Source organism: Phocoena sinus, chromosome 11, assembly GCF_008692025.1.
Source record: "Phocoena sinus isolate mPhoSin1 chromosome 11, mPhoSin1.pri, whole genome shotgun sequence".
NCBI classification, from domain to species: Eukaryota; Metazoa; Chordata; class Mammalia; order Artiodactyla; family Phocoenidae; genus Phocoena; species Phocoena sinus.
In genome coordinates this window covers 39,917,909-40,170,447 of record NC_045773.1, presented here as the reverse complement: position 1 = coordinate 40,170,447, position 252,539 = coordinate 39,917,909, and the positions used below count along the sequence as shown (strand labels likewise).

The 252,539-nt window shown below is 43.3% G+C and overlaps 3 protein-coding genes across 15 annotated transcripts; 1 reads left to right on the top strand and 2 right to left on the bottom strand.

Annotated features, from left to right (window-relative positions):
* The first annotated feature begins 33,709 nt into the window (after positions 1 to 33,709).
* Positions 33,710 to 64,704, top strand: DHX30 (DExH-box helicase 30). 6 transcript variants are annotated; one of them, XM_032649828.1, is made up of 24 exons: positions 33,862 to 34,033; positions 35,901 to 35,995; positions 36,667 to 36,773; positions 37,839 to 37,893; positions 42,715 to 42,810; positions 43,923 to 43,951; positions 49,861 to 49,991; positions 50,626 to 50,736; positions 56,472 to 56,773; positions 57,241 to 57,361; positions 58,107 to 58,256; positions 60,236 to 60,388; positions 60,695 to 61,531; positions 61,777 to 61,852; positions 61,938 to 62,042; positions 62,304 to 62,479; positions 62,677 to 62,883; positions 62,967 to 63,048; positions 63,119 to 63,312; positions 63,434 to 63,593; positions 63,706 to 63,863; positions 63,953 to 64,056; positions 64,133 to 64,272; positions 64,378 to 64,704. In XM_032649828.1, exons 3-24 carry the CDS (start codon positions 36,749 to 36,751, stop codon positions 64,629 to 64,631), a joined length of 3,666 nt encoding a protein of 1,221 aa, XP_032505719.1. In that variant the 5' UTR covers positions 33,862 to 34,033; positions 35,901 to 35,995; positions 36,667 to 36,748; the 3' UTR covers positions 64,632 to 64,704. The 6 variants fall into 6 exon arrangements, with proteins under 6 accessions (XP_032505723.1, XP_032505722.1, XP_032505721.1 ...); XM_032649832.1 differs by lacking the exon at positions 36,667 to 36,773 and having other exon boundaries at positions 33,710 to 34,033; XM_032649831.1 differs by lacking the exon at positions 43,923 to 43,951 and having other exon boundaries at positions 33,860 to 34,033.
* Positions 64,705 to 65,157: 453 nt separating this feature from the next.
* MAP4 (microtubule associated protein 4) lies at positions 65,158 to 235,938 on the bottom strand. 8 transcript variants are annotated; one of them, XM_032649821.1, is made up of 19 exons: positions 235,792 to 235,938; positions 175,130 to 175,371; positions 158,480 to 158,548; positions 124,820 to 124,942; positions 117,727 to 117,840; positions 114,843 to 114,968; positions 113,250 to 114,281; positions 112,422 to 112,544; positions 84,719 to 84,825; positions 83,704 to 83,919; positions 80,231 to 80,435; positions 79,613 to 79,672; positions 79,200 to 79,492; positions 77,615 to 77,728; positions 75,722 to 75,814; positions 71,269 to 71,350; positions 69,674 to 69,786; positions 67,598 to 67,787; positions 65,158 to 67,473 (listed from the first exon to the last, which is right to left on the bottom strand). In XM_032649821.1, the coding sequence occupies exons 2-19, from the start codon at positions 175,350 to 175,352 to the stop codon at positions 67,466 to 67,468; spliced, it is 3,291 nt and encodes a 1,096-aa protein (XP_032505712.1). In that variant the 5' UTR covers positions 175,353 to 175,371; positions 235,792 to 235,938; the 3' UTR covers positions 65,158 to 67,465. The 8 variants fall into 8 exon arrangements, with proteins under 8 accessions (XP_032505712.1, XP_032505714.1, XP_032505716.1 ...); XM_032649823.1 differs by having other exon boundaries at positions 65,158 to 67,373; XM_032649825.1 differs by lacking the exon at positions 114,843 to 114,968 and having other exon boundaries at positions 65,158 to 67,373.
* LOC116762626 lies at positions 95,286 to 97,258 on the bottom strand. Its single transcript, XM_032649834.1, has one exon. The coding sequence runs from the start codon at positions 97,015 to 97,017 to the stop codon at positions 95,425 to 95,427; it is 1,593 nt and encodes a 530-aa protein (XP_032505725.1). The 5' UTR covers positions 97,018 to 97,258; the 3' UTR covers positions 95,286 to 95,424.
* Positions 235,939 to 252,539: the final 16,601 nt, after the last annotated feature.

Here is a 252,539-nt window from a genome sequence, read left to right as displayed (position 1 = left end):
TCTACTACTGCACGGAGGTTCTGTGTTATCGTCTGCCACCGCCGGGGAGAAAAGGGCTGGCGTGAGATGTTCCGAGAGGAGAACCCGTTTAGGGTGTCACCTGCTGGCGTAGGAACCCACACGCCGGGTGGGAATCTGCGCCTGCCCCGCTTGCCCTCAGACCTAGTGGCCCTGTCGTACTTTGTAAACAACCATTTGGGACCACCACCCCTCGCAACAGCTGATCCCCTCTGTCACTCAGGCGCTTTCGAATCATAGCTTAAATGTACTTCAGAAAAGTGATGCCTGACCATGCAATCTTGAACAATCATACTCACTCGACATTGTTGGCGTAACACTCACCATGACCTGGTATTTTTCTTATTTTCTTATTGAATACTTTCCACATAAATTGCATGAGAGCCTAGTCTTGACTTGTTCGCAGGTGCACCCTCGGTGCTGAGAACAGTACCTGTTATCTAACAGATGTTCAATAAATATTTGATGAATGAGTGAATGACCTACAGGGAGGCAGAAGGCAAATAATTTTAAATTATTAACGAAATATGATTGGCCATTATGGGGTTTTGAACTTAATGCTATCTAACCCCTGAACAGCAAGTGACTAATTGCTTGTGAGTTTTTAAGAATGAAGACACTGTGATCAGGGAGGAAAGGAGATTTCAAACGCGTGAAAAAACTGGAACAAAGTCTTTAAAGTGTGAAAGCATACTTGGTGAAATTCCTTAAGCCCATGGAGTTGAAGCAGAGATGTTATTTGGGGTAGCAGTGAATTTGGAATATCCTGTAAGCATTAGAAAACCAGCTTGAACAGAGAGAATGACATGACCAGAATTATCGATTAGGAAGTAGCTACTGCAGCAGTGTGGATGATGGAGTAGAGGAAGAAAGGCTGGAGAAAAATGCATGGACAACAAAAGAAAAAATAAATTGGACTTCATCAAAATTAAAATCTTTTGTGCTTCAAAGTATACCGACAAGAAAATGAAAAAACCCACTGAAAGAGAGAAAATATTTGCAAATTATATACCTGATAAGAGACATATCCAGAATATAGAAAGAACTCCTACAACTCAATAATGAAAAGAGCAAGAAGCCATTTGACAAATTAACTAATAACCAAATGGAATAAACTTGGTACAGCAACATTATGGATGAATCTCACAGATATTATACTGAGTGAAATAAATCTTACCCAAAGGGATATACATAGTACGATTCAATATATATGAAGTTATAGAACAGGCTAAACTCCGAAGTATGGTTCCCTCTGGGGAGTGGAGGGGAAGGAGGGACATAAGGGTGTTTCCTGGGGTGATAATAAGTTGTACTTAGAAATAGATTTGCATTACACAGATGTATACCAATTATGGAATAGTAAAGAAAATTTATGCATTTTACTGTAAATTTCCCCTCAAAAGAAAAGAACAGTAAACAAATACTGAACTCTTATTCAAAGTATGCATGCTAAAGTGTTTAGCGGTGAACTGTACCTTTCACACAGTTCTCCAAACTGCAAGCTAAATTCACATAGCAATCTATCAAAAAGCATTTTTATTGCTCAACAGGTGAAGAGTTGATTAGGTTTCTTCAATTTTGAGGCAAAGAAAAGAATTGGAAACTGTATGATTGATGCCAGTTGTTACAGTCATTAGCTTTCTCGGTTTCTGGGAAGGATACCAAAAGGCTTCTCTAAAATGTATCAAAGACTAGGGTTTAGCAAATATTTTCTATAAAGTGTCAGATAGCAAATGTTTTAGGCTTTCAGGCCATATGTTCTATGTCACAACTACTCAGCCCTACCATTGTAGCGCAAAAGCAGCTCTAGACAATACATAAATGAGTGAGCATGGCTGTGTTCCCAGTAAAATTTTATTTACAAAAACAGGTAGCAGGGGCTTCCCAGTAGCACAGTGGTTAAGAATCTGCCTGCCAATGCAGGGGACACGGGTTCAAGCCCTGGTCGGGGAAGATCCCACATGCCGCGGAGCAACTAAGCCCGTGTGCCACAACTACTGAGCCTGCAGTGTAGAGCCCACGAGCCACAACTGAGCCCATGCACCACAACTACTGAAGCGCACACACCTAGAGCCCGTGCTCCGCAACAAGAGAAGTCAGTGCAATGAGAATCCTGCGCCCTGCAACGAAGAGTAGCCCCAACTCAGCAATGAAGATCCAACACAGCCAAAAAAAAAAAAAAAAAACAGGAGGCAGACAGTTTCTGTTTGGGATGATGAAAATGTTTAAGAGATGGATAGTAGTAATGATTGCACAAGATTGTGACTGTACTTAGTACTTAATGTCACTGAATTGTGCACTTAAAAGCGGTTAAAATGGTAAATATTATTATATATTTTTTACCACACAAAAAAAAGCATATGTGGCAGGCCAGATTGGGCCTGTGCCATAGTTTGTTGACTCCTGACAAAGACTATTATACCTATTACCTTTAACTTAGAAGCATCTTGTTTAAATCAATTTACTCAGATCTGCTTGAGAAAATCACAATATTGCTTATTTCATTGAACTTTTACAATATTTTTGGTAAAATACTTTTATGACAAGGATTAGGTTTATTTTCAGCTAGACCTTAGAGCCAAACATTTAGCTTATTCAATTTATGGAAAATGTCTGTCATATAACCTAATTGACAAAGCCAGTCATTATTGTCAAATCAGCAAAAAAATTGTTTTTGTCAGAAAAAGTCTTACTTCATTTTTCAATTCATATAAAAGTGTTAATATGTAAGTCAAGGAATAATATCAAAGCTGCTGAGGAATAGATTCCATAACATTTTATTAGACGATTATTAAAAGCAGTCTGGTCAAGATTGAAATGATTTAGATCTAAAACAATGTATCCATTTTTATAAATTATAAAAAACAAGGTAATACACTTATTAAATCAGTTATCAAAAACCTCCCAACAGAGATTGGGATTGATATATATACACTAATATGTATAAAATAGATAACTAATAAGAACCCACTGTATAAAAAAAAAAATAAAATTCAAAAAAAACCAAAAACAAACTTCCCAACAAAGAAAAGCCTAGACTTGATGGCTTCAATGGTGAATTCTACCAAATATTTAAAGAAGAACTAACATCAACCCTTCTCAAACTTTTCCCAAAAAACTGAAGGGAGGGAACACCTCTAGACTCTTTCCATGAATCCAGCATTACCCTGATCCCGAAACCAGACAAAGTCACTACAAGAAATATCACTTATGAATACTGATAAAAAATCCTCAACAAAATACTAGCAAACCAAATTCAGCAGTATATTACAAGGATTTTACACCAAAAGAGATTTATTCCTGGAATGCAAGGTGGTTCAGCATACAGAAATCAGTGTAGTACACTACATTAAGAAAATAAAGGGAAAAAACACATGATCATCTCAATTGATGCAGAAGAATAATTTGACATAATTGAACACATTTCCATGATCCATAAAAAACCTCAAAACTAGGAATAGAAGGAAACTATCTCACTATAATAACAGAAAAACCCACAATGAACATCATACTCAATGGTGAATGACAAAGTTTTCCTCTAAGATCAAGAGCAAGGCAGAGATGCCTGCTTTTACCACTTCTGTTCAACATAGTACTGGAAGTTCTAGCCAGAACAATTAGGCAAGGACAAAAAATAAAAAGCATCCAAATTGAAGGAAGAAGTAAGATATCTGTTTGCAGATGATATGATCTTATACATAGAAAGCCCTAAAAATTCTACAACAAAACTTGTATGACTAATACATGATTTCAGCAAAGTAGCAGGATGTAAAGCCAACACACAAAAACCAGTTGCATTTCTACATATTAATAATGAGCAATCTGAAAAGGAAATTACAACAATTTCATTTACAATAGCATCAAAAACAATAAAACACTTAGGAAGTAACCAAGGAGGTAAAATAATTGTACAATGAAAACTATAGAACATCAATGAAAGAAATAAAACAAGACATAAATGAATGGAAACATATCCCTGTTCATGGATGGAAAACCTAATAACTTTAAAATGTCTACAATATGAAAAGAAATCTACAGATTCAATGCAAACTCTATCAAAATCCCAGGGATGTCTTTTGCAGAAATAGAAAAACCCATCCTAAACTTCATGTAGAATCTAAAATAAACAAACAAAACAAAACAAAAGTTTAAAAAAAAGAATAATTTTGGAGAACTCAACTTCCTGACTTCAAAACTCATCAAAACAGTGTGGTACTGGCATAAAGACAGACACATAGATCAATGGAAAGGATAGAGAGCCCAGGAACAAACTTTTGTGTGTATGGTCAAACGATTTTTTTGACAAGGATGCCAAGACTGTGCAATGGAGAAAGGACAATCTTTTCAACAACTGGTGCTGGTTAAACTAGATAACTACATGCAAAAGAATGAAGTTGGACCCTTACCTCACACTGTATACAAAAATTAATTCACAATGGATCAAAACCCTCAATATAAGAGATGAAACTATAAAATTCTTAGGAGAAAACATAGGGCAAAAGCTTCATGACATTGGATTTGACAATTATTTCTTGGATATGACACCAAAGACAATGATTTATTGGATGTGATATCAGAGGTGCAGGCAACAAAAGAAAAAGTAGACAAATTGGACTTAATGAAAATTTAAAAAATTTTTCATCAAAAGAATATCAACAGGGACTTCCCTGGTGGTCCAGAGGTTAAGACTCTGGGCTCCCAGTGCGGGAGGCCTGGGTTCAATCCCTGGTCGGGGAACTAGATCTCGCATGCTGCACCTAAGAGCCCGCATGCTACGACTAAAAGATCCCTCATGCCCCAACCAAAGATCCCACGTGCCACAACTAAAGACACAGTGCACCCAAATAAATAAATAAGTAAATAAATAAATATTTTTTAAGAAAAGAATATCAACAGAGTAAAAAGGCAACCCAGAGATAGGGAGAAATATTTGCAAATCATATAATGAAGGATTTATATCCAGAATACATTGTGAACTCCTAAAACTCAGCAAGAACAAAAAAAATTCAAAAATTGGCAAAGGATTTGATTAGACAGTTCTCCAAGGAAGATATGCAAATGGACAATAAGCACATGAAAAGGCGCTCAACATCTTTAGTCATCAGAGAAATGCAAATCAAAAGTATAATGATGTACCACCTTACATCCATTAAGATGGCCACTATCAAAAAACCCCAGAAAATCATAAGTATGGACAAGGATGTGGAGAAATTGGAATGCTTGTGCTCTGTTGGTGAGAATGTAAAATATTACACTCACTGTGGATGATTCCTCAGAAAATTAAGAATAGAATTACCATGTGATCCAGCAATTTTACTTCTTGATATATACCCAAAAAATTAAAAGCAGGGTCTTAAAAAAATTAAAATAAAAGCAGGGTCTTAAAGAAATATTTGTACAACCACGTTCATAATAGCATTATTCACCGTAGCCAAAAGCCAAGTATCCATCCACAGATGGGTGAATAAGCAAAATATGATACATACAATGGAATATTATTCAGCTTTAAAAAGGAAGGTGATTCTGACATATGCTACAACATGGATAAACTTTGAAGATATTATACTAAATAAAATGACAGTAACAAAAAGACAAATAGTGTACGATTCCACTTATGTGAGGCACTCAGAGTAGTCAAATCTTTCTTTTTTTGTACGCGGGCCTCTCACTGTTGTGGCCTCTCCCATTGCGGAACACAGGCTCCGGATGCGCAGGCTCAGCGGCCATGGCTCACGGGCTCAGCCGCTCCGCGGTATGTAGGATCTTCCCGGACCGGGGCACGAACCTGCATCGCCTGCACCGGCAGGCAGACTGTCAACCACTGCACCACCAGGGAAGCCCGAGTAGTCAAATCTTAAACACAGACAGTAGAATGGTGATTGCCAGTGACTAGGGAGAGGAGAAAATGAGGAGTTATTGCTTAATGAGTATAGAGTTTCAATTTTACAAGATGAAAAGAGATATGAAGATGGATGGGGTAATGGTTGTACAACATGATGAATGTATTTAATATCACTGAACTGTACACTTAAAAGTGATTAAGATGGGACTTCCCTGGCTGTGCAGTGATTAAGAATCTGCCTGGGGCTTCCCTGGTGGCGCAGTGGTTGAGAGTCCGCCGATGTAGGGGACATGGGTTCGTGCCCTGGTCCGGGAAGATCCCACATGCCGCGGAGCAGCTGGGCCCGTGAGCCATGGCTGCTGAGCCTGCGCGTCCGGAGCCTGTGCTCCGCAACGGGAGAGGCCGCAACAGTGAGAGACCCACGAACCGCAAAACAAACAGACAAACAAAAAAAAGAATCTGCCTGCCAATGCACGGGACACGGGTTCGGGCCCTCGTCTGGGAAGATCCCACATGCCACGGAGCAACTAAGCCCGTGTGCCACAACTACTGAGCCTGCAGTCTAGAGCCCACGAGCCACAACTGAGCCCATGCACCACAACTACTGAAGCGCACACACCTAGAGCCCGTGCTCCGCAACAAGAGAAGTCAGTGCAATGAGAATCCTGCGCCCTGCAACGAAGAGTAGCCCCAACTCAGCAATGAAGATCCAACACAGCCAAAAAAAAAAAAAAAAACAGGAGGCAGACAGTTTCTGTTTGGGATGATGAAAATGTTTAAGAGATGGATAGTAGTAATGATTGCACAAGATTGTGACTGTACTTAGTACTTAATGTCACTGAATTGTGCACTTAAAAGCGGTTAAAATGGTAAATATTATTATATATTTTTTACCACACAAAAAAAAGCATATGTGGCAGGCCAGATTGGGCCTGTGCCATAGTTTGTTGACTCCTGACAAAGACTATTATACCTATTACCTTTAACTTAGAAGCATCTTGTTTAAATCAATTTACTCAGATCTGCTTGAGAAAATCACAATATTGCTTATTTCATTGAACTTTTACAATATTTTTGGTAAAATACTTTTATGACAAGGATTAGGTTTATTTTCAGCTAGACCTTAGAGCCAAACATTTAGCTTATTCAATTTATGGAAAATGTCTGTCATATAACCTAATTGACAAAGCCAGTCATTATTGTCAAATCAGCAAAAAAATTGTTTTTGTCAGAAAAAGTCTTACTTCATTTTTCAATTCATATAAAAGTGTTAATATGTAAGTCAAGGAATAATATCAAAGCTGCTGAGGAATAGATTCCATAACATTTTATTAGACGATTATTAAAAGCAGTCTGGTCAAGATTGAAATGATTTAGATCTAAAACAATGTATCCATTTTTATAAATTATAAAAAACAAGGTAATACACTTATTAAATCAGTTATCAAAAACCTCCCAACAGAGATTGGGATTGATATATATACACTAATATGTATAAAATAGATAACTAATAAGAACCCACTGTATAAAAAAAAAAATAAAATTCAAAAAAAACCAAAAACAAACTTCCCAACAAAGAAAAGCCTAGACTTGATGGCTTCAATGGTGAATTCTACCAAATATTTAAAGAAGAACTAACATCAACCCTTCTCAAACTTTTCCCAAAAAACTGAAGGGAGGGAACACCTCTAGACTCTTTCCATGAATCCAGCATTACCCTGATCCCGAAACCAGACAAAGTCACTACAAGAAATATCACTTATGAATACTGATAAAAAATCCTCAACAAAATACTAGCAAACCAAATTCAGCAGTATATTACAAGGATTTTACACCAAAAGAGATTTATTCCTGGAATGCAAGGTGGTTCAGCATACAGAAATCAGTGTAGTACACTACATTAAGAAAATAAAGGGAAAAAACACATGATCATCTCAATTGATGCAGAAGAATAATTTGACATAATTGAACACATTTCCATGATCCATAAAAAACCTCAAAACTAGGAATAGAAGGAAACTATCTCACTATAATAACAGAAAAACCCACAATGAACATCATACTCAATGGTGAATGACAAAGTTTTCCTCTAAGATCAAGAGCAAGGCAGAGATGCCTGCTTTTACCACTTCTGTTCAACATAGTACTGGAAGTTCTAGCCAGAACAATTAGGCAAGGACAAAAAATAAAAAGCATCCAAATTGAAGGAAGAAGTAAGATATCTGTTTGCAGATGATATGATCTTATACATAGAAAGCCCTAAAAATTCTACAACAAAACTTGTATGACTAATACATGATTTCAGCAAAGTAGCAGGATGTAAAGCCAACACACAAAAACCAGTTGCATTTCTACATATTAATAATGAGCAATCTGAAAAGGAAATTACAACAATTTCATTTACAATAGCATCAAAAACAATAAAACACTTAGGAAGTAACCAAGGAGGTAAAATAATTGTACAATGAAAACTATAGAACATCAATGAAAGAAATAAAACAAGACATAAATGAATGGAAACATATCCCTGTTCATGGATGGAAAACCTAATAACTTTAAAATGTCTACAATATGAAAAGAAATCTACAGATTCAATGCAAACTCTATCAAAATCCCAGGGATGTCTTTTGCAGAAATAGAAAAACCCATCCTAAACTTCATGTAGAATCTAAAATAAACAAACAAAACAAAACAAAAGTTTAAAAAAAAGAATAATTTTGGAGAACTCAACTTCCTGACTTCAAAACTCATCAAAACAGTGTGGTACTGGCATAAAGACAGACACATAGATCAATGGAAAGGATAGAGAGCCCAGGAACAAACTTTTGTGTGTATGGTCAAACGATTTTTTTGACAAGGATGCCAAGACTGTGCAATGGAGAAAGGACAATCTTTTCAACAACTGGTGCTGGTTAAACTAGATAACTACATGCAAAAGAATGAAGTTGGACCCTTACCTCACACTGTATACAAAAATTAATTCACAATGGATCAAAACCCTCAATATAAGAGATGAAACTATAAAATTCTTAGGAGAAAACATAGGGCAAAAGCTTCATGACATTGGATTTGACAATTATTTCTTGGATATGACACCAAAGACAATGATTTATTGGATGTGATATCAGAGGTGCAGGCAACAAAAGAAAAAGTAGACAAATTGGACTTAATGAAAATTTAAAAAATTTTTCATCAAAAGAATATCAACAGGGACTTCCCTGGTGGTCCAGAGGTTAAGACTCTGGGCTCCCAGTGCGGGAGGCCTGGGTTCAATCCCTGGTCGGGGAACTAGATCTCGCATGCTGCACCTAAGAGCCCGCATGCTACGACTAAAAGATCCCTCATGCCCCAACCAAAGATCCCACGTGCCACAACTAAAGACACAGTGCACCCAAATAAATAAATAAGTAAATAAATAAATATTTTTTAAGAAAAGAATATCAACAGAGTAAAAAGGCAACCCAGAGATAGGGAGAAATATTTGCAAATCATATAATGAAGGATTTATATCCAGAATACATTGTGAACTCCTAAAACTCAGCAAGAACAAAAAAAATTCAAAAATTGGCAAAGGATTTGATTAGACAGTTCTCCAAGGAAGATATGCAAATGGACAATAAGCACATGAAAAGGCGCTCAACATCTTTAGTCATCAGAGAAATGCAAATCAAAAGTATAATGATGTACCACCTTACATCCATTAAGATGGCCACTATCAAAAAACCCCAGAAAATCATAAGTATGGACAAGGATGTGGAGAAATTGGAATGCTTGTGCTCTGTTGGTGAGAATGTAAAATATTACACTCACTGTGGATGATTCCTCAGAAAATTAAGAATAGAATTACCATGTGATCCAGCAATTTTACTTCTTGATATATACCCAAAAAATTAAAAGCAGGGTCTTAAAAAAATTAAAATAAAAGCAGGGTCTTAAAGAAATATTTGTACAACCACGTTCATAATAGCATTATTCACCGTAGCCAAAAGCCAAGTATCCATCCACAGATGGGTGAATAAGCAAAATATGATACATACAATGGAATATTATTCAGCTTTAAAAAGGAAGGTGATTCTGACATATGCTACAACATGGATAAACTTTGAAGATATTATACTAAATAAAATGACAGTAACAAAAAGACAAATAGTGTACGATTCCACTTATGTGAGGCACTCAGAGTAGTCAAATCTTTCTTTTTTTGTACGCGGGCCTCTCACTGTTGTGGCCTCTCCCATTGCGGAACACAGGCTCCGGATGCGCAGGCTCAGCGGCCATGGCTCACGGGCTCAGCCGCTCCGCGGTATGTAGGATCTTCCCGGACCGGGGCACGAACCTGCATCGCCTGCACCGGCAGGCAGACTGTCAACCACTGCACCACCAGGGAAGCCCGAGTAGTCAAATCTTAAACACAGACAGTAGAATGGTGATTGCCAGTGACTAGGGAGAGGAGAAAATGAGGAGTTATTGCTTAATGAGTATAGAGTTTCAATTTTACAAGATGAAAAGAGATATGAAGATGGATGGGGTAATGGTTGTACAACATGATGAATGTATTTAATATCACTGAACTGTACACTTAAAAGTGATTAAGATGGGACTTCCCTGGCTGTGCAGTGATTAAGAATCTGCCTGGGGCTTCCCTGGTGGCGCAGTGGTTGAGAGTCCGCCGATGTAGGGGACATGGGTTCGTGCCCTGGTCCGGGAAGATCCCACATGCCGCGGAGCAGCTGGGCCCGTGAGCCATGGCTGCTGAGCCTGCGCGTCCGGAGCCTGTGCTCCGCAACGGGAGAGGCCGCAACAGTGAGAGACCCACGAACCGCAAAACAAACAGACAAACAAAAAAAAGAATCTGCCTGCCAATGCACGGGACACGGGTTCGGGCCCTCGTCTGGGAAGATCCCACATGCCACGGAGCAACTAAGCCCGTGTGCCACAACTACTGAGCCTGCAGTCTAGAGCCCACGAGCCACAACTACTGGGCCCATGCACCACAACAACTGAAGTGTGCGCTCCTGGAGCCTATGCTCCACAACAAGAGAAGCCACTGCAGTGAGAAGCCTATGCACTGCAACGAAGAGTAGCCCCCGCTTGCTGCAACTAGAGAAAGCCCATGCACAGCAACGAAGACCCAACACAGCCAAAAATAAATAAATTAAATATTTTAAAAATTAAAAAAATATGATTAAGATAGTGAAGTGAAATAAGTCAGAGAAAGACAAATACCGCAGGATCACCCTAACATGCAGAGTCTAAAAACAAATACAAGCTCACATATACAGAGGACAGAAATTGGTGGTTGCTAGAGGTGGAGGGTGAGGGGTTGGAGAAATGGGTGGAGAGGGTCAAAAGGCACAAACTTTGAGTTATAAAATAAATAAGTCATGGGGATGTACTGTACAGCATGGTGACTATAGTTAATAATACTGTATTGCATATTTGAAAGTTGCTAAGAGAGTAGACCTTAAAATTTCTCATAACAAGAAAAAAAATTTTGTAACTATGTAAGTTGATGAATATTAATTGGACTTATTGTGGTGATCATTTTGCAGTGTATACAAATATTGAATCAAGTTGTACACCTGAAATTAATATGTTATATGTCAATTATATCTCAATTAAAAATTTTAAAAATGGTTAACATGGTAAATTATATGTGTATTTTACCACAATTAAAAATTTGGAAAAAAAGAGATAAGAGACCAACAGGGACTTCAAATATTGAATTTATTAGATATAATCCATAAAACCACTATGATTTTTTTCTCTTTTTTCTCTCAGCTTTATTGAGATATAATTGACGTATAAAATATATTAATTTAAGGTGTACTATGCTTTTTTTTTTTTTTTTTTTTTGCAGTACGCGGGCCTCTCACTGCTGTGGCCTCTCCTGTTGCGGAGCACAGGCTCCGGACGCGCAGGCTCAGCGGCCATGGCTCACGGGTCCAGCCGCTCCACGGCATGTGGGATCTTCCCGGACCAGGGCACGAACCCGTGTCCCCTGCATCGGCAGGCGGACTCTCAACCACTGCGCCACCAGGGAAGCCCACTATGCTTATTTTTAAGAAATAAAAGTTTGAAACTTTCATCCAAAAATTTGAAAATTGTTAGAAGTGATAGGTTTGAAAAAGAGCCAATGAGAAAATATAATAAATGAAATTATAAGCTCACTGGACATATTGAGCAGTAGATTGGACATAGCAAAAGAATCAGCGAACTAGGGAGATAAGTCAGATGAAATAAGTCTTGAAGTTCAGAAAGACCAGAAAATGGGAGGCAGGGGGCAAGGGGGACAGGGTAAGAAAGAAGATACAGTGAGAAGTTCTAATATACAGGGAACTGGAGTCACAGAGGATGAGAGAGAGAGTAGAGGCAATAACCAAATAATGATTGAGAGTTACCTAAAAATGACTACAGATATTCATAGGTTCAAGAAGCCTAACAAATCCCAAGCATGATAAATAAAAAGAGATTCTCTATTAGATTCATTTTAGTAAAACCGCAGAAATTCTAAAAGATGTACATCAGAAGAAAAATGATTCCTGATTTGCAAAAAGGAATGAAGGGCAAAGGAAGTGGTAAACAGTGGGTAACTCAATATTTACTGCATAAAACAAAGTGTGTCTTGTGGGGCTTTAAAATGTAGAATTTAAATATTTAATAAAAATAGTATGTAAGTTGTGAGTGGAGAAATGGTAGTATTCTAAGAAGGAAGGTAAAGATACTGATTAACATTAATATTTGAAAATTAATGATGCACGTTTAATTTCTATTGAACCAGTAGAAGAGTAGAGACTTGTATGTCATCCATAATAGTAGAGTTAGAAAATAATAGGCAATAAAATAGTGGAATTGAGTATAGGGACAAATGAAAAATAGAAAACGGAATGGTAGCTCCCACCCAAAATTTATCAGTAATTGCATTAAAATTCTTAGAACCAAAAGGCTTCACTTAAAATGCAAAAATTTCAGATCGGATTTTTAAAAACTAAATATTTCTCTTTCTCTCCCTCCTCTTCCCTTCCTATCCTGAACAATTTATTCCAAAAGCTATTAGGTGAGCATCTGTTTGCACAGGGAAGGAGGGTATGGCAGCCCAGATTGGGGTGTCACAATCTGAGCCTGGTGAGAAGGGCATCCACACGGTGATTGAGGGGCTGTCCCTTCTGAGATGTCGCAATCCAAGAATAGTTAGGAGGGCATCCATGTGGCGGCAACCCAGCACAGGATGTCAGGTCCCAAATGTGGTAAGGAGAGTGCTCAGGACACAGAGGAGCAACGTGGCATGAGGTATCAGAGCCTAGGTGGAGTGAGAAGGGATTTCACATGGGAGAGCTGCCTGGCATGTTTGATCAGAGCCTGAGACAGGTGAGGAAAGCCTCTCCACGGAGAGAGCAGCCTGGCATGAGGTGTCAGAGCCTGAGGGATTTTTTTCTTTTCTTTTTTTAAATAAATTTATTTATTTTATGTCATTCATTTTTTAATTTTTGGCTGCGTTGGGTCTTCATTGCTGCGTGCAGGCTTTTCTCTGGTTGCGGCAAGCAGGGGCTACTCTTCATTGCGGTGCGCGGGCTTCTCATTGAGGTGGCTTCTCTTGTTGCGGAGCACGGGCTCTAGGCGTGCTGGCTTCAGTAGTTGTGGCACACGGGCTCGGTAGTTGTGGCTCATGGGCTCTAGAGCACAGGCTCAGTAGTTGTGGCACACGGGCTTAGTTGCGCCACGGCATGTGGGATCTTCCCAGACCAGGGCTTGAACCTGTGTCCCCTGCATTGGTAGGAGTATTCTTAACCACTGCGCCATCAGGGAAGCCCATGAGGTGTTTTTTAACAGACCTTCAGGGGCTGTAGATAATGTGATATCAAATATAGCCTAAAATTAACTATCTAACTCATTTAAAGACATGAGAGACAAGATTTTAAAGTTCAGGAAATGGGCTTCCCTGGTGGCGCAGTGGTTGAGAGTCCGCCTGCCGAGGCAGGGGACGCGGGTTCGTGCCCCGGTCTGGGAGGACCCCACATGCCGCGGAGCGGCTGGGCCCGTGAGCCATGGCCCCTGAGCCTGCGCGTCTGGAGCCTGTGCTCCACGACGGGAGAGGCCACGGCAGTGAGAGGCCCGCGTACCGCAAAAAAAAAAAAAAAAAAAAAAAAATTTCAGGAAAGAGGGACTTCCCTGGCGGTCCAGTGGTTAAGACTCCATGCTTTCACTGCAGGGGGCACAGGTTACATCCCTGGTTGGGGAACTAAGATACTGCATGCCATGTGGCATGGCAAAATAAATAAATAAAAATGAAATATCAGGAAAGAACTAGAAACTATTAAGCAAAAAAGAGCATAACAGATTTGAAAAGAAGCACATAGAAATTCTAAAATTGAAAGACACATGTACCACAATGTTCATCACAGCTCTATTTACAATAGCCAGCACATGGACGCAACCTAAGTGTCCATCGACAGATGAGTGGACAAAGAAGATGTGGCACATATATACAATGGAATATTACTCAGCCATAAAAAGAAATGAAATTGAGTTATTTGTAGTGAGGTGGATGGACCTAGAGACTGTCATACAGAGTGAAGTAGTCAGAAAGCGAAAAACAAATACCGTATGCTAGCACATATATACAGAATCTAAGAAAAAGAAAAAATGGTTCTGAAGAACCTAGGGGCAGGACAGGAATAAAGACACAGACGTAGAGAATGGACTTGAAGACACGGGGAGGGGGAAGGGTAAGCTGGGACAAAGTGAGAGAGTAGCATGGACATATATACACTACCAAATGTAAAATAGGTAGCTAGTGGCAAGCAGCTGCATAGCACAGGGAGATCAGTTTGGTGCTTTGTGTCCACCTAGAGGGGTGGGATAGGGACGGTGGGAGAGAGACGCAAGAGGGAAGAGATATGGGGACATATGTATATGTATGACTGATTCACTTTGTTATAAAGCAGAAACTAACACACCCTTGTAAAGCAATTATACTCCAATAAAGATGTTTAAAAAATAAATAAAATACAAAGAAAAAAGAAAAACACATTACGGGTAATTGAAATTGATAAGTTGATGGGTAGTTTTAATAGCAAATTAGACACAGCTGGGTAAACTGGAAAATCAAAAGAAATATCTAGAAAGAAGCATGGAGAAATAAGAAGAAAAGAAAAGATAAAGAGTACAGGGTAAGGCACATAGAGGCTGTAAAGGTCCAACATGTATTTAATTAGATTTCCAGAAGGAGAGAAGAAAGAGAATGTAGCAGAAGTAATATATGAAGAAATAATGCCTGATAATTTTTGCTTTATTTCCAACAATAATCCTCAGAATCAAGGAGACCAAGTACCCCAACAAGGAAAAAAAAAAAGCCATACCTAAATACATCATAGTGAAACCATAGGTCACTCCATTTCTTCTGAGGTGATTCCATGACATTATCTTCTATACACAAAATGTTTAGGAACTGTAATCCACATGGAAATGATCACCCTCCAACATTCCTGCCAACAACCAGGACTTTTGGCAATGCACCAAAGAGGCATGACATTCATGATATATCCTACTGCACACTTATGAAGTTCATTCCTCCAATAAGTGCAGGAAGTGACCCTTACAAGTATCCTGAGGTTGCCATTCCTACATGGCTTTTTTTTTTTTTTTCTGGCCGCACTGTACAGCTTGCAGGATCTTAGTTCCCTAACCAGGGATCAAACCCACGCGCCCTGCAATAGACACATGGAGTCCTAACCACTGGACCTCCAGGGACTTCCCCCTACATGGCTTTTTGAAAACTGCTCTGCTCAACATAGATGGACGAAGAGGAAATAACGTGCACTGATGACGAGTGTTGAAGATGCTGAGTTCAAAGCTGCTCATCACTCTCAACTGTAGTTTCAACTGCCTGCTTTATGGATTAGCCATAGTAAGTCGGACTTTCTTCTCCTGTAATAAATTAATAACAGAAGAATATCTAAAATCTATGGAGGGGGCTTCCCTGGTGGCACAGTGGTTAAGAATCCACCTGCCAGGGCTTCCCTGGTGGCGCAGTGGTTGAGGGTTCACCTGCCGACGCAGGGGACACGGGTTCGTGCCCCGGTCCGGGGACCCCACGTGCCGCGGAGCAGCTGGGCCCGTGGGCCATGGTCGCTGGGCCTGCACGTCCAGAGCCTGTGCTCCACAACGGGAGAGGCCGCGAAGGTGAGAGGCCCGCGTACCACACACACAAAAAAAAGAATCCGCCTGCCAATGCAGGGGACACAGGTTCCATCCCTGGCCCAGGAAGATCCCACATGACGCGGAACAACTAAGCCCGTGTGCCACAACTACTGAGCCTGTGCTCTAGAGCCCGTGAGCCACAACTACTGAAGCCCGTGCACAGGCAGTGAGAGGAGAACACATCCGAAATGTTCAAGAAACAGAGTAGAGGCCAATGTGCTGGAGCAGCATGCATGAGAGGGGCGGTGGAAGGAGATGAGGACACGGAAGTGATAGGACCCAGTTTACGAGAACTGGTAGGTCGTGGTAAGGACTAGGCTGTACATTCTGTATAGGGTGGTAAGCCACCAGAGTGTTGGAGTATCACGGGGTGATTGACTGCTGAACTGAGAACAGACTTCAGGGGGCCCCAGCAGGAGTACCTTTTTGGAGAGTTGATTGGACCAAGATAGTGGTAGGTTGGGAAGATTGGTTGAGAAATTATCAAATTCAGGAAATGGTAGGTGTTGCTGACAGAGTTCCTAACAAGTTGGCCGTGGGGTGTAAAAGGGTGAGCTACTTATGACACCAGCATTTTTGCCTTGAGAAGTTGGAAGAGGGAAGATTGGTGAAGTTGCTGGTGAGGGGAGAATAGCGGGAGCTTGACATTGGCCATGTAAGCCTGAGATGTCTATTAAGCATCCAAGTGTAAATGTCAGTTAGTTAGATAGATGAGTCTAGAGTTAAAGAGAGGTCTGGGCTTGATATAAAAATGTGGTAATCACGAATGTATCTGAGTGTCCTCACCATCCCAACTCTTGAAAGCCAAACACAGGAACTGAAGAGATTCCCACTTATTTTTCAAGACCCAGAAATCAAAATGATGTTGGATAATCATGGCACCCCTCACTATCTGAAATTTCACTGTTCAAATTCGGAATTTAAGCGATTTGGCTATCAAAGGACACTCATTTTTGGATAGCAAAGGATACTTGTTGCTTGATGAGAAGATATTTATAGCCATGAGATTCTATGACTGAATGCAGATAGAAAAGAAATTAAGTCCGTAGGGCTTTCCAATATTTCATGGTCATAAAGATGAAAAAAAGTTAATTAAAACTTTTTTAAAAAAAAAAAGAGGAGTAGCCGGGGAAAAATCAGGAAAATCAGATTAATATGGTGTTGTGGAAGCAGAGATAAGAAAATTTCAAGGAAAAGAAAGTTATGAGGGGACTTCCCTGGTGGCGCAGTGGTTGAGAATCTGCCTGCCAATGCAGGGAACATGGGTTCGAGACCTGGTCTGGGAAGATCCCACATGCCGCGGAACAACTAAGCCCGTGCACCACAACTACTGAGCCTGCGCTCTAGAGCCCACAAGCCACAACTACTGAAGGCTGCATGCCACAACTACTGAAGCCTGTGTGTCTAGAGCCCATGCGCCACAGCAAGAGAAGCCACTGCAATGAGAAGCCCGCGCACTGCAACGAAGAGTAGCCCCCGCTCACCGCAACTGGAGAAAGCCTGCACACAGCAACAAAGACCCAACAACGAAGACCCAATGCAGCCAAAAATAAATAAATTAATTAAAAAAAAAAGAGGGGCCTCCCTGGTGGTGCCGTGGTTGAGAGTCTGCCTGCCGATGCAGAGGACACGAGTTCGTACCCCCGTTCGGGAAGATCCCACATGCCGCGGAGCAGCTGGGCCCATGAGCCATGGCCACTGAGCCTGCGCGTCCGGAGCCTGTGCTCCGCAAGGGGAGAAGCCACAACAGTGAGAGGCCCGCGTACCATAAAACAAACAAACAAACAAAAAAGAAAGTTATGATATGTATTACATACTAAGAGCAGTCAAATAAAATGAGTACTGAGAAATGGCCATTGGATTTAGCAACAATGGAGGGCACTGGTGACCTTGAGAAGGGCAATTATGGTGGTTTAGTGAAAATAAAATATGATTAGTTAATCTGATGAAAACTATGAATCTTCTTCCCCTCAAAATGTCTGTGTGCGTGCATATCCATAATTTCACATAGAATTTCACGGGGGTTTCATGGACTTCAGAAGCCTATTCATGGCCCCATTAGGTATCTATCAATCTCAATTTTAAAATCCCTGGAAACAATTAATTGTGACGAGTGGAGTGGGTATTAGAAAACTGGATGGAAGGGTAGGTCATGGGCAGGAAAGAAACAATTTGTACCTTACACCTTTATGCTATTCAAATATTTTAAACATCTGCATATCTTACTTTTTCAATAAAAAAGTTAATTAAAACAAAACTTTATTGAAGCTTCTATCAATACATCTTTAATACTTAACTGCGTGTGTGTGTGTGTGTGTGTGTGTGTGTGTGTGTGAGAGAGAGAGAGAGAGAGAGAGAGAGAGAGACAGAGAGAGAGAGAGAGAGAGATTATGTTATTTTATTTCCTCTAACACATAAAGCTCTTTAGTGCTTTAGAACCTTTGCACATTTTTTTTCTCTCTGCCTGGGATGTTTCTCCCCAGTGCACCATTGCATTGCATGCTAATTCCGTCTCCTTTAGGTCTCAGTTCAAGTGTTACCAGTTTAGAGAGGTTTCCTTGTCAGACATTTGTCTCCCAACAGCCATTCTCTGCTTCTTGCCTGATGACTCTGTTGACACGCATTTTGTGAGCACAGCTCCAGAAGTTCTTCCTATTCCCCAGTCCCAGCGGATGAACCTTCGTTGTTTTAAGACTGTCATGGTCATCCCTTGGGATTGGGTAAGGGGTGGTTATGTGGCCAAGTTCTGGTGAGTGAGAAGTTGGGGAAGTATGCTGGGATTTCTGGGGAAAATAATTCTCCCTGATAAAAAAGGAGCAGCAGGGAGAAGACCTCCATGTGGTTGAGTTAGTTTCAGATGTCTGGAGTTGTAGCAGCCATGTAGAAAACCATGGGAATTGCAGAGAAGCCAACCAAGGTTCCAACATCCTCATAGTTAATTAAATGATCCAACCCTGCTACCACCTATGTCCAGACTTCTTTTAGGTGAGTTAATGAATGTCTTCCCTGCTTACACCATCTTTGGTGAAAAAGCTCCTACTGACCCACTCTCCCTAACCACTCAATTCAAAGGAGATTATGTTTTCCCCACTCCCTGCCTGCAGCTGGTGCTCTCTCTGACCTGTATCTGCTTCTTTTATGACACATATCATGACTTTCAGTTTACATATATACATATGCATATTTATATTCAAATATACCGTGTATATATACATATACGTATTTGCCTGTCGTTAGATTGTCTCTTTCTCAAGGAATACAAGTTCCTTGAGGACAGGGACTTTTCTGTCTTGGTCACCGTTGTACTCTAGCACCTAGCATGTTGCCTGGCTCAATAAGCATCTGTTGAATAAATGAAAAGCTGAAGGAATGATGGGATGGATGAACAAACATACCAGTCCTCCCCTGCTAACTGAACATTCCTTGAGGATGGTGTACATGTCCCATATCCTCAAAATGTAAAACACAATACCTGGCACTTAACCTATACATAATAAATCATTGTTAAATTAGTTAATACTGTCTCTGATTGCCAACAGTATCTCTATGTTATGCAGGCTTCTGGCCTAACCAAAGAGTAGAAGGGAAGGTTAAAAAAAACAGGAAAACCAAAGATGTACAATTGATAGACCAATTTTCATTCCACTGCAGCTATTTTCCTTTATTCCATTTGGGTATACATATTAGTGAACTTGAACTGATTCATACAACTTTAGGTAACTAGAGTATAATATACTATGATATCTAAGAAAAAAATATTTGTACTCATGCATAATCTCTTATTCTTCATTTCAGTATCTTCCTTATTTTATGTAAGGATTTTAAACTCTGTATATATAAACACCATATTTTCAAAAAAGGAAAAAAAAAAGAGACAGTTACAAAGGAAGTAGAAGAAACATATACTTCTCTCCCAGGATTTTAAGATTCATGAAATGGTCTAAGTCAGCTCTATTTTAAATTTCAAACAAACAACCACACAAAACCAACCAGGTCCAATAGCAAACTGTCTACTGGTTAACAGTACAAATTCTGGGGATGGACTGACTCAATTCAAAGGCTCCACAACTAAAAATATCAGCAGCCTTCAGCAAATTACTTAACCCTGCTCTGAGCCTCAGTTTCCCCATTGTAAAACAGAGACACTGATAATGGATACAACTAGAATTACTGAGGAGATAAACGACATAACAAACCTACAGTACTTAGTGACAGACCCATAGTAAGAGCTCAGAAATGTGAACTGTATTATTTTTACTCAAATGTAAGTTTTTATCACTCATCAAATTTCTCCTCAAATCTAGTATATATTTTTTGTTTATATTTACCTAGAATTCTACTTAGCTAAGAAATTATTCATATTCATGAGACAAATTATCTATGATTAACTATAACTACATTTTTATGATATAAACTCTCAAGAATATCTTCAACAGTTTACCGATTACTGACCTTGTTAAAAAAATCAATAAACCTTAGATGACTCTTTTCCCAATATTTATTGCAGTCAGCCAGCAGCATCATGGCCAAGTGAGGAGGTAGCTAGCACAGTCAAGTTCAAGGAGGTAGTCAGCATGCCCAAAGATTGGTTACTTACAGGGGAATCGAGCAAGTAAGTAAATATTTTGAGGGTAATATAAGCCAGGTTTCTCACTGTTAGAGAAGGGAGTTACAAATATAAAAAGGGGAACCTTGTGGTGTTTGACAGGAATTGAAGGTATTGATGTGAACACATGGCTTTCAATAGATTTAAAAAAATAGAAATATATAGTTGTGTGTGCATTTATATGTGTGTGTGAGTATATGGTGATAACTCATTAGCAGTGAATACACATAGTGTCCAGACCTTGGTTTCTAAACACCAAACCCCACTAAAAGGAAGCAGAGCTCCTTGGAGAAATGGCTGGTTCCAGGGCTGGGGCATGGAAAGTACAAGATGAGAATGGTACATCTTGTTATGTTACAAAGTAAGGAAATACTCAAAGAATGATGGGAACATGTCAAAAGGACAGAGAACCCAGTCTAGAGGGGGTACCACTGGGCAAATCTGGGACAAACAGCATCAAGTAAATAATCATGGTAATGGATCATAACCCATTGAACAAAATAGGAATCCATGGATGCATAATGATATAAATAAATGAATTAATGGGAAAGTGGAGAGAAGAGAAAGTGCTTCTCTATGTCAACTATAAATGTGGAGAGTGATGGGATCAGAAAAATCACCATTTGACAACCACCGTAGTAACAATTGATTCAGACAAGAATCATCAATAGATGCTAAAAAGAGCAGAGGAGTTTTTTAGAGAACTGAGATATCCACCTGGTTTCAAAGCATCTTCCCATTAGATACCTACTAATTACAAAAGAAATAGTAATAACTTCATAGTGAAGGAGACATGCAGACACCACCTTAACCAAGTGATCAAAGGCAACAACGCCTTGGGGCTTCCCTGGTGGTACAGTGGTTAAGAATCCGACTGCTAATGCAGGGGACACAGGTTTGAGCCCTGGTCCGGAAAGATCCTACATGCTGTGGAGCAACTAAGCCCGTGCACCACAACTACGGAGTCCGTGCACCACAACTACTGAGCCTGTGCTCTAGAGCCTGAGAGCCACAACTACGAAGCCCACGTGCCTAGAGCCCATGCTCCACAAGAAGAGAAGCCACCGCAATGAGAAGCCTGTGCGCTGCAATGAAGAGTAGCCCCCCTCACTACAACTAGAGAAAGCCCGTGCACAGCAACAAAGACCCAATGCAGCCAAAAATAAATAAATAAATATTTTTTTAAAAGGGCAACAACGCCAGTTATGGGATAAATCAGCATGGCATGCCACACAATGAGGATAGTTCACTTCTGTGACATTCCTGCCAAAATGCTTGACTTAAATCTGATCGCGTGGAAACATCAGACAAATCCAAGCTGAGAAGCAGTCTACAGTCACTGGCCTGTGCTTTTAAAACCTATTCAGGTTGTGACAGATAAGGAAAGACTTAGGAACTGTTCCAGATTGAAGGAGACTAAAGAGACATGGCAAACATACGTAACACATGATCCTGTACATTATTGAGACAATTGGCAGAATTTGAATAACGTTTGTGGATTAGATGATAGTATTACATCAATGTGAAATCAAAATTCTTCATTTTGATGGTTATGTGGAGGAGATCTTCCTTATTTTTAGGAAATACATACTAAAGATTTAGGGGTAATTGGGCATCACGTCTGCCAACTTTTAGAAGAGAAAGAAAATATAAAGTAAATGTGATAAAGTATCAAAAAGAGGGGAAATTGGTAAATGATATACAGGAATTCTTTGCACTCTTTTTTAAAAAAAATTATTTATTTATTATTTATTTTTGGCTGCGTTGGGTCTTCGTGGCTGGACACAGGCTTCCTCTAGTTGCGGCAAGCAGGGGCTACTCTTCATTGCGGTTCAGGGACTTCTCATTGCAGTGGCTTCTCTTGTTGTGGAGCACAGGCTCTACACACGCAGGCTCAGTAGTTGTGGCTCATGGGCTCTAGAGTGCAGGCTCAGTAGTTGTGGCAATCGGGCTTAGTTGTTCTGCATCATGTGGGATCTTCCCGGACCAGGGCTCAAACCCGTGTCCCCTGCATTGGCAGGTGGATTCTTAACCACTGCACCGCCAGGGAAGCCCTGCACTCTTCTTTATACTTTTCTGTTAGTGAAATTATTTCAACAATTTAAAAAACATACTTAGATATAGTTCACACTACAGTCGAAGCCTTATGACAATTTTTTTTATATAACAGTAGGGATAAAGATTAAACCAGGTTTAATAATTTGTTAATATGTGCTGACCAGAGTTATGGCTCCAAGGTCATTTCCAGTCATTCTTTAATAAAAGTAGAGAGGACAGTGGCATTGAAACATACACTACAATACATTCAGGTTAGTGGTGACATTACTTCTGGATCCCTGGTGAGTCTTATTGGGTTGGCCAAAACGTGACTTAGGTTTCTAAGTAAAAATAAAAGACACATTTTTTCATTTTCACCAAGAACTTTATTGAATAACGTATTCACCTTTTTGTTCCACTACCTTCTGCCATTTTCCAGGCAACTTCATAATTCCATCTTCCCCAAACTTTTTATCTTTTTGAGCAAAGAACCGTTCCAGGTGTCTTTTACAGTCTTCCAGGGAATTGAAATTTTTTCCATTAAGAGAATTTTGTAAAGACCGAAGTAAATGGAAATCCAAAGGTACAAGGTCTGATGAATACGGCGGATGAATCAGAACTTCCCAGCCAAGCTGTAACAGTTTTTGCCTGATCGTCATAGAAACATGCAGTCTTGCATTATCCTTATGGAAGATTATGTGTTTTCTGTTGACTAATTCTAGATGCTTTTCGTCAAGTGCTTCTTTCAGTTGGTCTAACTGGGAGCAGTACTTGTTGGAATTAATCATTTGGTTTTCCAGAAGGAGCTCATAATAGAGGACTGCCTTCCAATCCCACCATATACACAACATCATCTTCTTTGGATGAAGACCGGCTTTTGGTGTGGTTGGGGGTGGTTCATTGCACTTGCCCCACAATCTCTTCCATTCCACATTACTGTACAGTATCCACTTTTCATCGCCCTTCACAATTTGTTTTAAAAATGGAATGTTTTCGTTACACTTAAGTAGAGTATCACGTGCGGAAATATGGTCAAGAAGGTTTTCTTTGCTTAACTTATGCGGAACCCAAACATCAAAGCAATTCACATAACCAGGCTGGTGCAAATGATTTTCAATGCTTGATTTGGATATTTTGAATATGTCGGCTATCTCCTGTGTGTATAACGTTGATTGTTCTCAATTAATGTCCCGATTTGATTGTTATCAACTTCAACTGGTCTACCTGACCGTGGAGCATCATGCAGTGAGAAATCTCCAGCACAAAACTTCACAAACTAGTTTTGACACGTTTGATCAGTCATAGCACCTTCTCCATACACTGTATAAATCTTTTTGTGTTCCAGTTGCACTTTTACCTTTCTTGAAATAATAAAGCAAAATATGCCAAAAATGTTGCTTTTTTCTTCCATCTTCAATATTAAAATGGCTACACAAAAATTCACCAATTTTGATAAGTTTTTTTCTAAATGCATGCTGATATGACAGTTGTCACAATACAGTCTAACAAAACTGTTTCAAATGAAGTTAAAGACAACTAAGCGCCACTAGAGCCATCTTATGGAAAACATCAAATGAACTTTTTGGCCAACCAAATAGCTGGAAGAAACTGGGGAAGACTCACTGCTCAGTAGGCCTCCTGGAACCCGAAGGAACCAAAGTCTTGACAAGACAGGCTAAAGACCAGGGACCTGGAAAAGTTTCCTTCACCTGAGGAACTTTAGGATGCAGTCTGGATTAAAGTAGAATTCAGTAAATATCAGTTTAAAAAAAATTTACTGGAGGGTGATGTACTTACAGAAATGCATATAAATTATAAGTGTAGAGCTTGCCAGATTATGCCAAAGAGGACCCCCTGTGTAACCACCACCCAGCTTATGAACTGGAGACAGCCAGAAGCTCCTCTCCACACCTTCTCCAATCATTACTGCTTCCCAGAGATTCTCTGACTTACTGCACCAGAGATTCATTTTACCAGTTCTAATAATACTTTCAACTGCTCAGGGGTTTCAGCATTAAATTTTACTTTTAAAATTCAATTTTCTTTTGCTTTTCTGCATACAAATATGTACCTTCACACCCAAGGTAGAAATTCTGAACATTCACTATGTCTTTTAAAGCTTTAACAATGGCATAGTTCAGTTCTGCAAAAGTCATTTAACAAGGATGAATTTCACAGCTCAACTTTAAAAGTTCTTTCCCTTGGCAGTCACTCTGGAAAGAAAAGACTCCATTAGCCAATTCATGCTCATTCCATAAAGTTATTAGACATCTACAATGGGCCATAGTAATATACTAAGGTCTTAGTAGCATAAGGAAATTATTCTGTTCCCACGTGACATCAGCTAAATGAAGTTAAAATGAGCCATTGCCTACTTAAACACAAGTTAAACATAATTACTGGTTTCAAACTCAGCCTAAGTAACCAAGTATTATTTGCAGTCAGTGACTCTTGACTAACAGCCACTACCACTAATTAACTTAGGTAAGATGAAAATGGCAAAATTGGACAACTGGTCACAGCAGAAGGGTGTTCCCACATATGAATCCCTCCTGGTTCTCTGCTTCTCCTAGGAAGGGTTAAGACAAAGCCCCATAAACTTTTTTTTGGCGGTACGCGGGCCTCTCACTGCTGTGGCTTCTCCCACCGCGGAGCACAGGCTCCGGACGCGCAGGCTCAGCGGCCATGGCTCACGGTCCCAGCCGCTCCGCGGCATGTGGGATCCTCCCGGACCGGGGCACGAACCCACGTCCCCTGCATCGGCAGGCTGGGAAGCCCGCCAGGGAAGCCCGCCCATAAACTTTTGAGCAAATATAAAGGCAAAAGTCAGAAAAAGAATCCTATCCGGTAGTACACCACCAAGAGAGTGAACAAACCATATGATTTTTCAAGGTTAACTGTTAGCCGGAAAGATTCATAACAGTCTTCAACAACAGTAAAGACAATATCTTGTATAAATCTATTTGTCCTAAGATCCAATGAAGGCTCTCTAGCTACGTATATCCTGCTCGAAGCCTCATTCTGTAGCTATAGCAGCCATACTCACAGAACATCTAACCAATGCCCATCAATGAAGTACGATCTGTAAAAAATCTGGCTCCCTAGATCTACCAGGCCGTTAGATACATCCTTGGCAACTATTTTGAGCAGCTGAAATTCTAAGGACCATACTTTTTTTTTTTTTTTTTAATTTGGTAATGAGTCTTAGATGAAAGATAAGTCAGGTCTAAAAGAAACGCATTCCTGCTTCGTGAGAATCTGACCGAAGTACTATAGAGTCCTAGGGGAAAGAAATACAGTAGTGAACGCTGCTGACCTCTAGTGCTGAATAGAAGAATTACATGTCCCACTCAAAAGACCCAAAAGACAGAGGTCTGGCACCAAAAAACCTCTGACTAGCTGGTCACTGATTTCCCCGGTGTGAGGGCAAAAAGGAGCAAAGTTTAAATCTTTTACATTCATTGTGATCATTGCTATGTTTTGATGTACTGTTATCATCTCATATATATGTATTTTTTCTGTTTACCATGCTTTTTCTTTGCTTCTCTTAATATCCTGCCTTCTGTTCAATTATTAGTTTTATTTCCCTTTGAGTGGCTTGGAGAACTATATTTCTATTTCTTTAGTAGTTATATTTACATTCCTTTTATACTCTAAATAAAAATTTCTAACAAAATCCTAAGTTATTCACCTTCTTATCTTCCTCCTAAATAGGACCTTAGTCCTCCTTCCGAATCAGGGGTGGGCATTATTGCCCTAAGCGTTGGTTCATTTGCTCATGATGTGCTTATTCAGTAACTGCATTTTTATTTTCTAGGATTTCTAACTGGTTCTTTAAATATCTACCATTACCATTTCATTTCTGAGCACTTTTATTTCACAATTTCTTATTCTTCTAGAAAAGGTATCCTTCCTTTATGTCTTTGAGTGTTCTAAACATATTTGTTTTAGGGTTTTTTTTATTTTTTGGCCACACCACGAGGCATGTGGGTTCTTAGTTCCCCGATCAGTGATCGAACCCACACCCCCTGCATTGGAAGTGCAGAGTCATAGCCACTGGACTGCCATGGAAGTCCCTAAACATATTTATTTTAAAGTTATTATCAGTTCGCTCCATTATTTTCATTTCAATTACAGTGAATTCATCTCTTGATGCTGATTTTGTTGGTTTTCTTTCTTTTGGCTAGGTTTTCTTGTATGTTTTGGAAGCTTAACTTCTAAGCTTTTCATGAATGGAAAAAGTTTCCCCATACATGTTATCTTTCCTTCCCTCATGGTTTTGTGGTACCCTCTACCCAATTCTCCAGGAACGCCAACCAGAAACAAGTCTTACATTAGTAATTTGAGACTCTGTTCGCACCATGAAATTTGGGAGACAGGAGTTCCAGGCACTAAGTGAAAGGGTAGCTGGACTTAGGTCTGGATTCAATGTTGTGTCTGCTTCCTAAGTATTCAACTTCATATAAACTATGTCTTCATGCACAGATGGGATGTAGTTTTGTCAATCTCTATTGAGTTTAGGGAGCCCTACCTAAATTCCTAATTGCAAGCAGCAATCCAGGCCCCAGTTAGCCACATTCCATGGTTCTACCCACCCCTTCAATCTGTTACCTTTTAAGTTAAAAACTCCAGACTGCCTCTGTTTCTGGATCCATAGCTCAGCAAGATTACAGCTCCTTGTTCCTGGTCAACAAAAGAGTTTATCTTGTTTTTGAATATGGATATGTAATTTCAATCTTTTCTTGTTAATTCTACCATGTGTTTTGAGCAAAGGGAGTGGCATCAAAGTGTGTACTATCTTGACCAGAAATCAGTTTCATTCACTTTTCTAAAAAAGCCTATATGTTGGTCCTTTGGCAGTACCATGGTTAACAGTGATGGCTAAAAAGCAGCCTGGGAGCTACACATTGTCTTTCCAGTTTTACCAATAAATATTTTATAAGGTTGGGGATAACTGACTTGTACAATTTGGCCAATGACATTAACTAGAGCTTCTGTCAGAAGTAATTGATTTTATAACTGTGTTTACTGCATACCTAAACACGTGATACTTCATTACCCAAATTCCCCTATCTTTGCACTTTGAGGTCCAAAAAATTAACCCATGGGAAGTCAACAGATAAATAAACTATATTCATGTTTTGATGTTGCAATGATACCAAACTTAAAATATTGGTGCAAAGGACAGGGATAAGATTCAAATTTACCCAAAAGAATTTATCTATAGTTAAGAATTATAAAAATTATATTAAGGATTTACCAGCTTTTTTAAAGTATGATATTTGTTTTGTGACTGTGCTGAATAAAAGGAATCTTATAGAAATGCACCCCGGAATTTTTTTTTTTTTTTTTTTTTTTTTTTTTTTTTTTTGCGGTACGCGGGCCTCTTTTTTTTTTTTTTGAGGTACGCGGGCCTCTCACTGCTGTGGCCTCTCCCGTTGCGGAGCACAGGCTCCGGACGCGCAGGCTCAGCGGCCATGGCTCACGGGCCCAGCCGCTTCGCGGCATGTGGGATCTTCGCGGACCGGGGCACGAACCCGCGTCCCCTGCATCGGCAGGCGGACTCTCAACCACTGCGCCACCAGGGAAGCCCTGCACCCCGGAATTTTTACAGATGAAATGGTATAATCTGATTAAAAGAATCTGGGGTGGTGGACATTGGCTGATGGGGATTTATAGATGAGGCAGTTTTGGTTTTGAGTTGATAATTGTTAAAACTAGGTGGGAAAGATGGGGACTATGGGTGTTCATTGTATTGACAGGAACTATGCAGGTGCAGGTCTGGAATTTTAACCTATGCAAGCTAAACTGGTAGCTACCCTATTACTATTCCATTGATGATGGCAGAAGACACAAGCCCCCGGTCAGACACAAAGGATGTTAATCACAGCAAAAGCAGTTGCCAGACATTCATATTGGTTTGCAATAGTTCTCCTGCCCCAAATTTCCTGGGTGCGACACAAAGGGCTGACCACCTTTGTATGCTCACATAATGGATTTCATTACCACAGAGGAACACTGAGCTTGGTAGATTCAGTTTTTTTAGTAAGTGGAAGCTAAGTCTGTCCTTTGTCATGGGGGAGATAATACTTCTTCCCTCAGGGTTGCTTGCTGAAAACACAATCCTGAGAAATAGCCCAGGTAAAGAGCAGTCAGGGCCTTGCACTCTTGATTTACCCAACAAGAACTTGCAGGGGTGCTCAGGGTCCATGGCAGATTGCCTCACCTAACACACGCTATCTCTTTACTTGTGTATGTTTGAAATTATTCATAATAGAAAATAAATTTTAAAAAGAAATGTACATCTGAGTTGAATATATTTGAAAAGGTATGCACAGCTGCCAGCATAGGTGTGTTAACAGCTACCATTATAAACATATTTCTTTCTCAGAAGCCCTACATATTCCAAATACTTCATTTCTACTTTTTATTATCATGAAAGGAATGCATACTTTTGGCTCCCCAAAAGTAAACCACATAGAAGAGTATTAACTGAAAACTGAGAGACTCTGACTTAGCTGTACAGTTAAGAATTCTGATATATCCTTTCAGAAATGTCCTGTGCTTACATAAGCATACGTATAAACATGTTTTTTTTTTAAAAAAAAAAATGCCACTTGGTGGAATCTAAAGAAATGGTACAAATCAACTTATTTGCAAAACGGAAACAGAGTCACAGATGTAGAGAGCAGACTTACGGTTGCCAAGGGGGAAAGTGGCGGGGAGGGATGAATTGGTATATTGACATATACAAACTACTATATAATATAAAATAGATAACTAATAAGAACCTACTGTATAGCACAGGGAACTCAACACTCTGTAATGACCTATAATGGGAAAAGAATCTAAAAAAGAGTAGATATGTGTATGTGTATAGCTGATTCACTGTGCTGCCCAGCAGAAACTGACACAGCATTGTAAATCAACTATACTCCAATAAAAATTGATAAAAAGATAAAAATTAAAAATGCACTTGAGGACTTCCCTGGTGGCGCAGTGTTAAGAGTCCACCTGCCGGGCTTCCCTGGTGGCGCAGTGGTTGAGAGTCCGCCTGCCGATGCAGGGGACACGGGTTCGTGCCCCGGTCCGGGAAGATCCCACATGCCGCGGAGCAGCTGGGCCCATGAGCCATGGCCACTGAGCCTGCGCGTCCAGAGCCTGTGCTCAGCAACGGGAGAGGCCACAACAGTGAGAGGTCCACGTACCACAAAAAAAAAAAAAAGAATCCACCTGCCAATGCAGGAGACACGGGTTCGAGCCCTGGTCTGGGCAGATCCCACATGCCGCGGAGCAACTAAGTCCATGCGTCACAACTACTGAGCCTACGCTCTAGAGCCTGTGCGCCTAGAGCCCATGCTCCGCTACAAGAGAAGCCACTGCGATGAGAAGCCTGAGCACTGCATCGAGGAGCAGCCCTCACTCACCGCAACTAGAGAAAGCCCAAGCACAACAACAAAGACCCAACGCAGCCAAAAAAAAAAAAAAGTACTTGGAATCATAAACATACTGGTTATAGCAGTTGCTTTTTTTACTCGACATTTCCTGTATATTTTCCATGTCTGTACACTAGATCTAACTCATCCTTTTAAACTGCTGCTTCCTCCTTCATTTAATTAATGTTATTATGGACTGAATTATATCCATATGTTGAAATTTATATGTTGAATATCTAACCTTCAATGTGACTGTGTTTGGAGATGGGGCCTTTAGGGAGGTAACTGAGGTTAAATGAGGTCCTCTGATTGGGGCCCTAATATGATAGGACTGGTGTCCTTATATGAGGAAGCAACACCGGAGACCTCTCTCTCTGCAAGCAACCACAGAAGCCATGTGAGGACACTGTCTACAGGTTGTGAGTAGAGGTCTCACCAGAAACCAACTCTGATGGCACATTGATCTTGGACCCATAGCCTCCAGAACTATGAGAAAACAAATTTCTGTTGTTTAAGTCACCCAGTCTTTGGTACTTTGCTCTGACAGTCCAAGCAGACTAATACAGAATTTTTTTTCTTTTGGCCGTGCCGCACAGCATGTGGGATCTTAGTTCCCCAACCAGGGACTGAACCTGCGCCCCCTGCATTGGAAGTGTGGAGTCTTAACCACTGGACTGCCAGGGAAGTCCCAGATATATTCTATTTCATTCAATTAGTCTCCTAATAAGAGATGTGTAGGGGTTTTTTTAACATTAAGTATAAGGCACCAACGATTTTCTCACACATTCATGATGATGGTTAGATACACTCTTAGAACTGAAATGGGTCAAAGGGAATGCACATCTTAAATCTGATACTGCCAAACCAACCCTTTAAAAAAGTACTACCAATTTCTCTCCCCCCAATAGGAGTGCTTGTTTCCCTAAACTGGAACCAGCCTCCCAGGTGAAAGTGCTCACTCATTCAACAACACTTATTCAGTACTTATTTCTGAATAGGACCAGGCACTGTGCAATGTGCTTAGGATACAGTGGTGAACAAAGGATTAAGTTCTTTCTCTCAAGGATCTGTATTCTAGGGAAAAACAGTTGGTAAGTAAGAATACACACATAAATCCACAAGGCGGTCTGGGAAGCTGTCTCGGAGATAACATCTGAGCAGAGACCCAGATGGAGACAGAAAACAAATCTTACCAATACTTGAAGAAAGAATGCTAAGAGTGTTTCATGGTTTTAATTGTCTTTTAAAAATAAGCAAAGTTGGGGGACTTCCCTGGTGGTTCGGTGGTTAAGACTCCACGCTTCCAGTGCAGGAGCGTGTTCTATCCCTGTTTGGGGAACTATGATCCCACATGCCACGCAGAGTGGCCAAAAAAGAAAAAAAAACAAACCCACAAAGTTGGGAGTTCCCTGGTGGGCTAGTGGTTAGGATTTGGCACTTTCACTGCCATGGCCCGGGTTCAGTCCACGGTCAGGAAACTGAGATCCTGCAAGCCTGAGAGGTGCGGCCAAAAAGAAAAAAAAGCAAAGTTGCAATTCTATTCCTCCGTATACACCAAAAGAATTGAAAACAAACAGGTATTCAAATACTTGTACACCAATGTTCACAGCAGCACTATTCTCAGTAAGGCTACCACACACAGAAGAATAAACTAATAGAAGCTCAAAGTAGAGCCTTGAAGAATGAGTAGGAAACATCAGAAGTGGAGAAGTTTCTAGACAGAGATGTTAGCAAAGAATGAAGTCTAGGGACTGGACAGGGATGAGAAAAATAAGGCAGTAATGACTAGGAAATAAGAGATAAAATATATGGGAGGGAAGGGAAAAGATAGACACTAACTGGCACTCACTTTGATATATAATGGATCATTCTATCAGCCTCACCAGATACAGCCATTCATTAAGAGTCCAAGGTTCAAGAATAGGAAAAGACCTTCAGGGACAAAACTAAAAACATAAAATGTGCAAGAAGGAAAAAATTTAGAATGTTCTACTTGTGCCTCTTGCAGTGCTGCCTCTAGCTTTTAAGACTTATTTGTATGCTTTTCTCATTCTCTCTTGCAGATTAGAATTTCCTTTGGAGCGGAGACACGTCTTTATCACTTAACATTCACAACCGCACTTCAAACACAATCTGAATGAAGCTGAATCTATTATCTCCAACTTAATCATATTAACAGTGCATAATCCCCCCAGTCACTCTGGTACAGTCAGGTCTCCACACACCTGTGGCCAGGGACCAGCCTGGAGCTCTACAATCACCCTCTCCTTATCTTTCTTGTCTTTTTCACCGCTGAGCACAGTTCAACCCCTCATTACACTCATCTAATTAGTATCCTAGCTAATATTTTCCCAGCCAACTCTACCCTCACACTTCCAGAATAACGTCCCTAAAATACAGTATTTTACTCTCCTTAGAACCATAAAAATGTTACAAAAAATAATTGATTAGAAATAAAGTCAAAATCCTAGCGTAGCATTCCTGACTCTGCTTTTTCTGCTCTATCTCCTCTAAAGAACATTCACATACCCAGCCCTCTCTTCACACTGAACTATTGAATAGTTTTAGGATTTGCCCTTTGTTCCACCTGGATGCCCTTGCTCACATGGTACTCTCTGCCCCTGGAATACTTTATACTTCCTCCCCAGCATTTATAACTTTCTTTTTGCTTTATGCAGGTTTTCATCTTCTCTACTAGACCTTAAGACCCTTGGGGGCAGGGTCTTTGCATCCTCCACACCTGCCTATCAACTGCTATATATCAATATCTGTGCAAGGATCATCCCCACACGTCATAGCACCACGCCCTGCTCAAAATAGAGAATAATTTAAATAAATGATGGCCCATGCTCCCCTCCCTCACCCTCCTGTCCAACGCAGAGAGAAAGTAAATAACAAATACTTGTTGAATTTAATTGGACAAAAATGAAGGGATATGGCCACATCTTAAAAGCATATTCTAGGTCTTTCCAGCTGTAAAATCCTGACCCAGCTTCCGAGGTATCCCCCACCGAGATCTCTCCTTTTGAAATTGGATTCCACTGAACGCACACAGGAGCCTCACCTGGAGGACTGCTGCATATAACGTGGATAAGGCCCTTTCTCACTTCTGAGACGTGAGGGCGGAGGGGGAGGGGGCGGGACCTTCAGACCCACCCAACAGCACTCCGAGCTGCAAGTGCCACCTTGTCCTTTCCCTAGCGTTGTACCGTTTACAACGCGCCATCACGTAGATTTCATCCTCGTAACAATCTCGTGAGGCAGAAATTCTCATCTCCTTAAAGAAACAAAATCAGAGATGGAGAAGAGAAGAGGCGTGGCAACGAGCCGCGGCGAGGAAGGCGGGTGGAAGCCCGGAGCGCGAGCTGGATTTCGTTCCTGGCTCAGCCCTGATCCGGCCTGCTCACTCGCAGCGGGAGGAGCGGGTCAGGCGCGCAGAGGACCCGAACGCCCTGCTGCTCTCACACTCCAGATGCTAACTCTGCGAGAGCCCAGACGCTCAGACTCGCTCCCTCAGCACCCCCCAGGGGCCCCCGCGCGCCCGCCCCCTTCGTGACCCTGCCGGAAGTCCCGCCTCGCCCGCCGCGGCCGTCCCCCATTGGGCTCCGCGCCGGGGTCTCACCGCCGGTTGGCTGCTCGGCGGCGTGAGCCCTCGGCTGCCACTGCGGGCCCCAGGCGAGGGACCACATCCAGAGCCGCAGAGACGCGGGGTCCAGCGCGGGAGGCGGCGCTGGGGGCGCAGGGCGGGGAGCGCCGCCGGCCGGCGGGACTTCCGCCACGGGACCCGGAAGGGGACGCGCCGCCGCTGGTGGGAGTTGTAGTCCGGCCGTGGTTGGGGGGGGCCCGCGGCTCATGCGCGGTGCACCGAGGCTTGTTTCACATCTGTAACAACAGGTGAATTGGGCTTTTGATTCTCCCTTTTCGTGCCCCATTGAGGAGCTTCCCGCGGCCGTGGGTGGTCAGCGCGAGGAGGGGTCCGGGTCCGACCGCCGGCTTGGCGGAGAGTGGGGCGGAGAAGCGGGCGGGCCGGAGGAGCAGGCCGGGCATCCAAGGCCTGCCCGGGAAGCCGGCCGGGCCGAGCCGTGAGCAACCAGGCCTCGGCCTGCTGTTGCCATGGCGCCGGGGCGGGGGCGGGGGCGGGGGCCAGACCAGTCCGCCAGGGCGGGCCTCGTAGCCAGGGGCACCGCGGGGGCCGCGGGAGAGGCCGCTTCATTGGCGCAACTACGCCTCCGCCTCAGGGGATGTTCTGTTTCCCGAGGCAGGGCCTGGAGGAAGCCCCCGGAGTGCCCTGGGACCTTTGTCTGCCCCCGTGCCGCCTGGACTGTTCGTCCACAAAGAGGCCTGATGCATTCTGGCTCCCCTGGTTTGCCCCCTTTTGCACCGACCTTGTCACTGGGGGAGGCCAAGGGGTGAGGTGTTCTTTGTTTGCTGGTGGTGACTTGCCCCATTTCGCAGGGGAAGACCTAATGCATGTTGGGTCCTTTGTTTGCAGTGAACTGGAGTCCCAGGGGTCCTCAGAGCCCCTGAGCCAGGAGTATGGCGTTAGCATGCTGTCTAATTAGTCCTCGTGTAGCAACACTGGTCACCTTAATTGTGATTTTGCAAGGCAGAGGTTGTCCACTTTGCAGCCCCCATCCACAGGGGCTTGTCATACGCTGTAGCAAGTGGACTGCAGATGGCTACTTGCAGATTCTCAACCTGTTTTTGGTTGCAACTTACTGGCCAGAGCGAAATGAGACTTTGATGGTTTCCCTTGCAGTTTCTTTAAAGGCGGTAATCCCGCCGTCATTGTGGGTCTTGACTACATTTTATAATTTACACTTAAATCTTGGAGTCTTGGAGTTTCCAGGAGGGAGAATTTTTTTTCCTGATGTAGTATTTGGTATTTATATAGTGGTCTTTATTTATGTAGCTGTTTTAGGTGCAGGAAGTACATCCTTTGCTGCATTTTCTTCCTATGTAGGTTGTCCCTTTACCCAAAAGATACTTACTCTCAAAGTGTTTTAATTTATGGAATCGTGATCCAGAGTTTATCAAAGTTCTTTCCTCTTTCAACCTTTGAAGAGGTCAGTATAAAATATTCTTTCAAAGAATGAATAGGCAACAGCATGATATCATGGAAACAGCATGATATCATGGAAATAAGTGGTATGGTATAAGCATGGAAAACTTTGGAGCTCAGTACCTTAACTGCAGGTTTGCATTCTGCCCTGAGGCAGTTATAGCATCTTGGGCAAGTTGTGTAAACTTCTCTGGGAAAATCTGCCTCAATTTCCTTCTCTGGGAAGGATATTTCCTACCTCACTGGGTAGTTGCATAGGTTAAGTGAGATAAAGTCTGTGGAAGTACTTTGTAAACTACAAAAATGGTACTTAGCATTCAATTTTGTTATTTTCCCAGTCTGGAAGAACTTCTTTATCTACCTTAGATCGATTCATCTTATAGTCAGATGGGAGTAGAACTCAAAACTGAAGTAAGTTTTGCTCTGGGCTTGGAGAAAATGCTTTTGGGACTACACATCGCTCTTTACCATGACATATCTTTCTTGGTATCTTACAGGTGCGGATGTAGGGCAGCTCACAATTTGATGGGTATAGAGTGGCAGGTCCTGAAGTGAGGCCAAAGTGTACTGTGTGTGTTTCATGCCACTAACATAACTTGTCCTTGTTGTCAGAGTTAGTAGATGAGTTTCAGTGGTCCGGAGCAACTTTCTTTCCCTGCGGGGGCCATCACTTTAGTGACCCAGCATTGTACTTCCCAGGAGGAGGCCCAGCCTCGTGATGAGGAATAGCAAAGAGAGAATTCAGCTCCAGTTCAAAAGCCCACAAAATCTGAGACTGTCACTGCTCTTGTAAGGTAAGTTGATCTAGCCATGCACACAAAGTAGTGGTGGGTCTCATGCCCATCCACACTGTAAAGCAAAACGCATGTATTGAATCCATTTGTGACTGTCTTGGACAAAGGGCATCATTTTAAGTTATACCCTCTCTCTGTCCTTGAATCATCTCATAGTGATTCTGTCTGGAGTTAGGTTTCATTATGCAAGAAATCTTGACATAATATTATTTAACTTATCTCTAGATTATTTTAGAGAAACTCTAAACCATAAAGGTTTCTAACATAATACTGTATAACCAGGAAGGCGGTTTTCTTTTAGATCTCTATGAAATTTTCTAGAGCTCTGTAAAATATCTCTAAAAGATCCTATGTTGAATCTCATAGTATATTTTTTAAGACTGATACATGAAAAGATAGTGTTATATGAGCTTTGGTTGGCGTGGAAAGGATCAGGGGCTTTTTAAAAAAGCCAAGAGTCTGTTTACGAGCAAATGAACTTAAAACTTCTTAGCAAGAAAGTATTGTTTCTTAAATAATAATCGCTTAGATGTTTTAGATTTTATAATATTCAAAGTTTCTTTAAAATTAGAATCTCAAGTTACACTCCTTTTCTTTTAATTTGGATAGAAGGAGTCTACAGAATGTAACTTATTAAAGTAAATTGTATTATTGTTGATATTGTATTGAAGTTTTCTCTCTGAGCTACCATATCCTATCGGCTGAAATTTCCGGCATCCCTGGGGGAGAGGAGGCCATCAGGGCAGACCTGCTATGGACCTGAAAGATTCGTCCCCAGGTCAGCCCTCCACCCCCACCTCCCCATGATTTGAGAAGGAGAGGGAATAGCAGTCAGGAACAGGAGTGTAGGCCCCGTTAGATTCCTAGTAATGTTGGACATCATCATGATTTGCTAAAATGTTGTGTAGATGTTTTTAAACTAATGCCACATAGGATTACTGCACCAACCCAAGAGTACTACAGTATTAGAAATGTCTGTAGGGACTTCCCTGGTGGTCCAGTGGTTAAGACTCCGTGCTTCCACGGCAGCGAGCATGGGTTCAATCCTTGGTCGGGTAACTGAGATCCTGCATGCTGCATGGGGCAGCCAAAACAAAACAAAACAAACAAACGAACAAAAAAAATCTGTAAGTGTGAGTTGGAGTGTTTTTTAAAACAAAATTGTTAAACCAGAGGTGTTATTTATTTGTGTGTGTGTGTGTGTGTGTGTGTGTGTGTTTAAGTCTCGAGGTATATTCCTCAGTTAAATGTACTAATGAGCAAAATGCAGCAAAATTTTTGGCCAACAGTTGAACCTTAACTTAATATTTGTTATTTCATAGAGACTCCGCCATGAAAAGCTTTTTATTTTGAATCACTCTACAGTTACTCTTTGATACTGTCAGTCAAGTCCCATTCCTAGGGGCTTGACTAGGTTTTATGAAAGCCCAGTACACCAGTTTGTCCATAAGGCAATCATCATTCCCATTTCCTGACGCCACATGAAAAAAGGGGTCCATGTAGGATTTCATTTCTTCCTACACGTCCCAGGATAACTGCAAGTATTGTGATGAGGTGGAAATATATGTCTCTCACGATGAAATGCATCCCTTTCTGTTTAGCAGGGATCAGGGAGTTTAGACAGAGAAAAGAAGAAAGCTCTCAATTAGAAACAAAGACATGTAATTACTTTGTAGTGGAGATGGCCCTTCCATCCTTAAGACTGGGAGCAGTTGGGGCTCATTAGTGAAGAGCTTCATTTTTCTTGTCTTCTGGACAGTGCTGTCTGTGTTATTGAAATCTTCTCTGTGGGTTCCTGGACCATGAGTATTAACCATTGCCTCTCGGCCCTCCTTCTTCTTAGGATTCCAGCTTTCCCTCCTGGCCAGAAATGTTCAGCCTGGACTCATTCAGAAAAGGTAAGAATGTAATTGTGCTTGTGGCCTCAGGCCCTTCCTCCCTGTGACGGGCAGCTATGAAGGCTGTGAAAGTCCCTCACCAGTGTGTAGTCCTTGGACCCCCCTCTTTGGGTGACTTTCCAAAGTCCTTTCTCAGCCTTCCTCTTGCATGGTGTTTATAATCCTTGCCACCCCTTGTCTAGGCCTTTGTGTACATTTGCCACCCCTCTCCCTGAATACCCTCTCCTGCATATTCGCTGCTTATTGAAATCCTACTATTTTTCTGGGCCAGTGTTTTACACCATTTCCTCCATGAGCCATTCTTTTTTTTTTTTTTGCGGTACGCGGGCCTCTCACTGTTGTGGCCTCTCCCGTTGCGGAGCACAGGTTCCGGACGCGCAGGCTCAGCAGCCATGGCTCACGGGCCCAGCCGCTCCATGGCATGTGGGATCTTCCCGGACCAGGGCACGAACCCGTGTCCCCTGCATTGGCAGGCAGACTCTCAACCACTGCACCACCAGGGAAGCCCCATGAGCCATTCTTGATTCTGTCAACCAAAGACAATTTCTCTTCTCTCTGATTTCCTCAGCACCACATCTGTACTTTCTCGTGCTTAGTCTATCTGAATTACTCATTGCATCTCTAGATTAGAAGCTCCCCACAGCCGGGGCCTGTTGTGCTCTTTTATTATCCATGGTACCTGGCATAGCATTTTGCACACGACAGACCTCAATAAAAGCTGGTGGAAATGGATTGAGTCATTGTTTTATATTAGTGGTTAGAGAAATTGTGGCAAGTCTTGAAATCAGTACCCTCCAGCAGCTGAGGTGAGAGGATTGCATAAGCAGTAGCAGAATTGAGACATGGCAGGGCAAGAGGGTAGCATTCAAGGGCTGCTTACAAGAAGAGATATAGGTGGTGAAGACTTGAAGGGGCCAGATCCCAAGGGCGTTGTATATCTTAGATAGGAGCAGGACTTTTCTTCTTTAAGGGAATAAAGAGTAAAAGGCCTCTGTCACCTGTATTGAAGCTGACTGTGAGCCTCCTAAGCTGGGCACATTTTACAAATAAATGAGAACCATAACAGGCCATCCATAACTGCTGATGAAAAAGACCCTCCCAGTTGTGTCTCCTCTCCAATTTATGTTCGTAGAGGCCTGGAAAACCTTGGCCAGATGGTGCCCTATGTAACCCACTGAATGGGGCCAGAAGGAGGCTGGATGTTCCAGGTCTCAGAGCAGCCTCTTCCTGTCTCCTTGTTTGTCTTCAGCCACTCGATCTGTTTACGTATTGCATGAAAAAATTAATCTGTCATCCTCGTTGTGTTGGTTAACTGTGTCTGGAAAGGGAAACATTGAACTTGAGTTTAGTGTGGATAGCACATTTTTTTTTTGAGCTGAAAATTAAGTACATTTAATTGCTTTGTGTTTATCTCCTCATCAGTGGGCTTTGTTGTCCACCCAGTTGTAAAAGGATGAAGACAGGTTCTCTCCTGGTGGGAGCATCTGAATTAACAGTATTGATTTCATAAAGAGACGGAGAGCCCAATAAAATCACAGTCCTCCTCCTCCCTGTGACAGGGAAATGGTATCAGATGAGAGAATTTTGGGGGCAAAATTCCTTTCTAGCATTTGTGATTTTGCTTTCTAGGCTGGAAATTGATTTCTTCAAGACGTTTTCCTTCAGGGGTGACACTGTCAGCACTCAGCTTAGTGGGAGGCAGCAGGACCTCCCTGAGCCAAAGATGCAGACCCAAATGGCTGGTTCACATCTCACTTCTGCCTCTCGCTGGCCAAGGAGGCTTGGGTGGTGACCGAGCCTCGCTGTGCCTCCTTCCTTACTATTTAAGTGGGCATAGGGTTGTTCCAAGGATCAGATGAGTTACTATGTGTAAAGAGTTTAGAACAGGGCCTGACACCTGGTAAATTCACAAATCCATGGTATTAAGTAGCTTCAGGACATAATAATCGGACAGAGTCTGATTTGGGACCTTGTTTTCCACACAGGTAAATGTTTTGTGTTTCTACCAAGAACCGTTTTATGCTTAAAGGTCTCTGGGAAAAGCATTAATCAGAAAGAGTTGCTGATTTGAATATTTTCCTTCAGGCAAACCTGTCTTTTCATGGCTGTAAGGCTGAATGCCTTCTCCTGTCTTATGAATGCTGGTTTCTTTTGTGGTTTGCATCATGACCTTGGCAATTGGTCATGGGTGGCCTTGTGACACTTTATTGTTGTATAGGACTTCTTTATCTCTTATGGAGTTTTTATGTATTTCTTTGTTCCTCATGGTGAAATTATGAGCTCCCTAGGGCATTGTGAATCTTGAGAGAAAATTTAACATGGTATAAAGCTTGATTCAGACAGGCTAGGGTTCACATCTGTTCCCCACTAACACTAACAAGGTGTAAACTTACCTGTTTCCCAGCCTCTATCTTCAGGGGTATAGTGAAGTTTAGAGATGATATAGGAAAAGCACTTGGCTGTAGTCTGTCCCCAGCCCTTAGCCATGGGTTGGCAGGCCTTTAATAAATGATAGTAGGTTGATCTATTTGGGGTACAGCCCTGTAGCCCATGTTTTTCTGGAGAGTGACAGCCTGGCCTCAACATGCAGTATGCTGTGTGGCTGCAAAATTGAGCACCTGCTGTGTACAAGCCACTGGGGTGGAGACAGTTGTGTTTCAGAGATGCTTTCTGGCACTCAGGGCTTTACGATCTTAATGGAATGGGCCATTTGATGATTCTGAAGGTAATGGCCCTAGCAATTCCCTGCAGCATTGTGCACGGTGATCCACTGGGTCTTGGGGCTACCATCTTTCCTATTATGTAGTTAAACAGAGTTGCCAACGCCTCCCAACTAGAACACTTGTGTGCCTGGTAAGTAACCTGTTATTGCCTTCGCCAGCATCTTAACACAGGTTTCTTGTCTCTCAGCTGTAATGTCATCAGAATCAGGCCATAAAGAGCGAGCTGAGTCTTTTACAGTCAGCACAAAACTTTGAAAAATACTGTATCAACCACAAGAATGTGCAATTTTCCTCCAGCTCCAGTGGTCAGAAGCGGGCTCAGTGATGTTGTTGTGGAATTGTAACAACCTTCCCCCAGTTACTGAAAATGCTTAAGGAGATAAAATAATCATCAAATCATTTATTCTCTTTTTTTTCAAGCCAGCATCCTTGGATATGAATGAAGACCTTCCTCAAACAGGAAAGGAGAAGTTGAGTTGGTCATTTACAACCTTAGCTTCAAGGCAGAGCTAGAATTAGTTCCAAGATAACCTTGATCTTAGGCACTTTCTTCCAGAAGTAACAACATTTCTTCTGTAACAGTATATACGTTTTCTGCAAAATCACACACCTGCAATGTTTTAAGAGGGCTTATGGGAAAAATAGAGTTGAGGCTGTACACCTGCAACTTTATGACCAGAAGATGACAAAAAAGGCATTGGTACCTGGGAAGGAGGTTTGGACCACCAAAGCAGGCAGCTCAGTGGGATGCTACAAATGTACATTGAGCCTTCTAATTAGAATGGAACTGGCAGCTGCTGAGACAGCGCAGGTGGAGGTGGAGCTCTGAGCCAGTGGGGCAGCCATTAACGAGTGTGTGCCGCTGGGAATGTGGAGGAAGGGACCTGAGTGCAAGTACCTGCTTTCCCCTAACATTTTATTATGAAAAAATTTCAGAGATACTGAAATGTTGAAGAAGTTGTATAGTGACCACCCATGTATCTACCACCTCGATTCCCTACAGGCACTTGATTTTAATTTTTAAAAAATATAGCTGAAGGGGCTTTTTCTTTTCCTGCAGAACATTTTCATTCCACTCCTGCTTTTTAGTTCCCTTGCCTTAGAAAAATCAGATTTGAACCAAGGGTTCTTATGTTTACTGATATCGTTCCCCCATTTACCAATTGTACATGAGCTAATTTGCATTATAGAAAGGGGCATCACTTTAGCACTACAGGCTGTTGCTCAAGTGTGTAGAGTGTGTATGACTGTCTCTCCCTGCTCCTTTCCTGCCCCATTTATTATACCAAAACGTGTGGGGCAGAGAGAGCAGAGAGCTCTTGCATCTTTTCCCCCAGACCAGTGATTATCTGATGTTTTCACCATTTCGGTGGTTTTAAAGATCTTAAACCTTTCTTAGCCATACATTTCCACCTTCCCATGGAACACTCAGTGAGTGTCTTAATTTTAGTTCATGTATATCAAAATTTTGGAGCTCCTTAAAAATATACTTTATGTACCCACTGATGGGTAGTATTTAGTCTCCAAATGAATGGAAATATTTGGAATAGTAAATCATTAACTTTTAGAAAGAAGGAGAAGGCTGGTAAGGGTGGATCTGATATTGGCTCTTGGGGAGGACACCAGCAGTTAATTAGTCCCTCTTTCACCAATTCTTAGAGGGAGAGAATAACTTGAGATCTGGTGGCTTATATGGGGGACCCATAGCAGATACAGGGGTAGCTTACGTAAGTGGAGGACAGATAAGTGGAAGAACCCCAGTGATGTGCATGGTACCATGAGACTGTAGAGAAGCACATGGGATGGGCGTTACACTCATGGAGGGTGGCTAAAAAAACAGGGAGAGTTTGAGGGCTTTTTTGAGAGCCAAGAAGGGATCTGTACGAGGCTGTCACGTATCATGTCTGTATAAGACAATGCCTGCTTTCTGTGTGGCATTGGTGGCACTGTTTCTCAGAACCTGTGACTGGTTCCAGATACGGTCCAGCAGCTCTGCTGCCCAGAGCTCCTCACGGGTGCTCTGGGGTGAGTCAATCCAGGGGTCTGTAACTGTGAGGGGTGAGAACATGTCACCCTGATGCCCTTTCTCTTTCCCCAGATCGGGCCCAGCACAGGCAGCGTCAGTGCAAACTTCCCCCACCCCGTCTTCCACCCATGTGTGTCAACCCTGCCCCTGGAGGGACCATTTCTCGAGGTAAGGGAGGAGCCATGCCTCCAGCACCAGGTTGGTCCAGGGACTGTGGGGAGGTGGGTGGCAGCAGGACCCCGGGTGCCAGGGCTATAGGCCTCTGGAAAGTGGGTGAGGAGTAGTGGGGTTACCAGAGCTCTCGGAGCCCTCAGGGAGACATCATTTGGAAAGGTCTGGGTTATTTCATGATGCTGGCCACTTAGCTTAGACCCTGCAGTCTCATCGGGCCTCCTGGTGTGACCAGGAATAAAGCCTAGGCTCAGTCTGGGTGTCTGGCACCAGTGTGGAGAATCAGAGGGCTTGGACCTTCTAGGCAGTCTCTGGCTCAGGTGCCTCAGAAAGTTCAGGGTGCTTGTAGCAGGGCCAGAACAGAGAGCCTGACTCGGCCTAGTGCCCTCCATCTTGGAGGCTTTGGGGATGCCCGACAAATCACTTCCCTATCTCCCCCAGCACCTCAAAGCACTTTACTGACATTAGAATCTGTCTCTCAGTCCATTTGGCAAGGTAGGCTGTCCTTTTGATTGGGGAGAATGTCAGAGCTCCTTGACAGGTGACAGCTGACCTCAGATTCCACTGGTACCCAGGGATGGGGCCAGTAATAGGACCCAGAGAAGCATCTCTGCCCGTGAGTGTCTCTTCTCTTCCCTCAGACTTAGATCTTTTCCAGGTCTGCTAAGACCAGTGCTCCTGATGGCCTCTTGTCCTGACAGCTGCTCTTCCCAACTCCATGGGCCACCTGTTCACACGCCTCCCTCAGTTTTTTAGTGGAAGAACACTATTATAGTTCAAAGAGTCTTTGCCTTATTTGGAGACAGCATGTCCACTTTAGGCTCTGTCTGTAAAGTGCTTTGAAGGTCAAGAGCTCAGGAAGGGTGCGGGGAACACACAGCACCTCAGTTTCTGCAGCACACACTGCCGTGTTCCCATGTGGTTTCTACATGCACTGCCCTCCTGCCGCAGTGGCCCTGACTGTAGACAGCAGTATAGAAATAAGTACTTCTGGCCCCCCGTGACCATTTGACTTAGGTATTAAAGAAATGCCACCCCCTACCGTTGCCAAAACAAGAGTTGATTGCCCTTTTTTCTTTCTTTCTTAAAATGCCCTGTAACTCGAAAAGGCTGAACGTTAACATTTCCAACATGGCAGGTGAGTGGCTCTGAGAGTGTCAGATGTGCTTTGGCTAAGCTTAAAGACGGTTAGTTGGGATTAACCAGGCAGCATGGCTAGGCAGTGCCTCCTTGAGCACATGCAGAGGAGAAGGCTGCTGCTCTTGGGAGGGGCAGCTGCTCCCTGTGAGGCATCCCAACAGACCTGCACTGTCTTCCCCAGAGGAAGACAGACACCCCCCTCCCCCTGCCCCCCAGCCTGATTGTCTCCTCACAGCTCCACCTCCAGAAGGTATCTGGGTGTATGTATCTTTGCCTTCTCTTTCTTTTTTAAGCTATAAAGCCTTCTTGCCTCTGTTCCTTTATCACAGAAGCAACAATCTCTTAGTCCACGTGACTCTTGGACCTTTCTGCCATGCTTTCTGATTCCCTGCAGGCTTTGCTGGTACCTCTGTCCGGAAGAAGGAAGTGCAGGGCAGAAACAATCTCTCTGGTGTTCAAATAGGAAAACAATGCTCAGAAAATAGTGGCCACTTAAATAGGTTACAGTGCCCATCAGAGTCAGATTTGGAATTGGAAAAAAATATCACCTCCTTTCCCAATCTACCCTTCCCTCTATGGCCAACCTCTTACCAAGGCCACATTCCAAAGTAAAGGGTGAATAAATTAAGAAACTTGCCCCTAACCGTCCCCTGCGAATCTTTCCCCACCCGTGCAGATCTGAGATGTAGAGCAACTAGAAAGCAACATGGAGTAACACGCCTTCTGGCAGAATTCTGGGGACCACAGGACTGGTCCTATCCATTCCCTGATATAGACGTGTCACCTCTTGGTGTGGTGGTTTACCTCAAGGGACCTTGGGGCTATACATACATGGATGGGAGAGACGTGAGAATGTGTCGGGTGGTCGGGGTGGCCACCCAGCCCCTGTAGGTCCCCTTACCTTTCTTTTTCTTCTTTCTTTTTTTTGGTTCCCTTTACCTTTCTTGTTGCCAGCCAGGTGGACCATTTCTTGCCATTTTGACCATCCATAAAATATCTAACTATGATTAAGTTGACAGAATTTTGGCTGAGATGTCTGGTTTTTTCAGCTGTCAGTGGTCGCTCTCACTTTCCCTCCACAAGTTCTCTGGTCTGCCCAAAGTCCATACTGTCTTGGGCTTCCTCCTGTTGCTTTTTCCTGGGGCCTCCAAAGTTTAGAATCCTACAACATCCTCCTGTGTATTCAGCAGATCCTTTAACCTTAATTCCATGCTTCTAGATGTCATTGTTTAGCACTTTGAGTACCAGACATTGTGCTTGATCCAGAAGTGATGGCGAGATCTCTGAGCCAGTAAACCCTTCCTTTTTTCAGAACTTCCCTCCTTTTTCACAGGCAGAGGAGTCAACTTTCTCTCCCCAAAGAATGGAGAGTGGAAGAGAAAGCTTAATGTTGGTGGAAAGGAACCAGGGGCATGCCTGAGCCTCTTTAACTTTCTTCAAGGTCCTCTAAAGTAGGAGTCAGCAAACTTTCTTTAAGGATCAGAGAGTACACATTCCAGCATTTGCAGGCCATATGGTTTCCCTTGCAGCTACTTAACTCTGCCATTATAGCATGAAAGCCGTAATAGATAATACAGAAACAAGTGAGTATGGCTATGTTCCAATAAAACTTTGTTTTTAAAAACAGGCAGTGGGTGGGTTTGGTCTTCAGGCTACATTTTGGCCACCCCTGCTCTAGACCAATGGGGAGATCACAGAACCAGAATGGTTCCAAGAGCTGGTGTAAGAGTTGCCCTCATTTTACAAAAGGCAATGAGGTCTGTGGAGGTGAAATATATGCTCAAGGTGACACCAGCTGTTAGAACCCAGATGAAGTAAATGAAATAGGAAAAGAGCGTTCAGAGAACCAACTAGTTGGTTGGCATCACCTGACCTTTTTTTTCTACATAAAATCTCAAATATCTGTTTGAAATATGTTTTCTAAAATAGAGAAAATAGTATAGTAAATCCCTATGTACCTATCACCTGGCTTGAACAATGAACAGCTCATGGACAATCTTACTTTGTGTGTATCTTTCCCCTTTGGCCCCTTTGGAAGCAAATCCATGAAATCATAGCATTTCAACCTTAGCCTAAGTGGCTGTCAGAGCAGAGTGCTATTCTGAGGGCTTCCTGAAACACCAAGATAGACCCAGGCCCTGCTTTGCAGATGAGGTTTAGGCTGTTGCCTCCTTCAGCTTTCAGACACCATAATTTTCAAAATTTGGCCTCAGCTACTGCTGCCACTCCCAGGCTTGCTAAGCTTCTGGATCCTTTTGAGGGAACTTGGGCTGCTAACAATCCTTGAAAAGTACTCCTGAAGCTGGGTGGATGCCTTAGGTTTTGGCAAATTAAAGTGCCACTTGGCCAAATTCAAAGCCTTTGTAAATCATGTTCTGCCCCAAGGGTCTTGCCATCCCTATATGGATGATCTGGGTAGGGGTGTTTGACATGGATGGTGATGACCCTTTGTGACGTCAGACCATTGCTGCCAGGGCCACCTTCCCTTTTTTGCCCTTTCCTGCTTAAAAACCCACTGAGGAGGGAATGGAGGAGCAGGAGTTGAAGCTGCCCCATTTTGCTCTGGCTCTGCTTCTAAGGGACCTGTCCCCTGTTGTCTCAGATCTCAGAGGGCAGAGGCGTGTCTATCAGAGCACTCTGCAAAGCCCCCTTGCAAACATTGCCATTTTATATTAACCACAGTCATACCAAATGAGTAGAGCAGGTTTGTCCTAATTTCCCCCAGTGATAAAATGGCCCAAGGTTCACAGCTGACACGTGATAGACTTGGGGCTAAGCCCAAGTGTTAGGACTCAAATCCCATGTTCTTGCCATAGGCCAGCAGTTCTGAGTGTGATCCCAGACCAGCAACCTCAGTATTATCTGGAAACTTGTTAAACATGCAGATCTTGGGCCCTATTCCAGACCTAATGACTAAGAAACTCTGGGAGGGTGGCTCCCAGTACTGTTTTAACAAGCTCTTCAGGGGATCATCGGAATCACATCTAGAATTATAAAACAAACAACAAACAGCCCCCCACTGCCAGCTGCACCCCAAGTGCACTGCCAACCTCTGACCAAGGCCTCCTTCCAAGGGATTGAGACCTTGAGGCCCTTGCTGTCACCGCCGCTGCCCCAACATGCAGATCCAGTCTGATTCCCACCTGACCCCAAACCCTGCTCCTCAGTGCCAGAAGAGGAAGAGGAAGAGGAATGAGCCTGGCCAGAACCCAGGTGTAGTAGTTTGGAAGCAGAATTCCATCTGGCTTTCAAACAAGCACAGAACAGCAGCTTCAGACTTTCACTGCTGGAACAGCTCAATTCTTGGGCATAGTGTCCAAGTTGGGTACTTTACATCTTTGACTCCAGCTCTGGAGAGTAAACCTGGTTTGCTTATGTTCAAGAGGTCTTCCCTGTCCTGGCTCCAGATTCTTCACCAGGTTTACTTTGTAAGCCATTAAATGAGGTGGCTGTGCCCCAGCTTAGCAATGATCTTACGCTCTGCTGGCCGGGAGTGCAGGCCAGTTTGCAAGGGCATGTGGGAGGTATTTACCCGCAATGGGTAGGACCTAGAGGGAACTTCAAGTTCATTTCCTTGGATGGACATTAAGCTGAGGCCTGTACTGTTTCCCAAGAAGCCCCACTCTCTCTTCCTGCCTCAGCTTCAGATGACGAGTCTGTGGGTTGGATTTACTGGGGGAGTGACTTCGGCAGGGTTCCAGCCTTGGTCTGGTCGGCCCACCGGTTGATTGGAGCGTGCAGCGCTGAAGGCCCTGGGCTGCGTGGGGCGGGAGCCATGTCGGCTCGGTCCCGGGTCCGCCCGTCCGGCAGGGGGCGCGCGGCGCCCGGGCCGCTCGCTCCTGCCGTTCTGCCCTGTCCCTGCCGGGCAACGGAGTCGCGGGGGCGGGTGGGAGCGAGATGGCGGCCGCCAGGAGGCTCATGGTGCTGGCCGCCGGCGTCTCTCCGCGCCTGCGGCCGCTGGCTCCCTACACCCCCGGGCGACAGGGACGCCCGCGCGGCCTCTCGACAGGCTGCATCCGCCCCGACCGCACGAAGGCGGCCGCTGAGGCTGAGGCGGGGGCGGCCCCCGACGGGCCTGGGGAAGGCGACGGAAGCATGGTGAACGGTGAGGGCAGGGGCAGCCAGGCTGCGACGCCCTTGACATCGGGGGATGACAGAGCTAGGGGCGCGGGCTGGGGTCGGGCCCTCTCTTGTATGGCTGAGACCGCCATTCAGTGGCGGGCCGGAGCCCTGCTGTTGTAAAGCTCACACGGCTCAGGCCCAAATGGTCCCCAAGCGCGGAGGTTCTGGGACTGGAGAGCTTGCACTTGGTAACAATAGGTGAGAGGTGCGTACCACAAGGGAGTTCGGGAAAACAGGTAAACGTCCAGTTCCTGCCAGGTCCGTGGTCAAGGGTTAGAGCATCAAGGTTAAGCACATCCTCGCTGTTGTGAGAAAGGTAAAAAGCTCAAAATACATCTGAGACTTCAGAATCTCGAATAGAGACAGAATGATTGCTCTAGTGGACCCCAGCGCGGTGCCTCCTGAATGGTGCAGGAAATGAAACTGGTAAGAGCATCCATGCCCATCAAGGATGGACAGAGAGAGCTAGCCTTTGCCCTATAGAGCTGGAGGGGGTACCAGGGCACGTCTGCTGTTATATGTGTGTCTAGTGGGTTACTTAAAGTTGGGTCCTCCTGTGGGATGGAACCCCTTTGAGTCTGCTTACATACTGTTTCTCGACTACTCGATTCTCAGTTGCTTTACAAGTTAACATTTAGAGGGAGACAGGGCCAGGCAGAATCCTCCCTCTTGGCCAGATGACACAGGAGTCTGCTCCAAGGAAATAGCCTCAACCCAGGCAGCAGAGTTACAGCAGAACTCCTGGAGGAGCTTTTTCAAAATACAGACTTGCCTAACATCACTGCTATTCTCAGGTGCCCTGGGGGGATCAGGGTGGGCAGTGCTGTGAAGAAGCTCCCCAGGTGACTTATGATTGATGCATGCAGGTGCACAGGTGCATATATGTACCCCCTACAAAATTACTTTTTGGAGCTGAATTATAATGCTAGAGACTGTGGGTGGAGAATGAAAAGGCTTCCCATCCCTTCTGCTGGTCTCTGACTCTGCATCTCTTGAAGGCCCACTCTGGTGCTTTGGGGCTCTTCCTTTAGTTTTCAGCCACTCTCAGCAGGCTTCTTCATGGTCTAAGTCCAGTGTTTGGCACAAGCTGCTTCTAGGTGGACATCTCACCCATTTGTGCTCTGGGATTGATCCAAAGTGCAATAAATCTCTCACGGTGTTTAATGCATCCTGCCTCCACTTGGTTCACTGCAGTGAACTCCTGGGAGGAATGGCTCATACCCATGTCTAAGCTAAGGAGGTCTCTAATCAGTGTCCCTACACATAATCTGGCTCTGGGGTGGCCTTTTGCACGGTGTTGAGGTAGAGTTGAGAACTGGGGCCTGGTATTCAGACTCCGTGGCCAACCCTCCCTGTTGTGTGTCTGTTATTTTAGGAGGGGCCTTGCATTGTCGTGATCTCCACTGTGTGTGTGTGGTCGATTTTGTCTTTTGTTTAGTGCGTTCTTTCAGACATCAGATTGGGGGGGTTGTTGCCATGTTAGGCTTCTGTAGCTGATGTGTTAAGTTGGGAGCTTGGGTGGGGAAGAGGATCCTGGCTGGTTCCCCTCTGTGGTGTGGGGGGCGTTGGCCCTTCTCTTTCAGGAGATGATCGTGCATTGGCTCTAGCCCTACTGTCCTCTGTAAACCCTGAAGTCATTCTCCCTCCTTTTTAAGATGCTCCTGGGTGGTTTGGGATCATGAGCCAACATCCTCAGTATCCAGTCCAGGGTTGTCCTGATACACACCCCATGGAGTTTTTAGAAGAAAAAGCACAACTATAATGCTTTTGTTCTTATTCTCTTAGCTTCTAGGGACCTATTAAAAGAGTTTCCACAGCCCAAAAATCTTCTCAACAGTGTGATTGGAAGAGCCCTTGGCATCTCACATGCAAAAGACAAATTGGTCTACGTGCACACAAATGGACCAAAGAAAAAGGTAACTCTGCTGGTGGCAAGGAGACATGTTGGTCTGATTCTCTGGAAGGAGACTGGCTGCTCTTTTCTCTCTCAGATTTCTTGTCAGGGAGGCCATAGAGTGGGTTTTCTGAATTGAGAATGGTCAGCAGAGAATCTCAGAGCAAAGTGAAGTCTGGAGAAGAGCCTGGTTTAGGGAAGGGGAACATGGGCAAGTGAAGTGGGACGTTCTCATCTTGTGTAAGATAGGCCTCCGTACTGGGCCCTGGATTTGGTCCCTTCCAACTAACTGGAACTGTAGAGGGTTAGAGCTGATGATAATTCCTGCTCCCAGAGTCTTGTAGGTCCTGGAACCCACAGGAAGCATGTAGGCAAACCATTCTGAATGAAAATTTTTAAGGATAAAGATAGGTCCCACCTTGCCCTCTGGCTAGAACATGGCACTTTGAAGAAGCAAAACAGCTTGAGGTGGGACAGTGGCTTGAGGGTGGGGGAGTCTGAGCCTTCCAAGGAGTTAATGATGGGATTGGGGTTCTGTCTTGCACTCAGGCCTGCTGCTGTGAGGTCTACGGCTTTGCTGTTGATTCTCCATGTGGTTTGTTATAACTTTGTAGTCTAGAGAGGCAAGGGTCCTGATTCTCTCTTCTCTTCCTCAGAAAGTCACCCTCCACATAAAGTGGCCCAAGAGCGTGGAGGTAGAAGGCTATGGCAGCAAGAAGATCGATGCTGAGAGGCAGGCTGCGGCCGCGGCCTGCCAGCTGTTCAAGGTGACCCTCCCCTAGTGAAGACCATGCAGACCTCCCTCCTGAGAACTGCTTGAAGTGACGGTTTTCCTGGTGTCAGCTGCACCTAGGTTTAGGTTGGCAGGGTGTTCAACCACTCAACTGTCCTAAGCCCTTCCCACCTTGTGGTTCCTTTTTTGCTTCAGCCAGTGACGGAATAGATTAATATTATTTTCTTGCCACTGTAGTTATCTACTTTCTGTGGTTTCAAAAACCACAGAGAAGAACCCCTTTATGGAGAACACTCCCTCTATACAGCACCATGGTGAGACTTCTATTTCGGTTTCTGTTTTTCTTTCCCTGTTATTTCATGTATTTAGGTTTTTCCTTGTAGTCACATAGTCTTCTCTTACTTACAATGGAAGAATAATAGTCACTTCTCTCACTTCCCAGTGGTTGGACGTGGGTTGCTTTCAGTTTTTGATTGCACAGCATTTCCTAGACCTTCCTTGTTGCTCCCAGCCTTTCTTTCCATCCCTAATTGGCTCCCTTCATGGCTGTGCCAACCTTGAATCTTCCTCACATTCCTAGGTCTTTACTCTTGACAAGGACAGAGCTGTATTCCTTCAGCTTCTCTCCCGCTCATGGTCTGCAGACCTTCATTGTCACTGCTCCTCCTGGGTCTGAGGAGGCAAGATCCCTTTTCCTGTCCTGGGCTCCCACACGACACTTCTCTTTTCTCTGTCCTCTCTGTCTCCTCCATCTTGTCTCCCACGCTTTTATTTAATTTTCAGATCTTTCCTCATCTGATTCTTTTCTGTAAGAGTCAAAAATTCTTCAGTGTTTGGGAATTCCCTGGCAGTCCAGTGGTTAGGATGCCACACTTTCACTGCCGAGGGCACAGGTTCGATCCTTGGTTGGGGGAACTAGGATCCCGCAAGCGGCGCGGCACAGCCAAAAAAATTCTTCAGCGTTGTAATCCCTTCCCCAGGCCCTGCTTCCCTGCACACAGCTCTCCGTGTTGTGGTTTGCGTTCTTTCCACTCCAGCATCATAGCCCATGCCATGGTTGCTGGTTCCCTTCACATCCTCATAGCGCCTGGTGATTGTTGGCTGACTGGGGCAGCTTTGCCAGGCTCACCAGCCTCCCCTCACTCCTTGCTCTGCTTGAATGGTCTGTGGCTTTGGCACTGCGGGGCATCTTTTCTTCAGCCCCTGGGTTATACCTGCTTTCCTTGTCTCTGGGTCACTCCAGGCTCCTCTTCCTCTCCCACTCTCTATAAACATCTTTTTCTGTACTCCTTCTGCCTGGGGAAATCTTCTCTCTCAGAAATTCAACCAGCCTTTCTGTGTTTAATGTCTTGGAAACCTCCATCTCCCTTAGAGCACCTCTACCTCAGGGGTTCTCAATTTTGGGGGGATTTTGCCCCCCCAGGGGACATTTGGTAACGTCTAGAGACATTTTTGGCAGCCACAAGGAGAAGAGTGCTACCTGGTATGATGCCAGGGATGCTGCTAAACGTCTCACAATGCACAGGCCAGCCCCTCCCAACAAAGAATTACCTGGTCCAAAATGTCTATAGTGCCGAGGGTGAGGATGCTTTTCTGCCTGGATGTAGAAGGCACTTTAAACCGAGACCATGTGCAGCAAGTTGTGATCACATTCCTCCCCAGCCCGTTCTCTGTTCTCTATCTATGCTCATGGCCTTTTTTGTTTGTATGTTTGTTTAATTGTGGTAAAATACACAAAATATAAAATTTAGCAGCTTAGCCACTTTTAAGTGTACAGTTCAGTAGTATTAAGTGCAGCCACGTTGTTGAGCACCCAGTCTCTAGAACTTCTTCATCCTGGAAAACTGAATCTCTATACCCAGTAAACAACTCCCCATCCTGCCTTCCCCCCAGCCCCTGGCAGCCACCATTCTACTTTCTATTTCTGCGAATTTGACTACTCGTCACATAAGTGAAATCACACAGTGTCCTTTTGTGACTGGTTTATGTCACTTAGCATAATGTCCTCAAGGTTCATTCATGTTGTAGCAAGTGTCAGAGTTTCTCTCTTTGTAAAGGCCAGTAATATTCAATTGTATGTATATATCACATTTTGTTTATCCATTCATCCATTGATGGACTCTTGGGTCCACTTTTTGGCCATTGTGAAATAAGGCTGCAGTGAACAAATACCTCTTCGAGACCCTGCTTTTAATCCCCAGAATTGGAATTGCTAGATCCTATGGTAATTCTATTCTTAATTTTTTGAGGAACTGTTACACTGTTTCCATAGTGTACTATTATACGTTCCCACCAACAGTGCACAAGTGTTCTAATTTCTCCACAGCCTCACTAACACTTGTTACTTTCTTTCATTTTATTTATTTATTTTATAGTAGTCATCCTAATCGGTATGAGTTGGTATCTAATTGTGGTTCTGATTTGCAGTTCCCTAATGATTAGTGATGTTGAGCATCTTTTCTTGCGCTTATTGGCCATTTATGTATCTTCTTTGTAGAAATGTTTTTTTAAGTCCTTTGCCCACTTTTTAGTCACATTGTTTTATTGTTGAATTATGGGAGTTCTTTATATATTCTGGAGAGTGTAGCCCATTCATTCCTTAATATTTGTACTCAAATTTGTTCAGCTTTTTTCCTCCCAAACTAGATGTGTTTCTTAAGCATTGCCCTCAGGCTTGTTGTGAGGTGCTGGCGGCACAAAGGTGACTGAGGGTGCTCTTGGGGCAGCCACAGCCCAGAGAGGAAGCACCCACATGAGGGGAGAGGTGCACCTCAGCCTCCTGAATAAAGCAGGCTATTCTTTTTTTTTTTTTTTTTGCTGTACGCGGGCCTCCCGCTGTTGTGGCCTCTCCCGTTGCGGAGCAGCAGGCTCAGCGGCCATGGCTCACGGGCGCAGCGCTCCGCGGCATGTGGGATCTTCCCAAACCGGGGCACGAACCCTTGTCCCCTGCATCGGCAGGCGGACTCTCAACCACTGCGCCACCAGGGAAGCCCAAGCAGGCTATTCTTAAAGAGTGAGTAGAAGTTTTCCAGGGACAGGGATGGAGAGGGCACTCCAGATAGAGGGCGCGGAGACATGGAACCAGGGTGCACGCGAGCAACTAGCGGATTGTGAACGTGGGTCTGAGTGCTTGGCGATGGTGCGAACAGGTGGGCAGGAGCCAGAACACCAAGCCCTTAGGTGTCTCAGGTAGGAGTCTTGATTAATCCTGTGGATGCTAGGTCTGCTGACTGGTGGTAATTGGTGGAATGACAGAGCTGAGTTTGCCTTTAGGAATAGTCCCCAAAAGCAGTGGGGTCAGGCAAGACCAGAGATGGGGGAACAGGATAGGTGAGAATGCCAGTAGCAGCAGTGCAGGAGCTTTCTTCTGGGGTTATTAACGAGCTGGAAAAGACAGTGACTGGTCAGATGGAGGAGGGCGGAAGAGCGGGTTGGTGGGGAAGCATGAGCCAGCACGGGGAGCCCTGGAAGGGAAGCGGGTTGGGGGGGTGTTCATCATCAGGAACACCTCATGGCCTTGTGTGTGTGGGGGGTGTGAGTGGGAGGCAGGGAGGTAAAGCATGCTGGCGTCCTGGGGAAGGTCAAGGGGGAGGGTGCCGTATGTGTTTTCTGTATAATCAGATCGTCCTTGTAAGCAGGCGGTGACGTGACGCAGAAGCATGGAGGCTGAGCCTTGGGCCAGGCACCCGTACTGCCCTGCCCTGAGTGGCTGTGCTTTCATGCATGTGGATGTGTGTGGCGTGCCCTTTTCACATTCTCTGTCACAGAATCCTACTGTTATGCATCTGTTCTTCCACACAGATTTGACAATTTGTCAAGTGCCCAAAAAGTCTATCCAGACTTTGATTGGAGTTATGTTACATGGGTTAACTTAGGAGGCTTTTGTCTCTTTACTCAAAAAAGTTTCATATCAGGAACTCCCATATTTTGTGTCCTTTTACCAAGTTTTATACTTTTAAAAAATATGTAAATCTATTTCTTTAAGTTCATCTTAGGTAGGCTATGGTTATTGTTGCTGTTGTGAATAGTATTTTCCTGATTACATTTTTTTTTTTTTTTTTTAGATTTTTTTGATGTGGACCATTTTTAAAGTCTTTATTGAATTTGTTACAATATTGCTTCTGCTTTATGTTTTGGTTTTTTGGCTGCGAGGCATGTGAGATCTTAGCTCCCCTACCAGGGATCAAACCCACACCCCTTGCATTGGAAGGTGAAGTCTTAACCACTGGACCTCCAGGGAAGTCCCTTCCTGATTACTTTTTTTTTTTTTAACATCTTTATTGGCGTATAATTGCTTTACAATGTTGTGTTAGTTTCTGCTGTATAACAAAGTGAATCAGCTATATGTATACATATATCCCCGTATCTCCTCCCTCTTGAGTCTCCCTTCCACCGTCCCTATCCCACCACTCTAGGTGGACACAAAGCACCGAGCTGATCTCCCTGTGCTGTGTGGCTGCTTCCCACTAGCTACCTGATTACACTTTAAATTACAGTTGGTTCTTTCAGAAATCTGAGGAGAGAGTTGTTGTTGTTGTTTTTTAAAGATTTAATTTTATTTAGTTTTGGCTGTGTTGGGTCTTCGTTGCTGCGCACGGGCTTTCTCTAGTTGTGATGAGCGGGGGCTACTCCTTGTTGCAGTGCATGGGCTTCTCCTTGTGGTGGCTTCTCTTGTTGCGGAGCACGGGCTCTAGGTGTGTGGGCTTCAGTAGTTGTAGCACATGGGCTCAGTAGTTGTGGCTCTTGGGCTCTAGAGCACCGGCTCAGTAGTTGTGGCTCGTGGGCTTATTTGCTCCATGGCATGTAGGATCTTCCCAGACCAGGGATCGAACCCGTGTCCCCTGCATTGGCAGGCAGGTTCTTAACCACTGAGCCACCAGGGAAGTCCCTGAGGGGAGAGTTTTAAGAAGCGAGTGGTCACTCCTCAGCTTGTCACGAGTCAGGTGTGGCTGAAGCCACGCTGTGGAGCAGTGCCTGGATTCTGGCACCTGCCGCCTACTGTCACATGCCTGTAATGTCTGAAACCTTCTTGATGCGCCTGGCTTACCCGTGTTGTCTTTACCACTCCCAACTTGAATTTCTTGAGCTTGTGCTCTATTCATGTGCTACTCCTGTTCTTCTAGCTTCTTATTTTTTTGTTCTTTAGACTCTATTTTTCTGCATTTTTCTTCTGCCTCTTAGATTTTGAGCTTCTTGAGGGCAGAGATAGGTCTCATCCCTCCTGATGGTGCCCAGGGTGGCAAGCATGTTGCTTTGTACATGCTAGAGACTCGGCAAATGTCTTATTTGATTTTCTCTAGAAAAGAATGAAACTGTAATATATTTTAAAATAATATTTTTGTATAACTGGCTTTAAAAACGTTTGGTGTTATTTCTAGAGTATGTTCCCAGCATAGGATTCTTGTGTCAGAGGTATAGCTGTTTTATGGTGTAGACAACATATTTCCTAATTGCTACACTCACTGAAGCTTTCTAGATCACTTTGTGAATGCATCTGCTTCTTGTTGCCCTATGGGTTTTTCTTTGTTTTGTTTCTTTGGTCTTTTGTCTTAATAGCTATAAGAATTTACCTTGTCGTTTTCATCTGTTGAAGCTAGACATGTTAAGTGCTCTCTCTGTGCCCAGTTCTGGACTAGGGCCTGAGGTGAGTAGACAGGTGAAAAAGCATGGCTCCCACACATGAGGGACTTATGGTGTAACTGGGCAGGTTCCGAGCAGCCTAAGGTGTGAGGGTGGTATGGGCCCTCACAACGCCCCTTTTTTCCCCAGGGCTGGGGTCTGCTGGGTCCCCGGAATGAGCTGTTTGATGCAGCCAAATACCGCGTGCTAGCCGATCGCTTTGGCTCTCCGGCTGACAGCTGGTGGCGCCCAGAACCCACCATGCCACCTACTTCCTGGCGGCAGCTGAATCCTGAGAGCATCCGGCCAGGGGGACCTGGGGGCCTATCCCGGTCCTTGGGCCGGGAGGAAGAGGAGGATGAGGAGGAAGAGCTAGAAGAGGGGACCATTGATGTCACTGAATTTCTGTCTATGGCCCAGCAGGACTCCCACACCCCACTCAGGGATTCGAGGTACAGCCAGGGGCAGGGAATGCAGGGGAAGCTGGCTGCACCTTGACATGGGGTGGGGCGTGTTCCCAGGGGACTCCTCTGAGATGGGAGGGCCCCTGCCCCACATCTCAGTCCATGTCTCTGTTATTCATTGGTATACCTACCTGTTCTTGGGGAAAGCCATTTGTGGCCATGTACGGTATGGCTGGGCTTTTGCGAAACAGCAGCACGGACCCTCTCTCCAGCTCACACTTGGGTCCTTCAGAGGCCCAGTAACTACTCTGCCTGCCCACTGCCCCTACCCTCCTATCTGTTTGGGGGAACTGAGGGAGCATCAGGTGTACTTTGTGTCTGTGAGAGGATCACAGGCCAAGTGGAAATGCCCCAGCCTCCTGCAACTATGCAGTATCCTCGCCCCTGGGTCTCAGAGCAGGTGAAATTGGCCCAGGAAGAGAGTGCTTTTTCACCTAAACTTTCGGTCCTCCCAGGGGGGGTTCCTTTGAAATGACAGATGACGACAGTGCTATTAGGGCTCTGACCCAGTTTCCGCTTCCCAAGAACCTTCTGGCCAAGGTGATTCAGATAGCGACATCGTCCTCCACAGCCAAGGTGAGCTGGGTCTCCTATAAGTGTGTGTGACTGGGGAGCTGGCTTGGTCAAGTCTGGTTTTCCTCCAGACCAGGTGGGAGGGAGACTACAGGTGTACGGGAGGGCCGAAGATGCCCGTTCTCCAAGCCCAGCCTGGGCCAGCTGGGGGAACTCCAGGTCCTTGGAGGGTTGAAGCAGCAGGGACAGATTGGAAGTCAGAACACTGGAGCACAGGGAGGGGGCTGGGGACTGTAGGAGTGGAAGACCTATATCTGTTCAAGGGTTGCGGGCAGGAAAGGAGGGTTTGGGGAGGGGGTGGCTGACTTGCTGAGTTTTCATCTTTGTTGTCAGGTTGAGGGGCTTTGGTTAAGCAGAGCTTCTCTCCAGGTGCAAGGCCTTTTTGATCCCCCAGGATGTGCTTGGTTTTTAGCTTGTGTTGACAGCTTCAACCTGCAGCTACCATCATACCTGTTTGCTTTGAAAGTGCTGAGAGGACAGTGGGTTAGGAGGGCAGGTAGTGGCATTGCCCAGATGCCATTTCCTGCTGTGAAATCATGGTACCACAGGAGAAGCAAGGCCAGGATCTGGGAGCTGCAGCCCCACAGGGCTAGCTTCTGCCTGTCCAGTGGCACTTCTTTTGTGGCTGATGCTTGGTACCTGCTCAGATGGGGGTTAAATCCATCTCTGTGTCCCTTGATATTCTGCGAACTCCTGGATGTTTTCATTCCCTACCTTTTTGTAACCATCTCTCTTGCCCTTTGTGTAGAACCTCATGCAGTTCCATACTGTGGGCACCAAGACCAAGCTGTCCACCCTCACCCTACTCTGGCCCTGTCCCATGACCTTTGTCGCCAAAGGGCGTCGCAAAGCAGAGGCAGAGAATAAGGCGGCAGCCCTGGCTTGTAAGAAACTGAAGGTGAGTGCAGGGTCCCTTGTATGATGCATGAGATGTCTTGGAGCTCCCTGCTACCCTTGGCAAATGGTCCACTTTTCCAGGAAATGAAATCTACCACTGCCAAGCTTTTGGCCTGGGCACATAAGTATCTGGTGTCCCAGCCTTGCTTGTCAGGCTGTTGGGTGCTGTTTCCAGGGCTTCTCCACAGTCCCTGTGGAGGTGCTTTGCCCGTGAGCTCAGCCGTTTCAGCACTGTTGGCTGGAACCTGGGTGAAGCCAGGAGGAGACATGCTCGTCATTCTGAATGGTATGGAGCTGGAGAAATGATGTCTTTGTTGAGGGACAGACTTGGTATCTAGAAAGATCTTGATAATTTGGGCTTTGTGGCCAAAACAGACCATGCGACGTTCATCTAGGATGAATATTGAAGGGATCAACATCCAGGTGAAGGCAGTAGGGCTTACAGCTAGCAATCATTTTGAAGCGGCTTTGGAGGTCAGCTGATAGCCCAGTTGTGGGAGTTACCTGAACCTATGGGGGTCTGGTTTGCAGAATAAGAGGAAGGAGGCCCTGTTTTACTCTGAATGGTCGGATATACCTTTTGTGTACATTTGGCTCTGGGAACTGAATTTTAGATAGAGCTGATAGTGAGGGGTACCAAGATCCTGGAGAACAGAAGAGGGATGGGCTCAGGTAAGTGGTGAGAGGGAATGGATGTGTCATTACCTGTGGCTCAAGAGGACAGAACTAGGGCTAACTGGGAGAACTTCGAGGAAGTCTGAATTTTAATTTGATAGACAAAAACAGTGATGAACTTGAGAACTCTTGTTTTAGGAGGGTATTTCCACTGTCCTGGGAGTATTTAATTCAAATTTGTGAAAACTAACGTTGGAATAAGATTGCATCTGTCGCCATTGTTCAGTCTGCTAATGTCCACATTTGTCCCCCAAAATATCACTTTTCATTGACTGATTTTATTAAGCAACCATTACAGATTGAAACTGAAAAATAAATGCATTGACAAAAAACAAAAACAAACAGACAAAAAAGTGATGAGAAGAAGACCCTCAGCATGTTAGAGGCCTGTCTCAGGAAGGAGCAAGCTTCTAGGTGGCAGCAGTGTTCTGAGAGCAGCTGACTGCCCACGGTCAGAGAGGCTGTAGGTAAATTCTCACAGTCCTGGGAAAGGACAGAGGCCTCCCCTGCAGCAAGGTGGCCCTGTTGGCACCTCTTCTTTTCTGGCACGAGGAGGCTGGGGAAGGGGATTGGTCCCTGTGCAGGTAGACTTCTTAAAGGAGGGAGTGTTTGCTCTGGGTTTTGGAGGGTGTGCGGAAATCCGGACATGACAGACTAGGGGAAAATGACTGGTTTTCCACATTTGCCCTATGTGTTGGAATGCTTTGTCTTATTTGTGGTGGGGTGGCTTTGGGCATATAGGGAAATAAAACAGAGAGTTTCCCTTCCAGTGGTTTATTTTATCAAGTTGCGTAAGTACGTATTTCCGGGAACTTCCATGTACGTTTGTACGGTGGACTGGGTGTCATGCAGAGACAGGTGGAGGTGTGGCAGCTGGGCGTGAAATGTGGCAGGGGTGGGCGGGCAGCGAAGGCACAGGAGTCTGCGACTGGGTTCCGGGGTGGCTCAGGGCCTGGCCCGCCTGTCTCAGGTGGGGATTCACGGAGGTGAGCCTGGGCTGCTGTGGGCACTCTGGCTGCTCGGGTAGAGGATTCTCTGTGGCGCCCGTCTGGGCGGGTGGGGGCTGTTAACACTCAGACACGCCAGGTCTGGTTTTGCTTGAATCATTTTTAACATTTGTTTTTTTTTGGTGGAGACCTAACATTTTCCTGGTTCCTAATTTCTCCCTCCTGCACCATATTGGCCCAAACCCAAAAATGTCTTAGGAAAGAGGTTGCTCTGCACAACTTCTCTAAAGCTCCTGAGCGGGTCTGGGCCAGTTATGGGGAAACAGGCATAGACCAGCCTTCCGTGTTCCCTCTGCAGAGCCTGGGCCTGGTGGACCGGAACAATGAGCCACTCACCCACGCCATGTATAACCTGGCCTCCTTGCGCGAGCTGGGTGAGACCCAGCGCCGGCCGTGTACCATCCAGGTGCCTGAACCCATCCTCCGCAAGATAGAGACCTTCCTGAACCACGTAAGAGAATCCCCACATTCCTCTTCACCTGCCCGCCTTCATCTACCCAGACCAAAAGCTTTCACCTGCAGCAGGTGGTAGTGACTCCCTGCTTTCCCCACTGGGGATGGAGCCTGGGCACACCTTTGCCCTGAGCAGTCCTGTCTTGCCCACGAGGGTCCCAGGGCAGTTGAGGACTGAGTCCTGCCTGGCGGGTGGGCCATAGCCTCTGGCCAAGGTGAATTGTGTGGAGGGGCTGGCTGGCTGTGGGTAAATGAGAAGAAGCTATTTCTCTTCACCATTTTGTTTGCCTCTCCCGTCCTCCAGTACCCCATGGACAGTTCATGGATCTCCCCGGAGCTCCGGCTGCAGAGTGATGACATCTTGCCCTTGGGCAAGGACTCGGGGCCGCTGGGTGACCCTATCACAGGCAAGCCCTACGTGCCCCTGTCAGAAACAGAGGAGCTGCGTCTGAGCCAGAGCCTGCTGGAGCTGTGGCGGCGGCGAGGGCCGGTCTGGCAGGAGGCCCCCCAGCTCCCTGTGGACCCTCATCGGGACACCATCCTCAGTGCCATCGAGCAGCACCCGGTGGTGGTCATCGCCGGGGACACGGGCTGTGGGAAGACCACGCGCATCCCCCAGCTGCTGCTGGAGCGCTACGTGACCGAGGGCCGAGGTGCTCGCTGCAACGTGATCATCACTCAGCCGCGCCGCATCTCGGCTGTGTCCGTGGCACAGCGGGTCAGCCACGAACTGGGCCCCTCCCTGCGCCGGAACGTGGGCTTCCAGGTGCGGTTGGAAAGCAAGCCTCCGGCCCGAGGCGGGGCTCTGCTCTTCTGTACAGTGGGCATCCTGCTACGGAAGCTGCAGAGCAACCCCAGCCTGGAGGGCGTGAGCCATGTCATCGTAGACGAGGTGCACGAGCGGGACGTGAACACGGACTTCCTGCTGATTCTGCTCAAGGGCCTGCAGCGGCTCAACCCGGCCCTGCGGCTGGTGCTCATGAGTGCCACAGGTGATAACGAGCGCTTCTCCCGCTACTTTGGTGGCTGCCCTGTCATCAAGGTGCCCGGCTTCATGTACCCTGTCAAGGAGCACTACCTGGAGGATATCCTGGCCAAGCTGGGCAAGCACCAGTACCCACACCGGCATCGGCACCACGAGGTGAGGGGATACGCCCGCCCCGTCCTGTCCACGGCTCCTGGCCTTTTCTCCATGGATTCCCCTCCTCCTTCCCAAGCCTTGGTTTCCTTGCTAGAAATGGGAATGATCAGGCCTTCTTGACAAGGGTGTGGTGAGGGTTGGAGGTGATGTGTCACGTGCCTTGACCTCACCGAGTCGCGGTGGCCGTGTCCTGTGCACGACCGCTGGCCCCGGGGCTGTGACTGGCCTCTCTTCCCCCACCCCAGTCTGAGGATGAATGCGCTCTCGATTTGGACCTCGTGACTGATCTGGTTCTGCACATTGATGCCCGCGGGGAACCAGGTGGGTGCTTTCTTCTCTGCCCCGTGCCCACCCTGCTCTCCATCTGCCGGGAGCCACTAGCTCATGCCTGCAGGGCCCTTTACAGGTGGGATCCTCTGCTTCCTGCCTGGGTGGCAGGAGATCAAAGGAGTGCAGCAACGCCTCCAGGAGGCCCTGGGCATGCATGAGAGCAAGTACCTCATCCTGCCAGGTGAGAGCATGTGTGCAAGGATGGTGGCCCCTAACACCAGGCTTGCCCTCTGTCCTGGGGAGTGACTCACCTGGGGCTCAGGGCCTTGGGTTTCTTAATAGGCTGCACTACTTTTTTGCTGGCTTTGTGACCTCTACTGGGCATATTACTGATCTGGACTTTAGTTTCATCAAAATAGGGTCAAAATCCCTGCCTGCCCTTATATGTGGAGGTTTTGGCTGGAGCAGTGCCCGTGACCAGTGTGTTCTTGCTGCCCACCAGTGCACTCCAACATCCCCATGATGGACCAGAAGGCCATATTCCAGCAGCCTCCTGTTGGCGTGCGCAAGATTGTCTTGGCCACCAACATTGCTGAGACCTCCATCACAATCAATGACATTGTGCACGTGGTGGACAGCGGTCTGCACAAGGAGGAACGCTACGACCTGAAGACCAAGGTGGCACCCATCTCCTGGCCCTGCCCCAGCCCAGATCTACCCTGGGCCTGTGTGTCTGGAGAAGGCCACACCTGTGGGATCTCCTTGTCCCTGCTGTGGGGGGCAGTTGAGGAGCTGAGTGAGGTGAAGGCCAGGCGCAGGGGAGCATGGAGGAAGGCGTGTGGTCTGTGTGGCTGCTCACCTGCCCCCTCCCCCAGGTGTCCTGCCTGGAGACCGTGTGGGTGTCACGAGCCAACGTGATCCAGCGCCGGGGCCGGGCGGGCCGCTGCCAGTCGGGCTTTGCCTACCACCTGTTCCCGCGGAGCCGGCTGGAGAAGATGGCCCCTTTCCAGGTGCCGGAGATCCTGCGCACGCCCCTTGAGAACCTGGTGCTGCAAGCCAAGATCCACATGCCAGAGAAGACGGTGCGGCAGAGGTGGGCGGGGTGGGCCCTGGGAACGTGCAGGTGGGGTGCGGGCTAACAGGCTCTGCCTCGTTCGTGCTGTAGGCAGTGGAGTTCCTCTCCAAGGCCGTGGACAGTCCAAACATCAAGGCGGTGGACGAGGCCGTGATCTTGCTCCAGGAGATCGGTGAGTGGTGGAAGGCTGGGCCGGGCTGTGGAATGGCTGTCAGGGGCGGGACTGACGGCTGAGCTTGCAGGGGTGCTGGACCAGCGGGAGTACCTGACCACTCTGGGGCAGCGCCTGGCCCACATCTCCACTGACCCACGGCTGGCCAAGGCCATAGTGTTGGCTGCCATCTTCCGTTGCCTGCACCCGCTGCTAGTGGTCGTTTCCTGCCTCACCCGGGACCCCTTCAGCAGCAGCCTGCAGAACCGGGCGGAGGTGGACAAGGTCAGACCCAATGCCTTTGCGTGGCCCTCTGTTCTCCCTTCCGGCCCTCCGCTCCCTTCGGTCCCGAGGTGGCTTCCTCTGGTCCCTGCCCTGTGACCCTGGCACCCTCCTCCCCTCCCAGGTGAAGGCACTGTTGAGCCACGACAGTGGCAGTGACCACCTGGCGTTCGTGCGGGCTGTGTCTGGCTGGGAGGAGGTGCTGCGCTGGCAGGACCGCAGCTCTCGTGAGAACTACCTGGAGGAAAACCTGCTCTATGCGCCCAGCCTGCGCTTCATCCACGGTCAGCGGGTCCCGAGCTGCCCTGAGCCCCTCCACCCTTCCCACTCACACTGGGCCGGTGCAGTGAGCTGTGAACCAGGGGCCCTAGGTTCACCCTGACTTTGCCTCCCTAGGACTCATCAAGCAGTTCTCAGAGAACATTTATGAGGCTTTCCTGGTGGGGAAGCCCTCGGACTGCACCCTGGCCTCTGCCCAGTGCAACGAGTACAGTGAGGAGGAGGAGCTGGTGAAGGGTGTGCTGATGGCGGGTCTCTACCCCAACCTCATCCAGGTGCTGCCCTGGGGAGGGGGCTCCAGGCCATGACCTCTCCTTCCACCCCAGCTCCTTGCTCAGCCCACCCACCTTCTTCATCCTTGCAGGTGAGGCAGGGCAAGGTGACCCGGCAGGGCAAGTTCAAGCCCAACAGTGTCACGTACAGGACCAAATCTGGCAACATCTTGCTGCACAAATCGACCATTAACAGGTGGGGGACTGTCAGGCTGGGGCGGGGCAGCTCGGCTGGTTCAGCAAGGGGCCTCACCCAGCTCTTTGTTCCCTAGGGAGGCCACACGGCTACGGAGCCGATGGCTGACGTATTTCATGGCTGTTAAGTCCAACGGCAGCGTCTTTGTCCGGGACTCCTCCCAGGTGCACCCACTAGCTGTGCTGCTACTGACCGACGGGGATGTCCATATCCGTGGTGGGTACCTGCACACCTCCCGCCCCACCGCTTCTCCGGCTGCTCTGCCTCCTCAGGGGTCCGGCCTCACTCACCCGGGCTCCCCGCGTCTCTCCCTTCCTCTAGATGATGGGCGCCGGGCCACCATCTCCCTTAGTGACAGCGACCTGCTGCGGCTGGAGGGCGACTCACGCACCGTGCGGCTGCTGCGGGAGCTGCGCCGGGCCCTGGGCCGCATGGTGGAGCGGAGCCTGCGCAGCGAGTTGGCTGCACTGCCGCCCTGCGTGCAGGAGGAGCACGGGCTGCTGCTTGCGCTGCTGGCGGAGCTGCTGCGCGGGCCCTGTGGCAGCTTTGACGTGCGCAAGACAGCTGAGGACTAAGCCCCGTCTCCGCTGGGGCCGTGTACAGAGTGCAAATGTTTATTTAAAATAAAGTTCTATTTATCCCTTGTGAGCATCGCTATCCGCTGGGGCTCCCCAAACCAAGAGGAAGAGTGAAGGCTCAGAAGGGAGGGCCCCAAAGTCTTAGGAGAGCAAGGGGCTTAGAATCCAGCCCTCAGGAGCTTGAACCACTCGTGGGTTCTTCGCTTGTGCTGCTTGGCCCAGTCTAGTCGTCTTTGTCACAGCCGCGGTGGGAGGCAGTGTCCTTGCGCGTTGCGGCAGGGCCCGCAGCCTGGATCCTCTCTGGCTGGCTGTCACTTGCTAACCCAGGCAAATGGGGGAGGGAGAAGTTCCACAAGCAGCCTTAACCTTTGGTCACAGCCACAGATTCACAGACGAGGGGCTGAGGTCAAGACTGCACGCTGCACCCCAGTCCCTCAATGCGAGGGGACAAGCTGGGGGCTGTGGGGGCCTCGGATGCTGAAGACGTAGACAACCAGGACGTATACAGAAAACAGGGCCTGCGTGGTGGGACATACGAGCTTTATTTGTTCTGGAAATCATAACAACAATCACAGATCAACATGGTTAACGGCTGAGCCATAAGCAAATGGGGAAGTACAGAAACGTTCCAGCCCCAACAGCTGCAGAATAGAACACAGCACACAGGGCCTCTGGTCCCACCTGTCAGGGCAGCCTTCTCAGCTTCTCTGGCTTGTGGGACCCTTCAAGGGAGCTGTGACCAAACCACCTTTCAGAACACTGACCACTCCAGCGCCCCCTAGAGTGCTCTCCACCGGGGTCACCTCTCCCACCCCTACCTTTGGCCAACGGAGTAAAAGGACCGAGAGCTTGTTGTCTACCCCAGCATCAACACAGGTGCAGGTACCTTTAGGCCCAGCACTGTCACCCCACTGCATCTGGCACCCCACCTCCCACTGCGTTCTCCCAGTTTCATCTCACCCTTTCTTGCAGACAAAACACGGATGCCCTGATGTCCCTGGCGCCGTTGAAGCACTGTGTGGACAGTCTCTGGCCCTGGGAGTGCTTTTTCCACAAGACCCCTGCAATTTCTTGGTATGTGCTTGGGGAGCTGGGGAGATGGTGTCGAACCTCCCTGGAGAAAATGCTACCTCAGAAAGGGAGAGCACCTGCCCAGCCCAGACACCCTCCCTCTACATGGACTTCAAATCTGATCCTAGGTCAACGGCTCCCACCTTCTCAGCGCCAAGGGATGCCAGAGGAGGAGGTGGGGAGTGTGAGGGGCCAAGTCTGCACTGCAGAAAATGCTCTTCCAGAGGAGAAGCCTTGGAGACTCCCAGGCCATTTCACTACAAACTGTTACGTTTTAATCCTTTATTAGAAACCATGCAAACTTTAATACAAAAAGTACAAGTGCAATAAGAATCTTCGTGTCAATACAATTCCCGGGACTTATCATTGCAGCCATCCCAAGACCAGGCCTAACCAGGACACACCCCTTAGGCTGGCCTCTCCTCTCCTCTCTCCCCTCTCCAGTCAGGCCATAAGGGAGCCTGGATGGCCCATCTCATGTACTTATTTTTAAATTTCCAGACTTGATTCCCCACTATCCACATGAGTTCTGAACACATCAGGCTCCCTGGCAACTGAGGGCTCGAGTGTCCTAGGTTGGAGGCTAGGAGGAATTTGACCTCCATAGCCCTTTCCAGCCCGACCTTGTCTCCCACCAGATCCCAGGGAATGAGACAGACATAGATGCCAAAACCAGCCTCTTGGTTAGAAAAGAAAAGCAGCATACACACAAAATGCCAGAACCACCAGTCCACACTCTGACCAGCCCCTAGCGGTCCCTGCCTGCCCTCTAGCCCACAGCCCCACACTGCACCTGCCCTGCCCACACCACCTCCGGGGCCGGGGCCCCAAGCTGCCCAAGGCAGGCCAGCCTCCAATGCCTCACCTCCCAGCTGGAGGCTTCAGGATCTCCCTTCCCTGTTTCCTTTAACACCTACCAACGACTTTCATTCAGACATGGCTTCAACCTGCAAAACTACTCCACCGGTTTTCAGGTTATTAAAAAGAAGTGTGACAGCAGCTAGGTAGGTATGGGAAGCAGCGGGGACAGGCAGCATTGCCCCTGACTAACTTGGGGGAGGGCAGCAAGAGGTGCCTGGCGCCACCTGTGAGGTGGGCACCACTGTGGGGTCAAAGGAAGAGGCAGTGGCTGAGCAGGCTTCAGGGTACGCAGTCAGCACCCAGCCGTCACAGGGACATCCACTTCCACTCTTCCCTCCAGATAGACCAGCGAGGAGGGAGGGTATGTCAGCTTCTCTTGGGTTTGGTCCAAAAAAACCAAACAAAGAGGAGGTTGGACTCCGGTTCCCCCCACCCAGATCCCAGGAGGTCCTGAACTAGCCTCCCCTACCCCACTTTCCACCCAACCTTCTCCGCGGAGCAGCGGCACAATGGTGAGGACGGGGGAGCCAAGCAGGGAGCCGGGTCTGGGGCCGGGAGTGGAGGAAGCACGGGGGCGGGGCTGCTGCTACCCTGGGCAAGTGAGGCAGGAGGGAGGGAGGGAGGGAGGGAGGGAGGGAGGGAGGGAGGGAGGGAGGGGCCTAGAGGGCAGCCCGGGAGAGGGAGCTAGGGGCCCAGGTGCCTGAGCTGGGGCCGCCAGGGAAGTGGAGGGGGGCGGGAGACAATGTCGGCCCCGTGGTCGGTGCGGGCCCTGGCGTTTGCCCGGAACGTCAGCCTGTAGGTCTCAATCTGCAGTGACACAGGAGGAGGGAAGGGAGAGGGTGACGGGGGAGACAAGAAGGGGAACACGGGGGACGGAAGACGAGACCAGAATGTCATCATTAGATGCCTGGAAAATAAAAGGTTGCTTCGTTAAAATTCAGGCCACACTCCGGTCAGAAAACAAAGGAGTTTCAATCTGCAGCCAGTGGCAGGGCCTCTGGCTGGCCCTTAGGCCGAGCCCAGCCACTTACTTGTCTCCTGGATCTGGCTGTCCAAGGTCTGGGCCTCCCTTTGGTCACCACCCCCTGCCAGGGTGGTGTGGCCACTGAGGCCACTGGCTGAAGTGGGGGCGCCAGCTTCAGGCGCTGCCTCAGGGATGGCCGGCTCCTCCCCAGCTGGGGGGCCCGGACACGGAGGGGCCTCGCTGCCACCGCCCTCAGTCTACAAATGAAACAGTGGGGGAGACAGTGCAGGGTCAGTCGGGGAGGGCGTGGGATGGTGATGGTGGTGGGTTTCACACACGGTCCCCACCCCCGCTGCTGCTGCTCCCCATTGGCTCAAGGTACAGTCACCTGGGAGTCTAGACCAGGTGCCCCCCCCCCCACCCCGGACCAACTCCTGGCCTGGGTGGCAGGGTGCTGGGTAAGAACTCAGGCTCTGGGGCAGTAAAGCAGTGCAGCCTGGCTAGTGACATGCTCTGAGAGCCTCCTCTGGGAGATGAAAGGCTTCGTGAAGCCTCTGACATGAGAAGTGAAAGGTGCCTGGCTTCTCAACAAGGCTGATGCCAGATCAAAACACTTATGACAGCAGATTGTTAGCAAAAAAGCTAAGGAATCATCTCAAATTGTGGGTCTGGAGCCACTAAGGCTAGGGAGCTCCGGGAGCTTGAACCAGTTCCTGAGGGGTGCAGGCCGCCACCTCAGACCTAAGGGATCCCAGGGCACTCCCTGCACATGCAAGTGTTCGGAGAGGCTTTCTCGGCCATTCCTGGGGCAGCGCTGCCCGTGTATCCATCATTCATGCGCCCCTGACACAGGCCTCCTCTGTGCTGGGCATCTTTCTGGGGCCTGGGGACACAGGAGGGAAGAAGGTGTCCAAGGAGGTGTGAGGGAGACTGGGGGGGCCTGGCGAGGAAGGCCTTGTGGCGGCCGTGGACACCCAGTGTGAGTCCAGAGCACAAGAGGGAGGGCTGGTGGGAGGCACTGGCGAGCTGGCACACCTGTGCTGGGAACACCCAAAGGCGACAACAGGAGAAATCAGAGCAGTGAAAGAAATGGGCCTCTGTGTTAGAAAAATAGTTCCAGAAGTGATAAGAAAGGGAGGTGATGTGAGTAAAGAAAAGACTTGCGGTCAGAAAGGTCCAGGTATGAGCCCTGGTCTGCGTGCACCCGTCGTGTGGCCGGGGACAAGTGACTATACCCAAGTTAGTGCCCCGTGGGTGCTGACCAGAGAACAGCCCCTCACAAGGTGTGGAGCATGTCCTGAGAGGCTGTGACAGAGGGAGCTAGTCCGGGCTTGAACGGAGCACTGAGGGGGGTGGGACAAAGTGTGGGCTGGGATGGAGCCACGCTGCGCGGTCAGATGCAGGGGAAGGCCCGGAGCACTGCTCACGTCCCCTCTCCCTCGCCCACCCCTCCCTGAGCAGCTGCAGCCACCCTTAGGCTTGGAAGCCGGCAAGGCACTGCCCCCATGGCCCTGCTACCCGATGACACGGAACAAAGGACAGACAGCATCTTGGCAGACAAAAGATCTCACGGTACTGTGGAAGGAGCGCGGAGGGAAGAGAGGGAGGAAAGGGAGGAGAGGCCCAACCAGGATGGGAAGCCTGCCGCCCAAGTGCTCTCCAGAGCCTGGCCCGTGCAGGCCTCCAGAGGGGGTGGATGCCAGGCCTGCCGTCACGGGCAGCTAAAAATGTGCCATTCCGCTCCCAGGCCCGGAACAGAGCCTGACACGGAGCAGGTACCGAACACTCCCGTCTCAGGAGGTGCTGCGAGAACCGTACCACACAGACCCTGGCCTTGTGGGGACCTGCACTCCAGCCCTGTCCCTCTGAACATGGCTGAGATGGGCTCAAAAAGGCAGGCCATGGCTCTCAGAAGAACGTTCCATCTCCAGCTGGACAGGTGAGAGGTGACTGGGCTGGGGCCTCTTCACCTCTCCTGCCCCGCTCAGGACTGATGACAGACGATGGAAACAGCAATGGTGTGGGTGAAACATGACCCCTGAAGAGACTGAGGGGCGGTGACAGGTGCCCATCTGCTAGGACCCAGACTCCAGTCGCACAACCCCACCCCCCAGCTGTGTCCCCGCCAGGACCCACTCACTACCTTCACGGCACCTCCTGCGGGCAGGTGGCCCACGTTATCAAGGGATCCCACCTTCGCCTGGGCCTTCTCCTTGAAGTTCAGCTTCTGACTTTCGATCTTGACATCTCCTCCACCTGGAACCAAACAGAAATGGGTCACTGTGGGTGGCAGAGAAATACCCCTACAGGCAAAGCCAGGAGGCTGGCCAAGGACTGGGATGTGCCCAGTATAGAAATGGGGAAAAAGTGACCTGCTCTGAGGACAAAGGAAGAGGCACAGTGAACACATGCTTTCAGCCTCATAAACACCCTGTTGGTCAGGGTCAAGATCCTGGAATCCTGGTTTTCCAGCTGCCACCACTGATACTGGAGGAGAGGAGTGACTTGCTCAAAGTCACCAGCGAACCAGTGAGTCACAGGATGGAGTATGGTCTAGGTAAGCAGTTTAACTGAATCTCACTATCATGAAAAGAAGGGAAGGCAAGAGGCGGGAGCAGAGGGGAGGCAGTCTGTACACAGGCAACATTCACAGCTCAGCCAGAGTGAGGCCACGGGATCAAGGGCCAGAGCACTGTCACTGGCCACCCGGCCCCTCAGCTTGGCTTTCCCTTGAGCCCTTCTTCATTCTCCCATCTCCTCCTGGCTCATATCACCAACCTCAACACCTAGCTGCCTGCCAAATTCTCCAGGTATCCTACCCACTGGATTTCTGGCCCCTTGCAAAAACTGGACCTCAAGTCACTCAGTGTCACTAGGGAAGGAGGTATCTCACAAGACTGGATTTTCCAGATAGAAGGAAAAATGAAGGTTAGTTAAGGGCCAAAGTGTTTTGATCCTTTTACACAGAACACCTTCTAAAATGGATGACAGTTTTTGCTGAGAGGGAAGGGAGTTTTCTTTGCCTTCCCCTTAACTGACCCGTGGCGTGGCGACTGATCTGAGACACCAGACCTGTCAGCCAGTGTGCCTGCCACTATAGATACGGCACTACCCCAAATCTGCTGCCGACCCAGGGTCCAAGACACACGAGGCTCTCAGGGTACAGCCGAGCCAAGAACGCAGGCCCTGCTCAGACAACATTGCCAGTGGCTCAGAGGCCTCCGCGGGGGCGCCAGGCCACCTGTGCTGCTGACAGGAGAGTCTGCATTGCTGTAGTGGCAAGATCCACATGGGCAGGCCGAGGCGGCATTATTGAATGGCTCCCTATCTCCTGCTGGAGCTGCTGGTGGATGCTTCACTGCTCGGGAATACCCTTTGCTCCTGAGTCTGACAGGCAAGGCCCGACCACCACTCTCCAGAGCTCCTTCAGCACCAGCTCCTGAACGCTTGCCTGGGAGGCTGAGAAGGGTTCTTAGCCCCTAGCGTACCTTTCCCCTAGGCCTAGGTCAACAGTGCCATGCACACAGCAGGTCCTCAAGACGCTGCTGGTGCAAATGGCAAACCTTCCACACTGTTCCTCCTCCAACTAAAAGGTTAGTGCCCAGAATCCCCCCTCCCTGACAGGGACTGAGGACTACGTTGTTTCTACTGCTGTGCCCTGGGTGTGTGGCTCCAGGAATCTTCATGGAAGGACAGAGACATAGGGGTGAAACCTGGGACAAGGGAGGCACCACTCACCAGGCTTGTGCTTAATGTTAGCCTTGGACCCACACTTGGAGGAGACCTTAGAGATGTCCACCTTCTTGTTCTGAATCTGAACCTGAGGAGAAAAACAGACAAAAAAATGACTGCCTCAGTGAGAGAGGGTGTACTGCCAGGTCCAAACCCATGCTCTCTTTATAGTCTCCAAACCCGAGGTCAGAGGCCACCTTCTCCAAAGGCTTCCCTGGCTCTAACCTCACTCCATCTCTTCTTCATACCATCTCTTGAAGGGACCTCAGCACCAGCTCTACACTAATCGCTTCAGGTGCTCAATCATCACCTATAGCGACCTACTACCATCAAAACAGCAGCCTCTACTCTGGCTCATCTTTCCAACAAGGCTGCAGTTCTCCCTAAACAGGAGCTTGGGGAAATGCACTTTTCCCAGCCACAGATCTGGCAGCTGCTAAAGCAAGCCACCACGTGTCCTCGGCAACGGTGACAGGCTCATCCTGCGCCATCCCTGAGATGACCTGTGAGGAGTCAACAGAGGTCACTCGCCACGGCTGGGCTCTCGCCAGGGTGTGGAGTCCACACATCTGTTGACAGTGTGCCACAGCTGAACCCAGTCCTCAAAAAAATAATAGTTGAAAAGGGGAAGTTTTGCTTTATAGATGTATTCCAGCCAATAATGCAGAAGGGACAGGATAATTAGAGTCTCACCACAGTGCACCTTCACTGAACTCATGGTTTTGGGCATCAGCAGCCGCCAGCATCACGAGGAGTGAGACAACGAGAAGAGTGAGACATTATGTTTCCTGACAGAAACACCACCACTGCCTGTGAACGTCTTGCAAAAATGTGGGGGAAAATATCAAGTCTGAATCAATCTAAAGAAAACTGTGGGTGCCCATCGTCGGATGAATGGATAAAGATGTGGCACATAAATACAATGGAATATTACTGAGCCATAAAAAAGAATGAAATTGAGTTATGTGTAGTGAGGTGGATGGACCTAGAGTCTGTCATACAGAGTGAAGTAAGTCAGAAAGAAAGAGAAATACCGTATGCTAACACATATATATGGAATTTAAGAAAAAAATGTCATGAAGAACCTAGGGGTAAGACAGGAATAAAGACACAGACTTACTAGAGAACGGACTCGAGGATATGGGGAGGGGGAAGGGTGAGCTGTGACAAAGCGAGAGAGAGGCATGGACATATATACACTACCAATCGTAAAATAGATAGCTAGTGGGAAGCAGCCGCATAGCACAGGGAGATCAGCTCAGTGCTTTGTGACCGCCTGGAGGGGTGGGATAGGGAGGGTGGGAGGGAGGGAGACGCAAGAGGGAAGAGATATGGGAACATATGTATATGTATAACTGATTCACTTTGTTATAAAGCAGAAACTAACACACCATTGAATAGCAATTATACCCCAATGAAGATGTTAAAAAAAAACAATAAATAAATAAAAAGAAAACTGTGGGACTAATGAATATGTTCAGTGAAACCATGGGGACATCCTCAGCAGAATCCAAATTCTAGGACAAACCACTCAGTTTACTCTTAAAAAATATTACCGTGAAAAAAGAAAAAATGAACAGGGAACTTGTAGAGTAAGAGAAACCTAAGATTATAAGATGCAAATCAACCAATCACAACTTATGGACCTTAGTTGTTTCCTGATTAAGCAAACCTGTTTAACATGCTATGGGATTTTATATACATATGTATATTAGAGTTCTTATCTTTTAAAGATACATATTGGAATATTTGCAGATAAAAGATATAACTGAAACTGGCTTCGAAATAACTGGGGTGGGGCATATATAGATAAGACTGGCCACAAAGATTAATAAATGAAGCTGGGTAAAAAAGTACATCCAATTCACGTTACCATTTTCTCTACTTTTGTATATGTTTGAAAATTTCAGTAATTACAAGTTTTAGGGACTTCCCTGGTGGCACAGTGGTTAAGAATCCGCCTGTCAATGCAGGGGACACGGGTTTGAGCCCTGGGCCAGAAGATCCCACATGCCATGGAGCAACTAAGCCCGTTGCGCCACAACTACTGAGCCTGCGCTCTAGAGCCCACAAGCCACAACTACTAAAGCCTGCGTGGCCTAGAGCCCGCGCATCACAACGAAGAGTAGCCCCCGCTCGCCACAACTAGAGAAAGCCGGTGTGCAGCAACGAAGACCCAAGTCAGCCAAAAATAAATAAATTTATATATATATATATATATATATATATATATATAAAGTTTTAAAAAGCTTAATTGCATCTCACTAAGTTAACAAAGCCTCTGAGACAAGCTCTGCCTTCCCAGGCTGGTACATAGAAGAGCCACAATCCGCTTCCAAAAGATACCCCCAACCCGCTCCCCTAGCCACCGGCCTCCACTGACGGCTTTGGCTTTAGGGAGTCGCCCTAAAGTCGCCTGCAGTGACGCCTGGCAGCCAGCACCAGCCTGTTCACCACCAACCCGGCATTCCCGCACCTTGCTCAAGCCGTGTGCTCACGTGATCTGCCCCTGGCCTGCAGGCCGCTGCAGGTGTCAATACTGCTACTGAAGTGACACTGCCAACAGGTCTCAGAACCCATTAACATACACACCCCTCCTTGCAAGGGTGAAATGGAATTAAAACTGCCGCAACATTTAAACTGGGATCAGCCACAGAAGTAGCTGCTATGTTCTCACCCGATGGCCTCTCAGTTCTCAACAAGACGCATGTTTATGTGTACATGGGGACATGTGGGGAGTACTGACCAGGATCCTGTTCCAAGCCACGAATCCCTGTGGTAGCCCCAGAATTTCTCTCTGGGGTAAGGAGGGCCCTGTGGGGGAATGGGGTTAGACGCGTACGGCTGGTGGCCATCCTTCTTATACACAGGTATATTTATGGTGGCTTTATGGAGGGGCTGATGGAAGGCAGGACAACGCCATAGTCCAGGCTGTTTACCCTCATCTTCCCACTGGAAACACTGTCACAGGCATTTTCCTAATGCTCTGCTGTTTAAGGAAACCTCCTAAAATGAAAACTCTTTTAAAAAGTACATTCCCTCACCAAAAAAATCTTGTTTGAAGTCATGTGTAGGCAGTGTGGGAAGACCATACTAGGTGACAGATAAACGAGGACTATTTTCAGAGCTCTGACATACACCACACAACATATATAAATGCATTTCTGTGTCACACACCCCCCCCCCACACACACATGCACGCAACCCAATTCCCTCAGAATCCCTGTTCACCTTCTGTTTGCATCTAGGCCAAAGCCTGAGAGGAAAAGCTAGGGCCAGTGCCTACCTGCGCCCTTCACGGGTTGGATCTTTCTCACCTTAACCACACACTGCCTTTAAAAGCTTCCCCCACCTCTGCCTTCCCACACTGGGATGGCTGATCTCTGGCCAACTTCCAAGTTGGCCTAGAACCAGCCACCCGAGTGCCAAGGATGCAGTTTCTGCCCACACCAGGAAGAGCCAGTGGTGGGGAGATGACCAGGAAGGATGTGCAGTAGGGGAGTGGTGCGCGGGGAAGAAAGAGGTGTTCTATGTTTGCACCCTCACAGCAGAACTGCAGGGTTGGGCCCTCTGTAAGCCATGGGCAGGACGACATGACCACTGAGGGGGCAGGGGGACAGAGCCTAAAAATGAAGAGGGTAAGCAGAGCAGGACTTAATCCAGGTCAGGAAAGAGAGGAGAAGGAACTGAATGAACCCAAGGGAGACCAGGACAGGGCAGCTCTCTCCCTCTTGGGGTGGGAGAGAAGCGAGGGGAGAGGCGGTGAGGGCAGGGCTCTGTCACAGGGACGTGGAAAATGCAAGTGTGCTCTCCACATACCAGATGACGATGGTGATCTACCCCATCTCTCCCTAGACCAGGACCTCCCTATGAGCCCCAGTCACCTGTGTCCCTAACACAGATCTTAAGGGTGGTACAGAGTAGCAGCATGATAAACAGGATGTCTGGATGGGAGAGGGGAAGAGCCAAAAAGAAAAGGAAATAGGAGGAAGGGGTTGGAAAAGGTAAACAGTGGGGGAAAGAGAGCAGAAAGAAAAGAGGGGGAAGGAAGCAGGGAGAGAAGAGGAGAAAGAGCAGAGTCACAGAGATGCAGGGAGGGCACAGGAGGGGTGGGAGCACGTGGAACACAAACTCCCTGCTCTACAACAGCAAGGACTTGAGGATGGGCTCTGGAGAAGTCCGGACATCTGTCTCCAGGTCAGGACCACTGCACCCCCAAGAGCGGACTCGAGACAGACCGCATCCCTCAGAACAGGTCTCTGAACCCCTAAGGCCTCCCACCCACAGGGGCAAAAGATGTCAAGTGGGTGTCACCCAGCTGTCATTTAGGGCTCACCAGAAACACTCAGTCTGAACACATTTGAGCATCAGGGTCCCCCCGACTCCGCTCGCCCGCCAGGGCGGGGCGGCCCTCTTTCCCGGGTGCCTCAGACACCAGCGGCCCCGAGCGCATACTTACATTACCACCTCCAGGGACATGCTTAATATTGTCCTTGGAACCACACTTGGACTGAATATGGCTGTAGCTCACTTTTTTGGAGACTATCTGGACCTGGAGTGTTAGAGAACAGAAAAAACAACACAAAGGGAGAGGGCTGGTTAGAACCGACACAGGGCAGGCAGTGAGTCCACACGTGACCACGATGAGCGGCAGGGAGTGCTGTTAAAACCCCACCTTCAGCAGAACTGCTGTGGAAAAGCACAGGCCAAGGAACTGGAAGGAGCAGGAAGGGAGTGAAAACACGAACAAACAACACAAGGACAGAAGATGTCGCCAGAGTGCTACATGGGCATCCTCACTGCTCCTGGGGGCCGGCTGCAGTTCACAGGGTGCAGACAGCAGTGGCCCCAATGCCCACTCAGCCACGGGCCACCCCTGGCCTGCTCTCTCCCCGACGCTCCTCTCTGCAAGGGTCCTGCTCATCCGGACCCGTCCTCACCCAAGGACGGCACTTCCCTTAAATCTGGGGCCTGGAATCGCTGCAGCCAGACCTGCTCTAGGAAGCAAAGGCTGTGTGGAGAAGCCCGGGGCCGCTGGCTCACAGCCCAGATCTGATGCTGATGGGAAGGAAGGGACCCGAGGCTGCTGGACCTGCTATGCAGAACCCTGGGCACCAGGGGGCACAGGCCGAAGCCACACTTCCATGCAGAGCCCACTTGTCTCAGGACTCAAGAAAGCACAGTGCAATTGAGGTTTAAGTCTAGTCTTCTTTTTGATTCCAGGGTAAAACCCCTTCCACAATCCTCCAGATGTCCAATCCTGTGCCCTGTTTCATGTGTAAAGAGACTGGGCTCTGGGCAGGGCTGCAGTGAGGCACAATCTGGGGGGGCACCTGCACAATGTGTTGTATATAAACGGCTCCCCCTGGAATGGAGCAACACAAAGGCTCAGGATCCAAGATCTGGGACAAATAATTCTTTTTGAGCCTTCTCAAGAAGGAATAGTTGCCAGCGTCCTTCCTTCCTTTCCTTAGAGCACTTCACAAATGATGTAGTAGCCCCCAAACTGAAGGGTTCTCCCCAGAGTAGAATCTACCCTGAGAAACTCCAACTGTTCCTTGCCTTCTTTACATACATCAATGATGAACAACTGGTGAGCAAACCACTTTCCTAATGAACCAGAGACCTACAGGACCTCTAGAAGCTCCCAGGAACCATGGCGCAGCCTTCCCCACCTGCCAACCATACAAAGTCCTTGCGCTGGCCACCTACCTGCCACAGATAAGGGCAGAAGGTTCCCGGGGCAAGAGGAGGGCCCTGGCTCCAGGGTGTGGAGACAAGGGGAAAGAACCTAGCATTTCCCCGCTGCATCCAGGTGACGGTGCAATCCCTATGCTGAGTGGGTTTTCGCTGGGAATCAGCATCCTAACTCTCAGTACAGAGGTCCTTGGAGAACCAGGACAAATGAAGCTATCTCCACACCCAGAGGTGCTGGGAGGGGCCTTCAGCTGAACTTGAAGCACAGGGGCTCCAGGGCTCCTGTTGCTGGAAGGTTAGCAGTGCCATGTCTTACTGAGGAAGAAGCTGGGTACTCTGTGTTTGTGTACATAATGGGTGTGTTTCAGATCAAGGTCAGAGTGAAGGAAGGGACTGAAAGCGTTTGGATCCATTTTATCCAGCTAAATAAATATTCCCTAAAGGGCTAGTGGGCTCCTAGCTCTGTTAACTTTCAGGTTAATAGAGAATACTTTCTGATGCCTGCGTCATCAAACACAGAGGAAGGAACACAGGGAGAAGTAGAAACTAGTTAAGGATAAGAAAAAAGCGCAATAGAAGGGAAAGTGACTGAGGCTGGAAGAAACAGTTGACCATCTTTTTACCTTCAAGAGGTAAAAGTCTAAATAAAACTCACTTTCCCAGCAGGCGGTTTCTGTGCACTGCCAATTGGGCCGGCTGCTTTAGTGACTGCGTTAGGTTCAGGCTTTCGAGCTGGAGCAGCTGCCTCTGTTTTTTTCTCTACTTTGGCCTGGATGGAGATAAAGGGAGGGCAAATTTCAAACCAAGAGGACAAGAGCCCAGATACAAAGAAGGGAAGAAGGCTGAAGGGGACTCGCATCCAGGCCAGGCCACCATGCAGAAGCAGGTCACCCTTGCTCCTAGGAAAAAACCACCGATTTGCCAGGGCAGACCAAGCTGGAAGGAGAGGGGCTACAGACCAGACTTGAGACATGAGGAAGAGATCAAGACACCATTCGTGGAGAAGAGGCAAGAAGGAGGCTAAATGAGTGATTCTCTTCTGAGTGTGTACTGGGGTTTTCAAATCACAATGTCCCACCCCCCTGCCCTATGTTCTGATATGCCCCAAGCAAGCTGCCATGGTCACAGGGAGCCATTACTGATGATGGGAAGTGCCACACCCTCAGGTACGTTGGAACAGAAAATACTTTCATCACCAGACTGAGTTACTGAACTCTCCACCAAGACCTCCTGCAACTTTTGCACCATGAAAACATAAGAAGAGCATGGGCCAGGGTGGGGAACAGACAGGCCATCACCACCACAGCCCCAGATGCCTGGCTGGGTACGTTAGAGCCATAATCTCTTGTCAAAAGCAACTCTTGGGCCCTTATCCCAGTTTTCCATCAGTGTCTTCCAACAGCACCAGGATTCTGCTTCATTTTGGACGCTCTTCAATTTTTTAGCAGCTCTGGATTGAAGCAATTTAAGTATCCTATCCTGAGTGGCGGGTGGGCGGGGGGAGGCGCACGCCGTTGGTGGTGGTTTAAGTGCTAGAGAATGAGGCAGGAGGTGAGAAGGTTGCTGCTCCTGGGACTTTGAACTTGGACTTTTGCCACCACCTTTTCACACATAAAATCCCCGTGGCTGCTAATAGTTAACAAATAATTCTGGGGTGGATGCACCCAGAAAGTCCTTAAAGTGAAGCTCTGTGTCCAGTCATGCTTCTCCATCTCAACACTCTATCACGGTCCTTTGTTTAGGAAAGCCAGGGGCTCGCAGCAAGTCACCCTGGCCACAAGAGGACACTAGTCCTCGTTCAGACAGACTCTCCACCCAAGACACAGCATAGGGAACAAAGAGGTGGTCCATCTTCTTTCTGCCTATCCTGCTGTTCACAGTGCAGGCGTAAGAAACAGAACAAACCAGGTTTCTGCCCAGTGTCTCTCACCTGTTCAAGGCTCAGAGGCCTCCTCTGTTTGTTTTGTAAAGCAGAACACTTTTTCCTCCAAAAATGTAAGCCTAAACCCCAAAATGCAGAACAGGAGAGGAGAAGAGAAAGCTCAGAGCCACCTGCTTGCTGCTGCTGGGAGGTGGAGCCCAGGAGGAAATTCCCTGACGCTGAATCCAACGTCCTGACTGCTCCCTGCATGGTGGGCCCCTTGGGCTGATGCAAGGACATGCCTGGGAACGGTGCTTAGATGTGGCAGAGGAAGAAGCAAGGGCCAGCCTGCCAAGGACCCCAAGCTCCCTGGACTCACCCGGCCTCCTCCAGGCTGGTGCTTGATGTTTTCCGTGGAGCCAACCTTGGAACGGACATTCTTCAGATCAGGGGCAGAAGCATTGGTAGCCACGCGGCCCAGCCTTGGGGCAGAGGAGCTGGGCTTGGCTGCTGTGGGCTTCTTGTCCACGGAAGGAGTCCCAGAGGGCCGGGGAGGGGTGGCTGTGGGCTTGACGCGGCTGGGAGTCACCCCTGCTGGGGGTGCCGCCCCAGGGACCGTGGCACTTTTCTTCACGGAACTGGTGGAGGTGCTCTTTGGGCGACTCACGTCAGCTGCAAAGGTGGGAGTGAGAGATAACAGGTATGCAGGGAAGAGAGCAAAGGGAGCCTTAAAGCCGTGGAAGAGGTGGGAGTTTAAATCTGGGATCCACGAAGCGGGGGATGGGGTTTTACCTGGTGCAGACTTCGTAGCCATCTTCTTGATGTCTGCAGGTTTCCCCTCAGTCTTGACCGCTGCACAAACGTATACTTTTTAACATCACGATTAACAAAATAACCTACTGAATGGCTCATCCAAAACTGAGATTCATGCATTCATTCAACAATTACTGAACTGTTTGAGCCAGGGGCTGTGCTAGTATCTGAGAACAAACTAGTAAATCAGACAGCCGAGTAAAGACCACGCCCTGATGGAGCGTCCAAGGCCAAGCACTGTGTCTTACTCTTTTCTACAGTCTTGACGATGCCTTCCCTTCTACCTGGACTTTCTTTGAATGGCCTATTTCTTATCATGAAAGTCCACGTGCTGTGGAGTTACTAAGAAAGGAATAGTAAATTCTACCTTGGAATTCATGAGAATCCCCTTCACTCAGGATTTTTCTGGATACACATACTTACTAACCTCACATGGAGATCAAGGCTATCACTTTTCAACAGACCTCATTAAGGACTGGTGCACAAGCAGGTCTGCACAGATGTCTGTGATGCCGGTTGGCGCTATGGCTGGAGCAAAAAGCCAAGGCCCCACCCTCCTCCCCACTGGTTCCCATGGGAGGGAAGCGCAGTACTCACCAGCAGGCCTCTTGGGCAGGGGTGTAGAGGGGCTCCTACTGCTTGGCCCAGCTGAGGCAAGAGTGGCAGCTGCTGTGGCTTTTGGAACAGTCTGGGTGCTCTTGGAGCCAGGCCTACCGGCCAGGGCAGAGACCAGCTTGGATGGCGAGGCTGGCTTGGATGGTGAGGCCCGCTTCTCAGGAATCTTTGCCTCTGCAACAGGCTGCTAATAGGAAAGTGGGAATAAGAGCTGCAGGTCAGCAATAGGCCGAGGAAGTCACGCCAAAGGATGGTTCCATATAAGCTTATGCCAGAAATCAGGGGTACTGTGGGTTTGGCACCACTGATAGGAAATATATGTGGCTATATGATCAAAGTCCTCCACACAACGTGAGAAATGGCTATGTAGGGTGCCGTGTGATCGGGAATCAGGAAACAGGGAGTCAAACCACCTGAATCCAACCTGAACCAGTGAGAGTGAACAGCTCTGAAAATATACCACACCACAAAGTACATCTGCCTCAGGATCCACTGCATTAAATACTTATGTATTTAAGGTATTAATATGTGACCAGAGATCAAACAAATACATAAAACAAAAAATTTTAAATGTTCAGTCAAATTCAGCCATTCTTTTGGCTAAGATGCACCCAGTGAATTCTGAACAGGATGGAGCTGCAGCTGGAAACTGCATTGACCAAATCAGTCAGGTCTAAGCTCCAGCCCCAGGCAGGACCGCAACTCACAGTGTGATCTTGGGCAAATCACTGAGCCTCTCTGGGCTTTATTTCCTCATCTGGACAAAGGAGGCTGGAACAAAGGATCGTTACGGACCAGCTTTGATAATAAGTGATGTTAGGGATGGGAGGATGAGGATTCTGTAAGAGCACAGGGACAGTGAGAAGGGGCAGTGGAGGGTGCAGGCCTGACCAACAGAGGGAATGAGGAGGCCGATGCCACAGTTCTGACTGAAAGCAAAAGGGAAAAGCCTCTCAAGTGCAGACACAGGCCATCTGGGTCACTCTAGCTCCTCTTCCATGGAGGCTGGGCATGCAGTCACTATCAAGGAAGGGAAGGAATCAATACAGCCTGGTTTCTACAGGAATAGGCAATGAACAGACTGTTTTGATAAGCAAATATACCATGTTACTCAAGAGAGTAAGCCAAACCACAGACAAAGGGGAACCAGCTCTTATACTCCAAGAGAAATGGCCACACAGAGGGTAGTATGTTGGTGGAGACAAGCAGGATATTGCTTAACTGGAAAATCAGCTAAGGAGGTTCTCAGAAATTAAGGGCTGGCAGCCATTTAAATAAAATCTAACCCTGCAAATGCAGGGTAACGACCATTCCTACAAACGAAGGGCCCAAGCATGGTGTTAAAGAACCCTAAGGTTGGAATCAGGGGAAGTGGTCCAGCTATCAGCTCTGTCTCGAGCGTGTCGTGGGATTCCGTGCAGAGGGACTCCTGCTCTGTTTACTCTAAAATGTAAAGACTAAACCAGATGCTCTCTGGGGTCTCCTTCAAAATTTCAATACTATGAGTCAGAATAATCGGGTGGGGTCTTATATTTTGCTAGTAAGAGTAATAATAATAAAATAAGTTAGAAAAAAGTTGCTTGAGATAGAAATCTCTAAAGGATGTGATGTTCTTTAGACGTCAGGCTTTTGGCCTCAGCAGGCTGCAGAACCAGCCTGCTCTCAGAGTTGGAGTCACTCTCCTGTTTTCTCAACTATATTTTCTCCTCTGCCAGAATCACAGATCTTATTTTTTCTGAATAGTTTTTTCCCCTTTGTTTGCTCCTATAAATCTTTCTACCAAATAAGGAAAAAACAAATTTCAGTAGGCTTTAGTTTTTATCCATCTCTCAAAATGTTTCCATCTGTTTCTTATCTAAAAGATAAACAACAGTAATCATTATGAGGCACATCACCTCTTCAGGTCAGCAGCATCTCAAAATGCTGTCTAAAAGCTGCATGGCAAAAAGACAGGAAACAAGAGTGTTGATAGAGGCCCTGAGCACCAGTGTTGGAGTTAGACCCAAGTTCAAATATGGGCTCTGCCGCTTAGTAGCACTGGACTACAGAAAGGTTACTTAACTGAGCTCTGAAATGAGGATACTAAAATCCACATTATGGGTTGTTGAGAGAGAGAATTAAAAGAGTTAATGTCTATAAAGAAACCACTACAGTATGCTTCATTTTTGTTATTATTACAGAGTGAACTTCACTAGACAGTACCCGCTCCTTCCCATGGTCTCCTCTGTCTCCCCCAGGATTTGCTGCTAAGAAAGTGTCAGGGAGGAGCTGCTGCCACGGCTCCAGCCACCTTCCCTCTGCCCTCTTATTCAAATAAATTGTTTTCTAAACATCAAGAAAAGCAGTGTCAACTGGGTAAATGAGGATCAGAAAGCTTTACGAGATTTTATAATTCCTAGTCTATACTAGGATTTCTCAGTTTCTTGGCCAGGGTTGTCAACCTAGCCGACAATTCCTAGGTTCCACAAGTTTTCTTTACAAGATTAAATAAAAACACTGACATTTTAACATGGTAAACTATTCCTCATCATGATTTTAAAGAGTAATATCGGGGCTTCCCTGGTGGCGCAGTGGTTGAGGGTCCACCTGCCGATGCAGGGGACACGAGTTCGTGCCCAGGTCGAGGAGGATCCCACATGCCGTGGCACGGCTGGGCCCGTGAGCCATGGCTGCTGAGCCTGTGCGTCCGGAGCCTGTGCTTCGCAGCGGGAGAGGCCGCAGCGGTGAGAGGCCCGCGTACCGCAAAAAAAAAAAAAAAAAAATGTAATATCAGGCTGACCTAAAGCCCCTTTTCAAAGAAAAGAAGATATTAGAAAAGGCAGTTACAGATTCCACCCACCCTCTCCTCCAAGAACAATCCTGTGAAGCTACTGCTGTTCCAAACTGACCCATTTCTAAGCAATAATGTGTGGGTGACCCGGAAAACTGAAAAACTGCAGAAGGAGCCCAGTGAGAGGTAGCCTAATGCCAAAAGCAAAGTTAAGTTACCACCTGATGCTGGAATCTGCTGGAAGATAAGCTGGAAGAGCTAATCACTAATCAACTAATGGAGGAAATTCACTTCTGCGGGATGATTAAGAAGAAAGACAAAGAATTGAATTTGACTGGGAATTTGATGGCGGAATTACACCAAAAATGAGTATATGATTGGCATGTGGAGTGGGGAAACTGGTTAACCAGTATGTAAACAGACGAAGAGTGAGGAAGAGCTCGGAGAAAGGAGGAGCCAAAGCAGAGGCAAGAGTGCCTCCAGCCAGGGCAGAAAAGGCACAAAGGAAAACAAGGCCACTGAATTTCATGGCTGCATCAAGAGCTCCCAAAGTGATTTGCGTTACCCTTCCCCCTTTGCCCTCTCCTTTCCCCTAGTCCACCAGCCTGCTTCCAGACAGAGTCTGACTACCTGACGCTCGGAGGGGAAAACTTTTCCCTGGCACGGTGCTCAGGTGACTACTTACCTTGGGCTTCCCGTCTTTTGAAGGTAAGGTGGAAGGCCTGGCAGTGGCAGCAGCTGGGCGTTTGGGTGGGGCAGCCGGTGCTGAGCCTGAAGCAAGGCTCATGGGTTTTTTATTCGACCCACCAAAGGTGGTGGGAGCTGGCTGCTTAGGGAGAGAAGTGGGCTGTGTTTTGGCTTTCGATGTTGAAGTCTTTGCAGGTTGAGTGGTGGCCAAAGGCTTTAAGTTGATTTGTTGTTTTTTATTTACAGGCCAACATCAAACACACAGACAAGAATAAAAACAAATTTTAAAAAAAAGTATAAATTGCACAATTCAAAGTAAAATTATAAGCAATGAGGAAAGATGCAACTGAAAATTAGCACTCCTTTCTTCTGAGCTCAGTAAATAGTGGAAAGACACCAGGATGCAGATAAAGAAAACTGGGAATTGTTTCTTAATGACAGTGTCACAAATTCCAGCAGTTTGGCACCTGAAGATTTAAATTCAGTCATAACTTTAAACAATTAACTTTTGAAGCCTGCAATAATTCTGTGAAGAAAGTCACCAGCAGGTGATTAGGCTATTTATTATCTGCACCTCTATGAGGCAATATCAACGTCCTGTTTTAAGCCCACACTAAAATGTGGCATTTGTACTTTGCAATAAGTATCAATAAATGTCTGGAGCTATGATCCACCTTAACAATCTGTGCTCCTTTTTCATTAACAGAGACTTCAGAATGGATTTCTGAATAATTCTGTGATTCCCTTTATCATTGTTGTTAAGGGAAGCAGAAACAACATCTACAGAACAGATATTCAAGATAATACGGTCAAAAGCAAAAGATTTAAAGGTTTGAGTTAGGCCACCATGGTAAAATGGGAACATAAAATATTTTCTAAGCATGTCCAAACTTGAGGAAGGACTCATAATAGCTCAGAAAAAAGAAATTTCATTTGCATGATTCAAGCAATAATAAGCAGAAGATAGTTTTAAAAAATTACAGCAGAAGACAACCCACCATTCTGGCACCTACCTTTGTTTTCTTCTCTGGGCTTGGTGGGAGCTCCTTGTTTGGAGGGGCGGTGATGTCATTTCCGGTCACACTCCCAGTAAGCCGTCCTTCTTCTAGTTTGGCTATTCCTAAAGGGGGAAAAGTTATGCTAAGCAAATGTTTTTCACATCCATTGCGAAAATGCAAGTCTTTGCAGAGACACACCACTAACTAGCACTTCATTCTGAGAAAATCCAGAGCTATGCTGCTGAAAGTGGACAAGACTCCCAAGTCCCCCTCACTGTGACGAAGGACAGTTTTAGACTCCAGAGATTCAAGCAGCCTGTGCCTGTGGAAAAGCAACTTAACTAGGATTTGCACAAATGCTCAGTGGAAGGAAATGGCCCTTGAAGTTTCGTTTCCCTTCCCTGGAGACCGGCAAAGGGGTTCTGTCACCCAACCACTAACTCCCAGAGCACATAGGGGACAAAAACCACTTCTACTAGAGTTTATCTCTTGGAATAAAGGTTGCTGAGAGATGGGATAAGAGCCAGAAGATCATCCAATGTCCTCCCCTTCCTTCCTTTCCCTGTAAAGCACCACTTTATGGAGGATGTGAGATGAACTTGATCTGGTTCTAGCAGTGACCCAGATTTCCAACAAGGCCGAGGAGACCCATGAAATCAGATCCAGGGCCAGAAATAAAGTCTACAGCCTAAGGCTACGCCCAGCAGCACCACTGTGGGGAGGTGACTCCAGATTTCAATAGGGCTATACCAGAAAGCATTAAAATACCATGAAATTTATAACCTGGGTGTGGGGAACACCTTTCTAACTGGCACAAAATCTAGAAGCCACAAAAGGTAAGGTGGACTACAGAAAAATAAAAAGCCTCCACGTGCCCCAAAAAACAATACGAAAAGTCAAAAGGCAAATGATAAACAGGAAAAAAGTATTGAACCTCACATCAAAGACACAGAGCTTATTACATAAACTACTCCTACAAATCAACCAACTCCTATAAAGGCCGAAAAGAAAATGAACAGGAAAAATGGCCGAAAGAATATGAACACAGTTTACAGAAAAAGAAATACAAATCACTTTTGAAAATATGAAAAGATACCATTTCTAACCTAACATATTGTCCAAAAGTCCTAAAATCTCAAAGTAGCTGCTGGGGATAATGTGAGGACATACGCTGCTGGAAGTGTGTGAAATGGTACAAATCAGATGCAGGGCAGTCTAGCAGTATCTCCGAAAATTACAAGTGCAAATAAATTCTAATCCGGAATTACAATTTCTGGAAATTTATCTTAGAGATATATTCACATACCTGCAAAATAGCAAATGTGTATGGTCTTTCACCAGAGCATTGTTCCTAAAAGCAAAGGACTGAACCCAGAAGTCTGTTAACTGAAAACTGGTTAAAGCATATGGCAGAAGTATCAATGTTATCTCTGAATTTGAAAACATAAACCATGACTGATAGGGAACGATCTCTACTCAGTGAAAAGAAAAGCAAGGCACAGAACAGTAGGTATAACATGAAACCATTGTCTAGAAAAGACAATACACTTCTATTGCAAATACACTTGTACATGCATTTTTAAAAAGTCTTTGGAAGAACGATGATGAAACAAAACAATGGTGACTTAATTTTGGGATGGGGTGGAGGAACAGGCACAAATAGGGAGCGTTAGGAGGCTTTATTTTAAAATTTTTTGTTTTGAAGTAAAGATTCACAGGAAGTTACAAAGGAATGTACAGGGAGGTTCTGTGTACCCTTTACCCAGTCTCCCCCAATGACACCCTGCATAACCATAGTACACCGGGAAACTGATATTGGTACAATCTAGAGAGCTTATCTGACTTTTCCAGTTTTACATGCATTCATTTGTGTGTGTGTGTGTGCGCGTGCGCGTGTGCACGTGCACGCAGGTGTGCGGGTATGTAAGCAGTTCTATGCCGTTTTATCACATGTGTAGCTTTATGTAACCACTACTAAGAATCAAAACATATTAATTGTTCCATCACCACAGAGCTCCCTCATGTTGCCCTTTTTTTTTTAGAGCCACCCTACTCCCTCTGCCTTTCCAATCCCTTAATCTCTGGCAGCTATTAATCTGCTTGCCATCTCTAAAATATTATTTCAAGAATATTATATAAGTAGAATCACACAGTGTCCTACTTTTTGTAGCTGGCCTCTTTCACCCAGCAACACGCTTCTGAGGTGCATCCGTGTTGTACATGAGAAGTCCATGGTGTGGCTGTACCACAGGTTAACCGTTCACATACTATAGGACATTTTGGTTGTTTCTGGCTGTTTGCTATTGTAAGTAAAGCTGCTACGAATATTTATTACAGGATTTTGAATAAAATAGGTTCATTGTTACTAAATGGAAATGCAATTGTTTCTTACATGTTGATAGTGTATCCTGTGACACTGATAAACTCACTAATTAGTTCTAGGGGTTGTGAGGGTAGATTCCTTGGAATTTTCTACATAAACAATCATATCATCTACAAACACAGCCAGATTTTTTTCTTCCTTTCCAATCTATATGCCTTGTATTTCCTTCTCGTGCTTTACTGTGCTAACCAGAACCTCCAGTACTATGTTAAATAAGAGTGATGACAGCAAGTATCCTTGCCTTGTTCCCAACTTTACGGTGAAAACATGTAGTCTTTCACTATTAACTGTGATGTCAGCTGTAGGTTTTTTGTAGATGCTCTTTCTCAAGTTGAGGAAGTTCTCCCTCTATTCTTTGATGAGAGTTTATCACAAATGGGTGTTGGATTTTGTTGAATTTTATGTGTTTATGATTTTTCTTCTTTAGACTTTTGATATGGATTACACTGATTGGTTTTTGATTATTGAACCAGCCTTGCATACCTGGAATAAATTCCACTTGGCTGTTGTGTATAATCATCTTAATATACTGCTGGGTGTGATTTGTTAGTACTTTGTTAAAAATTTTTGCATCTAAGTTCATGGGAGATATCAGTCTGTAGTTTGTGTGGTACTGTCTTTGCCTGATTTTGGTTATCAGGATAATAAAGACATCATATAATGAGTTAGGAAGTGCTCCTTCCTCATATTTTCTGGCAAAGAATGTGTAAAATTGGTGTCAATTATTCTTTAAATGTATGGTAAAATTCTCCACTGAAACCATCAGAAGCTTTTTAATTAAAAATTCAATTTCCTGGGCATATACCCAGATGAAACTATAATTTGAAAAGATACATGCACCCCTATGTTCATAGCAGCACTATTTACAATAGCCAAGACATGGAAACAACCTATATGTCCATCAACAGATGAATGGATAAAGAAGATGTGGTGTGTATATATACAACAGAATATTACTCAGCCATAAAAAAGAATGAAATAATGCCATTTGCAACAACATGAATGGACCTAGAGATAATTATACTAAGTGAAGTCAGTCATAAAGAGAACGACAAATATCATATGACATCACTTATATGTGAAATCTAAAATATGACCCAAATGAACATATCTACAAAATATAAACAGACTCACAAACACAGAGAACAGACTTGTGACGGCTAAAGGGGAGGGAAGGATTGGGAATTTGGGATTAGCAGATGCAAACTCATATATCTGGGATGAATAAACAAGGCCCTACTGTATAGCACAGGGAACTATATTCAATATCCTATGATAAACCATAATGGAAAAGAATATTTAAAAAGAATATATGTATATATGTATAATGGAATCACTGCTGTACAGCAGAAATTAAAACAACATTGTAAATCAACTATACTTCAATAAAATAAAAAATTTCAGTTTCTTTAATGGCTCTTCAGGTTACCATCATGGTTGAGTTATGGTAATTTGTGGGTTTTAAGGAATTGGTATATTTCTTCGAAGCTATTGAATTTGTGAGGATAAAGGTGCTCCTAGTATTCCCCTATTATGCTTCTAATGTCTGTAGTGATATCCCCTGTTCCTGTTATTGGTTGGTTGTGTCTCTTTTTCACCTTTGTCAGTTTTGTTAAAAGTTTATCAGTTGTGTTGGTTTTCTTTAAGAACCAGCTTTTGGTTTAATAAACTTTCTTTTCTGTTTTATTGTTTATAATTTCACTGATCTCTGCTTGTTTTGGATTTATTTCATTCTTTTTTTTAGTTTCAGAGTGTTGATCTGAGACCTTTTCTCTTCTCTAATGTAAGTACTTAGTGCCACAAATTCCCCTCTCAGTACTGCTATAGCTGCATTCAACAAATTGACATGTTCCTTTTTCTTTTTCTTTTTCTTTGGCTGTGTCACAAGGCTTGTGGGATCATCCTCCAAACAGGGATGGAACCCCGGCCCCGGCAGTGAAATCGCCGAGTCCTAACCACTCTACCACCAGGGAACTCCTGATATGTTCATTTTCATTCAGTTCATTGTATTTTTTAAATGTCCTCTGAAAACTTCCTCTCTGACCCATGGATTATTTAGAAGTATACTGTTTAATTTCTTAGCGACTGAAGATTTTCCTGTGGTCTTTCTATTATTGGTTTCTCATTTGTTCCATTATGGTCAGACAATATATTCTGCATGATTTCAATCGTTTAAATGTATTGAAGTTTGTTTTATGACCCAGGATCCATCTTGGTGCATGTTCCACAGGCACTTGAAAAGAATCTACAAACAATAAATGCCGGACAGGGTGTGGAGAAGAGGGAACCCTCTTGCACTGTTGGTGGGAATGTAAATTGATACAACTACTATGGAGAACAGTATGGACGTTCATTAAAAAACTAAAAATAGAATTACCGTATGACCCAGCAAGCCTACTACGGGGCATATACCCTGAAAAAACCATAATTCAAAAAGACACATGGGGTTTCCCTGGTGGCACAGTGGTTGAGAGTCCGCCTGCCAATGCAGGGGACATGGGTTCGTGCCCTGGTCCAGGAAGATCCCACATGCCGCGGAGTGGCTGGGCCCGTGAGCCATGGCCGCTGAGCCTGCGCGTCCGGAGCCTGTGCTCCGCAACAGGAGAGGCCACAACAGTGAGAGGCCCGCGTACCGCAAAAAAAAAAAAAAAAAAAAAAAAGACACATGGGGCTTCCCTGGTGGCGCAGTGGTTAAGAATCCGCCTGCCAATGCAGGGGACACGGGTTCGAGCCCTGGTCCGGGAAGATCCCACATGCCGTGGAGCAACTAAGCCCGTGTGTCACAACTACTGAGCCTGCGCCCTAGAGCCCGCATGCCACAACTACTGAAGCCTACGTGCCTAGAGCCAGTGCTCTACAACAAAAGAAGCCCACGCACCACAACGAAGAGTAGCTCCTGCTCGCCACAACTAGAGAAAAACCTGTGCACAGCAACAAAGACCCAACGCAGCCAAAAAAAAAAGACACATGTACCCAAATGTTCACTGCAGCTCTATTCACAACAGCCAGGACATGGAAGCATCCTAAATGTCCATTGACAGATGAATGGATAAAGAAGATGTGGTACATACATCACACACTGTGGTACATATATACCACATCCGTATATGGCTGGAATATTACTCAGCCATAAAAAGGAATGAAATTGGGTCATTTGTAGAGATGTGGATGGACATAGAGTCTGTCATACAGAGTGAAGTAAGTCAGAAAGAGAAAAACAAATATTGTATATTAACGCATATATGTGGTATCTAGAAAAATGGTACAGATGAACGTATTTGCTGGGCAGGAATAGAGAATGGGAGGGTGGGATGAACTGGGAGATTAGGATGGACATATATACACTACCATGTGTAAAATAGCTAGCTAGTGGGAACCTGCTGTATAGCACAGGGAGCTCAGCTCGGTGCTCTGTGATGACCTGGATGGGTAGGAAGGGTAGGGTGGCGGGGGGGGGGAGGGTTGGGGTTGGGAGGGAGGTCCAAAAGGGAGGGGATATATGTATACATATAGCTGATTCACTTTGTTGTACAGCAGAAACTAACACAACATTGTAAAGCAATTATACTCTAATAAAAAAAAAAGAATATTCTGCTGTTGTTAGGTGGAATTTCTATAAATGTCAAGTGGATGCTGTTGTTTGATGTTACTGTTAAATTCTTCTTTACCTTTACTAATATTCTGTCCAGTAGTTCTATCAATTGCTTAGAGTGGGATGTAGAAGCCCCCAACCACAACTGTGGATTTGTCTATTTCTCCTTTCAGCTCTACCAGTTTTTGTTCATTGTATTTTGTGTGTGTGTGTGTGTGTGTGTGTGTGTGTGCGCGCGCTGCATTGCGTCTTCGTTGCGGTGTACGGGCTTCTCATTGCAGTGGCTTCTCTTGTTGTGGAGCATGGGCTCTAGGGTGCACGGGCTTCAGTAGTTGCAGCAGGCGGGCTCAGCAGTTGTGGCTCACAGACTCTAGAGCACAGGCTCAGTACTTAGTTGCTCATGGGCTTAGTTGCTCCATGGCATGTGGGATCTTCCGGGACCAGGGCTCGAACCCATGTCCCCTGATTCTTAACCACTGCGTCACCAGGGAAGCCCATAACTTCTATTTCTTTGCTGAGATTTTCTAGTTCCATTTGTTTCAAGAGAATTCATAACTTCTTCTTGAAATAATTTTATGATGGATTTTAAAATCCTTTTTGTATATTAGCAGGTAATCACTATTTAAATTTAGTGTGCAGGTAGTTTCAATAACAATTTAGTTCCCAGGGCCCTTGTAGTGCAATACAGGCCTGCTGTGTTTTTCTGGTTCCATGAGGCTGTCACTCAATCCCTGCTGGTATTGCCTGCAAGGGCTCAAGGCACTTCCCTGGGACAGATGGTTTCACTGGGTGGGGGATGAGTGATGCTGGACCCACGGAATGCAGACTTTCTCTTGGCCTGATTTCTGGCTGCCTGATGCTGGTGGACTTCCTGTTTTGAAGCCACTGGGAGCAGGAAGCACCTAACTGGCCTGATGATGGAGGAAAGAGTGTAGCAGGAAACCTACCTACCTTTCCTTCTGCTACTGGGTAGAAGGCTGGTGCCGCTGGTCACCTAGTGGGGACAGGGGATGAGCTTCCCTGCCACTGTGGGTGGATCGGGCCTGCAACTGCTGCCAGGTGTGAAGTGCACAACAGGTAGGCCCTGATGACCTCTGCTGACACTGCACCTGCAAGAAGATTGAGTTCACCACCACTGCTGGATATGGGGAGGGAAATAGGGCTTCCCCGTGCCTGGTCTTTGGTCAAGAGAGAGCAGGTTTTTCTTTCTTTCTTTTTGCCTTTTCTTCTTCTTTTATCTATGCTTGTTGGTGATTCCAGGTTGTAGACACCCTCCAGTGCCCAGACAAGGACACATGGAAGATTAAAAAGAAAAGCCAAGGGAACTCACTGCACTGTCCTTCCTCAAGTCCTGAGCCCTACCCAGCCTGCCCTCTCCCTTCTACCTTTCAGATTCCTTTTCTGATTACCTGGCGCATTCTTTCCAGAGTATTTAGCTGTATTTAGAAGAGATGAACAGGAAAAAGTGAATCAATGTCACCTTCTCTTGGAAGGAGATTTTCTAATGTATAGCATTTTGTACTTTTTGATGCTTGAAACCATATGCATCTCTAGTTGAAAACGGAATTTTTTTAGTTTTAAAAATATGAAGAAAGAAAACCACCCCCACCATGCAAGGTATTGGTAACGCCTCTGTTCTAGAAAGCTGAAAGAATATCTCACCAAATGTCTGACTTGTTGCCACTGGCATCAGACCACCATGAACATTTTTCAGTAAGCACAGGATTTTTCAGCAAACAACATGAACACTTCATGAAGTCTCACTGCTTATGATATAAACATGCAACATCTCAACCTGCACAAGTTAAGTGTCACCAAGTGAAAAATGCATGACCGCCACATAAGCAGAAACCATAGTCTTCCTCCCAGATAGTGCTTCTCACCATGAGCCTCCTCCTTTGCTTCCGGGGTATATACCAGCCAACTGCTAGAGACCACCACCCAAATGTCCCTACATTTCCACAGAAGAATGTTCACAAAGAACACAAAACTGCTCCCTTCTGTTGCATCTTTCCATTATTTGTACTACTACTTGCTGGAAAACCCAGGCTCAAATCACAGCATCACCTTCCACACCCAGTTTTCAAGTCCAGTTGATTTCGCTTCTGGTATACTTCCCCTATCACGTCCTCAGTAGTTCACCTTTTACTACTACATGTATCCAACTGTCATCATGAGATTTTTTTGCCTTCAATCCTCTGTCTTCCAGTTTATCTTTTCTACTGAGAACAGGTGAATCCTCTCAAAGCCAAATTTGGGCCACTTTATTTATTGTCATAGGCAGTCAGGACAGTTTTTTTTTTTTTTTTTTGCCGTACGCGGGCCTCTCACTGTTGTGGCCTCTCCCCCCCGCGGAGCTCAGGCTCCGGACGCGCAGGCTCAGCGGCCATGGCTCACGGGCCCAGCCGCTCCACGGCATGTGGGATCTTCCCGGACCGGGGCACGAACCCGTGTCCCCTGCATCGGCAGGCGGACTCTCAACCACTGCGCCACCAGGGAAGCCCAGGACAGTTTTTTGAACATGGGAGTAAGGTTTAAACAACTCAGGGAACAACTAAGCTTGGGTTCCAAACAACGTCCTAGATTTGTTATCCCATTATTTCTTGCCACAGATGTACAGATGGCTTTGGCATATTTGCTCAACCCACATCCTTCTCCAGAGGAGCCCCAGATGAAGTGGGTAGCTCAAAATGGCCAAGACTGGTGAAGAAGGCTTTGGTACCTGGCACACAGGTGACTGGACCAAGCTGAGACAATAAGATATACTTACTCATTCCTTCCCTAAAAGAAAGAAAATATGAAAACTATAGCCAAGCAACCTTGGGTTCCTGAGATATAAAGTAGGGCACAGAACCAAAACCATGGCAACCAATGTCCTGTACAGACCAGAGACACAAAGGAAGCAAAAAGTAGGAAGCAAAAAGTAAGAGACGGCAGAGAACACTTTCCAGAAGGGAAGAGAATGGAACACATGTTCAGGGCAAAGCAGAGGTCCTAAGTGAGACACACAATGGCTGTAGCTGGGCTACACTTCCTGAAATAGGATTCCCTGAGATGGTCAACAAATAGCTTTTTATAAATTTGAGTTTCTATGACTGTGTTTCTGTTCTTTGAAACTAAATAATAATTAAGAGAAGCCCCACAAATACTCATCATTGTTCTTTTACCTAATGTGAGCTGTCTGAGCTTCATACCTTTGCCTGGAAGGCTTTCCCTCCACTTTGTTAGGCTTCCAAGGCCACCTCCTCCCAAAAGTTTTCATGATTCACAATCCTCTCATACAACCCCCACCCCCCGACCCCTGCCACCCCAACTAGATCACAAGTCGTTCGAGGATAAGGACAATATCCAGGGCCTAGGTAGTGGCATATGATAGGTATGGTGAACAATGAATCCTTATATAGCTTTATCTACATAGAGTTTAACAGTCAGCATTCAAACATATATTAGGTGAACAGATCAGTGAGGTGTGTCAGTCATCTGACATTTTTTTCCTACCAGCGTGAACTTCTCTCAGTGTGAACTAGGACAAACTTGTTCTGAAATGAACAAAAATCTTCACTCATTACGACCTAGAAGGTATACGGCACTGAACTGGGCACCTGGGGATCAAGCAAAAGAAGATGAGACAATCCTATCCAGGAGGCCCTTACAGTTCTGCTACAGTTAGAAGGAAGCGACAGCATAGGACACCTGAGTCTTATCATCTTGGAGTCATAAGAAACCATGGAGGAAATATGACGCTTTTTTGCCCACCTCTATTTAAAAAAAAACAACACGCCACACACCTGCCAGTCTTCAATGGTCCTTTCCACTTACCCTTCCCCCTAGAAAATACCACTTCTAATATTAAGAAAAAATGAGTAAAACATTTTTGTAAAAATGTACTGAGAGGTATAAATACTAGAGGAAATGGTTCCTAGGAAAAGAGACTATTTTTATAACAAACAAAACACATATTGTAAATCTCCATTAACTAGCTTATGAATCACGGTCCTTTGTGCACAAACTGGACTCAGAGGAAAACAAGCTTTTGTAAGACCACCAACAATAAGACCCGTGGAGAGCTGGGGGTGGGGAAGAGAAGAAAGGGCCAGGAAGAAAGACAAAGCGGCAGCCGCCAAGGACCAAGGACTGCAACATTTAGCTGTTTATTAACCACAAGTCTCTCCACTGTCCACTTTCCCTTTCTTCCCCTTCTCCCCACAAATCCTCCTAACACACATACACAGAGAGAAAACTAGAAGCAAGACCGGGTCAAACATGAAGAACAGGAAAAGAATATTAAATAGCCAGCTTTAAAAGGCTCTTTTTCAGCTTGAACAAAAGCAAAACGTTCTCAAAAGCAAAACGGAAAACAGAGCTTGCATCCAGACTGCGCTACTTAATGAGAGGAGGTTAGTGCTGATAAAGCCATTGTGAAACCACAGTGACAGATTTTCAAGCAAGGAAATCAATCAGCTGTGATTGGATGATTTAGGGCTCTGGAATCATCTGGTTCAAACCAACAGGGAGCTGAGGGGTGGGAGGATGGGGGAGGGGTGGGCAGGGTGACATGAGGTCAAGTAAGGGGCTCTATGTCTTACGCCCACCCCTCTCTGACGGGATTCGGCCCACGCCCTCAGTCCACACCATCTGTCACACCAACAGACGTGCAGGTTGACCCAGCTAGAGTCACTTTGTGCACTCTCTCGCATCACTCTCCCCAACCTTCCGATGCAAGGGAATTCAGCTTTCCCTGGGCAGTCATAGACTCCAAGCAGGAACGAGCCGCCTAACGCTCCTGCCGGTAATCTGCCACTTTGGTTCCTTCCTTGCTGTCTGCTTGTTCCCCATGGAGGCAAAATTTAGAAACATACCATCACGTGGGGTCTCTTCACACAGGAACGATGGAGTGCTCTGGGTTGTGGTGACCTCAATTTCCTTCTTCCCTGCCAGAACTGTCTGTCCTGGCCGTTTCTCACCTCCCCGGCAGACTTGGAAGCATGAATCCGCTCTAGTTTCACTAGTATCTTCTTGTCCCTTTTCCTTGCTGCTTACTTCAGGAATCTGCTCCAGCTTACCATGGAGATAGAACCCAGCAGTGCCCAGTTCCCTCTTCCCAGAGCTGCTGCTGCTGCTGTTGTTGAAGTGGGTCAGTTCTTCTCTCCTCTTGGCCACTGGTTCCTCGCAGTTGAAAGGAGGTATCTCTTCAGTAGACAGAATGGGCAGTTCTCCAGGGTTCAATTTGTGGCTGGCTGTCTGTTCCTCAGCCACCGTCATGGAGCGCCTAATGGCAGGAGCCCCCAGTTTTTTGGGTGTGGGACTCAGCATTGGGCTACTGGTGAGGAGTAGCAGGCCAGAAGAAAGCTCTTCTTGGGCGGGAAGTTCAGGATACTTATCTGCAAGGTTGACAGCTGGGGGGACTGAGAGATGAGAGCACTCAGACAGGGCCCGGCGCATTGCCTTTTTCTGCTGGGGGGCTTGGTCAAGCAAAGCCCCCTCCTCGGTAGAACTCAATTTCTCCAACTCCTTATCATGGTCTTTGATATGAGAGCTGGCATTCACATAGTCTGGGGTGAACTCGACCCTAGTGATTGGTGGAATGGCAGTGGGTGAGTGCGCAACAGTGGGGGCTGGGTGGGCTACAGCCACCGCTAGGGAGGACTCATATTCGAGCTGCCCAGAGCTATCACTCACCACCCCAATCACCCGGCAGCCAGCAGGGATGCCATTCTCCTTTCCTGGAGTTCCTTCCCTTGAGTGCTGAGGGTCTTGAGCCACTGACACGGGATGAAAGTTGGGGTTCCAAACACTGGTTTCCTGCTCCTTAACATACTGGGTGGGCATGTCAGCAGCCCCAGGGAAATCCAGATCTGGCTGGCTCTCTGTCTCCGGCACATTCTTCCCTGCCACCGTCCCCGGAACTATAGTGGCTTTGTTTTTGTCTGGCCCCTCTCTGGGTCCCAGATGTAACTCGGCCGTCTTCTGGTGCACTGAGTTCCCCTCCAAGGGATGGCAGCTGTCTGCAATCACATACCTGCTCGCAAGGTGACCCGAGGTGGCTTGATACTCCTTGTCCTGCGCTTCAATGCCGAGCTCTTTGTCTAGCTTCCCCTCAAAGAAGCAGAGCTTATTCTGCTCCAGGAAGCTGGCATTCTTCACAAGCCCGTCTTTCAGCTGCCCGTCCATGCTGACATTCAGCCCGATCTCATTCAGCTTGCCCTCTGTCCTCTGCCACTCAAACCCAGCTTGGCTCATTTCTTTTGTGGAATCCACCCAGCACTGTGCAGGCTGGCCCTGACAGAGCTGGCCGGGAGTGGCAGTGCGTGAGGCTGGCTGCCTGTGTGAGAGCGACATCGCCTCTTCCACGGCTCTCCCCGCCGCTCCTGGAGCTCTAACACCACCTATGATCACAGAGCTGGCAGTGACATCACACCAGCATTCATGACTAAACCTGTCTTTCGCCCAACACTCCTCTCTCCTCAAGCAGTTGGATGATAAATGTATTTACTAGTGTGAAAGGAACGAAGGAAAAAGGAAGGAATGAAGGAAAAAGAGAAAGCAAGGAACCTGCTCCTTTCTGCACAATCGAATGCCACTGTTAAACTGAAAATGTAATTTCCTGTTAACTGGCACTCTGTTTAGATCTGCAACTTAAACACGGGATGGTGCTAATCTGGGTACTGAGGATAGTAATGATGCCGGCTTTCACCAGTATAGACACGTGTGTACCCACACACTCGCTTATGTGACACTATGCCCACACTTCCACTATCACCTACTCAAAAAACTGTTTTAAAAATAAGACTCATTTGCCAATCCTAAGCCATAACCCTTAAGGAACAAAGACCCCAAAAAATTGCTCAAAATTTCACTTAAAACAAAGAACCTTAATGTAATATCAAAATTGGAGGCATTCGTTTCTCAGAGGAAGAGTAGTTTTGTTGTCATAACAACTTATCAAATTAACTTGAAAACTGACTTAAGTGAGTCCCCAAAGCCCAGTGGGAGCTCCATCTTGTAGCTCTGCATTGTGCAAGAGTCTAATAAGTGGTTCATTTAAAGGTTTCAGTGATCAGCACTTTGGGGACATGTATCCAAGTTGTAAGACACTTGGTGACAATACATCCTCGCACTTTTACTCCTGCCCCGATCCCTCTTAGTTTCTTGGACAAGATGTGTCTCTCCCTCCTGCACCAGCCCTGCCTGCTCTTTCCAGCCTGCTGATGACTTAGTTGCCACGGGAACACACTGCAGCAGTTCATCTTCCTCCGACCTCTAGGACTTAGGGACCTTGGCTATCTGTGGCTTGGGGTTTTAGCCGCCCACCAGAGCCCACTGCCCCCATTTAACTCAGCATAGTCCTTTGCTGCCCTGAGCTTTGAGTTTACAAACTGTACTTTCAGGATTGAGGTACCCACGAGAGAAAATTCTTGAAAAAAAAGTTACACTGAAAGGATGGGAAAAACTCTGCCTTGAACAAAGCTGATTTTTGTTGCCTAGCCTGTAAGTCACTAATTGAAGTAACATAGGATATTGTGAAATAGTCTATCAAGAATACAAGAGAAGGGCTTCTCTGGTAGCGCAGTGGTTGAGAGTCCGCCTGCCGATGCAGGGGACACGGGTTCGTGCCCAGGTCCGGGAAGATCCCACATGCCGCGGAGCGGCTGGACCCGTGAGCCATGGCCGCTGGGCCTGCGCGTCTGGAGCCTGTGCTCCGCAACAGGAGAGGCCACAACAGTGAGAGGCCCACCTCCCGCAAAAAAAAAAAAAAAAAAAAAGAATACAAGAGATGGACTTCCCTGGTGTCACAGTGGTTAAGAATCCGCCTGCCAATGCAGGGGACACAGGTTCGAGCCCTGGTCCAGGAAGATCCCACATGCCGCGGAGAAACTAAGCCCATGAGCCACAATTACTGAGCCCATGAGCCACAACTACTGAAGCCCACGTGCCTAGAGCCCGTGCTCCGCAACAAGAGAAGCCACCAGAATGAGAAGCCCGCGCACCTTGCCTCAACTAGAGAAAGTCCGCGTGCAGCAATGAAGACCCAATGCAGCCAAAAAAAAGTGAAGGGATTACCAAGGCCCAGCCCAAGAAACCTTCCTTAACTGGAGCCTCTGTCCCCATTACTCAACTTCTCTACTTGCTATTCATACCCTGCACATAATTTTCTCAATTCCCAACTAGAGCGCAAGAACCAACCCTAACATGTTTCCTGCGTTAGCATCAGTACCTAACACAGAGCTATGTTCATGGTCAGGAGTGGCAATGTTGCAATGCTGGAAAAAATGTGAACTTAACCTCTGTCCTGAACATTAACTCAACTCATGTATACCTCTCCTTCCCCTTGACCTTAAGTAGCTTAGCAGCAATACATACGAAAGCACAATAAAGGTTCATTAGCAAGAAACTAGGGTCACCTTACTCTTCAGCAAAGCTCTCACCAAGGAAGAGCAAGGAAGGATGTATAATAAAATGAAAAATGAAGGTGGTGCCAGGAGGGTGATGATTCTAATTAGTAATGGGAAAAAATAAGAGATGAGTCTTGGGTATATAAAGGCTTGGTGATAAAACATTGTCAAATTCTGGCTTTCAAAGAATGAGGAAGGTGTGTCTTTATTCCTTAGCAATTGTCTGCTACTATTTTCCATTCTCAAGTGGACTTACATTTATGTTGGTGTCCTGTTACAGTGCTCAGCACTGTGAGCATCCCTTCACTGCTGCTTCTGAGTGGGCAAGCAGGTCCTCCTGCTTCACTAAGAAAACATGGAGATCCAGAGGCTTTTACAGAGGGGAGGGGACAGAGTGGCTTATAGTTTGATTACACTATTGCTTTGCAACACATACCAAGGAAGAGATCACACGGAACAAGAATTAATGTGTTTATTTCTCCCCAATGAGGTGACTGCTACCTGGATGGCAAACAATGAGAAAAATCTAGTACAGAATAATTAGTAAAACCTGAGGATGACCCTGTCAGTGCCCTAGTCCAATTCAGAATTACAAACACAATCTCACTCAGGAATGCACATTCACCCACGGGAGAGAGGTGCATCAAGGAACTCAACCCCCCCACCCCGCCCCCCTCACTGTGATATTTTATCAAGTTGGCAGATGAGGAACTTACATGAAGTCTTAGAAAGTTGAGCGTGCCCAGGTAAAAAGAAATGTACTTAAGAACCTGAAGACTTACTAGACTCAGTTGCCACTAGAATTCCTTGCCTCTGGGTTCTGCTTCTACTCATTCAGAACTCACAGAAATGTCACCTCCTCTGTAAAGTCTCCTAGACCCCCAACTCCTAAACTGAATCCTTAATGTTTACACAGAACTATACTTGTTCTACTTCTTAGGATTTGGAAACTACACCATAATCTTCTCTGTATGTGCCTTTCCTGGAAGCTTCTAGAAGGCAGGAATAAGACCTGTCCACCTCTGCTATGCAGGTGCCCAGCACAGTGCTTGATACAGTGCTTAAGTAGGCTCTCAAAAAAGTTCTGCTCAAGGAGGAATGGACGGATTCCTTTCACGGACTTCTATCATTTGACCTGATCTCTCCCATCGTTAAACTCATGTAGACAGGTGCTGATTTGGAATGTCCTTTGGGCTGAAGGTTTTTAAGTTCCATTCCGTCTGAGTCTGAGGAAAGTGCATGGACTCCCATGTGTCTGGTCAGAAGGCGACCTCTCTTTTATCAGACTGTATAACAATTTGTCAAGCTTCCAAGGGCTCTGGCACAGCTTGCAGGTCTCTGATCTCAGCAGATGCACTGGCAGATGTTTCTGTTTTTGCCTTGCGCCTTGAGCTAGTACTCAACCTGTTCAGGGCCTTGGTTTTGATACGCTCCACAACTGGTTTCTCTGCATTCTTTCAGTTACCAAGGCAACAAAGCTACTTTCCAGATTGACCAAATGTTCCCCGTTACTGTCTCCAGGAAACAATTTCTAATAAATTATCATTACAATGAAAGTCGATAAGTTTACTGATTACAATGATGGATGACACTCTACTAATAAAAGCTGAAGACTGTGAAGCTGCAATCTAGTTTCTTACCTAGAAGAAAATGATGTTTGTTTATATATAAATATACATGTATGCAAAAACATTTCAAAACCATATTCTACTAAATCTTAGAAAAATTTCTTAGTACATGTTTAACTCAAGAAAATCGTGATTCTTGCTGATTAACTTTCAAAAGTTGGGAGGCAGACAGAATGAAAAAACTGAAGCTAGTAATCTGACTTATGTGACCCTTGATAAAGGTAATTCATTTACCAGGACCCACAAAATGGAGGCCGCCCCAGTGGCTTGGCCCACAAATCTAAATCTAAGTCAGCCTGCACTTCACTGTCAAGGAAAGCACCTCACTGTCAAGGAAACCTAAAACACACCAAACAGTCCTTCGACTCAGCTTCAGCTAGCTCACCTTGCCCTAGAAAATTGGACCTGTTAGCCTTATAAGGAAACCCCAGACCTCCTAGCCAGTCATGCCCTATTTCCCCCAGTTGCCGCTTATAACGCTCTATAAAACTCGCTCTTGCCCAGAATCCCTCGGTAAGAGCGGTCCACTGTTGTCCGCTGTACTCCCCTAATCCATGGATTGTTCTCCCTTAAGTAAAGGACATCACATTCATTACTAAATTGCATTATTTTTGTCATTTAACAGGCAAAAGCATTAAAATGCTTACAGATGAAAAGTCCCCCAAGAAGTACAACTTGGAAATTCCAGGTCTTTTGAATACTGAGCCTAGCATAGCCTCCCTGAAAAAGATAAGAGATTCATGCAAGGAAACTAGGTAAAAGCCCAACTCCCTCCACCAATTACTCCAGTGTAAAGTTTAAGATCCTCTGCTCATGGAGGTTCTCAGGACCCTTGAAGAGCTTAACTTCTTTTCTCCCCAATCTTGTCTCAGAATGTTTCTCCCTGCTGCCCACATGATGTATATACCAGTCACACCCAAATGTTTGCTAGTCCTCAAATATTCCATGCATTTGCACTTCACTATGCCTCTATGCAGTCTATCCCCTAGAATGCCTTACCCTGCTTATCAGCTCTTCAAACTTCCAGACCCATCAAATGTCACCTCCTCCAGTAAGCTTTCTTTTGCTCTCCTAAGAGGACTTACTTTCTGCTCTGTATTCCCATGGCATATAGCTCATCTTTCTATTATAGAACTTCTCTCACTAGAGTAAAATTATCTGTTTATGTGTTTATCTCCCCACTTTGGAATCCTTGAGGAGTAAAAGCTGTGGCTTCTTGATCTACCCTTAGAATGTGGGAATAATGTTACCTGGTGTTTGCTGAATGAATGAATGAACTAAGTACTAAAAAATCCAAATCATGTTGAGTGTTCACTATCTGCAGAGCAATAGAAAATGTTTATATGACAATCAGCTTTTTGCCTAAACTTATACAAATTACATCGTTGCTGAACAGTTTAAAAACTAGCAATTTCAATCTGCTCACAGCTGAGATGACCTACTCAATGTCACAGGTAAAAATATGCATGGACGTCCCCTCTACTGTCCACTCCATATTTTAAAGGAGTAAAAATTTCTGCAACACCAAAAGTAAAAAGCAAGTTGCATTTGCTTTCTTAATCTTCCAGTGCTGTCAGCCAGAGGGTAAAAGTGAGGGAGCGTGAGGGGAAGAAATTCCTTTTAAAGTAGAACAACCAATATTTGCTGGACTTGTTTCACAGAACATTTAGATGCTCTGGCTCAAATAAGGTGAACAGTAGCACAGAACTGTTTGAGGGTTAAGAGTTTAAGAAAGTGCTGAGCGTATAGTAAGTTTCAATAAACAATAACGGTTTTTAGTTACTGAACATATAGACTCTCCCAATAAATTTCATTAATATACAGCTAGTAAGAAGAAAACAAGCCAGAGAATGAGAGGGTAAGTGGGAAGAAAGCAATTAGGAAACTTCACAAATGGCACTACATTTAAGATGTGGCGCAGTGGGTAAGAATCCACCTACCAATGCAGGGGACACGGGTTTGAGCCCTGGTCCGGGAAGATCCCACATGCCGCGGAACAACTAAGCCCAAGCACCATAACTACGGAGCCTGCGCTCTAGAGCCCACGTGCCTAGAGCCTGAGCTCCACAACGAGAAGCCACCGCAATGAGAAGCCCACGCACCGCAACGAAGAGTAGCCCCTGCTCACCCCAACTAGAAAAAGCCCGTGTGTAGCAACGAAGACCCAACGCAGCCAAAAATAAATAAATAAAATTTTTAAAAAAAGATATTACCAAATGGGCACTTCTCCAGTTTTAAGACTGTAGTGAGCTCTAAGATTACAAATGATTTTTTCATCTGCTGAGCATATTTTATTTATGTACAAGGGCCTTGAAACTGTTAGGATTTGAGGTTTATAAATTACTCCAAGTTTCACACCAAAAGAATTTCCCACCATAAACTGATATTCCCAGCTGTTGGAAGACTGTTGATGGGCTCAAGAAAACTGAAGAAGAAATGAAGCCAGATAAAGGGAGAAATGGCTCTCACTATGGCAAAGGGAAGGGCCTATTTATGGAGACCCATGATAACTGTCCCTCTCACAGAACAACATGCCAAGTGCACTGCCACTCACAGCTCTCCTTGGCTTCCTTCCAGGGGAGCGACTACTGTGGAGCCATCGCATATACCAGAGTCCAGTAAGGATCGCCCTTTCAACCTTGCTCTTCCCTGCACAAAATACACGGTCCCAAAAGAAGTCCTTTCGGACAAGTTGAGCTCAGATTTCCTGAAGTATCTCAATGTTCCTTACTTAGAACAATATGCATAATATGTGAAGAAACCTTCTGCTAAAGTTTCCCTAAACTTTAGACATGAAAAAAATAACAGGAGAGGAATCATTAAGCTGCAAGAGACTTTAGCAGTATATTCACTTTCCCTACTTCCAAAGAAGATAAGTGTAGCAAAAGGTAACTCAATTATAATTTTAAAACTGTCATTAGACATCATATACAGTAAAGCTCTAAGCTGGGTGGTAGGGAGAACACAGGAATAAATCAAACACAGTCTCTGCCTAGAGAATAAAATGCTAGACAGACTTAAAAGACCTAGATTCTAATCCTAAATTAGCCTCTGATTAGTTTATGTCCTCACGATGTGTCTCCATTTTCCAACTAGAAAAGTGCTTAGTTATAGAGCTTGGATATTAAAATTTTAAAAGTATAATTATTAATCATCGACCTTCGTCTTTTTCTAAGAACCTAAAACTTCTGGAAGGTTCCTCTGAGGCAAGAATGAGGAAAGCATGGGCCTTAGAGTCAGAAAGACTTGGGTTTAAATTCTATTTCTGCCACTTCACTATCAGTGTGACTTTAACATGGAGAGCCTCCATTTCCTCACGTGTAAAATGGAGAGAATCCTTCAAACTACTGTTGTGTGTGTGTGTGTGTGTGTACATGACTATCCACCTACCTATCCACAGACAACTAGACACTTAGTGTTCACTCAATAGGTGGCAGATGCTATTATTTTTATGGACACCACTAATAATATCTTTACTGCCCGAACACTGAAAACCATGGGTAACACCATCTGACCACAGGAGAGTTAACATGAATGATTCGAAGTGAGGAACAAAAATAAAATTTACCAAGGCCAGGTCTATTACCAGGCATGCATGAAACATCAGAGCCCATATGAACCCATAAGGGGTTACCCTGCCTAGTTCCCTATGACAAATCCAGGCACTCCCCATTCCACTCAGTCCCCTGCCTCAGAGCCCAGGCTTGCCTAAAGCTCTGCATCTGCACATTCGCCTGCTTTCTGAACATCTCTGAATAAGCATTATTAGAAACATACAAGATCTTGGGAATTCCCTGGCAGTCCAGTGGTTAGGACTCCACACTTTCACTGCCGAGGGCGGGGGTTCAATCTCTAGTCAGGCAACTAAGACCCCACAAGCCATGAGGCCAAAGAAAAGAAAAGAAATATACAAGATCTGCACAAAGAAAGCACCAGCGAGGGACTAAGACACATAAACCTGAACACGTGATGTTTCTGAATATGGCATGTATTACATGTTGGACAGAAAAACTCAACATATGCAACAACTCTCCCTAGGGTAATCTATATTTAATGTGATTTCAAGAACAAGACTGACTGGATTTTTCCCCCACAAACCTATGAGCCAATTGTCAAGTTTATATGAAATAATAAACAAGCAAGAATAGTCAGGAAGACTCTGAAAAATAGGGTGACATGTGGGGCTAGACCTATTAGATATTAAAATATATTATTAAGCCACATTGTGTTACTTAGAGCATGACAAAGGTGGCATTTCAGAGGGAGACAGAATATACAAATATAGTGAGACAACCAAGTAATCATATCGCATATTTCATAAACAAAATACACACACACACACAGAAACAAATAAGCAAATTCTAGACTGATCAAAGATTAAAAATGTGAAAAATTTAAAATATTTTTATAAACTCAGAGCAGGGATGGCTTTTATAAACTGGATAATAAAGGAAGTCATTTAAGAAGTAAAACACAAAATACATTTATACCAAGTAATAATTTTTTACCTATTAGATTGGCACACCTCAACAAAAAAGAAAAACCACACTAGTAGGAGAAAGTACAGGGGAACAGGTACTGGCCTATGCTCAGGGTGGGGGTATAGTTCTGGTGCATCTCTGTGCCCCTATCAGGAACAATTTGGCAACACCTATCAAAAGGATAAACATATATTCTTCAAATCAGAGGTTCTAACCCAGAGCCCCTTTTTATTATACAGATGTATTTGTATAAGTATGTATGTACATAAGTATGACATTCTGTATATACAAGATTAGTTTACGCACCTTGTTTCTAATAGAAAAAAAAAGGAAAACACCTGAACATCCATCAATAAAGAAGTGGTAAAATACATTAGGGTATCTCCATACAGTGAAATACTATACAGCTATTTAAAAAGACTGAGGCCCCTTTCTTTGTACTGATTTGTAAAGAGCTCTAAAATAACTAGGTTTACAAATCAAGGTACACATCAGTATGCATGATATGTCTCACTTTTATAAAATCAGGAAATATATATATCATTGATTATGCGTAAATTGTCTGAAAGGACGTGTAAGACATTGTTAATACTGGTTGCTGGAGAGGGAAGCGTGGATGGGGGTTAACAGAGGGAGGCAGACTTACATTTTACTGCATATCCCGTTCTACCATGTGAATGTATTAACCTATTCAAAAGTTAATTTTTGAAAATTATAATTTTACCTACCAAAATAAAAAAAGTATAGATTGTTCTTAGGGAAGGGGTGTGATAGAATTTAGAGAAGATATTTTGTCCAACATACATCACTCCCTCCTCAGCCACTCTACAAGGCTACTCCTAACACATGTTGCTGAGGGTGGCCTGGTCAAGGTAGGAGCCCAAAAGTTCTACAGCACCTGGCTTGCCTCCTCAAGAATCAGAATAAATCCTCTTCCTACATTTTTCAGTAATACTGAGCTAAAAGAGATGCCTAAGTTTCAGAAAACTTACATGTTATCCTTTAATTACCACTGAAACCAAAGAACTGGTCTAGAACCTGAAACTAATGAACTGGAGAGAGGGCTGGGAATCTTAATGAAAGCTGGAAAGCACTTTACATACAACATCATTTTCTGCCTTGGCAACAGGGTAGCTAATGGAAGATAAAAACGGAGAAGATCAGAATGTCTTATGCAAATAATAGCTTCTAGCATTCTCTACTCACACGACACACGTTCCTTACCGGGTACATATTCATGCATAGCACAAGCTTTACCCAAAACAAGTCCATACCATGCAGAACACCATCTCATGATGAAGCCTCTCCAAAAGCCTAACTGGCTACACCAAGGCCAACCAGTGTTTTTTCATTTCTGGAGTTAGTAGCTGCATCATGCAAGCTGGGAAACAGTGATTAAGTAATAGCATCATTTGTAGGCTGTGAACAACCTCAAAGGCCATGATTAGATGTATACTTTTCAGGGGAAAAAAAACCCTTAACATTTCTAAATCTTAAAGGAATCATCATCTTCTCAGTCTCCTCTCAATTACTTCACTGATTAGAGGCAAAAAGGGCAAAATTATGAGGAATCCTATATGGGCAAGATGGACATAGGCTATGTCCAAACTCTAACCCCTGTGAAACTGTGGGCCAATGGCTGTAAGCAACAAACTGCTAAAAGATAGAGCTGCATCACTGAGAGATCATTTCCCACTTCTAGAAACACAAATAAAGTCTGTGCTTACCAATCTGGGTGGAGGCTACCATAAGGGGTTCATTTTCATTCAATCCAAAAGCAATTTGGATAATTAGTCCCACCAGCACAAGTTACATATGTATACTGGAAAAAAAAAAATCCCACACACACAGCTGGACATGAAATGTTTTCTTTCCTCTTGTGAAACCTTATACAAAATAATGATATGATTAAAATTTGGCTGTAAACTTTACACATAGGAGGCACACTTTTTTTTTTTAATTTAATAATACCGTGGATGGTGATAGGCTTTCTGCTAAACAATTTATTGTTTGAAATTCAACTTCCCCTGAAAGTCAAGGTTCAGTGCTGGGTAAAAAGGCATGCAACCAAGTCACCAGCCTCCCAAGCTGGACACAAGGCATGCCTTCGCTGCAGAAAACACATAATTAGCAGTTACAGGTCTACATGCCAACAAACCAATGGTTAACAAGAATGATTAGAGTCTGGATGGAACCAAAGCACAAGCTCTTTGCCTTTCTGATGCTGACCAAAAGCCACAAGCACACACATTTCCCCACGGCAGGTTCATACCACTGAACTTGAGTTGCTTGGATCGCTCTCGTTCCTGGACTGTAGATTTTGGTAAAAGTGGAGTGAGTCCTCGGGACTTGGTGGGTCTCATGTAGCCTTTCATGGGTTCTGCGGCTCTGCTTTTATCTTCCTTCTTCCCTTGTCCCAGTGCCTTCGGTTCAGATTTTTCTGTCATTTTCTCAGGTGCCTCCAAGATCTTGTCTTTGAGTTCTGGGAGTTGAAGAGCCTTGGAAGCAGTCACTACTAACTCATCTACCACACTTGAAGGAGTCACTTCAACTTTGCCATCTAAGACACCTGACTGGAGTTCTGGTGGTGCCAAGGAAACACATGCCATTTCTCTGCTTTCAGAATCCAGACTGATTTCTTCCAATTTATCCTTTTCACTTTCTGGTGGCAAAAGAGTCGTATCTACCTCCTTATTCAAACTATCTGGGCCCTGGGAATCTCTATTTTCAGCACGTTGGTCCTCACAGAAACTGGGCTTTTGTGCTTTGTCTCCCATTAGGTCAAGAATTGGAACTGGAGCAGAACCTTCCTCAGACTCTTTCTGTTTGTTTACTGGACATGTTGGAAAATTACTGCTATCTGCACATGCTTCTAGGACTCTGACCCCACCTGTCAGGCTTTGTTCTTCTATGAGCACGCCAGAAAGAAGGTGGCCCCCTGCTGGCTCTGTGGTTTTCTCTACTGAGTGCTTTGATGCACCACTGGGCACTGACTCAGATTCTCCTATCACATGCCCTCCGTCTATCCCTGCTTCGTTTTTCATGGGACCAGCAAGCTCACCTTTATTCTGAAGACAGCTAACTCCATGGTTATTAACTGTTTCTATGGCTGCTGTCAGAGTTAGGGCAACTCCTCCTGTGCTCGTAGAGGGCATAACAGCACAGGGAGCCTTGGGTCTTTCTTCATCTGGGACTCCAACTTTGCTGCAATTATCTACCTCTAATAATTTGGAAATCTGAGCTGGAGCTGTCTCTTGCCCGCTTTCTGCCAAGGTGTCTGGAAATGAATCACTTTCCTTTACTACTTGAAAAGTAGAAGGGGGCAGTTTTTCACAGGCTGCTGATTCCTGAGCCTCTAGGGGGACTGTCTTATTCATCAACCCTGGTGGTGTTCTAGGGTAGGTAAATGTAATATTTCTATTTTCATCCACATAGCCCATTCCTTCAATTCTGTGGTCCCCTATGGTTTCCATGGGAACATGTATTTTTGTTGCATCTATCTTATTCTCCAGAATGTGCTTCTCAGGGAAACTATTTTTAACCTTTTTGCTTTTTCCATCATTACTCCTTTTATTTGGTTTGTCAGCAACTGCAGTATGTCTCTTGGCCACATCTGTCTTATTCTCCTCAGACGGTACTGAAGGAAAAAATCCTGCCCCCTGGATTTGGTCTTGGCAGCTCACATCTGTCACCTTGGTAGCTGGTTCAGTAACAGCAAAATCCTTGCCTGTGCTTGTTTTGTTCCTGCCAAGAGCCCCAAGCTTAGAAGAATTAACCTCAACATTTCTACCCTTTTGGTCAACTCCTTCCACTGTGGGTGTATCTGATATATGTGAGAACAAAGGGTCATGATGTATGGGGAAAGTAAGTTCTAATTCTCTGTTTTGATGGGGAGTACTACCAATATCCCCACGCTTCCCTACAAAAGGTGGGCTGAGGATTTCTTCCTTCCTCTCTATTCTAGCAGGCTGTGTGGAATAACTATTTTTAAACTTTTTGTTTTTGTCTTCACTGCCTCTTTTTGTAGGCTTTTCAGAAATCCAGGGAGCTGCCTCATGATCCATCCAAGGACATTTTTCCTCCTCGCTCTGGTTGCCGACACGCATGCCTATGGCTACAGCTCCTCTTTCTGTTCTAGCACCGGAAGTCTGAATCATGCCTGACCCATTTCCCAAAGGAATCAACGCCTGCAAGGTGCCTGCCACCCTCAGGGCAGTCATCTCCTTAGGGTCCCGCATCACCACTGCCTCAGTGAGCTCAGCCACGGTCCCTGGTTGCTCTGAAGAACCCAGCCCCAGCTCCTCGCTTTTATCCATTCTTTCCATTTTAGGCGCCGGCTCACTTGGCACAAGAACAGCTCTGCTGTCCTTCTGGCTGTCCGCAAGCCACAGCAGCTCAGAACTTGCTCTCATCTTCCCAGAACTTCCCTTTCCCTTCCTGCTCTTGCCATCACCTGCCATTCTCTTAAATGGTTCATTCCCTAGTCCAGGAACCTGAGCTAACACCGTGTCCTGTGGCTGCTCAGAAGCAAAGATGCTGTTCTCCTGTCTTTCCTTGGGAATACTTTCCTTTTTTAGTTCTTTAACCTCTTCAGTTCCCTCAGAAAACTCTTTCTGTTTGTCATTCTGCAGTTTAGTCATTTTACTTTCATCACTCCCTTCTTTTAGACTACTTACTAATGGATTACCTGCTGTCAAAGTGGGTATGGAATTAGGCAGTTCTTTTGCTGCTTTGGGTTTTGAAACTCTACCCTCAGCCTCTTGGTCCAAGACAGGAGAGCAACCCTCTTTGGGTCTGATCTCCAAAGGAATTTCGACTTTGTGTGAAAAAACTTCTGTCAGGGGTCCTTTCAGATTGAGGGAGCCTACTGTCTGGCTTTTATCCACAGGAGTCTCGAGGTAGGGTGCAGGCTGTGGTTTGCACTCATCTTGCTGCAGCAATTTCTTGTCTTGGCTCTGTGGTGCTGACTTGTTACCTCTCACCTCTGCCTCTACTCTCAGTTTGGGCTGAGAATTTACTGCAGTTTTCGGGGGTTCTTCCAAAGGACACAAAGGAATGCTGAGACCCTCGGAGACAAAGTTCTCAGCTACCAGTTTGGCTGCTCTGGAATCAATTTCACATCCCTTTTTCAAGTTTTCTCTGGATACCAGTCCATGTTCTGTGCCCACAGTGGTAGGCAGGCTGGGGGGAACACCTGACTTTTGTGGGTCAGTGGCAGAGGGATGACCTTTAGGCTCATCTGCATTGTCATCATCCCAAGGTCCCCCAGCCCGGGGCTGAGAGTATCTCTTTTGCTTTGGTTTCTTCTTTTTTTTCTTCATCATCATTGGTGTTCTTTCTATATCCCAGGACTCCCTGCCAAGATCCCTCTGGGGTTCAAGGAAGTCACCATGAATAGTTTTCCTCTGGTTCCCAGGCTCACCACAGGAAGACGAACCAGAAACCCAACCCAACTCAGACAAAGGGCAGGGGCCCAGCCCAGGATCAAGAGTCTTCCGTGGAGAAGAGCCTCCCAGCAGCTCAGGAGGGACCCTGGCAAGCCTGGGCCGGGCGGGCCGGGCGGACCTGCGATCACTGGGTCTGCACGCTTTTTTGGCTTGTGTGGGAAGGGTACCTGCAATACATGAAGTTGGCCAAAATTCCAAACAGAAAACCCCTTGTTATTGTTTCTTTAAGAAAGTGTCCATTTAGTGACTCATTTAAGTAGTCTATTTTCACCAACCCACATACTGATTCATTTAGGAAAACAGTTTTTTTCCAAAACATTTCTCACTCTTAACTGGGATTAGTAAATATTTAACAAAAATCAAAGATCATCATCTTGGGTAAAGACTTTTTTTTACAAAATGTATTTACAAAATATTCAAAACTTGATAAAAGAAATTCAAACAGCGATCTTCTAATCTGTATAATAAGCACTTACTGCCTATAAATCTCCTCTGATACTTATTTATATGTTATTATTTTTAATAGGTACATAATTCCCAGGATAGTAACAAGATGGTAAGCTCCTCTTTTTGGTGACATTGATTAACTGATTGAATGAAATATGTATGATTTTACAATTCTAAGAGTCTGTCACCAATATTATACTAATTACTTATCAGTATTATACCGATTACTTGTTAAACAGACCAGAAGGACAGAATTATACTACTTTAAAAAAAAAAAAGAAAGAGAAAAAGAAAAGATACTGAATTAGTATTTTGTCCAGAGAAAAAGTCACATTATTTCAGAACCAGAGCCTCCTACTTTAAAACACAAATGTGCTAGATTTCAATGTTCTGTTGCTAAAGGTATTTCCCAAAAGACAGAGATATATACATAATGCCAAGTATAGGATAATGAATTAAAACAATTAGGATGAGCACCCTTGGAAAAGTTTCAGGAAGTCAATTAGTCCAACCTCCTGCCTCTAAGTCAATGAATGCAGTATGGATCCAAGATTCTGGAAAGAGACCCGGTGAGAGCAGGTCTAGGACAACTCTTGGTAAGTTTGATGCAATAAATGACCTCACAGAATATTAAAGTATTCAAATAGTGACTTTTGTCCTTATCTTTATCCCTCCAATGTCCTCCAAATCCTACCCTTTACTTAATACCTCAGGCCAATTATTGTTTTTCCTGAAAAATTGCTAGGCTTTAGCAACCCACAGCATTTATAACATTTAACTTGGCAGTTAATCAGCAGCTATTTGGTGCCATCTCTAATACTATTTAATTCAATTATTATATAAATCTTTGGTTTCAGAGTTCACGCCTGGGAACTTCTCTCACCATCCAGGCTAGGAAAGGACCAGGACCCAGGCCTAAGTATCTGTGTGCCTTAGCATGGTGTATACACAATAAGGACTTGAGAAATCTTTAATGATATGTTGAGTCACTAAAACAACATTTTAAAAATCATACATTTATTTAGCTCCCACTTGGTGCCAGACAGTGTTCAAAGCAGTAAAGATTCCAAGTGTAGCAAATCTTGGTCCCTGCCCTGAAGTTCACGATCTCACCACAATCACAGAAAAGGAGGCAGAGAATCACTAAGTTGATAATCACGTGCACGTGCTTCTGGCTTACCATCAAAAATGTGTAAAGCTCACTGAAATCTGTTTAAGAAAGAGAGCTGACTTCATAAACGGTCCTGCTAATCACCACCTTATAACCAGGAACAATGTCTTCCACCATCTCCCCATCTTTCCCAGTTTAAGCGTTTTCAAACAGGCCATTTTGTTTTCCTGACATACCTGAGGTCTCTGAAGGAAGTTCAGAAGGTTGACTACTGAACGGTTTCTTTTGCTCTAGTTCCTCTGACACAGAATCCTCATCTGTTGGCAAGTTGTGCTTTTGGCCCATGGCTGTGACTGCTTCTAAAGGTAAAAGTAAAAACCACACAGGTTTCAGAGAAGCACCATTTCAGCTACTTCTCCACCTTCCAGAAATTGGAAATGGACACAGTTTTTGAGGAATGAGGGACGCTCCTATGAGGGCAGGAGAGAAATGGAGTGGCAGTTGGAAGGGGGAGGGAAGGGGGAGTTGGGAGGGTTGGGTTTTTTTTAAAAAAGAAGGGAAAAATAACAAATGTTTTTATGGTGGTGGGAATGATCCAATGTAAAGGGGGAAAAACATGGTGAGAGGCAGGAAAAGAGAATGGCCAGGGCAATGTGTGTAAGTAGACAAGAGAAGACGGGATCTAGTGCAAGACAAAGATGCTGCCCCTCGTGACTAGGAGCAGGGACTGTTTGCTGATGGCAACAGCAGGGAAGGCAGAGTCCATGGATAAAGATACAAGTAGTTAGGTAGACGAGCGAGTGGAAGTTTGTGAATGTTCTTTTTTATTGCTTCAATCATCTATAAGAAAAACAGGAAGATGAGCAGAGAACAAGGATGGAGAAGGTGTTGGCGGTTGAAGGAGGGCAAAGGTGAGAAAGAACTGTTTAGGGGAGCAGGAATGTGTTTAGGCTTGCGAAGTACAGTGTGACTGTCTTTATTTTACCTGGCATGACGTTTGTCCCTTACCCTTCTGGAGACTACACCCTTGTAGACAAATACTGCAAGTAAGCGTAAGCCCATACCTGCTGATATCATGAGAGGAGGTACAGCTGACTGTCCTTCATCCTGGAGAGATTCTAACTGGGAATCCTCAGTTGTTTCTTCCTGTGTCCGTGCAGTTTCCATGTCCTTAACAGGAACTGGTGCCACCTCTGCTTCTGAGGATGCTGCAACATCCTTGGCTGGAGCCACATTGTTGGCCAGGGTCACCTCCGTTTGTAGGGGTAGAGCCACATTCTTGCCCAGGACCATCTCTGTTTCTGGAGATGAAACCACGTCCTTGCCCAGGGCCACCTCTGTTTCTTGAGGTGGAGCCACGTCCTTGCTCAGGGCCATCTCTACTTCTGGGGGTGGAGCCATGTCCTTGACTGGGGTGACTTCTGTTTCTGGAGGTGCAGCCATGTCCTTGACTAGGGCCACCTCTGTTTCTGGGGGTAGTACCATATCCCCAGTAAGGGCCACCTCTGTTTCTGAGGACAGGGCTACCTCCTTGGCTGAGGATATTTCTGTGGATGACACAGCGTCCTCATCCAGTGGCACCTCTATTTCTGAAAGTGATGCTACACACTTGGGTGGGGCCACCTCTCGGTCTGTAGGTGGTACCATGCCCTCAGCTGGGGCCAAATCCATTTTTACAGGTGGTGTCCTCTCTGTTTCTTTGAATAGTAGTATGTCCTTGGCTGGGGTTACCTCTGTTTCTGTGGGCAGTACCATGTCCTTGGCCAAAGACACATCTGTTTCTGTGGGCAATACATTGTCCTTAACTGGGGTTGCCTCTGTTTCTAGGGGTAGAACCACGTCCTTGACTAAGGCCATATCTGGTTCGATGGATGATTTCATGTCCTTGGCCAGGGCCACATCTGGTTCGGTAGGTGGTTCCGTGTCTTTATCCAATGCCACCTCTGTTTCTGTGGCTGGTGCCACATCCTTGGCCAGGACCATCTCTGATTCTCGAGATGGTGCCATGTTAGCAGCCTTCAGTCCCATCACCATTTCCATTGCTTTTGTTGGTGCTCTCTCTTCTGCGGATGCCATTTCTACCTCCTTAGCAGGCTCTAAGGGAAATAAATTGGACATTTAGGATCCATCATTGTCTGCTCATAGCTCTTCATTCAAAACTTACTTTCTTAGGGCACAAGAGTATCTGGCTTTTGTGACCATAACATCCTAAACATAACTAAAAAGCTGTCCACTTAATGCATTTGTGCCTACTCTTCAACAGTCCTAATACTTAGAAGAATAGAATACTGGCAGAACAAAGAGTGGAGGAGGAAAGGCAAAGGAGAGAAAAAAACACAGGTCCAAAAAATCAACACAGGTACACAATTAGTGTCAGAAAGGGAAGCTGTGGGACATCAAGAAAACCCCCCAGAGTTCTAAATCTGCCCTGAATTACAGAGGGATTGTCTTTGCCCATTGGCCCTAAGTGTTGTATTTCAACTACAACTTAATTCCTCCAGCTTTGAAATCAGTAATTTAAGTTTAAAAACATCTGTGACAGTTGTGAAAATTTTACCTAACTATACTGCTGCACAAGGCTCAAAAATGACTGATGCTTTATATTGATTATTGATACTGTAACTATTAAGTGATAAACAGGGATCCTAATAATGTACCTGCTGTAGGCTGTGTAATGGCCTCAGGGGAAATGAAGGATTCTGAATGTGGAGGTTTTGGAGCTTCCACAGGCCACCCCTGAGGAACAACAGCTGCAGGAGCAAACGTGTTACAGGGAAACACACCTAATATTGAAACACAAATACATTTTTCAGACTCAGTCAACACTGGGGAAAAAAGACATTTGATATTTAAAACCAGCTTTATATAGCCATAAAGGCATAGGCCAAAAGGACCAACGAGAAACAAAGCAAGAAAGTTTTAAAGTAAAAACCGCTGACATTCTTCAGGTTTTGGCTAATTGTTAGGCTGTTGCCCTGCTGATTGACACTGACTGGCCACCTTCTACAATGTTTTACAAAGATTCAAAAACACCAAAGAATAGGGAGGGTGGGAGGGAGACGCAAGAGGGAGGAGATATGGGGATATATGTATTTGTATAGCTGATTCACTTTGTTATAAAGCAGAAACTAACACACCACTGTAAAGCAATTATACTCCAATCAAGATATTAAAAAAATAAATAAAAAATAGCAAAGGACGAGCTCTTGCTCCTACATCACAACCAACAGAACGCAACAGGCAGTAAGGGACAGTGAATCAATTTCCTCATCTGTACAGTGAGATTAACATACAACCCTTTCCAACATTAGAAGACACTTTTGTGAAAATGCTTTGTAAATTATTAAGAACTAGACAGATGTAAAAGCATTATTATTATGCTGTCCTCTGCCAGACCTAATATCACATGGGATTTAGTATCGCCTGGTCCTTGCCATCAAGATTATTACAATTTAGCTAGAGAGGCAAGATAGACATATATCAAATAAGGTAAACTGTGTAGTATGGACTAAATGCTATAAGAATTTCAAAAGAACCATGAGATCAGCACAGTCACAGAAGGCTTCAGAGGAGGAGCAAGAGCAGGAAGAGAGGGGAGAGTAGTCAATTTCAAGGATGGAGAGCTCTCTGAGCAAAGAAAAGAACGAGGATGCCAACAGGACAAGAATGTTTCCGGGACTATGAGATTAGTCTGCTTCAAACAGATCTTGTATACCAGAGAGGGAAAATGGGATTAGAACAAACAGTAGAAGAAAAAATTCAGAAAACCAGAGAATTTAGAGAAAAAAAAGTGTGTGGGGGGGAGCTGTCTTAAGGTCTTAATCATAAAAATGAGACAATGAATACAGAACAGGGAGTCAGATGATCAGGTATATTCAGAATTAATTTTAAAGGAGAGCAGGAAGTCTGATAGGCGACTACTGAGGTGGTCTAGGTATGAAGTGATAGGGGCTTGCATGGGGTAAAGCAGAGGGAGCACAAAGGAAGAGAAGGAAGATGCTGTAAAGAAAGAAGTCAATGCAACTAAGTGACTGCCTAGGTAGTGAGCTGAAAAAACAGGAGTCAAAGCCAAAATCAAATCAGGAGACTAGATGGATTGCATCAAAGTCAACTCATTTAACATCCTTCTTGCAAGAGATCATCAGGCCAAAGAAAAGCATAAGTGAAACATACAGCTACTAGCCAGAATCTTTACAAATACAAAATTATAAGCATTATTTGAAGTGGGACTTACTGATGATGGGTACTGAAGGAAACCAGAACATGTTACCCCAAAATATGCCCCTTTGACATAAAAATTTTGAGCTGAAGCAATTAAGCAAACAACAAATTGAGAAAAAGCTCCTCCCTTTCTGCCTAAAGGCAGGATATAAATTTTCCTTTCACTGGCAAGAGACACTTATCAGGCCAGAGGGGGCACCAAAGGAATATGCAAACAAACCTGACTCCATTAGTTCCCTCTCATATACTTACCTTCCCGAAGCATGACTCTTGGAAGTGTAAAACTCCTTTCCTTTATCCTGTCATTTCTCTACAAATTTAATATTCTTTGTTGAGGATGCTACACAAACTGAATTTCTTTCTTTTTTAAAATAAATTTATTTATTTTGTTTTTTTGTTTATATATTTTTGACTGTGTTGGGTCTTCGTTGCTGCACGCGGACTTTCTCTAGTTGCAGTGAGCAGGGGCTACTCTTTGTTGAGGTGCGCCGGCTTTTCCTTGTGAAGCATGAGCTCTAGGCACATGGGCTCAGTAGTTGTGGCTCACAGGCTCTAGAGTGCAGGGTAAGTGATTGTGGTGCAAGGGCTTAGCTGCTCTGCAGCATGTGGGGTCTTCCCAGACCAGGGCTTGAACCCATGTCCCCTGCATTGGCAGGTGGATTCTCAACCACTGTGCCACCAGGGAAGTCCCAAACTGAATTTCTAAGCTACACCTTTGAGTTACTTTCCTCCCATGTGATGTATGTTGCATGCGTTAATAAACTATTTGTTTTTTTCTTATTAACCTGTCTATAGAGTCTCAACTGAACACCAAAGATGGGTAGAAGTAAAGTTTTGCCTGCCCTACAGTACCTTGGCCACATTCATGTTAAGTTATACAAAAGCAGGAATGAGGAAACTACTAATTGATAACTAAGATCTGTTTAACATTTAGTTTACCATGTACCAGAAACTATGCGAAGTACTTCTACATAAATTTTATTTCATCAACACCACATCTTTAAGGTAAGAACAAGTGGTGGCGCCATTTTATAAAGAAAGCAAAGTTTAGGGAGGACATAACTTGCGGAAGGCCATGAACTAATAAAAATGTGGAGACAGAACCTGGCCCTAGGATATAGGATTCAAGATCCCATGAGAGGAGGTGAGCTGAACCTGAGCAGCCCAACTGTGAATTCTCTGTGACTAATCTAGAAGGAGCAGTGTCAGAGCCAGAGCCCCTAAACATGACATTGCCTAGTGATTCACTTCAAAGGTGATGGGTGAAAAGCCAAATTAATTGATGGAGTTAAGAAATAAATCCAGCTGGAGAAGTCATACCATAACTGTCTTTCAGGGGATCATTTTGTTCTGCAGATGCTGAAGCACTGGTTGTTCCACTGGGGAGAAAGAGCAAATCTTCCAGGCTGTCATCATGGTGCATCTTAAAGGGATCTGGAATAAAGAAGGAGTTTAAAACTCATTCCCATTGAACACAACTAGAAAGATTATCATTCCTTATTATCCTCTGATGAATACTGATTAGCTACATGTGTGTCATCAACAGTGAGTTAAATATGTTGAGATAATATGTGACTGAATGTGGTAGGGAATCAAATATTCATTAATTCATTTGTGACAAGTTAAAAATACATAATCTCATATTCTCTAAGATTTAATTATCTAAATCAGACAGCCAACAAATACATAAAACTAAAACTACAACTAATGCTCAAGTCTATAATATTAGGAGGTGAGAGTACAAATATAATTAAACTTTCAATATGTATTTACAGAGCAGACATTCATTTTAGGTTATTAAAAAAAACACACACACACACAGAACAAGTAAAAGAGACATTTTCACCTCCTGTGGAGAGCATGAAGAAAACTGCATTTCAAAAGCTGTCTGAATGAGACAAGGTGAACTGCTGGTACCTGGAAAGAATGAACTCTAGACTCAGGAGTTGGCATGAGTAAAGGCACTGAAAACATCAGGTAAACTCTGCACCTTCTTACATGAAAAAAGAGCAAAGCCATTTAGGCCAAGCAAGAATTCTGCTCTCCAAGGAGGCCATCTCGAAATGCAACACACATCTGAATTAGCCTGAAAGTTTATAAAAACACACTGCTGGGCTCTAAGAATCTGCATTTCTAACTAGTTTCTCAGGGAATGCTAATTCCCTTTAGGCACTTCCATTGTCAGAGGCAGCTGCACTGAAGTCCAGGCTTTAAGTGAATGTTCATTCCTGTGGCTCTGAGGCAGCTGCCCCTCCCTCTTCTAGTAAGGGATTTCAGGCTTAGGGGAGAGCAGGGCACTGCAGAATATGAACGAGCAGAAAGGAAACTGAGAAACTGCTGGGGCTGGAGGAGGCCGAAGTGCTGCTGCTTCAGAACAGCAGAGGAGCTAGAATCTAGACAGATTAGAAAGCTTCATTCTCCCCAGTCTTAACTTGGTTTGGGGTACCTGCTGCTTGCTCTGCCTCTCACACTTCCGCTGAAGGAAAACAGGACACTTAAACCAGCAATGAGAATAACTGTTGTATGGTTCGCACATTAGGAGGGGAAGAATGCTAAATCACATGTAAAAATCAAAGATTTCTACAAAGTTCTGTCATTTATTCATTACTATTTTACTAGGTGCATATGATGTGGCAGACCCTGTGTGTTCTAAAAACCCAAAGATGTATAAATCAGAGTTGAAAACATTTAGGAGATGGATATACTTTAGTTCAAGTCAAGGAAGGTCTTCACTTGAAAAATATTTAAGCTGAGCACTAAAGAACTGAGTGGTTGCGGGACAGAGGAAGACCTTTTCTTTCTCTGCCTACATACATTCCCTCTCTTAGTGATCTCATCCAGTCTCACAGTTTAAAATTCCATCTATAAGATGATGACACTCAAATTTGTATCTCCAGTCATCTCAACCTCTCCCTTTATTTCCTGACTTAGGTATCAAACTGCCAACACTTAATGTATAAAATAAAGCCAAAATGTAACCTGTTTCCCAAATCACTCCTCCTACAGTCTTCCCATCTCTGATGGTATTCTATCTTTTTGGTCCAAAACCCTGGAGTCATCCTTGGTTTCTCTCTTTCATACACCACATCCAAGTCGTCAGGAAATCCAGCTGACTTGACCTTGAAAATGTCCCCCAGGGGGCTTCCCTGGTGGCGCAGTGGATAAGAATCTGCCTGCCAATGCAGGGGACACAGGTTCGAGCCTTGGTCCAGGAAGACCCTACATGCCGCGGAGCAACTAAGCCCGAGCGCCACAACTGCTGAGCCTGGGCTCTAGAGCCCATGAGCCACAACTACTGAGCCTGCATGCCACAACTACTGAAGCCTGAGCTCCACAACGAGAAGCCACCACAATGAGAAGCCTGCACACCGCAACGAGGAGTAGCCCCCGCTCGCCGCAACTAGAGAAAGCCCATGTGCAGCAACGAAGACCCAACACAGCCAAAAAATAAATAAATAAAATGAAAAAAAAAATGTCTCCCAGAATCTATTTCTTCTCCACCTCCACTACAGTTTCTCACAAGGCTGCAGTGAAGGTACTGCCCAGGGCTGTGATCATTTGGAGACTTGACTGGGGCTGGAGAACGTGCCTACATGATGATGGCTTACTCACATGGCTGTTAACTGGAGGCTTCTGTTCCTCCCCACGTGTGCCTCTCCACAGCAGCAGCTATCGCCAGGGTGAGTAAACCCAGTGTGACCAAGACAGAAACTGTAGTGTCTTTTGTAATCTAATCTTAGAAATGGCATACCATTATTTCTGCCATCTATTCTATTGGTCACATAGCCCAAGCATGGTACGATGTGGAAGGTGACTACACAAGGGTGTGAATACTAGGAGGTGGGGATCACTGGAGCCATCGCCCTGAATTAGTAATTAAAAACTACTCACAAAGAAACGCCCTGGCTGAGATGGCTTCCCTGATGAAATCTACCAAATATTTAAAGAAGAATGAAAATCAATTCTTCACAAACACTTCCAAAAATATTAAAGAGAGGAGGATACTTCCCAACTCATTGTATGAGACTAATATAAAACTAGACAAAGACATCTCAAGAAAGGAAAACTACTGACCAGTATCTTTTCTGAACATGGATGCAAAAATCCTCAACAAATGTTTACATATGTGCCAGCATATAAAACTCATTATATACCATGACCAAATGGGATCCATCTCAGGAATGCAACATTGGTTTAACATCCAAAAATCAATTAATGGAATACATACATAACAACAGAATTAAAAAAATAAAACCACATGATCATCAATAGATGCAGAAAAATCACTTGGCAAAACCCAATACCCTTTCACGATAAATCAAACACTCAACAAATTAAGAATAGAAGGCATTTTCCTTAATCTGATAAACGACATCAACAAAAACCGCACAGCTAAGACCATGCTTAATGGTAAAAGACTGGATGCTTTCCCTAACTAAGACCAGGAACAAACACGGAAGTCTGCTCTTGCCACTTCTATTTAACATTGTACTGAAGGTCCTAGTCAGGACAATTAAGCAAGGACAAGAAATAAAAGGCAGCCTGATTAGAAAGGAAGAAGTAAAACTTTATTGTAGAGGACATGATCTTATACGCAGAAAATCCTACGGAATCAACTAAAAAACTATTAGAACTAATGAGTTCAGCAAGGTTGGAAGATACAAGATCAATATACAAAAACCAATTCAGATTCAGAACAATCTGAAAATGAAAGAAAACAATTCCATTCATAAGAATAAAGAACAATAAAATATTAGGAATAAATTTTACAAAAGGGAGTATAAAACTTACACTCTGAAAACTACCAAAATATTGCTGAAAGAAGTAAGATATAAACACATGGAAAAACATTCTAAGTTTAAGGATTGGAAGACTTAATATTGTTGAGATGGCAAAACTCCCCAAATTGATCTACAGATTTAACACAATTCCTACCAAAAATCCCAGCTGATTTTTCTTTTAATTAATTTATTTATTTATTTATTTTTGGCTGCATTGGGTCTTTGTTGTTGCCTGCGGTTTTTCTCTAGTTGCGGCGAGCGAGGTCTACTCTTTGCAGTGGTGCACAGGCTTCTCATTGCGGTGGCTTCTCTTTTGCAGAGCACAGGCTTTAGGTGTGTGGGCTTCAGTAGTTGTGGCACGAGGGCTCAGTAGTTGTGGCTCGCGGGCTCCAGAGCACAGGCTCAGTAGCTCCATGGCATGTGGGATCTTCCCAGACCAGGGATCGAACCCATGTCCCCTGAATTGCCAGACAGATTCTTAACCACTGCGCCACAGGGAAGTACCCCAGCTGATTTCTTTATAGAAATTCACAAGCTGACTCTAAAATTAATATGGAATTGCAAAGGATACAAAATAGCCAAAACAATCATCAAAAAGAAGACCAGGGCTTCCCTGGTGGCTCAGTGGTTGAGAGCCTTCCTGCCGACGCAGGGGACACGGGTTCGTGCCCCGGTCGGGGAAGATCCCACGTGCCGCGGAGTGGCTGGGCCTGTGAGCCATGGCCGCTGAGCCTGCGCGTCCGGAGCCTGTGCTCCACAACGGGAGAGACCACAACAGTGAGAGGCCCGCATACCGCAAAAAAAAAAAAAAAAAAAAAAAAAAAAAGAAGACCAAAGTAGGTAGACTCATACTACTCAATTGCAAAACTTACCACAAAGCAGCAGTAACCATGACAGTGTAGTACTGGCATAAGGACAGACATACAGAACAATGGAACAGAACTAAGAGCTGAGAAACAAAACTGTATATCTATGGTCAACAAATTTTCAACAAGGGTGCCAAGACAATTCAATGGGGAAAGAATAGACTTTTCAAAAAATGGAGCTGGGACAACTGGATATCCGCGTGAAGAACAATGAATCTGGACCCCTACACCTTTCACCATACACAAAAATTAACCCACAGTGGATCAAAGACCTCAATATAAGAGCTAAAACTATATAAAATTTTTAGAAGAAAACATAAGGATAAATCTTCATGACCTCAGATTTCGCGATGGAGTCTTAGATATGACACCAAACCTTGAGCAACAAAAGAAAAACTAGATAAAGTGGACATCATCAAAATTTAAAACTGGGCTTCCCTGCTGGCACAGTGGTTGAGAGTCTGCCTGCTGATGCAGCGGACATGGGTTGGAGCCCTGGTCCAGGAGGATCCCACGTCCCGCGGAGCAGCTGAGCCCATGTGCCACAACTATTGAGCCCATGTGCCACACCTACTGAGGCCCATGCGCCTGGAGCCCATGTTCTGCAACGGGAGAAGCCACCGCAATGAGAGGCCTGCGTACCGCAGTGAGGCACAGCCCCTGCTTGCCGCAGCTGGAGAAGGCCCATGTGCAGCAACAAAGACCCAACGCAGCCAAAAATAAATAAATTTAATTAATTAATTATTAAAAACTTTTGTGCTCCACAGACACTACCAAGAAAATCAGAAGATAACCCACAAATTGGGAGAAAATAGTTGCAAATCATAAATCTGATAAGCGTCTAGTATGTGAAATATAAAGAATTCTTACAGCACAACAAAAAGATCAACCAATTAGAAAATTGTCAAAGGAGCTGAATACACATTTCTCCAAGGAAGATATACAAATAGCCAATAAGCACATGAAAAGATAAAAAGATAATCAACATCATCAGCCATTAGGAAAATGCAAATCAAAATCACCACAAGATACCATTTCACACCCATTAGGTTACTATAATTATTTAAAAAGGGAAAACAAGTGTTGTCAAGGATGTAGTGATTACAAACCTCATAGGTTACTGGTGGGAATATAAAATGTTAAGGTTGCTTTGGAAAACAGCTTGGCAATTCCACAAATGATTAAACAGAGTTACCATATGATCAGCAATTCCAATCCAGGTTACATTCCTTCATCTACACAAAATCTTGTACACAAATGCTTTAGAAAGCATTATTTACAATAGTTTGGGAAAAAAAGGGGGAGACCAACCCAAATGTCCATCAACTGATGAATAAACAAAATGCAGTGTATCCATACAAAATATTACATGCCCATTTAAAGAATGAAGTTCTAATCCATGCCCAAAAATGCATGTACCTTGAAAACACTGGGCCAAATGAAAAAAGCCAGTCACAAAAGACCACATATTAACATGATGATTCCATTCATACGAAATGTCCTGAATAGGTAAATTTATAGAGACAGAAAGTAGATTTAGTGGTTGCTTAGGGCTGGAGTGGATAAGGAGATGGGAGTGAAATCTAAGGAGTACTGAGTTTCTTTATGAGGTGACAAAAAATATTCTAAAATGGACTCTGGTGATGGCTGTACATATATGTAAATATACTAAAATCCACTCAATTGTACATTTTAAATGGGTGAATTGTATGGTATGTGAATTACATCTCATTAAAGCTTTCTTCAAAAATTACGGGGCTTCCCGGGTGGCGCAGTGGTTGAGAGTCCGCCTGCCCATGCAGGGGATACGGGTTCGTGCCCCGGTTCGGGAGGATCCCACGTGCCGCGGTGCGGCTGGGCCCGTGAGCCATGGCCGCTGGGCCTGCGCGTCCGGAGCCTGTGCTCCGCAACGGGAGAGGCCACAACAGTGAGAGGCCCGCGTGCCGCAAAAAAAAAAAAAAAAAAAATTACGTATACCTGGGACAGCTAATGACTGGAGAGTGGTACAGAACATCAAGTACTAGAACATCTGGAACCAGTTATGGGCACCTTTTACGTTAGCAAAAAAGAAACCATATATAAGTGGAAACAAATAACTTGAGCTCTCAACCTCATTAACTCTGACATGGAGGTATCAACTACTGCTTTGAGGTGCTTCTGCAGTCCATCCCTCCCACCACTTCCAACTCTAGGCAACTACAGACAGGCTTTTTTTTTTGTCTCTATAAATTCGTTAGAATTTTATACAAATTGGGTATAAGTTTTAGTTTTCTTTTTTTTGTCAAATGAGGATAATATATACTTGGCAGAGTTAGGTAAGAAATGCAGATAATATGTATATTGAGGCTCTAGTATTGTGCCTGGCACAAAATAGGCATTTGACAAATGGTGCTATTAGTACTATAATAATTCCTTTTGGAAGAACTAAGGTTCTAAGGTACTGTTGATCATTTAGTCCTCAATGAATATGAATTTCAGCTTTTTACTCAAAACAGGTTTTGAAGGGGAGAAAACAAAGGGGTACCTGCCTCAGAAGAAGGGATAAATAGAAAGGAGAAAGGGTCAACTAAACGTTCAGGGGAAATAATTATACCTTGGTTGTGCTTTACAAGCTATATTTAGGCTGAAATGTTTTATCTCATTTACTGGTGGGAATATAAAATGTTGCAGTTGCTTTGGAAAACAGCTTAAATAGTGGTGATTGTGGCTTTTCCATGTTTATGTCATAGTTCACATTCAGCAGTCACAAGCAAGCCTTGCACTTACCAGTCTGGATAGGATTCACCACTTGCTCGGGTTCAAAGCAAAAGTTTGTATTTTCTGGCCAGTTCTGGCTGTTCTGATATCCCTGGTAGGCCATTTTCTCTTCAAGGAATTCAGTTGGAGACCCTTCAAATAGAAACAGGAAACAAAAGTTATAAGGTATCACTGTTGACATCTGATTATTTTTGGCTTTTGTAAATAATGCTGCTATGAACATTCAAGTACAGGTTTTTGTGTGGACATACGTTTTCAATTCTATTGGGTATATATGCTCAGCAGTTGAACTGCTAGGTGATACAGCAATTCTATGTTTAACATTTTGAGGATCTGCCAAACTTTTCCATAAATGTATATAAATGGCTGTACCAGTTTATAATCTCACCAGTAATGTCTGAGGGTTTCAATTTCTCCACATCTTCACCAACACCTGCTATTATCTTTTTTTATTTTAGCCATTCTAGATATGGGTGTGAAGTGGTACCTCATCATGGTTTTGATTTGCATTTCCCTGATGACTAATGATGTTATGTATTATTTCATGTGCTTATCTAAGGTCACTTTTATGTTTTTCTTTCCCCAAAGACAGGTTTATTCAAATAATTTACCCAATTTTAAATTAAGCTACTTGGTTTTTTTATTATTGAAATGTAAGATTCACTTTCTTGATGATGTCCTTGGAACATAAAAGTTTTTAATTTCAATGAAGTCCAGTTTATGTACTTTTTCGGTCATCTGTGCTTTGGGTGTCGTATCTAAGAAACCACTGACTAATCTAAGGTTACAAAGATTTATGCCCATGTTTTCTTGTAAGAGTCTTATAGTTTTACCTCTTACATATACGTATATGATCCATTTTGGGTTAATTTTTTATATGGTGTTAGGTAGGGGTCTTAACTTCACTCCTTTGCTTACAGCTATCCAGTTTTCCCAGCACCATTTCTTGAAAAGACTGTGCTTCCCCCATTAACTTATCTTGGCACCCTTGTTGAAAAATATAAGAGTTTACATCTAGACTTTGACAGTTTCTTAAAATGTTAAACTTAGACTTATCACATGACCCAGCAATTCCACTCCTAGGTGTCTACCCGAGAGAAATGAAAACAAATATCTATACAAAGACAATATATGAATGTTCACAGCTATGTTATTCATAATAGCTAAAGACTGGAAACAAACCCAAAATTCATCAACTGATGAATGGATAAACAAAATATGGTACATATATTGGAATACTGTTCAGCTGTAAACGGTAATGAAATACTGATAAACACCTCAACATAGATGGATGAACTTTACAAGCATTAATAAGCTAAGTGAGAAAAGCATGACATGAAAGACTACATACTGTATGATTCTGTTTATATGAGTTTTCTAGAAAAGATGACTATAAAGATAAGAAGCAAATCATTGGTTGCCTAGACTGTAAATAGAGATAGGGATTGAGTGTACGTGGACTCAAGATAACTTTAAGGGTGGTAAAAAAAAATTTCTGAAAAATGGATTGTGGTGATGAATGCACAACTCTGTAAATTTACAATGGGTGAATTTTTTTTTTTTTTTTTTTTTTTTTTCCGGTACGCGGGCCTCTCACTGTTGTGGCCTCTCCCGCCGTGGAGCACAGGCTCCGGACGCGCAGGCCCAGCGGCCGTGGCTCACGGGCCCAGCCGCTCCGCGGCATGTGGGATCCTCCCGGACCGGGGCACGAACCCGCGTCCCCTGCATCGGCAGGCGGACTCTCAACCACTGCGCCACCAGGGAAGCCCGGGTGAATTTTTATAGTATGTAAATTACATCTCAATAAAGTGGTTAAAAAAAAAATCTAGGACTCCCAGGTATGTGCCTTTAGCATATACTTCCCTTGTTGGGGGCTATGAATTTTTGTGGAGAAGGGTATGGAAGTGAGTGAGGAAAGAAGTTTTGAAAGGCTGAATAGCTACAGTACTAACACAGTTGAAGTTTCCCTACTGCCCTGCTTCTGGAAAAAAGACTAGGACTTTAAAAAGATGTACCTGGAAAAAGGAGAAGGCTCAACCACAGGGTACTTCAAAAAGATCCAGATACCTGCTGCTAATCTCAAGACAAACTTCGAGGGTAAGTGGCAGAACTGTCCCTCCTTTATTACTAGCTAACTCATCAGGTTGCCTTGAGGTACAAATTTTCCCCTTCATGATTGTCCTTTATTTTCATGTTTCATAGAATCACCAAAATCTGATTTCAACTACCTGAAGCATTTGAGGAAAGAGGAGGAAGAGGAATGAATCAAAAAATTTATCCTAGATTACATTCCCTGAAATGTTCCTTCAAGAACACATCCCAAGAGAATGTTAGATATCTGAGGCCATTTTTTTTCTCTAAACATTTTTACTTAAACATAATAAATCTGTGGACTTTAAGTTATCTTCCATGCCTGCAAGAATGAAAGGGGGATAATATACTGTATTTTTACTTAAGATATTTCAATTATAATTGTATAATTAAAACTCTTCTTATATAAGTGAAATGCCTAATCTCTGAGAAACTTATCTGCTGAAGGTAGACTGTACATGACAAAGCCTCCCAAGTTCTACCTGTCAAAGACAGCCTCTAGCAGTTGTTCTTCTCTGAAGGTTCCAGGCCTCCAGACCTGCACACAACTAAGAAACTTCTGCTATAAGTTATAAGAGAAGGAAGCAAATCAATTCTTCAGGAGAGACTTTTTCTAAAATTCAGGCAGTATCTGTCATGAATATCTTTTTTAAGACGGAAACTGATCATCATAATCATCTTTCATCAATAACAGTTTACAATGGATGTAGAGGATGTTCCACACATAGCTATTCCCTAGGTCACCTATCAATAAATGACAAAGGTACAGAAGTAAATACACCATTAGTTATGGTACAACCTGGGGACAGGGATTAGAGAAAAACTCAGCAATACAGCTCAGCTATGGCATCTACTACCAGAAGGGACTTAAAACATCCTGCAATGTGGTCCTGGCAAACTCATGTCTAAGACCTCCAGAGGTTGAAATGCAAGCTCTCCATCCCCTCAAAGCACTCCCTCCCTCCCCCTTTTGGTCTCTCCCCAGGATTCTTTCTCTTTTCTGTCCCTCCTTTGGCTTTAAGAGAGCCAACTTTAAATGGCATTTCAACACAAGGAAGTTCTCCAGAGCTGACTATAGTCCAACTGGGTTAACTGTGTGATTTAATATTCTGTAGTAGCTTATATGTACTCATCATTATTTCAGCAGATATACAGGGCCAGTTTGATATCTGCCACATTCTGATTTTTAGATGGTGCTGGAGAAAAAGTCGCAAGGCTGACAGAAAAAAAAGACATAAAATCCTCAGGAGAGCAATAAGACAGCAAGAACGAATCAACTGGTGATTACGCAGCTCTGAATTAACAGCACCAAGAAATATGAAATATTGAAAAAAAACAGAGATTGAGGTTCTTCACTTCAGTTTTCCCCAGGCAAACTTCCCACCTTTTCAATACTTTTTGTTTTTGTTTTGTTTTTTGCAGTACACGGGCCTCTCACTGTTGTGGCCTCTCCCGTTGCGGAGCACAGGCTCCGGATGCGCAGGCTCAGTGGCCATGGCTCACGGGCCCAGCCGCTCTGCGGCATGTGGGATCTTCCTGGACCTGGGCACGAACCCGTGTCCCCTGCATCGGCAGGCGGACTCTCAACCACTGTGCCACCAGGGAAGCCCTCAATACTTTTTGATCTCTTTCCCTATCTGCTGTACACGATTTGGGTTACTTATACGGAGTTCAAAAAAAGAAATAGAAAAACAAGAAGCACCAATAAGAATTATTTTACTCTGAATTATTAATTGACAGATAGATTTCTTATAAACAGTATTAGTGGTCATAATTTGCATATTACTAACAAAAAAAAAACAAATCTGTGACCGCTTCTATTTCATGTCCTTGGCTCTTTCCAAATCCGTCCCCCATCCCCTGCCCCAGCGGCAACCTTAGAATTTTAGAGAAGAAGGCACCTAGGAGATCACCTAGTCCAAGCCCCTGAAGTTTAAACCATATCTCATTCAATTATCTATTTAAGCACCTGCTATGTGCCAGTCACTGTTCTAGGTATTAGTGATACAGCAGCAAACCAAATGGTGAAAAGTCCTGCTCTCACGGACACTGATCACTATCATCACCATTACACTGTACTTGGGCACTACGAAAACCGAGCAGCAAGTATTAGTCTAGCTGAGGGTTTAAGATATACCCAACAATGCAAATCTCTGCAAGCCTCAGTTTTCACATCTGGTACCTGCCTTACTTACTTCATAAGGCTGAGGGAGGATATGTGAAAGTGCTTAGAAAACTATGAAGAACATGATAGTCCCACAGCTATAATGGGTCATATAGGATAAGTGTCTACAATAACACGTACTAAGTGTTGCTACCGGAGTTTAAAGGTCACATAATATGGTCATGGGATGATCTGGAATATTTTCCACAGGAGATTAGAATTTAACTGGATCTGGAAGGATAGTCAGGAGGATATAACTAAATGGAGCTGGGAGACGGAGAAAGAGACAAAGTGGAGAAGATATCCAGCAGAGGAAAATATGAGTTAAGACCACGGGCAAGAACGGGAAAGTAAGGAGCACACCAATTTAGCTGCAACACACTTACTGGGGGCAGCAGTTCTCCACAGAGGGCAGCTAGAGAATAGCTAGGGTGTCAAAGGCCAAACAGAGTGGCATCCAAGAGTTGTCTGCCTGTATCCCATCTAAAGGGAACCACCCCAATCCCTTCAAGGTGATCCTGGTATGGTTATCCATCGTGGTACTTTGCTTTCCTGGCCAAACGAGTATATCTGTAATTCAGGCAGACCCAAAGTCCTTTGGGGAAGTCTGATATACAGACATTTTAGAACTTGAGCCATAAGGTTACACTACACCTGGGCTGCCAGTAATCATTCTTCCCACCTTGAAAGAATCTGCCTGAGAATGAAGCCAAAGAGGGGGCAGGGACGACAGAGGGAGAGAAGGAAGAATGGAAAAGAGGGAGGAAGAGAGGTAGAGGAAGAGAGAAAAAAGGGGGAGGTGAGAAAAGCAAGAGAGAAGAAAGAGACTTTTGAGCCAAATATGTTATTCTAAAAGCTTTACATGTTTAAAAAAAAAAAAAAAAACTAGCTGTAGGCAGCCAACAAAGATGAAAATGCAATGCCCAGTTCCTTTAATTGAGGAAAAGTCTAAAAAGTAAGAAATATGTATTTTGCCTAGAGCTGTCTAAAGGTTTCTTCACATGCTAGAAATCTAAATCAGAAAGAAATATGATATTAAAGAAAGAAAACTGGACTGCAAATCAGGAGATCTAGATTCCAGTCCTGGCTCTGTCACTTAACTTTGGGTGTGACCTTGAGACTTTTAGAACCATAAACCATTCATCTATAGTAAAACACCAAACCAAAACAAAACAAATCCACACAAAAAACATGAAACACAATAGGGTTGTGCTATATAATTTTTAAAATGCATTTTAATTCTAAAATTAAATTTTAAGACCTTTGATTTATCTATTCATTTTTATATCCCCCCAAAACCTGGCAAGATATAATATGCACAAAAGTACTCAGCAGGAAGTACTGGTCATTTGCTTAAGCCAGAAAAATTACAATGAATCAAAGAACAAACCACAGTGTCACTAGGAAGGTTCACAAGCATATGGAGGAGGGAAGAAGAAAAAGTGGTAAAAACTTGGATAAATAAAGGGGAAGGCGGGGAGGGATAAATTAGGAGGTTGGGATTAACATATACACACTACTGTATAGCACAGGGAGCTATACTTAGTATTTTGTAATAAACTATAAGGGAAAAGAATCTGAAAAAGAATATATAGCCGTGTGTGTGTATGTATGTGTGTATATATATATATACACACATACACACACACATATATATATACACATATATACACATATGTATAAACTGAATCACTGTGCTGTACGCTGGCAACTAACACAACACTGTAAATCAACTATACTTCAATTAAAAAAAAGAAAAGAAGATTCTCTGTTGGTTTGATTTCTACCAGGTCCCTGGTGTTTTAATAGAATATATGCTTAACAATTCTCTTTGGAAACAAAAACTTGGAGAAATAAATAGCTCTTAAAATTAGTAAAAGTGGGACTTCCCTGGTGGCACAGTGGTTGGGAGTCTGCCTGCCAGGGGACGCAGGTTCGAGCCCTGGTCTGGGAGGATCCCACATGCCGCAGAGCAACTGGGCCCGTGCGCCACAGCTGCTGAGCCTGTGTTCTAGAGCCCGCGAGCCATAACTCCTGAGCCCACGTGCCACGACTACTGAAGTCCGCGCACCTGGAGCCCAGTGTTCCGCGGCGGGAGAGGCCACCGCAACAAGAGGCCCACGCACCGCAACGAAGAGTAGCGCCGCGGCTGAAGTGAGCCCACGCGCAGCAACGTGGGCCCAGTGCAGCCATAAATAAATAAATAAATTTATTTTTTAAAAAATTAGTAAAAGTGCAGTGGATAAGAATCCGCATGCCAACGCAGGGGACACGGGTTTGATCCCTGGTCCGAGAAGATCCCACATGCCACGGAGCAACTAAGCCCGTGTGCCACAGCTACTGAGTCTGAGCTCCACAGCCTGCGAGCCACAACTACTGAGCCCACGTGCCACAACTACTGAAGCCCGCGCGCCTAGAGCTCATGCTCCGCAACAAGAGAAGCCAACGCAATGAGAAGCCCGCACGCTACAATGAAGAGTAGCCCTCGCTCACCACAACTACAGAAAGTCTGGCACAGCAGTGAAGACCCAACGCAGCCACAAATAAATAAAAAAATATATTTATTTTTAAAACTTTTTAAAAATTAGTAAAAATATTTTTAAAACAGTAAGATTTCATAGGATTAATTTATCTCAGTTCTAAAATAAACTTTAGAAGGCTGTGATTCTCCTTACATTTCTTACCCTTTCGGAAAAAAAGTAGTTTTTTTTGTTTGTTTGCGTTACGCGGGCCTCTCACTGCTGTGGCCTCTCCTGCTGCGGAGCACACGCTCTGGGCGCGCTGGCTCAGCGGCCATGGCTCACAGGCCCAGCCGCTCTGCGGCATGTGGGATCTTCCCAGACCGGGGCAAGAACCCGTGTCCCCTGCATCAGCAGGCGGACTCCCAACCACTGCGCCACCAGGGAAGCCCTAACGAATACTTTTTTAAAGTCTCTCAGTTGTAATATCTATTTTGAAAAATATTGATAGATATAACCCATATAAACAAAAGCTCTTTGGGGTCCTTAAAAATTCTGTAAATAGCTTTACTGTGGTACAATTAACATACAGTAAGCTCCACATATTTAAACTGTATACTTTGATTAATCTTGACTATGTATGCCATCACCACAAGAGAGAGAACCTATTCATCACCCTCAAAAGTTTCCCAATTTTTAAGAGTGAAAAGTGGTCTTGATACCAAAAAGTTTGAGAGCTGATGCCTTAAGAGTATTTAGAGACATTCTCCCTCTAGAGAATTCTGCTATTTACTTAGAGAGTCAAGTAAAAAGATAAAGAAGCAAAAAAGAGCATAGATTGGGGCAGTAGACTAAGGTTCTAGTCCAGCTCTTTGGAGAGACCTTAGTTATTAACTCATTGAATTCCTTCAAACCTCAATGTTCTCACCCATATCATCAAAACACTGTACCAATATCTGGTATCTAAGCTCCCTTCCACTTATAAAAGTCTATTATAGGGCTTCCCTGGTGGCGCAGTGGTTGAGAGTCCGCCTGCCGATGCAGGGAACACGGGTTCGTGCCCTGGTCCGGGAAGATCCCACATGCCGTGGAGCGGCTGGGCCCGTGGGCCATGGCCGCTGAGCCTGCGCGTCCGGAGCCTGTGCTCCGCGACGGGAGGGGCCGCAACAGTGAGAGGCCCGCGTACCGCAAAAAAAAAAAAAAAAAAAGTCTATTAGTCCACACCTCTCCATACTACACTGTAGGCTTATGTATTACCACTATCATTCTTCTAGCCCCCTCCCCCAACACCTCCCCTCTCTTCTCCCGGAGTCAAGAAGTCGAAGACAAAGTTCAGGCTTCACTATGTTCTGTGACAGAAATTTAGCCATCTGAGGAATGAGAAAATAAAACAATATCTCACTAAGGGCTAAACTGTACAATGGAGATGTTTAAAGTATACACGTAAAGAGAAGTAAGAAAATTAATGCTGGCAAGAGGGCTTCACAGATAAGACAGGAGGCAGTCTTTGAAAGTGATATTTTCAATTACTGTTGACACTATAATACATGTGAGAATGTCTTAGATTATTATTACAAATATAGAACAAAATTGGCTAGGGAAACAACGTGTATATCCATACATACATTGATTGTAGAAAGACAAAGCAGTCGTGGCAAAATGCTACTGATTGGTGAATCTGGAAAAACATACAAAAGTTCTTTGTTTTATTTGTTCTTTTCTTTCATTTGTCTGTATATTTGCAATTATTTCAAAATAAAAATTTAAGTACTTCTATTTTCTAAAAATAGAAAAAAGACAGAAGAAAGCTAACTCCTTTCTCAGATTTTCCACCAACTCTACTTTCTTTAATAGATTTAAATGCTCATATCCAACTATATTAGGATGTCTTTCTCCTCTGTACTAAACAGGCAAAAAGCCCACCAACCTTCCTGATTTGAATAATATTTGACCATCCCTAAAATGGCCGGAGACTTTTTTTAAAGACTTCCAGAGCTCTAACAATATTTGAAAACAATGAAGCATTGAAGGTCTCAAGCAGGAGAGAGATGATGACTTTGAGTTAACAGTTTCCTTTCGGTCTGCTGTAAAACAAACCAGCATGCTTGTCTTGGAAATGTCATTTTAAAAAAAAACAAAAAAACACACACACACACAGTATGCTCGTTTTGCTTAAACCAGAAATCCTGCAGGATGCTCCCCAGAGTGGGCTCAGGTGAAGGATGCCACCATGAGGCCACAATACACCTTAAGTTAGCAATAGTTTAGCTATAAACACTACATTGTTTTCAGCTGTTCCTTTTACCTCCCATGACACTATCATACTGAACAGTACACTGTTCCTATAAAAACATGTATCTCTACACAACTTCCTTTCTTGTTCTCCAAAGAGGTTGTTACATATACTCTCTTCTCCAGCATTTTCCATCCCAACATATAAACTCTTACTTTATAGAAAATAATATTCTTCCACTGCCCTGTCCTCTATTGAAAACTTACCTACATGAGTCCACCATTACTCCTTTCCTTCCTATTTATGAGGGAGGTATAATCTTCCATCTTTTTTTTAATTAAAAAAAAAAAACCTGCCCAACTAGAGAATATAAGAAATGCATTCTTATATTCTCCTTTCCAAGGACAGCATTTATGCAAGTACGCTCTTCATACTGTCCCTTGCCATTCAGTCCTCCAGCCTCCTAGACTTGCTTTTTAATCTCTACTCTCCTCCTCTGGTTATAAGCACAATTAAATCTCAAGCATCTTTAAAACATAAACAAAATCCAAACTGTGTTAAAGAAAATAAATCCCCTATAGAAGAATCTATGGATTAAGAGAACTTTAGATTCTAATTCTAACAAACCAGTTATTAAAAAACAAACAAATGAGATAACTGGGGAAAATACTGGTGAATTGAATACTGAGTGGACATCTGATATTATGAATTGGGGTGTGTGTGTGAATGGGTAATTATGTTTTAAAAAGGAATCGATTTTGAGAGATACAGACAGGTATAAAGATAGGATAATATGATGATGCCTGGAATTTGCTTCCAAAAAACATCTAGGGTTGGATGAGGGACAGATTGCCCATCTGTTTGAAAAGCTGAACAACCAACTAAAGAGTCTCTGCCTCTAGTCTGACGCTCCTCTTCTTAGCATAAAACATGTTCATATTAGTCCCTGGTTTAAAACCCTTTAATGTTTCCCGTTACAGAGCAAATTTATCACATAAGATCCTATATAAGCCAGTCTTAATGTTTCAGTGTCATTCCCAGCTAACCATACTATTCCTTACCCACATCCCTCTACTCTTTCACATGAGCTGCTCTATCCATCTAGAATACTTTACTTTGCTCCCCCATACTGTCTGCCTGCCCTAAGCTTACTCATCCTCCTAGGGTCACCCTCTAGGAAACACCTGCGTGTACCACTCCTCTTAAACACAGGGACTTCTTTCCTCAGTGTTTGCATGGCAGCCTGTGCTTACACGTAAACACGTGATATAAGACATTGCTCAATGGCTCTGTGGCTGGCCAACTGAGAGCAAGGAATGTGTCTTCCCATTCAGTATTCCCAGCCTCATGTGCTGTGCCTAACACCTAGATGGTGCCCAATAAATGGTTGTTGAATGAACAAATGACTGCAATTTGGAGGGGAAAAAATTAATCTGGACATAAAAAATACCGGTAACTCTGGTGGGCTTTTCTTAGAGATACAACCTTCAAATTAAGATTCTACTTTTTGCAATACCTTTGTTCCATTTAATTTTATTCACATTATATTTTTTGCTGAATACTAAAATATAATCAGTATATAATTTACTTTTTCTAAATGTTCAGGGTTATTAAACAATAGAAATTTATGTTAAACTAAATCAGCCTATTCAAAGACTTAAGTCTGCCTGGTCAGAGCAGATTAATACACTTGAGAGTAAAAACAGTACAATTAATAATTATGTCAGGGCAACAGACATCATAAACCATAACTGTTGTGTACCTGTGACATGATAGACAGCTACCCTAAGTAGAGAGAGATAAAAACTAGGCTCTTTCTTCAGACAAAATAGGAATTAAAATATTCCCTCAAAATAGCAATAACTCATAATAAGCCCCATTTCTATTTTCACATTCTGCTAAACAGGGTATATAAATGGAAGTATTTAAATTATTTTGGTTTAAAGCCAGAAAACATTTTACAAGTAGCCATAATCAAAATTCAACTGTGGTAGAAATCACATGTGAACATTAAACTGCATTCAGCCCATATTTCACTGACTTCTACTCATTCTGCCAATTTGTTCCAGACAACTATGGATACTTGACATTCCAGCTCTAAACTGAGAATGAAAAAACACTTTCCCAAGTAGGGCAAATTATTCATGGATATTTAACATTCTCATTATAGAATATGATCTGGGACACTACAACACATACGAATCAAGAAGGAAATTAATGTCCAAACAATTTACTCTCTTACTGTTTCTGGTTCCCTCAGATTCAAAAAGATTTCTTCATACTCTGATAACAAGTCTGCCAGCAGTGTGAGGTCTTGGAAGGGTTTGGTTTCCCACGACTTTTGTACCCCTTCCTCCTCCGGACATAGAGCTAACATGTAATGAGACCTTCTATTGGGGCAGCACAGCGAGGCAGCCAGCTAGGTGCAGGGTGAGGTTTCAATCCCCCTCCTCTCCACACACAACCGGAGGCATGTTTCTTTCCTACTCTGCCTAACTACCATACAACGATGACTACGAGGGAGGCAAGGCCAGATAATCTGCCAGAATCCTCCTAGACCCAACACACCTCTGTTTCTTTGGTTTACTAATGCCTGATAAAAGGATTATCACTGCAGGCATCTGATGCGGTAGCTTCCTCTCTGCTCTGAAAAAAAAATGCAAAGAAAACTCACTTTGTGCCTCAGGTTATAACTGTGGCCCATTCTTCTGAAGAAAGGTGTGTTAACAGTGCATGCAAACACACACCAAATCTTCAGAAGAGGGGTCCATCAGTGCCCTAGCAGGTGATCAATTTTCTTTAAGCCAAATGAAGGTATCCTTTAACTCAGCCATTCAGAATTTCACATTTAACAATTTCAATTGGTGGACCAGGTCAAATTACAGTTTTTCTTTAAGTTGAATGAATCAAACATAACAAAGATACCAACAATCTAATGTTATCTTGAGCTGTACTCGCTTATTCCTTCAACAACCATTTAAGTATCCATACTATGTTCCAGGTTCCAGGGATAAAGCAATGAATAAAATGTGCCTGGTTCCAATGTGTTTTCTTTTTGTTCCCGCGGTGCTCTGCTGCTGTGTGGGACACCGAATGGTGCTCACCCCCATGAGTTTCAGTGTCACCCCACAGGTGACCTCGTGTTAGTTCAGCTGTCACCCCGGCCAACTCCTAGTGAGTTTCCTAGAAAGTTTTGTTGGTACCCCAGCAAGTGGTAGTCCTCAGCCTGTGGCATCTCAGGAACTTCTGCACACTCCAGTGGACTTCAAAGATGCCTGAATCTCAGCCTTGGGTGGGCTCTCTTTTACATACATCCCTTTCTTATATACCCTGCCTCAGTCCCCATATCTGCTATTCCTCTATTCTTCAGAGTTCTCTTTACCCTTTAGTGGGTAATCTCTATGTGTTAGTAATTCTTCATATTAACTTTCCCTTGTTCAAATTACTATGTTTCTGTTTCCTGACTGGACCCAACACAGAATTGGTACCAAAAGCAGGGTGATTCCAGAAGACAGACTTATAAACATGGGATGTGGGGACTGATTTTTGTCACACCTTTGGGTTTAAGTGCAATGCTAACAAGCACCTTACCAATAGGAAATAGGATGCTAAGTAATCCATGGCACACAGTGGCAATACGATTAGTTGAGCTATCAACTGTGATTGTGCTGAAGTGTAAACTAAAGCAAGCACCTGGGGAGCCCAACCAGCTGCTGTACTTGAATGTTATGGTGGCAACGATGACTACAATAACTGTAGTATGGATAGATCCTACTGAACACACTGAGTGCTCACAGAAAGAAAATGACAAACTCAGGTCTCGCAAGCCCTGAGAGTTAGCCTGAAAACCAGACAGTGTATATCACAGCCCCAAAGAATCTCTTATTTCCTGTAGCCACAGGTCTAAAATTGTTTACAATAAATTTTTTTTGCATTACAAAATTCGTTGAACTCACAGTCTCACCAAGTTTCTCATGTGAAATTAGGACACTGACTGGAAAAGAATGGAATAATGACACTTGGAATGGAGACAACTAGTTATAGCTAGATGAAATTTATAATCTTGATGCCCCAAGTCACTCTGGGCCACACCAGAGAAGGAGCTGGCCCTTTGGTGCCTGAGATACTAGGCTTCCCGATTTAAATCCCTGAGAAAACTTCAGCCGGGGCAGATGCTTTCAAAGAGGACGCTCATTTCCCTCGTCGTCCACCAAAACCACCCTCTGTTGCCGGAGACCCATAACCAGGTCAAATCTCAGCATGCTCTAGGGCAGGGTTTGGTAAGCTACAGTCCATGGGCCAAATCCACCCAGCCACCTGTTTTTGTACAGCCCACAACCCAAGACTTTAGACTAGTTTTAGGTTCACAGCAAAACTGAACAGAAGGTACACAGATTTCCCAAATACCCCTGTACCACCATCCACCCCCCCCTGCATCAACATCCACACCACTGTGGTACACTTTGTTACAATCAATGAACCTACACTAACACATCATTATCACCCAAAGTCCATAGGGTTATTACACTTTTTAATGGTTTAAAAAATTAAAAGAGAAAAGAAAATTTGTGAAATTCACATTTCAGTGTCCACAAACAAATGGACACAGACACACTCATTTGCTTACGTACTGTCTAGGGCTGCTTTGGTGCTACAGCAGTAGAGTTGAGTATTTGTGACAGAGACCAAATGCTAACCCAGGTCTAGGGGAACAGGTACACACTATGATCCTGAAGGAAATAGCTTGCACAGCAAAAAAAGACTCTGGTAATAACATATTGGCAGAAACCTGGGGAACATGTGTAGAAATAGATTCTAAGGACATTTGACCAAGGAGGGTAGAATATAATTCTATATTGGGCCTACTTTATTGATACAGGTTCACCTACTAGATATTCCAAATTTAGTTAACTTATGCAGCTAGAAGTGCCTCTAACAGCTCACTCAGTTGGCTGACTAAAATTTGGACTCAACAGTGACCTACGTTTAACGAGAGAGAGATGCCAAAGTTTCCACGGCAGGGAATCCAAAGGCTTAGGAAGATGGAAATGTTCAATAGATTTTTCATCTGTGATCTAAGTTGCACAAGAATTCCCAGAAGGCACTGAGAAATACATTAGTCAGGGGGAGCACCTGCATCCTTGAAAAGCTCTGTGGTTGTTCTCCTGTGTAGTATGTACCTGTCCCCCTAGACCTGGGTTGGCAAACTTTATCTGTAAAGGGCCAGATGTAAATATTTATGCTTTGCAGGCCATAAAGGCGCTGTCACAACCCCCAGGTATGACCATGGGGGATGTTATCACTGAAGTGGATTCTCTGATTCCAATAGGGATCGTGGGATCCTAGAATAGCAGAGGCCAAGTGGCAGCACTTACTTGCCAAAGACAAGGTGGGTACATCTGCCATAAAAGGCAGCAGGGCTGTATTAGTAATCAGAATGCCTTGGCCCACCAGGAGCTTTACTGGTAGTTAATTGATTTCAGTGTTCCATAGGGAGCCTGCTAAAAAGTTTTTTCCTGTTGTATAGATCGATCTGTATAATAGGAAAAAACTTTACCCCTGGTAGTAAAAACTGTTCTTGATAAGTCAGGATCAAGACCTCTCATCCAGTTTCCAGACCCAAGTCAATTCACAAACCCAGGACCCCTTAAGGAAGGATCCTGCGTTGTTCCCACAAGTAAATACCGTGAATCCTGCCTCTACACTTCCCCAAAGGCCACTTACAAGAGTGACTATTGATTAGAGAAAAGGAAATACCCGGACCTTTTAGGGGATAACTAATTCCTGAGGTTCCAAAGTGCCACTGTGGCCGACCAGTCAAAGTGAGGGCTTATGGTATTCAGGTAACAGATGGAGTGCTTAGGTTAACTCAAGTCCAACTCACAGTGGACCCAACTGTTCCATGGACCCATTTTGCGGTTATTTCCTTAGTTCCTAGATGAATAATTGAGAACAGACATAATTGACAAGGGTCTTTAAAATAGGGAGAGCTGAGTGGGAGTCACCTAGAACATCCCCTCCCTACTAAGATATTAAACCAGAAGCAATACTCCTTACCTAGGAGATTTAGAGATTAATGTCACTATCACAGACCTGAAAGAAACAAAGGTGGGTGATATCTACCACATTCCCATCTAACTCATCAGTTTGGCCAGTGCAGAAGTTGGATGGATCTTGGAGAATGACTATGGATAACCCTAAACTAATTAGATTTTCCCATCTGGCAGCTGATACACCAGCATCTTTACTGGAGTAAATTAACATGGTCCCGGCACGTGGCATACTGCTACTGACCCAGCTAGTGTCTTTTTTTTCTATACTCATTTGCAAGGACCACCAGAAGCATTTTGCTTTTACCTGCCCTTTATATGCTTCTGAGTCTTGCCTCGGGCCTACAGCAGTTCTCCTATAATATAGCCCACAGTGATACTGAACAAAAAATATCACACAGGCCCACTATATATTGGCATTATGCTAATTGGGTCTGATTAGTAGGACACAGCAAATATATGATCCAGTAGGTCCAATGATAGTTGAAATGTCCATGGCAAATTGGGATGCTGAATGGGGCGTCTAGCAAGCAAAAATAACAGAATTAGAGAGCCCAAACCTCTACATTGTGGGAGAAAATCTATATTCTGCAGACAACTATTCATCTTAAAAAAAAAAATAGCTTCACACTTACTATTGGGCCTTGCTAGAGACTAAACGCCTAACCATGGGGCATAATGTGATCACACGACCATGAGCTACTCATCATGAACTAGATGTTGTCTAATTCACGCAACCATAATGGTGGGCATGTGCAGTACCAACCCATCATCAGGAGGAAACATGTAAGAGACCAAATTCAAGCAGGTCCAAAGATATGAGTAAGTTACCTAAGCAGGTGGCTCAGACTCCCTCAACTTTTGACTCCTGTTGCAAAGTCCCCTCTCCCTTAACCCATGCCAAGAGCCTCCTAAGAGTTCCACACGACCAGCTGAATGGGGAAGTCTGGTTTACACATGGATCTGCACAATATGCTGGTACAGATGCAGCACTACAGCCCCACTTAAAGGTAACCCTGAAGGACAGTGTTGAGAGAAAATCGTCCAAGCGGGTGGAACTTTGAGCAGCACATCTGGTTGTCCCTCTGCCTGCAGTGAGAGATGGTCAGAGCACAGATTTACATTGTTTATACTAACATATTTGTGCCCCAAGTGACTAATCATTAAAGGGCACTCATTGTATAGGAAGCCCTTAATAACCAGGTTGACAAAATGACGTGCTCTATGGATATCAGTCAGCCTCTTGCCCCGGCCACCAGAGTGCTTCCTCAATGGTAGGGAGAGAGGCTATGTATTGGATCAACAACATGGACTTCCCCTAAACAAGGCTGACCTGGCTAAAGTTACTGCCAGACCCAAACTCAGCCTCCTATAGGGTACCATTCCCAGGGAGACTAGCTGGTTGATTACACTAAACTTACATCATGGGGGGGGACTGTGGGAGCAGTTAGGGAGGGGCAGAGATTTGTCCTCAGTGGACTAGACATGTATTCTGGATATAGATTTGCCTTCTCTGCCTACCTTGCTTCTGCCAGTGCTCATAAAATGCCTGATCCACCATCATAACATTCCACACAGCACTGCTTCCAATCAATAAAGTCATTTCACAACAAACTGAAAAAAAAAATGGACTCAAGTCCATGGAATTAACTGGTATTGTCACACCCCATCACCCAGGATGGCTGACCTAATTAAAAGATGGAATAATCACCTACTGAAGATTCAGTTACAGTTTCAGCTGGTAGACAACACCCTAGAAGAATGGGGTAATGCTTTGCATCAGAGACCCTAATAGGGTGCTGTCTCCCCAACAGCCATAATATGTGGGTCTGGGAATCAAGAGGAATGGTACTATATCCAATAACCCACTCATCGAATTTTCACTTCAACTCCTGACAACTCTGAGTTCTGCTAGTTTGAAGGTCTTAGTCCCCAAGGAGGAAATAGACCTACCAGCATATATAACGGTTCAACCAAATTAGAAAATGAGACTCCGACATGGCCATTTGGGACTCCTTATTCCACTGAACCAACAGGCATAAAAAAGAGGGTTACTTTACTGGCTGGGATGATTGAGCCTCACTATCAAGGGAAAACTGGGTTGCTGCAACACAATGAAAGCAAGGAGGACTATGTCTGGAACCCAAGGGATTCTCTGAGGTACCTCTTAATACCTCCATGCCAATAATAAAGGTTCATGGAAAACTAGGGCAACTAAAAAAAGTGCCGGACTACTGAAGAAATGAAAATTTGAAATTCTGGATCGTTTCACCAGGTAAAGAATTTCTACCAGCTGAGGTTCTGGCTGAGGGCAAGGGAAACATAAAATGGGTAGCTGAAGAAAGAACTCACAGATATCAATTCTGGTCTCGTGACTAATTACAGAAATGAGAACTCTGATGGCTTTGTATATTTTATCTTTGTTATATTCTGTTTATTTGTACATTCTAACCATTTTCTTCTTTTCTTCCTTCTTCCATTATAAGTTGTCAAAGTTAACTTTACAATCAGTCTCTTGACAAAAGAATATTCAGTGGAACTGTGATTTGAGGAGTGATTAATATATCCAGCAATGAATACCATGACTACAGGTACTGAGCATCTCATTTTGGGGAAAGGACGAAAGCTGCTTCATCATATGAGAGACAGCTATATCTTGTTAGATGCAAACAAAAGAGTTGTTCTGCTGATATGTGAAAGCTCAAATATATGTAGACAAGTACATATGGATGCTAAGTAGCCAAAGGGGTAGATTGTGCCAGTTATCAATTTATTGCTTCTCAGCTCCAAATTGCCCCTTCACTGCCCTGCTTGTGATAATGGAGCTGGACCCTGTAAACGTTTCTCCTTTGCCAGTTGGCATGATACTAAGGTTACTAGAAGGTGATGGAGGCAGGGGCTTCTCTTCCTGCTTCCAGGGTGCTTTTCCATTTTCTTGCTCCTGTGGTACTCTGCTGGTATGCAGAACACCCAATGGTACTCATCCCAACATGTTTTAGTGGGCACTCCTGTGAGCATCTTCTCAGGCAAGTTCTGCCAGTGCCCCAAGCTGGCTTCCTGGTGATTCAGCAGCACCTCCATGTACGGTTTCCTGTTTTCCAACCTTGGTCTACATCTCCTCAGCAAACATCCAGTGAAGATATCCAAGAAAAGAAACTGGCTTTGGAGGAGGAGGGTATTCTTCCAAATTTTTCTTTCCTTTGTACTCTGCCTCAGTCCTGAGGTAGTAATTGCTCCCCTATATCTGCCATTCTTGTATTCTTTAGAGTTCTCTCTACCCCTCAGTAGTTAATTCCCTGTTCAAACTACTGTGTGGTTTCTGTCTCCTGACTAGGCCCTGATTGATACAGATATTGAGAATTAAATCAGCAAGATGGCTAAAAGAGTAAAAAGTTCTCATCACAAGGAAAAAAAAAACTTTGTAACTAAGTGTGGTGATGGATATTAGCTAGACTTTTTGTGGTGATCATTTCACAACATGTACAAATACCAAATTATGTTGTACACCTGAAACTAATAGTGTTTTATGTCAATTATACCTCAATAAAAAATAAATAAATAGGGCTTCCCTGGTGGCGCAGTGGTTGAGAGTCCGCCTGCCGATGCAGAGGACACGGGTTTGTGCCTGGGTCCGGGAAGATCCCACATGCCGCCGAGCGGCTGGGCCCGTGAGCCATGGCCGCTGAGCCTGCGTGTCCGGAGCCTGTGCTCCGCAACGGGAGAGGCCACAACAGTGAGAGGCCCGCGCACCGCAAAAATAAATAAATAATAACCAACCTGTGAGATGGCTTAAATCCACATTATAGGAAAAAATGGGGAAAAGAATGAGCGACGTTTAATGCAAAGAAAATAAATCATAAGGCACATGCTAAGCTCTAGTTAAAAGGCTATCGTGTGCACGAGAGAACACACTGCATCTTTGCTGCTCACGACCAACAACTACAGCAGCTGCAACAGCAGACTAGCTCTTTATTTTACACGGAAAAGCAAAGACCAGAAATATTAACTTTTACTAAACAGAGAGCAGAACTCTTCAGTGAAGATCTCTAAGCAGTCAAATGTCAATACTTAAATTTGTAATTTACACATCTTTGCATCTTCTCAGCTCATTTCAAGTTGTTGTAATCCCCATAGGAGGATCAGCTGTCCCAGGTTTTTGCAGTAACAAAGTCCTAAATTAATTTTCTCACAAGAAACAAAACAAAGGCTCTTCCTTCAGTTTGCCTGGAGTCCTTTTAAAGTTTCGCCTTCAATCTGTCCTCTAGAAATAGAGAATCTCCAAAGAAAAAGGACACTAAACGCGCTCTAGTTACATCCAATTAAAATAGCTATACACTCATTTAAATAGGAAAAGGGGCTGATGGCCAAAGAATGATTTACTGGCAGAACTATTTACTAGGTTGAACCTGTAAGAACTTTCCACGTGGACATTAATCATTATCCCAATATCATTTTACATTTATTAACCCCTTCAACCAGGTTACAAAGCACTGAAAATATTTTCTGTCCCTTAACACAAACAATTCTTTTATTACTAGTTCTCATTTTATAGAGGAAGAACTTTGGGCTTAAAGAGGGCAAATAACTTGCCTAAGAGACCAAAGCTAGCAGGTGGTAGATCCAGGCCTGCTCTATACACAGTTTTCTTAAATTTAAACAAACCACTAAGGGGATTTACTTCCAGAAAGACATGTACCAATAACCTGTCAAAAATTATTGCAATTATATCTGACCTTGCTCTTAACGTTCTTTGCCTACATGAGGCCTGAAACAAACAGAAAGAACCACCTACTCAGAGAAAAATGCTGGTGAAGAGAAAGGAAGAAAACATAATCAAACTGCTTAGGCAACTTCACAATACACAAAAATTTAAGCTAGATAATCTGTTTATACAGAAGACAGCAAGGTGGCCCACTCCTCCTCAACGTCAAACGAAACAGCTGTTATGGTCTAGGACAGAAGTTTGTAATTTTCTCAATAGCACAGAAAGATCATAGCGCAAGTCTTTATTACTTTAATGTTGTTCTTGTTTTTTTTTTTTTTACCTCAGTGACAATGTTATAGCCATGAAAATGTATTAGGTAAAGAGGGATATGGAAAACCATAATAGACTTAACATTGTCAGGGATACGAGAGTAACATCAGAGCAAATGGGCAGAATGGCACATGCTCAGGCTTCGCCGTGGGAGAGGGGAAAGGATATGTCTGTTTCAAGGATGAATGTAAAATTCCCTGCCATGTCTCTTAAATGCTACAGAAGCACAGCAAGGGATCTATGGGCCAAAGTCTTTTTTTTTTTTTTAATAAATTTATTTATTTGTTTTATTTTTGGCTGCATTGGGTCTTTGTTGCTGTGCGCAGGCTTTCTCTAGTTGTGGCGAGAGGGGGCTACTCTTCGTTGCGGTGCGCAGGCTTCTCATTGTGGAGGCTTCTCTTGTTGCAGAGTACAGGCTCTAGGCACACGGGCTTCAGTAGTTGTGGCACACAGGCTCAGAAGTTGTGGCTCGCAGGCTCTAGAGCACAAGCTCAGTAGTTGTGGCGTACGGGCTTAGTTGCTCCACGGCATGTGGGATCTTCCCGGACCAGGGCTCGAACCCGTGTCCCCTGCATTGGCAGGTGGATTCTCAACCACTGAGCCACCAGGGAAGCCCTGGGCCAAAGTCTTGATATGCTTTAGAATGACCCAGAAATCCCCTCCTTCACTGCTAGAGGGGCTCTGCCGTGGCTCCTCCCCCAGAGCTCCCCTCTCTGCTCTCATCAGTGCCTCCTCCCAGCCTTTCGCCTACCTAACTTCCATCTTAGGAGACATAACACTGCCAGTTTAGAACAGCCTCCTTCCTTAGAACCACATTTCTTTCCTCCGCCTTTTTTTTTTTCAAAACACATTCAACAAGATTATTCATTCAATAGCTACTGTGCACCTATTCTATGCCAGACACTGGTCTAGGTGCTGGGCCACAGCAGTGACCAAAACAAAAGCCCCACCTTCTCATAACATTTATCTTCTAGTGGGGAAAGTCAGACAATAAACAAGATAATTAATGTGTACAAATAATAAAGCGACAGGTGCCATGCAGAAAAATTAAAGCAAAGAAGTAGGAGGGAAAATTGGAAGGGGTACAATTTTAGGTAAGATAGAAAAGACCTCGCTGAGAAGGTGGAGAGTGAACTACGAGTATATATGAGGGAAGAGTATTCCAGACAGAGAAAACAGCTAGTGCTCAGAGCCCAAGGCAGGGGCCCACCTGGCTTGTCCAGGAACAGTGGTGAGAACACCAGTGAAGCAAAGTTAGCAAAGGGGAAAATCAGGAGATGTGGTCAGAGAGGTGACAGGGGTATAATATGGCCTTATGGTATCTGGTAAGGACTTTGGCTTTTACACTGAAATAGGAAACTACTGGAAGACTCTGAGCAAAAGAATAACATGATCTATGTGCAGGACCACTCTGGGTGCTTTTGAGAATATACTATAAGGAGCAAATGAATGCAAGGAGGGAGACTAATTTGGGAGGTTACTGAAATAGTCACAGTGAGAGCTGGTGGCTCAAATCAGAGAAGAGCAGGGGGTTGGTGAGGAGTGGTCAGGTTCCAGATCTATTTTTCTGACAAAATAGATGTGGGATGCAAGAGAAAGAAAGGATAGGGAAAGGCAAACATTTAGCCTGAGCAACTAGAAGAACATTCTATTTCTATTTAATGAGCTGGAGAAGGTTTTAGTTTTTTTGTTTGTTTTTTGTTTGTTTGTTTGTTTGTTTTAGTTGCAGGGTTGGGATCAGAAGTACAGTTTAGGACACCTCAAATTTGAGATGTCAACTCTACATCTAAATGGATATTTTCAAGCTCTAATTTCAAATTTTCTTAGTTCTCATCCAACCTCCTCATGGAATTTAGTTAATATTACATATGTTCTTACAAAATGTTCCTTTAAACTCTGGTTAGCATTTAAATAATGTTTATAGATTTGTGCATTTCTCTCTGCAACTGGAAAAATTAGAACACACCCACAAGGCAGCTAACATATAAAGCAACATTAATTCTAAAGAGGTCTATACGTACACGATGGTTAATTTGAAAGTCACCTTTTAAAATTTTATTTTTTAAAATTTTATTTATTTATTTTTGGCTGTGTTGGGTCTTCGTTGCTGCAGGCTTTCTCTAGTTGCCGCGAGTGGGGGCTACTCTTCGTTGCGGTGTGTGGGCTTCTCATTGCAGTGGCTTCTCTCACTGCGGAGCACGGGCTCTAGGCGCGCAGGCTTCAGTAGTTGCGGCACGCGGGCTCAGTAGCTGTGGCTCACGGGCTCTAGAGCACAGGCTCAGTATTTGTGGCAGACGAGCTTAGTTGCTCCGCGGCATGTGGGATTTTCCCAGACCAGGGATCGAACCCGTGTCCCCCGCATTGGCAGGCGGATTCTCAACCACTGTGCCACCAGGGAAGCCCACCTTTTTTTATTTTAAATGAGCTAGCTTTATTTATTTATGTTTACCATTTTAAAAGTGCAGTTCAGTGGCATTAGGTACATTCACACTGTTAGGCAAACATCACGGCCATCCATCTCCAGAACTTTTTTTCATCTTGCAAAACTGAAACTCTGTACCCACTGAAAAATAACTTCCCATCCCCCCCCAATTCCTGTCAACCACCATTATACTTTCTGTCTCTATGAATTTGATTACTTATATGCAGTACCTCATATAAATGGAATCATATAAGTGGCATCAGCATTTGTCCTTTTGTGACTGGCTTACTTCACTTAGCATAATGTCTTCAAGGCTCATCCATGTTGGAGCACATGTTGGAATTTCCTTCCTTTTTAAGGCTGAATAACACTCCATTGTATGTATATATAACTTAGGTTGCTTCCACCTTTTCACTATTGTGAATAATGCTGCTATAAACAAGGTTGTACAAAGTCCCTGCTTTCATTTGGGTACATATGGGACTGCTGGATCATACAGTAATTCTATTTTTAATTTTCTGAGGACCTCCCATACTGTTTCCTATAATGGTTGCACCATTTTACATTCCTACCAGCAGTGCGCAAGAGTTCCAATTTTTCCACATCCTCACCAATACTTGTTATTTTCTGTTTGTTTGCTTTAAAACAATAGCCTAGATCCTAATGGGTGTGAAGTAGTAGCTCATTGTGCTTTTGATTTGCATTTTCCTAATGATTAGTGATGTTAAGCATCTTTTCATGTGCTTATTGGCTTATATATCTTCTTTGGAGACGTATCTATTGAAGTCCCTTGCTCTTTTTTAATCAAGTTGTTTGTTTTCATGTGGTTGAAATGTAGGAGTGCTTTATATATTCTGGATATTAACCCCTTGTCAGATGCATGTTTTGCAAATATGTTTTCCCATTCCATGAGTTGCCTTTTTACTCTATTGATAGTGTCTTTTTTTTTTTTTTTTGCGGTACACGGGCCTCTCACTGCTGTGGTCTCTCCCGCCGCGGAGCACAGGCTCCGGACGCGCAGGCCCAGCGGCCATAGCCCATGGGCCCAGCCGCTCTGCAGCATGTGGGATCCTCCCGGACCGGGGCACGAACCCGTGTCCCCTGCATCGGCAGGCGGACTCCCAACCACTTCGCCACCAGGGAAGCCCGATAGTGTCTTTTGATGAACAAAAGTTTTTAACTTTGGTGGAGTCCAATTTATCTATTTTTACTTTTGTTGCCTGTGCTTTTGGTGTCACATCCAACAAATCATTGCCGAATCTAATTTCATGAAGATTTTGCCCTATGTTGTCTTCTAAGAGTTTTACAGTTTTAGCTCTTACATTTAGGTCCTTGATCCATTTTGAGTTAATTTTTGTATATGGTGTAAAGTAAGAATCCACCTTCATCCCAACACCAAGACTATCTTTTCCCCACTGGACGGTCTTAGCACCTTTGTCTAAAATCATTTGGTCATATATACCAGGGTTTATTTCTGGGCTCCCTGTTCTATTCCTTAGTCTATATGTCTGTCTTTATGCCAGTATCACCACTGTTTTACTTACTGTAGCATTCTGTAAATTCTGAAATCAGGAAGACTGAGAGCTCTAACTTTATCTTTTTCAAGATTGCTTTGACTATTCGGGATCCTTTGAGATTCCATATGAGTTTTAGGACAGATTTTTCTATTTCTACAAAAAAAGGTAGTTGATATTTTAAGGGAAAAAAATCCTTTGAAAAAGCACTTTTTTTCTTTTCCATAATGGTTCATTATAGGATATTGAATATAGTTCCCTGTGCTATACAGTAGGACCTTGTTGTTTATCCATTCTATATATAATAGTTTGCATCTGCTAATCCCAAACTCCCAATCCATCCCTTCCCCCACCCCCCCCTTGACAACCACAGTCTGTTCTCCATGTCTGTGAGTCTGTTTCTGCTTCATAGGTAAGTTCATTTGTGTGATATTTTAGATTCCACATATAAATGAGATCACATGGTATTTGTCTTTCTCTTTCTGACTTACTTCACTTACTATGATCATCTCTAGGTCCATCCATGTTGCTGCAAATGGCATGATTTCATTCTTTTTTATGGCTCAGTAATATTCCATTGTATATATGTACCACATCTTTATCCATTCATCTGTCAATGAACATTTAGGTTGTTTCCATGTCTTGGCTATTGTAAACAGTGCTGCTATAAACACAGGGGTGCATGTATCTTTTTGAATTACAGTTTTGTCTGGATACATGCCCAGGAGTGGGACTGCTGGATCATATGGCAACTCTATTTTTCGTATTTTAAGGAATCTCCATACTGTTTTCCATCGTGGTTGCAGCAACTTACATTCCCACCAACAGTGTAGAAGGTTCCCTTTTCCCTCATACCCTCCCTCTCCAGCATTTGTTATTTTTTGACTTTTCAATGATGGCCATTCTGACCAATGGGAGGTGGTAACCTCACTGTAGTTTTGATTTGTGATAATTAGCAATGATGAGCGTCCTGAAAAAGCACTTTGAATCTTCTACCAGTGACTGATATTTCCCTACTGTTGCTGGAAGCTCATAGTTGGAACAATCATTTGTATACATCCTCTTATCCACACCCCAGAATTGTTCACAAGGCATTAATCCTTGAACAATGTAAAAAGCATATAAAAATTAGTATTATTCAAATTTCTCCTTAAAACATTACGGTGGGAGCCCTAAAATATATGAAGCAAAAACTAACAAAATTGAGAAATAGATAATTCATCAATGATTGTTGGAGACTTCAATACACCACTTTTAATACTGGATAGAACAACTAGGAAGAATACCAACAAGAAAGAGAAGACCTGAACAATATTATAAACCAAGCAGGCCTACCAGACATTTATAGAACACTCCACCCAACAACAGAAGAACATACATACACATGGAACATTCTCTAGGACAGACCATATGTTAGGCAATAAAACAAGCCTGAATATATTCAAATGGATTGAAATTACACAAAGTATGTTCTCCAACCCCATGAAATGAAATTAGGAAATGACAACAGTAAGTAATTTGGGAAATTCATAAATATGTGGAAATTAACAACACCCTCCTAAATCAGCAATAGGCCAAAGAAATCACAAAGGATATTAGAAAATACTTTGAGAGGAATGAAAGTGAAAACACAACACTTAGGAAAACCAAAACTTATGAGAGGCAGCTAAAGCACTGCTCAGAGGGAAATTTATACCGGTAAATACCTACAATAACAGGGAAGGAAAAAAAAAATCTCAACTCAATAACATAACCTTCCACCTTAAAGAACTAGAAAAAGAAGAGCAAACCAAACCCAAAGCAAGCAGAAGGAAAGAAATAACACAGATTAGAGAGGAAATAAATGAAATAGAGAAATGAAATAAAAAAGAGAAAAACAGAGAAAACCAAAGTTGACTCTTTGAAAAGCTCAATGAAACTGACAAATCTTTAGCTAGACCAATCAAGAAAAATGACTCAAATTACTCAATTCAGGAATAAAAGAGAAGACATCAACGCCAATGCTACAGAAATAAAAAGGTTTCTAAAGGAACACCAAGAACTATGGTTTGTTAACAAAATACATAACCTAATTGAAATGGACAAACATTCTAGAAAGATAGAAATTACTGAAACTGATTCATAAAGAAAACATTAGTATGGAAAATTCAAAAACTAAAATTGTGGTTAGTTACACAGTTTCTAACAATTAGGCTTGGAAATTAGTTCCATGATAGATGGAGTTGAGTCAAATTTCCCAGTATAGAACTCAAAGATCTCATATTCCATGATAAAGTACAGGCAGACAAATCTTTTGTTGAATTAATCTCTTGGTTAATTGGACACCACTTGTGCCCCCCCCACTCTCACCCTTTAAATCCCATCCAATAGGACTAAGCTCTCTTTGTCCACAGCAGTGACTAAGTTAGTAATACTTTACTGTATTGGTTTTTCATCTTTCCATTTTCACTTTTTGCAGTCTCCCACTCTTGTATCCTGAGATCACTTCTCAAAATAAACTACCTACATGCAAAACCCTTGCCTCAGCCTAGAATTTCTCCCAGAAAATAGTGCCTAAGAAAGGCTTTAAATAGGCCTTCAAACTTCTGTTCCTTCCGACTACCTTTCTGATGATTAGTTAGCACTTAAGAAGATCCACTGAGACACGACAATGTGGTAGAAAGAGCACAGCACTTCTTCCCAGACTGGGTACAGCCTGGAGCTCTCTTATTAACCAAAGTTCAACCTCTTCAAATGAAAAATGGATACTGTTATCCATTCAAAAGCACTTTACAAACTCTAATGTGTTATACAAATGACAGTTACCCTTATTACTAATGAGATGTATCAGGCAGAAGAATCTGTTCATGTCTAGATTCAGCTAAAAATACAAGATCAACTCATAGTAGCTGTGTGTGAATGTTCTACGAGTAAAAATCTTCTGGTCTCTGATAGAGTGTGGCTCTATCTACAATGCTTTAGTTTTTCTTAGAAAGGAGAATGTATTCGTATATTACTTACAGAATTACAAATAAAAAAAGAAAATATTCTGTATCAACAAATGCCTTTTGACATAGGGTAGAGTATCATTCCACAAAGAGAAGCAAATCATATAAACGAGGTTACAGTTTAAAAAGTATTTCAGAATTATGGACTCACTCAAAGCTCAGGAAGAAGCTATTTTGTTTCATTAAACACAAAACTCCAACAGAAATAGAAATCGAATGGCTCACAGTATAATTAAATGCTTTGCTTAGATGAAGATTCTTAAGCTCAGTCCCTGAGCTGGTTTCAAGGGAGTCCTAAACGCCCTATAAGTAAATATAACATGTGTGTTAATGGGTACATGTGGATTTTTCTGAGAAGTTTTATATTTTTACCAGAAAACAATAAACCAAAAAATATCTTTAAGAAACATTAGATGTTGGTATTTTACTGGTGTGTTTCCAAAATGCAACGCATATCTGAAAAAAGAAAGGAAAAAAAAAACTAAAGCTTTGTTTTCAGGATTTGAGGAGGGGCAGGGGGAATGGCTGCCTTGCTGTGTCTACATCTAGGAACACAGTGTGCAGCTTTATGTTCAGGCTTCATTTACGAGCTATAATGCCAGCATATGGATTGGTTACAATAGCTGTTCAGAAACTCTAACATTACAGATTTTTCTGTTAAGATTTCACATTTTTGATGACAAATTTTGTCTAATACAAAATCTTTTGCATTCCATCTGATGATACAAGTGACAGGGATGAAACACCTAGGATACTTTCTGTGTCATGACATTCTAACAAAGCAGTTTTACTGTTTCACTGCTGTTCTGACCTGAAGGAATGATAACACATCCCATTTAGAAGAGTTATCACAATAAAAAGCCATGACTCTGATCACAATGGAAACCACTAGTAACACTGCCATTTGTGGAGCACTTAGTATACTGCATCTAGCCCCAGTGTAAATAATACTAATTTGGCTCCACAGCAGCAGAGATGTTTATTTGTGGTTAAGTTTTGTTAAGCCTTCACTGTAATGAAAACAGCATCAAAATAAAATGGAGGATAATCCAGTTTTATGCATGACTGAGAAATAAAACTAACACTCTGTTCCTGCCCCACCAGTCCTGTGTCTTTGTCCAGAACCCTCTCTAGTCTCCCAGCCCCACCATATTACCAGGCCAACAAGGAGGAAGAATCCACCTGAAGCCGGGTTTCATCTCACTTTCATCAAAATGAATACACTAATAAAACCCAACAGTTGTTCCCATCACCAAAAGTTTAATCCTAGGGTACCTATAAGGTTAGTCAAGATTGAGAATTATTCTTTACAGTACTTAAATTATTGTGCTTCAAACCTAAGAATAGATTATTGAGCTCTCTTAATGCAAAGAAACCTAAGAACATTAAATTGAGCTTTCTTAATAAAAAGAAATGTTTGCCAAGCTAAAAAAGTTCTTTATGCCATGCAAATTACCTTAGGTATTCAGTCTTTTCAACGTCTTAATTCAGTCAACATACTGCATTTGCAAATCTATCAACTGTAAAGACACACTAACCCACAATGGCTAGGAAATTGGGCATTCCATTGAATTCTTCCCAGATACAGCCTACTAGATTATCAAACAATAAGGTTACAAAATTAAAATGTTATTGAATGTAACATGTTTTATATATTAATTCAAAAGGCATTTTAGGAAGACTATGAATGTGAATTTTAATTGGACTAAACAAAAGTGTAGTGTTAGAAAGTATCTAACAGTAATTGATACGCCATGGAAACTGTCTTTTGGAATAACTTCTTATTGGAATAACTTCTTATTGCTACTCTGCCAACTGTCTTTCTCATCAGATGCTATAAAATATCAAATAGTCATTTGGGCTTCTTAACTCTTACAGATTCCAGATAAAAGGGAGTTCACTCTGATAATCCAAAATGACAACATAAGTGAAGGTGCCTGGCAAAAAGCCCATATAATTATGGAATTACTATGAATCAGATTAGAAGCTTTGTTAGACCAAGAGCGCATGTCTCAAGGGCCTTTATTTACAAAACTCATGCTTTGGCCACGTTATACTTCAATAATTAAGACCCCAACCAAAATCCAGTCCATACGGTGTTGGTGTAAGATGTTTATTCGTGTAATTTATTTAGCACAATGATCACATTAAAATGTCCCAATATACAAAATTGTTGAAATCTAAAGTCACAAAAAATACAAACTTAGGTGAGTGAATAAAGTTATAAAAATATTATTTAAAAACAAAGTTCTACATCTTCAACATTGGGCCAAAGAAGGAAAAAAACAAGAGAGAGAGAGAGAGAGAGAGAGAGAGAGACAAAGAGAGAGATTGCATATAAGAAACAACACATTTCAACAGAGCAACCCTGACCGGTCTTGGCTGCCTCACCAGTGAGATCCTGGGCCAGTGGGTGTGACCATGATGGCAATACAGCATTTCATTGCAGGACTGGCTACTTCATATGAAGCTATATGTGAAACGTTACATTTATTTCCTTCAAAATGAAACATCCAAGTGAAACAGAGCTAACAATATACACTAAATTTTAGCTGGCTGATAGTAGAAATTTTCAACAATTCCATAAATTCAAAAAGAAACATATTTGGAAAAAAACAAATTTCAAAGAGAAATAAACATGACAAAATGGAAATTAAAGTGGAATAAATCATTGTCAATAATGAAGTGTGAGTGTATGTTTCTGACCACAGCTATACCACAGGGGTCACACCCAGGCTTTTCTACCCACCTGTCACCTAGACAAACTGCAGAGATTAGTTAGAAGTGATAGAAGGATGTCAAGCATGATTTTTTAAAGTTAGCACTAACAGTTGTGAAAAGTTCCTTGGCTAGAAAAAAAAAAGGCACAAAAAAAATATGAAACAACTACATACCAAATGAAAAGAGCTATGTTTTATTTGATGGTGTGCTGTCCTATGGTATTTTTCATATTTTTCTCCTTTGCTAAGAGTTTTCATATTTACCAACTGCTTAGAATGTTAGCATAAGCACTTCCCTCTAAAATGTACCTCCCTTAGTGTCTTCTCTCCAGAACCCACAGAAGGAATTCCTGGCAGACGAACAAACCACAGGACCACAGGAGGGAACGCTTCCTAAATTCCAGAAGTCATTGCAGGGTCTTGGTTTAAACTTTCATAATATTCTAACTTTCCCATCCCCAAAGTAGTTTTGTATCAGGGGATCTAAAAGAATGTACATCTCAAATCTTCCTCAGAACATGGTGCCAAATATTTAATCCGAAATAATCAGTACCTTAGTGATTATACAAACCTGCATAGTCAGTAAGAGGATAGAAAATTTTAAAGAGTATCTCACATTCCAGATCTTAAACCAGAACTCCTCTACAATTTCAAAACATGGCCCATGTTTTATATTCTATTTCTAAAAATCTGATCAAAGCTTATCATTTGAAAAGTTCCACAGTATTTGTCCCAGATGGTTTCAGATTTTTTTAGTTTGGGAAAACGAGGAATGAGAAAAAGAAAGTCCTACTTGGACAATCCTCAGAATGTGTGAAAGTAAATCCTAAGGTTCATGGTAAAGAATTTGACACACAGGTTATTTATATGTGACCCACCAATCCCACCTCAGGCTGCACAAAGGCACCTCCACAGTTCATAGGGAGGCTAACACTGAACAGAGCTGGAGTCCAGTCAGAAAATCATTTCATTAGAAATCTAATAATTGATTGTAGTTCTTCGATGTGTTGCAATTTAACTTCATTCTCAGGTTGCTACAGAAAAAGTTATTTTCTATCTGTATCAACAGCCCAGTATTCTAACAATACAGGATTCCATTTTCCTTAGCTTCCCAATTATTACCTTGATAGTTCATGATCATGTTAAGAAATTTGGGATATGAAATTCCACACACAATAATAAGGCTGTCAAATTTTCAGGAGAATCTAAGCCTGGACAAATAGATCATAATTTCATAATAGAAACAATTTCAGCCCAACTTGCAAATAACAAAGGATGATTTCATTTCAGGAAATATTTTTCAAAGTTTAATCAGAACTACTCTAAATTAGAAAACTTTAAATTAAAATAGCTATCATTATTCAGATGTTAGTAAGGTAGAGAGAAACATAGGTAGCCTGAAAGATGAATCTACCCTAAAAGCGAGCTCACAGAGGGAGGGAGGAGGGAGAGAAGAAGGGAGGTTCACGGCAGTGCTGGTGGCCTCGATCCCTTTATGAAAGCACACCTTCTCATTTGCTGCTACATTACCCTGATTCAGGTTGAAGATCTGAAAACCAAATGAAAAAGGCCAACTAAAAATGTTTAAAGAAAAGAAAAATGTGAGACTGAATTAAATTAAAAAATGAGTTTTAAAAGAGAACAAGAAATAAAAGACATTAGATGACCTTCATAAAAATACTAAAATTAAAAAGAATTCATCTGGTACTTTGTGCTCACAAAGGGAAACGAGGTTCCATCAAGCCCTGCGGAGCACAAAAGGAAGCAGGTGGTTTGCTCAGGCATCGGCAGAAATGGGCCCCGAAGAACTACCCTCAGCTTCTTCTATATCGTGTCCAGGAAGGAAAGCAAAGCTCTGCAAAATGCTGAAGGTTTTACAAGTGTAACGGTGCTTAGGAAAGATCACTGGTCTGGTGTTGCAGCAGCCCCAGTGTTGAGAGACACGCTAGGCTTCTAGGAGGAGAAAAATAGAAAGAGAGGAAGAAGTAGGAAAGGGAAGGAAAGGGTGGAAAAGCACAGATCATTAGTAAACAGCAAGTTCAACATTGCAAGATGCTCATAAACCCTTTATACACTGTCAGTAGAGCAGGTCTGCTCTTAGAACTACAGATTAACACTCTGAAGGAAGCAGAAGTAGGAATTTCCAAAAGAGCACAGAGCTACATGCTCCAGTTAGTGACGGCCAAATTAGAACGATGTCACAACATGCTCTGAAAACATGTACTCTTGGCCCCCTCCCTACTCCTTTCCACCCCCAATGAAACATGCATATTTTCAGTAAAGCACCTGCTTTAATACAGTCAAGAGGTCAGGTTGAGAACACAACATCTCCCCAGGTGTGCAAATTATATTCTACACAATGGTGGAGAGGTGTCCAAGAGCAGAAAGACCTGCTCTCATAAAGGCACTGGGCAGTTCATAAACAGTTGGGCTCTTTTTTGCAGCCAGAGAACTGAAATCTTCAAACAATAAGGGCCAGGCTGCATGTTCTTCCTGTTCTTTTTTCCTGCACAATTAAGCTGTGGCAGTGGGAAACAATTGCTACATAAAGTCTGAGTCTCCTCTGGTCAGACCTGACATCCTGCTGGAGAAGAAACCTACTCTAGTGTGGTAGTCATTTCCTTCCCGGATGAAAATGGCATTCATTCTTCCAAATGGCTAACCAAATCAATCCCTTCAAGCCTTTCCTTCCCCTAGCACTGCCTCCTCATTAAAGAAAGCTGAATTTATTCATTTTTTAAAAGTTTGTGTTCAAGCTTCTCCTTTAATCATGGGGATATTTCTATAAATATTTTCTTAAAACCAAAATTATATAGACCTTTGCTTTCAAAGCAGACACAGAAACAGTCAACACTACATACGAACTAAGATTATCAAAAAAACAAAAAACTTTCAGTTCACAAAACTGGAAGATAAATAAGGTCGCACTTCAGGTTGTTTCTAGCTTTTGAAGAGTTCCTAATTAATAAGTTGCTAATAAGGATTTACTGTCACTGGGTAAAACTAACATTCACAACTAATAGAACCTAGTCATCAGTAAACCTAACATACAAAGATGTATACAACATTTCTAAAGGTCACAGAATAAAGAGTAAATCCTGGAATAACTGCTAGTGCTAACAGAAGGCTTTCTGGAAGCCTTAGAAACCAAGAAATCCTATGGTAGCTCAAGGAAAGGCTTCTCAAGGCTAAGGTATGCGTGCAAGAAGAGGAACATAGACATGGCTAGCACTTACCTCCCTGCAGTAATGTGAAGCAAACGTTATGCCCAGTTAAAAGTCTTTTCAGTTGGGTCAACAGCGTCAGCCTGATTGTGCACTTAAGCTAATTAAGTTCAGTTATTTTTTAAAATTCAACATGGCTCTCATATCAGCTACCTAAACACAGATTTACATAGTACTGTACATCCCTATGGACCCTGCTACTGCTTCAAGAATTTTGCTCACTTCAAATACACTGGGGGAACCCACAGGAACTCAGTGCTAGCCCTGGTAATGGGCTAGGCATCAGAGACAGATTTCAAAAGTAACAGTTAAGGGAAAAATAAAAGAAAAACAGACTGAGGGCACAACAGAAAGGAAAGAACTTTTAATTTCCAGCTCACAAGTTTCCTAACATTGAGCCATGGAAAGCAAACTGAGTACAGTATGCATTCAGGGATGAGACCTGCCCAAAGAACTGTAGCAGCCAAAGGACTCCATTATAACATTTTTTTTGGTCATTCTGCAGCAAAAGCATATTGTTAAGACTGATCCAGCTCCTATGTGGTACAACTACAAAAGATATTCAAGAAATATCAAATGAAATTCTCTCTTTCCATTGTTGGAAATGTTATGAGGCAGATGCCCTGGGTTTAAATACAACCACCAAGAACAAGAGTACCCTTAGAAATAATCCATATGCTTCCACTAACAATCCTCCTCAAAGGAGCTGATCAAGGTGTTTACTGTGACTGTTTCACCCACACATTTGGGGACTCCTGGGAATCACTTACCAGTGGCATCATTCCCTTCTATTCCGTGGTCACCGTTGGCAAGCACTGTTGCTTGAGAAGATGAAGTACCTGCAATGAGCGCAAAGAATAATTACCCACTGTGACAGATAGAAAAATGAAAAACAGATGCAACTACTGTCTAACTAGTAGAATTTTTGTCACTCTTCATAGCATTAGCTTAAAGCAGATAAAATCTGTCCAAAATTTAAAGATCCAATAAAAGGAAATCCAGAAACACAGAACAGAACTGAGTCACTGATTTCTATGGCATCCAAACTCTGATAAGCACCACGACTACAGGAGAAGCTTTCCTAATAACAAGTCTAAGTCTTTCCTGCTCTGTACACTGTCAAAGGTTACTATTACACTCAATAAAACCATCATGAAGCACCATAGGTTTAGAACCTGTGATTCAAACCAAATGGTCCAAGGACACAGAGCCGTTTAAAACAACCCCCACGTGGGACTTCCCTGGTGGTCCAGTGGTAGAGAATCCACCTTCCAATGCAGGGGATGCGAGTTCAATCCCTGGTCGGGGAACCAGGATCCCACATGCCGCGGGACAACTAAGCCCACGCGCCACAACTAGAGAGCCCGAGAGCTCTGGAGCCTGAGTGCCACAACTAGAGAGAAGCCCACGCGCTGCAACGAAAGATCCCGCATGCTGCAACACAGCCAAATAAATAAATATTAAAACAAACAAACAAACAAACAACAACAACCCATGTAGAAAGTCCAGGGCACCATCACTGCTCCTGTACATGAGGATTACCTGGAAGTCACCAGCAGCACTGCTGGAAGCAGTGGGCTTTTTTTTTTTTTTAAGCTATCCTTATAGATTATAGTTGTATCTTATTTCCTAATAACTAAGGATGTTGAGCAACTTTTCACCTGTTTACTTGCTATTCTTTTATTTTCTTTGGTGAATTGAACAGTCAAATTTTTTGGACTATTTTTTAAATTGGGTGTGTATTTTCTTATTATTGAATTTTGAAGATTCTTTTTTTTTAGCGGTATGCGGGCCTCTCACTGTTGTTGTGGAGAACAGGCTCCAGACACGCAGGCTCAGCAGCCATGGCTTACGGGCCCAGCCGCTCCGCGGTATGTGGGATCTTCCTGGACCAGGGCATGAACCCGTGTCCCCTGCATCGTCAGGTGGACTTTCAACCACTGCACCACCAGGGAAGCCCTGAAGATTCTTTATTGTTCTGAATACCAATCCTTATCAGATGAGTTTTGCAAATATTTTCTCCCATAAATGTATTTTCCAAGAAAATACACCGAAGAAATGTATTTTTGTTTTCTTAACTGTCTTTTGAACAGCAAAAGCTTTCGATTTTGATAAAATCTAATTTATCATTTTTTCCTTCATGCTTCCATGCTTTTGGTGGGATATCTAAGAAATTTCTGCCTAACCCAAGGTCACAGGATTTTCTCCTATGTTTTCCTCTAGAAGTTTTATACTTTTCATTTAGGTTTCCCATTGAGGTCTACGATACATTTGGAGTTAAATTTTTTACGTGGTATAAGATATGGGTCTATGTTCATATTTTTGTACATTGACATCTAATTGTTCCTTTACTCCACTGATTCCTTTGCACCTTTCTCGAAAATCAACTGACCATATTATGTGTAGGTCTGTTTCTGGACTCTCCTGTTCCACCAAACTATAAATCTATCCATTTTGCCAGTACCACAATGTCTGGATTACTGTATTTGTATAAAGTCTTGAAATGATGTCACACAAGTCGTGCAAATTAGGTCTTTTCCAAAATTGTCTTGGTTATATTTTAGTGTCTTTGCCTTTCCATATAAGTTTTAGAATCAGTTGTTGATTTATACAAAAAAATCCTGATGGGATCTTGACTGCACTGACTGTATAGATCAGTTTGAGGACATATAACCTTTTCTGAAAGGCTCTGACGATATCTAACATTTCAGCAACCTCCCTAGCTCTGCAGTCAGCCTGCCAACCCAAGAGGTTCCTACAAATCACTCTTACTTAACAACCTCACAGGGATTTCCCTGTTGGCATGGTGGTTAAGAATCCGCCTGCCAATGCAGGGGACATGGGTTCGAGCTCTGGTAAGGGAAGATCCCACATGCCGTGGAGCAACTAAGCCTCTGTGCCACAAGTACTGAGCCTGTGCTTCTAGAGCCCGCGAGCCACAACTACTGAAGCCCGCGTGCCTAGAGCCCATGCTCCACAACAAGAGAAGCCACCACAATGAGAAGCCTATGCACTGCAACGAAGAGTAGCCCCCACTCTCTGCAACCAGAGAAAGCCCACGCACAGCAACAAAGACCCAATGCTGCCAAAAATAAATTAATTAATTAATTTTTAAAAAGATTAGGGAACTAAGTCAAATAATGCTTAGTTCCCTAAGATTAGTAGAAAAAAAGAAACCTCACATATTTTTCATAAGACAAGTAAAAATCTAGAACATATGCTACTAAAGTATAAAATGCAAGATTTTACTTTGGAAGACAGCAAACTACAATGTCCAAGCTTCTGGGTCCCACAAATCCAAGGCAGAAATCTTTCATATAAACTCAATGAAAAGATCATTCATTCTGTAATCTCAGGTAACAGAGGAACAACTAAAGAGAACAACCTAAAAGAACAAGGCAGACTGAAAAGAAAATATCAACTAACGGGAAGAAGAAGAGGAAAATAAAGGAATGAAAGATAACAGACTTTTATTAAATACCCAGTATGCACCATGCTAGGGCTTCACATATTGTTTTACTTATCCAGAGAGATAGAACAAATATGAGCTAGAACATATTTGGCATAAATAAATTCCCTTTTACCCTCACACACTAAGCTTATAAAATTTATTCTTCCTAGCTCAAGAAAGAATGCATATTTTCAAAACTCTGCCTCAGATGAAAATGCAAATTGCAAAAAAATAAAATAAAATGCAGACTATAGGAAAATGAGAATTACAAAAATGATACCGTCTTCTGGCCATGAGAGTGATAAAATCTTTTTTAAAATTTGATAATAGCCTGTGTTGGCAAAGGTGTAGGAAAATGGGTAATCTCATACTCCACTGGAGGAATATAAATTGAAACAATTTTTTTATGAGAAAATCTGGCAGTCTATCAAATTTTGAAATACAGCTTAACTCAAGAATCCATTTTAGGTGCTGGAGAGGGTGTGGAGAAAAGGGAACCCTCTTGCCCTGTTGGTGGGAATGTAAACTGATACAGCCACTATGGAGAACAGTATGGAGATTCCTTAAAAAACTAAAAATAGAACTACCATATGACCCAGCAATCCCACTACTGGGCATATACCCTGAGAAAACCATTCAAAAAGAGTCATGTACCACAATGTTCACTGCAGCACTATTTACAATAGCCAGGACATGGAAGCAACCTAAGTGTCCATCGACAGACGAATGGATAAAGAAGATGTGGCACATATATACAATGGGATATTACTCAGTCACAAAAAGAAATGAAAATGAGTTATTTGTAATGAGGTGGGTGGACCTAGAGTCTGTCATACAGAGTGAAGTAAGTCAAAAAGAGAAAAACAAATACCATATGCTAACACATATATACAGAATCTAAAAAAAAAAAAAAAGGTTCTGATGAACCTAGGGGCAGGACAGGAATAAAGATGCAGAGGTAGAGAATGGACTTGAGGACACAGGGACGGGGAAGGGTAAGCTGGGACAAAGTGATAGAGTAACAATGACATATATACACTACCAAACGTAAGACAGATAGCTGGTGGGAAGCAGCTGCACAGCACAGGGAGATCAGCCCGGTGCTGTGCAATCACCTAGAGGAGTGGGATAAGGAGGGTGGGAGGGAGATGCAAGAGGGAGGGGTTATGGGGATATACGTATGCATATAACTGATTCACTTTGTTATACAGCAGAAACTAACACAATATTGTAAAGCAATTATACTCCAACAAAGATGTTTAAAAAAAAGGAATCCATTTTAGGTATGTAGTTCACAAAAAGACATACAACACACATAAATAATCAGAAAAGGTGTGGGGAAAAAAATATACCAAACACCACTGGTAAAGTCCTGTTTTAACGGAGCACCTTAAATAGTGGATAGATAGCCAACTGAAGCACACAGGCCAGCTTCAACATACTATCACAAGCAGTTAGAAGCAGCAGGAAAGACTGCTAAAAAAAATTAAGTAATAAAAGATCTAGAAATCAGGAAGGGTACCCCCCCCAGTGGAACAGAAATTACAAGGAATATCCAAGAAAACGAAGCAGATAGACCACACTAAGGAGAAACCCCAGCCCAAAGAAGGCATAGGAAAACAGGACTTCAAGGTACTCCAGGCTTAGAGACAGCAGCGATGATGGGACTCAGTTAAAAGCTGTCAGGTCAGTCCCCACTTCCCCCATGCTTTCCTTCCCTCACCCCACAATAGTCACCTTTGTGCCAAACCCAAGATGGGAACAGAGACTGAATGCTTTGGCACAAGAGGAAGCCAACGGGTGAATGGTGATACCCAGAGGAGTTGCGGGGGAGCCCCACACCACACCTGGCAGCACTGTCACACCCCTGCCAGAGGCAGGTGGTAGAAAACAGTCATGTTATCACAGGGAATCTCAAGTATTGCCAAATAACTGAGGAAAACTACTACCAAAAAAGAAAGGCATCACATTCAAAGAGAATAAATGTCACCCAGCGAAACAATGTTGATACGGCAAATAGGAGACTTTTAAAAAGATATATGTCATTTTCCTCATACGGATGAAAGAAAATATCACACATCTGTGAAACAAAAGCAAATCCCTAAAAAAACTGAATTATCTAATGACTAACAAATCCTTTCCAGGTTAGGTAGTTTTCAATTCTTTGCTTTTCCAGAATTCAAAGAGGTCATAATGTTTAATAATACTGAGTTACGGAATGCTTAGCATGTAACTCAAAGATTTAAAGACATTACCATAATAAAGCTTCCATTCCCACATACTTAGCTGAGTGAATAAGGTTTTTTGGCTATTATTATCTATAAAAACAATAGGACTAAATATTGTTAAAACCTTTCCATCCATCCTAACAAAAAATAGTTATCCAGATTTATGGTCTAATCAAGGAAAATAATAGCCCCCATAATCTCATTAGAAAAACATTTCCAATCAGATTCAACTTTTATGGTTGTTAATAATTTGTCAAAAAAACCTCTGTGATCAACTCGGTACTACTAGTACCGATAATTGTGATGATAAATCTTCTCTGGACCAAGTTAATGCTTAGGAGCCTTTGGTTACAAAAACTTTTTAAATTAAAATTTAAGTTTTTTTTTTTGATGCAGACCACTTTTTATTTATTTTTTATCTATCTACCTATCTTTGGCTGCATTGGGTCTTCGTTGCTGCACACAGGCTTTCTCTAGCTGCGGCGAGTGGGTGCTACTCTTTGTTGTGGTGCGCGGGCTTCTCATTGCGGTGGCTTCCCTTGTTGTGCAGCACAGGCTCTAGGCACGCGGGCTTCAGTAGTTGTAGCTCATGGGCTCTAGAGCGCAGGCTCAGTAGTTGTGGTGCACGGGCTTAGCTGTTTCGCGCCATGTGGGATCTTCCCAGACCAGGGATCGAACCCATGTCCCCTGCATTGGCAGGCAGATTTTTTTTTTTTTTTAACATCGGTATTAGAGTATAATTGCTTTACAATGTTGTGTTAGTTTCTGCAGTATTACAAAGTGAATCAGCTATATATCCCCATATCCCCTCCCTCCTGCATTTCCCTCCCACCCTTCCTATGTCATCCCTCTAGGTGATCACAAAGCTCCAAGCTGATCTCCCTGTGCTACGCAGCTGCTTCCCACTAGCTATCTATCTTACATTTGGTAGTATATATATGTCAATGCCACTCTCTCACTACATCCCAGTTTACCCTTAGCCCTCCCCGTGTCCTCAAGTCCATTCTCTACATCTGTGTCTTTATTCCCATCCTGCCTCTAGGTTCATCAGAACCTTTTTTTTTTTTTTTTAGATTCCATATATATGTGTTAGCATGTGGTATTTGTCTTTCTCTTTCTGATTTACTTCACTCTGTACGACAGACTCTAGGTCCATCCTCCTCACTACAAATAACTCAATTTCGTTTCTTTTTATGGCTGAGTAATATTCCATTGTCTATATGTGCCATATGTTCTTTATCCATTCATCTGTCATTGGGCACATGTTGCTTCCATGTCCTGGCTATTGTACATAGAGCTGCAATGAACACTGTGGTACACGACTCTTTTTGAATTATGGTTTTCTCAGGGTATATGCCCAGTAGTGGGATTGCTGCGTCATATGGTAGTTCTATTTTTAGTTTTTTAAGGAATCTCCATACTGATCTCCATAATGGCTGGATCAATTTACATTCCCACCAACAGGGCAAGAGGGTTCCCTTTTCTCCACACCCTCTCCAGCATTTATTTTTTGTAGATTTTTTGATGATGGCCATTCTGACCGGTGTGAGGTGATACCTCATTGTAGTTTTGATTTTCGTTTCTCTAATAATTAGTGATGTTGAGCATTGGCAGGCGGATTCTTAACCACTGCGCCACCAGGGAAGTCCCAAGACCTACCACTTTAGTTTGCAGACATTCATTACTTGCTAGTCTGCACATTAACATAACCCAAACCTGAATAAAATGATTCTAGTTCAATAACAGATAAAATGACTTCAATTCAGTTTAACGAGCAATGATTGTATATCTACCATGTGCCAAAAGCAGTGATCTCTCTTTAACGCATATCTGACCAAGTTTCCAAGTCCTACCTTATCTCCCCACAGACTGTGAGATGTCACTGGATGTGCTTCTCCATGTTCCACCCTGTCACTTGTCTCACTTGTCATTTTGACCTCTGGTTTCTTATCACTGAGCAACTTGAGGTTGCTGGTACACTTTGAACTATTCTGTGCCTCTTTGCTTTTCCTAAATGTGTCATTCTGCAGGAATATAAAAATAAACAAAACACTATCCCTACTCTAGAGTAGCTTAAGTGTGAGACAACAAATAGCTTAACTATGACCTTACAAGTGCCATGAGAAAGGAAGGTTCAGGGAAGAAAGGCACTTACCAAGAGGAAGACGAAAAGATAAAGGGGGTCGTGGGAGAAGATGGGAGAGGGAAGTCAGGGAATGTCCTTGGAAGATTACATCTAAACCCATTCGTAAAGGATTTTTTGTAGAAGACCACCTTTAGCCAATGCTTTATCATCAACCTCCAGATGTGTATCTTTAGCCCAGCACTCTCCTCTCAATTAGAGATTCTTTTACCTAGCTGCCTATCGCTCTTGACTAGGTATCTTCTCCACTATCAGATAAGCTAAAATTCTTAACCTTTCCCTCAAAATCTACTCCTTCTACAGCCTTCCCAATCTCACAAGATGACAATTCCTTCCTTTTGGTTGCTCAGGCCAAAACCTTGAGTCATCCTGGATTCATCCTTGGCAATGTAAAGTCTTATACCTTCAAAGGAGCAGTTGGGTGACATGGTGTGGGTTAAAGTCGGATGGGAGTGGGTTCAAGAGAGAATGAAAGGGGGGCTTCCCTGGTGGTGCAGTGGTTAAGACTCCGCGTTCCCAATGCAGGCGACCCAGGTTCAATCCCTGGTCAGGGAACTAGATCCTACATGCATGCCACAACTAAGAGTTCGCATGCCACAACTAAGGAGCTGGCGAGCCGCAACTAAGACCCGGCAAAACCAAATAAATAAATAAATATTTCTTTTAAAAAGAAGAGAGAATGAGAGGAAAGGAATTGGGATTAGGGAGTAGATACACCTTTTCAAAGAAGGAGCAGAATAAAAGAAAGTAAATGAGCTGGACATAGATTGAGATAGGATTTGTTATGAAGGAAAAAATTATGGTATGTTTGATGCTGATGAATGGCCCAGCTGAAGAGAGGAACTGATGATGCAGGAGACAGAAGAGACAATTGCTATAGCAGCACCCTTGAGTGAGAGCATGAGCAGTTCACTCATGACAATAAAAGTAATAGCAGAGTAAAGGGCACAGATAAAAGTAGTTTAGGAGATGGGGGGGATGCATAAACTCTCTTGATTGAGTTTACTGATTATCTGTTCTAAAAGTCATCAACTGAGAATATGAACAGGAAAGCAAGTGCTAGAGGTTTGAACAGAGAGAAGATGTGAAATAGCTGTCTAGGAAAGCGGAAGATTTTATAAATTCATATGAATTAGTAGCAGAGTCCTCAAGTACATGCTCTTTATGCAAATAAGACTCTCATTTACATTTCCTGAACATAATGTTTATAGGTCTAATAATTCCGCCTTTTGATCTAAATAAGTGAACCTTTAGTTTTGAAAAATAGTTATCTATGAGACATTAAATCAATCAGAAAGCATGCATTCATGAAGATGGTAAGGGTTCACAGAAAGAACATGGGGTTTAAAAATCATAAGATCTGGGTTCAGGTTGTGGTTCTGTCACTATAAACTAATGATCAAATGCAATTCCCTTGTGCTCCCTAAGCCTGAATAGCCTCACCTGAAAGACGGGATGATATCTACTTCCCATGGTCACCAAGAGGACTAAACACAATAACACTGGAGGCAGCACCGTGGCAACTGCACAGTGTTAAGTACATGTTAACTATTATTATTCTCGTTGTTGTTTAACTGTAGATTGATCAACTATATTGACTTACCTAGAGAACAATTATAGATTGTTGACTATAGACTGATCACTAAACTACAAAGTAACCTCAAGAGAACACTGAAATTAATTTACTTTTGCCTTATATAAAACTCATTTAAATGACATTACCAGACTAGATAATAACTGCAAGACTAAGAAATAAGCAATTTACCAGAATAAAATAAAAGCAACACAAGGAGGTTAGAAGAAAATAAAAGGGAGATGGAGATTCTACCATACACATAACACCTAACGATCTCAAAATCTAAGCTCAGAAGAGAAGAATAAAAACATTACAACATAAAAACAATTAGGTTTTAGAGTATGAAAAAGCTTTGCATACTTCTCTGGAGATAAGGCTTGGGCTCTAATCATGGGAAATGATTAGACGTACCCTACTGGACATACCTAGTAGGGTACGTCCTCATTCGAAAGGTGCTATACTGTCTTCTTTCTGACATCCCAGAGGACAGACTCCCATTTCATGAAGTGAAAACTTTCTCAGCTAAATACATACAGCACTGAAAACAACACAAGTTTTTTAAACTAATCACATGCTCTGAGATATAAGGATATTGAAATTTACTTTTTTTTTTTATCTCTTCTCCTGCAATCTCTTCTCTTTCTCAGCAGTGGGATTTCAGAGTCCCACTGCTGGCAAATCAATTTGGCAGAGAAGGGAAGTAGGAAGAAGGTGAGAGGGCATGTGTGCTGTGAAGAAGAGACACACAGCGAGTGCGATTTGGGCAAAATGGGGAGGATTCAGCATTGTCTCAATGCACGGCCTCCTTCTTGTGTAAAAGTCAGGCCTGTGCCAACATCGCCCTCTGGTGGCCAATGAAGGTAGTTACAAAGCTCCACAACAGAAAGCCCCCAGTCAGTTGAACAAGAAAAAGTTCTGTAGTATCTAGTTATCATCCTTCCCAGGACATACTTAGGCCCTTTCTCCAGGATCAAAGTTTCTCAGTCATGGACCTGCATCCAAGTCACTTGCAAGGGCTTGTTTAAAAAACAGATTGCTGGGACTTCCCTGGTGGCTCAGTGGTTAAGAATCCGCCTGCCAACGCAGGGGATGCCGGTTCGAGCCCTGGTCCAGGAAAATCCCACATGCTGCAGAGCAACTAAGCCCGAGCACCATAACTAGGGAGCCTGCGCTCTAGAGCCCGCGCGCCACAACTACTGAGCCCACGTGCCACAACTACTGAAGCCCACATGCCTAGAGCCCGAGCTCCGCAACAAGAGAAGTCACCGCGATGAGAAGCCTGCACACAGCAACCAAGAGTAGCCCCCTGCTCTCCCCAATTAGAGAAAGCCAGTATGCAGCAATGAAGAACCAACGCAGCCATAAATAAATATAAATTTTTTTTTAAAAGTGCCAATTGTTGAGTCCTATCCCCAGTGTTTGCCTAAGAATTGCATTTTGAACAAGGTCCCAAGTGATACTGCTGGTCCAAGAACCACACTTTGAGAACCACTGTCCTAAGATTAAAACATTCTATAGAAATAAATTCTTAGCCTCAAAAACCTCCTGGAATGTTGGGGAGTAAGTATCCTCTCAATATCGTAAGTGCTCTATATAAGTACATGGAATACAGAAAAATGAAGTGGCTTACCCACAAATTTGCCAACTATTTATGTTTAAGGGTCAACAATGTATTAGATGTTCATTCAAACATCTGTGACAATGTTTTGAATGAACAAGAGTGACAGAAGTTATACTGTTACATCTAAGAGAAAGCTTCTGTCTTTTGTCTTCCTAGCCTTGAAAACAGAGCCATACAGAGCTGATAATGAACAGTACTAGGAAGATAACATTTTTGAAGGAAAAAAAAAGTAATACATATGTTCTGAAAAAGTATCTTGAGAATTGTTTCCCAAGGAGACAGGCATTTTAGAAGAAGTTGAAAAACAGTTTCATTTCTAGGTATTTGGCTATTTAGGTTTTTTTTTTTTTTTTTTTTTTTTTTTTTTTGGCGGTACGTGGGCCTCTCACTGTTGTGGCCTCTCCCGTTGCGGAGCACAGGACCCGGACGCGCAGGCTCAGCAGCCATGGCACACAGGCCCAGCTGCTCCGCGGCACGTGGGATCTTCCCGGACCGGGACACAAACCCGCGTCCCCTGCATCGGCAGGCGGACTGTCAACCACTGCGCCACCAGGGAAGCCCTATTTAGGTATTTTATGGTGGCAATGCTATGGAAAAATACGTGTACACTCACAACTAAATGGGGGTAAAATGGGAAAGGGTATAGTACAGAAAAGGTACTAGCACCCACATTGTGAACTTGAAATACCATAGTTTCTTGGAGAAATCATTTTTTCCAGGTTTGGGGCAAGAACTATACCTTGGGGGAAAAAAAAGCAACATTTCCTACTTTGTGCTAAGTGCCATAAAGGCAGTCTCACTTTCCTTCCCCCTCATTTTAAAGCTAGGGCAATTACAGTAGGTGTATAATAATTAAAAGAAATAAAAACACCATTGCCCAGAGGGTTCCATTATGTGTAACCCACTTAACTAACCTTTCTATATCTAGATGCAGGAAGCTGGTTGATAAATTTCCAGTAGTTGGCCTAAGTTAGCCTGTTGTAAAATCATATCAAGAGCACCAGTGATGGGGCTTCCCTGGTGGCGCAGTGGTTAAGAAGGTTAATTACAGGTTATTCAAATATTAAAAATATCAGCAGGAAAAATTTAATAATTTTTATAAGCAAAACAGTTGTTTAAAAATTCTCCTTCTCTTGGGTCAAGTTCATGGTACACAGATCAAATCACCCAAGATGAACCACAAGAAAATCTGCTACCATCTCATTATCCTCACCCACCTAAGCTGAGTCCCAGGTGGTAGGAGTCACGCACAGCTAAAGGAAGATTTTAAATGAAAAGGAGCAAGCTTCCTCCAACCTATGACTGATGAGGGTAAGTTAATGCGGATGGGAAGAGTATCTTAGCCATGACTCAAGTTATTAAAATATTTACTTTGTACCATTTCCTTTCTTCCAACTAAAGTGTTCCTTTTAGGTTAATCAAAGGACAAATAACTCCACTCACCGTTACGGATTAAAAGAAAACAGACATTTCCATTTTCCATTAACGAATCCAATTTTTTTCTTGGAGTAAATATTTATACGGATATAATTTGATTTTAAACTCTCAATAATACTTCTTCTGATCATTTGTGGTTACCCTTCCACCCCCCAAATAAAGCACATATAAAAGAAGCAGGAGTTCCTCTTCCACTCAGGCTACAGAAAGCCAGAAGAAATGTCACTCCCACCCTATCAACAACAAAAAACCCAGATCAACTACAAAATCAAACTCAACTACAACAACTCAACTACAAAAACGAACTCACCAGAGAGCTGAGGTTTTAGGGCAACCAAGTAGTGTGGAATCCACACTTGAGACATTCCCCTCAAGGAGATATGGGAGGTAAGCAATGGTTCTCCTGTGTCTTACGTGCCATGCAAGCAGGTGAGAAGAATTCAACTATAGAGTTTAACCATTTGCTAAAGGCTAAGTGAAGGCTAGCATGAGAGTAAAGGGCCCCTGGGATCCACAGACACAAAAGGAGTTCTTACCCACTTGCAGGTTAGAAAGACTGGAGGCAGCGGGGGGACCAGAGAGCTGCTCTAGGTGGTGCAGACCTGGAAAAAGCTGCCACTAACAGCAAAGGCAAGAAGCCCTGGCCCCTAGGACTCCTCTCTCCTATGCAAACAGAAGCTTTAAGCTGCTGGGGGAGGAGTATCAAACCCTGTCAGCCCCAGGGCCCGGGTGAAGACCCACTGCAGCTGGGGAAGAAGTTAACAAGAAAATCCCCTCTTACCCTAGGGGAGGAGCCAGAAAGAATCCTAGCCCAGGATCCTATGCCAATACCTTTAGAAAATACCATCCGTGTAAGAGGGATAATATGATTGAGAAAAAAACTCAACCACAAGACGCATGCACACAGGCTTGAGCCTAAACCAAGGCCAAAAAACAAAAATAAAAAAACTCCTGCCCACTACCAGGCTATCCCTCTTCTGATAAGGGAGGGGAGAGCATGGAGAGAAATCCTCCTGAGGCACAGGTGCACAGCAGGGCCAAAAGCTGGGAGTGGAACAAGAACTTTGAGAAAAGAACTTTTTTTTTTTTTGCGGTACGCAGGCCTCTCACTGTTGTGGCCTCTCCTGTTGCGGAGCACAGGCTCCGGACGCACAGGCTCAGCGGCCATGGCTCACGGGCCCAGCCGCTCCGTGGCATGTGGGATCTTCCCGGACCGGGGCACGAACCCATGTCCCCTGCATCAGCAGGCGGACTCTCAACCACTGCGCCAACCAAGGAAGCCCAGAAAAGAACTTTTGAGAAAAGCTTTCCAGCACCTCAGTCCCTACTCTACGCACCAGAAATGGAAGAATTTGAAGCCAGTAATGCACTGAAGACCATCATAGCAACAACAAAGCCCAACCCTAGCTCAGCCCTGGCCTAAATTGACTCAACCCTTTGAAAGTATTAATTAACTAGTAAAAGAAGAGAGTTGCCCATTGTTGGGTTGTACCCCGCAGGCCTACAAGGTCTGTGCTTGCCCAGCTCTAAAACCGAAGAAAGAACCCAGAGTCAGCAACAGAGACATCAACGGTGTAATGGATGGGGGACCTCACACAGCTGAAGCAAGGTACTGGAGCGACACCCCACCGTGTGCAGCAGACAGCAGGCAGGACACGGTGGCAGTCTTCACTGCCGGCAGGGGTGGGGTTGGGGGTGGGGGATTACCAGTTATAAGAGAATTATGTCAGGTGGGTTCATTAGTTACCAGGGAAACCAGCAGAGAGGCACGCCCCTCATTACCCCTTCGATAAAAACAATCAACAGCTGGAGCAGGGGCAAGAGTGTAGGAAGGTCCGGCACTTGAGTAGGGTACAGGTGAAGCAGGCACTGGTTGAGAAGGGAATGTACAGAGAGCAAAAGAACAGCCATCTTGAGTGGCCTGACCATACACTCATTTCCAGGCATAAATATTTTATTTCAGTCTCTACTGTTTTACATGTGAGGTCCAGCATTCACTAAAAAATTAAGATACACATAAAAAGTACCAGAAAAAAACAGTAAAGAGACAAAATAATCAGACTGAGAGATGACCCAGATGTTCAAATTACCGGACAGACATTTAAAATAATTATGATTAATGTGTTAAAGTCTATAGTGGAAGAGATAGAAATATGCATTAACAGATGGATAATTTCAGCAGAGAGATGGAAACTCTAAAAGTCAAACAGAAATGCTAGAAGTTAAAAACAGTAAAGATATTAAAGATAAAGAATGCCACTGAGTGCTCATCATTAGACTCAGTGCAACCAGGAAAAAAATCAGGGAATTTTAAGATAGATGAAAAGAAAGTACCCAAAATGAAACATAGAGCATCTAAGAACTGTGGGACAATACTCAAAAATCTAACAAAAATGTAACTGGAATCCCAAAAGAAGAAGAGAGAAAGAAAGAGGCAAAGCACAGATCAAGCTCAGAGAAGCCAAGAAGGACAAATAACAAAATATTACCTAAACACAACACATTCAAACTGAACAAAATATCACCTAAACAACACATTCAAACTGCTAAAAACCCAAGATAAAGATAGCCTGGAAGGTGGGAGTGGGGGGAGAACAATGATCAAGATTGTAACAGATTTCTCATAGGTTCTCATAGGAAACTATGCAAGTAGGACAACTAATTTTCCTTTAAATTACTGAAAGAAAAAAGTAACACAGAATAGGACACCTAGCAAAAAGTACCTTCCAAAACTTTAGGTTTGTTTTTCAAATAAAACAAAGCTGAGAGAATTCACTGCTAAGCAGGTTTGTACTATAAGAGAAGAAGTGTTACAAGCTTTTCAGGCAGAAGGACTATGGTGCTAGACAGAAATTTGAGTCTATACAAAGAAATGAAGAATGCCCCAAATGGTAAAAATTAGAGTAAAGGTATATTTTTCCCATATTTTTATTCATTCTAAAAGATAATTGACAAGCTAAAGCAAAAATAGTAACAAGGTAGGTAACTAACATAAGTCAAATTATGTGTATGACAATAACACAAAAAATGACAGAGGAATTGGACATTTACTATTTTGCATGGAATTTTACACTATACACGAAATGGTAGAATACTACTGGAAGGCAAACTGGAAGAAATTAACATACACAGTAAACTCTAGGTCAAATATAAAACAATTTTTAAAAGAAATATATATAATAAGCCAATGTTGGAGTTAAAACAGTATTTTAAAAAATATTCAGGGACTTCCCTGGCAGCTCAGTGATTAGGAATCTGCCTACCAATGCAGGGGACATGGGTTCGAGCCCTGGTCCAGGAAGATACCACGTGCCGCACAGCAACTAAGCCTGTGCGCCACAACTACTGAGCCTGAGCTCTAGAGCCCATGAGCCACAACTATTGAGCCCGCATGCTGCAGCTACTGAAGCCCACGTGCCTAGAGTCTGTGCTCTGCAACAAGAGAAGCCAGCATAATGAGAAGCCCGCGCACTGCAACAAAGAGTAGCCCCTGCTCACCGCAACTAGAGAAAGCCCGTGCACCACAACGAACACCCAACACAGACAAAAATAAAATAAATAAAATAAGTAAATTTTTTTTAAAAAGCCTATTTTAGGTGGTTGCCAGAGGTGGGGGGGTGGGCAAATGGGTGAAAGGAGTCAAAATAAATAAAATTTAAAAGTTATAAAATAAATAAGTCCTGAGGATACAATGTATGGCATGGTGTCTATAGTTAATAACACTGTACTATATTTGAAAGTTGCTAAGAGAGTAGATATTAGAAATTCTCATCACAAGAGGAAAAAAATTCATAACTATATATGGTGATGGATGTTAACTAGACTTGTGGTCATCATTTCACAATAAAAACAAATATTGAATCATTATGTGGTATACCTGGAACTAATGTTTTATGTCAATTATATCTCAATTTTTAAAAAATGCTTATTTTAGAAAAGAAATGTTTCAAATCAATGATCTAAGCTGCCACCTTAAAAAACTAGAAAAAGAGCAAATCAACTAAAAGTAAGCAGAAGGAAGGAAATATTAAAATTTACAAGCAGGAATTGAAAACAGAGCGGACATGACAAGAGATCCTACAGACATTAAAAGAATAAGGTAATATTATAATTTTATCTCCATTAATTCAATGACTTAAAGGAAACAGACCAATTCCTTGAAAGATACAAAACACCAAAGCTCACTTGAAAAGATAGAAAACTTGATAGAAAACAGGTCTGTATCTCTTAAACGAATTGAATTCCTAGTTAAAAACTTGACAGAGAAAACTCCAGATCGAGATGACTTCACTGACAGTCTGTCAAACATTAAAGAAAAAAACATCAATTCGACACAAACTGTTCTAGAAAACAGAATAGGAGGGAACACTTCCCAACTCATTCTATGATGTCAGCATGACCTCAGTTCTAAAACCTGACAAAGGCCTCACAAGAAAACAACAGACCAATATCCCACATGCACATAGATGCAAAAATCCTCAATCAAATGTTAGCAAATCTGACCAGCAATATATAAAGACAGCAAATCTCTTTTAAAGGGTTTAACCCATTTTTTAATCCTGACCTAGGATTACTTTCAAAGACAGGTGGCATCTAACTCTGTTCCAAATTGTCTTGGTATAAATACAGAATTTAAAGTATCTAACTTTACAAAGCTACTTTCAAAGAAAAGGCACAGCAGACAGTTTAATTTAGGAAATTAAGAGGCAAATTATATAGCCGTTGAGACATTACAGAAGGAACTTTAGGGTTAAGAGTAATCTACAGCTTCAAGAACACATACTCTACTGAAGGGTAATGAACCTACCTCCTTGGTTTCCAAGAAATTTAGATAAAGAGAAAGGTACTAGCCTATACTACAAAACTCAGTTCAGTTTCCTCAAAGGTTTCTAAGATTATGACCCAAAGCGTAATCCCTTATCTACTTTCTGAACCTATCTATCCAGTCTGGCTTAATTACTTACCTTCAGCCTGGCTAGTGTCTGAGCATGGTTTCTTCTTTGACTCTGAATTCCTGGTTTTCTCATCAACATCCAGTAGAGGAATATAGTCTGTTTTTCCAACAGTTTCTCCCACAACATCATCAAAGGCCTCTGCCTCCAGTGTGGCAATAAAGTCCCGTTTTATCTCTTCCTCAATTTCTGGAGGTGGCTCTGTTAATGCATCTGCAAGACTGAGGTCTGCCATTCTGCACCACTGCAACTGCCTGGTTAAGGGGGAAAAAAATGTTTCATACGATGAGAACTGCAAAGGGAAAAACATTCCTAGAAACTCTTGTCATCATCTTAAACAAAAAAGGAATTAAAATCTAAAATTTTAGAGCTAAAAGAGACTCTCCCATTTTATAGATTAGAAAATCACAGCTCTGTAACAGACAGTCTTACCCAAGGTAAACACTTTTTCTTTCATCTCTGAGAGGTAAATAGAGCAAGTGCCATTTTGTCCTTTTCATTAATAAGAAAAATGAAGTGCAAAAATACCCCTCAATTTATCCAAGGTTACAGCCAGTAAGATTCAAATCAGGTCTTTTGATTTCAAGTCTTAAAACCCTTTCAACTATTCCATTTGTCTTAATTTCCAAATCATGTCACAGAATAATTCTTAAAATATATACAAAAGGAGGTCAGATTAGGTTATATTCCCATTTTTTTAAAAAAATGGTTAATTACTATCAGGCAAATGAAGTCACTTTTATTTACCAGGGATTAGGAATATGGACCTTATCTTGTAAGCAGTGCTTCATGAATCACTTGGACATGGCTCTGTCAACCGAACTACTCTTACTAGTTTCCTGCTGGCATGAAAAATACAGACAACGTTCCCTGAATTACCTAGGGGAGGCAGTCCCTCTCTGTGGTCATGTACATTAGCATCTTTGCAGAACACCAGGCTTTCCATTTTTAAACATAACCTGAAATTAAAAAGTATATGGGGGACTTCCCTGGTGGCGCAGTGGTTAAGAATCTGCCTGCCAATGCAGGCGACGCGGGTTCGAGCCCTGGTCCGGGAAGATCCGACATGCCGCGGAGCAACTAAGCCCGTGCGCCACAACTACTGAGCCTGTGCTCTAGAGCCCGCAAGCCACAACTACTGAGCCCGCACACCTAGAGCCTGTGCTCCGCGGCAAAAGAAGCCACCACAATGAGAAGCCCGCCCACCACAACAAAGAGTAGCCCCCACTCGCCACAACCAGAGAAGAGCACGCGCGCAGCAATGAAGACCTAATGCAGCCAAAAATAAAGAAAATAAAAATAAAGAACTTTGTAAAGGCCTGACATATGTCAAAGGGTTCCATAAAGAGGAACTGCTTTTCCCTTTTCTATCTATGATAGCTATTATTACTAGTTAGCCTTTGAAAGCTGTTATGAACAGAAAACAATAAAGAATGTCTATAATTAAGCAGTTTCATTGTCATAGAGAACTTGTAAGGAACACCTGTACCACCTTTAACAACATACAATAAGAGCCCAACAGATTTATTTGTCCTAGAAATATGTAATTATGACACTTACTTCATGCAATCTTCTCAAACTTTTCCTAATTTAGGACACTGGTGAAAATACAGACAAAACCAGCAATACATTTTAAACCTCATTTATCCGAGTACAGATTCTCAAAAGGCAACTTTTTATTCACTGTAATCTTTCCCCTCCTCCCCGCCTCCCAACCTCCCAACCTCCCAACCTCCCAAACCATTTTCTGGGCTGACATGTGGTTCATGGAATATGAACAGCAGCTTAAATTCAGTCTAAGAGGGTAAAATTGATAGAAAATTAGACAGCTGGAAGTGGGAAGGTCACTTGGCTCCCAGTACATGCATCCAACCACCCAACATCTGCATCTCAAAACAGTTTAGCTATTCTTTTCATGTCATCACATATAAATAGAAGTATGATTTAAGCGCGCGCACACACACACACACACACACACACACACAAAATCTACTTATGGAAAATGACCCTGTAAAAGCAATACTAGCTAGTGGAAGTGAAAATACTGGCTTTTAGCCAAAAAGCCCCAGTTTTCAATAAATTAAAGAGAAGACTACTCAATTTTATAGTTATTCTATTCTAAAATATGTGTAAGTATAATAAATTCCTTAGGTGCTCTACAGATCTGTTAAGCTGGTTCTGCAAGTGCTCCAGAATTGATCTTAATAACTTCATGACTGAATGTCATCCCACACTTAACAGCATCATTTAAGGCCACAATATTTGTTCATGCCTTAAAATGTTTAGTTATGTATTTTATGGACAAATGGATCTGACACAGTGTTCTTCTCAAATCTGGATATACAGGAAAATTCAAAAACATACCCTTGTGAATGAGAAGTATCTACTTAAAAAAATTCTCTCATTGACTATTTATGCTTTTCCTCCTCTATTTGTATAGATAATAGAGAAAATTAACTGAGTTTGAATTTTTTTAATTTAAGTACAGTTGATTTGCAATGTTTCAGGTGTACAGCAAAGTGATTCAGTTATATACATATTCTTTTTCAGATTCTTTTCCGTTATAGGTTATTACAAGATATTGAATATAGTTCCCTGTTCTGTTAACTTTAAATGGATTTGTTGATAGGAGGCAAGAAACGAAAGCTGGTTAAAGAAGTTTCCATGGGCTTCCCTGGTGGCGCAGTGGTTGGGAGTCCGCCTGCCGATGCAGGGGACACGGGTTCGTGCCCCGGTCTGGGAAGATCCCACATGCCGCGGAGCGGCTGGGTCCGTGAGCCATGGCCGCTGATCCTGCGCGTCCGGAGCCTGTGCTCCGCAGCGGGAGAGGCCACAGCAGTGAGAGGCCCGCGTACCGGAAAAAAAAAAAAAAAAGAAGTTTCCATGCTTCACTAGTTCAGTCTGATTCTCACTATGGCTTTGAGTGAGTCACCTTCCGGGGCTGAGTTCCCTAGGCTGTAAAATGAGAGTGGTATGTTAAACGATTCTTGAGGTTGACTATTCTATAAGCTACTCATAATTCAGTTTCATCACTTAAATTAGAAATAAACAAACTTCATATAGATTCTCTGTGTGACTATTATTTTATACATCAAGTACTCTCAATTATAACTGGGTTCAGGTTTATTAAAAGGTAAAAAGGGGCTTCCCTGGTGGCGCAGTGGTTGAGAGTCCGCCTGCCGATGCAGGGGACGTGGGTTCGTGACCCGGTCTGAGAAGATCCCACGTGCCGCGGAGCGGCTGGGCCCGTGAGCCATGGCCGCTGAGCCTGCGCTCCACAACGGGAGAGGCCCCAACAGTGAGAGGCCCGCGTACCGCAAAAAAAAAAAAGCCTTTCGGCAAAGGGAGAGACTAAAAACCAACTACCCAGTGCACAGTGCCTGCTTGAGCAAATCTGACTGGAGCTTAAGAAACTCCACCCAGTTCTGGCTAACATCAAAGGAGACTTGACACCACTCTACCAGAAAATAAGCCCCATATTATTTAACCAGGCACCAAAAGCGTACCGTTTTCAAGCATAGCACTCTGGACATCTGATCCTTCATTCTGACTTCATGCCTGATGTGAAACTATCTGCTGAGAACGTTTTGAAAATACCTAGGTAAACCAAGGCAAGAGGAAATGACAGGACATGATGATGAAGCACAGAAGAGAATTTTGGCCTCTTGACTATTCTTTTACTATTAATAGCTATGTGCTCATAAAGAGTAAATAAGAATACATAATGAGATCACAAGTGCCTTCTCTGTTGTATGGTTTTCTTCAGATCACAAACTCTGGAATTAATTACTGAACTAAAAATATTTTCTAGGGCTTCCCTGGTTGTGCAGTGGTTGAGAGTCCGCCTGCCGATGCAGGGGACACGGGTTCGTGCCCCGGTCCGGGAAGATCTCACATGCCGCAGAGCGGCTGGGCTCGATAAGCCATGGCCGCTGAGCTTGTGCATCCAGAGCCTGCCAGTGTACCGCAAAAAAAATTTTTTTAATTAAAAAAATAAAAAAATATATTTTCTAGGTCTATACAGATTAAATAGTGTTCATATCTAACTTAAATGCACAGAAGTATGGGCAAGTTTTCAAGTTCCCAGAAGTCCTTGTGAAAATTTTAGGTCAGTCATATCTATAGTCACTCAGTTGGGATCTGTGCTCATTCTGGCTGATGAGAAATTAGCATTCTAGTTTGCAAATGGCCTGTTGTTGCCTCTGTCCTCCCTTACTAACCTCCCCCCATCCCTGCCCCTGACCAAAAGTGCTGCTTTGAAACTAAACTGGAGGAAGAAAACTCATGAAAAGGAAGAACAGAAGCCTAATTCCCACCAACATACTCACACTTTTCATAACCACTGTAATATTTTCATTTCACTTGGTCACATTAGCCAAACTTCTACCAAGATTCAAACTTCTACCAAGATTCATTCAATGCAGCAGCCAGCATTCTCTTTTGAAGTACAAAATCCTATTTCATAATTTAAAGGGGGGTAATAAGGGGACATACACCCCTTGAAGGACCATCATTCCACCTTATGTGACTTTAGTTAGCAAGTAGCTTTCCTCCTAACCCCAGAGATAAATTCCATTGAAAGTGTCTGAGTTTCTGGTTTTGGGATAAAAAGGAAGAACATAATTTAGCAACATGGAATATTTCAGGGAACAAAGCAGACCTGGATAAGGTACCAAAGTAGGGAGAAGGTACGTGGGCCCAGAGACCCTAGGAGGTAAGAGAAAGGGAGGTGACAACGCCATGGGCAAGCTCAACACCTTTCAAAACACTGCCTGTCAGTTTTAGAAAAAAGAAAGAAACTTTCTTCTCAGTAATTGGGACTAGTTTAGAACCAAAATTATCATTTATAACATTGTTTATCTAAGGAAAATGTATTCTGAGTTCCAAATAACCAATTTAAAAAAGAAACATTTAATAATAATTCTTAAAGGTAGGAGACTGTTCATAATATTCACTTAAATTGTACCCATGATGGATATTCTGTTCTGTTTGGGGGGTGGGGGTGGGGTGGAGAGGTGAGTTATGGACAAGACACAGAACTGTAAAGATACGTGGGCTAATATTTTCTTCTGCACTTTTTTTTCCATGACAGAGAATTCTGAAGCCAGCACTAAGCTGCTATCCCAGGACAGTGCTGTGGCCAAAAATGTAGGGCTTATTCCTCAAGCTTGGAAGAAACCCAGCATCCCAGACAGTCCCAGAGACCATTTATAATCTGACATGCTTAAAGGTATAGTCTGCATCATAAAGATTTCACATTCAACATGAGATTTTTTTAGTTTGCCTAGCAAGCTTTCAGTGACTAAGTGGGGACTTTATTCCTCAGATTTGTTTTAATGAATTTCTTTCAGAGGCCTATTACATATAAAGCTGAACCTTATTTGTCTGGAGGCTGTGTTCTGTTTTTAATTTATTTAACTAGAAAACCTTGATTTATACTTTCAGTTGAAACAGTATTTCATTCAAAGTAAAACCAAATATTTATTAAGGACCTCTAGGGGTCCTTATACAGCTCACAGGCACTTACGATCCCTGAAGCTAAGCTAAATTTCTCCTGCTCCTCCCCAGAACCAGACTGGAAACAGCAACAGACAGCTCAGCAACATCTTGACTGTCCTGAGCAATAAACTCCAAACCCCCTGTGGAATATATTAACTTTCCACCCCCAGGTGCCTCCCTACCCACTACAAGGACAACAGCTGTACTATGACCAAGTGATGGAATTTCCAGGCTCAGCGGGGTTCTGTTCATCACCACCATTTGTCCTGCTCATCACAGGATTAGCAACAGGAGAGAGCCCTTGCTTACTAGAATAGCTGAGGCCATCAACCAGTGACATTCCTATATGAAAGAACACACTGATACACATTACTTCCATGTAGTCCCCAAAACAAAGTGTTCCTTTTCCCACTGCTAGTTTAGGAAGCCCTGTCCTGTAAGTATAAAAACACTGCACACACATGCACACACACATTCACATATCTAAGACCTTGCAGCACAAGGCTTAAAGCCTAGCTTACTTACTTACAGGGACTATCCAGGCAGCTTAGATTCGGTCCTGACTGAATGCATTTTGGATCTCTAAACAAGCACCTGCCACATTTCTATCCAAGTGAATTTGAATCTATTTCCCCAAGAAGAATCTACACTAGATACCTCCCACCGTTAGCCATGTGATACAGATGGCATGATGTCTGCTGAAGTCCAGTTATATGTGCCAAAACAAGAGATGACAATGACACAGCACTTACATTTCTGTTATAACTGTCCTCAAGACCAAATCTTCAATTTTATCTCAATTTTTTTAAAAGAAGAGCAAAACTTAAGATGATTCTCAATACCTAATGCCCCCAAATTTTGAAAAAAGAGGAAGTATTTTTTAATACTTTCATCCCAGTTAGTCTAACCTCAGTCTAACAGACAAAAAAACATTCAGAGTTTGCTTACTCTTATCCATAAATTATTTCTAAACACTTAAGATCTCTAAAGGCTTTTTAAAAAACACCAGTTCAAATAATCTAGGATCCAATTCCCTCACTTTAACAGATGACAAAAAAAGAATCAGAGAAAATGAATCACTTATAAATGAAACCAGGATTGAGGATCAGACTAAGAGGAGACCCAGAGAACACCAGACACAGATGCAGGGTGTGACAAAACTGGCAAAATCTTGGAATTTTACAGTCTCTGCTTTAACCTGACACAATGGTATCACTATACTTCAAAATCAAATTTTTTGCTCTACCTTTTCTTCTTAAAGGCAGTTGGGAAGAGTCCTAATATCAGGAAAACATACCAGTTGATTTAAAAGGACCCCAATGCCTATTTAAAAACAAAACAAAACTCCTTAGTGTGATATCAAAACCACACAATCCTAGAAGACCCAGTCCTACCACCTACTACAACCATCAGCAGTTTTCCACTTGGGGCTCTCTATACTTTAGTCACATGGGACCAGCTGCCATTTTACAAGCAGACCATTGACTTTATCACTGTATACTCTTGCTCATATTGCTCTCCACACTTCAAATTCTCTTTACTTTCTCCTTGTTAGTCTTGAAATCGAGATCCACATCCTATCACCTTTTCTCTGATTCCTTTTTAGAATCTGTTCTCCCAGTACCATTCAGAACTAATACATCGTCTATACTTCTATTGTAACAAACAGTACAGTCTGATCTATACTGTAGTGAGCTGTATATACTAGCAACTCCTGTAACCTACTAGGTTCCAAAGGGGAAAGACCATGTCTAAGTGATGTGTATATCTTCTCTTAGTGGATTACTTTATACAGAAGATGGGCCAAAACAGCAAAAGCCGACAAAACGAAGGGGATAACTAAACAGACAGTTCTAAAATGGTAAATGGAAGTTCATAAAAACCATGTCTAATCTGAAATTAATCAGAGATGCCAAAGCTACAAAAAGTCAGAACTGGAAAAAGAATCAACAGTGACTTCCCTGGTGGCACAGTGGTTAAGAATCCGCCTGCCAAAGCAGGGAACACGTGTTCGAGCCCTGGTCCGGGAAGATCCCACATGCCATGGAGCAACTAAGCCTGTGCGCCACAACTACTGAGCCTGTGCTCTAGAACCTGTGAGCCACCACTACTGAGCCCGCGTGCTGCAACTACTGAAGCCCACATGCCTAGAGCCCGTGCTCCGCAACAAGAGAAGCCACTGCAATGAGAAGCACATGCACCACAAGGAAGAGTAGCCCCCGCTGGCCGCAACTAGAGAAAGCCCACGTGCAGCAACGAAGACCCAATGCAGCCAAAAATAAATAAATAAAAATAAATTAATTAAAAAAAAAACCTCAAAGAAAAAAAAGAATAAACAGATTAAAGGTGGAAGGTCATCAGTAATTAAGAATATTCACCTCATTTCTCCTACTTTCTAAACATGGCCCGTGCCAGAGCAATCATGAAAAAAAAGCCAACAGGGAGTAACCAGACAAGCCAGCTCTCCATGCTGGTCATCTTATCATTATTAGGCAGGGCAACAAAAATAGCTCTCTGCTTTTAGAAAAGCACAACAACATGATGCAATGTGACAAAAACAAATCGTTTTTTGTTCAAGAGATCAGCTACCACCATCATGTTACTATCACTTTTATAATTATTGCAATGTTAAATCTCTATAGTATCAGCTCACATGTCTCTGTCAAGGAGTAACAAATATATTATAGAATTTTAAGCTGGGGAAATTGGATGAAGTAATCACACTTGATCAGCTCTTAGCTTTTGAGAACTATTTTATTTAAGAAAAACCTCTTGGGACTTCCCTGGTGGCGCAGTGATTAAGAATCCGCCTGCCAATGCAGGGGGCACGGGTTCAATTCAAGCCCTGGTCCAGGAAGATCCCACATGCCGAGGAGCAACTAAGCCCGTATGTCACAACTACTGAGCCTGTGCTATAGAGCCCGCGGGCCACAACTACTGAGCCCACGTGCCACAGCAACTGAAGCTCACAAGCTCTAGGGCCTGTGTGCCACAACAAGAGAAGCCACCGCAATAAGAAGCCCACGAACCACAAGAGTAGCCCCCGCTAGCCAGAACTAGAGAAAGCCCGCGCGCAGCAACAAAGACCCAACGTAGCCAAAAATAAATTTTAAAAAAAAGAAAGAAAGAAAAACAAAACCTCTCCATCAAGTGAAGTTTCTCTCTGAAGTTCAGAGCCACAGTATGCCACACTTTATTGTAGAAAATGTCAGTGAAAGTGAGGGGAAATGGAAGATAGAACTAAGAGTAGATAGGGATTTGTGATACTTCTGTAATTATTTATCTACAATGTATGTCTCTTTCAGAGCCTGCCTTGGACTCTGAGTTCTGAGATGCAAAAGACAGCATCTTTTTCACCTTTTATCCTAGGCATCTAGTATAATAAAGGGCCACCTCATAGGCACTCATTAAACGCACAGGCATTCTACTGATTGTGCTTTGTTCTATATCACGACACCAGCCTTTTCTTGCTGGGGTCGACATTTGCCCAGCTAAAGGAGCCTGCTGGCTCTTCCTTCCACTGTTGGTCCTAGGCACGGAATCAGCATTGGGGCACAGTAGCTCGGCTCTTCTGAGCAGCAAAGAAGATGGCATAAACTCTATGGGAGTACTTAGTAGGCACTTTATAGAACAACCTTAGTGGTGGTAAATGTCTTACCTTTAACATAAAAGTACCTTACAGATGTGCTCAAAAAGAGGGGGAAAAAAGCCTGGAAGTAAAAAATAAAAGCAATACTTTTAAGTGAAAACTGAACAAGCAAAGTAAAAAGTCAAAGGACTCTTTCAAGTTATTATTTACCATAACTTTGAACGTTTTACCTGAAATTGAGGAAAAGATCTGAGTTAAAAGTGAAAAGCCAGTGGAACAGAACCAATCAGAGACAGAGTTGAGCAATTTCAGTTTTTAAGAGTTAATTCTGAAGGACACCCACAATTGAGAGCTACTGAATTAAGCAATAATCTACCTAATACACTAAAGATAAAGTTCATCAAAATGAAACATAAAACAGGATTTGTAAAACTTAACACTAGAAAGAGATAAAGTTCTCCCTTTTTGGGAGGATAGGTGCTTTAGATCCAGTTTACTAGAAGCAGAGCCTGAAATGGGATTTTTATAGAAGTGGTTTATAGAGGGAGTGCCTTCAGGAGAAAGATGTAGAAGGAAGGGAGCCAGCACTGGTTTTAGCCGAGGCCCCCTCTCTTCCTCTTCCCTGGGAAGCTGTAGAGCACAACAGCAGCACTGAGTCAGTGCCGTCATGAGGGAAGGGGGCCAGGTTTCTGTAACCTCGTCAAGGCACTCATTGGCTGAGAGACACACTGGCTGGTTAAAGGGATCCAGACAGGGTACCAGTAGCATCTACTGCAGAACATTCAACTGTGTAACAAAAAGGCATACCAGATTGGTGTACATAAATATCAAGCAAAATCAACTCTAAGCAAAAAATCATTAGTAGAAATAAAATGACAAAAAGTTTAATTCACTAAGAGTTATCAATATTAAATATCAAACTTGTACATACCTAACAACACAGATGTGCAAAAATACATAAAACTGATAGTAATGAGGAGAAATAGATGAATCCTCCTTCATAGGGGGATATTGTAATACACCTCTCCCAGCAACTGACACATCAAGTAGACAAAAATCAGCAAATACAATATAAGCTATGAGCAACTCAGTATACAGGTTTCAACTACTGGACTACAGAGTACACTGGAGAAGACACTTTCTCTTCTAGCACACATGAAAACTTTCTTTTTAAAATAAATGTATACTAGGAAATAAAGTCTCATATTTTAAAAATTATTATACAATCCACATTTATGAAACATATAAATAAGCTAGAAATAAAAACCTGAATTTTTTAATGTATTAGGAAATTTTAAAACACTACAAATAACCCATGAGTTAAACCATAATAGAAATGAAAAAATACTAGAACTGAATAATACCAAAAATATTATATAGCAAAGTTTGTGGAATACACCTAAAGAGAGAATTTAAGAATGTCTCCAGCCTTAAGTGCTTATATTAGAAAAGGAAGAACAAAATTAATTAGTTAACATACATCTTAAGAGTTAGATAAAAATAAATCTGAATAAAATCAAAGGAAGGAAATAAAATCATGAACAAAAATAAAGCACAAAGAAACAGAAGAGGATGGACTTCCCTGGTGGCGCAGTGGTTGAGAATCCGCCTGCCAATGCAGGGGACATGGGTTCGAGCCCTGGTCCAGGAAGATCCCACATGCCGCAGAGCAACTAAGCCCGTGTGCCACAACTACTGAGCTTGTGCTCTAGAGCCTGCGAGCCACAACTACTGAGCCTGCGTGCCACACTACTGAAGCCCACGTGCCTAGAACCAGTGCTATGCAGCGAGAACCTACCTCAATGAGAGGCCTGTGCACCACAATGAAGATTAGCTCCCACTTGCAGCAACTAGAAAAAGCCCGCGTGCAGCAACACAGACCCAATGCAGCCAAATAAATAAATAAATACATTAAAAAAAAAAAAAAGAAACAAAAGCAAAGCAAAAGTCCTCTTTGAGGACTGATAAAGTTAACAAACCACTGGGAGGACTGACAAAAAAAGAAGAGAAGGCACAAATGAACAATTTTAGGAAGGAAAATGAATAATGCCACAAATGCAGGAGAGAGATAAAAAGAGAATATAAAACTATGCCAACAAATTTGAAGATCGGATAAAAAACATCAATTCCTAAAAGAGTATATATCACAAAAACTGATCCAAAATATAATAGAAAACCTAAACAGTACCAAATCAATTAAAGAAATTGGAACAGTATTTTAAAATCTTCCAAATACACACACACACACACACACAAACACACACACATATCCCACAAAGGGTTGGTTTTTTTTTTGTTTGTTTGTTTGTTTTTTTTTTGCGGTATGTGGGCCTCTCACTGTTGTGGCCTCTCCCGTTGCGGAGCAGAGGTTCCGGACGCGCAGGCTCAGCGGCCATGGCCCACGGGCCCAACCGCTCCGCGGCACGTGGGATCTTCCCGGACCAGGGCACCAACCCGCGTCCCCTGCATCGGCAGGCGGACTCTCAACTGCTGCGCCACCAGGGAAGCCCCCACAAAGGGTTTTATAGGAGTTCTACTAAATGTTTAAGGTGCTGATCTAACACAAACTCTAGAAATTAGAAAAAGAATGCTCCCCAACTCATTTTATGAAACTAATATCAATATAAGTATAATATAGTAGAGGCCGGGATCCACACTGGACCACCAGAGGTTCAAATTTGGGTTCTACCATTTAGTATCTATGTGACCTTGGGCAAGCTTCTTAACTTCTTTACTTCAGCTTCCTCAAATGTAAGTTGGAGATAACAGAATTAACTACTTCTGGATCTGTTAATATTTAAAATCTTATAACAGTGCCTGGAACACTATGTGCTTTAGGTATTTGCTAGTGATTACTATATGATTATTGGTAATATACCCCAATATCAAAACCAGACAAGAATAAAGTAATGGAAAATTATAAGCAAAAGTAAACTTATGAACTTAGATCGCAGGTCAGCAAATATTTTCTGTAAAGAGCCAGATAATAAATTGCTTAAACTCTGAGGCCCATACAATCTCTGTCACAAATACAGGCAGTCCTTGCTTTGCAAGGTTCTAACATCCACAAATTTCAATTACCATAGTTTAGCTAAAAAACACCAGTCCTTCAACAACCTGTTTCAAGTTCCAGTTACCACAGTATATTAACTGTGAGTAATTGCATAAAGCACAAAATTAGCTGCTAGCTCTTCAGTCTACAAATCACTACATAAATAACAGGTGTGCATCAAGATCAGTGACCTATCACATCACAAAGTATGTTAGGGACTGGTCACTGAGCATCTGTTATTCATTTCATGCACAAACAGTTGTGTTGCCTCATCTCCCAGTGATAAACCCATGTGACATTTTATAAAACGGATAGTTGTAAGAAGGAACTGGTCAACAAAAATGAAAGTGCAGCAGGGGCTTCCCTGGTGGCACAGTGGTTGAGAGTCTGCCTGCTAATGCAGGGAACACGGGTTCGAGCCCTGGTCTGGGAGGATCCCGCATGCCGCGGAGCGACTAGGCCCGTGAGCCACAACTACTGGGCCTGCGCATCTGGAGCCTGTGCTCTGCAACAAGAGAGGCCGTGATAGTGAGAGGCCCGCATGTTGTGATGAAGAGTGGCCCCCGCTTGCCACAACTAGAGAAAGCCCTCGCACAGAAACGAAGACCCAACACAGCTAAAAATAAATAAGTAAACAAATGGGTTTAAAAAAATAAAAAGCATGCATTCCTTTAAAAAAAAAAAAAAAAAAAGAAAGTGCAGCAAAGAACTAAAAAGGAGTAACATTGGAAGTGAAATCCAAATCGAATGTGAATGGAGTTACGGAAGTAACAGCTACGCTGTGGGATGTTGACGCTACCGTCATTCAAAAGACTCTGGATATGGTTAAGAATCCACCTGTCAATGCAGGGGACACGGGTTCGATCCCTGGTCCGGGAAGATCCCACATGCCATGGAGCCACTAAGCCCATGTGCCACAACTACTGAAGCCCACACACCTATAGCCTGTGCTCCACAACAAGAGAAGCCACCGCAATGAGAAGCCTGCGCTCCGCAACGAAGAGTAGCCCCTGCTCACCACAACTAGAGGAAGCCCGTGCTCAGCAACAGAGACCCAACGCAGCCAAAAATAAATAAATAAAATAAACAAAATTTAAAAAAAAAAAAAAAAAGACTGGATATGCAGCCGGAGGAATTTAGTGAAGGTGAGTCTATCTATGTGTGTTTGGTAAAAAAGATGAGGATGTCCTGGAGGAAGTGACTTGGGCAAGAAACTTCACATTAAAAGAATTCTCAAATATACTTTGTGACACTGAAAATCCAAACGATAAAATCCTGGAAGCAAACTTAGAAAGGAATATGACAACTTGCCAAGGCAGAGAAAAGATGCCCATTCCACATCATAAGTCACAAGAAGAGAAGAAACTACTCTTGATAAGTTTTTTACTAAGAAATAAAACATCTTAATTCTCAAAGTTTCTAATGTTTTAAATAACAGTGTACTAAATATTAATTTTTTTCATTTCCCTATGCATTTTTAACAGGCAACAAGAGAACTTTTAAAGTTTCTGGGGACTTCCCTAGTGGCACAGTGGTTAAGAATCCGCCTGCCCACACAGGGCACACAGGTTCGAGCCCTGGTCCGCGAAGAATACATATGCCGCAGAGCAAGTAAGCCCATGTGCCGCAACTACTGAGCCTGAGCTCTAGAGCCCACGAGCTACAACTACTGAGCCCACAGGCCACAATTACTGAAGCCCGAGCGACTAGAGCCCAAGCTCTGCAACAAGAGAAGCCACCGCAATGAGAAGCCCACGCACCGCAATGAAGAGTAGCCCCCGCTCACGGCAACTAGAGAAAGCCCGCACGCAGCAACGAACACCCAACGCAGCCCAAAAAAACCAAAACAAAACAAAACACTGTCATTGTTTGCAGGAAACGTAACTATGAAAATATAGAGAAAATCAAATAAACTATTTGAATCAGTAAATGAATTTATTTAGCAAGGTTGTTGAACTCCAGGTAAATTGCTAAAACTCCAACTGTATTTCCACATACAGCAAAAATAATTGGAAAACAAATTTTTCAAAAATACCACTGACAATGGTATTTTTTTTTTTTTTTTTTTTTTTTTTTTGTGGTACACGGACCTCTCACTATTGTGGCCTCTCCCGTTGCGGAGCACAGGCTCCGGATGCGCAGGCTCAGTGGCCATGGCTCACGGCATGCCCAGCCGCTCCGCGGCATGTGGGATCTTCCCAGACCGGGGCACGAACCCGTGTCCCCTGCATCGGCAGGTGAACTCTCAACCACTGCGCCACCAGGGAAGCCCAACAATGGTATTTTTTTAAAAAACTAAGAATAACTTTAATGAAAGATACCCATGACCACTAGAAAACATATTAAAAAAGAGAGAGAGAAATTAAAGACCTAAATAAATGGCAGGGGCTTCCCTGGTGGCGCAGTGGTTGGGGGTCCGCCCGCCGATGCAGGGGACACAGGTTCGTGCCCCGGTCCGGGAAGATCCCACATGCCGCGGGGCGGCTGGGCCCGTGAGCCATGGCCGCTGAGCCTGCGTGTCCGGAGCCTGTGCTCCGCAACGGGAGAGGCCACAACAGTGAGAGGCCCACGTACCGCAAAAAATAAATAAATAAATAAAAATAAATGGCAGGATATATCACGATTATGTACTATATACTGGAAGACTCAGTATTTTTTAAAATGTCAACTATTTCCAAACTGATCTACAGAATGAACATTTCCAAGCAAAATTCCAATAGTTTTTTCTTTTTAATTCAAACTCAAAAGCCAATTCTAAATTTTATATAAAAATGCAAAAAGCCAAGAATAGCCAAGACTATGTTAGAGAACAAACTTAGAAGAACTTAAGTTACTGTATTTGAAAACTTACTACTGGATTGAATCATATGAAATTGCTAAAAACTGATGAACTAAAAATGTGCCCATTTCATATGCTTCAACCTACTACATATAAATACAATAATGAAGACACTGTGGTACTGGCACAACTGACAAGAAAGAGCCCAATACAAAAGAACAGTTTCAAAACAGAACCACTACATATGCACACTTAACTTATGACAAATGTGACAGTGCAGAGCAGTAGGGAAAGAACTGTCTTTTCAATAAGTGGTGTTGAGTCAACTGGATATCCAACTATTGGGGAAAATATATCTTGAGTTCTACCTCACACCATACACAAAAATCAAGTCCAGATGGATAGCAGGTCTAAATGTGAAAGATAAAACAATAAGGCTAAAGGTCAGAATGGCATCATCAAAAAATCTACAAACAATAAATGCTGGAGAGGGTGTGGAGAAAAGGGAACCCTCTTGCACTGTTGGTGGGAATGTAAATTAATACAACCACTATGGAGAACAGTATGGAGGTTCCTCAAAAAACTAAAAATAGAACTACCATACGACCCAGCAATCCCACTACTGGGCATATACCCTGAGAAAACCGTAATTCAAAAAGAGTCATGTACCACAATGTTCACTGCAGCTCTATTTACAATAGCCAGGACATGGAAGCAACCTAAGTGCCCAACGACAGATGAATGGATAAAGCACATATGGTACATATAGACAATGGAATATTACTCAGCCATAAAAAGAAACGAAAATGAGTTATTTGTAGTGAGGTAGATGGACCTAGAGACTGTCATACAGAGTGAAGTCACAAAGAGAAAAACAAATACCATATGCTAACACACATATATGGAATTTTTAAAAAAATGGTTCTGAAGAACCTAGAGGCAGGACAGGAATAAAGACACAGACATAGAGAATGGACTTGAGGACACAGGGAGGGGGAACGGTAAGCTGGGATGAAGTGAGAGAGTGGCATGGACATATATACACAACCAAACGTAAAATAGATAGCTAGTGGGAAGCAGCCACATAGCACAGGGAGATCAGCTCCGTGCTTTGTGTCCACCTAGAGGGGTGGGATAGGGAGGGTAGGAGGGAGACGCAAGAGGGAGGAGATATGGGGATGTATGTATATGTATAGCTGATTCACTTTGTTATACAGCAGAAACTAACACACCATTGTAAAGCAATTATACTCCAATAAAGGTGTTAAAAAAAAATAAGGCTTCTAGAAGATAATATGAAGAGTGTCTTCATGCTCATGTGGTAAATAAGCAAAGGTTTCTTAAACAGGTCACACAATTCACTAACCATAAAGGGCTAGAAATGATAAATTGGACAACATTAAAGAATTTATATCCATCCAAATATACCATTAAGAGAGTGAAAGCAAACCACAGAGTTGAAGATGATATCTGCAATATGTAAAAAGAAAGAACTCATATATGGGACATATAAAGAACTTCTACAAATAAAAAGCACAACAAAACATAACAGTCACCTCTTATAGGAGCCTATCCAAAAATCCAATAAACATAAAAGGTGCTTACTTTTACTAATCACCAGGGGATAGGTAAATTAAAACTACTCTGATATCCAATAAATACATGTCAGAATTGCTAAAATGAAAAAGTCAGATAATATCAAGCATCAGGAAGGATGATCAGCAACTAGGCCTCTCCTGCACTGCTGTAAATTGATACAATCATTTTACACAACAGTAAATCACTGTTTATAAGAATTTGTATACAAACTCTTGCATTCATGTACAAGAATGTCAAAGCAGTATTATTCATAATAACAAGAACCTGATAACAACCCAAATGTACATCAACAGAGAACAGATTAAATTTTATATTAATACATATAATAAAATCAATACAGCATTGAAAATGAATTAACTACAGATATACATATCAACATGGTTGAATTTCAACACGTAGTGTTAATGGAATCATACATTTGTACTCTATATTAAAATAAACACAAAGATTAATTCCTAGTGATATGTATATTGTAAGATATGAATTCAGCGTGAAAGGAGCTATAATGTGTGACACACTACTAGACCCATTCTTATAACCTTCTACGCATTTTATTTTGAATCTACTGTATTTATCACAGAGTCTGGCAGGAACATAATAAAACATTTATTAAATAAACAATAAAATAAACACAAAGAGAGGCACAAATTCAGAATAGCAATACTCTCTGGCGTGGAGAAAATCAAAAAGGAAGAGACAACAAGGGGTTTAGAAAAGTCCAATTTCGTAAGTTGGGTGGTAGATTCATAGATATTTATCTTTTTATTATCTTTACATTTTGCACATATTTACACACAAAAAGGTACATATAACATATCACAGCAAAAAAGGGGATGGGGGAGACAGGGTTGATGGAGGGAGCAGAGAGACAGGGACAGAAGGGAGAAAGGAGAAAAAAAGAAAATTCCCCAGGCAGTATCTACCAAGTTATGAGAAACAGTTTTGCTTCTGACTTCTAATAGCAACACTGGATGCTAGAAAGCAATGGAGTGATGCCTTGAGAACTGAGAGAAATTATTTTGAACGTAGAGTTTTATACCTGACCCATCTATGCAGTCAGGACCAAAGCAGGAAATTCAAACATGCAGTAAATCCAAAAAGTTTACTTTCCAGACACCCTTTCTAAAAATGAACTTTCAGCACAGACTCCAGGAAAATGATAAATGAACACAGCATCCTAGGAAAGCCACAGTATCAAAGTAATAGTACAATTAACCTATATGAGAAAAAAAAAGAAATCCCAGGATGATGGTTATACACTAGGATCTAGAAACAACTCTGTACAAAATTAATCTTTCCAAAAATAGCGTAATTTTTGTCCTTTTTTTTTTTTTTTTGGCTGCACCCTTGAGAATGCAAGAACTTAGTTCCTCGACCAGGGATCAAACCCATGCCTGCTGCAGTGGAAGCGCAGAGTCTTAACCACTGGACCACCAGGGAAGTCCCCCAAAGCAGTATAATTTTTAAAAGCTAAAGACTTAGACCTTTGGTACACATAGCATATGTTTTTCTGCCAACAACAAAAAAAGGCAACTGGGATTTCCCTGCCGGTCCAGTGGTTAGGACTCCTCACTTTGACTGCCAAGGGCCTGGGTTCAATCCCTGGTCTGGGAATTAAAAAAAGAAAAAAAAAAAAGGCAATTGCAAAGGGAGGGGCGGGTTTGATTCACCAGAGGGGTAACTACACAAGAAAGTATTGATTCAAATACAATGCAAACTGAACTGTGGCATTATTTTGAGAGAATTATATATTTTAAGAAAAAAATGAATTTAATACTTAGGCTTACAACATTCTCATCAGATTTACTAACATAGGATGGATCCATGAGGAATGATATGTTTTGGTGTTAAGTACAAAATGGTATATATAATGGATCACGGAAAGGGGGTTGGGGGGGATAACTAAAACAGCAGCTGAAATCAAAGCTGAAAGGCTTTTGCTGACTCTAAGTTTAATCTTAAGTGGGCAGAAGGCAAAGAGAACTTTGCCTCCTCACTGGAATGTGCTTCTTTATTGGTCTGCAAGTCTGCATGTGCTGACCTTTAAAAGACAGTGTAAGGTTTCTCTGTTCTCCCTTCTGCTAGTGGGCTGACAGACTGAACATGGGTGGACAATGACTTGGTGGCTCTGGTGTTGGCTGTGTTCAATATTCTAGTGTATTTCTTGTATAAGCAATGGGAGATTTTTGCCATAGATGCATTTTTAATCCTTCAAAAATAAGCAAGGCATAATGAGGTTCAAAAAAAGTTTAAGCAGAAATGAAATTACAAAAGAAAATAACATGATATAACCATCTTGGGGTAAAAAAACAAACAAACAAAAACACTTTCCTAAATATAGCAAGCACCAAAGAGTTTACAAACTAAAATAACAAAGAGTCCCAAACTAAATTTCTTTTAAGAAAATTTGGAAGTAAATTCTGAGTAATCAAAGATACAAAAAGTAGCACGCAATAGGAGATTTTTGTGGTGAATACAGAATTTAAGAATGTATTATACAAACTGAATGGGAGTACAGCATAGATGCTCAATGCTCAACCAATCTGCTTTCTTCTTCCTAGGCACTCAGAAAAACATCTCCCACCCACATCCCTTGCAGGTGAGACCATACTAGGTTCTAGACAGCAGGATTCCAGCTGAAGTAATATGCTTCCCCACAAAACATTCAACGAGAGATCTTTCTTGCTGGTGCTCTTTGTTGTCAACCAAATGAATGCAAAGGAGCTGGAATTCTTCAATCACCACATGAAGCAAGAAATAAACTTTGTGTTAAAGCACTGAAATGCTAGATATATTAGACAGCATTAATTACACTAATTCAGGGATCTTACATATCTAACATACTCATTTTACAAATAAAATGAGGAAGAGACTTTCCAAAAATTACTCTAGTTGTTGAAAGAACCAGGTTCTTCTTTGTTACAGACCACAGAAAAGGCAGCAAGATAAACAGTTGTTCACATAAACATGAAGGGTCTTAAACTTCTCTTTAAAAATGCTTGTGAAAATCTCAGAGGGGGGCTTCCCTAGTGGCGCAGTGGTTGAGAGTCCGCCTGCCGATGCAGGGGACACAGGTTCGGGCCCCGGTCCGGGAGGATCCCACATGCCGCGAAGCGGCTGGGCCCATGAGCCATGGCCGCTGAGCCTGCGCATCCAGAGCCTGTGCTCCGCAGTGGGAGAGGCCACAACAGTGAGAGGCCCAGGTACCGCAAAAAAAAAAAAAAAAAAAAAATCTCAGAGGCATCCATCCCAAACAGTATGATTGACATTGGCTCTCACATCTGAGTTGTATCTTAAAATATGAATGAAATTATTAAAAACTTTTTATACCATAACAGACTAATAAATTACATAAAACATTATATAATTTGTTACTCTATTACTTCCTTATTTTCTTTTTTTAATAAATTTATTTATTTTATTTTGGCTGTGTTGGGTCTTCGTTGCTGCGCGGGCTTTCTCTAGTTGCAGCGAGCAGGGGCTACTCTTTGTTGCAGCGTGCGGGCTTCTCATTGCGGTGGCCTCTCTTGTTGCAGAGCACAAGCTCTAGGCGTGTGGGCTTCAGCAGTTGTGGCTCGTGGGCTCTAGAGCACAGGCTCAGTAGTTGTGGCACACGGGCTTAGCTGCTCCACAGCATGTGGGATCCTCCCGGACCAGGGCTCGAACCCGTGTCCCCTACATTGGCAGGCATATTCTTAACCACTGCGCCACCAGGGAAGCCCCTTATTTTCTAAGAAGTAATTTTAATGTATTATACTATGTAAGTAGACATCATGTGAAAACAGTACTTGTGATCATTTCTATGAAGAGTACCATGGGCACTAGGTCTATGGTCAAATACACAGCTTCAGGTTATGCCTTTATTTCTACAGGAGAAAGAAAAAATCCAAGGTTTTAACAGTATCTCAAGTCAAATTTAAAATAATTTGCCATTCATTGGCAGATCATCTGGCCTCTCTTAACCTCAGCCATAAATTGGATAAAAGGTCTGGGGCAAATCACCTCACTTTATTTGTAAAGAGAATTATCCAGGACTTCCCTGGTGGCGCAGTGGTTAAGAATCCACCTGCCAATTCAGGGGACACGGGTTCAAGCCCTGGTCCGTGAGGATCCAACATGCCGTGCAGCAACTAAGCCCATGTGCCACAACTACTGAGCCTGCGCTCTAGAGCCCACAAGCCACAACTACTGAAGCCCACGCACCTAGATTTTGTGCTCTACAACAAAGAGAAGCCACCACAATGAGATGCCCATGCACCACAATGAAGAGTAGCCCCTGCTCGCCGCAACTAGAGAAATCCTGCTGCAGCAACGAAGATCCAACGCAGCCAAAAAATAAATAAATAAATTTATTTTTTTAAAAAAAGAATTATCCAGAAGTCCTTTTTAAGCCTACAATTTTGACTATGATCTCACTCTGTTCAGGTCAACAAAATGTATTGGAAGGCTTCCCTGGTGGCGCAGTGGTTGAGAGTCCGCCTGCCGATGCAGGGGACACGGGTTCGGGCCCCGGTCCAGGAGGATCCCACATGCCGTGGAGCAGCTGGGCCCGTGAGCCACGGCCGCTGAGCCTGCGTGTCCAGAGCCTGTGCTCCACAACGGGAGAGGCCACAACAGTGAGAGGCCCGCATACCGCAAAAAAAAAAAAAAAAAAAGTATTGAATATTTATTAAGTGGAACGACATAAAATTATTGATATTTGATTGGTTTTGGGGTTTTTTTTTAAAATAAATTTATTTATTTATTTTTGGCTGCGCTGGGTCTTCACTGCAGCGCACAGGCTTCTCATTGCGGTGTCTTCTCTTGTTGCGGAGCATGGGCTCTAGGTGCGTGGGCTTCAGTAGTTGTGGCACATGGGCTCAGTAGTTGTGGCTCATGGGTTCTAGAGCGCAAGCTCAGTAGTTGTGGCACACAGGCTTAGTTGCTCCGCGGCATGTGGGATCTTCCCAGACCAGGGCTCGAACACGCGTCCCCTGCTTTGGCAGGTGGATTCTTAAGCACTGCGCCACCAGGGAAGCCCAATATTTGTTTTTGACCTAACAAAACTGCATTTTTGTATGGCTTAACCTAATACTAAGCGCTATGCACTATGTTAAAAAATATTAATTTTTTTAGGTATGTATACAAACGTACATTTTTTTAGAAAAAAACTAGTATGTTGATTTAGGGGCTCCTGACTGCTGTCATTAGATCTAAAGAGCAAAGTCTATACATCTGAACAGAAAAACCTTTCACATACTCTCTTCTCCTGAGTACTTATAGCTATGTGCTATTTACAAAGAAGCGACACAATTGCTGTTAATTAGTATACTGTATCAGAATACTAATTCAAATGTTTTGGCCAAAATTGCTGCAGTAATTGGGTAAACATAAATCCCACCTGTCTATTATTCCATCAGTTTAGACTGCTACTTAAAGATTTAGGATTAAGTTTGCCTTGTGAGGTTCACAGAGGATTAAATTACTTGTAAATAGCCATTCCCATGAAAGACTAAGTCATGAATGCTCATGTTACAACCTAATCAAATACAAAAACTTTGGCAATCCTAACAAAACAGGAATTTAGACTGGCCCTTAGGATAGAGATATGTTTATTAACCAAATCGCCTAACAAAGATACTTCAAGATACTTTATTCCAAAGACAACATTTAGAGCCAAATGAACATATTTTTACAAAAATCCTATAGCTGGGGACTTCCCTGGTGGAGTAGTGGTTAAGAATCCGCCTGCCAATGCAGGGGACACGGGTTCGAGCCCTGGTCCAGGAAGATCCCACAAGCCGCGGAGCAGCTAAGCCCATGAGCCACAACTACTGAGCCTGCACTCTAGAGCCCGCGAGCCACAACTACTGAGCCCACGTGCCACAACTACTGAAGCCCACGCGCCTAGAGCCCGTGCTCTGCAACAAGAGAAGCTATCACAACGAGAAGCCCGTGCACCACAACGAGGAGTAGCCCCCGCTCACTGAAACTAGAGACAGCCCGTGTGCAGCAACGAAGACCCAATGCAGCCAATAATAAAAATAAATTAATTTTTTAAAATGTCTTACTTTCCTGGAAGTTACAACCACTAACTCCTTTGAAGGGTTTTAATCAATGACATGAAAAGTTCTGTCCTGATATCTCTGCTTTAAGGAAAGAGCAAGAATGCATACTCCTATTTCCTAAGGCAGTAATCTAATGGTTTAAAATTCTATATATTACAGCTACAGACCACTAGTTTAATGGCATTTTACATGATACATATTTTAAGATTTAGTACTATATTGCCATAAAACCACAGCAAAAGGAGATAGAAAAGAATGGGAGAAAGAAGTCTAAATTAGGAACAAGCCTAAATATTTTCCCATAAATATGACATTTCCACTCTGTTCAAACACAGATAGGGACTTCCCTGGTGGCGCAGTGGTTCAGAATCCACCTGTCAATTCAGGGGACACAGGTTTGAGCCCTCGTCCGGAAAGATTCCACATGCCACGAAGCAACTAAGCCTGTGTGCCACAACTACTGAGCCTGCACTCTAGAACCCGCGAGCCACAACTACTGAGCCCGTGTGCCACAACTACTGAAGCTCACGCACCCTAGAGCCCGTGTGCCCCAACTACTGAGCCCACACACCGCAACTACTGAAGCCTGCGTTCTCTAGGGCCCACATGCTGCAACTACTGAAGCCCACACACCCTAGAGCCCACGCACCACAACTACTGAAGCCCGTGCACCTAGAGCCCGTGCTCCACAGCAAGAGAAACCACTACAGTGAGAAGCCCACACACCGCAACCAAGAGTAGCCCCTGCTTGCCGCAACTAGAGAAAAAGCCCATGTGCAGCAATGAAGACACAACGCAGCCAAAAATTAATTAATTAATTAATTTTAAAAAAACACAGATAAATTTTAATTAAAATCTTCTGGGGCATTCCAGTAAGCAACAAGCACACCTGGTGTCCAGGGCTTGGTTTCTAATACCATCTCTTACACAGGAAACAGGGCTCCTTGGAGAAATGACTAATTCTAGGACTGGGACAGAAAATATACAAGCAAAGCCTGGAATATCTTGTAATGCCAGAAAGTTAGGAAATGCTATAAAAATAATAATTAATTAATTAATGAGGGAATGTGAAAGGCACACAGGGGTCAAATGAAAGAGCTTCCAATGACCAAAGCTGGAACAATCTGAGCAACAAAATACAGTATTGGATTGTAACCCAAAATACAAAATAAGTATTCATGAATCCATACTGGTATAAATAATGATTGAATAAATTAGTGATGGAGAATAAATAAATCTACCATGAAGAAGAATTCCAAAGAATTAGTCTAGACATTCCAGCTTCTAGGTGGTAGAACTTAACCCTGATTCCTTAAGTGTGGGTGGGTCACATAGTGACCTCCTTCCAAAGAGTACAATAATGAAAAGGGAGACAAAAGAGAAACCTGACAAACACTAACTAAACCAGGTGATCAAGATTAACGTTAACAGTGATGAGTTATGTTGACAGTATGTGCCCTTGATATGTGATAAGAATGGCATTTTACCTCTATAATCTTCCTCTCATAAACGGTAACCCTGGTCTAGTAATAAGAAAAAGATCAGATAAATCCCAGTTGAAGGAATTCTACAAAATATCAGACTAGTACTCCTCAAAACTGTCAAGATCATGAAAAAAAAGATCATCAAAAATCAAGTCTGAGAAACTGTCCTAGCCAAGAGAAGCCTAAGCATAACAACTAAATGTAATATGGTATCCTGGATGAGACCCAGAACAGAAAAGGGTCGTTAGGTAAAAACTAAATCCAAACAAAGTATGAGCTTTAATTAATAATAATGTATCAAAATTGGTTTATTAATTGTCACAAATATACCATACTAATGTAAGATGTTAATAATAGGAGGAGATCCTAAAACTTTTCTATAAATCTAAATCTATTTTCCATAAGTTACAAAATTAATTTAAAATATATTTAGATGGGCTTATTTACATAAAAATATTGATGCAATCATTATGTTGTCTTTATTTCTGAACATGGTCAAAATGTACACTTCCAAAGTGACCAGGGAGTTTGCTCTATGGCTGTAGGTAAGCACTTGAATGGCTAGTGCCATTTCAGTATTTAACATTGTTTAAGCATCAAAAATCATGAACCTGGGCCTTATTTACAGAAATTTCTGAAATACAGAAAAATATAAATTGCCCACAATATATCCCCTATTTTCCCCAGGACAGGTATTCAGAAACAGATCTAAAGAAAAAAACAGTACAGTACTACACAATCCACTGGTCAGCTGAATCCACCATAGATACAGAGGGCTGGATATGGAACTTAAGCACCAGGGTATTTTGGTATCTGAAGTGGGTCCTAGAACAAATCCCCTATGAATACCGAGGGACAACTGTATACAACGCCTGTCTTTAACATTCTAGTAACAAACTTTATTCACTTCCAACTTAAATCTGACCCATGACCAAAAACTGCACTCTCACAAAATCTACAATTCCACGGAGAAACTTACTATGGAAGAAAGTCTGTATAAGTAACGTCCAAGTCTCTAATCACTGAAAACTAGCTGGCTCTCCATTAAAGCTTCAAATCTGAAGTTCTACCACTGGTACTACTGAAACAGGAGAGAAGGGAGCAGGGCATAACCTCTGAAAGAATGACATGGCCTGAGGACGTGACATAAACGGATTAGAACCAAATGGGTCTAAGATGGTGGACAAGTCGACTCCCACTAGACCTTGAACCTCAGTATACGCTCAATGTAACACATCAGCAAGCTAAATGACACACCCACAGGCGCCATGACAGTTCTAAGGCGACCATAAGGATCAAAAAGTGGGCGGTGGCCCAATTCCTGAAAATCCCTGCCCCTTCCCGAAATAGCTGGAATACTCCTCCCACTCACTAGCCTATGAAATTACCCACCACTATAAAAACTGACAACCCCATATCCTGGTTCCTTTCTCACCTTCTGAGATGGCCCACTCCGTCTGTCTGTGGAGTGTGTTTCTCTCTAAATAAATCCACTTATTACCTATCACTTTGTCTCTCACTGAATTCTTTCTGTGATGAGACATCAAGAACCTGAGCTTCATTAAGTCCTGAAACCAGGTGTGTGATCTCAGTTGGAACACTGTGGGTTTTGGCCGCGTGGGTTCAAGTCCCAATCAGGGTTTTGGCTGGGTTCGAGTGCCAGCTGTGTGCGTTCAAGTCCCAACTGAGGTGCACGGTTTCACTATTAACTCTAACTTCATTTTGTAGATTCACAAACAGTGACCAACTCTAATGAGGACTTATATTTATTACACTCAAAGAAACAAAACAAAATAACTTAGCAATGTGTGTCTGATATTTCCAACCAAATCACAAAAAAGGGGCATTTGAATCCAAACCCCTTATTTTATAAGTGAGAAAAGAGCCAAGGGGATTAACAAAGATACTTATTCCAGGTCATCTTGAATCTCAACTAGAACCAGGATTTCTTCTCAGCCCTATACTATTCCAAAGAAGGAAACAAGGGCAAGATAAAGGGTATTATAATTCTGACCATTTCCTATGCTAGGTTAGAAAGCTTTAGTTTTCTCAGAGGTCAACAAAATAAGCCAGCCTACCTATTGGAAATGGCACCAAGTAGCTATCCTTTTTTTAAGTGACATGCCCTCCTGACACAGATTCTTGTCTCCTATTTAATTATCAATTCTTGAATTGTGCCACTATTCAATATCCATGATGTGAAAGTTGAAGCCTTGGTTAAAGCTTGTAAGTGTTCAACTTAATTTGGTACAAACAGAAGAGTGAGTGTATTAATTTTCCTCCCAGTTATCCTTAATAATTTTTGTTTTTCTTTTGTTATTGAGATGAAATTTACAGAACATACACTTAAGCATTTTTTTAAATTTTTTTAAAACATTTTGAAGTAATAATTCCATGGCATCAACCTTTCTTTAGTTTCAAAATGCCAAATATTTTTCATTAGAGATGAACTAATCCAAATGTAGAAGGACTACTGTTTTCAATTAATTCGTCACATCTCAAAGAAGGCCTAAACCCAGGTTCCAACCTTAAGTGTGGCCTGAGCCCCTTTATCATTCTAATCTCTTTCCACACGTGGCCAGCCACAGTGCAGAGGTACTGTGCCAAGCACCTTTCACCTTCTTCCACATATCAGTAGTATTCTATCACACTCTCCGGCCCTGAACATACCCACAAAGTCAGGCTTATTGTGTGGTTAGCCAACCCGGCAGGCTTTTGTTTCAGCAAATACTTCAAACTTTGCAAACTAGTTAGGAAGGAATGATCTCATCCCACTGACCCAACAGCCAACTTTATCAAAAAAGCTTTTTGTTACAAGCTGTGATAACCTAGGAAACCAGATCTATTTTTACTGTACAGGCATGGAAAAGGAAAAGAAGAAATCATAAGGAAAAGACAGCTCACATGTTGACCATTTTTAAAAATCACTTATTCTCCAGAATTTCCCCCATTCTTTGATATCTGGCTGCAAGTGAACAAAAAGAAAGACTTTTAGAATTTTTCAATGCCCCCCAAAAAATCATTATTGTGACAATTAAAAAGCAAACTTCATATTCTAGACCAAATATTGAACCTACCCTGGGTCAGATTTGTAAGAAAAAATAAGGATTCCTCTCCAGCATCACCTCAACATTTGAGTGCTTATGTTCCAGGTACTATTCTAATCACTTTACATATATCAATTCAATGAATATGTTGAGGACTTCCCTGATGGCACAGTGGTTAAGAATCCGCCTGCCAATGCAGGGGACATGGGTTCGAGCCCTGGTCTGGGAAGACCCCACATGCCACAGAGCAACTAAGCCCGTGTGCCACAACTACTGAGCCTGCGCTCTAGAGTCTGTGAGCCACAACTACTGAGCCCCCATGCCACAACTACTGAAGCCTGCACGCCTAGAGCCCATTCTCCACAACAAGAGAAGCTACCACAACGAGAAGCCTGTGCACTGCAACAGAGAAACCCCCGCTTGCTGCAACTAGAGAAAGCCCACACACAGCAACGAAGACCCAACGCAGCCAAAAATAAATAAATTAATTTTAAAAAAAGAGGGCTTCCCTGGTGGCGCAGTGGTTGAGTCCGCCTGCTGATGCAGGGGTCACGGGTTTGTGCCCCGGTCTGGGAAGATCCCACATGCCGCGGAGCGGCTGGGTCCGTAAGCCATGGCCGCTGAACCTGTGCGTCCGCAGCCTGTGCTCCGCAATGGGAGAGGCCACAGCAGTGAGAGGCCCGCGTACCGCAAAAAAAAAAAAAAGAAAAAAAAAGAAAAAAGAATACATTGAACAATTCTAGTATGTAGGTATATTATTATCCCCATTTAAAATACGGACACTATGGTACTTAGAGGTTAAGTAACTTGCCTGAGGTCACTCGCCTAGTAAAGTAGTGGACCCCAACTCTTAACTGTTTCCCCACACTGTCTCTCACAGCAACTTTTTAAAAAATAAATTTATTTATTTATTTATGGCTGCGTTGGGTCTTGGTTGCTGCGCACAGGCTTTCTCTAGCTGCAGCGAGCGAGGGCTACTCTTTCATTGTAGTGCATGGGCTCCTCAGTGCAGTGGCTTCTCTTGTTGCAGAGCACGGGCTCTAGGCACACGGGCTTCAGTAGTTGTGGCCCACGGGCTTAGTTGCTCTGTGGCATGTGGGATCTTCCCGGACCAGGGCTCGAACCCGTGTCCCCTGCATTGGCAGGTGGATTATTAACCACTGCGCCACCAGGAAGTCCTTATTTTTTTAATTCTTAAAAAAAGTTGTGATTCATCATCTACTCTACACCTGGGTATTCAAAGCACATGGATGTGCCCTTTCTCTGCTTGGCCTCCAAGCAGCGTACTTTCACAGATGGAGCTATGGCCAAATGCTGTGACACAGGGTGCACACCTCCAGTGCCTTACCCAGGCAGTTCCTTCTGCTTAGGTAGTAGGTGATCAGCCTCTACTCTAAAACATTCAGGAAAAACAAAGTAGATCAAGAGCACTATTTAGAGTGAATCGTCCTACATCTGTATGTGTCAGTATGCACGTGAGAATCAGGTGACTAAAGGCGGCTGATGTAAACAAAGGATTCTACAGCAGACAACTATAAGGAACAAAAGCTAACAATCTCTGATAGTTTGTGGAGCAGCTGTGGGACATTCTGAAGGTGAATGTTAGCCTACCTTAAGATAAAACAAAAAAAAATGGTTACAAAGTCTACTGAGAGATAAAGGCTAAATTTAGATTACTGGCCTCGAGGCTGAAAAGAATTCTGAAGACAGGAGTACACACAGTTTACCCTTCTGAAATGCATAAAGCTTTCCCCAGATCTCAACTAGATCTCCCCCACTGTCCTGGACTCTTAGTGGATCCAAGTACATCTAATGAGGACAGTAATACAAGCACTAACATGAAATAAAATTTGAAAAGGAAACAAGTAAACTCCAGTAAAGTTCCAAGAGCAGGAAAGAGTGCCTCCAGAAAGAGGAAAGCTGTGACAAGAGCTATAGAACCTCCCTTAAGCGCCTCCCTTATGATCCCTTAAGATCCCCATGCACTCGGGTGCTACACCAGAATGAGTGTAGGCAGTATATGAATAAGAGTGGATAAGTACATCACTACATTGAATTAGAAATAATTTACACAGATATATAGATATCAATTCTTCTTCTTCAGTCCTAAAATCATTCTCTCTCACTTAATAACTAAAATACCATTTTTCTTTTCCACCTTTTCAAGGCCTACCTCTACTCTCTCAGTCCGTCTCTATGAAAGCCTCCATGGCTTCCAGAGCACTCTGGCTATATGATGTGTGCTACTAGTACACCACCGACCAACTTTATTATTTACATGCCTAGTACCCACTATAAACTGTGAGCTCAAGAGCAATAATGTTCAGTAACCTCTGGTTATTCTCTAGTACCTATCTCAGTTCCATGAACATAGCAGATACAAAATAATGCAAAATATGTTGCACATTTTTCTAATTCTGAGGCCTTCAATCTTTTTCTCTTTATATCACAACCCATGGGGGGAAAATCATTTCATAAAATGACCCATATTCACACACATACAGTTATACACACACACATACACATAAATGAAACAGAAGTATGTAAAATGTACTGATATCTTCTGTTCCTGTTTTTTAAGGGCTTCCTGTGAAAATTTCAATTTCTGGTAAAAATAATCTCTTAAGAGAAGGAGGTATACAATTAAAAGCAGTTTTCAAACTTTAATGTGGACATCCCTTGGGAAGATGGTTTAAAATAGATTACAGAGAACTATACCCAGAATCTGATTTAGTAAGTCTGGGTAGAAGCCCAGGAATCTGCCTTTCAAATTACCCCAAATCATTCTGATGTAGATGATAAAACTATACTTATCAGACACATGCCCACATAATTTAAGATTTAATCTCAAAATACATAGTTTCAACTCTTCCTACACTAGCTACAGGTTAACCAAACTATCTGCAAGAGGTTCCTGCCTTGCTAATAAACTGGTTTTTCATCTGAAAGCTGTCTGGCTCAACAATCCTTTTATAGACTTTCTCTAATGCAACTGGTAAACCACTAAAATCTAACTGTTCTCTTAACTACAGCTCTTTGCCCCAAGAAAAACAAAAGAATGATATGAATGAAAGGCATTTTTGTTGCCAAGTCGTTTGCTTTATAACTAAAAGGGCTTTTGAAAACCAGTCACATTGGCCATACAACTGGCATTATGTAGTCATCAGTTTGGAACTCCTAAGTACAAGCGGCCTATAGCTCAAAAGTGATCACTAAATAACTCAAAGTCTGACCACAAACTGCTTGAAAGCTACGACACAAGCCTCCATGTCTTGTAATTATAAGCCAATAAGAAGACCCTTGATTCCTGAAAGTTTTAAATTCAACAAAGTCAATATTAAAATAGCACCAAACACTTGCAATGAACAATTCAAAACTGAAATTAAGAAAACAATTCCATTTACAACAGCAACAAAAAGAACACTTAACAATAAATTTAACAAAATAAGCACAAAACTTATAGTACTCTGAAAAATACAAAAAATGGAGAAAGAAGAGCTTCCAAATTCATGGATGGGAAGACTTAACATTGTTAAGAAGAGGGAATTCCCCATCGGTACAATGGAAGAAGGCAATACTCCTCCCAAACTCATCTACAGATGCGATGCAAGCCCCATCAAAATCCCAATTAGCTTCTTTGCAGAAATTGACAAGCTAAATCTAAAAGTCATAGGGAGGGACTTCCCTGGCGGTCCAGTGGTTAAGACTCCGCACTTCCAATGCAGGGGGTGTGGGTTTGATCCCTGGTCAGAGAATTAAGTTCCCACATGCCGCAGGGTGCAACCAAAAAAAGAAAAAAGTAGGCAAATAATCTGAACAGACATTTCTCCAAAGACGATATGCAAATAGCCAGTAAGCACATCAGTCATCAGGAAAATGAAAGTCAATACCACAATGAGAAACCACTTCAAACCCACTAGGATGATGATAATCACAAGGACAGAAATTGGAACCCTCATATAGTGCTAATGGAAATGTAAAATGGTGTGGCCATTTTATTAATAGAAAACAGTATGGCAGTTCCTCAACAGGTTAAACATATGACCCAGCAATTCCACTCCTAGGTATAAACCCAAGAGAAGTGAAACCCTATGTCCACACAAAAACTTGAACACAAATGTTCACAGCGGCATTATTCAGAATAGCGAAAAAGTGGAAACATAAATGTCCATCTACAGATGAATGAATAAGCAAAATGTGGTATATCCAAACTGTAGAATGTTATATGTCCATAAAAAGGAATGAAGCAGTAATACAAGCTACAAGACAGATGAACCTTGAAAATATTATGTTAAGTGGAAGAAGCCAGTCACAAAAGACTACATATTGTATCACTCCATTTATATGAAATGTCCAGACAGGCAAATCTAGAGGGACAGAAAGATTAGTGGTTCTCAAGGGCTTGGGAAGAGGGGGTGCTGAAAAGATTAGGGAGTGATGGCTATAGAGTATGGGGTTTCTTTTGGGAGTGATGAAAATGTTCTAAAACTGTGGTAATAGTCACACATATCTGTGAATATACTAAAAACCATTGATTTCTATACTTTAAATGGGTGAACTGTATGGTATGTGAATAATACCTCAATAAAACTGTTACCCCCAAAAAAGAGAGACAGAGCACCAAACACATGAAACTAACATCTTCTTTCCTATGAGATTGCCCTTAATACCAACTTAAAGGATATTTCCTTTCTTGTTATCAGAAGATAGATATGTTATTTTCCAGTTATGTACAATTTTTTTTAAAAAAGCAAAGCTTGCTCAAAGAAACATGCTTTGTTGTTAGATGCATATAAAAACTTCTGCAAGAAAAGGCTAGAGGGAGCCACTAGAAGATGAAGAGAAAAACTAAACTTTCAACAGTTAAGTATAGGCAGTCTTCGTTTTGCATAGTGGTGTGAGACTAAAAAAGTGACAATGCAAGTTGAAACCATGCAAAACAATAGTAATAATAAATGGGGAAAATTACAATTGTTCTGTTATCTTTAAAAATTTTTGTTGAAACATTAAAAATTCTGTCATTTATAACTGTATAAGAATAAAAAACAGGAAAACTAACATTTATTTAGTATGCTGTAAAAGATTGGAAACATTGAAAATTATTTATAATTTCTTTGAAAAAACTTATCAAGAGTAGTTAACATGATATGGAATGGATCAGCTTCCAACATTTTATCCTTTGTGTTTTCAATGTCACAAAGTATCTCTGACAATTCTTTTAATAAAAGTGAAATTTCTTGCCCATGTCACTTTCTCCTCTGGGATATCTTCATCTTTTTCACCAAACCATTTTCCTCATTTACATAGATAAGCTCACCTTCACTAAGCTTCTCTAGCTGCATATCCAGAGTCTTTTGAATGACAGTAGTGTCAACATTCCCACAATGAAGTTATTTCTTCTGTAACTCCATTCACTTATGATTTGCATTTCACCTCCAACCCTGGAAAGGAAGTTTTTGGTTCTTTGCTGCACCTTCTTCTTTGTTCTTTCTTTTACCCATTTTTGTAAAATGTCACATGGGTTTATCACTGGGTGACATGGAGGCAATGGAACTGCATGCTTTGCTATTTGTGCATGAACTGAATAACAGATGTGCAGTGAACAGTCACCAACAGGTTTTGAAAGGAGATGACAGATCACTGATACTGATGTACACCTGTTATTTACATAGTAATCTGTAGAGAGAAGAGCTAGCGGCAATTTTGTAGTTTATGCAACTACAGGTAGTACATGTTATTAGGGAATGGGTGTTATTTAACTGAATCATGGTAAGTAAAATTTGTGCATATCAGAACCATACAAACCAAGGAGTCCCTGTATATCAAGTTACAGAATCTTGGCATTTCTAGAAAGCTCCCTCAGGGTAATCTAACCAAATGACCCTTGATGTAGATGATTGATGACCATCACGTGACACACATTACGGCAAAGGGTAGCTCTTCCACCAATGAACAGCTCTAATGATTAGAAAAATAAACCTCCAAACAGTCAAGAGCACAGGTTCTAGAATCAGACTGCCTGACTTCCCATCCTGGTTTTTCCTTTTGTAGAGCTAGGTAAACTTGGGAAAGTTATGTAATCTCTCCGTGACTCAGTTTCCTCATCCGTAAAATAAAAATGTTATGACCTGCAATCATGGGACTGTTATGAGAGTTAAATTCATAGAGAGTACTTATTAATTCTAGCACATAGTAAGTGTTCAATAAATGGTAGCCTCTATAATTAATCATATCACCATCATGAACTGTACAGTGCTTGACCTTCCTCATTCAAACCCTTTCCCTCACCTGGACTCCGTACCAGCCTCTTAACAGAGCCCTCGGACACAGTCTCTCACCCGACTCTCCATATGGTCATCAGAATTATACCCCTCAAAATCGAATCTGACCCTCTTCCCCTTGCCAAACAATTCAGCCTAAAGCATCAGGTAGGGCAGAGCAAAGTCAGAGTCCTTGTTTTGGGGTGGGGAGGGAGCCATAGTGGCCCAGCGCAGGGTGTCAAAGACCAAGTTAGGGTAAGGCAGGAATTCACATGGTGAGGTGGCCTGGCCCAATTTATTTAACTTATAAGGGGTCAGAAGATAGCTACCATTTTAAAAGATCAAATGAATTTCAAAACTGAAGAAACATAAATAATAGTCCAAGGGGGAATAATTAAGCTTAACTTTAAAAAGAAAACAACTTATCGCAAGTAGACAAAATGACTACACAACTGGTAACCCTGATTCCTTGGAAGTAGGTTAGCATTTCAATGTTTGTTCATTATTCTCAGTGCCAGTGTTCACTGCATTCACTTTCAAGATAAAATTTCATTTGGCATGGTGGTCTCTCTTGAACTTGTTAACAAAAGGAAACTCCTGGTGAAGCCTACTCATCAACTACATAAATATTAGGTATTTGAAAAAATGCTAGGTCTTCAACAACACATCCCTGGTTTCCTGTCTCTTAAAAGCAAAGAGAGAGAAAGGAAAAAGTTAAAAGAAAAGGATGAAGGAGAAAAGAAAAAAACAAGCATAAAGAACAAGGCAGACAATAATAACTCTGAACCTAAAATAGGTTGTAGAGTTGCTCCTGAGCTGTAAACTGATCATGATGCACTGATCCTCTCCCATTACACCAACACACGAAAGCCACAGGATAACAGAGCAAGCCATCACCTCCTTGTATTACAATCTCATACACTTGCTTTGGATGCTGTGCCTCCTAATCACACCTAGTTTAAGTAGCATCATATATCTGGCAACATTTAGTATTTAAGAACCAAGTAAAAACCTGAAAGGAATTACCAAGCAAGGCTGCATGGTACTATGCAAGTATATATACTTCATCGTCAAAAAGATAGAGATTTGAAGCTGTCTTTTTACTGGCTGTGCAACCTTGGGTCTTATCTTCTCTAACGTCTAACATTCCCAACTTTATAGATAAGGAAAGTGTCTACACAGAAATATTATAAGGACTGAATGAAACAATACATGAAACACCCAGTACAAGCCTGCCTTGGACCACACAAAAGTATGTCATAAAACCCCTCAAACTCAATTCTAAAATCTGGTTTCCTAAACCACAGCAGCTTATAAGAAAAAAATTAGAAAAGAAAAATAAAGATTTTTCCCCCCACAAAATAAAGTGCAGAGACAGAAGCACTACAAAGCAAGCACTCAAAATCATAGCCATGTGAGGTGCTTAGGGGTAAAACGTACACGATTCAACAAGTGTGAAGGATATGATTCTACATAATGAGCCATCACATTTGTTGTACGAAATGATGACTAACAAGTCACTGGAAAATATTATATTTAGGTTATAATAATCACTTCCTATATATGAATTCCTTTTATGCAAAGTTCAAAATACACAGATTACATTTAACTTGATAAAATAGATTCAACTTAAGCATAAGAAATTCCCAAGTCACTCCTACTAGGATACATAAAAATAGGGAACTGGGCAATTGGGTAAAGAAAATGGACATAAATGGATAACACAGCTAAAGACATATTTGTAATGCAGTCTTAGAAGAGATGGAGACAGCTGGCTGTGGAACTGCAGTTATACAGGAAGAAGAGGTGAATAAATAGGGTAAACAATGCCAGATCAGTGTTATTACCTTCTTGTGAACATGAAATTAGCATGGGTCATAATCCTTATGTAATATATTGAGTTGGGGGACTTCCCTGGTGGTCCAGCAGTAAAGAATCCACCTTGCAAGGCAGGGGACATGGGTTCAATCCCTGGTCGGGGAACTAAGATCCCACATGCCGCAGAGTAACTAAGCCCGCGTGCCACAACTACTGAGCCCATGTGCCACAAGTACTGAGCCTGTGTGCCTCAACTAGAGACCCTGCGTGCCACAAACCACAGAGCCCACGTGCTCTGGAACCCACTCGCCATAACTACAGAGCCCACGCGCCCAAGCCTGCGCACCATGACTAGAGAAGAGAAAACCTGCACGCCACAACTAGAGAGAAACCCACCTGTCACAACGAAAGATCCTGCGTGCCTCAACGAAGATCCCACATGCTGCAACTAAGACCTGACGCAGCGCCCAAAAAAAAATAATAAATAAATAAATATATATATGAAGTGGGGAAAGTTGAGAAATTATCCCAGAATACATGTGGATTTGCTCAGTAATGGGTTTAACTTATGCTTTATCCATCTCAAGAATCCAGGTCACTGCATATCCCTATCAATTTGATCCAGGATAGAACGTAGTAGTAAAGAAACAACAAATTTTAGGGGGATTTCCATGGTGGCACAATGGTTAAGAATCCGCCTGCTGGGCTTCCCTGGTGGCGCAGTGGTTGAGACTCCGCCTGCCGATGCAGGGGACGCGGGTTCGTGCCCCGGTCCGGGAAGATCCCACATGCTGCGGAGTGGCTAGGCACGTGAGCCATGGCCACTGAGGCTGTGCGTCCGGAGCCTGTGCTCCGCAACGGGAGAGGCCACAACAGTGAGAGGCCCGCAAAAAAAAAAAAAAAAAAAAAAAAAAACAATCTGCCTGCCAATGCAGGGGACACGGGTTCGAGCCCTGGTCTCGGAAGATTCCACATGCTGCAGAGCAACTAAGCCTGTGCGCCACAACTACTGAGCCTCTGCTCTAGAGCCAATGCACCACAACTACTGAAGCCCACACACCTAGAGCCCGTGCTCCACAACAAGAGAACCCACCGCAATGAGAAGCCCATGCACCGCAAAGAAGAGTAGCCCCCACTTGCCACAACTAGAGAAAGCCCGCACGTGACGAAGACCCAATGCAGCCAGAAATTAATTAATTAATTAATTAAAAAAGAAATAAATTTTAAAAGTAATTAAACGTAAGACCATACAGAAAATAATCTTAGTATGCACACATGCAATAAAACATTGAAATTTTAAATGCAAATACAGAAAGTACAAACTTAACTGAAAGTAAAAAATTATGAATTTAAGGTATTTGAAGTTGTTTTATTATGAGCTGTCTGCTCTTTTTTTTTTGAAGAAACTATAAAAAATAAAGGCACATCTATTAAAAGAGCTAAAATAAAAATACTGACTGTACCAAATGCCAGTGAAGATGCAGAAAAACTGGACCTCTCCTACACTGCTGGTTGGAATGTAATGGAACTGCCAATCCAGAAAACAGTTGGACAGTTTCTTCAAAAATCAAACATACCCTTACCATGCAACCCAGCAATCACACTCTTGGGTATTTATTCCAAAGAAAAGAAAACGTGTGTTCACTCAAAAACCTATACACAAATGTGCGTAGTAGCTTTATTCACAACAAAACATGAGCCAACCCAAATAACTGTCAACAGTGTAAAGCTAAACACGTGGCATCCATACCAACTATTACTTAGCTATAAAAAGGAACAAATTATTGATACATACAATGGGCCACAAGGGCATCATGCTTAGCAAAAAAAGCTAATCTCCAAAGATCACATACTGTATGATTCCAATTTGATGTCATTCTCAAAATGACAGAGAGAGAACAAATTAGTGGTTGCCAGAGGACCAAGATAGGTTGAAGAAAGGGGTTCACATAAACTACACACACACACACACACACACACACACACACACACACACACACAAATGCAGGTTAAAAAAATTAGGGAAAACTGAAAAAGGTCTGCAGTGTAGTTAACAGTAATGTACCAATCAATGTCAGTTTCCTGGTTTTGATATTATACTACAGCTATTTAAGATGTCACTGTTGGGGGAAGCTGGGTGAAGACTCTACTATTTTCAACTTCCTGTGAGTTCAAAATATTTACAAATAAAAAGTTAAAAAATAAAATAAGGGCCTTTATCGATTCACTTTTTCATGGATTTACTTTCAAGTTCCACTGAAAAGCATTACACAGTGGCTAAAAGCATTAAGTGACCACCATTTACTGTTTGGTGATCTCTTGATACCTCAGTTTTCTCATCTATATAAAGAAGATAATTATTACAATCTTACTAAATTTCTCACTAAATTTCTCATGCAAACTTCCCTATCAAGAAGGCTCTCCAGAACTTATAACCTTTGTGTATATGGAGGAAATACTTTATTACTAAAGTTCAAAAGCCCAGAAAATCAAAGTAAAATATTGAAATCTCATTTTAAAAACTAACTTAAGTCAAAAGGCAAACAACACACAAGGAGAAAAATATTTGTATTACAAATAATACATAAAGGGCTAATTTTTATAATATACTAAGAGCTCTCACAAATAAATAAGAAAAATATCAACAACCCAATAGAAATATAAGCCCAGGATACAAACTCTTCACAGAAATTCAAATGATTAATAAATTTATGAAAAGATATTCAGACTCTCTCACATTACAAAAAATACAAATTAAACAATGAGAAACCAATTTTCACTTGCCAGGAAGAAAGTTTCAGTTTTCATTTAATACTTCTGTACTAAATTTTCTTAGTATTGTTTGTCTTAATTTATTTTAAACTTTTTTTTTTTTTTTTTTTTTTTTTGCCGTACGCGGGCCTCTCACTGTTGTGGCCTCTCCCGTTGCGGGGCACAGGCTCCGGACGCGCAGACTCAGCGGCCATGGATGCAGGGGACACGGGTTCGTGCCCCGGTCCGGGAAGATCCCACATGCCGCGGAGAGGCTGGGCTCGTGAGCCAATAATATCCACAAAATACATGTCTGATTTTTCTCAAAAATATTATATTACATGTCTGATCTTTCTCAAAAATATACATTTAAGGGGCTTGCCTGGTGGCGCAGTGGTTAAGAAAACACCTGCCAATGCAGGAGACAGGGGTTTGAGCCCTGGTCTGGGAAGATCCCACATGCAACGGAGCCACTAAGCCCGTGCACCACAACTACTGAGCCTGTGCTCTAGAGCCCACGAGCCACAACTGCTGAAGCCCATGCACGTAGAACCCGTGCACCGGAACAAGAGAAGCCCCCACTCACTGCAACTAGAGAAAGCCCACGCGCAGCAATGAAGACCCAATGCAGACAATAAATTAATTAATAATTTAAAAAATAATAATAATATAATACATTTAAGAGAGGGATTACCTTTCTTTAATCCTTCATATCACCAAACATAATACAGGACAAAAACTGACAAACATGGAGAAAAAAATGGTGACATAAGGGGAGAGAAGACAAACAGATCTTGGATTCAAGTTTAGTCTTGTTAAATAGCACCACCTCTGGAAAGCACAAGATTTCAAAATACACACACATATCCTCTGCCAGTAAGCCCTACCACAGCCAGTCTCTAATTTCATTTATAGGGCTGTTGAGACTTTTTAAATGACTTCCATTAAAATATTTTCTTTGAAACAAACTATAAAATCAGACCCTATGTACACTCTTTTATGCAATCATTGATTTTGGTAGGGTAGAGGAATTCAAGAGAGAAAACACAATCAATATAGCTACGTGGAGGCTACCAATCTAGACGTTCATTATAAAATAACTAAGAATCATTTTAGTTCAAACTACCACTACATATCTTTTCATTCAACAAATACGTACCAAATCAGGCTCTGGGCTAGGACCCACTGCTCTCAGTGAGCACATATTATACTAAACTAGACTGAGGCTCTTAGGTCCCTAAGGTTCCCTTTTCTAGATTTGATATATAGATCTTGCATGGAAAATAATGTCCTACTGCCAATGTGTGGGCTAAAAATTTGATCTGTAATTGTTTAATTCTCTTCTGGACCAGAGTTTCTCAACCCCTGTCCTATTCACATTTTGTACCGGATCATTCTTTGTAGTGGGGTGTTATCCTATGCATAGCAGCATCCCTGGCCTCTACCCACTAGATGCCAAAAGTACCCTCCCAGTTGTGACAATGAAAAACATCTCCAGACATTGTCAAATGTCCCCTAGGGTGCAAAACCACATCTCTACCCCAACCCCCACTGAGAACTACTATTCTATAGACCACCAAAATCATTTGAGAAACTTTGGTTTTTAAATTCAGATTCTGCAACTTCACACCCTGTAGGACAGATATAACCAAAAGACAGATTAAGTGTTGACGAGAATATGGAGAAACATGAAGCCTCATTTGTTGTTAAAGGGACTGAAAAATGGTACAGACACTTTGGAAAACCAATATAGCAGCTCCCCAGAAGGTTACACCTAGAGTTACCATTTGATCCAGCAATTCCACCCCTAAGCACATACCCAAGACAAATTAAAACAAATGTCCACACAAAAACGTGTACTCAAATGTTCACAGTAGCATAATTCATAACAGCCAAAAAGTACAAACAACCCTAATGTTCATCAACTTATGAATGTATAAACAAAATGCAGTATATTCATACAATATTATGTGTCCATAAAAAGGAATGAAGTACTGATACATGCTATAATACAGATGAACCTTAAAAACATTATGCTAAATGAAAGAGGCCAGTCACAAAAGACTACATGTTGTATGATTCTATTTATATGAAACATCTAGAATAGGCATATCTATAGAGATAGAAAGTAGATTAGTGGTTGCCCAGGGCTGGGGCCCAGGGGTTGGGGGGTAGATAGAGGAATTAAGGGGGTAATGGCTAAGAGGGGCAGGGGTTTTGTACGGTCTAACAAAACCTTCTAAAATCGATTGTGGTGATAAATACACAACTCTGAAAATACTAAAAACCACTGAAATGTACACTTTCAATGGCTGAATTGTAAGGTATGTGAATTATATCTCAATAAAGCTATTTTTAAAAATTCAGATTCTAGACTCCACCTGAGATCTAATAAATGAGAATAAAAGGCAGAAAGCCAAAACTATTTTAGAAGACCCTCCAGGTGATCCCAATGAAGCTGGTGTGGGACATTTGGGGTTCACTACCAGATAGTGATGAACATCCCAAACCACAAGCTGCAGAGACTGGCAAAGAGGAAACAGCTTGCTGAGCACTTCTCAATGGTAAACTGCTTGTAAAAGAATATGAAAACTAGTAACTTGGTAACTGTTTTTCCTTTTTCTAAATTTAACTTTTTTTCATAGCATTACTTACCCCTTTTGGAAAGGAAAAAGTAAATAAATATGATTATTAAGTTTTAAAAATATGATCAATAACATCTCAATTTCATGTCTAATTAATGACTCCATGTTACGTTGGAAGATTGCTTGCTAAACAAATTGTGACATATGCACCTTCATATTTCAAGAAATAGAAACTAAAACAACTCTATATATTACATACTTCTACATCTATGCTCATTTGTAAAGTGATTTTATAATTATTAGTTTCAGTTTGACATACAGTGCAACTATTCACATGATACTAAGAAAAAGATTATACAAAGTGAAAGAAAATGAAAGAGTAATAATTTTTAATTAGATCTGCTACATGAACCTGGACATCTAATACTAAAAATTCCAATCTACGAAATTTAAACTTCCCAATAAATCCAAACATCTGGAATTATACTGCACAGCAATTAGAAAAAGTTGCACTATGGAAAATGATTTAAATCATTCTGGCTTACGTTTTGCAAACTCCAGCAGAAAACTAATGCTAGGGTTCACTGAAACAAACACTGCTGGTATCTCCTATTTCCTCCAAGAAAAAACAAGAAAGCCATTATTATCTCTGATTTTCTCCTGAAAAGTATAACAACCCCTCTTATGACATAATGGAAAATATGAACAAGAATTTTAATCAAAATAGCATTTATAAAGACATATGGATACTTTTAAACTTTAAATACCTACCCATACACCCAGAGTTTCTGAAACTAATGCCTAAATCTGGTTTACTTCAGACTCCCTTTTGTTAAAAAGCAATGTCTAAACAGTGAGATTCATGTGAAACAGTACATCCTTTATTTGTACAGGAACTCTCTCTCAGGTACTTAACCTAGCAGAGTAATACATACAGATCACCTCCTGAATGTGATTACATTACAACTTAATTGATACCACAAAAAATGGCATTATACATAAGTATTTATTGACAAGGAATGATGCTTATAATAGTTAAGTGGGAAGTTCTTAAATAGTATAAAAAATTCATATTTTAGCAAGAAAAATATGTATGCATATTCACAGAAAACAGCTGAAAGAATATATGTCAAAATGTTGTTACTCTTTTATAATTTTTGTATGTTCTAAATTTTGTACACTAAATATATATTCTCATAAACAGAAAAATAAATATCATTTTAAAAACAATATAAAAACTTTTCTGCTTTTATGAAAATAGAGATCTACCTTTTCCTCTTCCTTCCACTAGGTATAACTAAAAACGCTGGACATTATACATACATAAAACAAACGTTAAGACTCTGAAAGGTGGAGAGAATAAGTTAGAATGGCAAGGGACCTTGGGAACCTAAGAAACAAAAAGGGGCGAGTTTCCTGGGTTTCCTTTTTGCCTTATAGATCTCAATATTGGAAATGACGAGCCTGGCAACCTAGAAACACCTAAGAGTACAGACAAGAAAAACTCCAACAAAAGCCTGCTAACTTTAGCCAAAGGACCAGGAAAGGCGCAGCTTAGCAAGACAGAAAACTTTTAGACAATAAACATTTTACTCCAGCCAAACACCACAGAAAACACAGTGGGCCCAACACCACCCATACAGTAAAGGCCAAACCCTCACCAGGCTGGAATGAGGCACCCAACACCCTCTCCAGGGTGGAGTAAGAGGCCAAGGAGGGAAGCCAGGACATCACCCATGCAGTCGGCAAAGGCACCGCAGGGTCAGTGAAGACCACTTGCAGAGCCTGGAATACCACCATATTATATCAATGTAAATGGCGTTTCTCTAAAAACTAAACATGCAACTACCACATGACCCAGCAATTACACTCTCAGGCAAACTGCCAAACTGTTTTCCAGAGGAGCGGTACCATTTGCTGTTAACTGTTTCTATGTCAATACCCTGGTTGTTATATGGTTTTGCAAAATACTACCACAGCAGGGAAACTGGACAAAGGGTACAAGGGATCTCTCTGTATTGTTTTCTTACAACTGTATATGTATCTACAATTACCTCCAAGTTAAAAGTTTAATTAAAAAACAGAATTTAAAAATTATATAAAAAACTACTATTGATACTATATATAAAGTAGATAACTAATGAGATCCTACCGTATAGCACAGGGAACTCTACTCAGTGCTCTGCAGTGACCTAAATGGGAAGGAAATCCAAAAAAGAAAGGATATATGTATATGTATAGCTGATTCATTTTGCTGTACAGTACAAACTAACACAACATTGTAAAGTAACTATACTCCAATAAAAATTAATTTTTTTAAAAAACTGACAAATATACTAAATATTTGGGCTTCCTAAGGCAGGATTTACATAGCCTTATAGCCGTAGCACCTAAACTGAACCTAGAACATATCAGACACTCAAGAAACACTTATTGGGGAGTTCCCTGGTGGCCTAGTGGATTAGGATTCTGAGCCTTCACCACCGTGGCCTAGGTTCAATCCCTGGTCATGGAACTGAGATTCCACAAGCTGCACGGCACAGCCAAAGAAAAAAAGGAAAGAAAAAAAAAGAAAAGAAACACTTATTGAATTAGATTGAATAATATAAGCAACATTTCAAAAATAAGATGCTTAAGAAACCTAACAGTTCCATTTCATTGGCTTTAAACAAAACAACCTTAAAACAAGTGCCAAAAAAAAAAAGTCTCTTTCAAGAAAATAAAGTATCCTGGAATTTTTCCACAAAGAGAACAGTGACTCAAACTTAAACTACAATGAGCTAGAAAGATATTACCTCATCATTTTAGTCAATTTATTGCTGGCTTGTTAGGGAAAATAAAAACAAAGTAGAAGAAAGAGAAAGAAAGCTTGCAGGGATTAAAAGTACCATGTATGTCCACCCCAATGCTCATAGCAACACTATTTACAATAGCCAAAGGACTTCCCTGGTGGTCCAGTGGGTAACACGCCATGCTCCCAATGCAGGGGGCCTGGGTTCGATCCTTGGTCGGGGAACTAGATCCCATACGCATGCTGCAACTAAGAAGCCCGCTGCCACTACTAAGACCTGGAGCAGCCAAATTAAAAAAAAAAAAAAAACAGCCAAGACATGGAAGCAACCTAAACGTCCATCGACAGATGAATGGATAAAGTAGATGCGGTACATATATACAATGGAATATTACTCAGCCATAAGAAAAAGAATGAAATAATGTTATTTGCAGCAACATGGATGGACCTAGAGATTATCATACTAAGTGAAATAAGTCAGAAAGACAAATACCATATGATATCATTTATATGTGGAATCTAAAATATGATGCAGGGCTTCCCTGGTGGTGCAGTGGTTAAGAATCTGCCTGCCTATGCAGGGGAGACAGGTTCGAACCCTGGTCCAGGAAGATCCCACATGCCGCGGAGCAACTAAGTCCATGCGTCACAACTACTGAGCCTGTGCTATAGAGCCCGCAAGCCACAACTACTGAGCCTGCGTGCTGCAACTACGGAAGCCCGCACACCTAGAGCCCATGCTCTGAAACATGAGAAGCCACCGCAATGAGAAGCCTGCACACCGCAAGGAAGAGTAGCCCCCGCTCGTCACAACTAGAGAAAGCCCGCGTGCAGCAATGAAGATCCAACACAGCCAAAAATAAAAAAAAATAAATAAACTTTAAAAATAATATATGATACAAATGAACTTATTTACGAAACAGAAACAGACTCACAGAGATAGAAAACAAACTTATGGTTACCAAAGGGGAAAGGGGGTAGGGGAGAGAACAATTAGGAGTTTGGGATTAGCAGATACAAAGAACTATATATAAAACAGATCAACAACAAGATCCTACTGTGTAGCACAGGGGAACTATATTCAATACCCTGTTTAAACCATAATGGAAAAGAATATGAAAATGAATATATATATATTTATGTATAACTAAATCACTTTGCTATACACTAGAGACTAACATAACATTGTAAATCAACTATACTTCAATAAAAATAAAATATAAACGTAAATTGAAAAAAAGAGTACCACATATGAAATTTGAAATTACCATATAGCAGAGATTCTTTAGAAACCAAGAAGCACACATAAATACTATGTATACCCATCCACCTTCAAATGTCCTTAGGCCAAAAATCTTATTCTACTCGTCTAACTCTTCGTCAGTATGTCTGATTTTAACTGGGTCTGGCTAAACGGGATGCATCTTGAACAGCATGTCTTTAAGATTAACTGTCACAATTGGTGACCATCTCCTTTTACCTGACAAAACCATCATTCAATAACAAGACAGTCTCTTATTCTACCAGAAAGACCCAATCAATTCATTAATGAAAGGAAAAAAATGTATACAGGGACCTGTGTTGTCACTTCACTTAAAACCAATAAAACAGCCATCTTTTCTGACATAAGTTCCCCTGCACGGACACCTGATCTGAAAATAAAGGTGCAGCATCAGCAGCCTTCATGATTAGTAATGAAAGTGAAAGTAGAGTTAACAGCCAATTAACAGACTTCATCACTGAATAATGCAAGTAAAAGTACAGGGTTACAGCCAAAACTACATAAACTAAGTTGATAATGATAAAAACTACCCAGGATATCAACTTTAGAATAATGGCCAACCATCCTTACTTTGATTCTTTATGGTCCACTAAATCTATGGACATATGAAGCCTTAATTATTTCAGAATTAAACTACTCTTGAATATCTCTCTCAAACCTCTGGTCTTTAAAATCCCAATCATACAGCTTTTTTCTTTTTTCCCCCAAGCATATAGTTTTTAATATACACAGGTTCAGGAAGTGTCAGTTTACAGCAGAACTCTGCAGTAAACACTAAACAGTTCCATCACCAAAAGGTACCTGGGTCACATCCCAACTAGTACAAACTCAGGCATTCATAACATTACTAATCCATTTCCTTTGGAATGTTATGTAACACAAGGCAAGTCATTATGCTGACCTTTCTTGCCTACTAAAAAGCCTTAACAGTTATGCTCCTGAATGCTGCAGAAACTGCAACAGAACAATGTCCTAGAGAACCCATCAAAACTAAGGAAGATTAGGGAATTCCCTGGAAGTCCAGTAGTTAGGACTTTGCGCTTTCACTGCCGTGGGCCGAGGTTCAATCCCTGGTTGGGGAACTAAGATCCCACAAGCCATGCAGCACAGCCAAAGAAATTTTAAAAATAAATAAAAATAAAATTAAAACTTCTGATTTGCAAAATTTGCTGTTAAGAAAATGAAAAGATAAGCTACATACTGGGAGAAAATATTTGCAAAACACAAATCTGATAAAGGACTGGTACCCAAAATATACAAAAAACTCTTAAAACTCAACAATGAAAAATGAACAGGGCTTCCCTGGTGGCGCAGAGGTTAAGAATCCACCTGCCGGGCTTCCCTGGTGGCGCAGTGGTTGAGAGTCCGCCTGCCGATGCAGGGGACACGGGTTTGTGCCCAGGTCCGGGAAGATCCCACATGCCGCGGAGCGGCTGGGCCTGTGAGCCATGGCCGCTAAGCCTGCGCATCTGGAGCCTGTGCTCCGCCGCGGGAGAGGCCACAGCAGTGAGAGGCCCGCGTACCGCAAAAATAAATAAATAATCTACCTGCCAATGCAGGGGACACAGGTTCGATACCTGCTCCAGGAAGATCCCACATGCCACAGAGCAACCAGCCCGTGCACCACAACTACTGAGCCTGCACTCTAGAACCCGTGAGCCACAACTACTGAAGCCCAGGCACCTAAAGCCCGTGCTCCACAAAACAGAAGCTGCCTCAATGAGAAGCCTGTGCACTGCAACAAAGAGTAGCCCCCGCTCGCCGCAACTAGAAAAAGCCCACGTGCAACAACGAAGACCCAATGCAGCCAAAAATAAATATATAAATAAATTTATAAATTTCTTTTTTTTTTTTTTTTTTTGCGGTACCTGGGCCTCTCACTGTTGTGGCCTCTCCCGTTGTGGAGCACAGGCTCCGGACGCACAGGCTCAGCAGCCATGGCTCACGGGCCCAGCCGCTCCGCGGCATGCGGGATCTTCCCGGACCGGGGCACAAACCCGCATCCCCTGCATCGGCAGGCGGACTCTCAACCACTGCGCCACTAGGGAAGCCCTATAAAAATTTTTTGAACAAATAGATTTTTTTAAATGGGCAAAAGATCTGAACAGACACCTCACAAGAGAAGAAACATAATGGCAAATAAGAGTATGAAAAGATGCTCAACATCATGTCATTACGGAACTGCAAATTAAAACAACAAGATAGCACCAAATATCTATTAGAAAGGCCAAAATCCAAAACACTGACAACATCAAATGCCGACTAGGATGTGGAGCAACAGTAACTTTCATTCATTGTTAATGGGAATATTAAATGGTACAGCCACTTTGGAAGACAATTTGGCAGCTTCTTACAAAACATAGTCTTACCATCCAATTCAGCGATCATGGTCTCTGGTATTTACCCAAATGAGTTGAAAACTTACGTCCATGCAGAAACCTGCCCATTAGTGTTTATAGCAGCTTTATTCATAATTGTCAAAACTTGGAAGCAACCAAGATATTCTTCAATAGGTGAATTTGGTTCCTCAGAATCAGAATCTCCATTATAACCATACCCTCTATATACACAATAAAATCTGAAAAGCCCTAATCTAGAGCTTCAGTTCAAGGGCCAAGCAGAGCAAGGGAGACAGAAATCAGGGCCCTCCCAAGGTTAAGTCTTATAAAGAGACATCCCACTTTACCTCTCAAGGTGAACCAGATTTAAACCAAGACCCAATTTTCCACAACCCCAGGGGACACAAAGAAGCCTGCAGTAGTGGCAAAAGAACAAAAAATTCCTGAGAAATTATTGCCACAGAATATCCATTATGTGCACTGGCACCCAAGGTTCTCATAATCTGGGGATAAGCCAAGTACCCTCAAATTGTACATAATTTTAGGTAATCAACTACTAGGACTGCCACAGAATACTTGACAGAAACGAACACCAAGAGTAACTTCCCAACAGTAACAGTGTAAGCCAAAAGATAATGGAATGAAAAATCCAATATGAAAGAAAATATAAGCAAACATACAATTCTATACCCAGAAAAAGTACTTTTCTAGGGTGAGAGCAAAATAGACATATGCATACATAGGAGGTGTTAGATTCTCAAAGGGATCTGTACTCAATAATATTAAAAACCACTTACGGGGGCTTCCCTGGTGGCGCAGTGGTTGAGAGTCCGCCTGCCGATGCAGGGGACACGGGTTCGTGCCCCGGTCCGGGAGGATCCCACGTGCCGCGGAGCGGCTGGGCCCGTGAGCCATGGCCGCTGGGCCTGTGTGTCCGGAGCCTGTGCTCTGCAGCGGGAGAGGCCGCAGCAGTGAGAGGCCCGCGTACCGCAAAAAAAAAAAAAAAAAAAAAAAAAAAAAAAACCACTTACAAAGACCTTGAAGGTGATTCAACCTAACCACCTTCTCAGTATCTCTAGACCACGACCCAGGCTCTGCTCTAACATTAGTAGTCAAAGGAAACTCACTACCTTCTAAGGAAGTTCCATTCCACTTTTCTCCTTAACTTGACTTGATGGTTCTGTTCTGCCAAAGCAACAAAATACTAAATCTAATACCTCTTCCACTTGCCAGATCTTGATATATTTGAAAATAGCTGCCCCCACCTATTTCTTCTCCAAAGGAAATAGCTCTAACTCCTTAAATAGTACCTCAAATAATTTGATGTCTACTTTCATCACAAGCCAGACAGTTTTCTTCTGGATAGGCTCTAGATCATCCATGTCTCTGAAAATGTGGTTCTTAAAACCGAACATAATACCTAAGGTATGGTGTATTACACTCCTCTCTAAGGGTCCTTATACTTTTAATCCTAAGAATCTATAATCTTTATGCTTCTGATTGCCTGAATAATACCATCTCTTCATTACCACCTCAAGGCCAAGAAAGAAGCATTTGAAGAACTGTTTTAAAGAATAGTATATTTAACTGTATGATATCACTTATATGTGGAACCCAAAAAATACAACAGACTAGTGAATATAACAGACTAGTGAATATACAAAAAAGCAGACTCACAGATATAGAGAACAAACTAGTGGTTACCAGTGGGGAGAGGGAAGGGGGGAGGGGCAAGATGGGGTAGTGGATTAAGTGGTACAAACTATTACATATGAAATAAGCTACGGGACTTCCCTGGTGGCACAGTGGTTAAGAATCCGCCTGCCAGTGCAGGGAACCCGGGTTCAAGCCCTGGTCCGCGAAGATCCCACATGCTGCAGAGCAACTAAGCCTGTGTGCCACAACTGCTGAGCCTGTGCTCTAGAGCCCGTGAACCACAACTACTGAGCCCATGTGCCACAATTACTGAAGCCCGTGCACCTAGAGCCGGTGCTCCGCAACAAGAGAAGCCACCGCAATGAGAAGCCCGCACACCGCAACGAAGAGTAGCCCCTGCTCGTTGCAACTACAGAAAGCCCGCATGCAGCAACGAAGACCTAACGCAGCCATAAATAAATAAATAAATAGATAGATAAAAATAAGCTACAAGGATATATTGTACAACACAGGGAATACAGCCAATATCTTATAGTAACTATAAATGGACTATAAGCTTTAAAAATTGTGGGAAAAAAATGTTTAACAACATAGCAAAAAAAAAAAAAAGGAAATTCCCTGGCAGTCCAGTGGTTAGGACTCGGTGCTTTCACTGCTGTGGCCCGGGGGTTCAATCCCTGACCAGGAACTAAGAGCCCTCAAGCCAAAAACAAACAAACAAAACAAAACAAAAAATCAAAGAAATAAAATTAAAATGAAAAAATCACCTGCAGCACTTATCACAGTGCTATGCACAAATAACAGAAGTACCTGTAGTATTAAGCTGAACATAGTAAAAAGAATGCTAGAGATTAAACTTCAAGTCCTGACTCAGCTACAAATGTGGCATGTGACCTCAAAGAAGACAATTATTCTGGGCCTCAAAGTGGTTTCATGAGTCCATGAATTTCATGTTTCACAGCCAATTTACTATATATATGATAAAAACAAAACTTAGAGACAATGCAATTTCCATTGAAAACACCAATACACCACCAATTCCATATCCACCAAGACTATACTTTGATATGGATCACTAGGCAATATCTCACTAGCATTTTAAAGGGTACTTTCCCATTCACATATCTCTTAATTCTCACAACAACCTTGTGAGATAGACTAGTTGAAAGGCACCCCTATTCCTGACTGATGAACTGGCTTGTTTGCCCCTAGGGCATTTCAGCAAGCCTCAGCTACAGTATGCATATAAAATTGTTCAGAATACCCTTCAAACATTTCTTTTGTCTCCGTTATTAATGTTACCCCGATTTTAGTTTGCTAAAGAACAGCTGTCTGGGTAGCCTGCTGACATTCACTTTAAATTATACCCAACCCAAGAGAATCACGCTAAAATGGACAGTGATTGAGTACTAGGCAACCAGCTATTGCAGAGAAACTCATTCTTAGTGATCCAATCTTACCCTTGATTATTAGGTATATTACTATGCAATACTTTTTCTGTCACTGTTTAAAAAAAAGACAGATGTGATTAAAACAGTGAGATTTTTCCTATTTAACCTATTAAATTAGCAATTTTTAATGTATAATTTTTTTAATGATAAAATTTTCTTAATGATAATTCTCAGTGCTACCAAGGGTATGATGAAATGGGCATTGGTAAGAATGTACAATTTTCCAGAAAGCAATTTTGCAAAATGTATCAAAAGCCTTAAATTTACACACTGCCTGACTCAGTAATTAAATATATATTTAAGAATCTAGGGGCTTCCCTGGTGGTGCAGTGGTTGAGAGTCTGCCTGCCGATGCAGGGGACATGGGTTTGTGCCCCGGTCCGGGAAGATCCCGCACGCCGCGGAGCGGCTGGGCCCGTGAGCCATGGCTGCTGAGCCTGCGCGTCCGGAGCCTGTGCTCCACAACGGGAGAGGCCACAACAGTGAGAGGCCCGTGTACCGCCAAAAAAAAAAAAAAAAAAAAAAAATCTAGGGCTTCCCTGGTGGCGCAGTGGTTAAGAATCCGCCTGCCAATGCAGGGGACATGGGCTCGAGCCTTGGTCCGGGAAGATCCCATATGCTGCGGACCAACTAAGCCCATGTGCCACAACTACTGAGCCTGCGCTCTAAAGCCCGCGAGCCACAACTACTGAAGCCCGTGAGCCACAACTACTGAAGCCCACGTGCCTAGAGCCCGTGCTCCACGAGAAGCCACTGCAATGAGAAGCCCACACACCACAAGGAAGAGTAGCCCCCGCTCATCACAACTAGAGAAAGCCCGCACGCAACAACAAAGACCCAACGTAGCCAAAAATAATAAATAAAATAAATGAATTTGATAAAAAGAAAACTATAATTTTTTTTTTTGACCATACTGTGCAGCTTACAGGATCTGAGTTCCCCGACCAGATATTGAACCAGGGCCCTCTGCAGTGACAGCGTGGAGTCTTAACCACTGGACCACCAGGGAATTCCCCCAAGGATGCTTTTTTTTTTTTTTTTTTTTTTTTTAAGGATGCTTTTTTAAAAGAATTTCTTGGGGGCTTCCCTGGTGGCGCAGTTGTTGAGAGTCCGCCTGCTGATGCAGGGGACACGGGTTCGTGCCCCGGTCCGGGAAGATCCCACATGCCGCGGAGCGGCTGGGCCCGTGAGCCATGGCCACTGAGCCTGCGCGTCCGGAGCCTGTGCTCCGCAACGGGAGGGGCCACAACAGTGAGAGGCCCGCGTACCGCAAAAAAAAAAAAAAAAAAAAAAAAAAAGAATTTCTTGGGAGTTCCCTGGCGATCCAGTGGTTAAGACTCTGAGATCCCACTAAAGGGGGTTTGGGTTCAATCCCTGGTCAGGGAACTAAGATTCTAAGATTCCACATGCCAGGCAGCATGGCCAAAAAAAAAAAATTTCTTCATGTCTGGTAATGAAAGGTAGACAAAATAATAACAAGAGAACAGGGGACTTCCCTGGTGGTCCAATGGCTAAGACTCCAATATCGGAGGCCCAGGCTCGATCCCTGGTCAGGGAACTAGATCCCACATGCATGCCGTAACTAAGAGTTTGCATGACACAACTAAGGAGCCCATGGACCACAACTGAGAAGCCCACCTGCCACAACTAAGGAGCCCACATGCCACAACTAAGGAGCCTGCCTGCCACAACTAAGACCCGGTGCAACCAAATAAGTAAATAATTTTTTAATTTAAAAAAAAAAAAAAAAAATAGAGTAATAAAGTCAGAAGTAAGGAGAAAATAAAGCATGAAGTTTTATTTCTAATTACCTACTATTAGGATCTGATCTTGGCATTCTCTAGGTGAATATTTTCTTAATCTATTCAAGGAAAAATAAAGAAAGAACAAATCAAAGTTATAGACATAGAAAGGATAACAAAGGCAAAGGATAACAGAATCAGGATTCCCCTTTGGAACAATGGACAGAAATCAGGAGTTACAGAAGGAGTACAGGAGTGTAAAAAAGTCCAACACATAGATTCAAAAAACCAACCAGGGGCTTCCCTGGTGGCGCAGTGGTTAAGAATCCACTTACCAGTGCAGGGGACACGGGTTTGAGCCCTGGGCCAGAAGATCCCACATGCCGCGGAGCAACTAAGCCCATGCGCCACAACTACTGAGCCTGCGCTCTAGAGCCCGCAAGCCACAACTACTGAGCCCGCATGCCACAACTACTGAAGCCCACACGCCTAGAGCCCGTGCTCGGCAACAAGAGAAGCCACCGCAACGAGAGAAGCCACCGCAACGAGAAGTCTGCACACCGCAACGAGTAGCCCCCCCACACCACAACTAGAGAAAGCCCACGCGCAGCAACGAAGATCCAACACTGCCAAAAATAAATTAATTAATTAATTTTAAAAAACCAAACAAACAACCAACTGAGGACAAAGACTTGGGTTAATAGCAGTTCTAGAGAAAAAAAGACCTACAGGTGACCTTACTACCAGACAAGTAAAAACTAACACTGAAAAGTGGATATTGAAAGAAAAAAGAACCTAATTTATTCTAAAGCAACATTGATGGAAACTAAGCTCCCCAAGGGCAGGGATCATTTTAAATTCCTTAATCACTTTACTTTCAGGGCCTAATACAGTAGTATCTGGATCAGAACATATGTGACAAACTGACAAACTGTAGCGTGTCCAGAGGATGATGCCCACACAGTAAAAAGTTTAGAAAGCACATTTCAGAAGAGGTGGCTAGAAGGAAAAAACTGTTTAGTCTGGAAAATAAAAAATTTAAGTGGGACAAAATAACTGTAACTAAATAGCTGTAAAGTGGAGATTGGAGCTACAAGGAATAATTGTAGACAGCAAAATTAGAACCAGTGAATAAAAACTGCAGGGAGGCAGCTCTGAGATAATTATCAAGGAAGTCTTTCTAAAATGACAAATTTGCAAACCTGGAATTGATAGCCACCAGCTGTGAAGTCCCTGTCTAGGGGAATACTTCCTAAAAGAGAGAACTGGATGAATCACTTATACTGTGTGAAAAACTGCACTAGATTATCTCTAAGATCTCTACCAAGTCTATGATTCTACAAGTAGGAAGAAGTCCAGTAAAGTAATTATTTTTGCTCTCAACACTGCCAAAGTTTAAAAAAAAAACCTAAAACCCAGGAATTTCTTTAATTAAAAGGAACAATCCCACCAAGAAGGGATAAAGGTTGACCTGTTGGTCAAGATACTTGATATGAAGAGACTGCTTTGCTTGGGATTAAGCTTTTCATTGGGAGTGAGAATAGGTCACCAATTCCAGCTACAGTCACTCACTTCCTGTTTGGCCAGGGGCAAATGACTTCACCTCTCCACTGGAACTGAAAAATAGTAATTTAAAATACCAATATTACAGGAATATAATTTAAATTAGTTAACTGCAAAATACTTTAGAATTTATCTTATGTGACAATTAAAACTGCATTTTCCACCTGAAACTAACATAATATTGTAAATCAGTTACACTCCACTATAAAATAAAATTTAAATTAAAAAAAAGAAATACTAAAAAAAAACCTTGCATTTTCCTACTTTACACATACACTACAGTTGAACTATTAAGTAATCTATTATAAATAATAAGAACCAAGTTTCTCACTGACAGAGAAAGAAATTACAAATAAGCAAGGAGGTGAATGCTAGAATGAACTCTGTGGTGCTGGATTAGAGTCAGAAGAGACCAGTATGAATCCATGATTGTATTTATATACAGATAGATACAGAAACAGATCTGTGTAGGGAATTCCCTGGTGGTCCAGTGGTTAGGACTCTCTGCCCTTTCACTGTTGAGGGCGCAGGTTCAATCCCTGGTCGGGGGAACTAAGATCCTGCAAGCTGCGACACGTGTCCAAAACAAAACAAAACAGGTATGTGTATACCCGGGTCAGTATACATACATATATTTCCCAGCTCTGTTCCCTAAGAGTGCCAAGAAGCAGTGATATCCCAGTAGCAATGAGTACACCCAGTTCATTTAGAAACCAGACCTTGGTTTCTAAATATTTTTCTGCAATAAAAGAAACCAGAGCTCGTTGAAGAAATGGTTGGTTCTAGGGCCAGGGCTGGGGAAATAAAGATGAGACTGGGGCTTCCCTGGTGGCGCAGTGGTTGAGAGTCCGCCTGCTGATGCAGGGAACGCAGGTTCGTGCCCTGGCCTGGGAAGATCCCACATGCCGCGGAGCGGCTGGGCCCGTGAGCCATGGCTGCTGAGCCTGTGCGTCCGGAGCCTGTGCTCCACAACGGGAGAGGCCACAACAGTGAGAGGCCCACGTACAGCAAAAAAAAAAAAAAAAATGAGACTGGAGCATCTTGCAGCACCAGAAAGTAAAAATGTGATCCAAAAGAAGTGGGGGGAGGGGGGGCTCATGTCAAAAGAACATAGGTGGCAAATGGCCAAAGCTATAAGAATTTATGCAACAAAATATAGTACTGGATTACAATCCAAAGGGAGAAAAATGTTCATGAATCCATACTGATATAAATGATTAAATAAATAAATGGGGGAAAGGCACAAATCTTCCTTACAGAAGAATTCCAAATAATAAATGTAGGAGGAATGAGGGAAACAGAAAATCACCACTAGAGTAACACAATAATAATTGCTGCTGCAGGCAAGTTTCACTGCCGAATGCTAAAATTAATGGATGAAACTTTAAGAAAGAAAATCAGATCTTTGTTTAGCCTCACAGAGATATTTACTAATTACTGTGGGTGGTTTTAACTTATGCTCACAAATTCTTTGATACTCATCCCTTCAGGAGGTGGAGCTTAAATTCCCTTGCCCTGGAGTGTGGGCTTTACTCAGTGACTCATTTCTAGCTTTTAACAAATGAAGTAAGGAAACGGAAAAAGAGTCACTTTATTGAAAGCAGGTAGCCACACGACCTTCAATCAAGCTACCAAAGTTAACATCAGTCATAAGTCGTGTTGATATCAGATATCCTCTGATATGAAATATGATGGGACAAGAAGGGCATACCATCTCTCTGGTAATCTTGCCTAAAATGCCTAACCTCACTCAGGCTAATCAAGAGAAAACAGAAAATGCAAATTCAGGAACACTCTACGAATGACCACCATTCTTCAAAAGTGTCAAGCATCAAAAGCAAGGAGAAACCAAGAAACTGTCACTGGTTGGGAGAAACTAAGGAACCATGACATCTTAAGTGCAATGTGGTATCCTGGATTGAATCCTGTAACACAAAAAGAGTATCAGTGTGGAAAAACTGGGGAAATCAGAGGAAAGTCTGTAAGTTAGTTGATAACATTAAACTAATGTTGATTTCTTAGGGCTTCTCTGGTGGTGCAGTGGTTAAGAATCTGCCTGCCAACACAGAGGACACGGGTTCGAGCCCTGGTCCGGGAAGATCCCACATGCCGCGGAGCAACTAGGCCCATGCGCCACAACTACTGAGCCTGCGCTCTGGAGCCCACAAGCCACAACTACTGAGTCCATGTGACACAACTACTGAAGACCACACGCCTAGAGCCCATGCTCCGCAACAGGAGAGGCCACCGTGAGGAGAAGCCCGCGCACTGCAACAAAGAGTAGCCCCTGCTCACCGCAACTAGAGAAAGCCTGCGTGCAGCAACAAAGACACCCAACGCAGCCAAAAATAAATAAATACATTAAAAAAAAAAGGGCTTCCCTGGTGGCGCAGTGGTTGAGAGTTCGCCTGCCGATGCAGGGGACACGGGTTCGTTCCCCGGTCCGGGAAGATCCCACATGCCGCGGAGCGGCTGGGCCCGTGAGCCATGGCCGCTGAGCCTGCACGTCCGGAGCCTGTGCTCCGCAACGGGAGAGGCCACAACAGTGAGAGGCCCGCGCACAGCAAAAAAACAAAACAAAACAAAAAAAAAACAACTAATGTTGATTTCTTAATTTTGATAAATGTATGATGATTATATAAGATGTTAACATTAAGGGAAGCTGAATGAAGAGTATACAGAAATTGTGTACTATCTTTACAACTCTTCTGTAATCTAAAATTATCTCAAAATAAAAGGTTTTTTTAAATTGCATTTTACCTTGTAAAATTAGGGAGAGTGAGGAAAGGTTATAAATACATTTCAAACGATTCTTAAATGCAAACTAACAAAATGGATTTTACGGGGCTTCCCTGGTGGCGCAGTGGTTAAGAATCCGCCTGCCGGGCTTCCCTGATGGCACAGTGGTTAAGAATCCTCCTGCCAATGCAGGGGACACGGGTTCGAGCCCTGGTCCGGGAAGATCCCACATGCCGCCGAGCAACTGAACCCGTGCACCACAACTGCTGAGCCTGCGCTCTAGAGCCTGCAAGTCACGGTTACTGAGCCCACGAGCCTAGAGCCAGTGTTCCGCAACAAGAGAGGCCACCGCAATGAGAGGACCGTGCACCGCAGGGAAGAGTGGCCCCCGCTCGCTGCAACTAGAGAAAGCCTGCGCGCAGCAACCAAGACCCAACACAGCCAAAAATAAAAAATAAATTAAAAAAAAAAAAAAAGAATCCGCCTGCCAATGCAGGAGACATGGGTTCGAGCCCCGGTCTGGGAAGATCCCACATGCCACAGAGCAAATAAGCCCGTGCACCACAATTACTGAGCCTATGCTCTAGAGCCCATGAGCCACAACTACTGAAGCCCACATGCCACAACTACTGAAGGCTGCATGCCTAGAGCCTGTGCTCTGCAACAAGAGAAGCCACCGCAATGAGAGGCTGACGCACCGCGATAAAGAGTAGCCTCTGCCCTCTGCAACTAGAGAAAGCCCACGCACAGCACCAGATGCGGCCAAAAATTATTTATTTATTTTTAATGGGTTTTACGGTGAGAAGATTAACTTTTCAACCTGTAAAGAATCACAAAAGTACATTCGGTTGACTTTCAAGCTTAAAATTTTAATGACATACAAAGTAATTCCCCTAAGGTCTGTGTTGAGAAATTAGCCTACAATGCTCTAAGAAGGTAGTGTGTACAAACCCCTCATATATATGTTTGCTCTATCCCCTTTCTTGACCCTAACTGTCCTCAGCATACTCACTCCTAGCAATAAGGCCACAGTAACCTGGTTCTAAGAGTGCCATTTAGAAGGACAAAGTGAAATCAGTTGATATCTACTCGGTTTCCTTTTCACACTGAGCAAGTCAAATGAACTACACCAAGATGACTTCAAAATGTTCCTCTCAGATTTTCTCGCTTTTTAAAGAAAAATAAAACCTACATATCAACGACTGATGCTTAATATTTAAAAAGGAGGAGGAGAAGGAGGAGGAGGAAAATAGCGATGTCAAAAATTTGAAGTATCAACAGCAAAAGTTTATGCAGCCAAAGGATGGACCACCAAATTCAGAAACAAGATTAGGAGAAAGAACAAGACCCTAAGATCAATAGAAACCATATCTCTAAAACTAAGCAACCTATCTTGATGTAGGTGGGAGGTTCAAACCACACAAGGGAACACTCATTCCCACCCCCACCCTACAACCAAAATTAAAACTGCAAGTATCTTTCCTTGTTCTCAAGCCATTTTGAAAAAGTATGACAAACTTGTCCTACTCTCCCCTGAAAGCCAATTAATTAATAGAAGTTTTCATACCCTCTAAAAAATAAAGCTTAGGCATAAGAAAGACAGGTGTTTCCTTCACTGTCAGCAAACAATGGAAAATGACTTTTTTAATATGTAATATAAACTTATTTATAAATTTGGGAATTTTAACTCAAGTAAGTATATGCTGGTATGACAAATATATGAAGAGTTGACTTAAAAAACTGAGACAGTGGGGAAACGTGTGAGAATCTCCCCAGCACCGTCCAACATAAATATTCCATAAGTTACAGAAAAAAGCCCAAAGAAACTTTTTGGCCAACCCAATAGGAGTTTGCATAGTGGAGAAAGAAGGCAGACCCACTAGGCTTCTGTGACTTGATTAAAACATCCCCTAAGAACATACAATGCCCTTAGTTTCACTTCTATAATCAACTGCATCCTTATTACTGATTTGGCTGCCCAGAAACAAAGGAGGTTCCCCGGCCAGTGGATAATTAATTCCCATGTGCATATGGCACTTAAAACTTTGGACATAAATAATTTTTTTAATTTTTAAATATTTATTTATTTTGGCTGCACTGGGTCTTCGCTGCGGCACGCAGGATCTTTATTGCGGCATGTGGACTCTTAGTTGTGGCATGCATGCATGCAGGATCTAATTCCCCAACCAGGGATTGAACCCGGCCCCCTGCATTGGGAGCACAGTCTTACCCATGGACCACCAGGGAAGTCCCTGACGTAAATAAACTTATATCTGGCTTATCAGTCTCCAGTGAGATTACTCTGCATGAATAAATTCTTAAGTGCTTGAATCACCCATGTGAACCAAAAATGTCCAGTTTCTGAAATGTCCAGTTTCTGAACTACTGTGGGAGTCAGAGGGACCTTGGTGTGGATGCCACTTTATCTGTGTGACCTTGATTCCTGTCAGTCTCAATTTCCTCATCTGTAAATAAACACCAACAACTAGTGCCTGGAAGATGCCAAGTGCTCAAAAAGTGATAGCTTTATTATATTTAAGGCAAATTTGAAAGGAAGTGTATAATTGAGGTAAAAACATTTCATTTAAAAAGCAGCAGTATGGGACTTCCCTGGTGGCCCAGTGGTTAAGAATCCACCTGCCAATGCCAGGGACACGGGTTCGAGCCCTGGTCTGGGAAGATCTCACATGCTGGGGAGCAACTAAGCCCGTGCGCCACAACTACTGAGCCTGCGCTCTAGAGCCCGCGAGCCACAACTACTGAAGCCCGCACGCCTAGAGCCCGTGCTCCACAACAAGAGAAGCCACCGCAACGAGAAGCCTGCGCACCGCCACGAAGAGTGGTTCCCGCTCGTTGCAACTAGAGAAAGCCCGTACGCAGCAACAAAGACCCAACACAGCCAAAAATAAATAAATAAATTCTTAAAAAAAAAAACGAAAAACAGCGGTATGGACCATCAAACCACATCAATTTAAAAGACATCCCCTGACAAGAGATGTACCATGCAAGAGAATTGAGAAGCGCAGTTAAAATGCTACAAGTAAAGTATCCCCTGTACTGTACAGATGGAGTCTCTTGCTTAGCAACTCTAGTGTTGTCTACCAAACACCCAGCCCATAATAGTTAGAGCATGACAACTGTTCACTCTAAATCCATGTGCTCAGCTTGGATTCAGAACTGATTTATAAAAATAGCTGCTGCTGCCGCTCTTTGAATCTCTTTGAGCTGATGACTGGACAGTGTTACCCTATAGGCCTAGAGCAGCTGTATTCCCTCACCACACCCATTTCTCTGTCTGCCCAGCCGAGCTGACGGCACCCCCACCCCACCCCACCCCCATCTCTGCAGCATACTATTCTCCCTCTTCCCGGGCTGAGTGAGCAAATTACAAGCACAAATATCCCCTGATGCAATGCCACAACCATCCCTGGGAAAGAGCAAAGGCAGTTGCCAAAAGCGCAGCAGCAGGAAAATGGGCGGGAGACACACACACGCAGAGCAAGAAACACTGCAATCCTAGGGAGCCAGGGAGAGGGAATCGAGAGGCCCTGGGGAGCAATACTGTAACTGAACCGAGGAGGGTGAGGAGAAAAGGGGGTTCCCAGGAGAAAGCTGGGTAACACTAACCATCCCGAGAAGCACGTTTCACTCTGGGTCTGGGTCCTTAAACACAGACCTAAGCGTAATCACTGTCTCCTCTCCAAAGCAGCAAATGCATTTAATTTACCCATTCCTGGATGGAAGGAAAACCCTAACATCCCCCGCCACCCCCACCCCCCCACAGGGTAATTTCACCGAAGAGCTCAAGCAACATACTAGCGGAGAACCTGGTCCATGTGCTAAATCACAATCTCTGTTCTGGGTAACATTTCCAACTGCCCCCGAGGTGCCTGTCCTATCCTCGCATCCCCACCCTTTACAGCGAGCGACCCCTGCGCACTCCCGCAGCCAGAAACATGCTTAGTCCCCAAACAGTGCTAGGGCCACAAACGCAGGAAGAGCCCTGCCTGGGGCCCCGTTCTCCCGACCACCCTCCAGCCCCTCCCGTAACCCCTGACCCTGCACACTCTCTAAGGCTCGCCTCAGTCCCACCTCAACTGACCCCCCAAAGCCTCACGGGACAACCTTTGAGTTCTACGTCCCCGAGCCCCACCGGGGCCTGACCCTGCACCCTCTCTAAGGCTCGCCTCAGCCCCACTTCAACTGACCCCCCAAACCTCACGGGACAACCTTTGAGTTCTCCTATGTCCCCGAGCCCCACCCAGGGCCCCAGGCTGCAGCCGACCCTCGCTCCCCAGGCTCAGCCCCATCCCCCGCCCAAGGCGTGCCTCTCGACCCCACCGCTCCAGACCCCAGCAGCTGGACTTCTCAGCCCGCCCCGCCCGGCGGGTCTCCGGATCGCGCCTCGAAGACTTGGAATATCACGCCCGCAGGCCCCCCCGCCCGGCCGCCCCCGCGTCCCAAAGCCGGCGGCCACCGCCCTTCCCCGCCTCGGGAGGGCCTGGTGGGGTCCCGGGCGGCCGCGGGGCGAGGCTCGGGCAGTCCTGGGGGCAGTGGGGAGGCCACCCCTCTGACGGGGCCCCGCCTGCCGCTGCACCTACCCGCCGCCGCCGCCGCGCCGGAGCCTGAGCCGGAGCCGGAGGGAGCCGGGAGAGGCCGAGAGCAGCCGGGAGGAGCCGGGAGCCAGCGAGTGAGTCCGAGGGGCGGGACGCAGGGAGAGGCCGCTTCCTCGTCGCCCTCTTGAGGGCCGGCGCGAGGGAGGGACGCCGCCACCGCCTATTCCGCGGGCGCCGCGTCTCCTGCCAATAAGCGCGGTGAGGGGGCGGGCGGACGACAGCGGCGGACCAATAGGCGCCGGCCCCGCCGCCTCGACCCCGCCGGGGTAGCGGCCAAGCGGTGGGCCGTTGGGGGAGAGGTACGCATGGGGGCTTCAGACGCCCGCCTCCCGCCCGCCCGCTGCCGCCAGAGCGGCGGGAGGACAGACCGGCCTACTCCGCTGCTCTGTGCATTGATCGTCGCTTCCTTTTAGAAGTTGGTGCCTGGAGCGGGGAGGATGTGGAGCGGCGGGGCACATGCGGCCGGGCCTGTGGCTCTATGACGTAACCTGGGAGGGGGCGCGGGGCGGGGCCTGGGGCGCTGGCCAGCTGGGCGCTGGAAAGAACCCTAGCGGGATGAGGACGCAGCTGGGGGGCCTCTCCTGGGCCGCTCTGCCACCAGCCACAAGTGGACGTGGCTTGTTCCAAGTTGAGATACTTTATGAATAACACACCGAATTTCCGAGACTTAAAAATATATATAAAATAGCTCATTCATAATCATTGATTACAATTTGGGTCATTACAAAATTGCAGGTTTGAATATCTTTGGTTAAGTAAAAACATATTTTTAAAAACAATTTCATATTTCTTTTTTACTACTTTTTAAATGTAACTACTGGAGGGACTTCCCTGGTGGCGCAGTGGTTAAGAATCCGCTTGCCAATGCAGGGGACGCGGGTTCAATCCCTGCAGAGCAACTAAGCCCGCGAGCCACCACGACTGAGCCCACGTACCACAACTACTGAAGCCCGCGCGCCTAGAGCCCGTGCCCTGCAACAAGACAAGCCACCAAAATGAGAAGCCCGCGCACCGCAACGAAGAGTAGCCCCTGCTTGCTGCAACTAGAGAAAGCCCGCGAGCAGCAACAAAGACCCAATACAGCCAAATAAAGAAATTAAAAAAATAAAATGTAACTACAGAAAAAGTAGAATCACTGTTTGGTTCACATTGCATTTCTGCTGGGTAACGCTGGTCCAGAAGTTAAAAGTGATAGCTGACGCTGTATTGAATGCTCACTATATTCCACGCATTCTCTAAGTATGTGATACCTAATAACTCATTTAAATGATCACAACAATCCTATATGGTTGGTATTCATGTTCTTATTATCATTTTACAGATGAGAAAACAAACAGAACTTTAGTGACTTACCTAACTGGTGGTTGCTAGAGAGGAGAAGGGTGAGGAGTTGGGCAATATAGGTGAAGGGGATTAAGAGGTACAAACTTCTAATTATAAGTAAGTCACAGAGATGTAATATAGAGCATGAGGAATATAGTTGATAATACTAAATACTGTAATAATTTTGTATGGTGAAAGATGGTTACTAGACATTGTGGTGATCATTTTGTAATGTATTTAAATGTTGAATCACTGGGAATTCTCTGGTGGTCCAGTGGTTAGGACTCTACATTTTCACTGCTGAGGACGCGGGTTCAATCCCTGGTTGGGGAACTAAGATCCCACAAGCGTTGGGGGTGCTGCCAAAAAATAAATTAATAAATAAATATTGACTCACTATGTTGTACACTTGAAACTAACATTATATTGCATATCAACTATACTTAAAATTAAATAAATTAAAGGATAAGTGGAAAAGGGATAGCACTGCGAATTTGGAGCCCTGGAAAGGACTTTAAGCCAATCACAGAAAACTGAAATGACTGATCTGGATCACACACCAATTAATAAGACAGGTGTCTTGGCCCAAACCCAGAGATTTCCCCCTCTCTCACCTTACCCAGACTCCAAAGTAGGGGAACTACCATTGCAAGCCTGAATTCATTCATCCAACAGATGTTGACTGAGTACCTGCACATCAGGAAGGGTCACACAGTGAAGGGCACATGTACAAAGATAAAAATGATTAGGTTTCCTCTCTCATGGAAATTAGCATTACTTCACACCAAAGCCCACTGAAGAAAAGCACACAGGTGGGAGCTAAAAAAGTTACTTTGCTCCTTCTCCCTGCTGCTGGAATAACCAGCCCCTAGGCCTATCCCAGGCTTTATGAATAGAATTGGCTTTGAAATCCTTAGAAGACAGATGCTAGGAAGATTCAAAAGTGTTGGAATCCTCCACTTCTCCTTAATGTAATAGAGTCACCATGTTCTGTGTAGCCCCAAGCTAGACAACCATCTCAGTTATTCCCTTCCTTCTCCCTTCTCAGGCCTACCAGATGCTCCTTCTGCCTCAGAAACATCTCCATCAACATGGATGCTGTTCCCTGTTCTCTTTCCTGTATACTGCCACGGCTACTTCCAAGCCCTCTGCCAAGCTTGACAACCTTCTGGACACCCCCCCTCCAATTCATATACACCCTCCTGCACCCCTTATATACCTCTCTATTAACAGTACTCACCACATATGTGGTAATTATTTGTGTAAACATAGATCTGCCCTAATTGTTTCTCAAGGTATAGGTACTTTCTGTTTGCCCACCTGCAATAGGAAAGAACTTTCCCTTCAGTTCCAGGGTACCAGATAAAACACAGAGCCCCAGGAATTCCCTGGCCGTCCAGTGGTTAGGACTCTGAGGTTCCACTGATGGAGGCTGGGGGTTCCATCCCTGGTTGGGGAACTAAGATCCTGCAAGCCACACGGAATGGCCAAAAAAAACAAAAAAACAAAACATAGATCCCCAGCATCTCAGAGTTGGAAGGGAATCTTAGCAAACATTTAGTTCCATGTCTAAGGATATATTCTTGAAGCTCTACAAGTTCACAAGAAGACATTTTAGGGTTATCCAATATATTTATTATCCATGAAAATCATGCTTTATATTTATTCATCCAATTTTTTTTTTAAGGCAGAGCCAGGTGGCACATGGGCATGTGGGATCTTAGTTACCCAACCAAGGATTGAACCCAGCCCCCTGCATTGGAAGTGTGGCGTCTGAACCACTGGACCTCCAGGGAAGGCCCTATTCATCCAAATTTTGATCAAAATTTTGGCCAGGACACAAACATGGGCAGAGTCCAATGGCTTACCATAGAGCCTTCCCTCTAGTTTTAACCTAAACTACTTCAGTAGCTTTCCTTTGCATTACAATCCTGAAAATGGCTTCCAAGATCCTGTGCAATGATGCTGCCTCTGTTACCCCTCATCGTCTGCCTTGTTTCTCAATATGTCCAGCATTATCTGCCTTCTTTGTTTCCTGAACTTTCCCCTCTCAGGACCTTCCTCAGGCTGTTTTCTCTGCCTATTCTGATTTGTAGGTAATATGAATTTCTGCATAGAAAATTAGGGAAGATCTACAAACTATTAGAATTAATAAGAATTCAGCAAGGTTACTGGATACGAAGTTAACATACAAAAAGGAATAGCATTCCTAAATACCGATAATCATCAATTACAAAATGGGATAGAAAAAAATCTCATTCATCACAGTGAAACAATAAAATTGTTATGGAACCTAGGAATAAACCTAACAACAGAATTGTAAGACCCCGATAGAAAAATGTTATAAAACTTTACAACTTTTAGAAGAAAATATAGGGAGATATCTTGATGCTCTCAAGGTAGGAATTTCTGGCTGAAATTTCTTGGTACCAACACTTGTCAGATAAATACACAATTTTTACATACCAATTTTTATCATAATTTATGATGTTTATGTTAGAATTCCATGAGAAGAGGGAAATATAATTACGTGGATTCAAATTCAAATAGGATAGAGAAATAGAACTTAAGAGCCAGAAGGGTCTTTTGGGGTAATTTAGCCCAAAACTTTTTCAGGTGAGGTAATTGGAACATGTCGAAAACCCACAAAAAAGTGGCAGAATCCAGACTTAAACCCATTTTCTGACTCTCAGGTGGGTACTTTTGCCCCCACCCCTTCTTTCATCTTTAAAATGGTGTAGCATAGTGATTCAGCAAACATATGTATGTATGTGTATATATATGTGTATATATATATATATAAACATGTATATGTACATACATATATACTCATTAATCAATATTACATGTTTCATATATAATACAACATATTAATATGTAACATAGAATATTATATATATGTATTATATATATTATATGGAGGTTTCAGGTAAGCCTTTATAAAAAGACAAACTCAGCTACATTTCTTCCACCTGTCCAGAATATGGACACAATGCCTAGAGGTAAAGCAGCCATCTTATGACAATAAAGACAAAGCTATGGGCCATGGGCTGAGGGTGAAAATTGGAAGATAGGAGGAGACTAGGTCCTTAACATCTTCCCGCAGCTGCACTAATCTTTGACTACCCACCTCTGGACTTCCTATGAAGTGAGAAAAGTAACCCCTATCTCTTAAAGCCATCACTAGTCAATGATGGAGATTTCTCCATTGGTGTAAGCCACCATTGGTCTCTGCCATTTGCAGTGAAATGCAACCCCAAATGGTACATGGAGTAAAAGCCCTGGACTCCAAATTGAGAAACCACGTTACAGTCCCAGCTCTGCCAGGAACAAGCTGTATGGCCTTGGGCAAGCCATTTCCCATCCCTGGGCCTCAGGTTGCTCATCTCTATCAGGGGAAGTAGAACGAGATGGCCTCACCTCTCTCTTCACTCATTTGTATGCTGTGTAATGTACAGGGTGGGACTTCCTCTCCCTTGAAATAAGACTACTTCTTTCAAGGTTCACTAAGTGTTTCCTTGTTCCTGTGACCTCTGGAGTAATTACAAGGGCCTGTTCCTTTTGAGTGCATGTGATACAAAACACAACTTTGGGGTATTCCCTGAACACAAAGTCCCCTAGCTAGGTCCTTGCTCTCTCTTCCTTTGGTGAGTTTCATTTACCTACAACTAGAGGGAGCACAAAGGGGGTTTTACTCTAAAACTAATGGAGCACTGCGCCCACCTCTGCCCTACAGTTGCTGTGTAATTTCTCCTCTTGGGGTCTCAAATTCATCATTTGTGAAATGAGAGGGTTGCAGATGTTCAAAGGGCCCTTCAAGCCCTGACATTCTAAGACTGCATTACACCTTCTGAATTTCATCTCACATTTGGGATGGTACTTCCCTGGTTGCTAAATGATTTGCTCTCTGGTATTACAGTTAAGCTTTCTATAACTCTGAGATAGGCAGGGCCAGTATTATCATCCCTATTTGGAAACTGAAGAAACAGATTCAGGGATGTGGAGTGATATGCCTACCAGCAAACAGTAGTAAGTGGTAGATCTGGAACTAGAAGCCCCATCCTTTGATTCCTTGTTCAGTGCTCTTTCCACTACAACCTTGATTATTTTGTTTCCTCTTTCCTTTTTCTCTCCAGGATCCACTTCCTGGCTACAAGTCAAAACTGCTCTCAACTGTGACCCTATCACTGTGACTGCTCAGAGTAATGCCCTCAGTTCCAGGCACTTGGCCAGCTCAGCAGACACCTGGCTTTCCCCCAATTCTTCTTCCATTTTCCATTCTGAACCCTCAGTCTCAATAAAACCTCCTAGCTTCTCCCCAACTCTGACTCCAAGCATCACATCCCATCCAGAGCTCCACTGGATATATCACCATGTTGAACCAGAATCTGGCCCTCTGTCTCAATATGCTTGAGACAACTCTCATCCTGGTTCTGTTATTGTTTCTTCACCTCACTCTTCACTCCATCCAACCTCTTGTTCAGCATCTGAAGCCCCTAAAGAGATAAGCCATGGTCAGAGAAGATGTGAACTGGAAGGCCCTTAGAGATTTTCCAGTCCAAAGGCCCAGCAGAAGTTGAAAATGAGGAAATTGTTTAGTCACAATATAAAAGAGTGGGGTGGGGACTGTAAGGAGCAGGAGGGCGCTGACCCCAACTCCAGCCAATTGCTGTCCGTTCCTGGAAATGTGGGCCCAGTGTGGTCACACTGGAGCCAAACGTTTATGTACAGTATCCTGGTTGTTGAGTGTCGACAACTAATTCAGCCTTTTTAAAAATACTCTCGGGCTTCCCTGGTGGCACAGTGGTTGAGAGTCCACCTGCCGATGTAGGGGACACGGATTTGTGCCCCAGTCCGGGAAGATCCCACATGCCGTGGAGCGGCTGGGCCCGTGTGCCATGGCTTGCTGAGCCTGCGCGTCCAGAGCCTGTGCTCCGCAATGGGAGAGGCAACAACAGTGAGAGGCCCGCGTACCACAAAAAAAAAAAAAAAAAAATTTACTGTCTAGGCCAAACACAGCTGTGGACCAGTGGCTCTTGGGTTGCCAATTTGCAGCCTGTGCTCTGGTCCAAATCCTTCACCCACAGATAAGAGGCCAACATCACGCACCAGAATCAGCAGGAGAGGAGGAGGCAGGACCCAGGACTTCAGACTCTCTATTCAGAGCTCACCATCCGTCACTCTGAAACCAGAAAGCAGCTTTGGCCAATTTAACAAGCCTCTGGTGAGAGCCTGCTCTAGAAAGATGTTCTGAGAGGAGACAAAGATGAAGGGATTCTGTAAAAGATGCCTGCCTTAGCTCCATGGCACTTCTTCACTCAGCTTGGGATCAAAGATTTGGCAGGTTGGGACAAACTAACTTATATTTAGGAAAGAGCTACCCACGTTCATGGAATTCCTGTGGGCACAGTCCACACTGATTGAATTAGGATTCCGGGGACTTTGCGGGGGAGCATTTTCTGAAATTCTTATTTGAAAATAATTTTAAACATACAAAGTTGCAAGGATAAAAATAGTGCATAGCACGCTCATGTACCCTTTACCAAAATTCACCTCTTTTTCAGATTTTTCCCATTTGCTTGATTATGTGCTGCACACACACACACACACACCACACACAAATAATATATTTGGAGTTTGAGTGTAGATCACATGCATCATAGCTTTTTACCCCTAAATAGTTCAGCATGTGTTCCTAATGATGCTATTTCTTATAACCACAATACAGATTTCAACCTCAGTAAATGTATTTATTTATTTATTATTTTTAGTTGCGGCATGCGGGCTCATAGTTGTGGCATGCAGGCTTCTTAGTTGCCGCATGTGGCCTTCTTAGTTGCAGCATGTGGACTTCTTAGTTGTGGCATGTGCACTCTTAGTTGCGGCGTGAAAGCAGGATCTAGTTCCCTGACCAGGGATCGAACCCGGGGCCCCCTGCATTGGGAGCGCAGAGTCTTAACTACTACTGCATCACCAGGGAAGTCCCAATCTCAGTAAATTTACATTGACTCAGTTCTATCTAATCTACCATTCATATTCCAATTTTGTCAATTGACCCAGTAATGTCCCTTAAAGTATTTTTCTTCTTCCTCCAAAACGGGACCCAGTCCAGGATCAAACGTCACATTTCGTTGTCATGTCTCTTTAGTTTTCTTTAATGTGGAATATTTTCACAGCCTTTGTGTGTGTGTATATGTGTGTGTTTTTTAATGACATTAACATTTTTGAAGAATACAAATTCTTCAATATTCCCCTTTTTTTTTAATTAGAATGTATCTCATCTGGGGAGTCTGATGTTTTCTCGCGGTTAGATTCAGCTTATATCAATACATCCCAGTCAGAATACTGCATGAACAATGGCATGTACTCAGAATATCATACTAGGAGGCATGCCATGGCCGTCTGCCCATCACTGGTGATGTTAATTTTGATCATTGAGACAAGGTGTGTTCTGATTTCTCCAGTGTACTGTTACTATTTTTTCCCTTGCAACTAATATGCAATCTGTGGAGAGATGCTTTGTCACATGCTCAGATCCTGCTCCTCATCAAAGTTATTCCCCAGATTCGTCATCCATTGATGATTCTTGCCTAAACCAACCTTTCCTATGATGACTGCACAGTGGTGTATTTTCCATTCCACCTCTCCTTCCACAGTTACCTGTTGACACTCAGCATTTTGTTGTCAACTATATCCCTCCCTTCTGCAGGGGTGCAGTGTTGATCTCTATCAAGGTAAGTGAGACCTGGAGTTCCACTAGAAAACAATCATTCATGTCTAATGGAGGGAAAGGAGATAGCCAACATTGCCCAGCCACTAAGAGCAGATAAAGGTGAACTGGAACAGTAACTCCAAGTGTTTCAGCTAAAGGAGCTGAGACCCTCAGAGAAGTAAAGTGGCACAGAGATTCCTCTATGCAGGGGCTTCACACAAACAGTGTCTGTTTCAGGACTTCCCTGGTGGTCCAGTGGGTAAGACTCCACACTCCCAATGCAGGGGGCCTGGGTTCAGTCCCTGGTCAGGGAACTAGATCCCACATGCATGCCACAACTAAGAGTCTGCGTGCTGTAACTAGGACCTGGCGCAGCCTAAATAAGTAAATGTTTTTTAAAAAATTATAAAATAAAACAAAACAAAAAAACAGTGTCTGTTTCAAATTCTGTCTCTTTTTCTTCCCCTCACCTGCTCTGTGACCTCCAACAGCTCACCTAACTTCTTGCAGCCTCTGGTCCCTAATTCTTACCTTAGCGGCTCATTGGGAAGATTAAGAAACAATGCTCATCTTACTGGGCCCACAGAGTGCTAAATGAGAGTTACATATTATACAGAATATAGGAAAATTAGGTTGTGCTTGAATTATGTTTCATTTCAACAAACATATGCTGAGAATCTACCACATACCAAGGCACTATGGTGGAGGCTAAAGACTAGCCTAGAGGTAGAGATTAAATACATCAGCCCTCAAAAAGCTCACAATCTAGAGGAAAAAAAAGTTCCACTCCTTCCACTCCTAGTACTTACCCCCTCCCCCAATTAAAACATACATCCACAAAGATTTCTTTAAGAATGTTTATGGCAGGACTTCCCTGGTGGCTCAGGGGTTAAGAATCTGCCTGTCAATGCAGGGGACATTGGTTCAAGCCCTGGTCCAGGAAGATTCCCACATGCCACGGAGCAAATAACCCATGCACCACAACTATTGAGCCTGCGCTCTAGAGCCCACAAGCCACAGCTACTGAGCCCAAGTGCCACAATTACTGAAGCCCGCGCCCCTAGAGCCCACACTCCTCAACAAGAGAAGCCACCGCACTGAGAAGCCTGCGCACCGCAACAGAGTAGCCCCTGCTCACCACAGCTAGAGAAAGCTCGCACGCAGCAACGAAGACCCAACGCAGCCAAATATAAATAAAATAAATAAATTTATTTTAAAAAATAGATGGATAGCAGCATGGGGAGATGGACAGACCTGTGATAAAACAAGGATGATAAAGTATTAACTGTAGAAACAAGATGTCAGAGAAATGGGAGTTAACTGGAAAATTCTCTCAGCTTTGCTGTACATGTGAAATATTTCATAATAAAATGTTGGAGTGGAAAGCCAGTACTGTACAGTGTGAGTCAGAGTTTGATAAATGATGTGGTAGAGAAATAACCAGTTTTCTCTGCTGTGGGAGTGGAGAGGAGAAAGTGATTACTTCTGCTGCGGGTGGATGGTGGCAGGGGTCAAGCAGAGTCTCAGAGAGGAGGAGTCCTAGGAAATGGGCCTAAAAGATAAGATTTTAAACGTAGAAGAGGGAAAGGGGGAAAAGGGTATCCCGGTAGATAAAACAGGGCAGCATGAAAATGCTAGGCTCTTTTGGGAAGCTGCAAGGGAGCAGAGAGACTTTGGGGGCAGAATGGCAAGAGAGGAGGCCGATGAGTTGAACTGTGCTCAACTGGCTGGGATGGGAATTAAAAGACAGACAAGAGCATGTGGTTTTGACTCAGTAAACAATGGGGAGCCACTGAGTGTGTGTATGTGTAAGGCTTTGACATCTGACAGCCAGAGTAGAGGAAGGCAGTGGAGAGAGCCAGCAATGCGAAGAACAGCCAGCAGTGGGGAGAACAACAAGTCAAAGTTTTCTATTGCTTTTATTAGCCAGCTGACAAGGAGGGCAATTTTTGTGACAGAAAAGCGGTCAAGACATGACCTTCCCGGAGGTGAGAAGTCTGAAAGTGAATCAGGGAGATAATTCAGTTTGTCTTAATTCCCAGCTCTCTAGTAACTTTGATCTCCCTAAAGACTTCCTGTTCCCTTTGAAGGTCTAGGCTGCCCGTTGACCTCCCCTCTGGCCCTCAGCCACAGCCCAGAAGCTGCAGCTCACCCTCAGCACCCTCTGGAATGAACACACTGGGAGTCGGGAAGCCTGCTTTCCAGTCCTGCTGTTGCCACCATCCCTCGCTGCGGCCCAGATTCCTCACCTGTAAATCAGTTGTGCTGGCCCCACTGTTCCCTGGGGTTCCTTCCACTTTTGAGACTTCTCTACTCCAGTCTTTTTCTTTTCTTTCTTTCTTTTTTTTTGGCTTTGCCACGCAGCTTGCAGGGTCTCAGTTCCCTGACCAGGGATCGAACCCATGCCCCCTGCATTGGAAGCACGGAGTCCTAACCAATGGAACGGCAGGAAATTCCCTACTCCAGGCTTCTTGCAACCAGTCTGCCAGGCTCTCTCTCAAATGTTAATTTTCCCCTTGATGTGCAGGTGTCTTTCTGATCACAGCCCCCACTGTCGTTTTCCTATCTTACCTCTTTCCTCCCGGGTCAGGGGTGTCACTGCGGTGTCCAGCTCCAGCTCCTGGCTGATCTGGGCTGAGGCTTGAAAGAGCCCTGCTGGCAGGTCAGGAGCCTCTGAGCTTCTGGGGCTGAAAGTGTGAAAGGGGTAACAATTCCCACTGCCCTGGTTGTAAGAATAACAAGAAAGTGATGTGTGAATGCACAGCCTGGGGACTCATCTTCTCTCCTCCACACCTTAAGAATCCGCCTGCTAAGTGAAGAAGTGCCGTGGAGCTAAGGCAGGCATCTTTTAAAAGAATCCCTTCATCTTTGTCTCCTCTCAGAACATCTTTCTAGAGCAGGCTCTCACCAGAGGCTTGTTAAATTGGCCAAAGCTCCATTTCCCCAAGTTCACAGAGGACAGGTAGTGACTTACCTGAAAAAGATACAGGATAGTTACAGCCCTCCTTGGTCCAGCACCCATGACACCTGTTTCCAATCTTCACACCAGCCCTGCAAGCAAGACAGGACAGAAATGCCCCATTTCCCCAACCCTTACTGAGTTCTAGGAAAAGCTCAAAGTTTCACACACATAATCTCCTTTAATTCTCACAGTGAGGCTGGTATCTGTTCCCCTTCTGACAGTTAAGGAACTGAAGGCCCAGAGAAGCTACATAACTTGTCCAAGGTCACACAGCCAAATCCCAGAAATTGACAATCAAAGTATCAAAAGGAAGAATTACTTGGTGTCCTATATGCCCAGCACTGACTTTTAAAAATATATACTATAATCCCCACAGCTAGAGTCCACTCAGGCCCTGAGACGCCTGCCCTGGGGTCCTGGTGCACACATGGGAAGGTGGGGGTGGGCAGGGTTGCTCACCAGTCTGGGGTGGCAAAAGGAAAAGGCCTAGAGGTGGCATTTGCTGCTTCCTGAGGGACAGTAGGACTTCCCCATACTCATCCATTCACTAAGCTAATCCTGAAGCTTCACCTGAGAGTCAACTGGTGGGAAAGAGGCAAGGGAGGGCCTTCCAGGGTCTCTCAAAGACGCAGAGTCAGGAAGCTGAGAAATGGCAAGGCACATGCAGGGCGGGCATGTTCAGAGAAGTAGGAGCAGAGAGGAGAGTAGACTACCTTTGGTGGGTGGAGGTCCCTCTAGGCCTCGGCTCCCAGGAGCAGCTTCCCATGCTATCTGAGCAGGCAGGCCATGTGCAGTCTATCTTCCACGGATACCCCCAGCACCGCACTTGTGGGCTCAATAAAAGCTTCAGAAGAATGCAGCTCAGATGCCACCCCTGGCAGCCCTTCCCTGACTCTACTCGGAGGAAGAGGTTCATGTCCTCGGGTTATGTGTTCACCAGATGATGAGCACCTTCTGCCCTGGTCCAAGCCACTTCTGATTCCTCCATCCACAGCAAGTGGTGCTGTGTCTTCACTGGGTTGTGTACTTATACTGCCTCAACTACTGCCAGGGCACATGGTCCCCTAAATAGATGACATGAGGGCAGGACTGCTGGATCCCCATGGGAGGCTGGGTCCCCTGGAGTCCCACTCAGCTTGGAGGGCCCATGACTTCTGAACAGACAAACCTTCCCATCCTCATTATCTGTGGTTACTTAAAAATATGTCCAAAAATTCTTAGACACTTTTCCCTTTCAAAGGTGGAGCCTCATTCTTCTCCCCTTGAATGCGGGCCAGACTTAGCGACTTGCTTCTACTGCATAGAATGTGGCAGAAGCAGTGCTCTGACTTTGGAGGCCAACACATAAAAAGTTATAGCTTCCTCCTGGTTCCTTCCTCTCGGACCGCTCACTCTGGAGGACGTCAGTCACCATGGCTTTAGGACACTTATGCAGCCCTGTGGAGGAGCCCCTGCGGGAAGGAAGGGAGGTCTCCCACCATCAAAGCCAGCACCAGCTGGCCAGGTGAGTGAGTGAGTCCCATGGAAGGGGATGCCCCAGCCTTAGTCAAGCCTTCAGATTACTGCAGCCCTTGCCCATGCATGACGACAATGCTTGAGACTTCAAGCCAGGACTGGCCAGCCAAGCCATTCTCGAAATCCTGATCCACAGAAACGGTGAGAGATAATGAATGTTTCTTGTTGAATTAAGCCACTAAGTTTTGGGTAATTTGTTGCACAGCAGTGGATAACTAAGACATTATCCTCCTCCCCATTGCCTCTCAGAAAGCTCCCTCTGCTCCAGCCATACTGAACCACTAAATGTTCAAAGCAACACGTTTCTGCTGAGTACCTTGTGTGCCAGCCCAGGCCAGACACGGGATAGGGCAGTGAACCCGCTAGATCAGCATGGCCACTGTCATGAGGAGCTTAAGGGGTCACACGCTCCAAACATTTACAGATCCTGCTTTGGCCCACATTGTACCCTCACCCAGAAAGTTTGCCCCAGCCCACCCCTTGTAGCTAGATCCTGAACATTTTTGAATTGACCATTCTCCTTCAGCCTTGAACCTCCTCCATGAAGCCTTTTCTGACTGCCCCATTGGAAATGAGCTTTCTCATCTCTGAACTCCTATAAAGCTTTATCTCAACCTTAGCTTGACCACTTAACATCTTCCTTGTACTATGATTATTATGTTTATTACCTCTCAGGTTAGCTGCTGTAGTCCCCTTGGGGAAGATGTCTTATATGTGTCTGTATTCCCCACATAACTAGTATACAAAGTGTCATGTGCATAGTTATCATTCAAGAAATGTACATTATGCAAATGAACACGTGAATGAAGCTTTCCAAACCCCTCCTTTAGAATTTTTATGGAGGCTGCTTTACACAGGTGGGATCTATTAAATCTCTGGCGATTGATTCAACCTCCAGCCCCTCTGCCCTCCCCAGAGGTCAAGGGGGCAGGATGAAAGTTCCAACCTCTAATCACCTGGTTAGTTTCCCTGGCAACCAGCCTCTATCCTTAGGTGCTTTCCAAAAGTCAACTAGGAAAAAAAAAAAAGTCAACTAGGTTGACTTAACTTGGGTGTGGTTGACCAGAGTTTGTTATGAATATCAAGATATCTTTATTGATCTTTCCGCTTAGAAAACTTCAAGAGATTTAGGAACTCTGTTCCAGGAATGGAGATGAAGGTCAAATATATATCTATTATAAATCACAATATCACAGTGAAAAGTCTCATTGGGTGGTGGGATTTCAAACAAGTACAGAGCAGCATTTTACTTGCCAAACTTACTTGACAAAGTAACAGCTTATCTTCCTGAACTTTCTCAGTGGTAGAGTTTGGATTCAGGCATTAAGCTCTCTTAACACTTTTTTTTAAAGTTATTGTAAAATATATGTAGTATAAAACTTACCATTTTAATAATTTTTAAGTGTACAGTTCAGTGGCATTAAGTACCCTCACATTCTTCTGCAACCCACACCACTATCCATCTCCAGAACTCTTTTTTCTTATGTTTTTTTTTTTTTTTTTTTTGCGGTATGCGGGCCCCTCACTGTTGTGGCCTCTCCCGTTGCGGAGCACAGGCTCCGGACGCGCAGGCTCAGCGGCCATGGCTCACGGGCCCAGCTGCTCCGCGGCATGTGGGATCTTCGCGGACCGGGGCACAAACCTGTGTCACCTGCATCGGCAGACGGACTCTCAACCACTGTGCCACCAGGGAAGCCCAATCTCCAGAACTTTTTCATCATCCCATATTGGAATTCTCTACCCATTGAACACTAACTCCCCAGTCTCCCTGCCCCAGTCCCTGGTAACCATTGTTCTATCTTCTATCTATGAATTTGACTACTCTAGGTATCACATATAAGTAGAATCATACAGTATTTGTTTTTTATGGCTGGCTTATTTCAGTTAGCATAATGTCTTCAATGTTCATCCATGTTGTAGCATACATCAGAACTGCATTCTTTTTTTTTAATGTCTTTTTTTTTAACATCTTTATTGGAGTATAATTGCTAATGTCTTTTTTAAAAGAATTTATTTATTTATTTATTTGGCTGCACCAGGTCTTATTTGCAGCACTTGGGATCTTCGGGTGAAGCATGCAGGATCTTTCAGTTGCAGCAAGCGGGATCTAGTTCCCCGACTAGGGATCAAACCCGAGACCCCGGCAGTGGAAGCATGGAGTCCTAACCACTGGACCACCGGGGAAGTCTCAAATGCTTTTTGATAAAAATGATTGTGTTATGAGCATCCTTACTGTGAGCATAATGAGTGTTTCTTGATGCCTCAGCGTTGACATGCCGAATCCTTCTACCTCTGTCGGTGCCTGTTTCTCTCTACAATGAAAGGGCTCACTTGGGTCTTCTTTATAGCTATGACTGTGGCTTTTGCCTTCCTTGAAGTCTTGGACCCTGACTCCATCTGTCCCTTGGGCAGGAGTGGGTGGACTGTGTGTTCTCTAGATAGAGAAGGGATATGACCTTGGTCAGCACATTTTCTTGGCCTGGAAAGCCCATTGTAAGGGGCGGGTAAGCACAGTATAATAAATATAAACAAGAATATTGTACTATCATTATAAATGAGATAAATATTGCTGTATCAGCAATCATATCACAATATCTAAATGTATCAAAGTAACACCTTGTATACCTTAAAATTATACAACGTTACACATCAAGTTTATTCAACTAAAATTTTTTTTAATAATAAAAATAAAAGGGTGCACAAGTGAGTCAAAGGAGATGAACTCAGGGAGTCTGAAGCCATAGCTAGGAACACACATCTGACTCTTGCATCATGACAGGCCACACCCCTCTCTGCTCAAACAGGTTGGTGAAAAACACCTCCAGGCATTTCTCCTGGCACATATCACCCCAGAACCCAGCCAGAGATCAGCACTGATGTCAATGGGGAATCCCAGGCAATCGGCACTCATGCCCAAGATCCAGCCTGAAGAGAGGGACATGGCAGCCTAGTCTGGCTCTTCAGGACACCCAGCTGAGGAAAACACTGCCTAGAGGCATGGTTAACAGTTTATGTATGGAAGGAAGCCCCTGCCCCAGAGAACTTCTCTGAGATCCCACAAGGGGATACAGCACCCACATTCTGTACCTGCCTGTCCCAGACCTGAGACTCATGGGTGTGTTCAGCAACCTTCCTTAAAAGCATGGGAGAGAAAAAAAAAAAAAAGCATGGGAGAGAATATGATGCTGTACACGCCAGCATCACCCTGTTTCTGGGCTCCAGTCCTGGCTCCTTCATAATGAGCTGTGAGGACTTTAGATGATGTACCAGAACCCAGCATGCCCTTGGTAAGTGGAATCAAGGCTCATCATCATCATGTTTCAGCTCTATTGGAGGGGAGAATAGGTTGACCATGAGAGGTTGTGGGTTTTGTCATCTACAGCATGTGAAAAACCAGAGAAGACCGATGGAGAGGAACACAGTGAGCAGGAGCAGAGGGCTGTTTCCAGGCTGCCATGGACCTGGGGGGCAGGTCACACACTCACCAGTCCAGTCCCATTCTCAGCAGTCAGAAGAAGCTCTTGCCCAGGTCAGTTGCTCAAGCTGGGGACTCACCTGCCCAGTTTAGACTGGAAAGTCACTGGAGAAGACCCTGTTCAGCTAATGGGCAGGAAAAAGACCCACAGTTTGTTCCAAGATAGAACCTAAGGGGGCTGTGCTTCATGCGACTCCCCTGGCTCTTCCCTGGGTGCTGGTGATGTTGCTCACATCATCAGGAATGAAGGGCTGCACAAGTAATTTGGGGCCAAAGCACCTGGCTCTGAGCACTGGCTTTGTCACTCACCAGGGAGTGATCTTGGGCAAGTCAGTTAAGCTCCATAAACCCCAAGTTGCTCATCTATAAATCAAGCACAGGGTTAGTGGGAGGGTCAAGGGAGATAGATAACACATGAAAGTGCTTTGTAAATGATCAAACCCTACACAAATGATAGGTATTATTATTATTAAATAACTCCATGGCCAGGATTCTGGATTCTGGTATTGGCCCTGCCTTTACCTAGAGTAAGTCCCTAGCCTCTCTGCCCATTTAAATAGTTGGGCTAGGGACTTCCCTGGTGGCGCAGTGGTTAAGATTCTGCGCTGCCAATGCAGGGAGCTTGGGTTCAATCCCTGGTCTAGAAACTAGATCCCACATACATGCTGCAACTAAGAGTTAGCATGTCACAACTAAGGAGCCCTCCTACCGCAACTAAGACCCGGCGCAACCAAAAAGATAATTGG

Bases quoted from the DNA above. Each gene is read 5' to 3' on its own strand.
- DHX30 (XM_032649827.1), top strand. From the start codon at position 47,851: ATGGCGGCCGCCAGGAGGCTCATGGTGCTGGCCGCCGGCGTCTCTCCG. The intron at 57,362-58,106 runs GTGAGCTGGGTC...CCCTTTGTGTAG, and splicing joins CATCGTCCTCCACAGCCAAG to AACCTCATGCAGTTCCATAC. The intron at 63,864-63,952 runs GTGCTGCCCTGG...TCATCCTTGCAG, and splicing joins TCTACCCCAACCTCATCCAG to GTGAGGCAGGGCAAGGTGAC.
- LOC116762626 (XM_032649834.1), bottom strand. From the start codon at position 97,017: ATGTCGCTCTCACACAGGCAGCCAGCCTCACGCACTGCCACTCCCGGC.
- MAP4 (XM_032649818.1), bottom strand. From the start codon at position 175,352: ATGGCAGACCTCAGTCTTGCAGATGCATTAACAGAGCCACCTCCAGAA. The intron at 84,826-112,421 runs GTATGTCAGGAA...TTCCCCCTTTAG, and splicing joins ACTTCCTTCAGAGACCTCAG to GAATAGCCAAACTAGAAGAA. The intron at 71,351-75,721 runs GTAAGTATGCGC...TTTTCTCCTCAG, and splicing joins ATGTCCCTGGAGGTGGTAAT to GTTCAGATTCAGAACAAGAA.